General features: G+C 43.1%; 2 protein-coding genes and 1 pseudogene across 4 annotated transcripts in view; 1 reads left to right on the top strand and 2 right to left on the bottom strand.

Moving 5' to 3' along the window:
• Positions 1 to 11,760: 11,760 nt before the first annotated feature.
• KIF5C (kinesin family member 5C) lies at positions 11,761 to 176,412 on the bottom strand. The gene is made up of 26 exons (XM_040475008.1): positions 175,896 to 176,412; positions 123,637 to 123,727; positions 116,287 to 116,360; positions 109,381 to 109,485; positions 104,948 to 104,996; positions 104,618 to 104,673; positions 103,832 to 103,919; positions 98,430 to 98,554; positions 95,710 to 95,814; positions 95,191 to 95,339; positions 84,079 to 84,227; positions 73,914 to 74,089; positions 69,092 to 69,160; positions 66,965 to 67,171; positions 64,721 to 64,867; positions 57,993 to 58,181; positions 54,601 to 54,718; positions 52,304 to 52,380; positions 50,864 to 50,973; positions 48,220 to 48,321; positions 47,933 to 47,993; positions 42,703 to 42,774; positions 39,951 to 40,055; positions 37,806 to 38,022; positions 36,493 to 36,606; positions 11,761 to 15,663 (listed from the first exon to the last, which is right to left on the bottom strand). Exons 1-25 carry the CDS (start codon positions 176,019 to 176,021, stop codon positions 36,500 to 36,502), a joined length of 2,874 nt encoding a protein of 957 aa, XP_040330942.1. The 5' UTR covers positions 176,022 to 176,412; the 3' UTR covers positions 11,761 to 15,663; positions 36,493 to 36,499.
• Positions 129,099 to 129,535, top strand: LOC121030545 (60S ribosomal protein L36-like; annotated as a pseudogene).
• A 58,611-nt stretch (positions 176,413 to 235,023) lies between the features above and the next one.
• The window catches only part of EPC2 (enhancer of polycomb 2), a 121,296-nt gene continuing 101,079 nt past the window's right edge, over positions 235,024 to 255,240 (bottom strand). For 2 of the 3 annotated variants that reach the window (XM_040475005.1, XM_040475007.1), the window contains 7 exons: positions 254,744 to 254,833; positions 253,364 to 253,509; positions 252,929 to 253,272; positions 241,154 to 241,290; positions 239,597 to 239,756; positions 238,353 to 238,686; positions 235,024 to 237,113 (listed from right to left, as the gene is read on the bottom strand). In XM_040475005.1, coding sequence (XP_040330939.1) covers positions 237,041 to 237,113; positions 238,353 to 238,686; positions 239,597 to 239,756; positions 241,154 to 241,290; positions 252,929 to 253,272; positions 253,364 to 253,509; positions 254,744 to 254,833 — 1,284 coding nt within the window. In that variant the 3' untranslated portion in view covers positions 235,024 to 237,040. The remainder of the gene's footprint in view (positions 237,114 to 238,352; positions 238,687 to 239,596; positions 239,757 to 241,153; positions 241,291 to 252,928; positions 253,273 to 253,363; positions 253,510 to 254,743; positions 254,834 to 255,240) is intronic. The other variant, XM_040475006.1, reaches the window with a different exon arrangement.

Raw genomic sequence — 255,240 nt, 5'->3', positions numbered from 1 at the left:
CGTTGGCTGCGGCCGCGCGGGGCGGGGCGGGGCGCGGCTCCTCCCCGCCCGAGCCACCTGGGGCGCCCGCGAGGGGACCCGGCCCGGACAGGTGGGCCCCGCCCGCGAGCGAGCCGCCAGGAGCCCCGGCTCTTTTGGGAACCTCAGGGATCTTTTGATGGGGTCGGTCAGTGCCTGGGAGGCGGCAGGGAGCCAAGGCACGGCCTGGTCCCATCCTGGCCCGCGCGGGAGATGGGCCACAGAGCGTGACCCGACCGACCGACCGACCGACCAAGCCAGCGCCAAGAATGGAAGCCAACCCCTTTCTTTGTGGGATGCATAAATCGAGAACCCAGAACTGAGACCTATGGGGTGAAAATGATTGGGCCAAGGGCACAATGAGTTCAGAACTGGAAGAACTCTAGCTTTTTCTGACCATCCCTCATTTAAGCCATCCCCGCCTCACCCACGTGGGTTCAGATGAGCCCCAAAACCTTTTGTAGAAGAGCATTAAGCTATAAATAAGATCATTTCAGATCGTGGTGTCCCCCCCCCCCACCTCTAGACTGTAAGCCCCAAAAGGGGAGGAACCTCCTCTGTACACTGTTAAATAACCAGAGCCTTGAACGATGCGTGTGCTCACTTAATTTCTGGTGCACAAATGAGGTGTGGCCCAGTCTTCTGAGTCCAGCCTTCTGATGGTCTCTCCAAGCCAGAATTGTTCCAGCATCTCTCCTGCTTTACCAGCAAGAACCCAGAGTCAAGAGGCTAGGCTTCCAAGCCACCCATCCTGTCTGTACTGCTTACCACCCTCCAGTTGCCTGTCAGGCTTGTGGGAAGTCTATACCCCCTGGACATCTTCATAAGCTGTTAAGCAAATCTTTAACTTCCGAAGATGTCACAGGCAGCGGTACTCAGAAATACGATGCTCTCCTGCCATCCTTGCACTTGTGGAAACAGCCCAGAGTTTGTGTGACTGACCCCGGATCCCACAGCTAGTAGCTGAGCCAAGCGTGGGGCATTCGGGGTGCTGGTGAGTCCTGTAGCCAGGAAGCCTTGACTGGGGATAGAGCTTCTACAGAAATGGGACTTGGGGTTGGTCCTCTGCTGAAATCTCTAATCCGTGCTCTTTCCAGGCCTCTTAGAGCTCATGACCTGAGCCACTTACACTCACTGAAGCCCTGACATTTAAAAAAAAGGGGGGGGGGATCTGCTGGCTCAGTGGGTAGAGCATGCAACTCTTAATCTCAGGATTGTGAGTTTGAACCCCAAGTTGGGTGTAGAGGTTACATAAAAAAATTAGATAAAATAAAATCCATGAAAAAATATGTGTCAAAATAGGACACAAAGAGTCTGGTGTATTTTTTCCATTGAGCAAATGAATGACCTTAACACACACATGCACACACACAAACACACACAATGCTGTGTGATGCTGCTATTCATACGTTAATTTGCAGACTCATTAAAGAAATCCATTCTAAGCCCACTATAGGAAACATTGTACAATTTTAAAAGTTCGTGGAGAACATTCCTACTTAGAACGATTTCAGTACACTTCTATGACTATTAAACCTCAAAGGCCATAATTAGAGCCTGTCTGCCAAGGTGAGGCCAAGGCCAAGTGGCCTGCACCACTCCCACCCCCAACAATAGGCTCAACATTCTTGGAGCCCGGACCGCCTCCCCCCCAAATCCTGCTTCATCAGTGAGTCCTACACAGATGGGTGTTTAAGATGTGGTGTTGCCTGGTTGGTTGCTTCACACTGGGCAAGGCTGACCTGGTAAAAAGTTACAGAGAATGCCGCACCTAGGTGCGCCCTACTCCAGCTGCACTCCCTATATGGTGGGTGAGGAGGCTAATGTCCCAGGGTGGGGCTGTGGAGGGTCCTGCCGTTGGGATAGCCACTCGTACCAGCACGTGGGGCTGAGGTCAGGAGCCCCTCCAGGTCTCACCCACACAAAGTGAGCAGGGCCCTTCTGGTGTATTGGTTACAGTCAGTGGAGCATGTGATCTGTGATTTAGGGTCCCCCCACTACGTGTGTGATCTTGGCTGGGTCAACCTGAAGTGATGCCACCCAAACTGGCCTGGGAATCATCATCAGGAAGGCACAAGTTCTGCCCTGGCGTTCATTCTCTCTCTCTCTCTCTCTCTCTCTCTCTCTCCCCCCCTTCGCTCCCTCAGCTCCACCCCAGGCCTGCTGAGTAGCCCTGGGCATGTTCCCTAATTGTGCATTTCTCCCACTTGGAAAACCCATAAGCATGAAATCAGACAAGATCTCTGCTTGAAGTTCTTCGCCAGAAAGGGATATCTGAAATATGCAGGTCTGATATGATTGTGAGCTTAAGTCAAATAAGGTACATGAAGTGCACAGGGCCAGCACAAAGCACCCGCTCATGGCTCAGGCTGGCAGGGCAAAGAGAGCCAACTGATGTTTGATGGTATTAAAGTGCTGAAAATAGGATAAAACTATGGATAGACTTAAGAATCTAGAATGAGTTAATCCTTGCAAATGATCATGCGTGTTACTCTCTGCTGGTACCTAGGAAAATGACATTTGAACTAGGAAGTCTTCAGGGTTTTTTTCTATCTCTAGTTCTCTGATTGTATAGTGGAAGAGAAATTATCCAAATAACCAAAAAACTTTCCGAGCCTTGGGATATAATTTACCTTTTTTCCTACCTTTACACAGGATTGTATGTGTGTGTTAATACTGTACATCATTTTCTGAGCACATTTTTCAATATGCATGGAAAGTGCCTAGGATAGTTCCTGGTACATAGTAGCTGCTCAGTTAATTGAAACTAATATGGGAGAGGTTTAGGGAACAGGTCAGCAATATTAGGGTCGAAAAGAGCCATGAATTCAGGTAGGCAAACCTGATAACCACTTTATTAGCTCAGAATTTAAGTTCACTGGCTTTGGAATCAGAATGTTTGGGTACAAATCCAGCTGCCTCTTAATAAGGTATGTTAATCTCTCTATGCCCCAGTTTACTCATCTATAAAATGAAGATAATACTAGTGTATCATAGGGGCTGGGAGGCATGCATAAAATTCAGTGAGTTGCCACTTTATGCCAGGCACATGGCTACAGGCTTAGATTCTCTTCTGAGAGCTAACTGCAGGGTATGAATTGTTAACCAAGGTCCACAGACCCTGGAACTGAATTCGGTATTCTGTGTCTACATACATTTTTCTTAAAGAGAGAATCCACAGTTGTCCTTAAATTTGCAAAGACGTTAGGGTCTCAGAACTGGTTAGGAATCACTGTCTTCCAGACTTAGCCAAGGGTCTTGAGGCCGGAAGACTTGTCAGAGATCCTGCAGGCTGTTCTCAGATATCCTTCAGGAGGAAGGTCACTGGGGATGCCTGCTCAAGAGGCAGATCACTGCTCCTGAGAATTCTGATTCCGGAGAGATGAGTGGTGTTGAATAAGCACTCCAGGTGCTACTCACCTACAGGCAAGCCTAGGAAACGGATTTCATCCAACTTCTCATTTCTCAGGTGCAGAAGCAAGCCTGGGGAGAGGTTGAGTTTGGAACAGTTCCCGCCGCACATCCACCGAGAGGCGTCCCTCCCCTCTAAGCCATGCCCTCACCTCACCTGAACAAAGGAAGAGAAATGTTAACTCTCTCCACAACCCAGGGTTCACATGAGTAGTGCTCTAAAAACAACAAAATGAGGCTTCTTTTTTTTTAAGTTATTTTATTTATTAATTTATTCATTCATTCACTTATTTAATTGAAGTATAGTTGACACACAATGTTACATTAGTTACTGGTGTATGACACAGTCATTCAACAAGTCAACATGTTCTGCTGTGCTCACAAGCGTAGCAAACATCTGTCACCATTTAACTATGACAATGCCATTGACTATATCCCCCAGGCTGTACATTATATCCCCATGACCTATTCAATTCCATAATTAGAAACCTGTACCTCCCACTCACCTTCACCCATTTTGTTTGTTTGTTTGTTTGTTTATTTTGAAAGAGAGAGAGAGAGAGAGAGCATGAGCAGGGGTGGGGGAGAGATAGAGGGAAAATCTCACGCTGGGTCCGCACTGTCAGCACGGAGCCTGATTGGGCTCAAACTCACCAACGGTGAGATCATGACCTGAGCCGAATTTAAGAGCTGCACGCTTAACCAATCAAGAGCCACCCAAGCTCCCCTCCCTTTCACCCATTTAGAAATCAGCCTTCCTTTTAGAGAAAAATAAAATGTGCAGCCACCTCTGTGTTAGCCCTTTAAATCTCAGAGAAACCCAGACCTTTCTTGCCCGGACTGCTACCTCACTCCGGGACCCACCCCCTCCACATACCCCACTGTATCCAGCTTTGCTATTTGAACAGCTGACGCTATTCAGCTCACACTTTCAAGTGACATCCTACAAAAATGTAGATCCTTTGTTCCACTTCCTAAAGCCACGGGCTAATTAGTCACTGAACAGGGAACTTCAGTCTGGTGCCATTTAGTTGTGTGAGGCCCGCAGCAGGAAACACTTCTTTCCTGGCGGATCTTGGCAAGAAATGAGTCTGAACCAAGAACAGAACAGGCAACAGCTACAGCAAGAATGGCTATCAGAGTTACGCTTCGGGGACACCCAAAAATGTCAGCGCAAGAATTATCTGACAAAATCCAGAACGTTTGCTTTTTGTCTGGTGAAATTCTCTCCACGCTTACCAAGGGCGGCCAAGGATACATAGGTTTCTTTGGGTTTTGGAAGTCCACCAATCACAGAATCCTAAAGCAGCAGCAAGTTGAAATAACCTCTCCAAAGTGTGTTGGGCAGCGAGCAAAATTTCCAAGTGACACACTGTAGAGGCAGTATGTCCCTGAGAAGACTATTAAAAGATACAGGTGGCCCCTTCAGGCAAGTGCTTGGCCCTGAGGCTGGGCAGCGAATCAGCTTTTCCATATTTATTCCTCAGTATGCTGCCTTACGCTCTCAGGGACCACGGATCATCGTGAATTTGCCGGGCTGTCTAAAACACATCCTCTTAGGGTTGCTTGCCCTCTTTCCCTCGGGTTTCGGAGCAAGCACTGAAACATGGACTACAAAGCTATGGGTCTGCTTACAAAATTGCTGGCTACAAAAATGTCCAAATGCCTTTGGTGGTGGGTTTCTAAACCCAGGATAGAAGTTCTTGATTATTCCGAATTTAGTTTCTACTTTTGAAGGTAACACAAACATATGGATCATCTTTTTAATTTGCTGAAGGTCAATGAGGAAGTGAAATGCCAGTGTGGAGAAAACTCTTTGTGTAAAATCAGAGTTCTATTACCGCTAACACACCAAGCAAAATCTTCCTCAGGACCTTTGCACTTACTGTCCCTTCTGCTTGGAACTGTCTCCAGATCTTTGCATGGCTGGCTCCTTCAGTCACTCACAGAGGCCCTCCCTGACTACTTGGTTCCAAGGAGACCAAGCCACCTGCTACCACAGCAGCCTGTTTTACTTTCTTCATAGCACTTACATGTATTCGATCATATTAGAAAGTAGTGTGCACTCGTTCGTCATTTGCCTGTAAGAGAATAAAGACTGTCGTGCCTTATTCCCCACTTCTCTCCAGCTCTGAAAACAACGCTGTGTACAAAAGAGGTGCTCAAATATTTCCAGAAAGAGTGAATGAATGCTAACATTTTGAGTTTATCACATAGAGATTGCAACCGTTCCTGTATGTCGCTCAGGTTCTGTGAATAAGCTCTGGTCTAAGAGTGAAACATGATTTCAGCCTCGTCTCTCTATGCTCCTTGGTAACCATGTAAACCTGGTTAAGACTATGGACTCTAGGGGCACCTGAGTGGCTCAGTCAGTCAAGCATCTGACTCTTGATATCGGCTCAGGTCATGATCTCACAGTTTGTGGGTTCAAGATCTTCATCACACTCTGCACTGACAGTGCTGAGCCTGCTTGGGATTCTCTCTCCTTGGGATTCTCTAAGCTCTCCCCAGCTCACACACTACCTCTCCACCACGCCTCTCTAAAAAAAAAAAAATTAAGGGGCACCTGGGTGGATCAGTCAATTAAGCGGCCGACTTCAGCTCAGGTCATGATCTCACGGTTTGTGGGTTTGAGCCCCGTGTCGGGCTCTGCCTGGAGCCTGTTTCGAATTCTGTGTCTTCCTCTCTCTGCCCCTCCCCCGCTTGCACTCTCTCTCTCTGTCTCTCAAAACTGAATAAACATTAAAAAAGGATTAAGAATATGGACTATACAGCGAGTTCCACCACTCCCTAGCTCTCCATACCTCAGTTTCTTTATCTGCACATGGGGAAAATAGCAGTACCATTCTCATCCATCCCTTGTTAAGAGATTCCAGAATGCACGTGAAAAACTAGCTATTATCATGAGCCATGCATGATCTACTAAGCACTTTACTTCCCAGAGAGCCACTCGGTTACTCCAGAGAAGAGTGGGAGCTACCGGAACTCTGGACTATGAACTGCCAAGGTCCAGTCCTGATCGCCAGGTTCCTGGCACACAGTTCACATGTGTACAAAACACTTCCACGCGACTAACCATCACGCAATGCTTGACCCAGGGACGTCAGGGAGGCGCCCACCGCCATCAGTTACCGTCACTAGCCTCTGTCTTTGCAGGCCGAGGGTTGGTGCAGTGGAGTGAAGTGTGGGTGGAGTGAGGACCTCTGGGCTCCGGCTGTCCGTGTGTGATGTGAGGGCAGTGTTTACCCTTGCTGGGTGGAAACAGATGATTTCTAATGTGCCTCCGTAGCCTTCTTTTCTACTCCAAGTATTGGTGATGTACACTTTATTTCTTCCAAGAACTCCCCACTTTATTGGCTTAATATAGTAAAGCGAAAACCACTTTAAAAGACACTATTTACTTACAAGTCATAGGGGAAATTAGGAATGAGAAAATTGAGATGGGCAAACAGAGGAGACTGTAATAGAAGGAATCTGAGCTCGAGAGCCAAGACCAACCATGTGACCTTGGACAGCTTAGTTCACCTGTTTGGATTTGTTTTCTCTTGGGTTTACGGCTGAAAGAAGATGAGTAGAAAGCGGAGGTCACGGTGGTAAGTCATCTGTTTATGAGCAGCAGGCCCACGCAGAAAGGACAGAAGAGCTTGCCCCGCACAGTGAGTACCTGCCTCCAGCGTGGTGCCAGGAGGAGAGCTTTCAGATACCAGGCTCTTTGCAGCAGAAGCAGCAGAGAGCTTGTTTCCAGATGCTGCCAGCAGCTGAGTAGGCTTTTGTGTCCCGGCTTTGGCTAAGTGACTCCTTGAGTGCCTCTCATCTCGTTTTGGGGAACTTGTCAAGCTCCTATGAAATGCTGCTGGGACGTAGACCCTCCGAAGTAGCTGTGATTTCTGAGATGCAGAATGGACTTGATGCATGAGGTGTCAGGACCTTGAGTGCAGCTGAGCCCTGATACGAACAGCCACCAGGCACAGAGATGGGACACCAGGCACAGAGGTGGACACCAGGCAGAGAGATAATGGACGCCAGGCACAGAGGTGGACACCAGGCAGAGAGACAATGGACGCCAGGCACAGAGATGATGGACACCAGGCACAAAAATGGGACACCAGCCCCAAACCCTCCTCATTGCAGGTTGAGGATACTCTTACCCTGTGAAACAGCCTAAGAGCAGCTTTTCCCCAAAAGGAAGGGCGGGGAGGTGTGGGAAAGGAAGAACCCTAAACAAAAAGCCACAATGAGATTTGATCTCACTGGGTGGAATCAGACAATTCCCAGGGTCTGCCATACTCTTCTCTGCTACGTATCGGGGGTGATAGGTAAAGGCATCATCGGGGTCCAAGGTGCGAATACCTTCTCCTAGGAAGCTTTTTATAATAACTGCTAAAAACAATACAACAGGCCCCAAAAGGAGTCACTTGTGCTAAGCCCAAACCGTCACTCAGTTTCAGCTCTTCCAGAAATGGAATCTTAAACCAGTCAACCAGGAATCACCTGGTCAGCACTAGTTAGGTAATCTGCCTGAGGGACCCCTGCCATCCTCTAAAGGAAAGTGACCTTGCCACAACCACTCTGCCCTTTTTCTTTTTCTTCTTCTTCTTCTTTTTTTTTTTTTGTCTTTGTTCCCACTCCCTTCTGCCTGTAAGTCTTTCATTCTGTACTGCTCCTCGGAGCTCCTTTCTATCTGCTAGATTCATGCTGCCCAGTTCATGAATCATTGCATAAGGCCAGTAAGATCTTTAAAATGTACTCAGTTGAATTTTGTCTTTTAACATAACAATCTCTTATGTTTAAGTGGCACTTTCATAGAATGCTGGCACACAATTTCTCATCTGATCCTCCAACCAATAGTGAAGGGTAGAGAGTAGTGGACCAGAAATCTCCTAATCCAGGTATGGAGACGAAGCCATTGAGATGCTGTACAGCCAAACAGCTTAATCATAATCCCACAGTGGTCAGTATGAAGTCGACTTGGATCCAGGTCCCAAGTCCATCATTATTTCTATTTTGGAATTAACTCAGCGGTTCTATAGTGGAGAGCCAGTGCTCCAGGGGTATTTTACTGTTGCGTGCATGTCCCAGAAGGGGGCACTGCAGAGCAGCAGAGAAGCCAGGCTAGTGCTTGGGGTCTGCAGGCCAGCAGCCACGATGGCACTGGCTGAAGGAGGTAGCTGCCCAGGACCTAGACAAACCTGCCATCAGCCTGTCCTTCTCAACTCTGTAGTAGCCCATCAGAAGCACCCTCAGACAGGAGAGGCAGAGGTAAAGGGAGTCTGTGGTAAAGCAGGGTGGGGGGGGGTGCTCACAAGGACCCCACTTGTGCTTTCCTGCCCCTTTTCTGCAGTCGGACTTGCATATGCATGTGTGGTATGGTTGGCATGTTTACTTTTTTGAAACCTGAAGCACTAAAATGAGGCTCTATTAATCATCCTGACAAGGCTGGAGGTGAGGTAGGGGTAGCTACTATCAGCAGGGCTCCCTGAGCAGCCTCCTCCAAGGCCTCACACAGACCTGGGGGGCGGGGGGAGGGGACCCCACCAGTGCCCCTCAGACCTCCCGTTCCAGCTGGCCCAGATGGGGCAAGAGAGCCCTGTTTTCACTTGGAGCTTAAACAGCAGAGGACATAGGTTATATATTTTAAAATGCAACCAGAGATAATTAATGTCCTAAAGAGGAAAAAAAAGTCAACACGAGTGAAGTTAAATTCTTAAGGCAATAAGTACGAAACTGACAGGAGTGACTGTAGCTTCTGAGTGTCTGTTACACAGAAAAAGAGTCTGACAATTGCAGTGGCTGCAGACTTCCTTTAGAAGGTGCATTAGCAGGCACTCCTGCTGTGGGGCATCCGCTTTCATTATTATTTTGATGATTCTTTACTAGCATTTGATTGCTTAATGTAATTCAACTAACAAGGAATTCTCAGATTCCTCTGAAAGGAGAAAACACAGAAACGTTGCAAAGGTATAAACCTTTGTATAAATTGTTTACAAAAGGGTTTTTGAGGCTGGTTGCTGGTTATCATCACCACCCCACCCTCCCCCAAACCCCCACCCAGCCCACATCACACCGAGCACTGTTCTGGGAGATATTTGCCAGCTCTTGAGAACACAAACCTTGGGACCAGACTGCTTGGGTTTCAAACCTGACTCCTCCTCCCAGCTGTGAGACCTTGGGCAAGTTACCAAACCTCTCTGGTGCCTGTTTCCTCCCCACTAATGTGGAGATAATGGTGCCTACCTCATGGGGTTATTAGGAGGATTAGATGGATTCATACATGTAAAGCACTTAAAACAGTATCTGGCACACAGCCAGAATCATCTCTCCGAATTAACTGATTGCTTCCCGCAGCTCTCTGGGCATTTTGAGGTTCTGATGCGGTTAACATGTCATCTGGGGCAAGTTTGCCAATTTCCCTAGTTTCATGTATATGTTTTGAAGGAGTAAAGTATCATTTTAGGTAAATTTTCTTTGAAGAGCTATCCTATGAGAATCATTTGCAGTATGGTCATAGGGAGGGGTGAGAGTTTGGAGGGTGCCAGACAGGGAGGACTCCCAGAGTAGTTGGCACTGAGGAGGCAAAGCAGATGGAGAATTCCAGCCTTTGCCATCCACAGTGTTATAAGTGGAAAGATCCGTGGGGATACCTGCAAGTCTTTTACTATTTTGAGCCCGACTAACCACACAGAAATTGATGTGTTCTTTGCAGATTGGATGAAGAACCACCAAACGCCAAAGGGAAAGTAAAAACCCCATGGCAGGATGCCTTTTGTCAAGTGGGCCCACATTCTTATTTGATGTGTCACCTGAGAAATGCCTCCTACTTCTCTTCAATTTATTATGTACATAAGACAAATCACAAGATGTAACCTGTCACAAATGCCAGAATTAAAGCTGCCAATACACACGTCACCAGTAATTACCTTTGCAGCTTACAGCTTCAGTTCCACATTCTCCCACAGACACTACAGCTCTGAATGTACTTCCAAGTCCTAGCTGGAGCACCATTCAGAGCTCCGTGGCACCGGAAACCTGGAGAACAACTTGCAGGACCCTGGGGACCAGCAAGGGGGGGAGGTGGGGGGGGGGTTAACGCAGCCCTCCTGTGTTGCAGAACCCCTGCTTTCAGGGACCTGTGGGGTCATTTCCCACTGATCCTGCAATTTGCTTTGTAATTGAGTTCTTTCAGAGGACTGTTTTTCTACCTCAAATACGCAGGCTTCAGCCTAAATATGATCCACGTGTAAAGTTTTACTATATAAGTCACCTTTAACGATCTGCTATCTAGAAACTGCCTCTTGCAAGTTCTCGGGAGAATAACAATTTCAAGAAAGATGGATAAGACATCATAAAAGCACATCATCAGAAGCAGTGCCCTCAATCCCACTTAGAAACGTTGACTTGGCATCCATCCTTTCCATTTTAACTGATTAAAGCAGTTTACTGTCTGGCTCTCATGCAACATTAACCAAACCAAGAATGAGAAGGAGGGTATTTTACATACACAGTGCCTGCAGGGCTACAGGATTCCAGTGACCTGAGGTATAGAAGGCTCCTTGCTGAAAGCAGATGAAGTCATCCTGCATTCTGCCTTTCGTTATTCTCCAAAGGCATCACAGTCCGGAGTCCTTTCATAAGCTCTCAGACCTATACATTAATACTAATATTCAGGTTAAACAGGAACACAAACACGCCAACCTTTCTCAAAAGATGCCAATAATCTTTCAATATACACAGGGCTCCACTGCATTAAAGAATGCCAGTGTGCTAACATATGGTTAGAGCAAGTGCCTTACTTGGGCAAGAAGAAATTCAGAAATCCAGCTATGACACTGGTCTATTGAGCTGTAACTCAATCTTACCTTAAAAAAAGTTTAAGATACTTATTTATATCAGTTGCCATCTTTTCACCGCTTAAGGAACAAATGCCAGGTTTTCTTGGTTCCTCGATAAAAAAATAAAAATGGGGGGGGGGCGCCTGGGTGAGCAACCGACTTCAGCTCAGGTCATGATCTTGCAGTTTGTGGGTTCGAACTCTGTGTCGGGCTCTGTGCTGACAGCTCAGAGCCTGGAGCCTGCTTCGGATTCTGTGTCTCCTTCTCTCTCTCAAAAATAAATAAATGTAAAAAATAAAATAAAATAAATGAATAAAATAGGTATTTGAGCAAAGTCAGAGGCAAAAACGTCAGTGCTGACTTTACTCATGCTTTGGGTCTGAGCAGCTGTTCGCTGAAATGTTCTTTTGAGGCCAAAAAATGGTTCCTCCTAACACTGGCATTGAGGCCTTAGGTGAGAATACCTTTAGGACGACTCACAAAAGAAAAAAAACAGACCAGACAAAGTTTAACTCAATTTTATTTTCCACTTTTAGTATTTTTCAAATTATACAACATGCAGTCTGCCAGAGTATCCATACATCTTCATTTTAGAACCTGGAGGATAACCAAAGTTTTCCACGGGCCAGGGGAGGGTTACTTCCAGATCTTTTGTTACATGTACTATATTACAGCATCATCACTTGATATAAGCGGCCATTGTCCCCTTCAAACCACCAAAACAATTCTGTCCACAAATTTTTTTAATGAAAGCTACTGTACAGAGACATAAAGCCCAGAGAAAACACATCTGCAGTACACATTACATACTTACACACTAAACATGTACAATCCTACAGGATGCCCTATTCCCCTTGTATCTGCACACAATGAAAACTATTTAAAATTGGTACACGATATGTAAATGTGTAAGCAGACTTCATGGAGCAGTGCTTCTTTCAGCAGTGACCTAGCCCTTATTCAATACTTTTAAACAGTCTAAATTGTTAGTGTTAAATGAAACCATTTTAGGCTATGATGGTTCCTTTAGTTTACGCAAGCTACTCAGGGTGAGACAATGAAGTGAAATCCTCCCCCTGCTCCCTTCCAGGGAAAAACTTCCCTAATATGTCATGTAGCCAGACTCTCAATGTCTCCTGCCCTGCTAAAAAAAAATACACTTCAAAGAGGGGACTGTCAAGACTTTTATTTGCTTTCAGTTATTCCTCTAGGAAAAGAGAACTGATAATTCTCCCATGAGTCTTGGGGATGGCTTGGTCTGGCCTTGGACAGAAATGTCCCTTCTTCATGTGAAATTAGGGCATCACAAAGTCACTAGATGGTACGTTCCAGACAAACATTTTTCTTCATTTATCCCAATATTACTATGAATTCTAATTTTTTATAATCATGGTACTATTTCCTTTAAAAGTCTGAATCCACATTTACTCTCCCTACTACCTGCCATTCAAACAAACCAACCGTACAGCTTTTGAAGAGATGAGGCATTTGTACAGAATTGTCTAGTAAACGATCAAAACACATTTGGCATTAATATATTTTAGTCTCCACCTATAAATCTTTTTAAGTCTTAAAAGCACTTTATGAATTGATAATACAGTCAATGAAGGAACATACTATGTTACAAGAATGCAATTGGTAAGTTAAATGCAACCACAAATCTTGATATCCCAACCAACATTTCTCTAATTTAACAATCCACCATCCTGCAGGTAGAGATTATTTGTATAAACCATCTGGCTATTCCCTTATAGCATCAAAAAGTAAACTTTCAAGAAGTAGCATGAAATATAAAATTATTCACAGAGGAGAAACACACACATTCTCTCTCTCTCTCTCTTTAGCAAAAAGCAGCATACAACCAAAAATATAATCATAGGCGCAGCCATTCAGAAGTGTGGTTTTTATATTTAGAGTACAAATGGAAAGGAGTAATAACCTTAAAAACCAAGGAAAATTGCATCAATGTGGCTTTTTAAAAAAGTGGCCTACAGAGAATATGGTCCTGGTATTAATTATACCAAGTAATATTTAGGGATCCACTTGAATATACTGTATTCCCCGATAATCTGCCTATCTTTTAGTCACAGTGTGGGAAAGCTAGCTTAGAGGTCCATAAAGATTGAAGCTAGGTGAACTGACTGGCTGATCAGCAAGTAGCAGAATTATCTTTAAGAGACCTCAAAGCCAACTTTCTCTGTGAATAAAAGTGGTGTGAATTTTGTCAATCCCTTGTGGAGATCAAGAAATATGGAACTACAAGTGAAACACATAGTTCTTTTTGAAACACGAAAGGACCAAGCGATTCTTGAGAAATAGAAAAGGGGTAACCACAGAAAAGTTACTTTGGAAAGAATCTAAAATAATCTATTAACAAGAGAGCCCCTAGAAAGAATTACTGACCTTTGTCCAATTTCCAAACATAAAGTAATACAGTTGCATGATAGACAGTAGGGTCACTCAACTACTAATTGGCAATCCTTTCCAAGACCAATGCTTCAGCCTCTAAAATCAGAGCCAAACATATTAATGGCAAGATTATAATCTATGGCATATGTTATTACCTGATAAGGTTTGCAAATGCTGCCCTACAAAGCCCCTTCTATCAGACTGTAAATAGCCATTGAGCATGTATAGCAGGCAAGTTACTGGCAATATAAGAAAATCAAAAGAAGAATTTTTAAAATGTAAATGAATGCAAAATTGTCATTTTAATGAAATAAATACTTCAGTAGAATTTGTCTTCTTCTTTCTCCTTAGTCCCCCCCCCCAAAAAAAAGCCAAAACACATAAACAAAGTGCAACATTTAACAAATAAATTAAGTCAAAGCAGCTTTGCTGTGTTAGGGAAATTTTACACAAGAAAAGTCTGGAAGTTAATTCACAGTCCTCAGTGCTTTACACACACACACACACACACACACACACACACACTTTGACTACGACTCACACAGCAAAGAGAAAACTCCATGTCTACCCGGCCTACACTTCATTCCTGTGGTGACAGCAGCAGGGACAGTGCCAGCTTCCTCATCGTTGGCAGGCACAGAGATAGGATGGATGCTTTCACTGAGATTAGTCTGGTCGTCACTGACTTACCCTCCAATTTGTCAAAACTAGTAGCAGCACACAAGACCAAGTTAATTGAACCTTTGTCAGCTTCCCTGAAGACTTTACTACTTGGAAATCAATCATTCTAAAATCCACAACTGGAAGCAAGAGTTGATTCAGCTTTAAATTCATGTGTTAAAAAAACCAATAGTTAAATGTAAAAAAAAAAACAAAAAACCCATCCATACCGAGTTCTTCTAATTCTGCTTAAGAAGATGAAATCTATCAATTTGAAGCCACAGAACAAACTCAAAAAAACAATCCGCAATGAAGGGTTAACATAACAATTTACAGCAACTTATTCACAGGCACAAATATTTGTCAATTACTCCCCTGCCGGAGGGCTTCCTTTTTCAACTGTGGGAATGAATGATCCTGGATTTCATCAGCAGTACCCCCTCAAGGCTTAAGATGGTTCCCTACAGGAAGAAGCCATCCCCAATGCGAGCTCCAGTAGGGTCAGGGAGGAGGAAGCGAGGAGGGGGCCACCCCATTTCCAATCACCTAACTTTGCAGCATTTTCAACACTCCTGAAGAAAGGATGTTCAAAGTGGGCTGGCTGAGACTAGTCGCTGCAGGTTCACTAGCAAGCAGCTCAGGTGAATTTTATGACTTTTCACATTTACATAGATGTGTTTGAATGAACAAATTCTACATTGCTACTGTCAGATTGTTTTTCTGCCTTGAAGAAATTTGTTTTGCATTTTAACAGGTGCCCTACTAAAAGTGTATTTCACAGATCCAAAGATGTGACCGGGATATTCAAAATGCTTCTTTGGGGTAATTTGTTTCGGAAAAGTGTTCAGAATGAAAATTTTGAACCTTATAGCAGCACTTTTTTTGTTGTTGTTCCCTAAAAATATAAAGTAATATGTTTATTTTACAGGAGACCAGACAGGTGCAGTGGAGCGTGATTCCCCGCCTCCAGGGCACTTGGATGTTCCCCCCAGGGAATGGCATGGAGGGCGTTTGCTGGGACTGTGCACTATGGAGAGAGGAGGCTCCAGGGACTGCCCAGAGACCACCCAGCACCCCGAAGCCGAGTCGTGGCAATGGTTCCCAGGGGTAAGTGGATCTTCTGTTAGTGTCCCCTTCAGATTTCTCAGGAAAAGTCCAAGCACACACCTCTACACACAGAAATTCTACACAGCTCAAATATCTGAAACTGGTGTACTGCAGATGGCTGGGGTAAACAAATGTAAAAGAAAATGGAAATTTTGTGTAGGAGGGGAAAAAAAATATATAGGAATTGGTGATTAATGTAGTCCTTGACATGCTGCGTGGAGAGCCGTATCTGTTGAAAAAGAACAAGAGAGAGAACATAGGCGTTAGGGAACACAGTGGAAATACACTCCTCAAAAAATGTTTTCATATTTAGAATATCTAGAGTATTTAGATATTTAGATGAATATTCTAGATATTCAGACCTGAGCTGTCCAATATAAATACCATGTGAGCCACATATTTAATTTTAAATTTTCAAGTGGCTCCATTAAAAAGCGGGAAGAAAGAAGTCAAATGAGTTTTAATAATATAGTTCATTTAACCCAATAAATTCAATACATTGTCATTTCAACATGTAATCATTATTACAGGTTGAGCTATCTTATGTTACAATATCACTATTGAGATACTTCAATTTTTTTCCCACAGTGTTTGCAATGTGGTGTATATTTTGCATTTTGACCACATCTCAGTTTGGACTTGGCCACATTTCAAGTCTCAGTGGCCACATGTGGCTAGTGGCTAGTGTATCAGACAGCACAGCTCCTATTTACTGCTTTTGATTTAAGCATTTAGCCCTGACCACAGTCTCTTCCAAAAGTCCCGTATCTATTGATACTGGTGATAGAGGAACAGAATGCATTTTCTCATTCCTAAGGAGTACTCGAAACACCTTTGCACTTGCCAGCACTTGGGATTTTAAGGCAGCTCAGACATGACCCCTAACCCAGGCTCTCTCAAGAAACAGATTCCCAGTCCCGTCTGAAAGGTAGGTTTCGCCTCCCTGGGCTGAGGAAGTTACTCGGAGGAGACATCCCCTTTGATTTTGCCCACCAGAGGTCCATCTGGTCATGCTCAGGTCTCCAGGATAAAAGTCTGGGCTAAGTCCTGACTCAGAGGCCAGCCCCAAGTGGCCTCTGTCGCCTTTGGACCAACTCTAATAAAGTCAACTTTCAGGAAGAAAGCAAAGGGTTCAGCTTCTTCCCACCAGCTGGAAGCCGTGGGTCTGCCAGTCATCTTCCTATGGGTTTTGTGCAGAGCTCAAGGTGCTTGTGGGATGGGGAGGGGGTGACAGCAGCGATAAGTAGAGCCTCGTCCTGGAGAAACAGGGAATTGCCTGGCACGGAAATATGACACACATAAGAAAAACCCACGTGTCCATCTGGTTTTAAAAGGAAGTCCATAACCTGACACATCACGCTGTTTTTCCCTCTAGAAGAAGGCTTACATCCAGCTTTAGTGCTCAACTGTGCTAAACATCTCAGATTCCTGCTATAGTGCTCTCTCCCTCTCTAGTTTTTTTCTCTTCACTCTCCTGACTCCTGTGTTATAATATTGTAAGTAACCTCACATATTTTGCATAAATAAGCAGGATGCAAATTATAAATAAATAGTAAAAATTCAGCATGTGTAAAGGGATTATAAAAAAGGTAGGAGCAAAGTGGGTAGGCGGGAGGGAAGAGGAGAAAAAAGACAGAAATTGTGTAGGAGAAAAGAGACACAAAAAATAGAAAGCTCATTTGGTAGCTACCACCTCTTGCTCCAATGGTGTAACTCCACAGGTAGAAATCTGCTCCATTAAAAATGGCTTCAAGAACCCTACATGATAATATTCATGTCCTGTTTAGAAGTTACAGAGAAAGATTTGTCTCTGGGAAGAGCATCTTGAATGCTTAGCCTTTCTGGTAAGATTTTGTGCTTATTATTAGGACAAGAGATGAAGACTCTAGAAGCCTGGTCATAGTTGTCACTTTAATTCAGTTTGAGCTGAAAACCAATAGGCTCTTGGATGCTTTCGGAAGACCACCACCTGGAGGCAGGGAGGTGGGAGCACACGCCTTAAATTGTAGGGTTAGGGTTTAACGTGAGGATTGCTGCCAACCTTGTTGACAGAGCCTAGGATTAAAGACACATACTTGGTGGGGTGGCCTCTGAAATGCCAGGGGACCACGGCCTTTCATTCAAACCCCCCACCCTTGCATGGGCAAGACTCAGCACGTTCTGGCCAGCAGTACGTTAGAAACAGGGGGCCACAAAGGAGACCCAACCTGCTTAGTCGCCTCAAGGCGGGTGAAAAGCCGGAGACGTGACAGGCTGTGGAAAGGAAAAACACAGGAACGCCCCCAATAAAGAAAGGGTCCTTTACCATGAAGAGGTCATTCTGCATTCTGAATTAAAGATCTTTACAGCCCATCTGCCAAAGCAGTCTTTCCAGCAAGCCCAAGAAAAAAGGATTCCCAAACATCCCCCAACGATCTGAATGCTCATCTCTTCTGATAAATCCAGAGCGGGGGGACATGGATAGAATTTATAAAAGTAAATGGGTTGGCCCCTGGAGAAACCATTTCTGACTTCCGATGGCAGAGAGCAGCCACCCAGCGAGGCCGGCAAATCTGGAGAACATTTAACACCCAGTTCTGTGGACCCTCTTGGATGGCTCAGAGTTGTTCCTCACTCAGCTGCAAGCAGGGTACTGGCTGAAGTGACTTGCTACGAGGCTGTCCCTGGGCCTCTGCCAAACTGGAGATGGAAATTCAGAGTGGCAACGTGTGACCAGACTTAGAAGGAAATAAAATCGCCTTTCTTTAGAAGGGGTGGGGAGGCTGAAGAAAGAAGCTAATTATACAAGAGTTTTGCAAGAACGTATTTCGAGATTTTTCTCCCCAACTTTAGCTTTTGCAATTGCTTGCAAGTGGATTTATGCTTAATCCAAACAGTACATAGTTTTATCTTCTCCTTTGCCTTTCTACAGTTCAATCCCCACATTATAAGAATTACCAATGGAACTTCACGTACCACTGCTGAATAGAAGTGGGTTTATCTCACAGGAGCAGTAGTGCAATCTGCTGTGGAGGGAGGGTCGCTCTTCCTTCCGGCTCCTCGTGGTTGCTTCCTTTGAGCTCACAGTGCTGGTTTCTAAGTCCTGTGCCATAGGCCCGTCTGCAGTCACTTCTGGCCTCTCTCCCCGAGTCCCACTTTGTTGATGCTTTCAGGCCTGTCCCCACATCCACCACAACACTGGCCCTAGTTCTTGCCACACAGCATTCCATTCCCTTCCACTCCTTCCACTAGGACCTTCCACTCTTCTTTCACATCACTCATTCAACACCCAGCGAACCCTGGGTGAAGAAGGTGCTATGATCATAACTTCTCCATGCCCAAGAATCCTGTCTGGAGTGACAAGGCTGGGCTTTTTTAATTCAACTCAAATAAACACACTGCACGGACAGAATGCAGGAGCAGAGAGGGGAATCCAGTCCTGTCCATTAAGCCAAATGTTAAACAGATTTGCAAAACTGCAAAGCAATGCCATTCTGCTGTTTTTGTTTTGGAAAATAATTACTTTTCATTAAAAGTGGCATTTTGGTTGACAGTAGTGATATCTAAAATTTTTGTTTCAATTTATATCAATAGTATAAAACATATCAAGAGACATACCCCAGGAATGTAGAAGCTTTTTGATGTCAATACTTTTTAAGACTATAAAGGGTCCCAAGGCCAGGAACTTTGAAAACTGCTACACAGCCGATCGGACTTCTTGGTCCAGGATCCACAACTGACAAGATGTGTGATCCTGACAGTTCAGGATCTCTGTAGAAGATAGGATGGCCCTGGACGAGATAATGTCAACACGTGCCCGTTCTGTGCCAGGCCCCCGCCCGAGCTCTCTGTGTATAGTAATGCATTTAATCCCCATAGCCACCCTGTAGGTCAACATAGTCATGTGGCACATTTCAGAGGGCAGGGAGGCACAGACGGATGCAGTAACTTACCTAGAACATGGCCAGGCTGGGATTCAACCCCAGGCAGCTGGGCTTCATATCCTGAAGCCACAATCACCCCGCCTGAAGCAGAGTCCCCCGCTGCAGGTACATTCTTTTGACTCAATCACTTAATTACTAGGGTTTTCCAACAGCAGTAGCAAGTTGAACAGCCCAGTGGCTCAGAGGTAGACCACATGTGTGGCTGACTTAAGGATCCCACATGACCTGCTGTAAAGGAGGCTCCCTGACTGATGTTGTTGGAGAAGTAAATAAAGTACGCCAAAATGGCCAACAGGACTAACACAGACTCTGGTCTCTAGCTTAGAGACCCCTCCTCCGGGTTCTTCTTTTGTTTGCTGTGCATTCAAAAACCCCCACAGAAATGGAGGCTGTCGGCTATAAATGACCCTCCCCACTTGCATTCCAGGCTCAGACTGTGGAGAAACAGTTTCCTCTGAGCCCACCAGTGTTAAATAAATCTCCAATCCACCAAGATCTCCAAGTGCCGCTTGGTTTTTCTGCCAGCGTTCCAGTCTGGTTCCGTAACATACTTGGTTCCCTGACCAGGAAACCCAACCGTGCTGGCTCATTGTTGCCACCTGTTTGGGAAAACAGCGAGGCGGTGATGGAGTGAGGGATCGCAAGGGAGAAGGTGCGCCCTGCCTGAATTTCGGCAGTCTCCTTCTCGGTTGCCTTGGGCTGGCCCCACTCCATTGTTCCCACCGGACTCAGACCTGGTAGATGAGGACCTGGACCCGACATCGGAACCGGTAAGGCCGGGGCTCCAAAGAAGTCAGGCCCACCCAAAAGGGTGGAAGGGGGACCTGATCAATCCTTGGAAGCCTTAACAGGTCTCACAGGTAGAGAATTTTTGCAGGAGGGAATGTAATAGACTCTGGTGTGTGTGTGTGTGTGTGTGTGTGTGTGTGTGTGTGTGTGAGAGAGAATGTGTGGCTCAGCCAGGCTTGCCAGTCGAGTTCGAGTTTGTGGCTCCACGGACAGGCACCCTTAAGGTCCCCAAGAGTCTACGGAGTCTACGGAGTCTAAATGCGCTCTCCTGTGCGTGGTGAGCGTATAAGGTCCAGGGCGGTATTGGCTCAGATTCCGATTGCAAGTCACAAAGCTGAGTCCGCTACAGCCAAACCTCACCTAAAGTTTCCCTCAGGAATGCGACCAGAGAGAAGTGTCTGATTGCTCCTCTCATCCATCCCTTTGTCTTTGCGACACCGAATACGAGAAAGAAATTAATAATGGGAAAAAAACAGAGTAAGCCTACGATTTTAGAGGTCATGCTCAAAAATTTTAAAAAGGGATTTTCAGGCGATTATGGGGTGAAAATGACACCCAGGAAGTTAAGGACCTTTTGTGAACTAGAATGGCCCATATTCAATGTAGGATGGCCCCCTGAAGGGACATTGGATGCTCAAATAATGCAGCGGGTTTGGCTAATAGTCACTGGGAACCCAGGCCACCCTGATCAATTTCCATACATCGACTCCAGGCTTGAAATTGCCCGAAATCCCCCGCCTTGGGTGTGATTCATCCTTGGGTGTGATTCATCGTTAGCAAACAGAGCCCGGCAAAGGTTTTAGCCACTTTACCTGGAGGCTCACCCAGGGAGCCAAAGAAGCGACCCACCGCTCCTCTAATATTTAAAGGAGACGCTCCTCTAATATTTAAAGGAGACGAAGGAGACCCGGAGGAAGATATTGTCTTTCCACCTCCTTATGACTCGCCAAGCTCCCTCCCCCTCCCCCTGAGCCTGAAACTCCTCCCCCATCTCTCTCTCCACCAGGGCCACAGTCACCACGCCACCGCCACCGAAGTCACTGCCACCGCAGTCACCGTCACAACCACCACAGTCGCCACAGCAGTGGCACCACCCATCTCCCCATCCCTCTGGACCCGGAGAACCCTCCCCCACAAGGGCCAGCAGCCAGACTGCACCCCAGACCCAGACCTAACGCTCTCCAAATGCCTGTAAGGGAGACATGAGAGCCTGAAAGACAGAATGAGGATGGAATAGTCCAGCCCAGCCGTTCCATGATGTATTATCAACCTTTCTCCACAACCGACCTCCTCAACTGGAAACACAACACTCCATCATACTCTGAAAAGCCACAAGCAATGGTCAACTTGATGGAGTCCCTCTTCCAGACCCACTGACCAACTTGGGAAGACTGTCAACAGTTACTCCGTACTCTGCTTAATACAGAAGAAAGAAGAAGGATAAGAGAAACACGACAGTACCTAGAAGATCATGCACCTCCAGGGATTAATGACCCTGCTGTCTGGGCTCAAGCTGCCGCACCTGAAGAACGCCCAACAAGGGATTTCACCACAGAAGAAGGACAGGCCCACATCTGATGATATCAGGAAGCCCTCCTCTGGGGAGCCTTAGCTGGAGCCAGAAAGCCCATGAACAAGACTAAAATATCAACAGTCATGCAGCACCCTGGGGAGTCTCCTGGAGACTAAACTACTATGAAAGATTATGTGAAGCATACCATGTATATACCCTGTTTGACCCCGAGGCACCAGAAAGTCAGCAGATGGTAAATACCTCTTTTGTGGCACAGGCTGCCCCAGACATCAGAAGAAAACTCCAGAAGTTGGAGGGCTTTGTTGGGATGAATATCACTCAGCTGATAGAGGTCGCCAATAAAGTTTTCATGAACCGAGAAGTTGCAGCCAAAAGAGAAGCAGAGAGAAGACTAAAAAAGAAGGCCACCCTTCTCACAGCACTAAAAGAAACAGACGCTGCAAAGATGGGAAGACCCCAACCACCCAAAGGGGGGAAGGCCAGAGCCCCCTTAGCAAGGGACCAATGTGCATACTGCAAAGAGAAGGGACACTGAAGAATGAATGTCCAAATCGGAAGGGGCCCTCAAAACCCAGCCATATCGGGAAGAACCTCGAGGCGAGAACCGTGTTGGTCTGGCTGGGGTAGAATCGGACTGAGGGGGACCGGGCTCTTTCTCTCTTGGCCCCCATGAGCCCACAATCGAAATGAAGGTAGGGGCCGAACAATAACTTTCATGGTTGACACTGGGGCTGAATACTACGTTGTTACTTCCCCAGTGGCGCCCTTAAGCCAAAAGACGGCAACCATACTTGGGGCTACTGGGACACGGGCAATGCAGCAGCCCTTCTGTCAAGCTCAACAATGTGAACTTGGGGGTCACAAGGTCCAGCATGAATTCCTGTACTTACCCGACTGCCCAATTCCTCTCCTGGGCCGGGATCTGCTCTCCAAACTTGGGGCCCAGATAACTTTTGAACCCACTGGACACACTAGCCTCCAATTAAACCCAAGGCAGAAGAAAACCCTGGTCTTGGCGATTACCCTGCCAAGGGAAGAAGAATGGAGACTCTTCTGCACCCAGGCCTTACCTGTAGCCCCTCAGAATTCAGGCTTACATTCCCCTCTGTATGGGCTGAAGATAACCCACCTGGACTAGCTTGGAGTTGGGCCCCCATCATTGTTGACCTGATTCCTGGAGCTCAACCTCAGAGACAAAGGCAGTACCCCCTTCCACTCGAGGCTAGAATGGGTATACAAGAGCACCTGACCAAGCTCAGAGAAGCAGGTATCCTAACTGACTGCCAATCAGCTTGGAATACCCCATTCTTGCCAGCCAAGAAGCCAGGAGGAGGATACCGACCAGTACAGGATTTGAGGGCCATTAACAATGTGACTGTTTCCTTACACCCAGTGGTTCTGAACCTGTATACTCTCCTCAGCCAAATTCTGGGGTCAGCCAGATGGTTTATATGCCTCGACCTAAAGGATGCTTTCTTCTGCCTCCACCTGGCTCCTCAAAGTCAACCATTGTTTGCCTTTGAATGGACTGAGCCCATTACAGGGCGCCAGATGCAGCTGACCATACGACTTCCCCAAGGTTTCAAGAACTCGCCCACTCTTTTTGGGGAGGAAGTAGCTGCAGACCTCGCCGACTTTCCGAGGGAAACCACAGGGTGTGTCCTCCTCCAATATGTAAACGCCCTCCTCCTTGCCAGCGACACCCAAGAAGACTGTAAGAAAGGTACCAAGGCCCTCCCCTCCTGCAGCTCCTGTCCTATTCGGGGTATGGGACCTCTCGGAAGAAGGCACAGATTTGTCAGCAGCAGGTCCGATACTTAGGCTTCTTCTTCACAAAAGGAAAAAGAGAACTAGGACCGGAAAGGAAGAAAGTTATCACCACACTGCCACAGCCCCAAACAAAACGAGGCTTGCATGAATTTTTAGGGGCCACAGGGTTCTGTCGCATTTGGATTCCTGGATTCTCAGCCATAGCAAGGCCCCTCTATGACTGTTGAGAGGGCCAGACCGGAGCCCCTCGCAGGGGCTGAGGAGGCAAGGGCCACTTTCACAGAAATAAAGTTGGCTCTGGGATGAGCCCCAGCCCTGGATTTGCCTGACACAGAAAGGCCCTTTAACCTCTTGGTACAGAAAAGGACAAAATAGCCCTTGGAGTGCTCACTCAGAGTATGGGGCCTTGGCAATGGCCAGTGGCCTACCTGTCAAAAACACTTGATCCTGTGGCTGCAGGATGGCCACTGGGCCTCAGAGCGCTGGCAGCCACAGTCCTGCTCATCAAGGAGGCAGACAAACTCACGCTGGGACAAACACCTAATGTTAAGGTCCCACATGTGGTCATGTGAGCACCCAAGGATATCGTTTCCTCTCCAATGCTCGGCTGACACAATACCAAGGCGTTCTCTATGAAAACCCAAGGGTCACTCTCGAAACAGTAAGAACACTAAATCCGGCCACCTTCCTTCCCACGGAGGAGGGAGGACCCAACCATGACTCTTCCGAAGTAGTGGATGAAGTCTATGCCAGCCTCCCAGACCTCCAAGACCAGGCTATAACAAGCCCGGAGATCACCCTGTTCAGCGATGGGAGCATCTATTTACAAGAGGGCAGCCGAAGAGCAGGATATGTGGTAACCACAACCACCGAAGTTCTGGAAGCCAAGGCCTTGCCGGAAGGATGGTCAGCACAATGGGCTGAACTGTATGCCTTAACCCGAGCCCTCATCCTTAGCAACGGTAAACAAGTTAACATCTACTCTGATTCCTGGTATGCCTTCGCTACTGTGCATGTACACGGGGCCATCTATAAAGAAAGAGGCCTCCTTACTGCTGCAGGGAAAACTATCAAAACCAAGGAAGAAATACTAGAGCTTCTTGAGGCTGTATGGCTACCAGACAAGGGGGCTATCCTACACTGTAAGGGACATCAGAAAGGAGATGACCCCGTAACTCAAGGAAATCGCCTGGCCGACAAAACAGCCAGAGTGGCCGCCTGTGGTAACCCAGGCAAAGCTCCTACCTACACTATGACTCTTGCGCCCCAGAGGGAATCCTCCCCGCCCCTGTACACAAACGAAGAAAGAAGTTGGGCCTCGACAGAAGGGGGCACACCAAGCAAAGAGGGATGGTGGGTCATGCCAAATGGGCACATCTTTGTCCCGTCGTCTATGGGAAAACACTAGTGAAGGAGTATCACCAACTCACGCACCTAGGGAAAACTGCACTAGAGGCCCTCCTCAAAAAGAACTACTGTATCAGCCAGCTGCCGCCATTCTGCCCAGCTGTCGGTGAACAATGTGTAACGTGTGCCAAAAACAATGCTTGGTCTGCCCCATGGCCCCCTCCGGGCAGGCAAAGGATGGGGGCCGCCCCTTTTGAAGACTTGGAGGTGGAATTTACTGACATACAACCAAATAAAGGGTTCAGGTACCTTCTTGTAATAATCTGCACACATTCGGGATGGGTCGAAACATTCTCCACCAGAACGGAATGAAGTCGCGAGGTGGCCAAAACCCTTCTACGGGAGATTGTGCTTCAGTTTGGTCCACCCTTAACCATACACAGTGATAACGGACCTGCATTTGTGGCAGACATTATACAAACCCTGACAAAGTGCCTCGACATTACTTGAAAACTGCACACTGCTTACCGACCCCAGAGCTCAGGGAACGTACAGCGGATGAATCGCACCCTCAAGGAAACCCTCGCTAAGTTCCACCAAGAGACTAATCTCCCATGTCCAGATTTACTACTGCTGGCCCTCCTGTGTGCCCGATGCATGCCTGGAGCACTAGGATTCTCCCCTTTTGAGTTATTATATAGGCGCCCCCCCCACCGCCCCCCACCATGTTCAGGAAAACTCCCAGGAGACCTACACCAGATTGGAGACAAAGGAATAAGAGAACAGCTTCAGACCTTGAGGGCAGTCCTAAACAAGTTACAAAGATACACCACAGAGAGGGCCCCAATTTCCTTAGGGACCCCCGTTTACCCCTTTCAGCCAGGAGACTCTGTGTGGGTCAAAGATTGGAAGAGGGAACCTCTTAGACCATGGTGGACTGGGCCTCATACTGTTATTCTAACAACTCCTACAGCCCTTAAAGTTTCAGGTATCACCCCCATGGGTCCATCACTCCAGAGTTAAGAAGGCCAACTCAGAAGAACCCACAATCTGGCGAAGTGATCCAGATCTAGTCAACCCGCTTAAACTGACCCTCAAAAGGGAAACTGGCCCCTGAGACCTCCAGCCCTGCTCCAGCCACACCCCGGAAGCTGGCTGACCTGCGCACGGCAGAAGCCTGAGGAATCAACGTGTGAACCTAGCCTAGGGGTTTGGATGCGACTCTGCCAGCCCTTGCCCCTTCCTGGTGCCATAGCCCTGATTTTACTTCTTACTGTTGGGCTGACAGAGACTGCACCAACAAGCTGGACATGGGACAAAAGATGCATGCTGGGTCTCACATACCTCCTCTGGATGGGAGGATTATTAAGTATTGCCTGTATATTATGATAACCTCTCTCACCCTCACAATGGCCGCTTACCCACTTTGCCCCCAGGATTGTTATATGACAATAAGGGGGTCAAGGGCATTCAGCGCCTTCACCTCCCTCCACAAAGATTGCTACAAGGGAAAAACACCCACTCTGTCAGTCCCTCGGTGCCCCAAGGGCTAAGAATTGGACCATAGAGATAACCCAAGATGTCAGGACCCCATGTCACAACAAGGGCCTCCAGAGAGGGAAGTGAGCTTGCTACACTTACCTTCCTCAATGGGGGATCTTGGATGGGGAGGGGTGCAAGACAGGGCCCTTCAAAAAGCTATAAAGGATACCCAGGATAGGGTAATACAAGCCATAAAGGCAACCACCCCCCGGGCAGCCTACCAAGGTTGAACCTTTCAGCCTTCAATCAGATGCTTAGCAATTCCCCACTCCAGCCTTGGGCCAACACTACACTACAAGTCCTCCATAAAGTAGATAATCACACCCAAACCTGCTGGATGTGCTTGCCCCTCAGCAGTAGGGCTTACTTAGCCATTCCTATCCCTTTGTCCTGGGAAGCTCCTGAAAATCTCAAAACCAACACCTCTGTCTTAATTGGACCCCTGGCCACTGGGGTCCCTCTCACTAATGCTGACAATCTAATCTGTATGTCCCTGAAGGTATGAATGCTACCACTCTATGCAGAAGAAATATAACCTTAAAGAGGAATGCAACCCTGTGTTCAACCCCTGGGGTGTTCTATCTGTGTTCTAATTTGGCCTACCGATGCTTAGAGGCCAACTGGACTCAGATATGTTATTCTGTCTTCCTAACCCCAGAGATATCCGTGTACACTGAAGATCAGCTCCTAACAAACTTTAGCCCCAAGTCCAGGACTAAACAGGCAATCCTGCTACCCGTTCTGATAGGAGCAGGAATTGCGACAGGAATAGGAACTGGAATAGGGGGCATAGGCTCATCTGTAGGACTATACCATAGACTATCTCAAGAGCTAAATGAAGACATGGAACGGGTGGCAGATTCTCTGGTAACCTTAAAAAACCACATAAACTCTCTGGCGGCAGTGATCCTCCAACATAGTTGAGCCCTCAACCTCCTCACTTTAGAAAAAGGAGGGTCTTGCATCTTTCTGGGGGGAGGAATGTTGCTATTTCGTAAACCAGTCAAGAATAGTTACAACTAAGATTAAGGAACTCCAGGAAAGAATTCAATGTAGACAACAGGAAAGTATCAATCAATGGAAAGGATGGGATCTCACAGATTGGGCATGCTGGCTTCCTGCCCTGGCGGGGCCCCTCCTCTCCATAATTTTACTTGTATCCATCGGCCCTTGTATACTGAATGCTGTGGTACGTTTTATTGAAAACACTGTTGTTCGCCAAACTACTGCCCATATCTTAGCCCTCCGAGAGTATCAACCTGTAAAACTGAAAGGTGATGCCTACTAAAAGTTTTTTTTTTTTTAAGGCATCAAAGGGGGGGAATGTTGGAGAAGTAAATAAAGTACACCAAAGATGGCCAACGGGGCTGAAACAGACTCTGGTCTCTAGCTTAGAGACCCCTCCTCTGGGTTCTTCTTCCTTTGTTTGCTATGCACTCGAAAACCCCCACAGATATGGTAGCTGACAACTGTAAATTACCCTCCCCACTTGCATTCGGCGCTCAGACCTTTGGAGAATCAGTCTCCTCTGAGCCCATCGGTGTAAAACACATCTCCAATCCACCAAGATCTCCGAGTGCCGCTTGGTTTTACCTCCAGTGTTCCAGCCTGGTTCCGTAACGATTTCACCACTTCAGGGGGTTAAATTTGGTAAAGCAAATTCTCACCTACCCTCTACGTACAGAGTGAACTCATTTCTGCTATGAGCACGAGCCAACTTATACATTTTAAGTACATTTTTTATTTGTGATTAAATGGACATAAAAACCGGGAGAATGGTCAAAGTAGACCCCGTCACTGATGCCAGATGGATGGATCCAGTTATTCAGGACAGAGAGAAGAGTAACAAGCAGGAAAGACAGTGATTTAGAAAAGCAAACAGAGGATAAACGAAGTGCCAGCTTGGGAAGCTCAGCCTGAACCTCAGGATAAATTAAGGACCAAACAATAAGGGCCTTTTTGTTCTGCAAGTCAAACGCTCAGAAAGAAAACTATTCTGCCTGAGGTGGAGTGAGGAAAACAATGAAGGGAGAGAGCAGGGTGGGGGGTTGAGAGAAGGTGGAATTTCTTAGATCAAAGATAGAGGCCCAAGTGGACCCAAAGTTCAGGGCTTTAGCTGAGGGTAGTAAATGAGGGGAAATGGCTGGGGACATTCAGAGGCAAATAAATTTGAGGTTTAAGTGCTAAGCTAAAAAATACTGGACTTCCTGTCTCTAATGTACACGTGGAATTTGCCCTTTTGGGTGTAGCTTACTGTGACAAGACTTCTTAGACTAGAACATTATTGATGCATTCCAGATGTCCGGGCCAAGCCTGAAGGTCCCTAAAAGTGTCAGGCATGCAGGCAACATAGGGTCCAGGATGTCAGGCCCTCAGTCACAGATGACCATTATGGCAACAAAAGGGGACAGTTGTGAAAGCCTGTAGATCTGTTAGGTGTCCGCTTCCAGCCCACAAACATTTAAGAGTTAAAGATACTGTTTTTTACTAACAACGAACAAATATATTCACAATGAACCTCCTGAAGTAGTAAAACCTGAAGAAGACAGAGCCATCCCATAGTGACTGTCACTGACCCAGGGAATGTCACACAAATCAGGGATACAGAGGCCGTAACAGAACACCTGGTCTGCTTTGATGGTTCCACCTGCCAGGCGGCCCTGCTAGAAACCACAGTCCTGCTTTTCCAGCGTTGTTTTCTTTATGCCTCAAAACACGAAATCACAGTCTGAAAACACGGAACTGCTTCTTCTTCTTTTCTTTTTTTTAATGTTTATTTTTGAGAGAGAGAGAAACAGAGTGTGAGCTGGCAAGGGGTACAGAGAGAGGGAGACACAGAATTGGAAGAGGGCTCCAGGCTGTCAGCACAGAGCCCAACGTGGGACTCGAACTCGCAAACTGTGACACCATGACCTGAGCTGAAGTCGGATGCTTAACCAACTGAGCCACTCAGGCGCCTGGAACTTCTTCTTCTGTAAGAACCCTAGTGGGTCCCTATTGCTGTACCATTGTGATTTTACCAAATATTTTATCAAAGCTTATCAAAACTTTATTAAATAGGCTACAGTTTCTAGACTTAATATATATGGTTTTTAATAAAAGTACAGTCCTCAAGATATCAGAGTCTTCATCTACATCAGCAAAGTGAGGTGCATCCTGGGCCTGTGGTTCATTTCACAATTATTTTCTTTCTTTCTTTCTTTTTTTTTTTAATGATTTTCAATTTCACCTTTATTTTTGTTTGTTTGTTTGTTTGTTTGTTTTGAGAGAGAATGCGTGTGAGCCAGGGACAGGGGCAGAAAGGGGAGAGAGAGAGAGAGAGAGAGAGAGAAATTTTTTTAAGTTTATTTATTTTGAGAGAGACAGAAAGCTAGCAGGATGGGCAGAGAGAGAGGGAGAGAGAGAATCCCAAGCAGGCTGAGCTGTCAGTGCTCAGAGCTGATGTGGGGCCTTGATCAACAACTGTGAGATCACAACCTGATCCAAGAGTCGGACACTTAACCAACCGAGCCACCCACCCGGCTACCCCAGAGAGAGAGAGAGAATCTTAAGCCCAACTCAGGCTCACTCCCCGGACCCTGGGATCACGACCTAGGCTGAAATCAAGAGTTGGATGCTCAACTGACTGAGCCACCCAGGTGCCCCTCACAATGTTTTCAATTTTACATTTTCCTCGCCACAAAAATCTGAAGCATTAATATGTGCATATTCTAAATTCTCTAGCTGACTACCTTGCAACCAAACATTCCTGCATACCTTCAGCCCCACATGCATTTTCTGCTAAGACCAGACCAAGTGGGATCTACTCCTTATCACTTAAATAGCCTCTGGCTAAAGCTGGACCCGCAGGATGATAATGAGTTCCAGCCACTAGAAGGTGAATTGGCTGGAAGGTATGGCAGTGGTTTTCTTTTTTTTTTTTCTCTCTTTTTCTTTTCTTTCTTTCTTTCTTTCTTTCTTTCTTTCTTTCTTTCTTTCAGACTTTATTTATTTATTTACTTATTGTAAGTTTATTTATTTATTTTGAGAGAGAGTGCAAGCTTCAGCCAGGTACGGGCAGAGAGAAAGAACCCAAGCAGGCTCCATGCCTTCAGCGCAGAGCCTGAGACGGGGCTTAAACTCCAGAACTGTGAGATCATGACCTGAGCGGAAATCCAGAGTTGGGTGCTTAACCAACTGAGGCACCCAGGTGTCCCAAGACTTTATTTTTAAGTAATCTCTATACCCAATGTGGGGCTTGAACTTACAACCCCAAGATCAAGAGTCACATGCTGTACCAACTGAGCCAGCAGGCACCCCTCACAGTGGTGTTAGCACAGAAAGGGGGTAAAAGAAGTGAGTCATGTCATGACACACGGAAGTAACTTGGACAAGCCAAACTCCTCTGGAAGCAATGCATACCAGAGTCGCATTGCACCCAGCTCTTTATTTTCAGCAAAAGACCATCTTTCATTGCATTATGTTAAGGCTGGTGATTTGGATTTTTGATTTGTGCTTCATTTCAACCTAACTCCTAAATCTGTTTTGACTTGATAGCTGCATAAGACTAAGTACAAGAGTATATACTGTTTTAAATTTGCTAATACTTAACTATAATAAAACAACTTAAACTCTGGCAAATATGTGAGAACTTTATCCCCTTAAAAATATTCTATTTGCTATTCAAATCTGAGAAATAGTGGTCTTAATATAGGAAAGGGAAAGGAAGACCATTTTGCCTGGAAGCCTTTTAGAGAAGGGCCAAGGTATCAGCAGTGCCCCACTGGCGCCATCTGGTGGACACATTGGAACAAGCGCCCAATGGCTTGGCAAAGCACTGCCAGGAAAGGAAGCCCAATCCAGGACGCTCGGAACTAAGGAGCCGGACAAGTATTTAAAAGGTGTCCACATTAAGTGTGGGCCATGCATAAACACTCAGGACTGCCTCAGAAGTCTATTTCACACCTTCTCTCTTCTCCCGCCCACAACCCCATTTCCCTGCCTCCCTCAGCTGATAACCTGGCTTCCTGCGAGAGAAAGCAGGCAGAGATGAGACCCATTACACATCCCTGTCACCCCACTACCACCTACCAGCAACTGTCCTTTCTACTCTGCCTTCTCATCACCTCCACCTATGCTCCGGATGGCAGCACCTCTCAGGTAGCCAGTACTCTGTACCTGTAATTCTGGGGTCTCCTATGTTATCACTTCTCCCGCAGTGGCCTCTAGGGGAGCCCTGCTCTGGCTCTCAGCCACCCCGTCCTTTCCCAGGGGTCCAGCACAGGGTGGCCTTTGCCAGTCACAAACCAGGCCCCACCATTCCCAGACCCAAAGGCCCCAGTGGCCTTGCACACTCTGACTGCACCCTGAGCTGCCAGCCTGGCCTCTAAGGCCTCATTTATCTGTCCACTACCTTCTTCCCCAACAAACCCTGATTATGCAGGTCTCCGCATTCTCTGCGCTCCAGCCCCATCAGGCTTCCCAAGGTTCCCCAATATGCCAGCCATTCCCACCTTCCAGCCAGTGGCTGTGCCACTCTTCCCCAGTCACTGTGTGGCGGGTAATTGTCCTCAGTCAGTGCTCTGCTCAAATGTCACCCCCTCTTCTAAATAAGTGTCCCCATTTCCATTTCATTAACCTGCTCTTATTTTCTTCAGAACCTTACCACTATTTGAAGTTATCTCGTTTATTCACTATCTCCCTGCAAAAAAAGAGTAACACTGCACAAGACGTTGTAAAACCAAGTACGGAACAGGTTCTCCATGCCTGATCCCATTTTGCAGATGATGAAATTGAGGCTGAAAGATATCAAGTAACTTACCAACATCACGTGGAAATAAAGCCAAGGCCAGGGCTTGAACCCATGCATGTCCAGCCATCCCCGGATTCCATGTCCCGTTTTGTGGTTTGAAAAAGATGTCCCCTCCCCTAGGCTGCCCCCCTGGATTTGAACTAGCTAAGATAAAAGCCAGCATTATCCCGAGTTCTGATTTCTACATGTTGGCATCTTTAGTTGCTCTGAAACTTTGGGCATAAACCAAAATACTCATTGTGACTATATTCCTCGAAACCTGAAATGAAGCAGAAGGAAACCCCAGAGATACCCGGATGCTGCCCATGTATGAAAGGCTGTGGTGGCTTTAGCAAGAGGGCTGGAAAGAGTCAGCACCTGAGATCATTTCTGCCTAGGACAGACACACTTTGGGATGGGCGTCCCAACGATCAGGAAAGATACTCTCAAAATGTTTTGATCCCAACTAAGCAATGAATTCCACATTTGCAATTAGGTTTTTAAAAAATGATTTTGCATTTTCTTACTTCCAATTTTAATTCCCCACTCCGTTGGTTACTATCCTTCTTTTTTAAGCTCTCCTGACAAATGCCCAGTCATTTTCTTAAAAATAGTCAATGTTCTTATTCATAACCTTTAGATGAATAAATGAGAATATCTTTAAAACACCTTACATCTGGTCAGAGCACCAAATAGGATGCTGACTCATGGGCCCTCCCCACTTAGCGGTCAGAACTTGGGGCCCGGGTGGGGCGCCTGGGTGGCTCAGTCAGTTTAGCGTCCAACTTCAGCTCAGGTCATGATTTTGCGGTTCATGGGTTCGAGCCCCATGTCAGGCTCTGTTCTGACAGCTTGTGCAGAGCCTGGAGTCTGCTTCAGATTCTGTGTCTCCCCTTCTCTCTCTGCCCCTCCCCTGCTTGCTCCTGTCTCTGTCTCTCAAAAATAAATAACTATATTATTTTTTTTAACTTTTTAACGTTTATTTATTATTGAGAGACAGAGAGAAAGACAGAGCGTGAGCAGGGGAGGGGCAGAGAGAGAGGGAGACAGAATCCAAAGCAGGCTCCAGGCTCTGAGCCATCAGCACAGAGCCTGACGCGGGGCTCGAACTCACGAACTGCGAGATCGTGACCTGAGCCCAAGTTGGACCCTTAACAGACTGAGCCACCCAGGGGCCCCAATAAATAACTATATTAAAAAAAAAAAAAAAAAGAACCTGGGGCCAGAGAGAGACTAAAAACTATTTTGTAACAACTACATGACTTAGAGACGACAGACCAACACTCATCAACCACCTGCTGTGCCCAGTATGCACTGCTTGCTACTCCAAACTACAGCTGACATTTTTATCAAGCACGTGCTATATGCCAAGCAGCTTAAGAAGCGTGACCTCATTTTGTCCTCATTTCAAGACCAATGATCCAGGGAATGGATTCTTCCCATTTCATAGACGAAGAAACCAAATCAACTGAGGGTTACTGAGCGGAAGTAACGTAAAGAAAATAGGAGACCTGGGTGGCTCGGTCATTGTTAAACGTCCAACTCTGAATTTTGGCTCAGGTCATGATCTCATGGTTCTTGAGTCTGAGCCCCACACTGGGCTCTGCATTGACAGTGTGGAACCTGCTTGGGATTCTCTCTTTACTCTGTCTCTGCCCCTCCATCCCCACCCCCAAATAAATACATAAACCTTAAAAAAAAAAAAAAAAAAGGAGAAAGTAGAAGACCTAACGCTTGACCCAAGTCTCTTGTCCAAAGCCAGGCCCCTCTACCACACCAACATCCTGATAACCTGGAAGGGGGCCTACCTGTTTTGTGATGTGGAGAAAGTACCCAGCTACAGGAGTCGTAGGTACAGACAGAGTTGGCTAAGAAGGTTCCAGCTGCAGATGAAATAATCAAACTTGCCTACAACATTTTGAGTTACAGAATGCGATGAATCACCAGGAAGGGCGAGGACAGTGCTATTAGTTCAAAGGTCCTCAAAGTGTTACTGGGCCTACCGCTTCTCAATCGCAAGCATAAGAGAGAACATCTGCTTGTACGTACCTTCCCCAAAACATGGGTCTGATGAACCTTTACGGGACTGCACGAGGCAAGTGGCTGTCCATTGCACCGGATCTGGACTCCAGAATCTCTGAGCCAGTATATTTATTAAGAGCTGGCTAGGACCCAAGCACATATCCCTCTCTGTGCTTACATTTTTAAAAAGTTTTTTAGTGTTTATTTATTTTTGAGAGAGAGACAGAGCATGAGCAGGGGAGGAGCAGAGAGAGAGGAAGACACAGAATCTGAAGCAGGCTCCAGGCTCCGAGCTGTCAGCACAGAGCCCAACGCGGGGCTTGAACTCACGAACCGCGAGATCATGACCTGAGCCGAAGCGGGACACTGAACCGACTGAGCCACCCAGGCACCCCAACTCTGTGCTTACATGCCATGGGGTAATGTAATGTAATGTAGATATTACATGCAGTACAGCACTGCTGCATAGTAGGTGCTCAATAAATGCAGGTTCTGGTTGCTCACCCAACATCCACTGCCCTGTCCTCAGGTACAGAACACTACTCTTACGTGGGGCAGTGAGTGACGTGCCACCTCAAAAATTACCCTTTTCCAGGCCTCTTGCCACTGCGCATGGCCGTGTGCCTCAGTTCCGGCCAGAGGGATGCAGGCATTAGTACAATGCAGACTTCAGGAAGGCTACTAAAGGAAGAGGACTCGGCTAGGAGGGCTGCTTCTGCCTCTTCCCAGCTTCCTCTCTGCTTGCTAACCATGGCATGTAGGCCTGAGAGCTGGACCAGGTGACCTTGAGGGAGGAGGGTGCTTCTGAGGACAGTGAGTCTACATTTAAAAGGCGAGCTTTCTGTAGTCACGGTAGAGTTCCCTTACCAGCCTCTGACAGGCCGTCCTCAAATTTTCTTAACGTGACAGAGAAATTAACTTCCATCCTGTATGTAAGCCACGGTTACTTCAGGATAGGAGTTCTCAAACTTTGGTGGCTAACAAAATCAGCTGGGGTACTTGGTAAACATACAAAGGCCCAGGCCCTATGCTCCTTCAAGAAGCCTAGGTCCCTGGGGACCAGGTGATACTGACACCCTCCCACCCACCCAAGTTCCAGAACCACACTTTAGCTTTTCTATTCCAAGCTGCCTAATGTGGTCGTATAGCTCCCTTCAAGTGCCAACTACAACACCAGGAACATGCAGTCAAAAGCAATTTTATAACACCCGATTTTATTTTATTTGTGATTGAAAGTGATCGGATCTGAATGGGATGGCCCACTGCCAAGACCACTTCCCATCCACCTTTTAGGGTATGGCAGATGGTGGTGGACATGTTGCCTGCCCGCGGGCCCCCTTGGCCTTCCCTCCCTTTCCCTCATCTGACCAGTGCCTGTCCTGCTCCTTGGCATGCTGCCTGGGGCGGCGCAGGAGAAAGCTCCGGGTGCAGCCACCAAGCTCCTTCCTTGGAAGTTGTTGCATGAGGCTTAGCAATGCTGTCGTATCGCCTGAGAGAGGGCTCCAGCCCCATACATTCACTTTCTTCACCTTGATCCAAAAAGAGCTGGAGAGGACTCAATGCTCCCCTGCGTCGCCCTTGATCATGGTGGCTTAAGCCAGCTTCCTTAGTGAGGGCTCAGAATCCAAGGGCAACATTTGGAGATACTCTCTTCTATCCAGAGGTTACGGGTTTAAAGAGTTTTCCTAAACGCCTTTCTGGCCACCCAGCTGTCTGTCCGCCCAGCCCCACCCATGACCTCTTTCCTCTACCTCAAGTACAAAAAGACAAGGTCTCTCCTTCTCTTTTCCAAAGCATATCACTTCTTGTTTGTTTGTTTGCTGCTAGAGCAATATCAAGCATGTGGATTGTAGGAACAGAAATTTCTAGACCACTGTCTCAAAAAAAAAAGTGGTCTGGACCTACCTAGCTATAAATTAGCACACTCTTAAAAACCCTATTTGTTGAGTTCAGATAGCAATTATAAAAATAGACTTTCTGTATCTGGCTCTTTCTTTATATTCAGCTCCTGCAACTTGAAGCAACCACCCACATCTGTCTGCTCTAGGCAAAAGCAGCTGACAAACAGGTACTGCCCTTTTGGATGCCAGCTGCACAGGGAAACCCCACAGACAAAAGAAAGCTCAGGTGAATCATTCACCACACCCTCGTCTATCCCCAGAGGGTCCCCGGCACCAGGTGGCCCTAGCTAAGAAGACCCTGAGGCTCCGAGCTGAGCTGAGGGCAGGTAAGCTGCGTCCCTAGGGTCTGCTCCAGGAGAGCTGAGCCTCTCACTATCACAGGTGCACATGGATGTTGCTGGGAGCCAGGCAGGGGCACAGATCTGCCCCAAACAGAAACCACCCAACACCAGGGACTCACTTCGCATTTATTTCTGGTAATGAGTGGAGTTTGAAGAGCCTCCTCCTCCCCCTCGGATGGCGTGGACGGCCGTTGGAGATGATGCTGGGTAGTGTCCAGGGCGGATGGGCTTGGCTGTATTCGACAGAAAGGACAGAACGTTCAGATTAGGCTTAAACAGCCATACCCAGATGCCCGTGGGTCACATGTGAAAACCGAGACCTACAATTTGTATCATTACAGTCCTTATCAATCACCAGAGCTTTCTGAAAAGAGGATGTTTGCCCTCTTGATAGTGCAGTTAACTAATTTAGGGCGCCAGATGGTTAGGGGACGGAGAGAATTTATGTATCAATTATGTTAATTATGGCCGAGGAAACTTAGAAGGACTTTCCATTTTATCTGCGGCAGATCCGTAGGCACCCCTGGGGTTTTAAGGGCATCTGGGCAGCCCCTGAAACTTGATGCAGAAATCTGCCTATGATGCACTTCTCTGGCGACAAGATCCATAGTTTCCAGATTTACAAAGAGTGTAAAGTCCAAGAAAAGCAATAAAACACTAATCTAAGGTATGATCTTAAAACTAGAAACATGAAGTTGTTGGTGTGCAAAACAGCTGCACGGCAATATCTGATGGGAAATAATATCGCATGTTATTGGAGGCATTTCAATGGAAGAAAAAAGCTCTCTAGAGCACATCCCTAAATTCAGTTTATGCCTGCGGCTCCATCCTGGGAACTATGACTTAGCAGCTACACCCTCTTCCCTGCATGGGCAAAATACCCAAACCCAAGCCCGGGAGGGGCTGGATGTCCAGGCCCCTTCCCCAGTTTGGAACCACAGCCAGCTCACCGATGCCAGGCCTGGCTCTTTCCAGGGCACTTCCAAACCTGACCTTGCAAGTGGCTTTCCCTGAGGCTTCTGGCTCCATAGGGCCCCTTCACGGGCCCACCTGCTATAGGGCCTTTGGGCTTTGCTGAGAAATAACCATACATTGCAGGACTTCTGAGAAAGTACCTCTGTTTACAGCCACAAACCTTTACCAACAGCCTAGGCTTGCCACCTTCTCTGCTCAGCTCAGCAGCTTTGAAGACCACAATGTACATGGCAATCTCTCAGTATAAGGAAGCAGGTGCCTGACATACCCATCCTCCCCGGGTGAACGCAGGTGCCGGGAGGTGCCAGCTAGCCTAGGTCCTGCATGCCTGCCCACAGCCTTTCAGATGTTCCAGACAGACAGCCCAGAGCTCCATCACTGCCTCAGAGCATCATCAGTGCTCCTGGGCGGCAGAGTCCTGCCTTCCATCAAGGGCCCTGGTGAGAGGCACACATACCAATCTGGGCTGAGTGGGCCCTCCTGGCCATATTCTTGGCTCGAACAGCCTCCTTGATGCGATCCACCTCCTGCTGGTAGCGCTTGCGGTCCCGCATGGCGTTCTCCTTGGCCTCCTTCAACGCGCTCTCCAGGGCCTTGACACGCTCCGCCGTGGCACGCAGCCGCTTCTCCAGCTTGGGCAGCTCACAGCGCAGGTCTGCATTGTCCCGGACCAGCTGCGGCGGGAAGGGATAGGGGTGACTTACCGGGGAGGCAAGGGGGCCAGCAGGAGGGGCAGACAGTGATACAAGGGCAGCTAGAAGCGGTCTCTGCAGCCAAACAACCAGCCCGCTAGGTCATCTTGGAAAGTCCATGTGACCACAAATGCTGGCAGCACCAACGGAAAATCAAGATCCCATACTCTGGGACTCCAATTTGCTACACACGGTTCATGGGTGCAAGGAAGTGGGGAGGGGGTGTAGGATGAAATTAAAAGCCATTTCCAGGCACAGGAAGCTTTCAGACTTGGGCAGGATTTACTTCCTCTTTTGTTTGAGTGGGTGGGGGAACTAGTGTAAGGAAAATTGACTAGTCAGATGCTAGCATATGGAAGCTGAGAAATGTAAACAAAGCAAGTTCAAAAGCACCGGTGAAAGGCATGCATGTTCTAGAGCTCCCTGAAGGGCTCCTCCCTGCAGGACATGTTGTCTACACCAGCATGTGGTTTGGACCCCCTTAGCAACATATCCAAAGGCTAACAGGTAACTCTGGGGTACTTCTCATTTTTTCATTACCTAAGACCCTCAATTAAGAAGCAACAGGTGAGACTGGGGGCGTGTGGGGTGGTGTGGCCATAGACTGGTGGTTGACAGAGGGCAGGTGGGTGGGGGGATGGGTGAGACAGGTAAAGGGGATTGAGAATACACTTATCGAGAGGAGCACTGAGTAATGTATAGAATTGCTGAACTGATATACTGGACACCTGGAAGTAACAGAGCACTGTATTAAGTATACTGGAATTAAAAAAAATAAATGCATACAATTTTTTTTTTTAAATAAAAAGATAATGAAGGAAAACAAAAAGAAGCAACAGGTTTGGCCCCAGGTGAAGAAAAGGTTCAAGAGTCAGTTCTATTATTTCCTGACATTGGACTTGGTAAGTCATCCAACCACCACAAGCCTCAGGTTTCTCACCCATAAAAAAGGATAGCATATAACAGGACCATTGTGGGAATCCCGGTGGATCAAGAAAAGTTTAGAAAATCAGAAAGTGCTAACGAAGGTTACCTATCCCGAGTCCACACCTGCATTCTTTAACCCCATAGGCAAACCAGCAGCTCCAGAGTAGATTTTTAAAACATATTCACTGAATTCATAAATAAAATAATTAATCTCAGAGCCCTATTTCAAACTCCCTTGCAGTTTCTGCTTTTATATTTCTCATCAACAATTTGCATGAGTGACTTCAACCATGTTGAATCTGCTGTCCTCCCTTTGGGGAAAAATGCCACCATCAGTAATATCAAAGAGGACTTAAGTCAAAGAGAGATGACATCACCTTATCCATGTGGTCTAACAAGTTGGACTGTTTTTATCATAGCCCAAATCTTTAGGATTTAGGAAAAACATGAACAATCCAGCATTTATACAGAGAGAAGACAACCGCCTAGATCACCAGTAGGCTTGGCCGTGAACTTTGCTGTCCCTCTAGACAAAGTCCAGAGCATCATAAGAACCTGACAGGGTGCTCAATAAATAGGGCGACAGAGCAGAGAGACAATGAATTAAGTTACTTCTAGTCCTAGTCTGTTTCCTCATCTGTAAAAAAACAAGGGGCCTGAACCAGCTCCATGGCATTCACTTGACATTCTGTGCAGCCTGTAGGTCCAACGCTGGGACTGGAGACAGGATAGAAAGACAGGGTTCTGAACACCCCACCTCCCAAAGCCCAAGAGCTCAAATTCAATTCCTTCCATTTGCCTTTGACAAAAGAATTTTATATATAAGGGAAGTCACTGAAGACTAAAGGACTTCAAGTCTGGCACTAATGTCTTGTGGTGACAGAGTCCCTTAGCCTTCAATGTCAGAGCCTTCTCCCAGAACTGCGGCCAAATCTTTCCAGGAGAATACGAGAAGCAGAAGGAAGCTGGCACGACTCTCCTACCTGTTTGTGAACCTTCGTGAGCTGCTCCAGGTTATTTTCCAGGAAGGAAATTTTCTGCTTCTGGGCAGCACTGCCCCCTCCATCATCGTTGTCCAGCTCTACACTCTGCACCAACATGAGGGGTCAGCGGGCAGGCCAGCACACTGCCCGCCCGCAGCCCCAGCATAAGGTGGACAACACTCTAAATCTTCTTTAAAGAAAACAAAAAACAAAAAAACAACCCCAATCCCACCAAAGGTTATTCTGAAAGTGAAAATAAAAAGAGGTTCTGAAAGCTGAGACTCAATGACCTTCCCAATTAATTTCCTTGCTCCGTGTCAAGGGTTTCACGAGTGTTATATTTTAGAGAACTGAAAAACAAAACAAAACAAAACCTCCAATCTTCCTTTGAAAGATACAGATTAGCCCTGTGAGATTCACCTCTCTCTTCTTGCAGGTGAGCAAATAGACTTTTCTTTTTCAAAAGAACTGTTCCAAAACTCATAAGAAGAAGCAGTATGAAGATATAAACCCAAGACCGAAATTTAATTTCAAATACCCCAACTGAGATAAGTCAGTAAGCTGAGGGCAATTGTATGTGGTCCTGCTGGGAAGTCTCAATGGCCTGTGCTTGCTTATCGCCTGAGCTTCCGATTCCATGAAATTACTTAATGAATCTACTTCAAACTAGTCATGGCATCTGAGCATGGCATCTGCTGGAAAAACTCTGGAAATTCAACAGATCTTAAGATTGACAGAAACCTCCCTCCCGGCAGGGCCACGCTCAGTGGTCAGATAAGTTGAGAAACACATGTATAAGCACATCTTGGAGCCCAAAATGGTGAGACATGCTTGTGCCATCTGATGATGGACAAGACCACCATCCCTCCTTCTTCTGAGAGGTAACAGCTGTACATGCATCTCAGACCCGTGTCTCTTCCATCTATATCCAGGGTTCTCAAATTTCACCCAGAGGGAAATTAAACTCAGATTGGGTTTATTAAAACTCAGATTGCTATGCCCCAGCCCCAGTCTCTGCTTCAGTGGACCTGAGGTGCGTCTGAGAACCTGAGAATCTAGCAAGCATCCTGGTGATGCCAAGGCTGCTGGCCAGATGATCACACTTTGAGAGTCACTGGTCTAATAAAACTAGGTCCTTCCTCGAGAGTTTTACATCATGAAATCAGGGAAGTCTGATCTTAAGCTTCCTTGGACCCCCTCCTCCCTCTGACTAAGCCTTTTCAGATCTTGCCTAACCTCCCCAGTCTCCTTTTCTATCCCCTGTGCTCTGGACTCTCCTGCCTACCTGGTCCAGGTCTGACAGTCATTTCTATTTTGATGCCTGTGGTCACTACCTACCTGCCCCGCCACTGCCATTCAGCCCTTGGACTCTCCTATCAGGCTCTGCCTTCCTTTGTTTCCATTTGCAGGTCCCCAAACCTAGAACCAAGTTGTCAGAGGCCACGGCAGATTCATGCTCTGAGCCTCAGCTGGACGCTCACACCGCTGCTCAGCAATCCTTTCACTCATCCCTGACAAATTGCTCCACACTGCTGGCGCCTGCTCTAGGCTCTGTGGCCTCGCCATTCCTTCCCTTCCTTCTCCATTGAGGACTGAGCCTCCACATTAACTGAGAAGATCGATGCATCATTGGATGCATCTTTCCACTGTTATGCATTTTCCTGCAAATGTCTCCCATCTTGACTTCTCCACTACTCCTCTCTGGGAGACTATATCCCTTCCCCTTATACCAAGCCCAATATGTCCATCTGTGCTATTAATTCCGTCCCTCTCAGATCTGACCCCATGAATCACTTCCTCTTTGCTTATATATTTCACCTCTTTCCCTTGGCTCCTTCACACAGACACATGTGCGCACACACACACACACACACACACACACACACTTTCAAATACACCTTCCTTCCGTCCTACTGCACATCTGCATATGGACCATTGCTCCTCTTCCATCACGTTTAAACATTTTTAAAGAGCAGTCCCCTCACTGCTGCCACCTCTCCCTCCTTCCTGAAACTTCCGCAAGCTGCTGTGGTATCTGCTATACAGTGACTCCCCGAGATCGCCATGTGAGGTGTGAGGATCAAAGAGGCCCAGATTCAGAAGTCACACAGAGCTGGATTCAATCCTACCTCCGGCTCTTCCAGCTATGTGACCTTGGGCAAGTTCTTTAACCTCGGAGCCTGTCTCCACTAACAAGAGAACAGTAAGAACCACTTACACCAGTGTCGAGAAGAACAAATTAGACACACGTCAGGGTGCTTCACACACTCTGACCTAGCCCCTCATGGCCTCATCACAGGCAAACAGGGTGCTCTCGCCTCCAACTGCTACAGGTTTCTGCCACTGCTCACCGGGCTTTGGGGCAACTCTGCCTGATAAGACCCCTCTGGATTTTCCCCGCATCATGCACAGCAGCTCTCACACTGCGGCCAGGTAAATATGTGCTCGTTTGAAATGAGGGCCAGGGAGAGGATTATAACTTCCTTTTACTAAGAAGAAAAAAATCAGATGGAAAAATATTCCCAAGTTTTTTGTTTTTTTTGGTTTTGGTTTTGATTTTGGTTTTTGTTTGTTTGTTTGTTTGTTTTGTTTTGCCTCTGGTACATTCTTTTAATACATTCTCTGGCTTGAAGTCATTCATTTTTAAGCATAACCAGCCCCAATTTAAGGAAGTGATGTTTCAACTGAAAATGATTCTTTCTGGCCATCTTTTCTTTTCTTCTCAGTCCTGTTCACACAAAAGAGAACTCACCTTCTTGACCCGGGCAGTCAGATCCTGGACAAAGAGTTTCCGGAGGTTATGAAGAGTCTGCAATTCTCGAGACTGGAAGAGAAGATTGTTAAAATGCCACTTAGGTGGTGGAGGAAACAGTGAATTCGTGACGGATTTGGTGCCACACCATCAACATCTGGTTGACCCAATGACCCAGACCTTTCCACACATGTTCTATGAGTCCGCCAGTAAGGCCACAGCGCTCCCACACTTCCCTGACTTTCTCACCAGCTGTGTCTACCCCCTTAACTGTCTCAAGGGCATCCCAAGGGCCAGGGACGGGAACTCAAACAATGAAATGTAAACTAGAACAAAGCCTACTCATTTGCTGAGTTCTAAATAGCACTTTTTCTCTCCCCTCAAAAACAAAAGTTAAAAAGCTTTCTCATGGGTCAGGTCCTTTGGCACAGGCCATGATTCCACGGTTTGAGGTTGAGCCCTACGTCAGACTCTCTGCTGTCAGTGCAGACCCGCTTCAAATCCTCTGTCTCCTTCTCTCTCTGCCCCTCCCCTGCTTGGACTCTCTCTAAACAAACAAACAAACAAACAAACATTAAAAAAAAAAAGTTTTCTCATGTGCCACCTGGGTGGCTCAGTCAGTTAAGCGTCTTGACTTCCGCTCAGGTCATGATCTCACGGTTTGTGGGTTCGAGCCCCACATCAGGCTCTGCCCTGACAGCACGAAGCCTGCTGGGGATTCTTTGTCTTTCTCCCTATCTTCCCCCCCTCACTTGTTCTCTTTCTCTCTTAAACAAACAAACAAACAAACAATCTTAAAAAAAAAGTTTTCTCCCCAAAATTCCTAATAGGCTGCATTGTACCAGAAGGGATTCCTTTTTTCCTCTAGTTTATCACATACACATTATACAAAACGCCAGTGTAAAAGGAAAGTTACCCACAACCTCTCCCATCCTAACTGACGTTTTTCATACTTCCACACCCCTTGCTGGTCTCAGTTCATGTTCGTTTGCTTTACATCACGGAGCTCATGGATGAAGCAGGTGGTGGGCCTTTTATCCACGTGACCCTGGGCAACTTACCTAACCTTCTTGTGCCTCAGTTTTCTTATTTGTACAATGAGGATAAATATACTAGTTGCCTCACAGTTGTCAGGATTAAATGTGATAATCCTTATAAAACTTTTACAACAGTTCTGGCACATCGTAATGGTCAGTAAACACTAGTTAGTATTAACTTACTGATGCATCATATTTGACATCCATTTCTTCAGTAGGCTTTTATCGTATACTTTTGTTACTGTTTCCCTCTGTTGTTATAATATTGTTATGTTGTAATTAACTTCTTGGGGGTATTTTTTTTCTTCATTTTGAATTAATTTCTACAAATGAGTCCTTAGGAACTAGACTGCTAAGACAAGGGTCTGAGTCAAACCTGGTGACCTTTGTTAACAAGATCAGAATATCACGCTATTTACTTTCATTTAATTCTCCATATATTTACTACAGGAGATATGATTAGTTCCTTGCAAAATATTTTCCTATAAGGGAGGAGAGAGATAAACTTACATTTATACTTTTTAATTTGTCTAAGTTGACTTAACACAGAATGTCAAGGGATGCAGCTCACACATGCTCACAGAAAAAAAGAAACAGGCCATATTAAAGAAAAAAAAATTTTTTAAAAAGGTGGCGGGGGGTTGCCTGGTGACTCAGTCGGTTGAGCGTCCGACTTCGGCTCAGGTGATGATCTCGCAGTTCATGAGTTCAAGCCCTGTGTCAGGCTCTGTGCTGACAGCTCAGAGCCTGGAGACTGCTTTGGATTCTGTGTCTCCCTCTCTCTGCCCCTCCCTCCTCTCAAAAATAAATAAACATTATAAAATTTTTTTTTAAAAGAAACAGGCCATAAAGACACAAAAACACTAAGTTTCTTGGAATAACAGTTCTGTGTTAATTTAAGGTCTTTTTGCTGGGTCCAAGTCTGCAATTCTGTGTTGAAATAAGCAGCAGCTGAAGTCAATTCCTTCCTCAGATGTGGCAAATTCCTTTCTGCAGGAAGCCAAGCAGGCCTGTTATTCTGGATGCAATGCCCATCGGACCTGTCCAAGGCTTCGCCACCTTCCAGCACAGGCACAGGGGCACAGCTCAGAGCCCACGTTTATGCAGACACTGTTTCAGGCCCCTGCCCACAGAGCTCAGACCCCCAGCCCCTGTTCTGTACACTCTCTCTGCTGCTTCAGGGATTTTATTCCTGGCTGAACTGTAATCACAGCAAATATTTTCCATTAAAAAAAAGCCATCACACCAAAGGGAAATGGGAAGAGAAGACACGGGGGCCTTGTCAAAGGGCCAGACATTTCTTTGGGGCTTAAGTACCAAATACTATGGAGTCCTGAGTTTGGCAACTGTATCTCATTTTTGTTTGCTCTTAGGTGAATTCAGCAGTTCAGGAGGGGCAGGTACAAGGAACAGGCTTCAAGATGTTTAAAATATAAAATATTCTACAAGATGGGGCACCTGGGTGGCTCAGTCAGTTAAGCATCTGACTTCAGGTCGGGTCACAATCTCATGGTTTGTGGGTTCAAGCCCCATGTCGGGCTCTGTACTGACAGCTTGGAGCCTGGAGCCCACTTCAGATTCTGTGTCTCCATCTCTCTACCCCTCCCCTGCTCGACTCTATCTCTCTCTCAAAAATAAATAAGCATGAAAAAAAAATTTTTAAATAGTTTACAAGTTGCACATTTAAGCTTAGGCAGCTATCATTTGGCTTTCCTGCAGCAATGAATTTTCCACCAGCAGATTATCATTTCCTCACTCTACCTGACTCCCTTCTTTCAAATTGTCCATGTTACAGGCTGCTGCCCTCTGTGTAAAAGTTACAGGCTTAGCTTCCTGTCACGGGGGACAGTGAGGGCGAGACCAGAGAGGCAAAAACACAAGGCCCATCAACACAGCAAGAGAGGACCAGCCCCGAAGCCCCATGGCTGTCTCGACATCTTCCAATGTCATCTGCTGGAGTGGGCCTCACACTCCTACCCCTGGACAGCAGGTTCCACCCCCCAGCTTGCCCAAATACTCAAGCCAGCAGAGGCCTTGAGCTAAGGAGAATTCTAGGAAGGTCAATCAAGGGCAGCGAGCCTGTTCCTGAAGAACAGTTATAGTTTAGGGAAGGTTCCGAGGGCAGGTTAAGTGACAAGATGCCATGAGGTTCCAGTTTGGGGTTTAAAATGTGAATGTGCGTAATGTGTGTGATGTGAGTGCTGAGTGAGAGCAAGAGAGAAGAGCCACATGGGTGAGTGTGAGGGTGGGAGGGGCCAGCACGCGAGGAAGTGCACAGACTTGAGAACATGGAAGTGAATGCCCGTGAGTGTGAGGAAGGGACTGCAGACTATGGGGTGTGAGCATGCGCCAGAGTGCACGAGAGGACAAGTGACTTTGCACGAGTGTGAGTGTGACCGTGAGAGAGCACCTGTGGGAGGGCATGAAGGGCAGGTATGGCAGGTGAGCGAGTGGGGCAGGGGCAGTTCATGGGTGGAAAGGAAAAAGGTACTGAAACGTCACTTATATCTGGCTAGTGGGAATACGGTACCATTTTATTTTTTTTTTTATTTTTTTTTTTTATAAAATTTTTTTTCAACGTTTTATTTATTTGTTTTGGGACAGGGAGAGACAGAGCATGAACGGGGGAGGGGCAGAGAGAGAGGGAGACACAGAATCGGAAACAGCCCAGAGCCCGACGCGGGGCTCGAACTCACGGACCGCGAGATCGTGACCTGGCTGAAGTCGGACGCTTAACCGACTGCGCCACCCAGGCGCCCCAACGGTACCATTTTAAAGTTCAATATTTTCCTGAATTTTTACAATCATCTATAACTGTGAGTATCAATTCTGCAATTTCACAGCTTCATTTCAGTCTCCCCCACAGCCAGCAGCCCCATCTACCATCTTCTCCACCATGCTGGAAAGGCCCAAGATCCTTTGCATACAGTCATCTTACTTCTGTCCTGAGTGGACTGCACCAGGACTTCTGTCCTGAGTCCCTCCACCTGGCTTTAAGGGGCAACTAACATCAACTCAGAAGCCAGAGTGCAGAACCAGGCCCAGCCCTACAGCCTAGCGTCACTAGATTCTTGGAGATAGGCACAATACCACATAAATTCACATGACACATGAGTGGAATCAAAATGTATGACTTTATCTGAACAATTGTATCTAAATGACCGGACATGTTTTCACCAAACTGAGAGCCTAGGTTGGGATGGTCTGTCTTCAAACACAGGCTGTGTGTGGCACTTTGAAGGCCTCTCGAGGGCCCTCAGAGCAGCTGAAATGGAAATCAACCAGTGGAGACAAACGTCACGAATTCAGATGCAGGATGAAGAAAAACAACCAGGATTTCAAATAATAAGCCCTTCTGATCTGTCACTCTTCTACCCCAAACCCTGCAAGTCTCAAGTCCCTTCCCAGCTTACACCTGCTCTTGCCTTGACCTCTCTGTGCCCACCTCCTAGGTCCTCCTTGCTTCACTGACCTCCCTGCTGTCACTCCAAAACACCAGGCATGGGCTCACCTCAGGGCCGTGGCATGGGCTATTGCCTATGCCTGGAAGGCCCTTCCAGTCTTCCCCTTTCACCTGCTTCAAGTTCCTACTCAAAAGTCACCTTCTCATGGGACCTCTGCCAGCAACCACCCTGTGTACTTTCCAGAACCATTTAATGGAGGTCATGATTTCCTCCCTTATTATTCACTATCTGTCTTCCCCATCAGCTGAAGGTAAGCTTCACAAGTGCCAGGATCTTATCTTTGTCATTTATTGATGCAACCCAAGCACCTAGAAGAATGCCAGCCCTTAGTAGGTGCTCTTGAATGTTGAATGGAAAAAAAGCTATAGTGTGCAAAACCTGTAAACTTGCAGTCATTGATTTGCAAGTCAGTTTCATTCTCACTCAGGGTCTGCATGGTCACAGCACTAAGCATGGATGGATGGACTGATGGACAGACAGACGGACTGTCAGACTGATGGTTAATCATTGTGTCAAGAGCTGGGGAATAAATTCTACAATTCTCACTTTTCCACACAATGTTCTTTCTAAATGGAATGTCTAAATATATGGAATTTGCCTAAACGTTTTGTCTAAGACGGTATGTGAGAAAGGTGGGCACAGGTGATATTTTAGAATAAACAAACGCAACAAATCACAAACTCATCAGGTCTCTGAGACGACAGTGAGTTGGGAAACATGTTGACATACCACTGTCTCCTCCAGCCCCTTGAGGTCCTCTCTGGCTTGTTCCCTTTTATCATTGAGCAATCTAAAACAAAAAACAAAACCAAACAAAAAAAGGAATTATGAACCAGCAAAAGGGCATCAGAGATTTCCATTTGCACCTACGGATAAATCAACAAAACAAACCAATGCACACAAACAGCCTTGGCCCAACCTAACCGTAATATTTAGGAATCTGAATCATGGACGCAGACTTGCGGAGATCCCGCGGGGAGGAGAGAAAGCCGGGGAAACATTTGAAGCACACTCACAAGAGCTTCTCCAGCTTCATTTCCCTCTCTTGGTCTTCCACTTTCAGCTTGTTATAATCAGAACTGAGCTTCTCCTGCTCTAGCTGCAGCTTCTGATTCAAACTGAAATTGAGAGGAAAAAGCAATACAGTCCACATTAGTCTGAAATTCCGAGTCACCCAGCCGAAGACATGGTTCTGTTCCAACCCCATTAGTTCTGAGCAATAAAGGCGGCAATTCTAGAGGATTTTGAGGGATCAGAGAACAACCTCACAGCTTCCTCCCTGCCGAAGTGGAAACTAATTTCTGGGAACATCTCAGAGGCATGAAACATAAGGCTTTGAGAATATATTTATAGTTGGCTTGTGCAAGAGCTTTGGGGGGAAAATAATGAGATAGGAAAAGGGCCGATATTTTAAAAACAGAGAAAGACAGCACAGTCAGAAGAATTCTGCTTTGTCTGCCCTACAGATGGCATGCACTCACACTCGGGAAACCTTATTTGGCCATTTCAACCTTCCCTGCCTCTCTAGTCCGATGATCTGAGAACATTTTCTAAGTCCAAATTCCTGGCTGACACAGGTACAGTTGTGTGAAGTCTTCAAGGAGTGGGTACAGAGAGAGAAAAATACAAAGAAAGCCCAGGGGCTGCTGCAAAAGGGAAACTCGCCATCTGGTTGGGGGCACTTTGTCAACATTTGCATGCAGTATTTACAAAATCTTTTGTATGGCCAGGCCTGTGCATCTGTAAAGGAACAGACTCTACACTATCTGAAGGAAAAACTCAGAGTCTGCTTGAAAGGCACAGGCCAACAAAACTTCTACACCTACTGACTAACTCATTTACCAACCCTCCCTCTTCCCTCCTTCCTTCCCTCCCTCCTTTCCCCTTCCAGTTAAACATGTCAAGGGTGATTAATCAGAATAAAGAACACAGGACATGCTTGAAGGGGAAAGAACAACCTGAATAATAGCACGGGGATGGTTCAAAACGAGGAGAGGAAAGACGACACGAAATGCTTGCCTTCGGTAGACAGTGTGCCAGGATCACAACACTTACACTTTGCTTCGTTACCATTCTCCTCTTTTAAAATGCAAATATGCGGGGCGCCTGGGTGGCGCAGTCGGTTAAGCGTCCGACTTCAGCCAGGTCACGATCTCACGGTCCGTGAGTTCAAGCCCCGCGTCGGGCTCTGGGCTGATGGCTCGGAGCCTGGAGCCTGTTTCCGATTCTGTGTCTCCCTCTCTCTCTGCCCCTCCCCCGTTCATGCTCTGTCTCTCTCTGTCCCAAAAATAAATAAACGTTGAAAAAAAAAATTAAAAAAAAAATGCAAATATGCTGTGCGAGCAGCTTGCAGACACTGAAGAGCGATTTGGATCAGTAGCCTGGAGAATTAAACTCTAACTTCAGTTTGACTCCTACTTAGTAGTGTGACCCTAAGTAACTCATTTAACCTTGACTCCCATATAGAAATCTGGCTCTTCATCTACAGAAAGCGGGAGTGGAAGGAGCCTTTAGTCTATATCTTGGGGGCAATGAGCAGGGGGCAGGGGGCGGGGGAGGTGTTAGCGAATGGAAATGTATTTCAGCATAACTGTTTTTCTTTGTTTTCCTGCATCTTTTATTTGTGGCATTTAACAATGTTATTCTAGGGGTACCTGGTTGGTTCAGTCGGTCAGACATCCAACTCTTGATTATGGCTCAGGTCATGATTTCGAGGTCATGAGATCAAGCCCCATGTCGGGCTCTACACTGAGTATGGAGCCTGCTTGGGATTTTCTCTTTCTCCCTCTCTCTCTGCCCTGCCTCATTTGTGTGCTTGCTCTCTCTCTCTCTTTCTCTCTCAAAATAAACATTAAATAAATAAATAAGTAAACAAACAAACAAACAAACAAATAAAAATCTTATTCTGCCAAGGGGTTCAAAGATTGCCAAGGGACTCACTGTGCAAAAATGTTAAGAACCCTCAAGGAGAGGATCCTGAAAGTACTTCCCAGCTTGGTGACTTGTTTTGACAATGAGGCAGGAAGGTAAGAGAGGAAGAGGGGAGAGATCATTATGGAGCAGGGGTTCTTCAGTGGCCATGACAGGACAGGAAAATGGCCCTGAAGGGGGGGGGGGGGGGGTTGTCCCCAGAGACAAGCTGCAATGAAGCCATTCTGGCAAATGCCACAGGTCCACGAGCACAGATACAGGTCCCTACAAAGTGTGCACATGTGACCAGGTGGCTCAGGGTTGTGCAGGGTGCATTTATGAGTTCGGGTGAGGAGGCAGCAGGAGCTGACTATCTTTTCTGGAGGATTTATTAACCTATCAGAACTCCGGAGTCAGGACCAACTGAGGGTTTTTTTAAATATGTTTTTTCATACAGATGGTGTTTCCGCCTATGAGGGCAGCTGAGTCACCAACATGACCCCAGCTCCTCGGGCACGAGGAAGGACGGCTGCACCCGCCTGCCACCTGCCCCAGCAGAGCCCCCCGAGGCTCAGCTCCAGATGGGAAAACAGACGTCGGAAGCCGCGTGTGTAGCCCACTGCGGCCCAGGGCAGAGCCCAAGGCCCACAGGGCGAGGCGAGCAGACCTCGGCTCAAAGCCGCATCCTTCCAGGCTGGCCGAAGACGCCATGCCTGCCCCCACATCCCAAGAGCCCCTGGGCCGACTCACTCCCGCATCTCATCGATGATTTTCTGCTTCTCCTCGATCTCATCTCGAAGTCTGGACAGCTGCTTCTGGTGAGCTTCCCGGTGACTCTCCATCTGCTGCTCCAGCGCCTTCTGCGAGCCAGGCCAGCAGAGATGTGTCATCCACTCGTTGGCTCACAGCCCACACTATGACAAGCCCTGGATTGCTTCTGCCTCCTACCCTACATCCCTCGGCTGTCAGGTCCCAAAACTGGGGCCCCCAGAACCCGCCTTGTCGTACTGGCACAACAAAACCCAAAGATCTATCATAAAACAGAGTGGGCCCTGGGAGCAAATCAGTCCATCAATTAAATAAAAAGCTTTATCCGTGACCTTCTACAGCTCACCAGGCTACATGGCTTCTCTAGCCAGGTCAGAGGGCATGGACCTCTGACTACTCAGGTGACCTCAGACAAGCCATGTAACCTGTGTGAGCTACACTGCCTCATCTGTAAAATTTAGATAATTGCCCCAGTCCTGCCCACTGCACAGATTTGTGGTGATGTTCAAAGGAGAGCTCTTCACCAAAGCCATATGAAACCAGGAGAGGGGCCCATCAAGGTGAGCCTGGGGCAGGATCATACCACGGGCACTGTTTTGACTATGGGCTCACATGCAAAGGGACTAGTAGTCTGCCTAAAATGAAGTAAAACTCAACATTTTCTCATATCTCACTTTATTCACCTAAAAATCTTATTTCCCAGTCATTCATCCTACATTTTCCTTCACTACTTTACATGTGACCAAACATAAAGATCTCTATGTATAAGATGGAAACTCAAATTTGGAGTGCTTCTTTTAAAAAGTCAAGGAGAGGGGGCATTTGAATGGCTCAGCGGGTTGAGCATCTGACTTTGGCTCAGGTCATGATCTTGCAGTTTGTGAGTTCGAGCCCCACTATGGACTTGCCGCTGTCAGCACAGAGCCCGCTTTGGATCCTCTGCCCCCCTCCCCTCTCTCCCTGCCCATCCCCTACTTGCACTCTCCTGAAAATAAAATCAATATTCCAAAAAAATGAGAAAATAAAAAATGTCAAGAGGAGAAATGTTTTCTTTCATTCAAAGAAAGGGCAAACAGTTCTTCAGAAGTTAACCTCAACAGTGTGGCCCATGTAGGGACGGGGGGCTGGAGAGGGGAGGCGGGTTCTGTTCTTTCCTTCTGCACCAGGAACGGGGAAGGAACACATACCAAAGCAACGTGGCTATTACTACGGACCTCGTGGGGTTTCTGGACACTCCACCTCCATCTCAGTCCTACGCCGGGCCACGCCGTGAGAACGGCTGCAACTGCCCGGCATCGGCACTCCCACTCCCCTCCCCCACCCGCACTGCCGCACACATCTCTGAAGGAGACAGAGTTCCCTAGAACAAGAAAGTGCGGTCCGAATGCGTGCTGGGCTCCATGGGAGGGGAGGCATACACACCTTCATTTCCTCAGCGTCCTGCAGTCGGGTCAGGTGTTCCTTTTCCTTATCCTGGAAGCTGACTTCGTGCATTTTTTCTGTTTTGAATTTTAAATGATGATTTAAGATTTAACTGGTAGGACTCACATCCAAAAGTTAAAAAAAAAAAAAAAACTTAAAAGAAAAAAGATAAAAAAAAAAAAAAAGGAAGAATGGCCACAGAGTGAAACGTGAGCTTACATCACCGACTACACCCCATGGTATGTATCCAAGACTGGGAGGAGGACTTCTGGCTGAGGAGGGCTCCAGCAGGAGGGGCGACTGTCGGGGACAGGTGCTAACTTGGAGTGGGCCACTCTAGGTCAGAACCAACCTGGCCGGTTATGACCTCACACCTCGGACAACCGGTCCCCACCTGGCCTCGGTGAGCAAGCCCCGAGGCAGTACACATTAACCTGCTATGTAGATCACAAAGCACCATGTGAATGTTAGTGGCATTTGGATTCATGACACTATTAGAGTTCCAGAAAGAGCTAATTTACCTCCCATGGGTAAGCTGTTTATTCTCTAAGAATCTAGAGCAGGTAAACATAATCTAAGGCTAAGAAGAGAGAAATAGAAATATAAAGTAATACTCTCCAGATTAAACAGGGAAGCCCCATATTTGGGGCAGGGCTGCTGCATGGCACACTCCAGGGGGAGCCAGCCCAGCCTATTCTTGCTTTTAGGAGCACTCCCTGAGCATACCATGGCAGGCTGAGGTGGGATGGCGGGCAGGAGAAAAATGGTTTAAAACAGTGACTTTCAAGTCATTATGCTTTCTATCTAGTCTGCTCCACTTTATTTCAGATCTTCTCACCCCTGTTTTATTTCTACTCAGTGGCCCCACTGCAGAAGTCATTTACAGGAGAGAACAGTTCTTTTCTGTGTGAAGTCTTAGGGGGAACACTCTGTCTCTAACATTCATCCATTATCACATGAAGAAAACATTACAAGGTCATAGCAGGGGTGAGGATGTTCTTGATCTTTTTAAATTTGCCTTGGCATTTGAAAAAAGTGTATTTACTGAGCAAGTGACTATATTAACAATAAGGGAAATAAACACAGGGTAGCATCATCACCAATCCTATTACCCTATCAAAACCATTTTCGTTTTAAATATTAATCCACAGGCCTTGGAACACAAGCATCCATTGATTCCTACATGCTATAACCACAGTGAAGATAAGATTGCATATTATGATCTTTACTTAATTTAAGGATGCATCGTAAGCATGGCTGTACAGCCTCCACATACTTCACCCCCAATACGTGTTCCGTTAAAAAACATACCGTAGCTCAATTAACTGTTGGGCATTTAGGTGGCTTCCTGTCCTTTCCTTTTCTTTCCCCCCAACTAATACAAGGAATTCTGCAATGAATATTTGAGATATGAGGATCAAAAGGTGTAAAAAGTGTTACGATTATTAATATTTGTTTTCAAAATGCTTTCCTAAAAGGACCAACAATTTTCATTGCAGCTCATAGTACGTGTGGTCCATTTCACTGCAATGCATACATTCTTAATCCTGTTCTGCCTTCTGCATTTCTAGTTACCTCTCTTGAATGTTTCTATGTATTCGTATCTTTTGAGTGTTTCCTATGTGTCAGGCACTTCCCTAAGCAAAGAGTATCAGAAGGCTGCCTGGCAAAGGGAAGAGCTTGTTCATAGGATAAAGGTAAAGGTAGCCATTGGTGGAAATTCAGACCTTATGTTAAGAGCGGCGGGACACCATGGAAGGGGCACAGGCATGGGGCTGGCACAAGATAGAAAGTGATTTTAGAATAGTCCGCTGGGAAGCAACACGGTGGCTGGCCAGGAGAAGATGGGGTGGGACTGTCCGTAGATGGATGTAGCCACAACTCTTAATTAGGATTAAGGATGGTGAAAATGAAGGCAGAGATGAGCAGAAGCAGAGAAGCAACTGGCAGGTCAAATGGACAGGCCATGGTGACAGACTGGAGGCAGGAAGTAGAAAAGAGAGAGGATTCTGACTCGGGAAGCAGGGTGGACTGAGGAAAAAAGGGAAGAGGAGCAAATATTGTGTGGGGGCAGTCTTCTAGATATTTCTCTTTCTCTTTCTTTCTTTCTTTCTTTCTTTCTTTCTTTCTTTCTTTCTTTCTTTCTTTCTTTCTTCTCACCCCGCAATTATTCCATTGTTTTCAGTAGATCTAGAAGTGCTGTAATTGAGCAAAACTAAACATCATGAGTTCAGCCAACTAGAGAGTATCTGATGTGGGTCGAGAGCTCAACACCTGCAAAGTAGTCAATTATTTACCTTGGGCTCGGAGTTTGGCCAGCTCTTCACTAAGTGAGTCTTGGGACTCTTCCAGCTGCCTCCTCTTCTGTTCCATGTTCTGCATGTAATCCGTCAGGGATTTGATCTTGGCTTCATGCTTTAAATAATAAGCAAATAGATATAAAGGAGGCATGAGTGACCATAACTGCCATCCTGACTTTCCTGGGACTGTCTGATGGGAAAATGCAACAGAGGAGTTCTTGGGTCCCTTTTTGGAGTACCAACACCCAAAGGATGCATATTTGCCCTCTGCTTGGGATTTGGGATCACAGACTAACATAGTCCTCTGTTTCTTCCTTGTGCTTCTCTGCCCCTTTCCTTACAGACCCTTCTGATGGCCATCCCCCTCCTCACCATCCACTTAAGCGAGATGCCAACATCCAAGCTGGTTTGTCTCCTTGTAGAAAACAGAGTGTGCTAGAGAGAAAGGACTGGGAAAATGTGTAGGGAAGAGGGCTTCATTCTTTGAACCAACACCTGTGGATTCTGTCTTCGGAACTCAAACATTGTGTCTTCTCTTCTTCTGTCTCTCAAGCACACCAATTCCTGTGTCGGGGACCTTGCATTTTACATTTTCCTCTCCTGAGGAAGTGCTCCCGCCTACCCTCCCAGAATCCTTATCACTCAGGTCCCAACACTTTGTTACAGCATCCAACTTCTACATGACTTATCTATTTCTTTTTACTTGTTAGCTCCATGAGGGTATGGAGTAGATACCTAATAAATATTAGTGGGACCAATGAATGAATGGGAGCTCATTGACTGAATAAAGACAGTTGGCCCTTCTAAGCAGATGGAAATAGGTAGACACCCCTCCCTCAAGATGTACAGTGTTCACATTAAGGAAGGAAAACCCTGGAGAATGAGCTCTAATCTAATGAAATAACCTCTGGGAAATGGACTCAGGTGGAGCAGTCATGTTATAAGTGTAGCTTTTGGTGAAAAGGATGAGTGTCAACGAAGAAGATAATAGCATTTTAGCTGGAAATATTTTGTCAGATTCCTTAGATCGTGTCAGAAAATAAACAGCCAAGGTCTAACCTACCCCAGGAAATAATGATTGAATATTTGGCTTTGTGTAAATTGTAAGAGACTACAAAGCAGCATCCAAAAGAAAGCTGCATTGGTCGCTAATGTAGAAAGCACTAACGTAGGTATCCTGTAACACTGAAACATTCAAATATTCTTGACTCTGCTCTCATATGCCCAAAGTCAATGTCACTCTAAGACCTGGGCAACTGAGCCCTCAATCCTGAGCCCCATACTTTAGAGCACCCCATGTGGGCTGGCCTCTGGCTACACTCATTCCACTGAGCCAAGAGTCTGTAGGCTAAGGGGGTGTGCCATGTAGGACCCACGTCTCCTTCTAGACCACACTCTGGGTACTGGAAATGCAGAAACTCACTACTCCAGTGGCCCTAAAGCCCACTCCCAGGGCTGACACTGCAGCTTCTGTCATCAAGTTATACAGATTAGAGTTGACAGTGACACAGTTTCACCAGTTCACAGACAGTGCAGAAGGGACTTAGACACGGAAGCTGGTGTGTCAAGATGAAAAGAGGAGACAGCAGGGTGCAGACTGAGGGACCTCGATTTGCACTCTTGCCTTGGTCTTCAAATGTTAGGGGTGGGACCTTCCAAAATCACATGTTATCAGTGTAACAGGTGACCTGGATATCATGCCCTAACGTTTATTATTTTCTCAAGTTTTTTAAATCATAAAAATGTCAAATAAAGCAAATCCAGCAAGATTTCACCCATAAACCACTCTTAACTTATCGACTATTCCTGATCTTTAACTGTATGAATGCATATTGTATAAAGTTGCAAGGCATAAGCATAAATATAACTCTGCATTTTCATTTTCGGTTACCTTTATATAATTAAACTTTTAAAATGGCTGAATTTCATAAATACTTTGTAAGAGCTACATAGCATTCTCCCATGCAACTTTATGTTATCAGCCTATGAATAGGTATTTGGGTATTTTATTTTATTATAATGTAAGTAACATTGCACCTAACATCTTCCATACAGGCTTTTCATATTTTAATCAGGAAATGATAACATATAAAATAAAATTTTTGCATTTTCATTATCAGTGAAAATACCGTAAGTGAAATTCCTGCACCAGAGTACTTACATTTGTATGGTTTTTGATTCCCAAGGTGCTTTCCAAAAGGACTGACCCAATTACACTTTTCTCAGCAATGTACATAAATTTCACTATCACACACCAGCACTAAATAATCTTTTCAATACATTTTTCCTTATTACATCAGTTATAAAATGAAAACTTGATGCGTTAATTTGCGTCTCTTAGATTACTATGGCGGGACATGAGGCGGCTAGAGCTGGTTCTATGATTACATATTACTGTGTTTACAAGCATACCAGAATGAAGTATGCTTTTGTCTGCCTCTCAGTATTATTTGATGCTCCACTCCATGCTGGTATCAGATTCCTGCAAATGATTTCAGCTGTTTTAATGCCTGGTGTAAGGCAGTGAGCAGCTCTCCCTGTACCACTCAACAGAAGCCTCAAACCCCAAACACCCAGCTCAGATATCAGTGGCAGACCAGAAACTAGACTGCCATCTTCTGAAACCAACTCCCTAAAATGAAAATGCCATTCCAGTGGGAAGAAGAACAGTGTTACTCCCAGGGCAGAGGAAACGTGCCCCGGGGCTTGAAAATCCCTTCAAGCCTTTGCGTTCACACAAGCTTTGGTTTGAGTCCCAGATCTGCCTTGCACTGGCTATATGAGTTTGGGCAGAATATATTTAATCTTTCTGAGTCTCACTTTCCTTATCTGAAAAATAAGAATAATAATAATAAAACCTGCCCACCAGGATTTTTTTAAAGATCAAGTGAGATAATGCATGTAAAGTGCTCAGTGCAGTGTATGGAGCATTGTAAACACTCAATAGAATGTTACCTGCCACTATTATTAATAATAGCAGTAGTGGCAACAGTTTCTGTTTTCACATATTAAATTGGACCTGTGGTAGGGATTAAAAGATGAAGGAATGTTGCCTTAGGTGATAGGAGATTTAGATTCTATCCAATCTCATCCATTCATTACAGATTTCTACCTACCTACCTCTGTATCCATACATAGTTAGGGATATGTAGACACACCCTTTAAAAAGGGATTGAAGGGAATTCGTGCAATTCACACAACAAAATCTAGCGTTAAGAATAAGCCTGGGCTCTCGTTGCCTGGGGAGGCCATGGACAAGTCTTACATAAAGCAAAGTCCACCGACTATCCCTATCGTGTACCCAATTGTGTACTGTCCCAGTAAGAGCACAGAGGAAGCAGATTTCAAGAGGTCAAGGGAGTGACATAAGGGGAAGAGGGGTGACCTACCTGGGAGATGAGCAGCTGGCATGCTGCCAGCTCCCGCTCACTGGCATTCATCTTCCTGTTGGAGTCCATCTGGGCGCTCTCGAGCTGTTTGCTGCGGTTCACCAGGGATTTGACCTCCGACTTCATCTTGCTGATATACAGGCGGGCCATGGTGAATTCCTCCTCAATGACTCCGTTCACATCTGCCAACTGAGCACAGGAAGGAATATGCTCAACTATTGCCTACAATTTCCAGAGCTTCATGGGGCCCCTAAAATCTGTCCACGAATCCTCAAGATGTCTCTGGATTTCTGATTAAGGATCCCTAATTATAGGACCACAAGCTGAAAATGATCACTAAAAATTGCTTGTATGCTCACTGTGTGTGCATGTGTGTGTGTGTATCCCCCAAGTTTTCTGAAACCTCGGGGAAGACTGACTTAAAAACCTCTACTAAATATAATCCTTAATCAATGAATCCTTAATAAAAAAATTAGATTACATTTAATTTGTAAGATAAAAGACATGATATCAGAGGAAAAAGACATTGAATACTTAAAAAGAGCTAACTTTGATGAGGTATTCCATTCAATGTCTTATACCTTACATTTCTAGAATAACTACAAGCACCAGTGTTCCTAAAGGGGACTCTGAGTCCCTATAAGAACTCAAATAAAAATTTCAGTTATGTTCTCTATAGTCTGCTATTCAGACAGAGAAGTAGAATAATGTTGTGAATATGCTTCTATAAACAATTGTTGAAACAAAAAAGGATTTTCTATATAGTCTTCAATTAAACAAAAAAAAATCTAGTAAGAATGTGTTGCTACCAAATGAAGGTTTTCCTACATGACTTTTCACTTACTACCAATCAATATTTCCATCTCTGTGACTACACCCCCCCTTTTAACATATATTCATTTTTTGAGAGCGAGAGAGACAGAGCTTGAGTAGGGGAGGGGCAGAGAGAGAAGGAGACACAGAATCAGAAGCAGACTCCAGGCTCTGAGCTGTCAGCTCAGACAAACCCCTGATGCGGGGTTTGAACTCATGGACCACAAGACGATGACCTGAGCTGAAGTCGGACACTTAACCGACTGAGCCACCCAGGTGCCCCTCTGTGCCTGCCCCTTCTAAGGAAACAAGAATTTAGTTTGCATTATTTAAAATTACCTGAGAATTTAACAGTCTGAATCCACCTTTAGAAAGATAGATTCTGACAGCCAGCATTCCTGAACGATCTCATATTTGGTGTCTGAGTTTCAGAGCTCAACTGGAAACAAAAACTGAAGCAAGGTACTTGGGATAGAAGCTCATTTGCAGAGAGGCAAAGATGCTCTTTGAAGAGCAATGGACCAAATAAGCAAAGTAACTGTGTGCATATTTTGTTTAACCACCAGAGGGCATCCTAGCACCTCAGGAGAAAACAAGAGAGCTGTCCAGTACCCAGCCCACAAATAGAGGCTTCAATTGGTTCTAAAGACAATGATTCCAACTATGGTTTTAATGTTCCACACTACAACTGCCTACTTTTGTCAGTATTGCTGACAAAATACTGTAATACTGTACAGTATTGTAACCTGGGGTCAACCTTCCCCTAGGAATTCCACAACAGTATTTGTTAAATGACTCCAGTGTCAATCAACACAAAGCAGAATCTATGTTAACAGAACGAAAATCTAGAATCTTATCTACCATCTTATTTTAATGGAGTTTCTTGCTAAGCCAATTAGAATTCCGACTGCCAATAATGATTTGCCTCCCAACACCATTCCTCATCACATTACCTTTTCAACCCAATAGCATGCATGGAGATAATGGATGAGAAACACCCCTAATCTTTCCATGCAGTTTTGTTGTGCCTTTGTGATTGGTCCAACGTGGAGCAGACATGAGAAGCTTGTTCTTGAGCCTCACCAGGTATGTCCTATATGTGGTCCAGCTTACCAGAAAGGTAAGCGAACATCTATCTCTTTCATGTGGAATTCACAACCTACACCAGCTCCTCATGGAAAAACACTGAACCAACAGGCATGGAATTTTGGGAAGGGAACAAGCACTTCCTCCTCTCCAGCTCTGTCTGTAGACGAGGACACTTTGTATACTCCATGCCCAGATGTGTGCGCTGGGGAAGAGTAAAAGAGCGTATACAATAATAGGCTTCCTCCAATATGAAAGCTGGATGTTCTTCCCCCCAAACCAGAACCATAACTTCTGGAGCCCACTCTTGTCCTAGGAGGTCTAAAAGGTTTTAAGTCTGATGAAAACAAAGCAAAACAAAACAAAACAAAAAACAAACAATACTCCAAACAAATGGTTTTACTATCAGGTTGCCTTTTTGTTGTTTTTGCTTTGTTTGTTTTGTTTTGTTTTAACCACTTAAGAGTTCATATATTCAGTCATGTAAATGTAAAGTTTTCAGTAAGCCCAGTACACTGTTATTTCAAAAAGGAGAATCAAGAGGGGCGCCTGGGTGGCTCAGTCGGTTGAGCGTCCGACTTCGGCTCAGATCATGATCTCATGGTCCGTGAGTTCGAGCCCCGCATCGGGCTCTGTGCTGATGGCTCAGAGCCTGGAGCCTGTTTCGGATTCTGTGTCTCCCTCTCTCTCTGACCCTTCCCCGTTCATGCTCTGTCTCTCTCTGTCTCAAAAATAAATAAACGTTAAAAAAAAAAATTAAAAAAAAAAAAAGAATCAAGAAGTGTTATTTATAACTCTCCCCTGGGTTTGACAATGACTCCAACAGTACACACTAAACTGCATGATCCAACAGAGATGACTAATCCAGAAGAAAAGACTGCCTTCACATGGGCATGAGATGCTGCCTGCCCGCCTACTAGAAGTCTCCTCCATACCCACCACTCCAGGTCCCTAGAGCATGGAGTGACTACGCAAGGTGCCATCTCAAGGCCAAGTAAAAGGCAGGTGAGGTGACTGTTCACATTCTAACACCTAAGAGTCAGAATGGGACGAGGAGTCCTTTTTTGCTGCTTCTTCTTCTTTTTTTAATGCCCAGAAATGTCCATTTGCTTTGTTAGTGCAGTACACAGCTAAGGCTTGAAGCGGTTGCTTCCGAGAGCTTGAAGGACAGGAGGGGACTGGAGACATTAGACTTCCTGGGGGCCACCTTTCTGGCTGGGGGCTGGGACCCCGAAACCCTGGACCCTCCAGACCCAAGGCTGTGTTGAAGAGGCTGACGGGAGTGGTGCTGTTGGTGATGAGGGTTGATCAGGCCCAGGATCTGGAGCATTTATCCTGCTCTCTGCTCAGCCATAGCAGGGTCCCTGATGCTTAAAATTCTTCATCTCCACCTCCCCAGACCCAAAGTCAAAAGAAAAATTGGCAGTTAATCCAATCCCTTTCATTTAATCTGCCTCAACTTTCTATTTGGTGTGTGGTTAGACTTCTGGAAATCTTTGTTTTAAAGAAAGTCTGATAAACAAGACAAGAAGAGGAAGCTCACTAATAAACCCAGATAAAGTCAACTCTAGGCTCATGGCATCATTTGTTGGTCTCATTTTGCTGACTAAACAAAGTATTGCCTGAACTCTAAAAACGTTTGAAGACATGATTAAGCTGGATAAATGTGGGTTCTTCTATTTCCCTGCTGTCTGAGCCTGTTGTATTCTTGAAGTGAGGACATCTTTTCCCCTTATCCCAAGGTACGACCAGAAGGACCATGTTGGGGGCACCTGGGTGGCTCAGTCAGTTAAGCGTCCGACTTCGGCTCAGGCCATGATCTCTCAGTTGGTGGGTGAGTTCAAGCCCTGCATCAGGCTCTGTGCTAACAGCTTTAAGCCTGGAACCTGCTTCAGATTCTGTGCCTTCTTCTCTCTCTGCCCCTTACCTCAATCATACTCTGTCTTTTTCTCTCTCAAAAATAAATAAATATTTTTTAAAAATTATTAAAAAAAAAAAAAGGGACTGTGGGAACTGAATAGGGTTTCAGGAACAGAAAACAGGATCACTGACAAAGTCTTCCCTGATCTGATCATTGTTTTAGATAAAAGAATTACTTTAGTTGAATACTCATAACCAATACTCCATACCCAAAATATAGATTTAAAAAATATATGTATAACTCATGACATTTCTGAGCTGACCTTTAAGATAATGTGGGCTCATCTCGTTAGTTTACAAATCGGGAAAGTGAAGCCTTAAGAAGTGAAGTGAAATTGCCCAAAGTCCCATAACCCCTCCCCTTTAGTTCTCATTGCCCTAATGATTAAATCATAACTGTAAGAAAAAACAAACTTCATAATGATTAAGAATATGATGCTCTCGGGGTGCCTGGGTGGCGCAGTCGGTTAAGCGTCCGACTTCAGCCAGGTCACGATCTCGCGGTCCGTCAGTTCGAGCCCCGCGTCAGGCTCTGGGCTGATGGCTCGGAGCCTGGAGCCTGTTTCCGATTCTGTGTCTCCCTCTCTCTCTGCCCCTCCCCCGTTCATGCTCTGTTTCTCTCTGTCCCAAAAATAAATAAAAAACGTTGAAAAAAAAATTAAAAAAAAAAAAAAGAATATGATGCTCTCTGAGTGAGAGTTATCAATGAAAATAACTAGTTATCAATGAAATTAACTAAGGCATCCAATGTCTGGAATCCAAAAATATCCGGAAAACATCCAGTTGAGCATTTAAAAATAATCTCAATCATACTTCAGATTCCCAAAGGTAAGGACTCTTTCTTTAATGCCGAAGCACCCAGACACTTCTTGATTTCATTAGCATTTCTCATTAGCTCTATTTTAGAACTTAGCATAAAAATATCTTCCCTTATCGTTATCAGCAGCAGGCACCAACTTCTCATAAATCAATTCCACCTTCATATTGCAAGGGCCATTTAATCACCCAAATCTCAGAAGTTTATAGCTCAACACCAAAGCCGGCATGCTTCTAAAAATTAAATCCCCATATATAAAATCACCAAACTGGATCTTAATAGGGTTAATCTTGTAGTATTTGAGAATTCAGTGCTAAAATTAGATTCATTTGCAAAGATTCATGAGATATGCAGTTACAAGAGAGGTTCTATGAAAGAATGATTAGGTTTACAAAAGGTTGTATACTCTAAGCCTAGATCTGTTATGTCATCTAAGAAGGGATTTCTATGTTTCCCAGAAATGTCTATAAACAGAAGGAATCTGGGGAGCCTTTTCTAGTATTTAACAATCCCAACTCACACCCTGAGTGTGCCCATAAAGGCTGAGGTAGAATTCAGCCTTTTAAAGGGCTAACCTCAAAGAATTTGATTTTAGGGCCTTGTGAAGTAGACGTTAAACAATATAATGTTATTCCCTGGCTTGCCAAAATCCACCACAGCTATCAATGGCTATTCTGTACAAGGTGCTGTATTATTATCATAAAGCTACAGTAATCAAAACAGTGTGGTTTTAGCATAACGATTAGATCAAACAGTCCCACACACTTTTGGGGGTGATGGATATGCTCATTATCTTACTTGGTAATGGTTTCATGAGCGTATAATATGTCAAAACTTTTCAGACTATGCACTTTAAATATTTGCAGCTTAATTTATGTCAATTATACCTCCTTAATAAAGCCATTTTTTAAAATCTTGATCTCCTTATACTGCGGCAATTGTTAACCATTCTTGCCTGATAACATTACACACACTCTTTTGTCCCTCTATTCCTGGCTCATGGAAAACTTCATACCACTCCCATTCTTCCCACCTCCCTTACTCCTTGCTGTCAGTAGCACCAATGTGCACAACTCCAGGGGATTTATCACGGTTCGTTGAAGCCAATTACTGCAATACTATTTCCCTTTGCTTTGCCAGCCTCCCTTGCAATTTGGGGTGACCATGTAACCCAATTCTGGCTAGTAAGGTATAAGGGGACATCTCTCAGGGACTTCTGGGATATAATTCCATCCTGGATGGAAACTGGCTGCCTTTTCAACCCATCCTGCCTTGGATGTGGTTGTGCGAAGATACGATGCTCGGTGCCATAGCAGCTATCTTGCTACCACGAGACAAAATTCTAAGAATGTAAAAAGGTAACAAGCTAACAAAAGCAGAAAGGAAACAAAGAAAAGATCTAAATCCTTGACATCATTGGGACACTGGACCAAAATTTGCTTCTGAAATTTTAATAAGGTTAGAATGACCTGGACAATCTTGTTAAAATGCAGATTCTAATTTCAGTAGGTCTGCAGTGGGCTTGAGAGTCTGTACAAACTCCAAGTTTCCAACAAACTCCCAGGCGATGCAGATCACAACCTGAATAGCAAATTCTAGACTTCTCATATTGTGAATAATTAAATGTGGATTTATTTTTTAAGCCACTGTTAGAATCCTATTACTTTCAGCTGAAAGCTTTCCTAATTCATACCAATTGGTTGGGGAATTTTCATTCTGCTGGGTTCTCACAGAAAAAGAGAAACACAATTCTGAGATTAGAAGTGTTGTTCAACCTATCCAATCCCAAACTTCTGTGACATTGGCATATAAGTTTGAGAAATAACACAATTTGCATAAGGCCAACCAAAATTTGAAGACATCTCTTCTACTTGGAAGGTAATTTTTTTCTTCTTTTCCAAACCCAGTCATTCTTAGTCATTCATTCAGCCCTTGGTTCATTTGTTCAAATAGTAACAAGTAGGTGGCAGGTGCAAAACACTGTACTGAGCATTAGATACTTAGGAGAATAAAACACAGACACCGCTTGCTTAGGATCACACGTTATAAGCACGGATGGGGGGGGGGTGGGCAAAAGGAAGGGCTGGCTTACAGTCTTCACATCATTGGTGCCGATAATTCCACCTATCTCCCCCAGATCCTTCAACAGCAAATTCAGGATCTCAGTAGCCCTCTTCTTCTGGTGGTTGCTAAGCTCTTGTAGCTGGCTCAGCTCTCTCTGTGTGGTTGTCAATGTAGTCTGAAAAACACATTTTAACAGCAAATTACAAGAGCTGCCCATCAATTCATACCCACGGTACTACAAAGAATGACAACATAATGTAGAATGGAGTTCTTTTATCATTTCATGCGATCTCAACGTAAGTTGAACTGTAGTGGAACACTGCATTCTCTGAGAAAAAAAGGAGAATTTGTCATGGCCTGGTACGTTGCATCGACATATCATGTGACAATCTCTGGGGTGGTGAAATAAGTTATTAAAAAATAAAGCCCAAAGGGAGCCCTTAGGTTGACAGCATGTGATCACATCTTCCTACCCACAAGATGTTCCATTTTGGTCCTCATTTTCCAGGGTCCAAACATACCTGCAAACACCCCACCCCCATTTCCAAACCAACCTGCTCCCTAGGCCATTTCCAGATCCCCATCTGACTTCGCAGTAATAGATGGGTCTGGAAGGCCCAGAGAGACATTCATCAGTTTAGAAAACAACTTATGAAAAGTTTTCTAACCTTCACAGTGAAGCTGAATTGAACACTCTCATCTCTTTTTAAAATGAGTCAAGTCCTCGTCTCAACATATAGCAGTAGCTCCATTTTATTGCCAAACATTAACAACCCATCTCTTTCCCATCCCTCGTGTATGTTACCAGAAGGTAGATATTTACAACGAACTTAACGAACTCTCAACATCAGTAGAATAGTCATATTTTGGTGTCTTGGTATTAACTCAGCCAGCAAAGAAAATAATTTCCCTAAATTTCAGAGCTGTGGAGGTCAATGCAAAGACACTTATGAAATTCTTCCATATGCAGCTATTTTCCTAGAGCACTTTTTAATGATCTGACTGAAAATAGTACCCCATACCAGTCTAGTAATACTTTGGCTTGGCAGAAAATAAGGACCCTATTATGGAAAATGTTCCATCATTTTGAGAAGCAAATAATATGAAGGACTAATTAAAGAATCCTGTAGAAAAGAGTAAGCAGAGAAAATCTAAGTCTCCTCCTTTCCTAAGTGATTTCTGGTTTGTTTTCTGTTTCTTTTTTGGTTTTGCCACCACTTACTTCGTTTTGTTTTTAAAACCCACAGAAGCAATAGTTCACATCTTGGAAAGCCATTTAAAAGTCTTCCTTCATGCAGTTGAATATACGGAGTTAGGAGCCTTTTTCATCAGCTGTGCAGTCAGCAGGTTAGAGCTTTCCTGCACCAACTGCTACCCCTTGCCTGGGAGGACTGGAAGTCTTCCATAAAGCAGGCTAAGCACAATCCTATGAGAGCAGGCCATTGGGCCAAGGTGCCAAGGGCAGCCAGTTAGAGCCACTCGGTTTCCCACCACCCATTTTCCAAGTAGAAAAGGACAAAATGGAAACATCTTGCCACCAGCCACGTCACCAAGTGCTCCCTGTCCCTGCTGACACTAGCTCATTGCGCATAACCTGTGGCATCTTTGACTGGGAGAATCTGAAATTTAGGAAATGTGCAGACTGAAGCACTGGTGTAAAACAGGATGACAAACACCAGGACAATCAGTCCTAGGCTAGGACAAGAAAGTGTGTGGAAAGAATGAGTTTCCATCAGGAGGGTACAAACAAGAGTGAAACCCACACCTTCCTTCAGTCACCTACTCTCACTTGTTTATATAACATTTTGAGATTTATCTATTGGTATTGTAGCATATGCACAGGTCTGTGCTAAGTGCTTTATACAAATTGTCACTAATTCTCATGCACTGAAAGGTGTATGTTATTAACGGATAAGGGAACAAATACTCATGAAGTTTATTTGTGTTCATTAAGGCCTAATAGTTATAAAGTCGAAATTTTAACAAGGATTTTTGTGGCTCCAAAGTCTGCATGCTCTTGACTATTCACAAGGCATCCGCGCTAATGTTATAAATCCCCTGGATATGAAACAATATGCAGTTCGGGGATGTGTACACAAACGTCACCTACATGAACTACCATTTCAATTATTGGAGGATTTCAGAGAATGTATCTAACACTGAAGAACCATTCTGCCAGCTGCCTTCCTATATAGTGTCTGTCAACAGATCAACATAAGTACAGGAACAGCAACGGAAAAGTCCCACCCCCCCTAGACACAAATGTGCCAACCGTCTTCTGGGCCAGCTCATCTGTCAGCTGCTCATTGGCCCTGGTCTTGTCCTCTACTTCCTGGGACTTCTGGTCATAATTGACAGCCAGCTCTTCCAGAGCCTGGAGAACTTCTTTCACTTCATCTTTGGCTGCCTCGTTTTCAATCTGGAGACGTGTCAGTTCTTCCTGGATCTTCTCATAATCTCTTCTTGTGGAAGCCAAAAGCTGGGGAAATGAGATGGCATAGAACTGGTGAGTGTAATGTTCAAGTGTTTATGTTCTGGGCTCGCTCCAAAATAAAGTAACTTTAAAAACAGATATAGGATGCTCAGGATGCCTAGAAACCTTATTGTATATACAGAGGCCAAAAAAAAAAAAAAGAAAATAGCATGAGGTTTCAAGTATCTGTTTCATTTTCTTTCTAGTGTTTTTAGGTTGTTTTTTGTTTCTTTAACTTTAAAGCTAGGTAGGCTTCACTCAAAGCACTGATAACACATCAAAAATCACCCCACTCTGTGGCTGGCTGGCTATTCCAAATGGTGAACAAAGAATGAAGGGAATCATCTCTGAGGATGACAATAATACCACTTGGCTTTTTAACGTTACCATTATTTCACATTGTAACAGGTCCATTTCAGAGACAACCAAAACAGTATAAAGCAATTGCCAATTTTTCTTAATACTGATCATGAGTGTATAGAAGAATATATCCCAAACATTCACATTAGTTAAAAGTGAATGAGTAGGCTTGTGGATATTTTCATTATCTTCGTGCTTACTGTGTTTTCTGATTTTCCTATCAGAAGAGATATTGCCGTGGCTGTATAGAAAAACAATACTGAGTTTTAAATGTAATAACAAGGAAGTTTATCATAGGCAATTGTACCAAGTTGGAGATGCAAAGGAATCAAAAGGGAGGAAGAAGGCAGGAGACACTGAGCAGATGAAAAACTCAACTACAGGCCAGAGGAAACTCAATTCAGGAGCCTGGGTGGCTCGGTTGGTTGAGCGTCCAACTTTGGCTCAGGTCATGATCTCATAGTTCATGGGTTCAAGCCCTGAAGCCCTGAGCCTGCTTCAGATTCTGTGTCTCCCTCTCTCTGCCCCTCCCCTACTCATGCTCTATCTCTATCAAAAATGAATAAATGTTAAAAATTCTTTTAAAAATTAAAAAAAAAATTTTTAATTATGAAAAAAAAAAGAGGAAAATCAATTAAATATGGTTGGTCTGACTGCAAAGGCATAGATGATCTCCCTGCCAAGGGAAGTGTTTGGACAGGTGGCATAATCATTGTCCTGAAGTGATGAAGGGAAGCAAAGAGGAAGAGAAAGGAATGGTTATAGAGAGAATTAGGTCTATGGGAAGGCTGGGACTACGGACATGAGCTCAAGCCACCTGCTGGAACTGTATCATGTAATCCAATCCGTAGCACTTTTGCAACAAAGCAGAAAGTACCCTAAAGCACAAAAGAGAAAAAATACTTAGGTGGTCCTCAGCAAGAGAAACTAATCATCTATGTTTGACAGACTGGCTATCTATCCTTTGTTTGGGTTCCTGTTTGTTAAATACTTGGCAAAACACAACGTAATAAGGACATTCACTGGAGAACTCAACACCATCCAGGGAAAGACTGAAACCAATTTGCCTCCTTTTTACTATATCAAACACATACTAATTGAGCCCTTTCCTCTTTGCCTTCTCCTCCCCTCTATCTCTACTTTTGTTTTTTGGTTTTTTACCTCCTACAAGGTAGCACAAGAACACAGTATATATCAAAGACCTGAGCCGGCTGATTTGCAAAGCTGAAAAGAACTAAAACAGCAAGAAATGGGAGTGCTAGGCGCTGGGTATGAGGAGTTAGAATCGTCCTTGTCCAATCACAGAACTCCTTTATCTCTGCTCTTCAAAGACTAAGTGTAGCAACCAGCTATGCACTCTCAAAACCTCAGAGGTCTACAAAGTCAGACATTCATTTTCTAAACTCAGCTTTTAACAGGCATTCAAAGGAAATCTACCAAGAAATGTCCACATGATTCAATGATTTTTGAAAAAATTCTGTGCAAATTAAATTTCTGGAACAAATGTCAACAACAAAGAGTAATAAGAGAACTTCATAAAAAAAAAAAATTTATTGCATTCTTTACCTCGTCCTGATCCAACATCTGTTGCTTTAGCTTTTCAGCCAGCTGGCTCTGCTGGTTAATTTCATCATCCTGAAACGAAACATCATGTTTAATGTTTTGGGGTTAGTTATGTCATTTTTGATATCCTGGCTTCCCGACGACAGTCAGATAGCAGGACGCCAGCTGTAGGCTTGCTAATAAGATGAAGGGAATGGTGTGATTCTTCCCCCATAGATGAGAGATTGACTCTGAGGTCCTGATTTGGTTAAAGTACCTCCTTTCTCCGCCTTTCTCAGCAGATGAAACATCTGGGTGCTCTGGGATATATAATATCCTACACATTCAACTCAATTCCTGCTCATCCAGAAATCAGAGATCCAGGGTTTGGGAATCAGAAAGGACTTTGAAGCTATCCCTCCCAATTCAAAGATGCTAAGAAAAAATAAGGGAGTGAATTTCTAACCATCTGCACTGTAATATATTCACGTTCCAAATCTCGTCAAACACATCAATGACCAGGAATGCTGCCACGTGATCGGTAGGAGAGACCAGTATTTCCACTTCAAATCTCTTACTTACAGACACTGGAAAAACATTCACTAGAGAATTAATCTTTAGCATGAGCAGATCTCCCCCTTGATTAGAAGTTAATTTTCTTACCACTTGAAAAAAACACTGAAGGAAGTGGGGGATGCAGAAAGTTAATGCTTACTTTCCCGCCTGTCACTGAAGTGGGAAATGATCTGCCCACGGACAAATCTGCTTCCCTCACTCTCATTTTCTGCCACTAGGTGCTGCTGCCATAAAAGCCAGAGCTGTCCGCCTCTCACTGCCCAGCGCAAACGTCTCTGCCTCTCCCAGACACCAGCCAGCCAGTGTGGGCAGAGCAGCGGGCAGACAATATTTAACAGCAGGAAGCTCAGTCTTCACTACAAAGATTTTCATGAGTTCAGATGCAAATGTGAAGCCTAGCCTGTGAAGAGCAACTTGGCTTCCCAAGTGCGCCTCCCGTAAACACAGGAGGAAATCCTATTGGATAACACTTCCAGGGTCTAAACCCCAAGCAGAGTCAGATTCGGTACTATAGGGTCGCTCTTTGTGCCAGGTGTGGCCCAGGCGTTCTCACAGCAGCCCATGAAAACCTGCACTGAGCCTTCCGCCTTTTCCGGGGGTCAGGTGAGAGGGGTGAACTCAAGGGCCTGGCGCGCAGGACCTCAGTTTTCCACAGGATATTCCCTAGGCTGTTTGGTCGTGTCTATGCTTCCATTTAAATCAGATTGACTCAGCATCACGACGAATGCTTTCCACAGAGCAAGAAAATTCCAAAATCAGTATTACAGGATCTGTATCTCGTCTTCCTTTGCGTAGAACATCTTTTGGTCTTATTTCCCTGTTTGGGGAGACCCCGTTTCTACTGAACTTTTTACATCAATGTTTCTTTAATGGTTCAACAAAATACTCATGACTCTCCTCCCCAAATTCGGTTTCTGGCAGGAGAATTAGGGAAATTACACCAGAGTGAAACTGCCAGAAAATGGTACTTGCACAACTAGGAGACTATTCTGTAAGGCATATTTTCTCTTCTACTTTATAAACTTAAGAGTGTCAGTTACCAGGAACAACTTTGTGTTTATGTTCCTTGGCACATAAATATTAAACAACTTAACATAAAAGACTCCAGGAGTTTAACATCAGGGAGCTGCCATCCCTTCCCCTGGGACACATAAGCAATGGCTACAAGCGATATAAATCACAAGAGAAGCAGAACGGTGGAGCCAGCCCTTTGTTCTCACACTGTGTTCATTTCAAAGCCTGAAGACGCAGCCTTCCTCCCCGACAGGTGACAAGCCAGGTGCAGTGATTTCTGAGGTACAGTAAGAAACTCAGGGCCACTAGGCCGTCTGGGAAGGATGTGAAGAACAGGATTACATTATAAGGACATGAATCACTTGTACCCAGAGATATTTCCAAAACTACACTTAACGCTTTGTTAAGGCAACTTCTCCAAGGAATTGATCTTTAAATTTTTTTTTTCAAAACTTTCAGAATACAATGTGCCGTGCAGTCCACAGCTACACATTCAAGTGCACTTCTTAGAACGTGCTCAGTCTGATGCTGACTATTAAAAGCTAGTCCATACGCAACAGATTTCAAAGCACTTTTCAGAAAATATTCTTGTTCCTGGATTTTCTTACATGTGAAATGGTGACTTGTCAGCCCATCACTGGCCACCTTTAATTATAAAAATGTTTTTGTTGCAATGGTACTCAGTGAAATGAGGTTCAACTTCTATTTCTACTTGCACTGAACTCCTCTCACACATTTCCACTAGAGCATGAGGATGGCAGGAGACGAGGAATAAAGGAGACAGTGCCAACACCAACTTGCTCATCTTCTAAGTCTGCTCATAACTCATCTCTGCACCCCCCACCTCTGATACCACATAAGGTGGGATTCTCCCTCAAGCAAACAGAACCCAGAAGAGAAAGAAACTATTTATTGAGCAACTGTGACACACTAGAAACTTTTAATTCCCACTGCAACTTTTTTGGGGTGTTAACAGATATGAGCCCGTGTTGAAGATGAGAAAGAAAACTTCAGCTGGGTAGGCTGTTCATCGGCCCAAGTCTCAGCATTATTAAGACACAGATCTGACTCAAAAGTGTATGCTTTTCCATCACTCAGCACTGCCTTGGACAGTACCTGTCCTTAGACCCTTGGAGAGACAGCACAGAGGGGTAGAGGGGGCAGCTGGGAGGAGACCATGTAGCCTTTCTCCCACCACATTCTAAACCCTAAATGATTAGGGTTGACAAGTCCCTCGTTTAAAGGGCTAAGACCGAACGGGATGACCACAGGACTCGGAGCCAGAAGATACACAGCCTCATTCCTGCTCTGCAGGTAATGTGAACTTGGTGGGAGTCACATAACCACCATGGGCTAGCTTCTCATCTGGATCCAGATGCTTTCAGCTCTACCACTCAATAATCTATGAAGATGCCATGTTCCAACTGATGCGTTCTCCAAAGTATCAAACCACCTATCTCATCAGAAGCATGAAATACCTTCTAGAACTTTTAAGAGGAGGACAAATAACAATGATGGCTGATAAAGACATAATGAGGCAGACCACGGGTAGTCACTAAGGTCAAACCACCAGCTTTGGTGCCCTCTAGGGCTAGGGAGCTCAGTGCTCTCTCCGATCTCAGCAACCCCCTATGAGGGACCACAAATGCTAACCTCAAAATGTGTGTGTTTGAGGGTCTTCAAAGCATACGCCATCGGAAAATAATACAACAGGAAGTGTTCTGGGCTGGTCATCAAGGGGCAGAAACTCCAGGGTCAGCTCTGCCAGCTACCAACCAAAAAGCCCCAAGGCATGGCATTTTCCTCACTCGGACCCAGTCCTCCTCACTACATTTCAGGAGCTGCATTTAAGACTCTAAAGTCTCTCTCAGATCAATGAAATTTGCTCATGCTACCAAGGTGAATGATCCCCATTCCAACCATGACAGGAGTCTATTCATAGAGAACAGAGTAGAGAATCAGGTCATCATCCCTCATTCAAAATTCTCTGGGGATTACTAAAATGAACCCATCAATTCTAAAATGAAAAAAAAAATCACAGTATGTTAAAACAATAGCATTTCTCTGGAGAAATCAAGAAATTGCATACATTGTTAACTTACTATTGATCTCCTTTTTCTCTGACTTTGAGGTTTTGCATAATAATATCTGGTTAGAAATGGAAGGATAACAGTGTGTCAAGCACCTAAAGGGCAATTAGCCCAGCTCTCTTGGGTGTGAATGTCTCATTAAATAGGTTACCAAAAAGGTACGGTCCCCCCAGTTTAACTCTGTCGTCAGAATGCGAATTCCCAGGGTCACAGATAAGCAGAACTAGCTTCACATTCTGCTTGTAAAGGTGATACAGATACAGACGGAGCCTCACTCAGAATAGACAGGCTGGTAAGATTAATGGCAATGTTAACATAACAAAGCTGTTTCAGACAAACCAGAGGTGTCCCCAAATACTCTGAGCTGCACCACAACAGAAAAGATTAAATTGGACTAAAAATACCAGCAACCTTGATGAAATGAACTCAAAGGATTTAGAATATTCCAAGGGCAATATGCCAAGATCACGTGAAACATCAATTTAATTTCCTATCCCTCTGGGATCCCTAACCTGACCTTCACTGGGGATTAATGGTGCATAGCATTCTCCAAGGCCTCTTCTCCTCTGTTCCATCTTGTGCATTTACATGACTACTTGAGTCCCAGAGTGTACCATAAAATTGGACACCCCTAACCAGCATGTTCAAACCACTTCGTTCAAGAGTATGCCCCTGAAAACAGATTTACCAGTAAAGGAAACCTGCCACACACCGCGACCATTGGTTCCTCACACATTTCGCTAGAGGAGCCACCACCCTGCCCCTATAGCTGGCACTACTGTTGGAGTTTCAAGAGGTGAGGCAGAGGCCCAGAGAAGAATAGAAGGGACAATGAAACAAAGATCATGCACGCTTATACCACCCCCACTCTCCTGCAGTGATTAGCTCCGGTATAATGTCCAGAAGTGAAGACTCTGTCTATCTAGACTAACTCTCTAGTCTTCCAATCAAACTTCCATAAAAGCTTCCATTCCACATGAACTAGGTTCTCTGAGTCTGCCCAATCAAGAGCTAGGGTAGATACTAGGAAGACAGGCATAAACATCAGTCCGGAGCCCTAAATCAGCGCCCCCACAGGGCTTGAAGCTGCTTCTGGCTAATCAGTCTAGAACCCGCCACCTCTCATCTTTGTACCAGAGTGAGGACCATAATCTTCGGCTACAGACCTTATCATCCAGTTGTCTGTAGAGACTGGAGATCTCCTCGTCGTACTTCTCTTTCTCCTCTGCAGAGATGCCAGCAACAACAGGAGCAATATTGTCTATGATGGGGGTGTTATCGCAGGGCTCCAAGGTCTTCTGGTCTTTAGCACTGATCTGTTCATCCTCAGGCACAGCTTCTCCTGCAAAGCACAACGAGAGGAGTTGGGGATTGAAGAAATTCAGCATGCAACCCTACAGGAAGAATTCCAAAAATAGTCACTCCTGTGAAAAGACGTGGAGGACACAATAAAGAGCTGTTGTAGAGAGTCATAGCTTGTGTTCTTTCTATTCGACAGGAAAGGTTGTAGTTAATTGGCCAAACTAGTCTAAGGAAGAGGAGGACTATATAATACTCCCTCTTGTGATGCATCACTTAAGTACACTGGCTCCATCAACTACACAAGCTCCTAACTAATCCAGCTTGCAATGACATCCACAACTTTTTGCATACACTTTCCTTTTGTTGGGGAATATTCTGGGGCTTTACTAGACTCATATTCTATGGAGTGGTTGATTCACAGGGAAACAGACCTCTGAGGTATCCTAATTACCAATTAATTAGGCTACCGTTTCATTAAGAGAAACAGCCAAATCAAGGAACAAATTCACCACTATTGACAAGAACACTGCAGGGCCATAATCCTCTGAATCTGAGAGTCCCTGAATCTGAAGGAGAAAACCAGGGTAGCCCTGGACCCAGGAGCTCTGACTGACATAGCACAAACACACATCCTACTACCATCCTCTCCCCTAGGAGGTCAGAATTAATTGGCTCATCTGGAGAGTTCAAATAGAATAATTTCTTATGATGTCAAGTAGACCCAAGAAAAAAAGAAGCAGCCAATCCAGAATATCGTGCAGAGACCCTGCCTACCACTTCTAAGTTTGCAAAGTAGCACACAGCCCTTCTCGATCTACAGAATGGCCTTTTGTTGAGGCCTTTGGAGGCAGCATTACCAAATCTGACAACTCAAATTGAGGGAAAAAGTGAAGTTCTCCAGCTGGTCAGTGGCCACCCCATTGAGAAAATCACCTTGCAAAGACAGGCCGCAGAAAAAGGATTCTATGAAAACCATGTGGCCCAACAGAGTCTCTCAAACATCTTTTTGGAAAGCAAAGCAAAACCAAACATACTTTTCCATCACAGTGTTTACCATCAACTTCACACTCAGTTTGCTACAATCACTGTCTGAAGTGTTCCAAGCCTCACCCAGTTCTCAGCCCATAAAATGCATTTGGTGGAAAGTCCCTAGGAAAACTGCCCTAAGACAGAAATTATTTCTCCCAAAAAATTTAAAAATAAATAAATAAATAATAAAAGACAGAACTGGATCCCCTAATCAATGGCTTCATGAACAGTATGCATCATGCGTCAAGAAAGCCACCTGAACACTGCACACATTTACCTCAACATAAACAAAACGCTTTGTGATGGCTTAGCTTTGCTGCTTCAGGCTCCATTATCTCCCTTGATAATTACAAAATGGTAGGAAGACTTTCCTGTCAAAAAAAATTAACATCCAATGATTTCACCAGTCCCATTTGAAGCAAAACCTGGAATAAACAATTCCTTTGCTGAATAGAAACTGAGCCAACCCTTTTTCCTTCTAAAGCTCAACTAGACTGTACTGTACCTGTGCCTTTTTCTAAAATTATTGACCTGAAACAAAACCAGAATATCAGAGTAGCCTTTGAACTGAACCTGAACCAAATCAATATTTCATTCAGTTCCAATTCCTGGTTTAAAACATCCATCAACGACCTCAGTGCGCAGACTGGACCTCATCCAATTAAAGGATCTATATTCTCTACAGCCTGCTAAATCCACAGGCTGTCAAAGCAGTACCATATTCTAGTTCCTAAGGACTTTTTTGTTTTGTTTTACTTAAATATATCTTTGTCTAACCATAGATTATATACACAAAAACTCTAAAGCCCTCCTTCATCCCTACCTCCCAATTCTATTCCTTCTCCAGAGAAATTTACCACCAACACTTTGGTAAATCCTTCTCCTATTTGGGTTATGACCGTATCTCAAATTTTTCAGCTCTACCTTCTGAACTTTGTCAACAGGGCATTCCAGTATGGCATAAGTTTAATCTTCCAGCTTAAGCATGATGAAGGTGAATTTCTTAACTGTACTAGACCGGAAATCAGCCAGAATATGATCCTATTATCCTACGCCAACTTGCCCCAAGACAGATGCAAGATACAAACACATCTGGAAGAGACATAGTCCCTGTGTTCTTTGGTTCCACATGGCCGAGAGCTAGTGCCACTATGAGGCTGGGGTGTGCTAAGGAGCCGCCCAGGGCATGTTTTGATCCATCTGAGTAGGTAGGAGCCAGGGATGAACCCCTATAACCTAGCGGCAAGTGACCCTAAAGCAATCACAGCATCACTAAGTACCAGAGGGGTCCAAGAATAGAGCAGTTCAGCAAACAACCAACGCTGCTACAAGGCACCCTGAAAGTAATCAACAAACCTCATTAACATCTCCAGTGCTGTGCTGGGACGCTGAGCCACACTGCACCTTTTAACTGATCTAATTAATCACCAGCCCATCTCCTGCTTAACCTCCTCATCTGCTTTTTGTAAACAAGAAAAAATAATAATAATGCCTTTGACACGGCATTGTTCTAAAGATTTAATTAAAATAGTATATGTGAAAAAACGCTGAAGGTATTATGGTTTAAAGTCCATCTCTTATCTCCTCCTCTCCCTAATGAGTTGTCAACTCTCCAGGCTTTGCAGATAAATTATTTTTACTTATTCTGAGATTACTGTTCTTGAGGTCTTCACAATACCTTTGTGGCTGTAGCTCAGTTCCAAAAATAAAACACAATGTAGCTACAAAAGTCCCTTTCAGGTTTATTTTTATTATTACTAAAACAATATTTGAAACCTATAGCAGACTTTCTGGTTTGTCTTGAACAATTCTCTGAATCAAAGCATCAACATATCCCCCACAAAGCTACATCTAAACAAGGCGCTCTTCCCAGTTTATATTCCAAAGGTCAGGCAGTCAGGATTATTTTTTGCAGCAGCCGTTCAGGCCGAGAAGAACAAAGCAGCAACACGCAGGAACAAAAGCAGCAGGCATCTGTGGGAGAGCACAGCTCCTGCCTGGAGAGGAACCAAGAGCTGGTTTTCCCAAACACTGCTACCCTTCAAAGGACCGAGAAAATGACTTCCAGAAGTGTCCCTGGTAACTACACTGTCCAGCTCACAAACACGTCTGGGGGTTGTAAATTCCCAACACTACTCGAGACCTGACACTAGGCAATCTGTCTCCATGGCAATCTCACCACGTTAATCGAGAATATTCCCTGCACTGCAGTGGACTGAGTCTCTGGAGAAGCCCCCACGAGGTGATTACGGAACAACTGATTGTAACAAGGCAGACAGCTGCAAACAAACCCTGGAGGAAAAAAAAATGTCCTGAAATCTGGTGGTGGGAGACCGGAAAAGGACCACCAAATGAAGATGAGCATCTATTTTTATTTTTATTCCCTTTTTCGGATTAAAAGCAAATTTCTCATAGTTCATCCCCTGAGGCTTTGTACCTGCTGTCTATAGGGAAAGAGCTTATAATATTGTAAAGCATCGGACTTTTTACAACGAAAACTCCCCCCACTTCCATTAGAATCCTTTCCCTTCTTTAAATAAGCATTCTGGCATTTCCTATTGTCAGATGTAATTACCTGTAAGGACTAAAAAGATTTGTGTGTACACAGGAGCATTCGCTTAGAGCACACCTACAAGGTTTGCAGAGCATTTTAATTATAAAATGAAACCCCCCGAGGGCATAAATCGCATTCCTACAAAAAAGCAAAAATCCATCAATTGCAATAAACAAGAATGACAGACTGATCAAAAATACTCGTTAGGGCTATTAGTTAAAAATTCTAAAACAGGCTTTTTAGTGTTTTGTTTTTTTCAAAAAAAAAAAAAAAGAAGAAAACCATTAGACTGCCAGTAATTCATTAAAATTTCACACATGAAATAGCAACGAGCTAGTTATCCTTTTCATAAATTGAGTCCCTAAAGCCTCTGGAGAACATAGAAAGGTAATTGCATTCTCTCTGCAACTCCAGGGGCAGAGATTTGCTGGTCACTCACAGCTTCCGTCAGAAACCACAGCAGATCTGGCAAAGGAGGTGCTCTCTTTTAGTACCAATTAAAGAGGCCCAGTGGCAGACCTAATGGTAGGTAATTTCTATATCAAAGAAACTAAAAGGAAATCTTTAAGTTGCCAGATGGGTAAGAGCAGCTGGCTACAAGATGTCATTATATAAATGTGTGGTTTAAAAAAAAAAAAAAAAGTCATTCCTTTATGGGATTATTTTGCACACAAATAGCATCTCTCACCCTAGTTCCTAAAAATATTGTAAGCAGCTTAAGACATTCTCTAATCCCTTCTAGAGTAATTTTATAATAAACTGGTCACACAGGACTCTAGAATCTCTTTACATTCCTGACCTCTTGACTAGCCCACACCATTCTCTTAGCGGGCAGTATTTCTACTCGTGTTTGGCCGTGCTCTCAAAAGAAGGAAGAGAGCCTAACAGATGGGATCTCTCAAATGAAACGCTAACCTTTGCTACGGTCAGGAGTCCAGGGCAGGGGGTGGGGGGGGGGGGGTGGACAGCATCTTCGACATCTCTACTGCTAAAAGAGCAAACTGTATCCCAGCTACGGAGGCCACGCAGTCCCACAAAGCCCCAGATCAGACTCCACGTTACAGATTTAGCCAGTTAGGAAACCAAGCCTGCTGGCCTGGCAGGTTTTAAATTTGGAAAACAAATCTGTTCTAGAGATTGCTGATTTTTCCACGCCTTCCCAGGCTGTGATGAAATAATTTCTTTGCATGACTTCAGCAGATGGGGTAAATCTACATCCATTCTGTTACTTAATATTATATTTAATCATTTAAGAGACACGGCAGAGGTGTCCTACTCTCTGTCGGGTCATTTCCCTGCACCCTCGACACCTGGATTTTCAGGGCCTCCTTTTCTGGCTTAAGCCCTTGTAAAATGTGACCGGTTTTTAAAGGGCAAGATTGAAAGAAGTATCAGAAAAGAAGGCATGTGTAAAGACTGACCCCGCAGCAATGGGGGGGATCTGTGCGTGGAACTGTGCGCCCATCCCCCTTCCGAGGGTCACAGCCCTGAGCTTTCAGCCCTCTCTTCCCATCCTCCCCATTAAGAATCTTCTGGATAGACTGGAAGATGGCTGCAGGGTGAACTGGGAGCCATAATTCACTCTGAATCCAACTCTCTAAGTCTATCCCCTTTAAAGGGTTGTTCAAGTCTTTTCCATGCATATGATGAACACACAACAGAACTGGAAAAAAACAATCCTGCTTCTGGCAACTGCCCACTCCATCTATCTGTCCTTAAGCAAGTAGGCTGAACAAAATTCCTGAGGCTGAAGCTGCCAGCGGAACTTCCAGATTCAAAGGACTGTCAGTCGATTTCAGCCCACAAGATGTCACTAGCAGATCGTAGCGGACAGGTGTTTTCCAGTCACTGAACGCCCATTCTCATTTCAGAACCGCGACTTCCTTGTGAAGAATTACATCTTCCAGTGCAGGCAGGTTTGCTCAGAAGACACAGGCCTGAGAAGCAGAGGGCCCTGGCCTTCCTCAACCAAAGCACACCACCCCCCACAGTATCCCCCTTCTCTCTCCCAGGGCGTCTGGGTCTCAACCATATAATTCGAGGAAGGGGGAAAATACTCAAGAGGGGAGTCGTGCCAGGTGTGACCCCTTAAGAGCTCTGTTGCCTGAGTCTCTGGAGTAGCCCCAGCTTTGCCGGGTGAGCCTGGTTCCTCGGCTGTTCTTTGGTTCTGGGAGTCACCCACAGACTTCTAATGCTTTCCTGTTTTGTTTAAGCTAAGCAGGGTCATTCCTGTCCCTTGCAACCCAAAGAGCCTGGCACTGTGAGGAATGGAGTGGCTCTCCTTATGCCTCCTTTGTAAAAACAGGGCATGGCCTCCCCTTTGGCCAGCACCCGCATGCCCTGAGCCACCTGGCCTTAATGCCAATGGCAGAAATTAATTAAGGCTGGGTGTAGTTACACACATTAGGAATCCCAGGCCATCTTCTGAGAATCAACGTTCTACTCTGTCCAGAGGAGGAAACTGCTAGGCTCTCATTCTAAAGTAGCCCATTAAGCTACAAGGAGCTGAAAACTGAAAACTTGTACTGGCGAGGGTCTGGGGGAGAACTTGCCTATAGGCAAGTAACAGGATCGTATTTCACAACTTCGAAGGACTTCAGCAGGGAATGCTCTCTCCTGTGGTACGGTCCCATTCCAGCCAACTGTAGCAACTTCTTCACTCTACATGGTTTGCCATCGAGACATCGTGTTATTTTACCTTTCCTACTCCTTTGTAGTCCTCCCTCATTCTGTAGAACAGCAAAAAAGGAAAAGCGGAGGCGTGGGTACACACGCACAATTTTTCTCTGCTATATTCCCTCTCTCCTGCTCTCCCACAGCTGGAGTAGAGCAGCCAAACTTTTCAAATTATAAACACACCATGCAAAGATGGAAAGCTCTTTCCCAGCAGAGAATGCATACAATGGACAATGCTGCTTTAATGCGTTCAGCCCACAAGTGGCTGACTCCTAGAGTTTAGAGCCAATGTGTGTGTCAAATTTCAAAAGAAAGTTGGAAATATCCTGCCACTTGGATTTTAGTGGGGGGCGTCACCTCTGCTCTCCTTCTTCACCGCTCAAAATCCCAGCTCTCCAGTTGGCACAAACCAGCCATGCTCTCAGGACTAGGAGGAATTAGGTCTGGTGCACGGGACACTGCTGAGAAGCTTCCAGTCCCTTCTTTCCTGGGGTGACATTTGTCACACTCCTCTGGCCCAAACACAAATCACTAGGGCTATGTCCAGGCTCCATAGACAACAGAGAGACAATGAACTCAGCACTCAACTGCCCTACATTCAGATCCCTGCTCTGTCAGTGACTGAGTCACCTTGGGCACATCTTCTAGCCTGTCAAAACCTCAAGGGCTGCCTGCGGATTACACGGCCAGCCTAGGAACATCACAAAAAGCCAGGGCCATTTTGTCGTATATGTGACATGGAGTTAATCCTTGAGATAATCCTTCAACTCACAGCTGGTCAAAGGACAGCTCCACGATGCCTCTATCTGCCTCCGTCCTGCCTGAAATCTGTATCACTGAAGGTGGATCTCTACACTTGAAAACTTCTGCTTTCAGAAAAATTACCTTTAAAATGCAGATGTGCAGAGGTTAGCTTGCAAGAACAGGAGAGCTCTGCAGATCCCCCTTCTCCATCACATTCATTCAGTGATTACATGGCAGTGGTGGAGGGGGGTCCCTCTCAAGACTTTCTCCCTCTCCTCTTCCCTGCCCTCTCTCTATAGGGGACCTCACCCCCACCTATGCCTTCAGGCACTTCCTAAAGCTCAACGCTCACATTTCTTTCCTTAGCTCAGCCAGAGCCTCTGAGCTCTAGACCTCTGGACTTAACTTATTTGACATTTTCACTTGGATTATGCCACAGGTACCTCAAACTCCCTTCCTCATCTCCCTGGTCTCCAGTCTGGTTCTTCTCTGGTGTTTCTTGTTTAGATGAATGGTTCCACCCTCCATCTAACTCGGCAAGCCAGAAAACTTGGCACTCTGCCTTTCCATGGCCAGCTCCTCCCCAAGATCTGCTGATTTCACCTCCTAAATACGTCTCTCGTCCAGCCATGCCTCTCCCTTTCCATCTCCACATCTCTCAGTTCAACTACGCAGCCTCATCCCTGGAAGACCATCCTTGTTCCTGGCCCTCCTCCCACCCTCTCTACTCAATTCTCCAGCACAACCAATGGAGCTTTGAAAATGCAGATCTTATCATATGATCTTCAGTTTAATATCCTCGAAGGGCTTCTCACTGCTTCCCACATAATGACCAAAATCCTGAGCAAAGACTATTCAGCCTTGCAGAAGACAGGCCTGCCTACCCCTCCCATCCAGCTCGGGCCAGTAGTGCCTCACCCCGGCTCGCCACACTGGCCTTCCTGCTGCCTCCCCACTTCAGGGAGCCCCTCAGGGATGTTGTAAATGTGGCTCCCTCCACCCTGACCCCCACTTCTGCCTTGGTGCTCCTAACTGCTCTGTTTCTCTCAGATCTTATTCCCTAGGTCGCTTACTGAGGGAAACCTGCACTGACTCCCAAGTCAAGATCTGGGTCCCAGTTATAATACCTTTTAGTACCTTATGCTTTCTTTTAGGTATGCAGCATAGACATGTTTATTGATTGTGGCTGAAGTCTGCCTTCCCCATCAGACTCTAAGCTCTGTAAGGGAGCAGACCATGACTGAGGGCTCACCCTTTCCACTCCAGCGCTGGATTAAACACGTTTATGTGATATGTTTATGGAAGTCTATCATGTGCCAGAAACCATACATGAGTTTTCCCCAATTATGTACTTAAGGACTTATATAGGATCTCACCCTGTAGGCCACGGAAAACAGTGTATTTCTAGGTAGATCTGCAAGGTGGGTGGAGCAGGGCAACAATTAAAATGACGCCAAGTGAAAAGTCCAAAAGCAAGGTGGGAGTGCCCAGGCAACAAGGGGAGTTAGGCAAACTGGGCGGGAGACCGCCCCCAGAGGACAGAGCTGGTTGAGGGATCGAGAACTGCAGGGTGAGAGCCTGGCAGGTGCCAAGAGGGGGCAGAAAAAAAACAAGGCTAGCTGTCCACTCCACAGTGTTCCAAGGCCAGTCTCCCTCTCTTTACCAAAGGCTTTACTGAATGTTCCAGTTGCCCAGCAGAGAACTGACCCGAGAGGATCCCAGAAATAGAACAAAACCTCATACAGCCGCTCCCTGCCTTGCCAACCATCCCTCCTCACTCTCCTACTCCTGCCAAACTGCAAGGAAGCATGCACCGGCCCCAGGTGCTGAATTATTCAATTATTCTAGCAGCTTTCAAAACACGTGTGCAGCTAGAAAATCTCCCAAAAAGCATCGTGTTATTTAGGCTACTAGGTCACTTCTTGAACCTCTCTTGGATCCTGGTTTGCCTCACAATTGTTTTTCAATCAAATAGTAGGTCATTGACACCCCACCTTCCTAGCAAAACACAGTGGCAAACACGGACTCACAAGACAGTCTGCCACTAACTGTGTAGTTACAGTCACAAACTGGCGGGTCCCATCCCGATCCTGCATAGCGGCTCCTACGCTCACCCAAGAGACTGAAGTCGGCTGCAGCACCTCAAATATGTAGTGGACACAGCAGCAAAGAATCTGAATCTCCAGCTATCCACTGTGCCCTGACACACACACACACACACACACACACACACACACACACACACCAACCTGCTTATTTCAGTTAAAAATAAAAAGAAATTAAAAAATAGAAAGACTTCTACCTTCTAACTTCATCACAATGCTAAAATTTCTGAAATAATCTGCCCGCACTTGGATCTGGAAACCCCTCTTCAACGCCTCACCCACAACCCACCCACCCAGTGCATGTCAGCTCTCTGAGATATTTTCTTCGAGTAGAACAAACCAAAGAGAATGTTTTTTGGGGAAAAAGAAAAAAAAGCTAGTCACGAAACAAGCCTGTAAGGCTCCATTTTAGCACAGAGCTTCTTCAAGAGCCCTCTATTTCTGTCTCTGAAGAAGCAGAGCATGATCAGTTGGGCCCAGAAAAAAAAAATGCAAATATTTGCCAGAGGGGACTTTTAACCCCAAATCAATTATAAAACTCACATAGGAGAGAAGGACATTTTTCATTTAATCAAAAGCAATCTGAGCCACAACGTCTCGGGCACTGCCCTCTAAACCTCAAACATGGCTACAGGAGGGAAGCACAATAATCAGATAGGGGAGCATCTCATTGAAAATAGATTAAGGCAACTTTGCAAATAGTCGCTTGCCCACAGTAAGCATGCATGTGAGCCGAGTGACGGGGTCGGGTGGGGAGCTATGCCAGGCAATGAGACAACGTCACTCATTCCACAGGTTGTTGCAAGGCAGGACCAAGTTCCACCCTCATCCCGTCCTTCCCAAGTGTCCCAGGAGGCCAGCTGTCCTAGGAAAAGGAAAACACACATCCGTGCCTCTTTCTTCCTCTCCGTTCTTCCTTACCGTTTCTCCATCTGTTTAGCTCCATCTCCAGGTGCTGGATAACATTCTTGAGAGTCTTGTTTTTCTCTTTCTCTTTTTCATATTTCTTCTTCCATTCTTCCGCTGTCAGTTCCAGGTTCACGGAGACTGTATTCTTGATGGTCTTAGCCCTGAGGTCAAAAGCATAAGGGAAAAAATTCTGAGGGTAGCTATTATCATTAACTAAATCATGAATACAATTAAGCCTCAAATGCTTTCACATTAGAAGGCTGTGACTGGGGTAGCAGAAGGGGTCCTGGGACCTATCACCCTCCTAACTGCCCCGAAGGTTCCAAACTCACCATTTCCTTTTCTCCTTTACCTCCTGCCAGCCTAAATCCCATGGACTTTCATTTGAATTGTCTCCCAGGGCCATCACTCTCTGTTATATGTTCTCAGCCCTGACTTATGGTGATAGTCTTTCTCAAGCATTCAGCAGTCTCCTCTGCCAGGTCCGTCTTCTTATGTAAGAGTTTCCTTTGTATCCTAACATTTACTAACATTTATGAAACACTGGGGTTTGTCAAGACAATGGAGACAAAGTCTGTGGCCTCGTAGGGCATACAGTTTCTCACGTCAACGATACACAGACTGAAATAGTGCAATCAGATGTTTCTCTTACATTTGGTACCTACAATCAACCTCGCTGTGTTGAACACATGCCAACACGTGTTTCCCGGGACAGGTGGGTCACTTAGCCACTTTTGGCCAGCGAGGTAAAACCAAGGCTCCCCGCTGAGCACAGGCCCCTGTCACAGGCGATTGTCACGATGTAAGAGTGGAGGGCCCCTGTTCTCAGTCCATCCCATTGTTCAGGGAAAGTCAGAAGTTGATAATTTTATTTGTATCTCCTAGTTTAAGACAATTTTGAAAAATAATGTGTGAGGCAAATAAATATGTCTAAGGGCCACCATCTGTTCATTTCTAGTATGAGACATGCAGTGAATTTCTAGGGCATATGACTGGGGAATGTGACCCCACAATGGATGTCTGGACAGTTACTCAAGGGAAACTTGATGAGAGCAAAGTCAGGACAGCTCTGGCTGATACTAAAAACGACACGATTCACCCAGCTTTGTACAGAAATGAACACACAAGCAGTTGTGTCCGACTGAAATGTAAATTGACCACAGCAGGATTCCGCTTACTCTTTACTTCTTAAGAAGGCAAAAACTTCATTTAAAAATGTGATATTCTGTTTTATTTGCTATTCACTTTTCCATTTTAAACTCCCACAAGTTCTTGTACTGTCATACTTGCCAGCATTATCTGATGTGTGATTCAGGTTAATTACTGTTGTCATGAAATGCCATTTTGGACATGATTTCTAATTCAGTGAAAGAAATTCACCAGCCCGCACCAGGGCTACAGATGTCACTCCAAAAATTAATTCCTAAAGCAGACAACTAAATAACCCAACTGTCAAAAGAGGAGTTAAATGATTTCAGCGTAAGACTCCGCTTAAGAATTAGTCAAGTTCTCCCTCGTTCATTGCAGCTTGAGGCTGCTGTCCCCAGAAGTGCTTCAACTCTAATTTTTCACATAGCGGCAATTTTATTACTAGTGTCAGTCTATGCCAGCTTGACACTCTCACCTCACCTTCTAACATCCTCAGCCGGCAGTGTGGAAACACGGACACTGCAGCGTGCATTATCAACTCAGTAAGTCAAAAAGTGAAAAATGACCTATGGCTAAAATGCTTGTGGGCATTTAAGGGTACACTTTGAGGCTACTGGTCTCACTTTTTAAATCATAAAGAGTCTCTTGATGATTTGCAGTGATACCAGAAAGAGAAGGAGAGAGCCTTCCTGCTATACTCAGGCAAGTTTAGCCGGAAGTACACTGTTGTGAGCAGACCCAGCAAGGTTATCACTGGCGTAACTAATCCTCATTCTCAAAATTCCTTTAAGCTGTCCAGAAAATTCTTCTTCTTCCACTTTCATACTAATCAAGGTACTGGCAGGAAACAGATGGCCCGTTCTATTGCATAATTTGGGAATTTGCCAAAGGTATGAGAAGGGTGTTGGGAAGTAACAATGAACAATGTGTGCCCCAAACCAGTGGTGGGGAACCATCACCACCGAGGCAGGGAACTCTAAGAAGGTGGTTGGCCACTGGCATCTGTAACAGCCTTTAATCTGAGGACACAGCCAACCCAAAGTGACCCTGCAGGGGAAGAGCCAAAAAACCAATACCCTGACCTCACTTTCTTCTCTTCTGATAACCTGCCCATGTTTCTTCCCATTGGCAGAACCCAATGTGAAGCCAGAGGCAAAGACAGCCCATTGCAGTTGTCCAAACAGGTCGCTGTCCCTGGGCCCAGAGTAGGGCACAAATGGTACAGAAATGACCCACAGGAGCATTGGGAAGATATAAATCCGAGCTCTCATTTGGAACTCTTAACAATGGTGGGAAACCCTGTCTCATGCGACTGCCCTAGACTTCATTTCATTCCAAACGGAACAGTGGCATCCCAAATGCCTTTCCATCCACTAAAGCTAGAATTTGAAGAAATCAGCCAACATTGACTGGATAAGATGCCAATTCCTCCCAGAATTGTTCTACAGCTTTTAAATAATCTCAAATAAAATCCCAGGAGGCTTGCATATGTGTTTAGAAATCAACAACCTGATTCTAAGATTTACAAAGAAATGCAAAAAAGCTAAGAATAGCAAAGACAATTTTGAAAAGTGAAGTTAAAGAGTAGAATATCAGCACTTATTATACAGCCACAGTAATTAACAGAGACTGAATAGTCCAGAAACTTTAGAAAAGAAACAGAATGGATCATCCAGAAACAGATACTAGCCTACAAGGTCATCTGATTTACAGCAAGGTGCCCATACAGCACAAAGGGAAAGGATGGTCCTTTCAGTACATGGTGCTGGAGGAAGGGGGTGTGTGTGACCTTTATCCACTCCCCCAATACCATATAAAAAGTCTATTCCAGATAAATCATACACATAAATGTGAAAGGTAAAATAATAAAGCCTCTAGAAGAAAACAGGAGAATATCTTTAAGACCTGTGGTAGGTAAAGATTTCTCAATAGGACATAAAAGTAATTTGACTTAATTAAAATTTAAAAACTCCCCTTCATTAAAAGTCACCATCCGAAGACTTAAAACATAAGCTACAAAGTGGGAGATGATATATGCAATACATATATCTGATAAAAGACTTAAGCCAAAATAACCCCTATAAATCAATAATAAAAAAGCAGACAACTAGTGTAAAAACTGGGCAAAGATTTGAAAAGGCACTTCACAAAAGAAGTGTCAATAAATATTCTCAAAAAGGACACCTAACATGGTTAGCCATCAGGGAAATGTAAAATAAAATAATAAGATAACTTCTCATGCCCAACAGAATGGCTAGAAATTTTTAACTGATAATACCAAGTGTTGGTGAGAATGTACAGACACTATAACACTCAGGTGCTACTAGAGGGAGTATAAATTATTCCAGGCATCTTGGAAAAGTCTTTGTACTATCTGCTAATGCTGAATATCTCATATCTATGAGTTAGCAATTCTACTCCTAGATACATAACCAACAGAAATGAGGACAAATATTTACCTAATGACATGACAAACAATGTCATAGTAACTTCACTTATAATATAAATGAAAACAGTCTAAATATCCATCAACAGTAGAATGGATACAATATATGCTATATTCATGCAATGAAATACAATACAACTAGGAAAAATGAAACTACTACTATACTTAACAATGTAGTGAATTTCAAAGCTATAATGTTATATAAAAGAAGCCAGACACAAAACAGTAGTGTATGTCATTATTTATACAAAGTTCAAAGACAGGCACTAGTAATTGATGTTGACAGAAGTCAGGATGACACCCTTGACAGCTGGGTATTAACCAGAAGGGTATAAGAGAAAGGCTTCTAGGATACTGGGTGATGGTTCTATGTGTACATATATTTGTAAAACTTTATTGAGTTGCATACTTGAATTTATGCATTCTATTGTATGTATGTTACAGTCAACAAAAAAAAAAGTTAAAAATAAAGTGACATAGAAAGAAATCAAGTCAGATATAATGATTTCTAGATCATGGAATAAACTAGAGTCGCTAAGAGGGATACCTGAATCTCTGTGCGTGGAATTATTTCTTTCAAACAGAACAAACATTCTATCTAAGATGTTGAAACCAACCTCACAAAATGGAATAAAGAGTGTCTCAGTCTCTCACTCCCAGGAGAGAACCAGAGTAAAAAGACAACGAACACTTTTACTCTTTACCACGAACTTCAGGAAAATTTACAGAATAGAGGAGCCTAATCATTAGGTCCTATCTAATTTGGCCGTTCACAATTCCCTTTCCCCTGTGTGGATGTTTAGCTCATTGACAGCAGGGTGCGTTGGATAGTGGTCTACTGGTTTTTTGCCTTGTCCACTTTAGAGCACATGCAAGTGTCTTCCAACTTTCACATTCTTTGCTCTTTATTTTGGTTTTCCATATACTTGCGAGCTATAATCACACTAAACATTATATCTGGACTCTGTTCAAATATAGAGAATCAACATGGATCCTGAGCACTCAAGGACTGTGTTATAGACACAAGTCAGGGACTTGTGAGTACATATACATGTGCATTTACTCTTCAACCTGGTTTCTGAAAGAATTTCAAATAGCTTACAAGGAAACATAAAATCAACAGGACAGCGGACAGTGAGAAATGCTCTTAAGGCAGGTTTTACGATTTTGCCTAGCTAAAGCTACGTAGCAATAGTGGTACTACCCAGCCCCACAGTTCTGGGAGTTTATCTCCGTGATATAGGAAAACAAGCCAGTAATCTGCAGGAGACTTACTCTAGCGATGAATATACTGCTTGTTTATCATCCTTATAGGTCAATCTCACAGTAACAACATTTGGTGAATCCCGATGTGATCTGATCACTCACAAAGGAGCAGAGAAGTATCTTGAGTCTTCATTTCCAAAGACCTTCAAGGTCTTTCCACCAGAGCCCCCAAACTGTATACAGAAATGAAAGCCTATTCCACAAGTTATATCCATAGCAGACACTGAGCAAATTCCTAACCAAAGGCTACTTAGGGGGACACCTTAATTAACCTCAGATATATATCCCAAAAGCAAAACCCATTCAGCACAAATGAGCCAAATCTTGAGGGTGCAGTTATCAGGTATCTGTTTAGCAGTCTTTCTTTGTTTTTGCTTGCTTTGGAGAGTCAAGCACTACTTAAATAATACATAATCCAGACTTGCCCCATATATAATACTTCCTTTCCCCACAGGAAGGGAACAGGATCCAGTTTTTAAAAGATCTTAATGCTAATGAACGTTAGCCACCTTTGAAGAAAGCAGACCAAGCACAGCAAAGAGCAGAGGCCACAGCACGTCTTCCACCTAGATGCCCAAAGGGAGACAGTCAGAAAAGGATTCTTTTAGACATACTCCCCTGAGGAGCAGAAGGAAGACCCTGCCCCCATGTCCTTGAGCATTCTATTTCCTGTCCAGCACCTCCAGGTCCCTCTGTCACTGAATTTGCAGCTTACATGTTCAGAAGCACACATCCAGGCATCTAGGACTGCCGACTATGTCCATCTCTACCCTCTCGGTTAACCCCATGGGTGAAAAAACTCTCTAGGCATTCTCACAATTTGGCCCTGAATAAAGCCCTTGTTGAAGAGGAGAGTCATAGAGCTACTTGGTTCACATCACTCTGCCTGATAAATCCCATCCCTACCCAATTCCTCAATAACTGCCTATACTTGTACTTTCTGGCCATAGTCAGTTCTGAATGATATACACGCTACATATCACTGGAATTTCTTCTCATTACTTTGGCCCCTCTGGAAGAGCCAGAAAGATGTTTGTTCTTGGCATCTTCCTACCTCTTGGTTTCAGCATTGTCCTTCCCTCTCCAGGTGTTTAGGATCGTACTGACATTTGAAAAAGGAGCTCCATGCAACCACACACCTTCAATGCACAGATTATCTCTGTAATGTGTGGGGTGGAAGGAGGTAGCCCAGCATCCTTCCCTATCAGTAAGGGTTCTCCAGAGAGACAGAACCAATGGCACAGATATAGGTACATAAATGATGAATAGATATCCATCTATCTATCTATATATATATATATACACACATATACACATACACACACGTATATACGCACCCATATATATATATATACACACACACACATATATATCCATATATACATATATATATATCCATCCATATATATACACATACATATATCCATCTCTATATCCATTCATATATATATATATATCATCCATATATATATATCCATACATACATATATCCATATATATATATATATACCTAAATATATATATATATATATATATATATATATATATCTATCTATCTCCATATGGGTATAGTATACATATATAGTATATATGTATAAGATATACCTTAGATTTCTGTATTTATTACATGATTGCAGAGACTGGAAAGTCCTGGGCAGGCTGGCAGGGTTGAAACTCAGAGAAGGATTGATGGTGCAGTCTTGAGGCAGAATTTCTTCTTTGAGAAACCTCAGTTTTTGCTCTTAAGGCCTCCAACTGATGAGGCCTACCCATATTATGGATAGTAATGTGCTTTACTTCAAGTCAACTGATGGTAGATGTTAACCACATCTACAAAATACCTTCATAGCAACACCTAGATTAGTGTTTGGTTAAATAATTGAGGGCTACAGCCTAGCCATGCTGACACATAAAATCATCACACCTTCTATTGTGCTCAAGAGTCCTAGTTCCCTCATGAAACACCTAACCTTCTTCTGAAAACATGACAGATGCAAAGCACCTTGCCATTTCCTGGTGAGGCCATTACCTTGCTCCTGAGTGGGGGGTATAGGGAAGGAAAAATTAAAAGCTCCAAATTTTGTGTCCTTTGAAAAGCTCCAGTCTCCCGAGAAACACTGAGGAATTAGTGATTTGGATAAGGATTTGGCATCTGGTTAAACTTCTGTCACCCAGAGTATACCTCCCTCCAAAAATCAGCCTTATTGGTGTTCTAGCAACAGACATGCCAACTGGGAGTGATCTGAGTCTTTTTCCATTTTATGTTAACAGCATAGCCAAGGGTCTCCCTTCACCAAAGTGTCCACTCTTACCCTTGCAGATAATTTGTTATCATGCTCTAGTGACATGAGTTTAGCACGTACAGCACTCAGGACCAATGCAGCTGTCACGAAACTGGGCAAGAGGTGGCACAATTTGAAAAAAAAAAAGTACACAGTATAAAAAGAAGAAATTACTTTCCCTAAATTATCAACTCTCCTTCCACATTCAACATACGAATAAAACCTTTGAATTATTCATGCTACATCAATCAAAAGTCTTAGTGCCAAAGATGTGCTGATTCAGGCTTTCTCCAAACTGATTGGCCTGCCCCTTGGAGGCTTTACTACCCCAAATCAAGGTACGTTAAATAGGCTTCCGAGATAATTGGGTGATTCAAGTTCATACTTCTAAAACTGACAACAATCCTTTTCGAATGGTGCAATGAAAGTTCTTTGGAAGAGTAATTAAAGGCTAAAAAATAAAATGCTGGAAGCTGAAAGAAAAAAAATCAATGAAAGTGCTCTAATTTGAGTATCTTTTCTCCCTTAAAAGCCGGAAGTGTTCTGCTTTCCCACAGTCCAGCTTTTTGACTCTGGGCTGCCTGGAAATTCAAGTGTTCCCTCTCAAATAGATTAAAAGCTCTCTGAGAACCCAGAAAATGGCTTCTGCTTCTTTTCTAGCACAATGCTGGACAGTCAGAGACTAACGGGCACAGGCCTGACCAAATAGAAGAGGCAGCATTCACCACCAAAACCAAGAAACAGAAAATGTGCATTTTTTTCCCTTTTAATTCCAGTACCCAATCGAGAATCCTAAAGAGCGCTGACTTGGTAGGCTGCCCTCAGGCATTTGTAGACTCTATCATGTTTCTACTGCTTCAAAGGACATACTATTGTTTTATTCAGGGCATCAATACGATAAAATCGTCTGGCAACAAATATGGAGTTTCTTCATGTCCTTGAAAGAACCACATAGGAATAATGAAGGAACCTTGTACAGCCCCAAGGTTTGACCACCCCTGCAACAGGAGTATAATGAACGCTCGTTACACTGAATTTGAGATGTGCCCAGCAGTCTTTTCTGAGTTCAAAGTGCTTAATCTCATTAGCTATCAGATACCATGTCTAATCCGATGTTCAGACTCGTGTCTGCTGTGTAATTGGGTTCAATGCGTATATTTAACAATAAAGCAGGTATTGGCCCCATAGAGAACTTAGATGTCCTTGAAGAATCCATTAACTCAGGGATCGAGGGAGAGGAACAAAAGCTCACACCTTTCTAATTATAGGCTGGGAAACAAACCAGATGTAAATCTAACCAAACTTCAGGACATAACGGTGTCATAGTTCAGCACCTGTCCTAATGTTCTAAGGAATCCTACACAATAAGCATTTGATTCATCTGTTCATTCATTCAATAAGCATTTACTTAATGACACTCTATCGTGTACTAGTTGTGCTGGCTGCTTGTTGGGACAACTGACGCTGATGATAAACCCAGTCCCTGCCCTCATGGAGCCCATTGTCCATATGACTCTCATAAAAGATGGCAGACCAACCTATTCCAATTGAAAAGATAACTGACACTTTATTTTTATTTCCTGGAGTCCCAAATTAGCATCAGTATTTCTTTAGTCTTTCATTCCAGAAACTTAATTCTAACTCTACCTCACTCAGTCTAGCCTCTTCTATCCCCAGCTGTCCCATATATTCTGTTTCATTCAGGGCAGCCCCATCCATTTTTTTGACTTTCCCAGACTGAACACCTTTGAAGTTGGAGGAAAACAAAAACCTACAATCACTGAACACCTATTACATGCCAGCCGCCCTTGTGCTAGGTAAAAACTGAAGCAACTCATTAATCCTCCCAACAATTCTCAGAGGAAGGCGTTATAACATTTCTCCCTACAGACGAAGACAGAGTCTCAGAGAGAAGTAAACAAGAGAGAGGAATGTATCAGCAGCAGAACTTGGCTTCAAAATGGAGTTACTGACCCAGAAGCCTGTGCTCCTTGAGGTTCCTGATCAAGCAGCCTGCATATAAGAGGCCGTGGGTCAAGGGGAGTTTGGGTTGCTCAGTCAGTTAACGTCCAGCTTCGGCTCAGGTCATGATCTTATGGTTTATGAGTTCAAGCCCCAGCTATCAGCTGATAGCTCAGAGCCTGGAGTGTGCTCAGATTCTGCGTCTCCCTCTCTCTCTGGCCCTTCCCCACTTGTGTTCTGTCTCTGTCTCTCTCAAAAATAAATAAACATTAAAAAAAATTTAAAAAGAGGCTGTGGGTCAAACACTACAGTCCCCATCCTATGTCATCCAGTCATTTAGTGGCTATGTGGACTCAGGCACAGCACCTAACAGCTTTGAGTCTAAGCCTCAAAGTCATCCTTTGTACACAGGTGAGGTCAGGCCCACCTGATAGATCTGCCACACAGATTTGACACTCCTGGCACATGCCGAGCCCTAAAAAAACTGCCAGCAATAATGACGATGCTGACAATTGCCTCATGAAAATCAGAAGAAAGGATAATCGTTTGGACTTATACCAAGACTCTTCCTATAGACAGCTGCAAATGCCCACTCACAACAGCAACCCTGAGACAGATACCTGTGCCCTAGGACAACGTTGGCTTGCAATGATTCAGATTATTTTTTGCTTTGCAAGTGAGAAACTTTTATTAAAGAGATATTTCCTCCATAAAAGCATTTGGTGCTGGTTTGCTCAAACACGTCTTCAGACAAAAATGTTAAAGCTTAATATGAAGAGACCAGGAGAGACAGGACAGGCAGGATGATCACCATGGTAGTCTGTTTCCCACACACTTATACTGGTTTATAAGTATCCCGTGACCCTTGAGAAAAGTAGGCGCTATCCTACTGCAATCCACTGACCTAAGCATTTGAATAATCAAGGGAGTAATATGAGAAGTAAAGGACCCAAATCCAGTATAAAAGACAGATTAGTTCTACAACACTCTGATGTAATTATTATTTATTTAGATATCCCACAGGTGCCATGACTGCGTAATTCTATGTTCTGTTGTGGGATCAGGAAATGACTGGGGTTTAATGCAGTTTAAACAAGTCGTAACAATTTCGTGCAGAATGCCCACCCCCATCTGTCCTTTCTCCAGGCATCTTAACCTATGCCTCAGGCATAACCATACATCACACTCCCGGGAGGAAGCTAGGGGGAGAGCTCTGTGCATCCATTTACAAATAAGGCAGCTAAAGCTCAAAGAGAACTAGTGACTTGTCTGAAGATCGCACAGCTGTTCAGGATGGAAGGGCACAAGGGCACAAGAAACCACATGCTGAACTGATGCTGAGGGACCACGGCTGAAGGAGGTGGGCCCTGGGCTGTGGGGAGGGCTGGGCAGGAAGGGCAGGAGGGCACGCCCTAACTCACACACGGGAAGGTTGTCTCGGGATTAGCATGCTGCCCTGCTGCCCAACTGTTAGTTCTCAGAGATCCAGGGATTCTATTTGGACATTTTTGAAGGCGGGAAGATAGCAGCCACCTTCCTACTCCCAGGGTTAGTATGAGGATTTCCTTAGCCCCCTTTTATATTGATGCAACTACTCTACAGTCATCCAAGTTTCTGGTTCTATTAACTCCACGGTGGATCCCAAATACTGGAGTTAAAGGTAGTTATCAGTCTTGAGCTGTACACACTTAAAATCCTGTGAACCTGTAAGACTTAGTTCCATACAGAACAAAAGCAGCACCCCATTGAATTATGAGCAACCGCATCTATAATAAGTCTGAGCATTTTCTTAAGTATCATAGCCCTGACTGGCTATATTTCTGCCCAGTATTTTAACACATAGTTATTCTTTGGCCTCAATGAATGACGCCTCAAGTTTACAGGCTTTACCTGCTAGATGCCATTTAGTAATAGGCTGCTCGCCCCCTCACACTACTTCCTCGCTGACACTAGCCCTCACCACTCATTCCCTACACCCAAGACCCAGCTCAGAGCCTGGAAATGAGAGACCACACCCACCTTTGCCCAAACATCAGTGTTGACTTGGTCTCAGCCTCATTGAAGACAGAGGGAGAGCAGCAAATAACGATGGTGGTTCTACAGTTCCCACCCAGAGAGTCCTGAAGAATTCGAGTCATCTTGCTGTCCCGATATGGTACGTGTGTTTTCTATTTAGGAAAAGAAAAAGTATTGGCTATCATAGCCATTGTCCATTCAGAGAAAAAACATAAGCAAGCTGGTGTTGGAGACACCGGGCTTAGGAAGATGTGTGAAATAAGAATTTGTTGCCCGGTCTTTGGATTCGGCCAAAGTTTAGAGTGCCCATTCTGAGACCTGGTAATAGGAAATTAGCAGCACCATTCATACATTTTAATGGACTAGATCTCCCAGCAGGCAGGGTGTGTACAGCCAGGATTCCCTCTGTCTTTTTCCAAAGAAAAATAAACGAATCTCTGGGGTATGTGGCAAAGAGAATACACAGACCCAAAAAGCGGCTTCTCATAATTTCATTTCATAGATGGGGACAGGATCACTTACTGTCCCTTCTGCCAAGGCAGAGATCACGTTTCCAAGAGCAGACAAAGATTTATTGATATTTTTAGCTTCGTCGAGAACAGCTCCCTCGGCACCAGTCTTGCTGACCTACCAGAGAGAAGAGAAAGCAGTGAGCTGCACAGGACAGCAAAAGCACAGAGTAGAACATTCCAATTCGCAGGAGGGCACAGGGCTGGGGGTTGAGGGAGGTGGATGTGAATCCTCCTGGAATGCAAGAAAAAATAAAAGTGAGTAAGAATCACGTTGATCAAACCTTCCCTTGTGCCTGAGGCTAGGGATTTGTTCTCTCTCATCATTTTCCTCTCAATTAGGTTTTAGGAGAATGGCTGATGCGCCTCAAGGGGTGGAGCTGGATGCATCCCAGGGGGACATCCATCCAGGGGAACCAGGCTCCCTGTGCTGTCACAGGACCAAGGCCCTGCAAGCCTGAGCCACAGTCTCCATGCCAGAGGGAGCCCAGGGCAACTCCTGAAGCAAAAACACCCTGGCCATGAGGAATGGACATATTGGGGAAATGTAAATTATGAGCTCCAACTTCAGGCAAGGGATAAGAGGTGGCAAGAGTTGTCCAGACTCTGTTCCCTCCCTTGCTTACTCTCATAGCAAGGAAAAAGGGAACAATCATCCAAAAGGAAAGCTACCTGGGGGCATCAAAGTCAAGAAAATGTCTATTACGTTGTGGAATTGTCTTTTCCCCTCTGCAGCCAGAGGGACCACTCGCAGCTCCTCCTCTGCTGTGTTATTACTGACAATCTCATCCTGACAGTATCTGCTCTAGGTAGAGAGCAGTGTACAGATGCTAGGGAAACAGGGAACACAACGTGATCCGTGGCTCTGCTGACTGGACAAACGATGTGGGATGGGCAGCTGCTCTCTGAAGAAAGGAAAGCAGGGAAACGATTTTACACGGCACGAAGACTGATTTCAATTACAAATAAAGGAGAAACTCCTAATGATAGGAATGAGTGCACGTCTAGGGGGAGGTGTTTTCAAATACAACAGACATTCATCTCTGAGAACTGTGTGTGTAGATACCACTGCTGACACAGAAATAATGCAGCTGATGGGTCACAAGTAATAACAGCCCATTCACACCGTGTTGTTTAAGGTGCTTTCATATGTGAGCACCTTCACTCCATGAAATGTGCAAGGCAGGTGCAATTGCCTTCCTGTTACAGACAAGGAAGATTTGCACTCCAGAGATGTCAAATTGCCAGCCCAAGGGAAGAACATATTTAGGGGAGTTGGGGCTTACAGCCCAGAGTTCATTCTAGTAGATCACACTGACACATTCATGTGGACACTTCTGGGGCAAAGGAAAACCGATGTGAGCAAAAGAAACAATGTGCAGGAGCATGACTTTAAAATGTCCCACCAGTATCCGACACTGCGGGGGACAGGCCTCCACACTGAACTGCCATTAGGCTTTTCCAGCTGCAGTTAGGCCCCGGACACTCACCTCTGTGCTCTGGAGGGAAAGAGGGAAGAGCAAAGGGGCCAATGGGCTCTCTCTCCAGACCAGCAAAGCATGGTCTGGTTGCTAACGGTTAGTCTAGAACTGAGCGATGCTGCTCTGTATTCCCATTCTGGTGCGTGTCTGTTTAATTAAAGTTACAAGCCCGTACCAGTAAAATTTTGGGTTCCCAACCAGAAAGTTTTCCAGGAACATCCAGATGACATTCCACTCACAGCTTTACACATGCACACAGGAGAACATTTCATGTAGCCATTACTTACATGGACATTAGTGGCCATAGCTTGGCAGATAGCAGCTCACTGGTGGGGTGCAGCAATTGGGAATCAACTAGGCAGTTCAGGAGATGGACCAGGCTTTAGGGCTGGCCCTGATGGGGACAGTCAGCATGAGATCATCAGTGATGGAGTGCGCATGGTATTGTGCACAGGGACTGGCTCTGTGATGTCACCCAAGGGGAGCAGTGCCCCAGCCAGGGTGTGGCAGCAGGAGCCTCTGGTAATGCTATGGAAGTGAGGCTGGGCGAGGCAGGCGGGAGGCCGGGCAGGGGCAGGTAGGAGGCTCTATGGAGCCTATCTGGTCTAGAGCATGGCCTCAGCCAGTGCCTCGGAGAGCATGGGACAGAGGCCAAAAGAAAGCCTTGATAAAACCAGAGGTGCAGGGCTTTGGGCCAAAACCCTGGCTCCAGGAAGTGACTGGAGCCTCAAGGAAGTGAGGCTGCCCAGGTGAGGCCCCATCAGACCACACCTATTGCAGAGAGAAGCAGGGAATGCAGGCAGAGCCCCAGGTTCCAGATCTTCTATCAGCAAACAAACCTACAAAGGCAGGACTGCCACAGTCCAATGGCAAACCAGTTTCCGGCCTATTTGAGTCTGGCACAACATGGGGATCTTCCCTTTCCTCAGAAGGTCATGTCCCTTCCTCATTTGCAAGGCTGCCTTTGCCAGGCTAAGTGCACACTGAGGCTTGCCTATCGTCCTCACTGGGGCCTATTCAGCACACGCCCGAACTGGCACTCACAGCACTTCCTGTGACGTGAATGGGGGACTTCAGGACCAGAAATGAGAGGGCAGGAAAATGAAGGTTAGACTTCATACCATCTTGGCACAACAGAAACTTTAAAAGCTCTTTGAAACCCGGGGACAGAAAAGATGTAAGAAGTATACCACTGCACACTGAAGCAGATAACAGGAAAAATCATAGATAATACAAATAAGGAACCAATTACCTTTTCGCTCCCGGCCAAATCAACTAGATACAGCTTCCCACTGAGCTTTTTTTCGGTCTCTACATTCTCTTGTTTAATATTGATCAGGAAGATACTGTGACTTCTCGAGCTGTGTTCATTCATATCTGAAAAGGAAAATAGTTTACTGCTCTGCAAAGAACAAGAAGTTTAGGTAGCAAGTTGCTCATCTAAAAAGCACAACAAATCATGCTTAATAGCTCCATTTTTTAAAGTAAGTCCAGCCAATTCTCTAAAAAAAAAAAATTTTAAGTTTAGTTATTTATTTTGAGAGAGAGAGAAGGAGGCAGGGAGGGGCAATGAGAGAGAGAGAGAGAGAGAGAGAGAGGGAGAGAGAGAGAGAGAGAGAGAATCCCAAGTAGGCTCTGTGCTGTCTGCACAGAGCCCGACACAGGGCTTGAACTCACAAATCATGAGATCATGACCTGAGCCAAAATCAAGAGTCAGACGCTTAACTGACTGAGCCACCCAGGTGCCCCAGTACAGTCAATTTTTAAACATATCTAAAACCAGTTTCTTTAAAAACAAACAAACAAACAAACAAACAAACAAACAAAAACAAACAATGCTTGTTCTAGAAATGAAAGATTTAAAATAACTTCACACAGCTAAGAAATTAAGAATCCTAGTCAGTGATCCAAGATAACAGATTCTCTAGCTTTGTCTGAAGCACCCCCTCCCATGTTCCAACATCTTGCTCCAGCCTGAGCCTTGGCAGCAAAGAGCTCACACCTCCCTCTCCCCTCACCTTAAGTCCCTCACCCTTTATCATTGTGGTTAGTGTTGGAAGTATTCTATCTTTGTCATGTGTGTAAGCCTTGCTTATCAGTACTATCACAAGCTTTCTTAAGGAGGGATTATGATCTTAAGGTTTAAGAGTTCTTTTTTTAGTACAGTTCTATAACCCATGCTCGGTGCATAGCATTTCTATATACTAACAATAAACAATCTGAAAAGAAAACAATTCTATTTAAAGTATCAGATTAAATATGCTTTATTAGTGCCAAACACTAGAAATAGAAACGTTTTTGGACCCTGGATAGGAGGAGTCTCCTATCCGATATGTAGAGAACAACAAGAATCTGGACAATGATTGGTTCCAACTAGAGTCCAACAAGGAAGGGACTCGGTGTTTTGGAAAATGCTGGTACACCCATGACCTCCATGAGTCTGACATCCAGTCTGACATTCCTATCACATATGCCACTGCCACTCCAGAAATTATAGTCCTTGAATTTGATGGAAAAATAGCAGAGATGTACAGGGGTGGCAAAATATGCCTGATCGATCACTTTAAGCCTTTGTGGACCAGGAATATGCTCAAGTTTAGACTAGCTCATCTCAGAGCTCTGGGGCTGGCTCCATGGCTGATGGTGGAAATTCCCAATCTGATTCAGAAAAGTGTGATTCAGCATAAAGAAAAATGCAACCAATAAAGGATCAAGCCACGGAGGCAGGACAGAGGGACCTTTAATAGGCTGTGTTCCTGTTTTTTGTGCATTACTTTTACTCATCCAACTGCTTCCCCTCATCCTCCTTCACCAATAAGTGTTACTAAGTAGCTGCATCAGGCAATGTTGAAAAAAATAAGCAACAGTATTGCTACTGAATTTCTAAGGCTACCCAAAGAGGGGAAAGACCAGGGCTTGGGGAAACCAAAAGGTAATATCTCTCTCTTCCCTTCTCCAGGAAGAATAGGAGGTGCTGATAGTCCTTTTGGTTTCTGGAGATAATGCATGAATAAAAGCTGCTTCCTCTGGCAGCAACAAAACAAAACAAAACTTTCTAGAATATACGGGAAAAAACTAAAGATTCCACAACAAAATAAGTCAAAACTGATAATGAATTTGGCAAAGTTGCAAGATACAAAAATAATATGTAAAAATCAGTCACATTGCTATATATTAACAATAAACAATCTGAAAAGAAAATGATTCTATTTAAAGTATCAACAAAAAGAGTAAGGTACTTAGGAGTAAACTTAACCAAGGAAATAAAAGACTGTATACTAAACACTACACAATGAGGGGCAGCTGCATGGCTCAGTCGGTAGAATATGCAACTCTTGGTCATAGGGTTATAAGTTTGAGCCCGGTGTTGGGTGTAGACAGTACTTAAAAAAATAAAACCTTTTTTAAAAATTAAAAACAAAACTACAAAATGTAAGAAGACATAAATAAATGGGTAGGAAGACTTCACATAGTGAAGATGTCAATACTACCAAAACCAGTCTAAAGATTTAATATAATCTGTATCAAGATCCTCGTGTTTTTTACAGAAATAGAAAAGCCCATCCTAAAATTCATATGGAATTTCAAGGAACCCCAAATAGCCAAAACAATCTTGAAAAAGAACAAAACTGAAGTTCTCACACTTACTGATTTCAAACTTACTACAAAGCTACAGTAATCAAACAGTGTGGTACTGGTACAAAGGCAAACCTATAGACAGATGAAAGACAGCCCAGAAATAAACCCTCACGTAAAATGGTCAGAAGAATTTTCAACAAGAGTGTCGAGATCACATGCAAAAAAATGAAGTTGGACTCTTACCTAGTCGATATATTAACATAAAAAGGATTAAAAACCTACATGTAAAAGCTAAAATTATAAACCCTTAGAAGAAAACATAAGGGAAATGTTTCATAACACTGAGTTTACCAATGATTTCTTGGCAATAACACCAAAACCTTAAGCAACAACAAGAAAAATAGATAAATTGCACTTTATCAAAATTAAACTTTTATTCATGAAAGGAAGTATCGACAGAATGAAAAGGCAACCCACAGAATGAGAGACAAGATTTGCAAATCACATATCTGATAAAGAATTTAGATCAAGAATAAGATAAGAGCTCCTATAAATCAACAACAAGAATAAAACAACCTAATTATAAAATGAGCAAAGGACCTAAACAGACATTTCCTCAAAGACAATGTACAAATGGCCAATAAACACATGAAAAAATGCCAACCATCACTAAACATTAGTGAAGTGCAAATCAAACCACAGTGACCTCACACATCACACCTATTAGCATGGTTACTGAAAACAAAAATAGCAGCGCCTGGATGACTCAGTCGGTTAAGTGTCCAACTCTTGATCTCAGTTCAGGTCATGATCCCAGAGTTGTGGAATCCAGCCCCGCATTGGGCTCCATGCTGACTGTTGATGGTGGAGACTGCTTAAGATTCTCTCTCTCTCTCTCTCTCTCTCTCTCTCTCTCTCTCTCTCTCCCCCTCTCCCTCCCTCCCTCCCTCTGCCCCTCTCCCCATCTCACTCTAAAATAAATACATACATACAAACATAAATACATCAATAACCTTTAAAAGAAACAAAAATAGAAGTAATGGCAAGGATGTGGAGAAATTAAAACTTGCGCGCTCTTGTTGGTAGGAATGTAAAATGGTGCAGCTGCATGGAAAATAGCATGGCAGTTCCTTAAAAACTTCAAAGTACAATTAACATATGATCCAGCAACTCCAGTTCTGGGTATATGCCCAGAAGAACTGAAAGCAGACACTTGAACAGATATTTATACAGCCATGTTCATAGCAGTATTATTCACAACAGCCAGAAGGTGGAAGCAACACAGGGTCTACACGTCTAACTATGGATGAATGAATAAACAAAATGCAGTATACATGTACAACAGAATATTAGCATTTCAAAAAGAAAGGAAATTCTGACATACGCTACATATTGGATGGACCTTGCAGACGTTATGCTGCGTGAAACAAGTCACAGGAGGACCTATGTTACTTCACTTATGTGAGGCAGCTAGAGTGGTCGAATCCATTGAGACACAAAGTAGTGTAGTGGTTACCAGGAGTTGGGAAGAGGAAGTGTGGGGAGTTATTGTTCGATGGGCATGGGGTTTAACTTGGGGATGATTAAATTCTGGAAATGGATAGTGGTGATAGTTGTACAGCATTGTGAATGGATGTAAGGCTACTGAATTGTACCCATAAAAACGGTTAAAATGGTAAGTTTAATGTTATGCGTATCTTACCAAAATCATTTAAAAACCAGCTTACCAGAATGATAAGAAAACTAGTAATGTTCTAGACCAACAGTTCTGAACCAAGGGGCCAAGATGGATTGTCAAGTATGTCCTGAATAACTCATGACTAACAACAGCTGAAGAAATCAAGTAAATAATTTACCTATAAATGAGAGATACTATTATGATAAGAATATCAGGCTTACATTCTTTCAAGTATATGTGTAAGCAGAAGAGAAATAAGTAGAATTTAACCTACACTGTATATATGTCTAGGCTCACCTATGAAATCTGCCACATATGTAATTATCGTCTGATAGTAGGTTGGGTAAAGAACAGGTTGAGAATTACAGTTCTGGGTGACAGAATCATAGAGCCTTGGATGGGAGAGACTTAAAGAGGCTTGACCAGTCAACCAACCAATGCCTTAATCTCTTGTATACGTCACAGGGAACTCCCTGCCCCTCTAGGCAGCAGGCTTTACTTGGGGCAGCTATCAGGATCAGAGAGTTCTTGTGGTTGGTCAAAACCTGCCCCCCTGTAGCTTCCACAACCCTGGGTGGTCCACCATTTGGATCATACAAAGCACACTAAGTTTCTTAATGACAGCAACTTGAACACATTGAGAAATAGTACATCGTCCATATGTCCTCCTCAGAGTTTTTTCTTTCTTCCAAGCTAGGAATCCCTAGTTCTCTCAGCTCCTCTTCATCTGAACTCACTCTGGTTTGTCCACATCCCTCCGAATAAGACAGACAGCCACCATCTTTTCATGGAGCCTCTGCTGCTCTAACAACTTATGACCACTTCCCCAAGGTGCGTGCAAACACCGAGGAAGGCAATGCAAGAAAAACAAGCTGACCTGAACACGCCTGTGATTAACACAGCCTAGAAAAGTTTTCAATAACGCTCCCAGCTCTTTCTGAGCTCCTCCTGGCTTTTCTTTTCCCTTTTTACACAGGGCAGAAATCTAGTGTGGTTTCTTTCCACACATATGACTGGCCATATAAAATTTGCTCATTTGTAATTTTTTTTAACCTGAACAACAACATGATTGAAATACATTTAGAAGCTGACTTTTAATCCCCTTGTCTCAGTGGGTTGCTTGTTTTCCCCAGGGTCCAGACAAAGGGTGCTGCCAGGGCCCAGAGAACCTCACCCGCTATTTCCCAGAGTTCCCTGCACAGCAGAAGGCACTGCTTCCCACGATGTGCCTAGATGCACTCAGACTGCACACACCTGTGTGTCTGCATCCAAGCCACTGCTTTACAACTGCCTTCCCCTGAATTATTTCCTTTGGACCTCATAACCCAGCCATCCTGGCGGGTGGGCAGATACTTGTACCCTGACTCACGGGGGAGGGAACAGGACACCAAGCTTACTTGTTACAGCCACATGTCGGTTTGCTTTGCCTTCATCTATCACATCCATGACTTCCTCGGGGCTTGACACAAAGCGCTCGGTGCACCCCTGCAAAAGAGTCGGTTCAGGTTCACCGTTAAAGGACTGGAAAACACCGGTATTTTAAGACAGCTAAACATTTTCCCATTTTTCTCCTAGAGGTGCAGATTAAGAGAAAGGCTCCAGTGTTGATCCCACCACTTTTTCTCCTGCTTCTGGCTTGAATTCTACATGAAAAAGAAGTCTGAGCAAACCTTGGGAAACCCAGAAGTAAACCATAAAAGAAATGCCAGATTTGCCTAGATTTTTAAATACCTGTTCTTACTCAACAGCATGAGTTTCTGTTTCTGAGACAGAATAAAGAAAACCAGTGACAGAAAAAGAAATGGATGAAATTTTGCTTTGCCTTCCATTCTAGTCCCCAACTTTAGTTAGACACATTCTAGACATGATGCTCTGCTGGGCTTCCCCTAACTACAACGTATAAGCAATTATCCTCCATATAAAAGCCTCTTCACATGTGAATAATAAGTATTTGTTCACTTCTCCAATTCTTACCTTATGTGATTAGACATCTGTGGTATATTTACAGAGATACAACTGGAGAAATTAAATGTCTATTTTTTTTACCAGATGAATATTAAATGTAAGGAACATGATGAAATACCTCCATACACTTTATAGGTAACGTTGTGAGCATATTACGTAATAATTATGATGACAGTGACCGGAGACAAGTCAATTGCATCATCAAGTTTTCCTCATACCTTTACATACGGGACTCTGTTTTTGTCTTCATGAACAGCCAAGTTCGTCTTGGATACTACAGAGATAATAATGATGGCATGCAGAGGAGAGAAGAAAAGTTAAAGACTCAGTATTGGAGGATAAAGAGAAATTGTTACCGAAGACAGGCAAATCTCATGTCTTTGCCATACGCGAGTTTAAGCCTTGGCTGAGAACAAGCAGATAGTGTAAAGACAATAAAAGATCTCTGTATTTTCATTAGTTCCTTAAGCAGAAGTGCTGTGAATCCTTTCAGGCTCCCTGGACCTTACTTACAGAGCAAATAGAGGACAAGCATTCAGGTTACTCACCATCCAGTAAGTCCCTGATTTTGTCCAAGTAGATCTCAAAATAGGAAACCTAGTGAAAAACAAATGGAGTTTGAAACAGAAATGCCACACTGTATTTAAAAACTACCACTATTAAAACTCATAGAAGGTCTTTGGCATGTACGGCTAAGAAGAGCAAGAAGAGGGGCCACAACGTGTGAAGAGCTGGCCGACTCTCCGGGCTCTCCAGCCTCCTGTCGCGTCAGCCTGCTCTGCGGGCCGCTGCCCAGTGAGGCCACTCTCCGTGCTTGACGGCCTCTGTGGTCTTGACTCAGGTGCTCCTTACATTGTGTGCTGGGCATCCACTCACAGAACGACTCTCCTTTTCACCCTATGTGAGCGCCAAGCAAACTTCTAGGTAGGACAACAGTTGCAACAGAAACGTCCTTCACGAGCAATTGTCAAAAATCAGTAGGCCTCTCCTCATGTGTGACACTGACACCCTCACCAGACTGGGATGAAACACTCACATGAAGAAGTAGGGACTGGAATAAGGGCACTTTGCTTGGAACTACAAGAGCTCAAAGGCAACAGGGAGAGAGCTGCTGATGGTGGCCAGCTTTGGGGAGTCCAGGAAGGGTCCGAACAAAATGTGATTTAATGAAAGACAGACTAGACTGCGAGAGGGAAAGGAAGCCTTCCCGTCAATTATTCTCAAACGCCAGCCCAGAACCACCTGCATCAGCATCATCAATAGCCTTTGTTTAAATTGCAGAGTCATGAACCCTATTGTAGTCCTGCTGAATCAGAATCTCCAGGAACAGGTCCCAGGAATCTGCTTCTAATCCCTGGTTAGTTCTTATGTCAGCTGACCTCTGAGAACAGCTTTAACTAGATATGCGATCTTGGGGGTTTAATTCACATGTAACCGAGACGAGAGGCCTCAGTTTTCCCATCTGTCAAATGAAGCCATTTGGACTCAATGATGTCAAAAATTCTGTCTAGGATTCTGCACTTTTTGTCTACACCTGCCTTCTGCCTCTCAGATCAACTTTTCTTTCTCTCATGTTTATGGGTTTTCTTGAAACCTAAACAAAGGAATGGATAAACAAGTTTTTAAGGAAGAAAAAAGGTGCCAAAATAGTTGTAAAGTTGGAGTGTAACTCTACAGGTGAAACCTCACCCCTGCATCCTAGCTCTGAACCAGTTCTACCTCTGGTTGTGGGAAGTGAAGCTTCCCCAACTCAAGGCTAATCCTCACCAACTCAGCCCCACTTATTACCTTGTCTGTGTCTCAGCCTGGAGCCTAGTGACTTCCCAGTTTCTCTGAGAGCTGGGCTTCAAACTCTGGAACCTGTACCTGGCCATCCTCTCCACGTTGCCTGTCTCCCTAACAACCTGAGCCTGCCTGATCATCTGTCAAACTCCCCAGTCACCAAGCCTCGCACATCACAGACACACCTAGTTGACCTTGGAAAGAATCACTGCTCCTGAAACTTCTTCCTGTGGCTGGAATCCTAGGGTCTGTTTGGCCTCTAATCTTACACATCTCTCATTCAGCCTCCCTGTGGCCAACTCAACCCTGGTTCCAACCCATTCTATTGCATTTCAAGACTGCCTGGCTTTCATTAAGACTTCTGCATCTTTGAGGGGCACCTGGGTGGCTCAGTCAGTTAAGTGTCTGACTTTGGCTCATGGTCTCGTGGTCTGTGAGTTCAAGCTCCACATCGGGCTTTCTGCTGACAGCTCAGAGCCTGGAGCCTGCTTCAAATTCCGTGTCACCCTCTCTCTGCCCCTCCCTTGCTTGCACTCTGTCTCTGTCTCTGTCTCTCTCAAAAATAAACAAACATTAAAGAAGATTAAAAAAAAAAAAGACTTCTGTATCTTTGAGATGTACACATGTATCCTTATTTCCATAGATTACAGAGAAATTACACTAAAAAGCAGTCATAAATTACATGTCAACAAATATGGCAATTAAAATCCTGTTCACATTTAATATCTTCTTTTACCACAGAAGATACTGGTGCTTGAGTTGGGGGAGGGGGATGATTTTGTTATTTTTGTCATTGCAAATGCTTTATGAGACCAGGTGGAAGAAAAAGAAATATGCAATTGTTTTGCATTAAGAAATTGCATGTTCAGAAATAATGTTTAAAACCTCTATGGGGCTCACTTTAAGGAACAGATTTTCAATAGTGTTTTAATCAAGCCTCCTTTTCTTGATTAAGCCTGTCACTGCTCAGTTCAAATATGGAACAATCGCTAGCCTTCCCACTTACAATTATGATGTATGAAATAAGTGAGCATAACTACAAATGCAGAACAGAAAGCCAGACTGTAAAATTCAGCCCTGGAGACTTGGGTGTTGTTTCTTCTCTCCTGCTTCATGCTGGGGCTGTTTTTATCTTAATAAGATTCACACTATTTTGAGGGCAGTAATTGGTTTAACATCTTACTCTGGGATTATCCCATAAGAACCCTACAGTAGTTTAAGGTATTTAAATGCAAACAGCCTTAAAGATGTACTAAGCTCCTAAATCTTGATCCCATCAAAGCAACAGGCTTCTGCATCCTTAGATATAAAGAACCCTGGCAAAGAGGAGAAACCAGCATTAGCTAATAAAGGGAGGAAAAAGATTTATAAAGTAAAAAGACTTGCCAGATCTAATTTATAATGGGGCAAACAGTTGTTGCCTTGTTTTTGTATAATTTAGGAAAGGCACATAGCAGAAATAAGTAAGGTGGAAGTTTAACGTAATGGAAAGGTGTTGCACTTGGGATTGGTTAGACCAAGAGTCTAATAACCTGATCTGTAACTGCTGCCAATAACCTGATATGTAACTATGGCCAGCCAGTGCTGTCTTTAAACTTCAGTTTCTTCATCTCTAAAATGATGGGCCTAGGGGTGCCTGGGTGGCTCCGTCGGTTAAGCGTCCAACTTCACCTCAGGTCATGATCTCGCAGTCTGTGAGTTCAAGCCCTGCGTCAGGCTCTGTGCTGACAGCTCAGAGCCCGGAGCCTGTTTCCGATTCTGTGTCTCCCTCTCTCTCTGACCCTCCCCCGTTCATGCTCTGTCTCTCTCTGTCTCAAAAATAAATGAATGTTAAAAAATTTTTTTTAAATGATGGGCCTAGTACACTAACCCAGCCTTAAAGAATGGTCAGCCTCTTGGCTCATGTCCTCAGCACCAAGTCTTCTTAGAACTGCCTGTGTCTCTTCCTCACCCCCTGTCCACACCGTCCCCAGTCGCCATGGCAGGAACTCAGCCAGCCATGTGTATCCTGGACAACACTAATCAGAGCTGGGGGCAAGCCCTGCTGTAGGCTAGGCCAAGGAGCCCACTCCCTGGGGAATTAGGAATCGGGAATAAGGGATGTGGAGCAGGAGCTACCATGGTCCTTCTCCCCTTACCCATGCACCCCCTGAACAAAGATAAAGCAAGCAGACAGAAATGCAGGGACTGTAACAGGGATAGAGTTTCTTTCGGGTGTGATGAAAATGTTCTGGAATTAGTGATCATAATTGTGTAATTTTTGAAATATAGTAAAAACCATTAAATTGTACACTTAGAAAATGAATTTTATGGTGCATGAAATGTATCTCAAGCTTTTTAATTTAAAAAAAATTTTTAAAGGAAAAGCAGGGTCTGGATTCTTACTTTTCTACAACCCCCAAGCCACATGCCTTCACGTTTTGTACCTTATAACAGTTTTCTCTAGTTGCTTAAACAAGTGGCTTTCAATCTCTTGCAAACAAAGGAGCTCCAATGAATATACCCCTAATACTCAATGTTATGAATTAACAGCTATAGTTAAGAGATTAAAAATTTCTTTCAATTCAAATTTACGTCAGAGCAGAGGTTCTGGTTTAAAACAAACAAACAAACAAAAAAAACCAGGAAGGATAATACCCTTCCCTACTACTTGTCAAAGTGTGTTTCCCAAAACACTATTCTATCATACCCCAAAAGGAGAAAAATATGTCCACCGTCAAATACGCAGGAAAATGTAATATACTACATGTCCCCTTTGTAGAATTATACTGCATAATAGCATGTTTAACTTGTGATGAATTTAACATTTTTTGACAAAACATTTTTCCAGCTTATTTGGCCACATAAACCTTTTCCCTGGTAACCCACCTATTAATATGAGGGACCTGCAACATACTTTGGGAAATGCTGTCCTCACCCAATCATAGACACATTCTAGTCACATCTCTAGAAATCTACAGAGTAAGTATAGAATGCAAACAACTATCAAGATGATTCCATCCTAAAGAAAGCTTTTACTTTATCTCAATTATTTCCTCAGTATTAACCTGAACCATTAAATAACTATGGCTTTGCCTATGATGGCACGTCATCTAAAATACATAAAAATCATCTTTTATGTACACAGAAAAAGAAGAAAGCTAAGAAACATGATTTGGGGCTCAGTTTCTTCTCCTTGGACTTAATCAAGGGCACTTACCTTGATATGAAACTCCAGGTTTTCATCCATGGAATAGATATGGTCAAAGATGTCGTGCGCGATCCTTGGGATGATCCCCATGAGTTGAGGGTCATGTAGCTTCCCCTAGTGAGTGAAAAAACACAAGCACAGGGAACTAAAGAGTGCTGGGAAACCTGTCTGAGAGAAGGGACCATATGTGGATGCACGAACAGAACACCGTGGAAGAGGGAACACCCATACACCTATGTCTGCTCCCTTGGAGGGTCTACCTGACAGGCAAACAGACCGTTAAGTTCATGGAAATAGATCAGCATGTTGCTCTTTTTACCAGCAGTGGGGGGCTTGTTCTGTCCCCAAAAATATTCACTCCTGCTGCCGCTCATGGCAGCAAATGGGTGTATGTGGGTAAGGGTGTGGGTAGAAGGGAGGAGGGCAGGACGGCAGGAGGGCGGGAGGAAGACTGAGATTATAGGGTGACTATCACATCCCAAAGGTGGTTTTTGTTTTGAAATTTTTACAAACTGATCAGAAGTTACAAGTCCAAGTTAATCTGCGTTAATAAAACCACCTTGAGAGCTGATAGTTTCTTTTATGTCATCATTGCTCAAAAATTTCTCACCTTATTCTAGAAAAACCTTCAGTATCGCTTCACAAACCAATCAAGAAAAGCAATTTCATCGATTTCTTAAAAATCCATAATTCCCAGCCTGAATTGTTCAAGTAATTTTTGGTTCTTTCCTTTCCTTTTCTTTTCTTCTCTTTTTTTTGGGGGGGGGGGGCTGTTTCTAATACTTAAATCCATTTGTAATATATTCTCTTATTCTTTTACCCCCCTTTTTTCTCTGAGAGAGGTCTAGCCCTCTCTTCCCATGCAGCCAGCGCCCCTAGGAACCCTCCTCAAACCCTAAGGCGGGGGGGCGGGGGGGCGTTGAGGGATATTTTATCTAAGGGGTAATGGGTTAGATGAGTTCTTCTGTGATTTGAACTATTTTACTAAATCCATGTTTAAGATCCAGATTTGCCACCTCTGAAAACTTTCAAAAAAGATATCCCGTAGTATTTGAAAGCAATTCCTAAAGAAGAGTTCTAGAAGTATTTACAGTGGCAGCCCTAGCAAGGGCTCCCAGAGAGCCTTTCTTACTCCCACGCTCCAAGTTCTATTCGGTTCCATGTTAAACCACCCATCAGTGCACAAACATATAGTCTGCAGGTCTAAAGTAATCGTTGGCAATAGTATTCCCAGAGTTTTTCAGACCTTCAGAAAGTTATAAAACTCTGGGGGAAAAAAAAAAAACCTGGAACTATAAGAAAATCACAAAACCCGTCTTACTCTTCAGTCTCCCAAGGACACCAATAGCCTTCAGCAACACGATGACTCATATCCTTGTTCCAAATCTCCCTGCCACCTGGAAGACCTGCTTTGTTTTCCTCAATCAGATCTTCTTTATCCTTCGGGGATTCACCACATAGCTCCTCTTTGACAGGTTGACTTTCAAGCCAATATTTGAGTTACCAAAAGCAAGAAGTCACATGGACCCTGGCACTAACTCCAGGCCACAAAGCGCTTTACATTGTGAATCCTCCTTTGCACACCTGATCCCTAACCTTCCACTCTCTTGAAAGCAAGAGAAAAGCTGACTTTAGATATATCTGTCCTCTGGCAAAGCTTTCTTACCCAGGAAAATGGGTTCTCTCCTGGAATGCCTTCATCTGCTAAGAATCCTATATCATTTGATATCTTTATATTGCTTTTTGTTTGACTGTACAGTCCCTAAAGGCAAGGTGGCCAGCGCATATGTATTTCTTCCCACTTCTTATGATACTTAGTATGATGTCTACTGCATAGAATTATTGTAGAATATAAATTAAACAGTAAACATAAAGTGCTTAGGGACAATAAATGTTAGCATTATATTATTCAGCTCATATTAGGTTCTCATTAAGCAGTCGTTGGGGTTTATTTGACCTGAAGAGTCTGAAAATATATTTCTATCCCAGACCATTAACATATATCTTAGGAAAATAGCCCCGAATGACTGAGACACAGAGTTTCTCAAATGTTGGTAATCTTACTTCTCACAGGCCATCATAAACATCAAACACTGGGCCCTGCATGCTCAGGACTATGAAAATTGCTGGCAGAAATGACCCGGACAGTGAAAGGGGTGCCTGGGTGGCTCAGTAGGTTAAGTGTCTGACTCTTGATTTTGGCTCAGTTTATGATCTCATGGTTCACGGGTTCAAGCCCCATGTGGGGCTCAGCTCTGACAGTGTGAAGCCTGCTTGGGATTCTCTCTCCCTTGCTCTCTGCCCCTTCCCCACTCACACTCCCTAGATAAATAAACAAAAACAAACAAACAAATAATTAAGAAATGACACAAGACAGTGAAAACACAGATCTCTCTCCAGTCAAATGTCATGATGCCATTGGGTCAATCCACCTCAGAGAGTCTGAGGAGTGTTCCCCCACGCTCCCCCAGAACCCTTCAATAATCCATCATAATCCTTCAGCTTCTCCTCAGTGCTTCACAGACAAAGAAGAACGAGTGATAATTCACAAATCATTTATAAATGACTCCAATCTGTTTCTCTAGATACTTTCCCTTTCAAAAGGTTTATCTTCCAATTGATTTCTGGCTCACACAAATATTGACATCCCTTTGTTTGCCTTTGTCAGGGTAAGAACCAAGGCAGAACCAGGGATGAGTCTGCGACACTCCCTGTTGCTTCCCTGAAGCCCGCACCCAAAAACCACATGAGAGGGAAGGACATGTTAATTTGGAGAAAGCATGATAATACCTCCATTCCCATGGTCACGGAAGTGACACTCAAATCTAGCAAAGGTTTAGGGGCTGGGATGCTTGATCTAGCTCATAAGCCCAGGAGTGGTGACAGCTGAGGCTTTATGTTCAGTACACACTGAGCCTGCCAACACAGTGTGTGTGTATGTGTGTGTGTGTGTGTGTGTGTGTGAGAGAGAGAGAGAGAGAGAGAGAGAGAGAGAGAGAGAGAGAGAGATGTAGTGTGGGGGTGTGAGTGGTGTTGAGAGGGTGTTGATGTGTGTGGTGTATGTATATAAGACGGAGGGGTGCTCAATAAAGGTCTTCACTCTTTCTTCAAATAAAATACACAAACACACACACAATAGTCACCTCAGGTGATAAAAGGTGGTAAAAAGCAGAGAGCTATAGAAATTCAGAGAACAGAGAGTCCTTTCCAGCTGTGGTGATATGAGATGGCTTCCCTGAGGGACACCAAATCTTGAGAGATGGAGATCAGGATGGGCAAGAAGCAGGAAGATGAGATGAGAGGAATGCAACAGAGGCATAGGAACTGAGAAACAATAACCTATTAAGAGAGCCATGACAAGTTCAGTTGGCTGGAGGATCAGGGATGGACTTGAGTAGCAAAGGAATGTCCCGCTTCACCATCTTTCTTCTCCCAGAAAACACAAAGAACATTTGTATACTTGTATCCTACATAATCCTCTTCCAAAACTTCTCCCACTTCTGAATGTGACCTTCTTGGAACATGTGTGAAAGAAGAAACCAGACCCAGGCCACTGGCCGCAGAACAAGACTCCCTTTGTTCTAGCCCCAGTTGCCTTCTCAACCTCCCAAGCAGGATGGTTTCCTGAAACACTTAAGATGGGAAAGCAGGCGGCCCGTCAGCTCACACGAGCACCAATGCATTCGGACAGGCTCATTAAAAATCACTCGGCTGGCTCAGCTCAGCAGTGGGGTGGCCTGCACCATTCCACGGGCTCCCGGTGCCCTTGTGGGCAGAAGGAAAAACAGCGTGTCTCCATCTGTCTAAATCGGTGCTGAAGAGGGACACAAAGCAAGGCACGGGGCCCAGAGAAGCCCTCCCGGGCAACACACACTGAACGAAGGTCCAGCCCTCCCTTCCCCTGGATAGCCAGCACCGCCAGCAGCCCTCCCTCACCCCAGCCCTAGAAGCACCGGCTGCACCTGCCCTGGGCCCAGTGCACCACGGTGCCCTACCAAGCCTGGCATCAGCACTGTCAAGTGTTTCCTATTTTTACTGAAAATCCGCCTTAAATGCTCCATCTTCAGAAGCTAATCTTTCCAATTTTATGTAGGCTTATCTGTTTGTTCTCCTCAATAGAAAGTAACGGAATCACCACTGGATGTCAGACCAAAAATGAGGGGATTAAAATGAAAAACAGCTTTAAAATGTGACAGCTCTGTCCATTCAGGGAGTTAACATCCCCTTCCAAAAGCCTTTGAAAGATCACAATGTATAATTCCGAATACATAAAATCCTTTCAGATGGTGCAAGCCCTGCAGGTTTTTTTTGTTTTTTTTTTTTAATTTAATTGCATTGCAGGGTCCTGGATTTTTTTGGTCTCCCACAGTGTCTATGACTTCGGCTTGGGGCTTCTCCTTTCCTCTGTTTTCCTCTAAAGTATCCCCTACCGTCTTTCCAATCTATAATCACCCTACAGAAAGAACGAAACTAAGTGTCTGTGGGGGCAGGGGGATGCTGGGAAAGGGCTCCCATCTGCCCCACCCCGTCCTCCCGTGGACACAAACATGTGATATTCAGAAGTCACAATAAAGAAAAGCAACCCCTTACAATCAACCTGTTAAAACCGATGAGGATGAAAAGGCTACAGAACTTTGGCAGCTATGAGAGGAACCCGCACAGAAGCCAGTTCCCTTTAGGGGGCCATGGGTCCCTCTGGGCCCACAGCAGTGCTGCAGGCCTTGTAAGGTTCACGCTGTGAGACAGAGGGCTCCAGATGCTCTCATCTAACACAACATCTCCGATTTTGGTTTTAAAGAGCTGGCATACCTCTTTGCCATCTCCTCACACCCACCGATTCCCCCCGCACACAACACAAACTAAGATTTTACTCTGGGGACAGGTCTCTCCTTTGATGGTTTACAATTTAAATTTCTGACATTTAGCAAATATCTTGTATTTCCCAAAGATGAATTAATTCGAAAGCCAAAAAGGTCATTCTTGTAAACATTCCCTATGATTGGGGGGTGGGGGTGGGGGAGTTCTAAATATTGCACTTTTATTGTTGTTTTATATACCATTTGGTAATTTTCCAAAAACCTGGAGACTGATGGATACCATCATGAGATGCTCTCTCTCTCTCCCTCTCTCTCTCTCTCTCTCTCTCTCTCTCTCTCATGCCTTATGAAGGAGCTATTGTCACAGCTACTGGGAAGGCTGGCACTTAGGAAATCTATAACTGCAACTTTTCTGGTGCCTAGAAGGTCAAGGGTCTGGGGCTCAGCAAGAGAGGCAGGCGAGGGGCTGGCCATGCCCGCGTCTCACTGCAGGAGAACATGAGGTGCAAGAAGACAGGGGGCCAAGGTTCAGGGGTCAGGCGACAGTCCTACTCTGTACAGAAGCAGTGGCAAATAAACCTGATGCCTCCTTTAATCTCTGCAATCTCTGAACCACTGTCCACTGCAAAATGGGTGAACGTAAGTCAACACCACAGAAACGAGATCCCCCAGAGTCCGATGCACACTTGAAATCGGTGTGAGCAGAACATCAGAGCCTCAAGGTTTTTGCCTCAGGCCTTTGAAATCTCCTCTTCAATAGGAATGATTCATAAGCTAAACCGATTCTGCAGCGGCTGGCCAGCCGGCCGGCTCACTCAGAGACATTCCCAGGAGGGTACCGTACATGAAAATCCTAAGCTTGAAGGATCAAGGATTCATCTTACCCTGCTGCTTGTAAGCTGAATTCCCCAAACTTCCTCTGCACAGTTTCTTGTAACAACCACTCTTCTACCTCTCCTCACCTGTCAAGGGAGGCTTTTAAAGAATTATCCTCCCTGAAGGGCTTACAGGAGTCTGTGGCAAAAAGCAGGAACAGAAGACACAAAGGGGGCCAATTTTGTCCGCAGACGTGCCGTGTCTGGAACACAGCCTGGAGCCGCAGACCTCCACCGCCAACAATTTGCACTGGGGTCACACCTTTGAGAGCTCACAGGGGCAGGTATGTAAGTTAATGACAGAGGATGCTGCACGTACATTCATACTCTCTTGCAGTGTGCAGGGATGGGGCCAGTGTGGACTGGACAGGGCATGAGGGTATCAATTCAACAACTATTTTATGGAGCCCCTCCCAGGTGACAGTTGCTGTTTCACACAGTGGAAATGTCAATAAACAGGCAAACAAGACAATGAAGAGCTCTGCTCTAGTGAAGTTTACACTTTATATTAGGTTGAAATTTCATCCAGTGTCATAGAATCTTCATAAGTAATCTCTACACCCCTACACCCCACGTGGGGCTCGAACCCACAACCCCAAGATCAAGAGTCCCACACTCCACTGACTGAGCCAGCCATGTGCCCCAGGATCTTCAGAATTTTCAACCAGATTTAGAAACTTAGAATTATGTGAAATCATCCCATTTTAAACACTGCCTGCAATTTTAAAATATGTATAGTAATAATAAATTTTATATAATGTAAAACATGCTGTATAGTCCAAACAAAAATATACCTATGGGCTGAATTTGGTCCACAAACCAACTTCTTTAAGTCTCTGACATACAGTTCTTTGGAGGAGACTCACCTCCCCAGAGTAGCCCCACTCCTTTAAACCCTTAGGGACTTTCGCAACAGACTTTCTCAGTGAGATTAGGGCCACAGGCCCTAGGATACTCACACCACTGTTCAGCTTGTTGATGATTCTTTTCTAATAGAATTTACTACTTCCATTTTGAGAGAGCTACCAACAAAGGATTTTTTTTAAATTCTGAACTCCTGAGATTTTATTACTCACCATTATTTTAAAACTCCACGGAGACAAAATAAATCGGTCAAACATGACCAGCCCCTTAGCCATCTGCCTTGCATAGCCAAGGGGCCACACGCACCTGAATTTGGCCAGCCACACAGAGGCTGCCATCACAGCATGCTGCAATCTTACCTCCATGGTGTGTGTTTTTCCTGATGAAGTCTGTCCATATGCAAAAATCGTCCCGTTATAACCTTCAAGGACATCTGCAAGCAAGAAAAGAAATTAAAATTAACTCATTACTTTGATCATATGCTAGTGTTGGTTCCATATTTTAAAATTACATTTTCCAAATGGCCCATCTCATTTTTCACACAAACGATGTCTTTCAGCTCCATTTGCATTTTAAGTAGAATTGTGAGATAAAAGCATAAATGAAGGCCTCCACTGTTCCACAAATAAAAAGAAATATACTCACATTCCTACACTACATATTAATGAAAAAGAAGGCAGACACCCTTTCTCCCAGTAACATCAACATTAAAACAGACTATCGAGCAGTACACTCTCTTTTAGTTGAGAGATACTTGAGTTTTCTTCTCTAAGTTGATCTCCTGAGACCAGTCAGAGGAAGAAAAACATTATCAGGGTCCTGAGTCTCTGGAATGAAGTGTAGAATAGAATTTCTTTGCTAAAGATCTGATTTGGGTCAGTTTAAACACTGGCCCAGGCGAGCTTCTTAGGAAGGTTTCTCAGGAAGGCTGCACGGAGCCCCTTCAGAACCGAGCAAGTCCCGAGCCTGGGAGGACAGGCCCCCCCACTCTGTAATCCTGGCCACATGGTGACAATCCAATCAGCCCAGAAACCACCGGGGCCCTGACTCAAAGTTCATGCCTCTGTTATTTCAGTGACTGCTAGCAGGCCAGCCCAGGCCCATCAGCATCAGGAATTTCTTTTAATTACACAATGAGCATACTGTGCAAACCTCCACACAGGGCAGGCCAGCCTCCATTTCGCACAGGGACGAGGGGAGGCGTGCAGACAGAGGCTGCTTTGCACTGCAGATTATCTGTGGGAATTCTTTCAAAGCAGCAGAGGTGATTAAAATATATTTCCCTCAACCCTCCCTCATCCACATCAACATCACCAGAAGGGATATAGTACATAATTAATATCATTGACCCAACATCTCTACGTAAGAGGAGGAAGTCTCATTCCTGAAAGGACAGTGGGGGCAACAAGAGGAACCCCCTAATGAGGTGTCCTTTTTCAGGGCTATGTACAAAATCATCACTCTAGGCCATCAGCTCCATTTAGTTCAGGCCCTAGGTAGGTTGGTTATTTTGTGTTTTGGGCCTCTCTGAATTCTATAATGTCAGTTAATATTTGTTGTTTGGTTAGCTTTTCTAAAAAATTTTTCAATACACATTTTATTGATCTGAGGTTACTGGAGGGTGAACTGAGATCAGAACAGAAAGTGGGATTTTCCTTTAGGAAGCTAAAAAAAAAAAGAGAGAGAGAGAGAAAGTAAGCAGATTTTTTTTTTTTTTTTTAATTCTAGCAGCCCTTAAGAGTTTGTGTCAAGCTATATTGAGAGAGAGAGAGAGAGAGAGAGAGAGAATGTTCACACATATCAAACTTCTAACTTCTGGTAATGGTTTCCTTGGTAACAGGAGAAGCAGAAACTTAAAGACTACAATGTACGGGCTAGAGGTTCAAGCTTCAGTTTTCACAAAAATGTCAACTTGGTCAGAGAAAAGATTCAGGGTGGAAAGCCTTTATAGGACCATGAATGTGATGTGCTTTGAGGGGCACAAGAGGTTACCACCCTGCAACTGGACTTTTAACATTCTATATTCATGGCATAAACAACTCCAGGCCACTGGAATGCCAGCCATAATCACAGCACTAAAGTTTCTATTTATTAGAAATTAAATATCTGTCGCTGAACTGCAAGGGCTTCCTTACCTGAAGCCCCCGTGCGGGAAGCACTCTGGGACCTTCCAGCCCAGGCTGTAGGGCAGGGGTGAGGAGGCCGAAGCCAAGTGTCCAGCTCCCTCTGCTCCTCCTAATAGGCCTGCTGGCCACCCTACAGGTGCATACGCTCACAGGAGGAGGCTCTGGACAACATCCACACGGTAAAGAAAGCTCAGTTCAGCCTGAGCCCCACTGACAGAAGAAAGCCCAGCACATGCTTCTGCCTCTGCCAGGAAGCAGTGGGGCCAGGGCACCTGAATTCGGCTCCTCTGGCCGGGGCCCACCCCTCCAACTCCAACCTCCCCAACCAGAAGGTACAATCCTATTAGCTCCTGGTTGGCTGCTGCTCCCCAAAGTCCTGCGGGGTAAAGCCTGGGACATGTAGACAAAAATAAGCACTCACAGAGAGCACCACTTCCTCCGGAGCAGGGAGCTGAGGAGCAACTGAGACCCCACTGGGAGAGTCCTTGACCGTTGGTTGCTGCTTTTAAACATGGAGTGCAATTACTGTTGTTATTATTATTTTAAGTAAAAGGGAGCACATAAAACCCCATCAAAACAAACTCTGCTTGACCTTTAAAGTACTATATACGATCATGTTAAAATTAATTCATTGTTGGAGAACTATCTCTAGTGTTCAAGGATGAACAGACCTGATGTCCTCTATCAATGCAATTGTGAATTAAATTTTAAAATTTTAAAAGAAACTTTAAAAGAAAAGGAAAAGCTCTTCGAATGCAGTGTTCCCTATTTTCTTCCAAACTCCAAGTCTAGGGGGTCAGTTTGTTGACTTCGGCAGGAGGGGAGAGGAGAGGAGAGGCAGAAGGGGAAGGAGAGGAGAGGCAGGAGGGGAAGTGACAGTGCATCTGGGTGCACCCGCCAAGGAAAGCGGAATGGGAGAGCAGGTCTGTGCTCAGCGCCACGCTGAGCCACGCAACCACCCCCACCCGACCCGAGCAGAAACAGCCCACAAAAAGGCACTTTCATCACGTTGAATGACAGTTCCTGGGCCCGAGGAAAGCATTTGTTTCAGAGCCTCTCTCGTAACAGAATGACTATTTCTGTGCGCCAGCCGCAGAGCCAGGAATCAGTTCAGCCAGACAGAACCTTGCTTTGTGACAGGCTCTGGCGTGATGTGATCTCAGCTCACACCACAAAGCCAGCGGCACCCACAAGCACACAACACATCCATCTGGCAGCGAAGCAAATCCAAAGAGAGATTCCACTGCAGGTGGGAAGAGCCTTCTCACCTCCAGAGAGGAGGGAGGAGAGGAGTGGGATCCTTGAAAATACTTCTTGCCTCTTTTGCCATAGACTTCAGAAGCCAGTTTTCCGCCCCAAGTTTTTGCTAGTTCTGAGTCCAGACCTTGCTAGAACAGAAGAGTCTGTTCCACTACTGGGTAAGAATTTGGGGAAGATGTAATCATGTAAGTTCCTGAGAAGGCTGTCATGGCCTCCTACCAGCTCCCCATGTGAAATGGTGGCCTGTCAGTGGCCAGGGTCTCTGGCAATATTGGCTGACAGGTAGGTAGGTCATCACTGCCTCTGAATCCTAAGGCTCCCGCTGACCAGTCAAGCTACTCAGGTAAAAGTCGCACGCCCAGAGCACATAGAGGCAGCCCTGCTAAACACTACTGGCAAACCATAACGCTGGGCCCAGCCGGTCTGAAGGGAAGGGCACCGTTACATCTTCAGAATGGAAATGCATCTCACTGTTGGAAGACAGGCAGGGCCAACCAGAGGCTCTGGAACCACAATCTCTATTCCTTCCCCCTCTCCCTCCTCCCCTCCTCCCTCCCTTCTCCCATACCCATTTCTAATCCTGTCCTTCTGCAGTGCTTGGTTAATAGTCCATATGGCCTGATACAAAAGTAACAACTCATAAATTGCTATTAAATGCTCATTATGAGCTCACCAGAAAAGTAGGGACAGGATAGTGTAGAAAAATCCAAGGAAGTCAGACAAGCTCAGGCTTAAGTTCCAGCCCCGCCACCTCCTAACTGACCTGGCCAAGTTATTTGACCTCAACCTCCTCTTTAGTACAACAGGAATAATAATGCTCACACCTCATAAAATTGTTGAGGTTTAAAACACAATAACATATGCAAAGTACATACAGCGTGCCTGACAGATAAGAGTAGCCAAAAAAATCTATTTCTTCTTAAGAGCCATACATAATAATAATACAGATCTTATAATATCCTGAGCTTAAAACTCTTCAATGAGTCCACATTGCCTGAAGGATAAAGCCCATCCATTTCTACCAAACTCTAATCCAGCCTAACTTTTTAAGTACCATCCCCCAGGTACCCTGCAATACTAAATTACCCAAACATGCCATATAATTTCTCTTTATGCTTTTCCTATTCCTTCTGCTTGTACACCTCTGCTATATTCTACAGTCTTTAGGACACAACCTTTCCAAGAAGCCTTCCTTAACTCTCCAATCCTTATCCCCACTCACCAAAGTCAGTCTCAAGTGACTTTCTTCTGTGCTCCCACAGCATTTTGCACACAGCCGTCTTAAAGCACGTACTACCCATGGGTATGACAACTATGGATGCACGTGTCTCTTTACCTATACTTAAAGCTTCTCACAGACAGCCTTATATATCTTGGCGACTCTAGTCCCTAGCAGTGATTATACCACATGGTAAATACTTGATATCCTTGCATGAAGGAATGAGTAAAAGAAATAATTAAATGAATGAAGCTAAAGAAACTAGGTCTAGCAAACAAGAAACCACCTTCTCTAGCCCTGGACAGTCTACATTTAGTTAATTTGAAAGGCAATTGCCCAGAATGACTTCTGTAGACTGGGACATAGTTACCCGTACTTTGATAATAGCATCCAGTAACCATGGTTTTTAATTCCTAGGGTCCACAGAAACCTTCTTATTCACCATGTTGGTAATCACAAATCCTATAAGCTCTTCTGGAAGAAACAGAGGAGAATCCTACGTACTGTTTCAGACAACATTTTGATTAACAGACACCAGACAAAGATGGGGGTGTGGGAGATACCAGAATTCTACAATCAAATGTTTGAAATATGTTTTTAAAAAACTAGTGAAGTTGAAGGGAATCAAAAACCCAAGAGAGAATAAAGCCATCCAGTTAAAAGGAGTCTTCCTGATCTCAAAAACATTAAGGGTTCAGAGACACTTGAAAGGAAAGCTCATGGGTCTACTACATTATCATGAATCATGGGGACTGTGGTGACCTTCAGAAGTTATCTGATTGAATTCCTGGCCTCTAGAACAAGAGGCCCCTACAATACCACCTTCCTTTCCTGATTTCAATAGGCTTTGTCAAGGCAAAAAAGACCTCAGTTGTACCTAGTAACCATTCCATGGAGTTCTTTCTCATATATCTTTGTTTTACCTTGATGAGGAGGAAACAACATGGCCACTTCCCCTCACACTAGTTTCACTGGATATTTTAAAAAGTTAAATCAGGTCTTCATCATCCCCTAATAACTTCCTTTCAAGGGAGAATAAGGCACTCTTAGCTGTTACAAAATGAGTATGCTCACATCATATTTGTAGTGCCTGAAGAATATCTGTTTATCATATCATGTCAGAGCCTAATTTTACCTAAATGGTTTTCTTTGTGGCTCACCATATACTGGGCCTCAAGTTATCCAATTAGGTCACGTCTTCATGAGAACTTTCTAAGGATTGCCTATTTCTGACATTTCATACCATAAAAAAACCCAAACACTGAAAGAGACTCAACTTCTCTAGTAATGAAGAATGAAAGATGATGATTATTTGTTAATCACAGGACTTTTTAAAGATGGAATGGATCCATCTCTAATCAGAACATCAACTCAGAGATGCGTTTAAATTGACCTCATGCTTAGCACAGCATACGGTAAATACTAGTTGGTTCTGATAATGAAAGGGGAGAGAAAAGGAAGTTATGGCTCACATGTGATTAATTTTAGTTTCACAAAAATAAGTAAGAGTCTGATAATGGAGAGGAAGGACAGAGTAGGAGCAAACTAGAGCTACACACTCCAGAGAGAGAGACAAAACAGTTTTAGACAGGAAGAGATGAAAAACAATAGAAGCAGAGAGAAAACAAAAATTACCATCAGATACAGCCCTACAGTAGTAATTCAAGAAGAGCCTAAATTCAGGCATGTTTTTTTTTTCTCTTCTGTTTTCTATAATGATCTTACTGTGAAGACCTTCAAAATTAATTGATGTCTGCAACAAGAATGTGAATAACCATACACCTCAGCGAGGAACATACTGACTGACTCTCCTACGCAGATGCCCAGGGTCAGAACCAATCTAACAGATGTACCCAGGGCTGGCTTGCATGAATTTCAGACAGGTTACTCAGCTCAGCTTCCAAAAACAAGCACATCTTGCATGACAAGGTGCTTTTTGAATTTTGATTTTGCTTTTTACTCTTTAAATCTAGAGCTACCTATAAAGGTGGCAACATCAGCACATTTGGAAGCACAGCTGCCATAGCATTCAGACTAGAAGGTAAAGATTTAAAGATGAAAAGCGGGGCGCCTGGGTGGCGCAGTCGGTTAAGCGTCCGACTTCAGCCAGGTCACGATCTGACCGTCTGTGAGTTCGAGCCCCGCGTCAGGCTCTGGGCTGATGGCTCAGAGCCTGGAGCCTGTTTCCGATTCTATGTCTCCCTCTCTCTCTGCCCTTCCCCCGTTCATGCTCTGTCTCTCTCTGTCCCAAAAATAAATAAACGTTGAAAAAAAAAATTTTTAAATAAATAAATAAATAAATAAAGATGAAAAGCAAAGAAGCAGGAGATGCCCCTCAGCTCTGTCCAGATGGCGAACTCTCCCAAGGCAAGCTCCAGCCCGCCCGATGTGAAAGGGCAAAGTACAGCAACGTGTAAATTGGTTCGTCTCCCTGCTGTTTAATCCTTCAGGGCCAAGGCCAGTCCCAGAGAAAAGGGCTGATCTCTAAGACAAATTTAGGCTTCAGGCTACCTATTTGGAGGAACAAATGTTGGTATCTGGGTGGAAAAGTTGAAAGTGGGTTAGACCAAAGTATATTTAAGGAATGCTGAGTAGCAAAAACAGCTCAATAACCAACAAGGTAATGTGATTTTATGATGCTGTAGAGAACTCCTTGATGCCCAAGAATTTTCCATGTTTAAGGCTTCTCCCTGAAGACACAGATGCACAAAATAATTCAGCCAAAAATATACAAATGGAGCATCAGAAATATCTATTTTTGTCTCCTTCAAAGCAGAAAGGAGGCCTTATACCTACAGCAGTACTTTAAAACCTTTACAGAAATAGTGTGACCATAGCTTTTAAGCTTCTAGGTAGCAGAATAACTCTGCCAAAAAGGTGGCAAAAGAAATAAAGACATTTCCTTGGCAAGGAGATATGGAGAGGTTAAAGAACTTGCCTGACATCATAGCAAATCAGGACCAGAGCTCGGGCTATAATTCAGTGTTTCCAATTAGTAGGCCTCTGCTTATAGTCAAGGCACATTGATTCCTAGGCTGCAAATATCACTTAATGTTTTCAATTACTCTGAAAGGCCCAGGAGGAAATAAAGAAATAGCACTTACCTTTGACAATTTGCTTTGCACACGCATTGTAAACCTGCTCTTGGGTCGTGCTGGGAGGCAGCACTCTGTCGAAGACATATGGCTTCCCTTGCTAAAAAAGAAAGACAAAAGGAAAGGGCACACATTAGAAGTTTAGGAATAAAAAGCACTAATAGCAGTTAGACCACAGGCACTAAATCACAAACCCTATCCTTGAAGGCAGTTCCGTACGAGACTATGGAATTATTACAGTGTGAACCACACATACAATGTGTGTATGTGTAATGCATGTCGAGAATTCGAGAAAGAAAAAAGGTGTGTTTTTTTTTAACTTGAAACACTTTTTCTGATGAAAAGCAGGCTGATACTTCATTCATTCATCTGAACAAATATTTACCTATTGAGAGCTTCTTCTGAACCAGGACTAGACTAGAGTCTACCCAAATCAGAAAACAGTCCTGCCTGTAAAGCGCTCAATCAAGGGTGGCAGATAGCTGATAAACAAGAAAGCAAACACCTGGGAAACCACAAAATGCCTAGGTACAAAATAATGAGACAGAGGGGACAAGAGAGAGAGCAAAGCAGATCTTCCTGAAGAAATGCCAGTTAAGTGGATCTTTAAAGGATCAGAAAGATTGAGGCATGTGAAGAGCCATGGAACAACATACCAGACAGAGCACAGGGTGGAGCAGGCAGGAAGGGGCCTGGAGTGTTCGAGGCACTGGAGCGTGGTACAAAAGGAGAGAACGGAAATCAGGAGCCAGTCCATGCAGGGGACTGTTTGCCAAGGTAATGGGCTTGGCTTGTATTCAATGGGAAGATGACATGATCAGATTTAAGAAGCTGCTCTTAATAGCAAGTTATTATTGCTTTGCATCCCAAAGAATTCTAGTGTTTTCTTCATATGTATAAGTGATGCCTCAACTGGGTAGAGCCTTTCTAGTCACAGGGCACCCTTCTGTACAGTACATCGAATGATTTCCCCAGGTGCAGGTTTTTGGGGTCTGGTCTGAGACGACGCGGCACACTACTCAAGGAGGTAAGTGTCAGAAGGAAAGGAAAGAAGTTCTGCCCTGAGACTGAACGAGCCCTGACCCCAGACCACTCAACATTCACCAGGGAGTCACTGGACACTCACATGCCAGTGACTGAGGAGTGGGGAAGCTAGTGGCTAAGAAGACACAGCCTCCTCCTGGGGAGAACCTTCTTCCCACCATCACCGCCCAGGCAAGGGGTGGCCCTCCCTCTGCCCTTTCCCACAGCATGATCTACCCATGTAGATCTTCATGTCCCACGTGGTGGAAGGGAGGGCAGGAGAAGGGAAGGAGGGAGGAGACCTCAGAGTCTCCTTCACTCCCACCCTGTACCTCCTACGTGTGGCTTGGACACCAGGAACCTTTACCCCAGGACAGTCCAGTGCCTCAAAAAGATAACTGCTCATGAGAGACTCAAGGACAAGGCTTGTTACATCCTGTAACCTTCACACAAGTTTACAGCTGCCAGCTGGCTTAGCATTGTACTCTTTTACGACCATGGGTAGTACTACACATAGGTAAGGTCCTATGCTTCAGGCGTTGTGCTTGAGCTTTTAGTCTTTGAATCTGGAATTGAGTCAACCAGGTAAATGAGCTACTTCCTGTTTGGTCTTAGAAGAAATGGAGAATTTTGAGGTGCCATAAAATATTGTAGAGGTTTTTTTTTTGTTTTTTTGTTTTTTTAAGTTTATTTATTTTTGAGAGAGCACAAGCAGGAGAGGGTGAGAGAGAGAGGAACAGAAGATCTGAAGCGGGCTCTGCACTGACAGCAGTGGAGCCTGACGTGGGGCTTCCACTCATGAACTGCGAAATCATAACCGAAGCCAACGCTGGATGCCCAACCAACTGTGCCAACTGTGCCCAAAATATTGTTTTATACAAGCAACAGAGCCAGTCATTTTGTTAAGATTATGGAAAGGGGTTATTTTCTGATGTTTTGTTCCTAGCCAAGTCTCATTCCTTAAGTGAACCAAGTATTTGGTTTGGAAAACCAAGAGAATATTCCTCCTTGGTGAACAATTGCCAACTATCAGTCCACTACATTCTTCTTAGCTTTATCTATTCATAAAATTAACTAAATGTCAGTAAGGTAAAAGGTTAGAACAAACACTCATAGAGTTTGCCTAAGTATTTGTCACCAACTAAAACTTCTTAAAGGAAACTGTAGCTTTGCTTATATTTCAAACAAATCCACTATTACTCCAAACTTGATGGGAATCACCAATATAAACCATCTTGTTTCCAGAACGATCAGCTTTGGGTTTTGGAGAAAATGCACCTACTGCAGCTGGAAAAATGACCTATTTTTATATAAATGGTACAAAAAAATAGGACTCCCCAACTTTGCCCTTCAACTTAAAATGTTTGTTGGAGTGCATTATACATTCACTTTAAGAGAGGTAGAAAGCAAGAAATCGCCATTCCTCATTTAAATAATATCATTTATCAGATGACAAACAGATAATACAACAATTTTCCATAAGCTGAAGTTAACTCCCAAACAGAAACTGCCTTCAAGAAAAGATAAAATTTAGAAAATGATTTGTTTTGAGACTTCTGGTAAAGACTAGAATATAAAGAAGTTAAAAACAGAAGTATTTTTGTCTTTTCATACACTAAGTTGGCTATGCAGGCTTTTATTTTAAGTGAACCTTAGAGTCTTGAAATTAAAATATAGAATTAAAATTTAGTTACTGATTATTTTCAAAGAACTGATTTGTGGCATAGCCATGCGAGCTGTATATACAACTGCCATTAAACAACAACAACAAACAAATTATGCTTTGCTGCATTGGCAATGGTATGAAAATCTCACAACCCCTGATGGAGACTTCAGCAAAGCCCCATCTCCCACAGCCCCTAGGAGACAAGAGTCTCCTTGTTTCTGATCCCACTGTTGCTGAGGGTTTCTGTGGACAGATGTTGGGCCCACCCTGCTCTAGCTGTCACTAAATGTTTTAGTTCAGCTACAGAGTACATTTTTCAATTAACATTTTAATAGGAGTGTTAAGTGCTAGCACTTGAAACTGAATGATGAGGGCACCAAGTACTCCTGGAGACGCTTTCCTTTCCAGGCACCTATTCAACAGGAGGTTCTCCCATCTATCTGGCTACTCTGCCAGTGTCCCTTGTTTGTGTCTCTTCCAGACTTCTAAATGATGGTGTATCCTGGACTCAGCTCTCAGCAACCTCTCTGTCTACATTCTTGACTTTCACATGATCTAAATGAACACTTCAGCTTTCAAATCTCATGTAAGCTCCAAATTCATATATTCAGTCACCCGCTAGACATTTAAACCACTTAGATTCCATTAGCCACTTCAAACTTAACTGACCAAAAATGAAATCGAGCCTTCCATATCTGAGGAAAAGACCAAATTCATCAGGTACGTCCCATAGATTCCATATCCCAAATATATCCCAAAGTCTATCTATCATCTTATCATCTATGCCACACAACCTTAGCCCAAACCACCATGGTTTCTCATCAGGACAACAGCTATAGTCTCCTCACTGGTCTCCCTGACTCCATTCTTGCTCCTAACAATCCAATTTCCATTTAGCTGAGTGAGCTTTCTAGAACTATAAATCAGATGATATCAAATCCTCCCTTAAAAATGCTCCTATTAGACTAGACCTTCTTCACACTGCATTCTCCTCCATCTCACAATAGTGTAGCCCACTGGAATTCTTTATTCCTCAGCTTAGTCCTCAGCATATTCCATGGCTCAGAGCCTTTGCTCTTCACTTCCTTTCCCTTCGAACCTTCTCACTGCAGACCTTCATTGGGCTCACCAGAGATCTTCATTTGACAGTCTCTTTATCACCCTTCAGGTATCAACTCCAATTGCTCCTCCTTCGAGGGCTACCATGCTCCTACGTACAGCAGCCCCACCCCCACCCTGGCATCACTTTCTATCACATTACCTTATTTGGTTTGCTCCATGGCAATTAGTATGTAACCTATTCTCAACCAATCAAAGGGATCATTACAATTAAAGCATTTAAGTGGCTAAGACAGAAGCCATATAAATCCCAAGAGTTCACCGCATGTAGGCAAACCTGCTGCAATTTTTTAAAATTTTTTTTTTTAACGTTTATTTATTTTTTTGGGACAGAGAGAGACAGAGCATGAACGGGGGAGGGGCAGAGAGAGAGGGAGACACAGAATCAGAAACAGGCTCCAGGCTCTGAGCCATCAGCCCAGAGCCCGACGCGGGGCTCAAACTCCCGGACCGCGAGATCGTGACCTGGCTGAAGTCGGACGCTTAACCGACTGCGCCACCCAGGCGCCCCAAACCTGCTGCAATTTATGAAAGGAGTCTGGATGGGAAACACACGCACTCCATATACATTACAACCGAAAATGAAATAAATCCAGCTTTGCCATGAAAGCCTCCACGTAGAGCAGCTAATTGCATAGGAGCAATCTAACTAAATAACTTACAGGGATCACATGCAAAAAATAACAGCAGATGGTTCTTATGTTTTTATAGTTCAAATTAAAAAACAACAACAACAATCAAACCACTTCCTATCAAGTTGTTGAGAGCAAAGTGTCTGTGAACCATATGTCCTATTAATTCATTTGACCCGTTACCCAACAACCATTCCCCAGCCTTGAAAGGAATATTACTCTGGGAGACGGAGGAAAGCAAAAGACCCACTTAAACATTTAGAAGATGGGCACCAGGAGGGATGTTAAGGAAACTGAAATTAATTACCCAAGAAGAGATCATTCGAGAAGTAATCTCATAACAATCTCTAAGACTAGCCAAGAGTTTGTGACCAAAGGTGCCGAATAATTTGAAGGATTTTTCTCTATCTTCACTAAGAAAAAAAGAAATAGGAAAAAAAAACTTTAAATTTCCACAGCAAGATTTACACTCACTCTGTGGAATTATCTTCAGACACTGAGGAATATTGGGAAGAGGAACGGATTCCTGAGAACAATCACTACAGTCTCTCTCCCGGGTGTTCACATGACTTCTTTTCTGAAAGTACAGGAGATGGCAAGTTCTTTCAGCCACATTCTCACTACTGTCCACCTGCACCATCACCAACCACCATGATCCAAACCCTTTTCTGTTTTATCTCATTGAATTCTCATACTAACTCCATGAGGTAGGTATTACTATCCCCATGCCACAAACTGGAAAACTAAGGCCCAGTCACTTTATCAGCTCCGCTACTTTAGGGAAGTACCTTTAAGTCCTTGATTGCAACACCATGCTGCTTTCCTAAGTAGCTTATGACTTACTGGAAAAGCAGGAGACATACAAACAGCAGATGCTTAGGACTAATGTGAAAGATGGCAGCAAAGTGATTCATACAGCAACAAAAGTCAGAGTCTCCTTCTATAGCCTACGGTAGTCAAGAAAGTGTTAACCATGAAGGTGGGACTGACATGAAACCACAGAGGAAAGAATGGCAGCTTAAGATCAGGGAAGAAGGGCAAGACTGGCAAGAAAAATGGTGGCCATGCACATGGCAAGCCTTCCCGGCAACAAAAGGAATTAAGAACAGGCAAAGGCCTTCCGCCACGGAAGCCACTAAGGAGCAGCAGCATGGCTCTGAGCTACCCTATGGCTGTGGGCTTCAACAAGGGCCACAAAGCAACTGAGAACGCGAACAAGCCAAGGCACTGCGAACCGCCGCAGGTGCCTCACCAAGCACAGCAAATTCATGTGGCACATGATCCGAGAGGTGTGTGGCTTTGCCCCATATGAGAAGCATGCCATGGAACTGCTCAAGGTCTCCAAGGACAAGTGCGTGCTCAAGTTCATCAAGAAAAGGGTGTGGATACACATCCAGGCCAAGAGAAAGAGAGAAGAGCTAAGCAATGTCCTGCAGCCACGAGGAAAGTGGCAGCCAAGAAGGACTAACCCTCTTTGCCCCACTTTCCCCCCATGTTCCCCCCAGCCCCCTATGTAATAAGCCTTTTTTGGACTTGGGGCATTTGACCCCCTCCTGCCAACATCCTTCCAGGGCACAGTGGTGAGGGTCATGGTGGTGCACACAGAGACAAAACAACCGAACAGTACTGGAAATGGTCTTTTAATCACAATTAAATAGTCCATATATGCCGGGGGGGGGAGGGGAGGGGGAACAGGCAAAGGCCAACCAGAACCTAGGAAAAGGCAGGTGTGAGACTTGCTATGAAAAGTCAAAGTTATTGAGAAAAATCCCAGAATTTTTCAGAGCCTAAAGGTCCTTCAAGCCCAACTCAGTGCTGTGTTTTACAAATAAACAAGTTCTAGGTCAGGACAGAATAGACAACTTGCAGTAGGTCACCCAGCCAATTAGGTTAGGTAGAGATCTGTGCCCAGAACCCAGACCTCCTGGCTCCCTACCTAGTGCTCTAAAAGTTCTGGCTTTAGAATCAACTGCTCTCTCTGAAAATCAAGCAAACAACAAGCATCAGCCTCTGGTGCTTTGTTTTTCCTGCTTTCTTCCCAACCAATTCTAAATTATTTCCAAATACACAGCTGATGATGGTTCCTTGAGCAAAGAGTCACTGCTGTAAGAACTGGAGCAATACAGCATGGGAACCAGAATCATGGCCTCTCAGAGTTAATATGACCTTGCAGTCAGCCCATCAGCCTCCTCTCAATGAGCAGCTTTGGTCTGTCTCCACAAGCCTTCATGGGCAACGATGAACTGCTTGAAACCCAACTGGCTCCGATTGTCGGAATGTTGTGTCCTTATATTGATTTAAATCTGCACCCTGAAGCATTAGACCTGACACCATCCTCCAGAATAAGACAGACCAAGGCTGGAGAGACCTGCCTACATCGACATCCCAGCTTTGTTTCATTTTGGGAGCTGTGTTCATTGTCTTACTCTCTTTTCTCTCATCTCAGAGGAAAGGAGAAAGATTGATGTGCTTCCTTCCTAAAAGTTGTGTGGATTTGTCCTGATTGAAGGACTTCAAAGGTGTTCAAGGTTAAGACATCACTAAAACATTATGTTAGTTTGCACAAGAAGGAATTGAATAAAATAAACTCATGGACTATGAAGGGCTTTGGCAACAACCTGAAAGAATGTTTCCAAAACATTACCTAAATAGCAAGAAGTCCTGGGGTTAATGTTGATACTCATTTTTTATCAACACAAATATCCTGCCAAAACAAGTTTTGTTTTGTATTGTTTATTGAAATATAATTCACATACCATAAAATTCGCCCCTCTAATAAAAGGGAACATTCTTGGAATATTCACAAGATTGGACAATCATCACCACTATCTAATTGCAGAACATTCCTTTCATCACCCCAAAAGGAAACTCTGTACTCCCCATCCTACTGATCTACTTTGTGTCTTTACAGCTTTGCCTGTTTTAGATATTTCATACAAATAGAAGCATAAATATGTAGCTTTTTGTGATTAACAATTTCTTTCACTTAGTATGTTTTTAAGGTTCGTCTACATTGTAGCATAAATCGTTACTTTATTCCCTTTCATGACCAAATAATATTCTATTGCATGGATTTACCACATTTTATGTATCCATTCATCAGTAGGATGGATGTTTGGGTTGTTTCTATCTTGGGGCTATTACGAATACTGCTATGAACATCCATATACAACTTTTTATGTGGACATATGTTTTCATTTCTCCTTTCATTTCACATACCCAGGAGTGGAATTTCTAGGTCAGACAGTAACTTTATGTGAGTTCACTTTTGGGGGGACTAACAAATTGTTTTCCATAGCAGCTGCACCATTTTACATTCCCACCAGCAGTGCATGAGGGTTCCACTTGCTCCACATCCTTGCCATCACTTGTTACTGTCTTGTCTTCTTTATTATAACATCCTAGTGAGTATGCAGTAGTATTTCTTTGTGATGTTGATTTTTATCTCAGGAGTTTTTTAATTGATGCTTAACATATTGTAAAATTTATTTCAACATATATTATGGATACAGAGATGTTTCCAGGCATTGTAATACACTGTTGTGTACTTAACATTTACAAAGTGGTCCTAGTGGGGAATCATCTCATAGGGAAACAAAAATTATACATATCCATGTGCTTTAAGAAAAAGAATAGTTTACTAGGAAGAGAGGACATTTAAAGGTGTTTATGATAGGGTTGCTGTGCTCCTTACTCCACTAGTTAATACTGAGTGTTGTCCAGGGAAGGCAGCCTACCAATACATGGGGTAAATGAATTCACATAAACATGGCTTAACCCCCTGTCTCTGAAGCTCAGTTTCCTCATCATTAAAATGGAGCTAATAAGATCCAGAATTCAGGATTGTGAAAATTAGATATGTTCCGGAGAATAAAGGACCTACCGTATGCCTGATGTTCTAGAAGGTGCTCAAGTCATGGTTAGTGCTATTCTGTAATAAAAAGTTTCAACCAATGTGTACCAGGATTTGCATTACACCAAACTTAGCGAGCAGTGACCTTTTAAAGGAAAGGATGCTGATAAGCAACAATCACTCACAATGTACCAGCTCAGAGACTTGCCATCCTGATGACCCTACAACACCCTAATGTTGTTGTTGCCATCCTGATGACCCTACAACACTCACGCAACTCCAGGCCCCAGGTCTGCCACCCATAAGCTCAGCTCCATGAGACCTTTAATTTCTGAGGGTCCTAGCAAAACTAACTCTGTCCCAAGGCTATCCTCTGTACTCTAAAAATAAATGAAATTTTGATGTTCAGCTATAAAGCCTATTTAGGAAAGGTGAGGAGCTATGTCTTGTGCAGGCACTCATAGACTCATCAGCTCTGCTATTACAGCTTTGGAGCCCTCCAGAAACTTCTGTGATAATGCCAACTGTAAACATGAAGCAGATGCTCCCAGGGTCCTGACCATATCCTCACCATCTTTACCATTTCCATGCGGGCTGGCCTGACCTTCAGCCTCTGCTTCTCTGGCTGCCTCGGCCCTCTCTGTCACCTGATGCACCCCAGAAAGACCATCCCACACCAACCCAGCAGGCCTCACCCGATGACTGATAGGAGGCAGGGTAAATACTTTAGCTCCCCTGCCCAGAGGTGGAAGTGGAGGGGGAAACCTGGAGACACGTATTCCAAACTGGCTCTCAGAGCTCCCCGTTGCAATGAAACCCCCTTGCCCACAGTGCTAACTTGCATGACACACCCTATATTGGTTTCTTACAGTTCCCTGTCTCGTTTCTCCATTCTTCTTCAGTGTTTCTTGGATTCACCTCCCAAAGAAACCTGCAATTGAATCCCTGTCTTAGTGCCTGCTTTAGGAAAGCCCAAAGTAACATAAAATCCTAGACATTTTGCTCTTTCATTCACTAGGTCCTAAGAGATTCTGAATGCGTTGCATCACTGCCAACCACGGAGCCATCACATTTGGTCGATATCCAGACAAGGGGGTGAATGGAAATTGAAATCTTTGTTAAAATTCCACAAGCTGTGGGCTTAGGACCCTGTTCTGGGGTGGGGGGTGGGGGGAGTGCCTTTTTCTTCACAAAAGAGTGCTGGTCACTTACCAGGCTTTGAGCCCATGGAGCCACCTCTGCCCAGAGGATTACCAATTTCTAATTTACACAAAGGAGCACTACACCCTCATGAAGGCCATGGCCTAGTAGAGTGCTTTATACATGACGGTACAGGGGCGCCTGGTGGCTCAGTCGGTTGAGCGTCCTACTTCGGCTCAGGTCATGATCTCGCAGTCTGTGAGTTCGAGCCCCACGTTGGGCTCTGTGCTGATGGCTCAGAGCCTGGAGCCTGCTTTGGATTCTGTGTATCCCCCTCTCTGCCCCTCCCCTGCCCATGCTCTCTCTCTCTCTCTCTCTCTCTCTCTCTCTCTGTGAAAAATAAACATTAAAAAAAAATTATACATGATGGTACAGGGTAGGTGCTAACAGTCTGCTGCTGCTGCTGACCAATGCCTGCCAGATGAGCAACAAGGAGGTCAGGTGCCAGGACACCATGAAATAGTGCTGGGGGTGGGAGGGTGGAGGGAATCCATACTCACTGTATTTCTCCAGTGTGTCAGAAACTTTCCTTGTTACTGACCATTCTCATCCCCCACCTCCAAGATTTCAGCAGTCGTGGAGTTGCCTGTCTCTTCCTGTATCCCTTTATTCCTCTTTACCCCACCACCTATCTTCCCATTTATCTGGAACTGGGCTGCAAATTCCCAAAGCAGAAAAAAGTTCCACTGTGCACCTTGGGGCAAACCACCCCATACCTGGCAGTGACTATCCGCTTATCCCAACACTGTGATATCCTGTCCAGGGTCCACGAATCTGCCAACGTACAGACGTGGTCTCACAATGAAGACCTCCATGTTCTCCTCCCCACTCTGCCGCCTGCCCCTATCTACGCTGGGAGAACTCTATGACTGGAGATATAAATACTAAGCCAGTGTCAGCCCCAGACATTCCCATCCCCCTCCCCACACTGGCTCTGTGCCCCAAGGAAGGCAGCTGGTGCCAGTTCCGGCCAAAGCCAAGGCTGCTCCCAGGAGAGGCTGTAATGAAACCGACAGAGCAATGATTGGCTTCTACTGAGTTGCCAAGGTGATGCCAACCACATCTCAAGAATGAACAAAGGCAACACACAAGAATGAATCTTGTAAGCCTTCTTCCTGCAGGAAACCAGGCTAAAATCCTTTCTTTTCTGCCAAAAGTCCCATTGCATGGACACACAAGCACTGTCAGGATCACAGACAGCTATGGAAAAAACACTCTGGGAAAGGGAACTGCCCAAGTGATAATGAAGAAATTCAGAATTATTGCCCGGCTAACAGGAAAAATGAAGACAGAAGTATTACTTCTGTTAAAGAAATTAATGGAATCTGTGTTGCAAAGCTAAGATTCTTATTTATATGTGATTTTCATTTCGTCTCAAAATATATCGACCTTCCCCCCACCCCCAGTCTTCTCCATTTAATTGCTCTGTACCCTAATCTGCCAAGATGCAGGGATTACTAGATTGAGTCAGGGGAACTGGTTCTGGACCAGGACTTTGCCCCTTACATACTTTGTGATCTTAAACACTTTGCCCATTTTTCTGGGCCTCCTCCTCTCTGAGTAAAGTTAAAGATTGGATCTTTCCAACTCTAATGTGAAATAATAATGGGCAGCACAAACATCCTGGGATTTTCCCCATAAGATCAGCTTCTGTCTTGACCACATATAGCACAAGAGGGGGTAAACTTTAAACTGGCATGAGTTCAATGTTTTATATACTTACAAGAAATGAGTAAAAATTGCTGTAGTTTTTTCAGATCTGGTTTTCTGCCAAATGAAGTCTGGGAAAAAAAAATATCAAACTTTCCTCACTGGAGGAAAGAGGGTATAAAGCTGCTCCACTGAAGGTAGAATGTAGGATTTCTTTTGCCAAATGGAAGATAGCAAAGAAAACCCTGAGCGCTCTCTCTGGGGCGTATCGCCCTGGTGGCAGCTTCCTGGCAGAGCCCTGTGGAATCCAGTCAAATTGCCACGCTGCAAACCTCTCCCAGTTGTGCCAAGACTCATGGTGGCACCTCCAACATGGAAGCCACATGGTGGCACATGCAAAGTTTCTTCCCTTTAGCTAAAATGTGAAATAGAAAAACTTTTGCCCAGGCTTGTGCTTGGCTGAGTATGGTACATACAGAGGCTTCTGATAAACACGCATTGAAAATATTTATTGCAAATAGAACTGATATTCTATTAATTGTTTTCACTCTCCAGAAACAGCTTATATAATTATAATTTCCAAATGTATTGGAGAGCAATGTTGATCTTATGGTATGTTCAGATCCCTAGTCTCCATTTGTATCTCATGATTTTAGAGAGTGGGTGGGAATATTAGCTTTCCTTTCTGGGAATAGAGAATAACTTCTCATGAGCATGTAGAAGGCAACGATTTGAGCTGAGAGTAGGATCCAGAATTTCTGGTTCCCAGCCAAGCCTTCTACCCATAACACCATATTGCATCTCATCATTGATCCTCCAAGAACATATTTTATCTCTCAACCATAGATTTTCTAAGAATTCTGTGCAATTGGGTTTAGAACATGATGCAGTATAACTCAGCCAGCAATAGTCATTAAGTTCAGGGTAGCTATGTCACAATTAGTGTCCAAGGTGCCACCTCCATCGGCTGAGCGCACATCGGCACCAAAAAAAAGGGGGGGCTTCTGATACCAACTCTGAATAGGTCTTCACCAGCCAGCTCAGTCTAGGATGCATGGGCTGGAACTCAGCACACATAGGCTCATGCATCCCAGTCCAATGAGACTCTCTCCTCATCCAGGAGAACCAAATGTTGGTCCATAGAGGCAGAGATGACCACCCAACTGACAGGTGAAGTACTTAGGGCACCAAAAAAACATATGTTTTTTGGGGCGCCTGGGTGGCGCAGTCGGTTAAGCGTCCGACTTCAGCCAGGTCACGATCTCGCGGTCCGTGAGTTCGAGCCCCGCGTCAGGCTCTGGACTGATGGCTCAGAGCCTGGAGCCTGTTTCCGATTCTGTGTCTCCCTCTCTCTCTGCCCCTCCCCTGTTCATGCTCTGTCTCTCTCTGTCTCAAAAATAAATAAACGTTGAAAAAAAAATTAAAAAAAAAAAACAAAAACATATGTTTTTTAAGATCTGTTGTTCTTGAGTTCAGCCACAATTGAGTTATCAGAAACTCTAAAAGAAGCTTTTAATTGTAGCTGACACAGAAGCTTTGTATCTTTTAAAAGATTTTAAGTTTTGCTTGGAGGACAGGGCAGCATATTTTTCAGTGACTACAAGGGCCACGTGGCCACAAACAAGGTAAAATCGGAAGAGCAAAATCTCCCCACACTTTTTCCTGCCCTGCCCCTCCTTCCTGACTTGAGGTTCCACCACGTGAACGTTTAGTGGATTAGACAGCAAAAGAGACTATGGCTCCAGAAGGCTAACTCATCAGAAATAGCTCTTGTCTGCTGCCAGGAGCAGCACGTAGCTTATCAGATTCATTAATTAACAGAACCCAGGTAAACCAATTGTTCATTCCTGAGCGTGTGTGTGTGCGTTTTGGGGGGAGAAATTCCCCGGGCCAACCAGGGAAAATCAGCATGACGGGGACACGGCAGCAAAGCCAAATGTCACCTCCTTCACAGCCAGGCTAGGATGGACCAGCAAAAAACTGTTTAAACCGATTATTTCAAGCAGCTTTGGCTCAACTATCCAGGGTAATAATTGTTTAATAGGCACCCACACTCATTATCTAAAGAGCTGATTACTGGTACCTTCTCCCTTGAGAAGGGAACCCCGTGTTCATCCATGCTCACCCTATGTTTCCTTTCAATATCTCCCTCTTCATGACCCTGTTTTAGGAAAAGGAAGGAGGCCGTGTTCTCTTCTTCTATTAATTTTTTCTTCTTTCTCCTTCCTCAAACTATTGCCTCTCTCTGCCTTCTGGAAGTCGGTCTTGCCTCTCCACCCTACATCCAATTTTACATCCAGCTCATTCAGCTGCTTTCTTAAAGGGCTCCAAAGGCTCTTAATCATCAAATCTCTAAGACTTTGAGACCCCACAATGTCCTCAACATGTAAAAACCATTTAAAGTGACACACCTGCCCCTCCTGTTGAAACTCTGATCTGCTGTCTCCCCAAGCTTCATGCTCTGCTCAGCCTCCTCCCTCTTTTGATGCTTCCTTCTCTGCCTGACACCAGTTCTGCTTGCTACCAACTCCAAATAAAGAACCGACCAGCTCTCTTACTGAGCCTCGTCTCTCCTTTGAACCCTCCTCTTCTGTGCTCACCCCCATGGGAGAGCTCAAACACTACTATAGTTCAGCCATAAGCTGTGTGCAGAAGACTCAAAAGTCTATCTCTAACCCTGAGTCCCAAAACCCTGTTACCAACTGTCTGATTAAAACCTCCAACTGGATGTCCCCAAATACCCTAAACAACATATGTTGAAGAAGGAGCTCACTGCCTTCTTCTTACTCCTCCTCCTCCTCTTTGCCTTGACCCACTTATGTCTATCACTCTCCCTAGTCATCTAGGCTGAAAAGCTCAAGCCATTTTGCCCACAGCTCTCCCTCACCACCATCACCCAGTCACTGCCAGAGTGGTGGTTCATTTATTTGGTCTATCTCTTGCTTGGTATCTCAACTACCATTATTACTTTTTACCCAGACTTGTGTGAGAGCTTTGTAGGTGGTCTGCTTATCTCCTCTACCTCTATTCTGTATCCTTTGCCAAATCCATCTGGCTTTGACCCAATTCCTAAAAGATGGTGATCAATTGCTAGGATGCCCTACTGTACATGCACCCTCTAGTTAGGTGCCATCCATAACGCAGAACCTACCATTCCACCCAGGTGAATCCTTCCCTACCTGACACTCAACCAATGTGCTTGCAGCAACTTCCATGCACCCACCTCACTGCTCTAACAGCTCCTTTTAACTGAAATGGCACGTCGTTACCTTCACCTTGTTATCTGTCAAAACACTACCTGATCTTTAAGACTCATACCAAGTGTTATCTCTTCCAAGATAAAGGTTTTTCTTGAGCCTCTCAAATAGATGTCATTTCTCTCTTTCTCTTGTTCTCCGAACTTCTATGGCACTTTGATACCCTTCCAGGAGGACTGTGACACAAAGTACTTCATATTACAGTCATCTGGAAGCAGCAAGTTACAGAAAGAAAACAAGATCCAGGATCAAAGATTGGAGCAAGAGAGTGACTCTCCTGCCAGACCCTACACTTTTGAGAGGTCATCACAACTACTCTCTAATGTAACTACCACTCTTTGCATTTTATTACTGGCAAAGCCAGGTTCAGAGAGGTCCCTCATTTGCAAAGGGTCAGGAAGCCCATACATTTGCTTCATGTGGTAGAAGTGGGAACCAACTAATAAAAAGCATACAAGGGGCGCCTGGCCAGCTCAGTCAGTAGAGCATGTGACTCTTGATCTCAGGGTCGTGAGTGTGAGCTGTATGTTGGGCATAGAGATTACTCAAAAAATAAAATAAAGTCAGGGGTGCCTGGGTGGCTCAGCTGGTTAAGCGTCTGACCTCAGCTCAGGTCATGATCTTGCTATCCGTGAGTTCGATCCCTGTGTCAGGCTCTGTGTTCACAGCTCAGAGCCCGGAGCCTGCTTCGGATTCTGTGTCTCCCTCTCTCTCTGCCCCTCCACCACTCACTCTCTGTCTCTCAAAAATAAATAAAACCAATAATTTAAAAAAATTTTAATAAAAAAATAAAATAAAGTCTATAAAATGGTATTTTTTTATTTTTTTTAATGCTATTCTTTTCTAAAGAGGCAGGCAAAACTTACTCTACAAATCATAAAGCATTGTACATGGATTTGCTATTAACATTACAACTTATCTTACCCTTTAGTTATTTAATTTTTAGTTATTTAGTCATTTATTTTTAGTTATTCAGTTATTTATTTATTTAGGACATGTTTTCTACCTAACCCATCTTTGGATTCTCTGCAGCATTTATGATAATTATTGAAAGCACTTATTTAATTATTTAATCAATTTAGTTGTTTAATTAAATTGGACTTCTGATGCCATGACTTAATAGTATTTTGAAAATTTCCACTGTAAAATAAAAGTTCCGTTTATTGAAGAGTGCCAGACACAGACTACCGCTAATCTCCATAGCAATGCTGCTTGCATTATTGTCCCCGTTTTATACGTGGAGAAGTAAGAAAACAGGATAGCAAGTAACAGTCAGCAGCTCATAATCAGCAGAGGCAGGAGGATCTGATCTCAAATGTCACAATTTCCTGCCATCACACTCCTGACCACAAGGGTCCAATGCATCTAGATGCTGTCGCAATTGAGCAATGTTTCTGCATCAAAGGTGATTCCTGTCATTTTCTTTCCTGTATGTGTGAGCACGAGAGTTTCCTCTCAGATCCCATTAAATTTTACCACAACTTCCTAAACACTGGCATAATCAGCCCTCTCCTCCACACAGTGGAACAGATTTCATACATTCTTTTTAAAGTTTTTAATTTTAATTCCAGTACAGTTAACATATAGTGTGTTATTAGTTTCAGGTGTATAATACAGTGATTCAACACTCACTCGGTGCCCATTCTGATAAATGTACTCTTTATATTCTTACAGATTCAGAGTTTCTCTTCTCACTGCTTTATTCAACAAATATCGCTAGAACCCTTCATGCGCCAGGCATTGTTGTGGACACCAGGAACACAGCAGTGACGAGACACGGCTTCTGTTTCGATGGAGCTTTCATTCTAACAGAGTGGGAGGAGACAGGTAATAAGCAACCAAATCACATCATAACAAAGGTCATTTCTGCTAGTGTTGTGATGTGATGGACATGAAGAGGGTCAGGGAGGATGGTTCTGAGCATGTAATAGCGGAGCGCAGGCTTGGAGTTCCGCCAGCCACAGGAAGAGCCAGGGGCAGAGTGTGCCAAGAGAGGTGACCTAAAAAGGGCCACTTTGAGTTAGGAAGCACTGGGTGTGTTGCAAAGTGGGCAGGTGTATCTGGAGAGAGCAAAGAGCAAGGCGGTATGAGGTGAGGAGGGAAGAGCCAGGCTGATGCTCTGTCATGCATCCTTGTAATATACTTTAAAGCAAAGGAATGGCCTGATCTGGCTTCTGTTTTTAAGATATTACCCTGGCTGCTCTGGGTGGACTTGGGTGTTTGGAGAGGGAAGGGAAGAAGACAAACGGGAAGACCACTTTGGAGGTCATTGAGAAGTCCAGAAAGACAGGGGGCAGCCTGGACTAAGGAACAGGCAATGAGGACAGAAAGAGGAGGGTGGATCCGAGTAGAGTCGGGTGGTAGGTCCAGGTCACAGGATGACAAGGCAGCACACGAAGGACCCCTGCAAGTATCCTGATCTCTGTGCCAGAGTCACAGACCACACACTGCTTACAACAAGGCCAGCCAAGCCAGAAAGGCCTACTTATCCTTATTCTCAAGACACTCGTCGGAGACTGCCTCTCCTCTTAGGACCTCCACGGTAAAGTATGCCAACTGTGGAGTCATTGAGTGGTCCAGAAATCAAGGCAAAGAGAAAGCCCAAGGTACTAAACAGCTCACGCCAACATCTTTCATCCCCACAACAATCCCACGGAAATGGTGCCGAAACTCCCACACTACAGGACAAGAGATTCCCGACTATCACTCAACCACTATGTGACAGATCCGCAGTCGAGTCCAGATCTGTCCGACCTCAATGTCCACGCCCCTTCAACCACACCATGTATGAAATCCAGAGAGACTTCACTGCACAGACAATGAACTTCACAGTGGCTGCAGTGACCATGAGTTGATGATACCCACTCCCAAAACTACTCAGAGTTTTGCTCCTTAACTTTGGTTTCTCCCACTTGTTTCAAAATTTTCTAGGTAAGATTACTTTCATTTCTTTAACATAAATTATTGGTGGTCCCTTATGTCAGACAACCTGACAGACCCTAAAAGGCCAAGAGTGAAATGGACACATTCCCCAAGCACCAAAAGTCCAGGGTCCCATAGAGGAGTCAAAGAAGCAGCGAATAAAGGTGGCTTTTTGTCCTTTGTCCTTTAAAGCTCTATAAATGCTAGGGTTAAATTGACACTAGAAATGTGGCTGATATTTTCAGAGACTTCATTGCTTTGATGCCACATTGGCCTCCTTATGTTGATAACTTCACAGATTCATTCCATTTCATTAATCTGTATGAGGACTATCTAATAAAAAAAAAATGTGTCAACCTTAATGCAAAATCTCAGGCAAAGTAACCCTTCTCTATTTTAAGCAGCCTTCAGAATGTTAGCAGTGTTAATCACAGCACCTCACTAGACAGGTATGATCAATTCTAAGCATAATGTGGGGAACGGTAGTAATAGAGAACACTTATTGGTTGCTGGAATCAGGTACAGTAGGGCATGCACTGCAAAAATTACCTCATTGAGGAGAGCCTGGGAAGCTCAGTCAGTTGAGCATCCAACTCTTGATTTTGGCTCAGGTCACTATCTTGTAGTTGTGATATCAAGTCCCACATCAGGCTCTGCATTGACAGCGTGGAGCCTGCTTGGGATTCTCTCTGCATCTTCCTCTGCCCCCTCCCCTACTTGTGCTAGATCTCTCTCAAAAAAGAAAAAAAAAAAAAAATTACCTCATTGAATTCTCAGACAACACCATGGAGTAGATAATTTTGGGATATCCATTTTACAGTTAGAGAAACTAAGACCAAGGGGGGTTAAATGACTTGTATAGGTTACCTAGAGAATAAATGTGGGATAAAACAAAGGCCCAAATTCTTCATGCCTCTTATGTTCTACTAAGGCCAGGGTGGTCTTTAAGATGACTAAGGGGTTAGAAATAAGAAACTGGATTGATGGACCTAGCTTTGTCTGGAAGAAAAGAATCTTGGAAGGTGATTCATCAAAGCATATTCAGGATATTTTTAAATAAACTGAGACAGCTGCTTCCATCTTCCCTGAGGATAGAAGATAAGGCTTCCGCCCTCCACCTGGCAGGTGAGGATAAAGAACGAGATAAGGAATGTCCAGACAGTGGGGTCTTGCTAGACCCTGGGGAGCTCTGATGTCCCCTACAATTGTTTGCCAAACCACAAGTGCTTCCTCTTAACCCTACTCTTTCTTCAAAGACCATTTAAAACCCCACCCACTGATAAGTCTTTTTTTTTTTCCCTCTGGTTATTTTCTTTGTCTGTTTTTTGTTTTGTTTTGTTTTTTAATCTTTATTTTTGAGAGAGAGAAAGAGACAGACAGACAGACAGACAGACAGAATATGAGTGGGGAAGAGGGAGACACAGAATCTGAGGCAGGCTCCAGGCTCTGAGCTCTCAGCACAGAGCCTCACGTGGGGCTCAAACTCATGAACCACAAAATCATGACCTGAGCCGAAGTCAGACACTTAAGCGACTGAGCCACCCAGGCACCCCGGTTATTTTCTTTTTTTGATAATATACGTCTTTTCCCCAATTGAGTGGCAATTCTCTGGAGGGAAGGAGCCGGGACTTTCCTATCCCTTCCATCATCAAAGCATTTCTTTGGAAAATATATATGCATAGTGATTCCACAAGTAATCATCTGAGCTGCTTTGAAAAGTCTAATTTTCAGCCTGGTAAACACCAGAATGCTATTACAGATCAGTTCCATTCCTGTAACTGTGGGCAATGCTGAAATAGAAGAAAAGCCAGGCCAGCCAAAACTTGTAATGCAAATGGTGGCAATAAGAACTGAGTAGGTCGGAAAGATTTGAGACAGGGACAGGTCAAACGACTTTTGGCCTGGAGACCGCCAGGTAGATCTGCAGATGAACCAAATGGCAGGGCATCCCTTTCACCCTAAGAGAGACTGCTGAGCGGCCCCAGGCACATACATGCCTCGGGGCTCCAACCACTCAACTGCCACCGAGCCAGACAGTAAGACAAGAGGGATAGTGCTCTCTACACCTGCCACAAGAGCCAGCTGAGCCAGAAAAGCCAGCTCCACATCTGTCAACTCCCCACCCTCCTTTCCCCGACCTTCCAGTGGTGCCCACAGGCCAGTGTATGTGGTCAGGAAGCTCTGGGCTTGGGGCCATACACAGAAAATGACTTTCCTTTTCTCCCTGGATTTGATGTGTTCCAAATGGCTCATGGTTCCAGTGGTCACTGGGCTCCCACATGCTCCATGATCTGACTTAGGCAGGGACACAAATATGTGGGCACAGCATCTCAGGAGAAGTACCCTCAGCCCTCCGGGTTAACAGGAAAAGTTTGGGGCGCAGTCATCGTGCAGTGAGCTGGGCCCATGCCATGCCCACAGTTCCACATGCGGGTGCATAAGTACCTCTGTGTCTGAAGCCCAAGACCTTCCCAGCAGCGAGCTGACGCCTTCAGTGAGGCAACAACAGGCTGTCCTTCACAGGCCATCTCTTTGAGGAGAAGGTGGTCCCTGTGACATCAGTGGAGGAGACTTCCTACTTCCCCCTAAAGACCAACAAGCACCTCTTCAGAGACCGACTCTCTCTACCGTTCTTCCTTAATTAAAGGAGCCTCACTAGACAGCACCAGAGGGTCTGAATCAGGTGGCTTTTCTGCTAATCCCCTTTCGATGGGTTTGAAAGCCTTCAGACGCTACTACCTTCATTTTCCGTTTTCCAGCAATATCACAGCAAGTGTCACCCCTCCCTGCAGTAAGGCATGTCAGTTCTGAACACCCCCTCCACTCCCCAGGACCTCCCAAAGATCAGTGAGTCAGGGTTTGCTTTGATCCCCTCGGTTTCCACCTTCACAGCCATTCGCTTCCCTCCAGGCACTAGGGCTGGCTCTCCTCCCTCCTTCTCTGCTGAATTATTTAAACATCAAGAACTAGATAAAATTTACTTGCAGAATCGCCTGGTGGGAGAAGAGGTGATGTCCTGCTGTCTCCTCTGTCCTTGCTCTTTCCTCTTTGTTCTTTCTCTCCTCCATCTTAGGACAGCGCTGACCTTGGCTCCATCTATGTCCTCTCACACATGACTAGGCCAGCTCCTCCTCCATTAGCTAAAAACATGTGCACATTTTTGCTCTTCTGAAAAACAGAAAACCTCCCATCCACCTTGTTTCTGCTTCAATTTATTGTGCTGTCCTTATGTACCAAGCTTCTCAGGAAAAAGTAGAATAAATTCCCTGCTCCCTTCCCCTGACCCATTCTTTTTGCTAGATCGGCGGCAGCAAAGACCCCACAGTTGTCCTGTCAACAATGCCACTGCCTCCCCCCATCGCTGCTGTACTGCCCTCTCTGCAAGCATCTGGCCCTCCTGCCCACCTTCCCCTTCTGTGAGGATCTGTCCTGGAGTTCTGTGTTCTCCGGGTGTCTTCTGACCTCTCTTAGTCTTTTCTTTCTGAACACTGGCCTTCTCCAGGGAAAAGTTTTGGTTCCTCTTCCCTCTCTCAACCACTGTGTCCCAACTCAGGGATTTCTGTGCCACCATCAGAATTTTTGCCACAGCCCTGTACCATCCACAAACTTTTATTGTAGCATTTTCCTCTAAATCAATTCATTTTTCCTTAAATATACTTTCAATGAAACTTTTATATTACTATGATACATGAAAAATAAGCATTACATGCCATAAATAGAAGGCACTAAAAAGAAATACAATAAAAACAAAGCAATATTCATGAACTCTATCTACCTAGATACCATTGCCTGCCAAGGGCTCCAAACCTAAGACCTGCTCTTTCCTTTTGTTAAAAGGGAAATTCCAAAGTATTAGAGATTAAAGGCTAGCACAACTTGAGGCTTTCTCTGTGACAGAATAAGAAGGACTGAAAAGGGAATGAAAAGGAAATAACTTTTCACTAAGTAATTCAATGTTACCTGAGGCCATGTTTGGGTACTGCCTAAAATTATCAACAACCAAGAGAATTTTCCTACTAAATACTGGGACTTGCTCTCACTCCCCCATGGTTCTCCCCAAGGGACTCATAGTTATGACTTCTTCGATGGTTGACCACATTTCTTAGCTCCATTCCATGTGTCCTTAGAAAATGAGATCATAGATATAAAATTGAAACAAGTTAGACAAAAAAACACCTGAAATGTCAGAGCTAGTACAGAATAGCAGCAATTCACCCAAGATAGAGCCCAGATCCACCCCCCACAGGGTGACGCATCAGGGCTAGAGCCTGGAAAGGGTCTAGAGAGGGGCACCGGAGTGGCTCAGTCAGTTAAGCATCTGACTTTGGCTCAGGTCATGATCTCAAGGTTTGTGGGTTCAAGCCCCACGTCAGGCTCTGTGCCAACAGCCTGCTTTGGATTGTGTCTCCCTCTCTCTCTCTGCCCCTCCCCTGTTTGCTCCCTCTCTCTCTTTCTCTCAAAAAATAAATAAACATTAAAAAAAAAAAAAAAAGGAAGGGTCCAGAGACTGCTCATCATTGACATCTAATCATCCAATAATGGACAATATGACAGCCAAAGTCTGAAAAGTTTATAAGCCAAATGGTGCACCACACCTTTCATATATATGCCCTGTAATCTTCACTATACCCTCATGAGGTTGTGCCATTATTATCCCTAATGTGAGGAAATCAATGTTTAGAGAGGTTAAGGAATGGGCCAAGGATCTCCAATAAGCAGCAGATTCAGGATCTCAACCAAGTTTGTCTGAGTCGAGAGCCCATGCTCTTAACTCTTCTGTGCCCTCAACATTGAGAACAGAAAGCAATTTTAAACCTCACAGACCTCAAAATAATAGCCTGCTGCTCTTAAGCACAATTAAGACAAAGGGTTGACACAACAGGAAAACCGTTCAATATATAATTAAACATAATTACTAGTGTCCTCTAATTGTTTGGGAAAATAAGTTTCCCTTCCTCGACAAGCTATAATTGTGGTGTGTGCTGAGAAAATGTTCAAGTCTTTGCTTCAATCTGTGTATCTCTAGCACATGCATAGATTATTGGTCACATTTCATAGTGAGGACTACAGTGGCTGAAAGATATCTTCAATATGTAACTTCAAGTCAAATAAGCTAGGGCTCAGAGGGATCTTAACCATGCTGCCCAACCCTTCATTTGGAGAAATAAGGGCCCAGGGAAGGAACTTCCCAACGACATGCAGGTCTCTGCCTTTCACTCAGTGCTCCACGAACCTCACTGATTAGATAGGTTAAGGTCAGACTGCCAAAAGCTGAAAACTTGGCTTCGTTATTTAGCAGCTGTGTGGGCAAGTTACTTAATCTCTCCAAGCTTGAGCCGTTAGGATAATAATAGCAACCATTTCATAAGGTTTTTGAGAATTAAATGAGCTAATATATGTAAACAGTTGGAACACTACCTGGATACATGGCATCTGATCAATATTTAGTCATTAAAACCACTGCTTTAAGCAATAAGCCACCTTCGTACAACAGGCCTTGGAAATACTCCAGTGTATTCATCAGGGCTGCTAAGAACAATGATTAAGATGTGTTCTTGGGGCGCCTGGGTGGCTCAGCCAGTTAAGTGTCTGACTTCGACTCAGGTCATGATCCCGCTGTTCGTGGGTTCGAGCCCCCATCGGGCTCTGTGCTGACAGCTCAGAGCCTGCAGCCTGCTTAGGAGTCTGTGTCTCCCTCTCTTTCTCTCTGCCCCTCCCCTGCTCATGTTCTGTCTCTGTCTCTCTCTCTCTCAAAAATAAATAAACATTAAAAAAAGAAAAAGATGTGTTCTCATCTGCTGAGGAGCCATCAGAGGACATCTCCAATATCTACTGCACAGAGCTTAAACTAGGAAGCAAATGAGCTTAGCCAAGGCTCTTTAAAGAAGGGAAAAGAGGGGCGCCTGGGTGGCGCAGTCGGTTAAGCGTCTGACTTCAGCCAGGTCACGATCTCGCAGTCCGTGAGTTTGAGCCCCGCGTCAGGCTCTGGGCTGATGGCTCGGAGCCTGGAGCCTGTTTCCGATTCTGTGTCTCCCTCTCTCTCTGCCCCTCCCCCATTCATGCTCTGTCTCTCTCTGTCCCAAAAATAAAATTAAAAACGTTGAAAAAAAAAATTAAAAAAAAAAAAAAAAGAAGGGAAAAGAGTATAGAAATCAGACCTTAGTGCCCTGTAGTATGCTATTTAAACTGCAAAAAAGAGCTGCAGTGTCAGTAGCAATGCTCTTGTGGGTAGACATGTTTATTTGAATAATCATGTTTCCAGGAGAGCAAACTCAAAAAACAAAAACAAACAACAGCAACATGAGTTAATATTCATTGAGCATATACTTAGTTAAAAAGCACTCGGCACTGTATAAGATACAAAGAAATTTAGAGTAGGGGTCTCTAAGGCAAGTTTGGCAGATACCTAGAACTGTGCCCCACTTCACTCTCACACCCCACGGCAGATATCACAAACTGATCACAGCACACTTGCCCACACTGCCCAAGTACAGCTCAAGTTCGGCCTTACCATTCTCAACTTTACGATTCTCAACACAGTGCTCCAAGAAGCCACTGCCAGCCCACAAGCATTGAGCTTTAGGGGATAACAGTGTAAGCAAGCAGTCCAAGGATAAACATGGGACTAAAACTCAGCAGGGGCCAAGAATTACTTTTTACTTAGGATCTTTTGACAAGACATCTGCATTTAAATGAATATAAGAATATAATACAAGAATGAATATAAGAATATAATACAAAATACATCTTGTGTGTGTGTTGTAGGGAAAAAAACTCAAAGCATGCGAGTGACAATACACATGAGAGATTTGAGATGCTCTTTTTGTAAGGCTCTCTGCCGGAATACACAAGCACTCCAAAACCATTTTCATTCTCCCCAGGCTCCCTAGCATATTCATTTGCAAGGAAAGAAATGTGAAAGGAAAGGGTAAGAAATGTGTAGGAACAGAGAGTCGGTTAAGTGTCTGACTTCGGCCCAGGTCATGAGCTCACAGTTCGTGAGTTTGAGCCCCACATCAGGCTCCTGTGCTGATGGCTCAGAGCCTGGAGCCTGCTTCGGATTCTGTGTCTCCCTCTCTCTCTGCCCCTCCCCCACTCACTCTCTGTCTCTCAAAAATAAATAAACATTAAAAAAAGAAATAAAAAGAGAAAAGAAAAAGCTATAACTGAAGCCCTGTCTCATACAGGCCATCATCCCGATGGCAAATAATGCTTTGTCTGAAGTGCCAAATAGATCGACGGGGCGAGGTTTCCAGGGGCGTGGAGGTGGAAAACTGGGAGGGAAGGAGTCCATGCTGGCTGACGGGAGCCCTTTACGGATGTGCCGGGCATAGCAGTGATACATCGGCCCGATGTATCTCTGCCAGAGCAGAGCTGAGTGGGGGTGCTTCAAAGCATGTAACTGGTAATAACCTGCTATAAAGAATAATGAAATCATGTATGTCTTAGCTTAAAACCTCTGTAGTGCTGTTTCAAAGTGGTTCCTTTTTATTTAATTTTTGAATAAGAAATATGTTCACATAGTTTGAACACTAAAAAGCATAAAAGGGTATATGGTGAGAAATCTCCATAACACCCCTGCCCTCCATTCATTCCCCCAGCTACCAGCTGCTTACCACCTCCCCAATGCATAGGCTGATGACCACTGCTACCTGTTCCTCACCCGTCTTTCCAGAGTTCTTGTGTACATACAAAAGCAGACCGAGATTCTTAGTTCTCTGCCCATATGCCATAAAAGGTCACATGTGATATATACCTGTCTCCACCTTGCTTTGTTCACTTAATGTATCTTGAAGATTTTTGCATGTATTAGTACACAGAGAGCTTTCTCACAATAAATCTTATTTAAACTTGCATATAATAAGTTCAATCTGAAGTACTGATCTGAAAGTATTCCTTCTAGATGACTTGGTCAATCATGTACCCTTATGTAACAGTCTCCTAAGACAAGATAGAAGACATTTGCATTGTGTCCCTTCCCAGTCAACCCCACCTCAGTGACCACCACTTTTGATTTCCACCACCATTATGCAATGTCTTTTATACATGTCATAATGATATGAAGATCTCTTGTTCCTGTTAGAGACGGGTAATGAATTTTATGGGGTATTTCAGCCCTCTGTGAAACCTCCTCCAATACCGTTGCCTGGCCCCATTTGCCCCATTCTGGGCCAGATGCCCTCCTTGTGGTCCCACACCTGTACTTGCCCTCCAACAATGCACCATAGTAGCCTCTGAAGTGATCTCTTTCTCCCCGTGATCTGTAAGCCTGGGCTCCATTCTTTGTCACCAATGTATCTATAGTATCTCCTGACAGAGCACCAACTAAATATTTGTTAAACCTTTTCTCAAAGGTGGTTTATAATTAGAACATAAACAATTCCCTGACTGATGTTGCTATTAGACATAAACTTGAATTTCACAATTCAAGTTAACTGTCAGAAAGGAGGCAGGTAGCTTATACCTGTGATGGGAAAGAGCCCTGTGATGGGAAAGAGCCATTCTCAAGATTCTCCTACAGACAGGGAGGGACCTCTGTGTCAGTTTCTGCCTTTGCTGATGGAAGGAAAGGACGAGGGACGTTTTAAGTTTTCATTTCCAAGGTTCTGAAAACAGATCAGAGGCTTTTCTTGGACTTTGCATGAAACATTCACACATAAGGCATTCCCCACATCACCAGATCACTGGGCTGTAAACTTTAAATAGAAAACGGCAAAACTGAGCAGATTATTGGACAAAGGGTGTCCACAACGATGTGGGTTTAAGAATGAGGAGAGCGAGATAGGAGAGTCTGGGAGGCTCAGTCGATTAAGCATCTCACTCTTGATCTTGGCTCAGGTCATGATCTCGAGGTTCGTGAGTTCACACCCTACATCTGGCTTAGTGCTGAGAATGCAGAGCCTGCTTGGGATTCTCTCTCTCTCTCTCTCTCTCTCTCTGTGTGTGTCTCTCTCTCCCTCCCTCCCTCCCTCCATCTCCCTCCCTCAAAAAATAAATAAATACATGAAATAAAATATTTTTTTTAAAAAAAGGAGGAGAGATAAATTATAAGAAAAACCATATCCTTTGAGGTCTAAGAAGTACAAAGTATTGTCAAAATAAAGACATCTTTGGGGAATTCTGAAAATTGAGCTGCAGAGAAGGCAAATGGAAAAATCACAAAGTCAGCAGGGTAGCTTTCCAAGGAACACTCAAATGAGGTACCTGAAGAGCAGGAAACGGTTCAATAAAGCTGACTGAGCAGCCAGATTGTGGGGCAACTAGCAACCTTAATTGTTTCTGTATTGGTTTGAACCAAGCTTGAAGTAGGGCAGGATGAAGCAGCTGTGATCCCCTTGTTTTCCACAGGATCTGAAATCATTCTGCTGCATCAATGCCCCAGGACCATCCTACATTCAGCCATGAAACAGGGGCTATACACGGGGTACAGGGGAGAAGGGGAGACCCAACCTCATGGAATTCAGGAGGAAGAAATTCCCATTACTTGGTAGAGGAAATCTGTGGAACTCATTTTTAAAGAGCCTGTAGGTAAGTGAGGGGTATTAATTATCCATTCTTTTTGTGAAAGTGCAAATGTGTCTACCATGTTCTCACTCAAGAGAATAAAATAATCCCTTTAATTTGCTCTACTTCATCTGGTTTCCATTTTTTTTATTTTTTTTAAATGTTTTATTTATTTTTGAGACAGAGAGAGAGACAGAGCATGAGCAGGGGAGGGGCAGAGAGAGAGGGAGACACAGAATCCGAAGCAGGCTCCAGGCTCTGAGCTGTCAGCGCAGAGCCCGACGCGGGGCTTGAACTCACAAACCACAAGATCATGACCTAAGCCAAAGTCAGACGCTTAACCAACTAAGCCACCCAGGCGCTCCTGGTTTCCATTTTTGATTATCTAAAAGCTGAAACTGCCACAGATTTTTAACCAAAAAAGCAGCAACTAGTCTGGAAACATAAATAAAAGGAAACAGTGGAATATAACTATATGTACTTTGTCAATGAATCTTTTTAAAAAATGTTAAAAAGTCTTAGGGCACCCGGGTGGCTCAGTCGGTTAAGCTTCCGACTCTTGATCTTGGCTCAGGTCATAATCTCATGCTTTGAGCCCTGAGTCGGGTTCTGCACTGGCAGCCCAGGGCCTGCTTGGGATTCTCTCCCCTCTCTCTCTGCCCCTTCTCTGCTCTCTCTCTCTCTCAAAATAAATAAACTTAAGAAAAAAATAAAAAAGATTAAAATCTTTTCTGCTACAAGAATTATATAGACCAACAATTCTGAATTCTGAAAAGAAATACTATTTAATTAATATTCTACAAAGTGAGCACCTAATACAATTTTTTTATTTTTTTAAATTTTTTTATTTATTTTTTGAGAGAGAGACAGAGTGTGAGCAGGGGATAGGCAGAGAGAGAGAGGGAAACACAGAATCTGAAGCAGGCTCCAGGCTCTGAGCTGTCAACACAGAGCCCCACACGGGGCTCAAACCCATGGACCGTGAGATCATGACCTGAGCCGAAGTCAGACGCTTAACCGACTGGGCCACCCAGATGCCCCCAATTCTCTTATTTTAGAAGCAAGGACTGTATATGTAATGTCTCCATTTCATATAAAATTTTCATCTGAATGCTGGATATTTGGTTGTTAATGTGAAAATGGACCCTTCAAACATTACTGTTTTTCTCATCCTATATTCATTTCCAGCAAATACATGTGCTTTTTCTTTTTAAAAAAAAAAAAAAAAAAAAAAAATTAAATAATATCCAAACACTTGTAATTATGTTCCATGTTGGGCATTCTGCTGCAAAACCATAAAAATGGGACACAGGAAAAAAATTTAAATTACAGTGGGATGGTGTATGAGTCTCCTGTTGTGGCTATAACAAATTACCACAAATTAAGTGGCTTAAAACAACACAACCTTATTATCTTACAGCTCTGTGGGTCAGAAGTCTGCAGTGGGTCTCACTGGGCTAATGTCAAGCGGCCAGGAGCACTGCGTTTCTTTCCTAGAGTCCCTGGGGGGAATCCGTTTTCTTGCCTTTGACAGCTTGGGAGGCCACCCACATTCCCTGGCTCACGTCTTCCTTCCACCTTCAGAGCAGCAGTGACCAGCCGAGTCCGAATGCGTCTTTCTCAGGATGCCATCTGTCTTGTTCTGACTCTTCTGCTTCCCTCTTCCCCCTTTAAGGACCCTTGTGATTGCACCAGGCCCATGGGGATAATCCAGGATAATCTCCTTATTTTAAGGTCAACTGATTAGCAACCTTATTTCCCTCTTGTCAAATAACATATTCGGGTTCCAGGGGTTAGGAAGCAGACATCTTTCTGCCTACCACAGATGGGATGGGAATTGTCTCATGAGATATGCATTTGAGGGTCCTGTGACCTTGAGTATCCAATAAACAGGTTAGTGGTGATCCTAACACTCACTGAAGTCACTGCAGAAATAAAAATATTCAAGACAAATCTGGTTTTTTCAAACCAGAAAGAGCTACTCAGTCTGGGACCTTCCACCCCCAAATGCCTGAAGGTCTCCGTTACTATGTGGACCCAACAGGACATCTGGCAGGAAGAGAGTCTAGGAGGGAGGTGGGACTTCACACAGTGGTCTACATGCAGGAGGTGCTGGAGTGGGTACAGTGTGCGAACTGCTTTCACACACAGGATCCCACGTCACCTTCACTCCCACCCCACCGGGCAGTGCTCAGCATCTCCGTTTCACTGCAGACATGTTACATTGGTTGACTTGCCTGAGATCATGCCCTCAGTGAGAGGTAAAATCAGGGCCTGATCACTACTGGCCCAAACCACAAGCTTTCCCCACTAGTATATGTCTCCCCTAGAGCACAGCGGACAGAGTGCCTAGGACCGGGTGACTTAGAAGACACCAAAATTAAACAGGCACATCAATCAGAGTCAGTTGAGGGACAGGAAGCAGACTGCAAAACAAACTCTTTCAGACTATATAAGGGTAAGGTTAAAAACACCAATTTTAAGTTGCATTCTATATACTCTTAACGTACATACGTTAGAGTCTAGAAAATTTATTTGCTAGTGCCTCTCACAGTATCTGACCCAGAGCTGGGACTCAAAAAATATGTTTTACAATAAACATCACAGTCTTATAGTATCTTTCAGGGGGAGCTTTGATCTAACCAGGACATAAAAATAGGAAAGAGTGAAATTTTGATGTCCTCCAGCACTCCCTGAATTCATCACACGGAATTAATTTTTTTAATGAACTCCCCAAAAAACTCCCTACTAGAGAAACACTAGTCTACGATATGCTAGTTCACAAATTACACTTATTAGGTCATAACTAGCATTAAAAAAATAAAGTTTTGGGGGCGCCTGGGTAGCTCATTGGTTAAGAAACTGCCTTCAGCTCAGGTCATGATCTCATGGTTTGTAAGTTTGAGCCTCACGTCGAGCTCTCTGCTGTCAGATTTTCTGTCCCACTCTCTCTCTGCCCCTCCCTTGTTCATACTCTGGCATGCTTTCTTTCTCTCTCTCTCTCTCTCTCTCTCTCTCTCTCCCCCCCTCCCTCTCTCACTCTCTCTCAAAAATAAATAAAAACTTTAAAAAAATCTTTCCTTAAAAAAAGTGTGATTGAGTAGAATAGAAAATATCAGAGTGAATCACAGATACTATTTAATACTACTATTAAAAGTAGTATTCCATAAATCGATTATTTCAGACTTATGATGTCAAGTGTATACCTTGGATTTCTTGGTAAAATGCATCATAGTGTCATGGTAAAAAAAAAAAAAAAAAAGTGAAAGCTGCTTCTATAGTTACAAACATTCCCATCACAGAATTCTGGAATAGGCTAGCTTTCATAGGGTGATAATTATCAATAACTCAGTCCGAAATCGTTGTTCATTTTTTAGCAACCTAGGTTCCTATTGTCTTTTCTCATGGCTATGTACAAGCACCTGAAGTTCCTGACCATTCCAACAAGACAAAGCAACAATGATGCTAAGAGAATCACCTCCCTGTTCTCTCCTCCAGGGCACTGGCAATCCCTTACTGAAACATTGTCTGGAATTCCCTCTCCTCTTTGACTAAAACAGGAGAGATGTAAGCATGGTGATGTTCCTAAAAGGGGGGTGGGGGGGGGGACACGTATAAAAATTCAACTGCTGCAGAATTCTTTTTATGCATCCATCTACCCTATTGTGACAGCAACAGCTGGCTTTCAGGGAGCCATTTCTAATACTCAGGATTTAAAGTCTAGGAATGCCTCCACTCCCCTCCCCCACACCACCATCACACAGGGGAAAACTGGCATGCCTCTCACTTGGCCCCTCTACTCCATGGTTTGAAGGCTCAGCTGTGCGTGCTCAAAAAGTCATTCTCTGGGAGGGCTCCCCAAAAGCTCTCTTCTGGGGAATCTTAGTCTTGTTATCAGGAAAAAGCCAGGAAACCTTCCATGGGCTATCACCTCCACAGAAAAGGCCTGAGTTTTGTCATCTCTGAACTCCCTGCAGTGAAAGTAGGACCTGGGTGCAAACTACCTGTTACAGACTGAAGCCCTAACCTCCAGTACAACCGTATTTGGACGGACCTTTCAAAAGGTAAATAAAGTCAAATGAAGTCATAAGGATGGGGTCCTAATCCAGTCGGATTGATGTCCTTCCTTCCAGAGATCTCTCTGGATCTGAACAGGCTACATTTTTCTACCTTCAGAATTCACGGCAACTTTAAGTAGCTATTGTGAAACATAAATGATGAGAGAAAAGAGCAGGTCACAGAAAGATATACACAGTATTTTTATAAATATTTCATTGATTCAATACTAAGCAAAATTAAGCAAACAAACAAAAATGTTTGCAGTAAAACTACAAAGAATATTAGGTGGATGATAAAAGCAAAATTTAGGTGGATGGTTTCTTCCGGGGTGAGGGGACAGCAACTGGGACCAAGGAAGCTTTATGCATTGCTATTAGGGGGATGGAAACCTCATGGGTATCCATTTTATTAAAATGTCTCATCATGTATTTTTGTTATATTTATTATTTTATATGTAATAAATATTTCATAATTAAATTTATAAAAGTAAGATGCTAGCACAATATAACATCCATCACTTAACAGTAGCTATTCTGGAGAGAGGGGGTATGGGACATTTCTACTTACCAATTTTTACCTCCCTGTATCTTTTTAATTTCCCTAAAATGCTTATATAATACTTATATTTGGAATAAAAGGTCAAGAAAGTAAAGGAAGTAAAAAGAAGCTATTGGACATTTATGATTACTTTCATGATGTCTTTAATCTTCCCTCCCCCTTCAATTTCCTGAGTAATAAGCTAGGATGAACAACTGACCAGCTTTAAGAAAAATGTATTGGTTGGTCTAAAATAATTTTGATCCTCAGACCCTATGGCTCAGTATTGATTTATTACATATATTACACAAAAATGCACTTGAAATATACGCTTCAGCTGGAATTAACCCACACTCTTTTGAAATGAAAATAATAGCTATGTGGTTATAATAATAATTCAAGCACTCGATAGCCTGGTTATTAGGAAAACGCTGGGAAGCAGACGTCCAAAAAAGAAATTCTCTTATTTCTTTTCCTTTCAAGACAATTTAGGTAAATTATAGACATTTCGCTTTCAGAGCTGAGGACTATCAATAGAATTTTAAGTGTGGTTCATTTATATTAATGTCTTCAATTTAGAATTTCTTGGACCTTCTTGCTTTATGATGCTAGTTTTGAGCTTAAATTGAAATAGTTTTGTAAGACTAGTAAGCTGCAAATCAAGAGAAAAGTGTTTTGTGTGTGGCTTCTATGTTTTCATAGAGGAGGAAATCATTTGAAAGCAATCATTTCTATACTTAATGTATTTCTAATTTCTTTCATTTTTGGCTCTGTCATCTGAAAAGCTGAATAGAAGAAAACAGAACTTGGATATCCAACAAAAAAATTTTTATTCTTTGGGAAATGGAACTACTTTGCAAAATCTGCCCCAACCTTAAAGGTGTTTATTTCTCAATAAACTTTGAGTACTAGTCAATCACTTATCAGTTGTATTGCCATTGTGTGTGTGTGTGTGTGTGTGTGTGTGTGTGTGTGTACGTGTCGGCGTCTATCTGTCTCTCTTACTAGACAGTGAGTTGGTTGAGGGTGGGATAAATAGAATGTGCTCCCTAAGGAATACCTATATATAGTTTGGCCCAATTATGATGAATTTCTCAAAAGAAAAATGTAGGCAGCTCCTTTAGTGGTCAGGTGGGACTTATGGGGAAAGGGAGGGAGCAAAAATCAGACCAAATATAATCATAAAAATGAGACAATAAGTACCAGAAGAAATACTCTTTTAGTTAGTCATTTATTCATTCATTCCATCATGTATTGTGTACCCATTAGGACTCACATGCTGAGAATATGAAAATAAATCAAACAATGGATATCAATATACCTTCATAAAGTTATATTTTTTATTTTTATTTATTTATTTTTTAACTGGGCTTCACACCCAGCATTGAGCCCAAAGTGAGGCTTGAACTCAAGACTCTGAGACCAAGACCTGAGCTGAAATTAAGAGTCTGAGGCTTAACCAACCAAGCCACCCAGGATCCCCTAAAGCTATATTTTTTTAAAAAGAAGGAAAATAGGGGCACCTAGGTGACTCAGTCAGTTGAGCGCCTGACTCTATTTCAGCTCAGGTTGATTCCAGGGTCATAGGATCAAGCTCCAAGTTGGACTCCATGCTGAGAGTGGAGCCTGCTTAAGCTTCTCTCTCTCTCTCTCTCTCTCTCTCTCTCTCTCTGTCTCTGTCTCTTTCTCTCTCTCTTTCCCTCTGCCCCTCTTCCCCACTTGTGCTCTCTCTCTTAAAAAAAAAAAAAAAAAAGATTGAAAAAATTGAACAAAACCCAGTACTCCGAATGGGGTAATTCCAAGAAGGGAGGGACTAAATAAACAAGGAAATGCCTCCAGCGAGCCTGCAGAGAGAAAAAGAATTTCAAGAGACACAGACAGATGGGAATGGCACTCTAAGAGATGGGAACCTCATGTACAAAGGCACCGAAGAGTGAAATTGCAGACTGAGGTTGAAATATGGTGTACAGTTAGGTTTGATTTCTCAATCAATTTCTCAATTTCTGAAGGAAACATATTGTAGAGCATTTGCTGAATCACAGGAAGCAAGGTGAGGAGTTCAAATTTATTTTAGTAAGTAAAGGAGCGTCTTAAAATGTTTCTGAGCAGAAAGTTGACATATTCTGAGTAGTACTTCAGAAAGAAGACGTTAGCTACAGTGTTCAAGGGACTAGAGGGAATGTAGAGCAAGCAGGGAATTGTTTCCCAAGACTATTACGATCCAAGCAAGAAGCAATGAAAGTCTTCAAGAACTACTCATGAGAAAAGCAAAAGAAAACAAACCAGGGATAGATGGTACTTCCTTACCTTAATAATGGATATCTATTAAAAATCTACATCAAACATCACCTTAAGATCAAGAATATGACAAGGAGTCCTGCTGTCATTGTTTTTATTTTAGATTGTCCTGGAGGCCCTATCTAATGCAGTGAGACAAGAAAAAAGGAGTGAAAAGTATTTGTTGTAGAAAGAAGGAAACAGAACTCTCATTCTTTAAAGATGATAAGGGGCACCTAGGTGGCTCAGTCGGTTAAGCACCTGATTGTTAGTTTCGACTCAGGTCACGATCCCATGGTTTCATGAATTCAAGCCCCACATCTGGCTCTGCACTGGCAGCACGGAGCCTACTTGGGATTCTCTCTCTCCCTCTCTCTCTGCCCTTCCCCCACTCATACTGTGTCTGTCTCTCTCAAAATAAACTTTCAAAAACTTTTTAAAATAAAACCTACTCACAAATTTTTAGAAGACAGTTTACTAATATGCTTGAATGTATATATGGACTTAGAAATCCAAGAAGGAGACATAAATCTCTATACTTTTAAGACACAGAAGAGCAGCGTGAAAACATTTTTATTAAAAAAAAAAAAAAAAAGCATTAGGGAAGCCTGGGTGGCTCTGTCAATTAAGTGTCCGATTCTTGATTTTGGCTCAGGTCATGATCTCACGGTTTGTGAGATGGAGCCCTGAGTTGGGCTCCACACTGACAACACGGAGCCTGGCTAGGATTCTCTCTCTCCCTCTCTGCCTTTCCCAACTTGCACTCTCTTTCTCTCTCTCCCCCTCTCAAAATAAATAAGTAAACTTAAAAAAAAAAAAAAAGGCATGATAATCCTTTTGTCTGTGGATAGATCCATGTAAACTAAGAGTACATCAAAACATTCAGGAGTCTATGGGGCACCTGGATGGCTCAGACGGTTGAGCGTCTGACTTTGACTCAGGTCACAATCTCACAGTTCGTGGGTTCAAGCCCTGCATCGGGCTCTGTGCTGACTGCATGGAACTTGTAGCCTGCTTCAAGTTCTGTCTCCCTCTCTCTTTGCCCCTCCCCCACCTCAGAAAATAAATAAGCATTAAAAAAAAAAAAAATTCAGGAGTCTAGCCTACAAGATTTCTCAGCAAATGCACCACACCCTGAGAGCACTGGCACTGTGATCTATGGAACACCCTAGACAGCCTCTCTGCTGGAAATTATAGCAAGAGCAGAGCTGATTCTGACCTTCATACAAAATCTGATACCAATGTAAGGGCAAGCAACAGAGAGGGAAAAAAACCCTCCACTTTCAAGTACAGCCCAGGATACAGCTACCTTCTCTATAGCAGTTCCCCAAATTAAACTTCAGCCCAGTGGGTTGCTAATGGTAAACACCAAGTAAACAGAGCCAAGTGTGCTTATTTACTGCAGGACTGTTGACGAGAGAGGTGGGGTTGTCTCCAAGATGCAGAGAATATGAGCAACACTTCCTGCATTTAACTGGCAACAAACACTTTTATCAAAGAACTTGTGTCCTAGCGAAACTGCAATTTAGGAAATGCAGTGCATCTGGACATTTCCAACTCCTGTTAGGAACCAAAATGTAGATGTGACATAACAAATGGTTAAAAGCAAAGACTCTAGGACCACGCTGCCCTGGTCTGAATCCTAGGTCCACAACTTACTTACACTTGTGTGAGCAAGTGTAACTTACCTCTTGAGCAAGTAACTCGAGCAAGTAACTTAACTTCTCTGTGCTCTAGATTCCTCATCTGTGGAATGCAGAGAGGACTTGTGATAATTGTGGTTACCTCACAGGATAGCACTGAGGGTTAAAGTAAATGAATGAACATTCAGTAAAGCGTTTACATAAGTGTTTGTTAAGTGTAGCAGATTTTGCTATATGCTGTCACCACTCAGAATTACAATAGTTTGCGATTGGGGAAGAGTATAACTTCATTGGTCTAAGAAGATAATTACTCTTAATCTAATGGGTGCATAAACGTCTGTGAGAAGAACAGTAATACATACATTGTCTGTAGTTCTGCTAATCAAGATCCTCTATTACCTGATATTTATACTGAACACACTGTTGCCTAAGGTTGTGTTTGGGAAAGGGTGGGCCAGGGAGAATAGAAAATAAAAAAGGGGCTATTCTTAACTTTAAAAACATTGAGAAATTTTCTTTAAATATAGTCCTCCTCAAAATCCAAGTTGAAAGGCACCTTCTCTCCAACCTCCCTTACTCACTTTCCAAATAAGTTACATCTTCTGGAAGGAAATTTAGTGCTGAAGAAATTCTGCTAGAATTAAGCCATTTTACAGGATTGTCTTCTGACCTCTCCTCCCTCAAAACAGGCAAGACCAACAGACACGAGGCTACCGTTATACACTGAGGCGCCTTTGACACATGCAATATTGCTCACTAAACAGTTCTCACCCATGATGGCAAAGTCTTCCAGGAAACTTCCAAACCATCAGAAAAACGTTGTGTTAAATATGGCTTAAGTTACCTATACTTCACTTCAAAAATGAATTCACTGCCAAATAGGACACTCATATATTCCTGGAGGCTGTAGGGATTGGTCTCTACAGAAAGCAACAGGATAATATTTAATAAGATCAAGTAAAGTATTCCTTGCATTAGAATGCAACCTCTAGAAAAAACTCAACAAAAGAAAACAGCAGGGATGTTCACTAAACCATCACCCAGACTAAGGGGACGCTGGAGGTCTGAATGCGAAACCAGAGGGGTTAGCAAACTGTGATCTATCAGCCCCAATGGACACTTAAATCGTCACTGAAAATTACAACCACGAATATATTACAAAACATGGAAAATCGTTAACGGAGTAAACTTAAGTAAAAGGGGGGAAAAATGGAGTGCCTGTGTGGCTCAGTCGCTGAGCATCCGACTTCAGCTCAGGTCATGATCTCACGGTTTGTGAGTTTGAGCCCCCATCGGGCTCTGGGCTGACAGCTCAGAGCCTGGAGCCCGCTTCAGATTCTGTGTCTCCCTCTGTCTGCCCCTCTGCTGCTTGTACTCTGTCTCTCACATTGTCTCAAAAATAAATAAATGTTAAAAAAAATTTTTTTAAGGGGGAAAAAAAAGCATAAATGCATATCCAGGGTTGGAAGTACATTTTTTTAAAATGCTAAGTGTCAATGAAAGGAAAAAGGATATGAAAATTAAAATGGACAATGTAGGGTGGTGAGGTTACGGCTGGTTTTGTGTTGTTGGGCTTGCACGTTAACATCATGGCGATTTTGCCTTTGCAAAGGAGGAAAAATCAATTCTGTGTCAACCCTGACCAACAGGAGCACCGGAGGGGTGGGAAAGAGATTTCCCAGCACAGAACCAACTCCCGCTTCAAAGAGCTGTGTGGCCTTCACCTGCAAGGCGACCACACACACACACACACACACACACACACACACACACACACACGTACACACCAGGACAAAGAGGAACCTGCTAGCGACCAGGAAGGCGCTTCCCGGGTTTCCCACAACAGCGCCTCCTCCCACCAGCGGGCCTCCTAATGCACGCTTTTGTTCACGGGGTGGAGGGACCTCATTAGCTGGCGCCCGTGCTAAAGGGAAATGCGTTTCCAGGACCAGAGGTCTCGTCATTCCTAGCATTAGCAACAGAATGCAGACAGAAGGTAAGTGGCAGATTTGCGAATCACCTGGGTGGAAGTTAAAAACCACCTTCCAGGGAGGCCGAGCCCAGCAGTGAGGCGGCCCTGGGGCCCGGTCTCCAGGACACTGCGGTGGCAGCTGGGCAGCAGCGGAGCACCGCGACCTTCTTCAAAGACGACGCGGCGTGTCCCCCCGTGGGTGTTCCCAATGTCACCCACTGCAAGCGCATCCCAGCCCGCTGCCGTTAATGGCCAGGACTGAATTACGTGACGCCGGCCGGGCGGCAACACTCAATGTACCGGCCCTCGGGGGGGGGGAGTAGGGAGTGACAGCAGAGAGAGGGACCGGGCTACAGCACACATCCCGCCCCGGGGCTTTTCCCGACACTATTCAAGACAGAAATATGTAAAGCAGCTATGCAGAACAGCAAAATAACTTAAGATAAAGAAGCAAATTTTACATGTGCAGTGTAGACAGATCCTGCCACAGCGTCAAGGTAATGATGTCCCTCTGCAAGGTGTCCCTGAACACAACTGGACGTGCTTTCTCTTTAACTCCAGCAAGGCTTTGTTTCCTCTTCTCTTTGGACACTCCCAGCAGGCTAATTTTCTCTTCTTTTCTTTCTTCTTTTCTTTTCTTTTCTTTTTTTTTACTTGCCTTCTTTTCTTGGATTATATATATGGTCATTGACAGCAGAGATCTTGTCTTACTTATCACACAATAAACCCTCAATACATCAAAGTGGAATTAAAATTAATAAATGCAAAAACAGTGTGTCGGCAGCACAGAAAGGATTTGTGCGACGCTGTCCAACAGAAATGCAATGGCAACGATGAATGCAAGCCACACGTGTAACCTTAAATTTCCTAGTAGTGGCATTTTAAAAAGTAAAAATGGGTCGCCTGGGTGGCTCAGTGGGTTATGCATCTGACTCTTGATTTTGGCTCGGGTCAAAGGTCAGGCATTTGTGAGTTTGAGCCTCATGTTGGGCTCTGCACAGACAGCATGGTGCCTGCTTCGGAGTCTCTCTTTCCTTCTCTCTCTGCCTCTCCCCTACTTGTGTGTGGGCATAAGCGCTCTCTCTCTCTCTCCCTCAAAATAAATAAACTTAAAAAGAAAAAGTAAAAGTAAAACGGGGAAAATCATTTTTATCATTTCAAAATGTAATGACTACACAAAATTGAGATAGTTTACATTTCCGTTTTTTTTGTCCTAAGTCTTCAAAAGCCCATGTACATGTTACAACTACTGCACGCCCCAACTTGAACCAGCCACACTCCAAGTGCCGGATAGCTGTGTGACGCGAGTGGCTTCCATACTGGACAGCAGAGAATCACAGTGAGGTCCAAAACTTTACCTTCGCTCTTTAAAAAGTAAACATTCATAGTAATAAAGAACTCACTTAATTTCAAGTTTTCCATGAGTGTATATATTACCTCTTTATATTTGCTTTTTAATAGCACTAAAGAAATATTAAATACATGTATATTTTCCCCTTTACAAGCTCTTTTGGATAAATGTCTAGACCAGAAAATACAGTTTAAAAACAGATCCTCAAACCGATTTTTATCAAGAGTCGTATTTATTAAGAAATATTCGGGGCGCCTGGGTGGCGCAGTCGGTTAAGCGTCCGACTTCAGCCAGGTCACGATCTTGCGGTCCGTGAGTTCGAGCCCCGCATCGGGCTCTGGGCTGATGGCTCAGAGCCTGGAGCCTGTTTCCGATTCTGTGTCTCCCTCTCTCTCGGCCCCTCCCCCGTTCATGCTCTGTCTCTCTCTGTCCCACAAATAAATAAACGTTGAAAAAAAAAAAATTAAAAAAAAAAAAAAAAAGAAATATTCAACAAGCAAATGAGCAAGCAAGTGCTGTTACTCTAGGATACAGTACTTTGGGTGTTTCTTTCCCACTTGTTTGAACAAATAATTAGTAGGTTGTGTTGTTCAGTAATTATTACCGAAGAGCTAAACACTTCCCTTCTAAAGTCTGTTTTTCACAAATATTATATAAATAAACTATTAGTAGTTAGGAGGCTCTGATGCTATATAATGGCATTAGTACAAGGGACCAAAAAAGCCAGAAGCCTCCCCTGACAGCTCCTCCCACCCACTGGGTGGGTGAGTTTGCTCAAGTAACCAGACAGCACGTGGCTAGGGCATCGATACCCACATCCCAATCCTGAACCTAGCCAAGTGTGGAGGCTCACATGGTCTTTCTACTTTCCTTACCTCACCACGCCCCCATCCCACAGCCCAGTCTCTTCTGGACCTTGAGACCAGCCCACCTGGGCCTGAATCTGTGGAGCTAGCCTAATTTACCCACTCAGCAGCATGCAGACAGGAGACAGAAAAACAGCTCCTAGGAGCCAGCCCAGGAATCCATATCTGCAGAGGTCAGCTTACCACCAAGGCCAGATACAGGAAGGAATTGATTGCCTCTCATGGGATCCTGCCCACCAGTGACCAGGACTGACAGGTCTGGACACTGCCCAGTCAGACCGGAATTTGGTCCTCTCTATGAGGCAGGAGGTGGCTATGAAAGAGAAGCAGAAGTCCCTTCTCCCAAGACTATCCAAAGTTTCTGATGTCACTTAGAGTTATTATTTAACCAGGTTCCCAGATGAAGATCAATAATCTCTGAGGAGTGAGGTGCCAGACAGGTGGTTCAGAAAAAAATCTATGATATAACCTCCTCAAAGAATTGAAGCAGACCTCTCTTCGTTTCCTCATGAGGCAAAACAAGACCTGGAAATGGGAGAGATCGCTCTGTGACAGAGCACAGGAAAGGAAGGGACTGTCAGTCCAGAATTGTGTAGCCAAGACCTTTAAGTAAATTAAAGATCTTCTAAAATAATATTATTGATGGGCAGCTCTTATGACCATACACTGCAGCCTAGGAAGTTAAAGCATAAATTACTGGGATTTTTTTTTTTTTAATTTGCACTGTTTATCCATCTCCCTTCAGAGATTTTTTTTTCTTTTTCTTTTTGTTTATTTTATTTTTGAGAAAGAGAGAGAGAGAGAGAGAGAGAGAGAGACAGAGCGTGATTGGGGGAGGGGCAGAGAGAGGAGACACAGAATCTGAAGCAGGCTCCAGGCTCTAAGGTATCAGCACAGAGCCCAATGCAAGACTTGAACCCACAAACTGTGAGATCGCGACCTGAGCCAAAGTCAGCCCTTAACTGACTGAGCCACCCAAGCGCCCCTTTTTTTCTTTTTAGTGAGAAAAGGCATAAGAAACATAAAAAGACAACTACAAGCCTTTTTCCTTAAAGTAGTATGTTGCAGTGAATTCTGTTCTCACATGTATATTTTTTCCCTTCAGCTCTGTTGGATTTCTTTTCCAGTATTCACTGACTAAAAAGGTAATAAATACTGCTACACCTAGAAATACCTAAAAGTATTGCTGTGAATGTACTTGGCACCAATCTGATAAGGGCGGTATTGAGCTTGCAAGACAAGTGAGTGATACATCTGCCTGCTTTCCTGGTGTTTACACAAGCCAACTAAAGCCAGGGGGAAAGCAGCAGGGAAAAACTATAACGCGGAAATCTCTTTAAACAGCTTTTCTGGATGACACCGCAATGCTGGCACTGGTTTATTAGAAAGGCTAAGTGGGACGTGACCATTGTTAAGGGACATGGGCTGGAAATCTTGATTAGCCTGACTGCCCTGTGTTTCTTCTGTCCCACAGGACTCCACAGCAAAAGCCTCCCTTCTTGTTTCAAGGTCGATACGTATGAGCATTTCTTTTTCTCCTCACTTGTAATCAATAGCACCTAGTAGTCTGATTTGAGCAAACCAGCTGTAGAATAAATTTATGAAGCAATAGGGGGAAATATGGGTACTTGACATTAAGGAATTGCTCATATTTTAGTTGTGATGATGTCATTGAGGTTTTAAAAGAGAACTGATATGTTAAGGATAAAATGATGGGAGATTTCACTTTAAAACACTCAGGTGATTTGGGGAGGAATGGTTAGGGGAGTATAGAAAAAATAAATCTGGCCATTTGTTGATGATGGTTAAAACTGGTTGACAGCTTCCTGGGGGTACATTTTGTTATTCTTTCTACTTTGGTGTACGTTGGAATCTTATATAATAAGTTACTTAAAAGAGTACCTAATAATCAGAGGGCAAGGCGCTAAGCTCTTTCTAGGGTTTTTTTGAGAGGGTTATTTTATCCCTTCTCAACTTACAACTGCCCAGCAGATATCACAGGCCATTCAATGTTAGCACCAAGAAGAAAAGCATCCACCCTATTTTTCTTGAAGACTACAAACTTGGCCTCTATCTTTCGCTGCCTCAAGAGAGAAATTTAGCTTTTGATCACCTCCAAGAAACAACATCCTTTAGGATATTGAAACTGACAGGAGACAGCCTACAAAATCATATGGTTTACATTAAAAGTCTGAAGGCATTGCTGTGTTCTGGATCTACGGGTTAACAGTGCATGACAGAACACATACTCTTGGTAAGAATTTAATTTAGCTCAGGTATGAAGGATGCCTTATGAGACAAACTGGCAGCGATTCCATCTGGTAGACAGAGAGATGAGAGTATAAAACAGGACAACTTACCATCTCTGAATTGCTCTCTCTCAAAAACTATGGCTGCCTTAAAGTCATCTATACCCTGTTACCCACCAGTCCCAATTCTAGGGATGTATTCTAAAACAACAATCTGGCAAGTGCACAAAAAGATGTGTGCACCAATGTTTATCACACTTTTGTCTATAACAGAACGAAAAACAAGCAGAAAAACCCAAATGTCTAACACTAGGAAATGGTTAAAGTATTGATTGATATGTAATGCAATTATATGCAACCTTTACAAATGCTACTATCTGAATATACCGTTAAGCAAAACAGTGGGTTTCAAAACAGATTTAAAAAAAACCCTATCTGTGTTTTAGAACAAAGTATGGTTGTTTTATAGAATGGAAAAGAGCTGGGATATACAAGGAAATGTTAACAATAGTATTTTCTAAAAGTCTGGGTGGCTCAGTCGGTTGAGTGTCTGACTTCAGCTCAGGTTGTGATCTCACGGTCGTGAGTTCGAGCCCCACATCAGGCTCTGTGCTGATCACTCAGAGCCTGGAGCCTGCTTCAGATTCTGTGTCTCTCTCTCTCTCTCTGCCCCTCCCCCACTTATGCTCTCTCTCTGTCTCTCAAAAATAAATAAATGTAAAAAAATTTTTTTTACAAAAGTATTTTCTGGTTTGTAAAAGTAAAAGTGCTTTTTACCACCTTCTTCATGCTTTTCTGCATGGTCTGAATTTTTTTTAATAAGCATGGAATATACCAGAAGCCCTGAAGAAGCTATTGCATTTAAGACAGTAACAGTAAAACCATGAGGATGTCCTAAGTAGGAAAAACAAGTTACCAGAGCTGGAGAAAGGTCAAGGTAAAAATCCAAGCAAATAACTCCAGGGTCTACCATCTAACAGCTTAGGACGGTCAGCATTCTTTTATTTCCTTCAAAAGATATCTGGTACTGAGCATCTACTCTGTTCCAGGCACTGTTCCAGGCCTTAGAGATGTTAATAAATGGCACACATTTCCTGCTCTCAAACGGTTTTCAGTCTACTTGGAAGAAAGGACGCATACACCCAAATAAATGAAACACGGTAACTGGGGGAGGTCAGCTGGCAGTTGTCCATGGATATGGGGTGCATAGGAGGAAGTGTCTAATCTGGCAGGGTGGAAGGGGAGAGGGACTAGTCGGAAAAGTTTCAGGGGAGGCACTACTGGATGAGATTCTAAAAGCGAATGGATGCTTGCCATTTAGCTACAATTTGAGAACAGTCACCCCAGGCATGTGGGATGTGAGCAGCTGGGGTAAGGAGGGGGAGACTTAGCCACCTCATCATTTGGGGGAATGGAAGCACAGATGGAACACGGGGTGAGGGGGTGAGGTCAGGAAGGTAGGCAGGCCCAGAATACAGAAGGTCTCAAATGCCCCACTGAATCATCCAGCTTCCAGATGACCACTGTAGTCAGGCTCCCCTGAGCCGTCTTCTCAACCACGCCTGACTTTAAACTTGCAGAGTCCAGTGTTAGCAAGAATCCTACTAAGGCAGTTTAGAGAGAATCCCACCCCCGCCACCCAATATCAATATCTCATCACCCCTGATACTGCATAATCTAGATCTTGATTCCTTGATATCTGGCCTGCCTTCCGCAAGAATCCTGTTAGGTCATTTTAGCAAGAATCTCCCCCTACCCTTGATGTCTCCTCTTGGTAACTGTCCATCCACCTACCCACCCACCCCCACAACCTGTTCTACTTGGAGTTGAGCCCGATTTCTCTCGCCTATGGCAACAGTACTGATACCTATCACAATAATCTTAACTATTTTTACAAGTGTCAGAATAATTTTTTCTTTAACACAACCTGAAGGCACCAGAGAACCTGTGATGAAGGGTCTGGGCTCTCCCAAGATTAGTCAGTCTGACAAGAAGACACAGAAATAACCACTGGTGGGTCTTACAAAGCGGACATTTTCTGAATGCCTGCTATATGCCAGGCACTGTGCTCGGCACTGGATGTGCATTCGCTCTTGTGACCATCACAATAACCCTACAAGGTGGAGAGTTATATTAGCCCTATTACAGGCCAGGAGACTGCAACTTAGTAAGGTTTAGCAGTCTGTCCAAGTCCATACCAGCTAAGAAGGTGCAGAGCTGGGAGCTGGTCCTGGGCTGTGTGACTCATACCCACATCTGGGGAGTACTGTGAGGAATCTAACACTCCATATTCTCCCACGTTCTCTGCAATATCAACAAAACAAATAACAGCAAATGAAACAAGTCAATTCCTACTGAGAGGAACTTGGTTGACATGCAGCAAACGGGTTAAGGGAGGAGCTTTTTCAGCCACAAAAATAGGACCTTATAAAAAATCCAAGAGAAATAAGGTGAAATTGGATCTGTCGAGGGGGTATTTTTTTTTAACTCAAGTGAAACCATTAGGGAGTAGGCAGTTTTGTATTTGCTTGTTTAATAAGTAGACACAGGTGAGAAAGCTGAGGCAGGGACTCAAGGGAACTCAAAGGTGGGGGAGGTTTCCTATTTTGAATGGGGGAGAAAAGCCAAAAATGGAAAACACTGTCATTAAATAGGGGAGTTGGGCCAGACACACACAGGTGGAGGCAGAGGGAAATCCCCAATGACACCCAAGTTATTTAAGGAAATGCAGAAACTGGCATTGATGGAGACTTGGTTCTGTGCAGGGAGCAAGGAAAGAAAGAAGCCTCAATCAAGATACACTTACAAAGCAACTAGACAAGCACTGTGAAGGAGGCAAAGACCCATGAAACAAACACACCCTCTCCCTCTCTCCTATATATGATCATTGCAAATAAAAAGGTCAGCGGATATGGTCTATAAATAAAGACTGTGAGCTCTGCCTTCATGGATGGTTAGGAATTTCACAAATAAGATGAAAAGAGAGGCTATTCCAAGCAAGAATGCATAAGAACAAACGCCTAAGAAATAGGCCTACAGGAAGAGTTTTCAGGACATAGGGTTAAAGGCAGTAATTTTAGGAGGCAAAGCTAATTCTGAAAATGAGAAAAATTACAGGCAGATAGGAAACATGGGGGATAATTAGCACTGATTGAGCATTGTCTCTCTACTAGATGCCGTTTTGACCCCTTCATTTCATTTCATTCTAACAGCCCTGTGAGATAAGTAATTATATCTCCATTTCAAATATGATCAAACTGAGATGCAGAAAAGTTAAACAACTTGGGGAAAAAGCCCCACAGCGAGCCAGGGAATCCACACTCAGCTCTGTCTGACTCTCCCTCCTACCCCCACCAACCCCATTCCCTTAGGTGGTGCCAACTGCATGCGTGCCGGGAACAGCAAGCGGCCTACTAGATGACAGCTACTTCCTTGTGTCCACTCCTTCCAGCGTTTCAGGGGGTATGTTTACTGGAAACCACTGATTCATTTTCAAGTGATGTAAACATCTCTGAATTTAGGGCACAGAAGAGTGAAGGGCTGATAATTCTCGACATTATTAAACACTATTAGTGCTCACTTAAACGAAGTGACTGAACAAACCCTTTATAATCGTGCCTTCAAATATGACTGCTGTTGGGAAGGAATACAAAATGATACAACCACTTTGAAAAAGTTTGGCAGTTTCTTAGAGTTAAACATATAGTCACAATATGATCTAGCAATCCCAAAACTGATATCATCTCGGTATTTACCCAAGAGAAATAAAAATTTGCCCTCACACAAAAACATAAACGCAAAGGTTTATAGCAGCTTTATTCATCATCATTCCGCACTGGAAACAACCCACAAGTCGTTCACTGGGTGAATGGATAAACAGACCTTGTTTTATCCATCTAGTAGACTACCTCTAAGCACTAAAAAGAAATACACTATTGATACATGCAACAACAAAATAAATCTCCAAGAGTTCTTAAGTAAAAGACACAGGTTCAAAAAGATCCTTAATATGTGATTCCATTTTTATGACAGTCTGGAAAAGGCAAAATTATAGAGAGGAAGAAGAAGTGGTTGCCAGGGGTTAAGAGAGGGGAGAAGGTTTGACTACAGAGGAATGGTACAGAGGGGTGGCATGAGGGCTTCTGGGGGGGTAGGGAGTGGTAAACAAAACTGTTTTGTGTCGTGAGTATGGCAGTGTGTGGTAGGCAGAGTGATGGCCTCAAAAGATGTTCACACGCTAATTCCTGGAAATCTGTGAATATGTGAATGTTACAGGGTAAAAGGGACTTTGCAGATACAATTAAGGTTGCTAATCAGCTGACCTTAAAATAGGGAGATTAGGGACACCTGGGTGGCTCAGTTGGTTAAGCGTCTGACTTCAGCTCAGGTCATGATCTCACGGTCTGTGAGTTCAAGCCCTGCGTCGGGCTCTGTGCTGACAGCTCAGAGCCTGGAGCCTGCTTCAGATTCTGTGTCTCCTTCTTCTCTCTGTCCCTCCCTCACTCAGCACTCTATCTCTGTCTCTTAATAACGAATAAATGTTAAAAAAATAAAAAAATAAAAAATAAAATAAAATAGGGAGATTATCCCAGATTATCTGGGTGGGCTCACTACAATCAGATGGACCCCTCAAGTGGGAGAGGGATGAAGAAGGGTCAGTGAGAAAGACATGCCATGGAAGTTGCAGGAGAGGATGAGAACCACGAGACGGACTTATTGCTGGTTTTTAAGATAGAGAAGAGGAGCCCGTGACTAGAGCCTGAGAGTGGCCTCTAGAAGCTGAGAAGAGCCAGGACTGACAGCCCTTACTCCTACCAACCATAAGGATTCTGCCACCAATCTGAATGAGCAAATAAATGGAAAAGAACTGGAAAAGAACATGGCCCTGCCAATAGTTTGGTCTTGACCTTATGAGACCCTAAACAGAGAAACCAGCTGATCTGATGGACTCCTGACCTATGGAAACTTTGTGATAATGAACTTGCATAGTTTTATACCCTTAAACTTGTGATCATTTGTTACAGCAGCAAAAGAAAACTAATACGGCATTGCTACACAACTCTATATTGTCAAAGTCCCTCCCATAGAACTACTGTGTATAAGTTAAACATGAAACAATTTTAGGGGCACCTGGGTGTCTCAGTTGGTTAAGCATCAACTTTGGCTCAGGTCATGATCTTGCAGTTTGTGAGTTGGAGCCCTGTGTTAGGCTCTGTGCTAACAGCTCAGAGCCTGAAGCCTGCTTGGGATTCTGCTCCCTCTCTCTCTCTCTCTCTGTGCCCCCTTCCCCTGCCCCCCCCCACACTCTGTCTCTCTCTCTCAAAAATAAATAAACATTTAAAAAAGTTAAAATGAAAAAATCTTAATGTTCATGTTTTTAAAGACCATTACTATGGACAAAAAAAAAAAAAAATTCTAGCCATATTTCTTTACTTTTTGAGTCCTTAACGTCCACAATGATAACTCCAACTTGGAATTTGGTCTCTGTCCTGGTCCTTCCTTTCTCGCCCATCTACTGTCCAGAACTAATCTGAGATCCTGCAGGCTGAGGCCACTTTCCATACCACTGACCAGCTCAGTGGTCACGGCTGATGTTTTGCCTTGGCTCTCAGAGAGGTCAGAACTTAATGCTTTCCTAGGACTTTGAATAAGAGGAAAGTCCCAAGTGAGCAAACTGAAGTGTCAACATCCATTTCAAAGAACTTACTGGGAACTCTCCAAAACAGAGTTTCCATCAATACAGATACATCAAAACCAATAGTCAGAGCCATAAGTAGTGGCTGACTCACCAGGATTTTCAGCAGCTAATGGAGGAGTACTTCGAGAAATGCTATAAATCCAATACTTTTCTCTGAAGAATTAATTTATGTGGAGTCCCTTTTGTAATCACTAGGTCATCGCCACCCTCTACTTCCATCTCACTGCCAGTGTCAACAGCTTTCCTACTATTTAACAAAGCTGAGAGTAGTACTTTCCCAATTTTCTTAAGGCATTTAAGTATAGTATATGCTGTCTTACCAGGTCTGCTCAAAGGAATAGCACTTCTCTTTGAAACTGTTTTTTTACTGAGAACAAACTGAGGGTTGATGGGGGGTGGGAGGGAGAGGAGGGTGGGTGATGGGTATTGAGGAGGGCAACTTTTGGGATGAGCACTGGGTGTTGTATGGAAACCAATTTGACAATAAATTTCATATATTAAAAAAAAAAAAGAAACTGTTTTTTTAACTACTCCCTAGGCCAATTAAGGGCCCACAAAACAAGTTAAATATACCAAAGTAAAGATTTCTAGATTCAACAAAAGAGATCAATAAATACTTAAGTGCTTTCTATGGGCAAGGCCCTGGGAAATACAAAGAAGCGAAACATAGATGGTCTTTATCTCTGCCCATAGCTTACAATGTCATTACGTATATGATAAAACTAGTAATAATCCAAGACAAAGAAGTCACAAGATCTTGTGCAAAATAATGCTTCAGGGGTTCAAAGTGGGGAGGACTGTGGCTGGGCTGCTCAGAAAAAGAAAGCTTTACACAGGAGCTGAAAAAAATGCAAGGATGGTGGAGATACTTCCTCTAAGGCAGGACATTTTCTTAAAAAGAAAAATCTAGAAACTATACCTGCAAAATCTCCCTTTTAGCATACATCTCCATAAAAATTGAATAGAACCTTTTTTTAAGGTATTTTACCTATTTAAGGTATTTTACCTAATGTTACCTATATATTTAAGGTGTTACCTTATTTTTTTAAGGTATTTTACCTATTCACCTAAGGTATTTCTCACTCTGCCCTAAAGCTTTTCTCTTCTGTTGCTCCAAATTTCCTCCACCTCTTCTTGAATCCACACCACGCTGGCTCTTCTCTCTTCACCTGCTCCTGCCTTATTTTATTTTTTTAAAGTTTATTTATTTATTTTGAGACAAAGAGAGCATGCAAGTAGGGGAGGAGCAGAGAGACGGGGAGAGAGAGAGAGAATCCCAAGCAGGCTCCACACTGTCAGCACAGAGCCCGACATGGGGCTCAATCTTATGAACTGTGAGATCAAGACCTGAACCAAAATCAAGAGTCCAAGGCTTAACCGGCTGAGCTACCCAGGAGTCCCATTTTATTGTAATTTTATGTCAGCTCCACATCCAGCATGGAGCCCAACACAGGGCCTGAACTCATGACCTTTAGATCAAGAACTGAGCTGAGATCAAGAGTTGGACACTTAACCGACTGAGCCACACAGGGACCCCGAACAGAACTTTAAAGAAAAAAAAAAATTGACCTTAGTTTCAAAAACAAAAGAATTTCTGGGATTCTGAATTTAGACTAACAGCTGACTCCACAGAAATTCATTCTTTACACGGCTCTGCTGGGAGTGAAGATGACTGACATTGCTGGACGGTTCTGGCCTTCTTTGGTCATCCTCACAATCTACACCTCTACAAGCAAGAAAGAGATGCCCACCCAAGGCAGTCTCCACCTGCAACTGAACCATATGGGCTGGTTGCAACTGAATTGGCTCGGGAGCCATTCTGCTCAGTATACAAAACGGGTTACAGGCTGCTAGAAAGGTCATTTCCATTAGTTACACATTATTAATCAGGAATAGGAAGCGTCCTGGCACATGCCAACCCTAGTCCCCCTTCAATGTCTAGCAGTCTTCTGTTTTGGATGCACTCTCACCAAAAGTGCAAAAGAATGTTCATAGCAGCTATGTCCATATTAACCCCAAAGTGGAAACTATCCAAATATCTACTGACAGTTAATGGATGAATAAGCCGTGGTGTATTCATACAACGGGACACGACAGAACAATGAGCAGGAGAAAACTGCTGCTACACACCACCCCATGGAGGAATTTGACAAGCATAATGTTGACTGCAAGAAGCCACACACAAAAGCAAACATACTCTATGGTTTTACGTATATAAAGTTTATTAACAACAACAACAACAACAACAACAACAACAACAACAACAACAACGAGCAAAGCTAATCTATGGCAGAAGTCAGAATAGTGGTTACCCTGAGGCAGAGGGAGTTAATAACCGGGAACGACACTAATGGGACCTCTGGGGTCCTGAAAATGTGTTTCTTAGTCTGAGAAATGGTTACAGGGGAGTGATTACTTTATAAAAGCTCGCTAAGCTGTACCCTTATGATAACACTTTACTATATGAATGCTTTTTTCTATTAAAAAAAGAACCAAACTTATCCTGAAGAAAATTCAAAACCGCTGTATTAAAAAGTATTATAGTAAGATAATCAAAAATTTCCCTTTACAGTCGAAGAGTTACATGTGTATTCACACCCACAACTGTTAGTTTAAATTACTCATAGAGTGACTTTGTTTTAATGTATTTAGTTAATCACATGTATACTTAGATGTGAAATAAACATGGTTCTTAGGATCTCCACCTTGCACACAGATCACTCTTACAAGACTGAGAAAGAGAAGGAGGAGCCGGAGAGGTAGAGGAAAAGCAAAAATAACAACTTCTTCAGGCTTTTCTTTAAAACCTCTGGAAAAAAAAAAAAGGGTCACCAGAACATGTTCTAGTGCTGCATAATTATTTGTTAAAAAATTGTTACAAGGTAAGGGGCAGGGACGAGATGTCCCCAGTAACTCCGACTCTATCTAAACTACAGCCTGGCTCAGGAAATAGCAAATCTGACTGTAGGCTGATCCCAGCTGAGAGATGTAACCCAAACAAGCTACTATCTGCCCCATGTACTGGCAGCAGATACGTCACTATCACCTATCCTGCCATTAAGTATAGAATTCCCCTCTTCATCAATAATTGTAGCATAAGTCTTCTCTTCAATTTAACACTAAGCAAAGAGAAAAGCCCCCTTTCCTGCCCTGATAGGTCAGCTCCTAGAATAAACGCATGCCATTTGGAGGTCATGGTTTCCTGATGACTGTAAAAATGGGAAGGGGAGAAGAGGTCGTCAAAGGGAGCTGCCTTCCTAAGGGAGGGACAAGATGAAGCCCCTGGGCAAAGGCCAGAGCATTGCCTCAGTTACCCTTTCAGGGAGAGCACCCGCCTACCGCCTTACCGCCTACCAATCCGGCTAGCACCTGCTAGTCCCTCGGGCCCTTCTCAGGGACTGCGGCACAACCTTGGTGAAGATGCTGGGGGCCACTTGGCCGGCAAACGTCAGCCTCTGGTGCTTGAGAAAGGCTTGGCGGACGCTGGCAGAGACCCTCCAGAAACTGTCACCTGTCAATCACTTGACCTAAATACACCAGCCACTGGGGGGAATCGGAGGGAGGGGGTTAGCCGGAGCATGCTCAGTAATCTGGATGACATCACTTAATCAATGCCGGGGACGGGAAGGCTGCATCAGCAGCCTCGAGCGGGCTGCCAGGAATATGTCAGCGGGGACCGGGAGGCTCCCATTAACTCGGTCCCTCCCCACGCGGCTCGCATACAAAGAGGGCACCGTCAGCTACACACGCTGGGGACAACGGGGGGTGAAAGGGCGGGGGAAAGGCTGGTTTATTTCATTTGACATACCGCTTTAAGAACTAAAACCCAATGGTATTCCCTGCCCCCACCAGCAGTCCCGGCTGCAGAAAGGGAGCCAAGTGGGGGGAAGGGAAGGGAGGAGGAAAGGAAAGGTAGGACGGGAGATCAAGCGAAGGGGGGGGGGGGGGGGGGAGGGGGGACCCAGCCACACAAAGTAACTTCTACTCTTGGCAGACAGGGGCTATATGGATGTGCTCTGGGCCCCCTAGTCCCACAGATGTGGACACACAGCCTACTCTCCACCCAGCGCGAAGCACATCTGAGGGTCTGCGGACACCAGGTGGGGGGTCGCCTCATTGGGGAGGGGTCAGTGCCGGGGACCACGTCCAGGGTAGCTTGGGTTGAGAGGAAGCAGAAGACACACCAGGCCTCCCGGGAACACCAAGGCCACCAGTGTTCCCCACACCCCCAGCCTTCTGCACGCAGAGCAAGGTGAAACGCCGCGGGGAGCCGCGTCTACACCGCGTGGGAGCTCCGAACCAAGGCTAGGATTTTTCCAGTACCTTTTTTTCTTTTGCTTTTGCTAAGGTCGTGAGAAGAACAGGTAGTGTTTGATAAATCGAACTGATGCCTGGAACCATATATGGAGTGCAGAGATCATACTTTAAGGGGAGCCTGGGCACCCCGCTTGAGGGTAACCGAAACACCCTACCCACGCGGCGTGGCCAGGGCGGGGAACAATAGGCCCACGAGGGCCCCCACCCCGCGAACAATGGCGGCGCCGAACCCTTCCTCGCCCCCCACCTCCACTCTCGACACCTGGGCCCGCCCGCTGCCCCCAGTGGCCCCTCCACCAGACCGGGAGCGAACTGTAGGGCGTAGGGGAGGGGGTTTCTCTTCAAGTCCACACGAGAGGGCAGCCCTGCGGGGATGTCCGAAGGGGTGGCCGAACACCTCTGCCGTCTAGGGCGTTCGGGCGCCCAGCTGCGGCGCGAAGCAGCCGGGGAACCCACACGTCCCGGACACTTACCCCAATCACCACGGTCTCATCGCCTTTAAATTTTGGGATGAATTTGTCCCCTCGGAGAATCTCCGCTTCGTTGAGGGGCCGGAACCGGCACATCACTTTGATGCTGCATTCGGCTGGATCCGCCATCTCGGCTGGCTGCAGGGAGGGGGCGCGGGGATGGGTGGGGGGCCGGGGCTCAGTAAGACGAGGGAGGAGGCCGCGAACCGCACCGCCTGCAGCGAGGCCGCCTCCTGCAGCCTCCAACGAAGCTTCTCAGCAGGTCATGGCGAACTCGGCGGGCTGGGCGCCTCCGGCCGTTCCGAAACCGGGTAGGTTTCTATCAGCCAGCCTCCCGCCCCGCCGGCTGCAGACCTGCCTTCCCTGGCCTTGCCCTGGCCCGGCGCTGCTCCCCGGGCCCACCTGCCCGCGACCACGCGGCCGGCGGACGAGGCGATGCGCAGGGAGCGAGCCTCGCCCGGCTCAGACCTCCCGGGCTCCTGCGCGCCCAGCCATCCTGCATCAGCACCAACGCGCTCGGCCGCCTCCCCGGCCCGCCCCTTGGCCCCGCCCACCCCCGGCTCGCCCCGGGACGGTGACGTCACTGCGGAGATCCGCCCCGCCCTCGCCCCGGCTCCGAGAGCGGGGCATCCTGGGACTTGTAGTCGCTCCTCCTCTCGGTGGAAGGACAAGGATACTTACTTGCAGTTGGGTTGGCTTTGGGGGACAGCGGTGGTACCCCAGGTGCCACTTCCAAAAGCCTGTAGGTCTGGTCTGGCTGCCCAGGTCAAGAACAGGGTAGAGAGGTCGTATCCAGTATTGCCAGTTAAGATCTCTAGATAAACCAGGTCTATATCATCTCTTTACATCTGTTCATGATCTCCAAGGAGAATCCCTTATGACAATGTCCAACCAAAACGTTATGGAGCATTTTCTCTGTGCTGAACGGTTTTGTAAGAGTTGTTGGGAAATCAAGGGGGAAATGAGATTTGCCTGAATATTTGAAGCCGTTTTTCCCCAAAATGCCTGCACATACGAGTTCACAACATATTTTGGGTCAGGGGCTGCTTTCATATCTGATGAAAGTTGGGGACACTTTCCATAACAAAAACAAAAACAAAAAAAACCTGCACACACCCACAGATTTTTCACGCTATGTCATTGGGTTTGGGAACAACCAAAACGTGCCTGTGACTCCCAGGTGAAGAATCTCTCTTAATTACTACTAATTGTAGTGTAGTTTCCAGAACCTCTGCCTAATGCCTACTTAGAACCCGTAGCATGAACAGAATATATACAGGATCAAGTTCTGAAGTCCCTTGCAAAATACGCTCAGAACCCCATGATCAGATTTCTGCCGACTTATTAGCCTTATCTCTTACCACTTCTCATCTTGATGTTTACACACTGACAAATACCAAACTATTTGTGGCTTCCTCCATTCACCTCTTGCTGTGCTTGCTTCTGATACTTTAAGTCATTTGCTAAGAGTCATCCATTCATGCCTATTACTAAGTAAGTGTATTAAGGCTCTTACAGTAAAAAGTAAGAGAAACCCAAATGAAGTCACCATGGCAATAGGAGAATTTATAAGAAGAATCCAGATTATCTTGCTTATTTAGAAAAAAATGATTAAACAATGGAGCCAGGAAATAGGCAGGCTACCAAGACTCTAACTCTCTAACTGTGGTCCCTGATTCCTCTTTGTATTGCCCTCATTCTTTCTCACTCCAGATCATCCCCCCAATGTCTGGAGACCCAGCTGCCAAGAGTCTCTGGGTTTCATTCTTCAATTTCTACCATTAGATAAGGATAGATGTTTGTTCAGAGTTTTGGTTTGAAAAAAACTAGGGAAAGTCTATGATTGGCTTGAGCTTAGGTATCTACCCCTAGACCACTCAATCAGAGTCAGGAACTTTGTAAGATCTTTGAGGAATATCATGATGGGAAGGTTCCCAAAACAAGAGGGATGTCATTCCCAGAAAAAGAACATGATGCTGGGCTGGCAAAACAATTAGATGTCCACTCCCCCTTTCCAGTGCTACCTTTTCCTCTTTGACTCAACTCAATCCTCCCTCCTTAGAAAGCCTTTCCTGACTTCCTAAACACCCACAAAGGGCAGGTGGTCCTTCCTGTTGTCCTCACAACCTACTATTCACATCTCTATCACTACACTCTCATGGGCAATGATAGCTGCCTCATCTTTATGTCTCTAGCATCTAGTGCATAGTAGGCAGCATGCTGAATAAGAAATCCAACCTAGAAGGAAGTTCTACCTGAGTAAAAATCCCAGCCCTGCCACTTACTACATGTGGGAGGTACCCATGGCAAGGTATTCAATTCCCTTAAGACTCAATTTTAACTCTATCATTGGAATAGCGAATCATCTCATAAAGTTTTTGAGCGAATTTTAAGAAATAAAGCTTTTATTTTTTATTTAAAAAAAATTTTTTTTTCAACGTTTATTTATTTTTGGGACAGAGAGAGACAGAGCATGAACGGGGGAGGGGCAGAGAGAGAGGGAGACACAGAATCAGAAACAGGCTCCAGGCTCTGAGCCATCAGCCCAGAGCCTGACGCGGGGCTCGAACTCCCAGACCACGAGATCGTGACCTGGCTGAAGTCGGACGCTTAACCGACTGCGCCACCCAGGCGCCCCAGAAATAAAGCTTTCAAAGAGCCTAGTATGGTGCCTGACACATAGTATAAACCCTTGAATGTTTGTTGTTGTTGTTTGCTAAGCAAATGGTGGTAAGACAGATGTATTACTTAGTTAAATTAAGGAATACATCTGTTGCTTAAATGCAAGTTCACCTGGGAATACAGTTTTTCCACCTAGCTGAGAAGACAGACCTACAAAAATAAATTTTTATAAGCCATTATGAGCAGTACCAATTTGATTTCCTGTCCTCATGTTGTAGGATTTTTTTTTTTTTTTTTACCACAATACCCAGGATTCGTTGTCTTGTCACTTCAAAGAATGAAGAGGTGGACACAAAATGAGCAGCAGACAAAAGTTTATTAAAATATAAGATTAGAAAGAAAGAATAGTAGGAGAGCTCTCTTCACAGAGAGGGGACATTGGAAAGTGAATGCCTGCTGACAATAAGCAAGGGTCCTTGTTTTATAAGGTTCTGGTCACCCCACCCCTTCCCTTCCCCCTTGTTCCTTCTCAGGTTTTATCCTTATTGGCTGGATAACTCTAGGTGCTGGGTTGTCCATTCCTGATTGACTAGTTTCCATTGTATGAGGGGTGGCCAGTTCCTTGTGGGTCATAGGTTTTATGGTCTACTTATTTTTAGTCAGGCCTTTTGTCAAATTCCTGAAGGAAACCTGAGGGGGAGTTGCCTGAGGGGATTTGCTATGGTCAGACATTCCCAGCATTGTTCCAAAATATGTCTTTCCCATCCCAGGGACCATCAGTTCCTAATCTCCCTATTTTATCCTATTTTTTTCCTATCATACTCAGATGCAGTGAAAGTAGGTTTAAAAAGGCCAAAGTGCCACATTCTCATCTGTTTTCACATTAGTATTCTTAGGCTCTGGCTCAGACATCCATTATCTTTAGTGGTCAACTTCACAATATACTGGAGAGGTCAGTCCAATCCCGGGTTTCCCTGAGCCCACTAGAAAATTACCAGAATCTCACACACACTGAGAACGTCTGAGAAGGTCAGCACATGGATAATCTGGGGTGGAGAGACCTGTGTGTCCACGGGTTCACTCTTCATGCATCCATTCATCTATCTATTCATGAACTATTAACTAAGTGAATCACATTTGTTGTCACTATAAATATAAATTTAGGTTTATTAAATGAGCTCTTTTCGAGAGGATTAATAAAGACCTCCCCCCACCCCTGCCCACTGCAACTTGAGGGGAAGTCACAAAATAAGTCATAATCCACAGGAAACTTAGAAACAAGTCAGAGTACCCTGGGTGGACCGCTCAGTGGTGGCTAAGAAGGTTTAATCAAGGAGATGGGGGTGGGGAAAAGGAGATGGACTAGGTAAGATCAAAAAATCCTTGGGGCGCCTGGGTGGCTCAGTTGGTAAGGCATCTGACTTCAGCTCAGGTCATGATCTTGCTGTTTGTGAGTTCAGCTCCTGCATCGGGCTCTGTGCTGACAGCTCAGAAGCTGGAGCCTGCTTCAGATTCTGTGTCACCCTCTCTCTCTGCCCCTCCCATGCTCACGCTCTGTCTCTCAATAATAAATAAATGTTAAAAAATTTTTAAAAAAAGGATTAACAAGCCCTAGGAAAAGTTTATAATTGGCCTGGGTTTAAAAAAATTAAAGAGACACCCAAGCACAGAAAACAAAGGAGAAAATAGATAAAGTGAACAACATCAAAACAATAAACTTTTATGCATCAAAGGATAGTGAGTAAAAAGGCAATTCATAGAATTGAAGAAAGTATTTGCAAATCATATACTGATTAAGGATATCCAGAATATACAAAGAACTCCTACAAATCAACAATAAAAGAAAATCTGATTTTAAAATGGTCAAAGGACTTGAATAGAAATTTCTCCAAAGAGACACAAATGGCCAATTAGCCCATGAAAAGATGTTCAACCTCACCCATCATTACAGAAATGCAAATCAACACCACAATGAGCTACCCCTTCACATCCACTAGAAAGGCTATTATAAAACAACAAAAACAAAAACAAAATCAGTGTCGAAGAGGTGTGAGGTTGAACCCCTTGTGCACCGCTGGTGGGAACATAAAATGGTGCAAATATTATGAAACACAGTCTGACGGCTCCTCAAAAAATTAGTAATAGACTAACATACAACCCAGCAACTCCACCTCTGCATATATCCTCCAAAGAATTGAAATCAGGGACTCATATTCCAATACCCATGCTCATGGCAGCATTATTTTCAATAGCTAAAATGTGGAAGCAACCCAAGCATACACCTGTGGATGAATGGGCAAACAAAATGTGGCATATCCATACAATAGGGTATTATTTAGCCTTAAAAATAAATTCCAGCATATGCTACAACATGTATGAATCTTAAGGACATTATGTTAAGTGAAAGAAGCCAGTCACAAGAAGGCAAATACTATACCATGCCAGCTATATGAGGTACTTAGAGTATTCAGATTCACAGAGAAAGTGGAAAGGCAGCTGCCAGGGACTTGAGGGAGGGGAGAATGGGGAGTTATTATTGAATGAGTATGGGGTTTTAGTTTGGGAATGTAAAAAAATGTTCTGGAGATTGATGGTGGTGATGACTGCATAATGATGTGAATGTATTTAATACCACTGACTGTATACTTTAAAATGGTTAAGACTGTGGGACGCCTGGGTGGCTCAGTCAGTTAAGCATCCAACGTTGACTCAGGTCATGATCTCATAGTTCTTGAGTTCAAGCCCTACGTCTGGGCTCTGTGTGGACAGCTCAGAGCCCGGAACCTGTTTCAGATTCTGTGTCTCCCTCTCTCTCTGTTCATACTCTGTCTCTCAAAAATAAATAAACATTAAAAATTATTAAGACTGCGAATTTTATGCTATAAAATATAAAATAAATTCTGTTATTGTGGTATATTTTGCCATAATTTTTAAAAGATAGAAACCCTTGTGCACTGTTGATAGGAATGTAAATTGGTTCAGCTACTATGGAAAAGAGTATGGCAGTTCTTCAAAAAAATTAAAAATAGAAATACCATATGATCCAGCAATCCCACTTCTGGGTATTTACCCAAAGGAAATTACATCACGGTTTTAAAAAGATATATGTACTCCTATGTTCATTGCAGCATTATTTATAATAGACAATAAATGGAAACAACCCAATTTGTCCATCAACAGGTGAATGGATAAAGAAGATATATATGTATGTGTATACACACACACACACACACACACACACACACACACACAACTGAGGGAATATTAGTCAGTCATAAAAAAGAAAATATTGCCATTTGCAACATGAATGGACTTTGATGGCATTATGCTAAGTGAAATAAGTCAGATAGAGAGTGATAGGTACTGTATGATCTCACTTATATGTGGAATCTAAACAAACAAACAAACAAAATGAACTCAGACACGGCAAACAGTTTGGTGGTTGCTGGAGGGTGGGGGCGGGGAAATTGGAGGAAAGGAAGGTCACAAGGTACAAATTTTCAGTTATAAGATAAATAAGTCCTACGGATGTAATGTACACATGGTCTGATGGTTAACAAGACTCTATTGCATATTTGAAAGTTGCTGAGAGTAAAGCTCTCGTCACAAGAAAAAAATCTGTCACTATGTATGGGGACAGACATTAACTAAACTTATGGTAGTGATCATTTCACAATATATACATATATCAAATCATTCTGTGTACATCTGAAATACAATGTTATGTGTCAATGGTATCTCAATTTGTAAAAATATGTAACCTTGAGGGGCATCTGGGTGGCTCACTTGGTTAAACATCCGACTCTTGATTTTGGCTCAGGTCATGATTTCATGGTTCATGAGCCCCACATCAGACTCTGCACTGACAGCTTGGAGCCTGCTTGGGATTTTCTCTCTCTCTCTCTCTCTCTCTCTCTCTCTCTGCTCCTCCCCCACCCCATGCCCCTGTGTTCTCTCTCTCTCTCAAAATAAATAAACATTTATAAAAACATTAAAAATACATAACACTGAAAAAAACAAGGAATTGAATTTTAAAAACCTTTCTGAACAGCTCTAGCCCACAGGGTTCTCTGCTTTGGCACCTGGGCACTTCCTGCCTTGTAATGACATTCCTACTGTTGCCTGGTACTGTTCTCTAGTTCTTTCCTTTTCACACTTCTTTCTGCTAAATGTCTTGAGTGTATGTCTGGCTCCTGTATCTATGCTGTGGGGATCATGTATTATTTACATGCTCGACAGATATTTTCTCAATGATCAATCAATCCATGTCCTTCATGATCATGATAATGGCAAGGACAAATGAATGAATACATAAACCTGAAAATAAATTGCATTGTAGCTGGAGCCTTGGGCTTAGGACCTACATTTTTCATTCCTGTTCTGCTGCTAAAGAGTTCTGTGACTATTGAAAATGTATTCATCTTCTCTGAATGATTTTTTTTTGTCCCATCTGTTGAAATGGCACTAAAAATATTATCTATTCTAGATAAGTGAGAATTGAAAGGGAGATCTGTGAGAAAATGATTCGGAAATAAAGTCTGGGAGAGAGTGTGAAGAGATTGGAGGAATCACCCTTCCCAAGAAAACATGAGAAAAAGAAAGAAAAGGCATATATTAATATAAAGTTAATTATTTCAGGACTCGGCATAATGCCAGGCACAGAGTAGCAACTCAATAAATGTCTTTCGTGCATTCATACATTATTCATTCACTCATTCAAAAATATGAATTTTCCATCACAGAGATGAATCTCTAAGGACCCTAGTGGACAAATCTGTTGCCTAAAGGAATGATCAAGTCCTGGTGCTCTGATTTTGGCTCCTACTTAAATTAACAGGTGTGGTATGCTTTTCCAGGATAGCACCCACTGCACTCCTCTCTTTCCTGACCCAGCAAGGCCTTCCTGAAGCAGGGTCCTTGGAAGGCAGTTAGCACAAGGTAAGAGCCTCAAACAGACCCTAAGCTCCCCCGTCAAAATTTCATCCAAAGTTTCCACCAGCAACACCTGCATGGCCCTAAAATGTCCCTGCTGAGATGAAACAGACAATGGAGAACTATCTGGATCATTCAGGCAACAATGAACAGGCTCACTTTGACTTGCTTGAGCCTGGTAGAAATCAAGGCCAAAGCACTGAATTCTCCCCCATACCCGCATTCTCTCCTGAGTTATCAGAATCATTTTCTGAGTACATTGCTTCTCTCTATTTAGCTCACTCCTAGAGTCCCAATACCAGTCTCTACTGCCAGTAAGAAGTGTAAATTGAAGCAATTATCTGGATTGTTCAAGGAAAAAAAGCTTCAGAAATTCTTCTGCCTGAGTGATCTAGGTAATTGCTTCAATTTTCACATCAGCTCCCTGTCTTCAGCAGTCACTGGAATAGCCATTTAACTCAAACCCTGGGGTCTTTAGGTCCCTGTATGGGTTTAATCATTTCTGATTGCCCAGGCCTAGCTTCATTCCTATAAGCACAAAAAATATCTGGCCCTAGTGAAGATTAAAAACCAAACGAACAGATGAAAATATTTTTTAAAGAAACTGAAAAATCCCTTTAAGACTTGTAAAAATCACCTCTGGCCATAGACTAGAAAATCTGGATGTCTTTTAAGATTTGGCACCTCAGGGGCGCCTGGGTGGCGCAGTCGGTTAAGCGACCGACTTCAGCCAGGTCACGACCTCGCGGTCCGGGAGTTCGAGCCCCGCGTCGAGCCCCGCGTCGGGCTCTGGGCTGATGGCTCAGAGCCTGGAGCCTGTTTCCGATTCTGTGTCTCCCTCTCTCTCTGCCCCTCCCCCGTTCATGCTCTGTCTCTCTCTGTCCCAAAAGATTTGGCACCTCAGTTCAAGATGTCCAAGTAATTCAGCTCAGTAGGGAAGAAGCAAAGATTGTCATCTCCCTTTAACATGACATTAGCCGATCTGAGGGAGAAAGCCAGTTCTCTGTCTAACTGACACATCAACTGAGATTCATTTTACTAGATTAGACTTTTAGTATTAATCCATGCAGAAAAAAAATTCAGGGCTCTGGGCAAATAAGATGCAGAGCCACTTACCTTAAGGAGGGAGAGGAGATGAGAGAGAAAAGCCAAACTCTGTGCCTCCAGGGTGGGAGTGGGGGGCACCACGACTGAGCGCTGGCCATCACTGGATGCGGGCAGCAGGCACCAGGCCCTGGTTAAGGAGCCAAGCCACAGGAGGTGAGGGGCATGAACCCCCTGCCCTTCTCGGAACCACCTTAGCACAATCCCAGTGTGACCTAGGAATCAGTAACTTCCTCGTCTTCCAGCAACTGTGTCTAAGTCCATTCAAGCATCTTCTGGAGACAGAATTCCGCATTGATAGTTCCCCTGAAACACCGACTCCCGGGAAAACATTAAGAAGTAATGTAAACTTTATTTAAAGTGCCCCAGGGGGGCGCCTGGGTGGCGCAGTCGGTTAAGCGGCCGACTTCAGCCAGGTCACGATCTCTCGGTCAGCCAGGTCACGATCTCTCGGTCCGTGAGATCGAGCCCGGCGTCGGGCTCTGGGCTGATGGCTCGGAGCCTGGAGCCTGTTTCCGATTCTGTGTCTCCCTCTCTCTCTGCCCCTCCCCCATTCATGCTCTGTCTCTCTCTGTCCCAAAAAATAAATAAACGTTGAAAAAAAAATTTTTTTAAAGTGCCCCAGGAATCACGGATGAGGGATTTCTATTGCACACCCCACAGTGAACTACTTAAAAATCACGAGAGACTTCCTATCTCCAAAGTCCCAATCCCACTGTGCACCACAAAAGGTCTCTTTTTCTCCCCCATGGCTCTTCTCTCCTGGTGCTGACTTCCCTTGCCCTGTTTGTCCCCAATGCAGAGCTAATCCATGGTGTTCCAGCTCTGTCCCAGGCTTGTAACTCCAAACTCATCTCTATGCGCAGCTAACTACAGGGGACTCCTCTAACCGGAAGCTCCATCCTCCTCAGACACTGTGGGAAAGAAGAATAAGTATAAACACGTTCTATTGCCCACAATGAAGAAACACAGCAGCACCCTCAGCAATCAATTTCTAGGAAATACATTAGCAACAACTGAAATTTTCAAGGTTGATGTAGTTCCTTATAGAGGTTCTCCTTTACTTATTTTTTTTTTAAGTTTATTTATTTTGAGAGAGAGAGAGCACGCACAGAGGAGGGGCGGAGAGAGAAGGAGATATAATGTTTGAGAAGAAGGACAGAAAGAATCCCAGCAGGCTCTGCACGGTCAGCACAGAGCCCCACTTGGGGCTTGAACTCCCGAGTGGCAAGATCATGATGTGAGCCACTATCGAGAGTCAGATGCTTAACCTACTGAGCCACCCAGGTGCCCCTCTCCTTTACTTTTTGAAGCAGTAAATGAGATGGGGTGTTTTTCAACAAAAGTCAAAGAAAAGTGCCCAAAGACAAGAAGCCTTTTTTCAACAATTGTATTAGTTATCTATTGCTGTGTAGCAAATTACCCCAACACCTAGTAGCTTAAAACAATAATTTGTTATTTCACAGTGAATCAGGAACCTGGGCATCACTTACCTGAGCTCTGTGGCCCCTGTTCTCTAATGTAACCAGGGCTGTAACCATCTTAAGTCTCAAAAGGGGAAGGATCCACTTCCAAGCTTGCTCTTGTGGTTTTTGGTAGGATTCCATTCCTCACTGATCATTGGCCAGTGGCTAACCTCAGCTCCTTGTCACATAAGCCCCCCAAGAGCAACAGACGTCAACAAAGCAAGTGAGAGAGAGAGGAAAAAAATGTAGATATCATAGTTTTTTACAGCTTAATCTTATCCATCCATTTTTGTCACATCCCATTGATTAGATGCAAATCACTGGTCCGGCACACTTTCAAAAGAAGGTTATTTCACTAATGAATAGCAGCAGGCATGGATCTTAGAAGATCCATCTTAGAAGGCTTAAAACCAATAGATGTTTAATTAACTGTCACTTACTGATCACTTATACCTAAATAGGGGAGACAGTAGAATCAAGCAATACAACTTTGGAAGCAGACCCTTCTCTCAAAGAGCTTAAGTCCAGTTGGGAGGTAAGATATATAGTGACTAAAAGAGAAATAACAACCATTACAAACAAACAAACAAACAAACAAACCCAAAAAACCAAAAACCTAAGGTGGCTATCATCAAAGGAAAAAAGAATATATTGGACTCCATAAAAATACAAAATCCTATACGTCAAAAGTCATACATAATAATAAAATAAAACAATCCACTAAAGAAGGTTTTTGCGACATATATGACAGAGTTGATATCTTTAATAAAGATATCTTATAAATCGATATGACAGTTGTAATGCACAATAGAAAAACTAGCCCAGAGCATAAAAACTCATATACAAAAGAATTACAAATTATCCTTAAATTCATAAAAAACTATTCTGCCTCATTAGTAACCAAAGGAATGTCTGTTACATTGGCAAAGTTACAAAGAATAATAATCCCTAATGTTGTAATATATACAGGGAAGGCAACCTTCTCTTACCCTACTGGCAGGAAGGTAGATGTGTATAATTTTTCTGGGAGGGCAACATGAATCAAACCCTGAAAAGTGTACAGGTACAGACTTACTGCTGAAAGTAATAGAGATATCAGACATGTAAGCACTTGCACTTTCAAGGAAACAGGAAATGCAAAGTGAATGAAGATTATCTGAGGACTAAAATTGGAAAGTGGTTTATGCCAAATTACTGAGAGCCTTGGACAACAGATCATGGTGTCTGGGTGGTGTTCAACAGGTAGCAGGAAGTCACTGGAACTTTTTATAGGGGTGATGTAAAGAAAGAAGAGTTCTATGCCCAGTTAGAAACATCAATGAGAGGGGCACCTGGGTGGCTCAGTCAGTTAAGTGTTTGACTCTTGGTATCAGCTCAGGTCATGATCTCACGGCTTGTGGGATCAAGCCCTGCATCAAGTCTCACATCACACTGATAGCACAGAGCCTGCTTGGGATTCTCTCTCTCCCTCTCTCTCTCTGCTCCTCCCCCCCCTTGCTTGTTCTGTCTCTCATAAAATAAATAAATAAAGTTAAAAAAAAAAAGTAGACATCAATGAATACAAATCCAGGGGCAGAATTGGATAGACTCATCATGAGATCTCCGATCCTCCCCCTTTAGCTTCACTGTCCAGCAGAGCCAAAGAGATAGCCCTTCTTATTGAACAGAGACTTGAATAAATAGCTCCAGCCTTTTGGTCTCCTTTGATCTCTGACGTTTGAGGCCTATCAGCATGAGCCAGAGGGAGGGAAATATCACATCCCACCAGGGATGGAACTGGACACACCACAAATGGCAGCAATGGAAGTGCATAATCCAGAGTATGTTACGTAGGATTTCTTGGGTTACAAGCAACAGAAATCTACCTGAGCTCTCTTAGGCCAAAGCAGAAAGGAAGTTAATTATAATTATTGAAGAAATAATGCTGGACTGCAACTGGGCTCAGAAACTGGAATCAAAGACTCAAATATTGTAATGTTTCTCTGTCTTGTCTTTGCTTCTTCTGGGCACATGCCTTCGTCCTTCTCTCTTTGCGTATGGGGTTCCTATATCACAGAATAGTCAGCTCTGCCAGCTCAAAAGTTTGTATATCCAACAAGTTGGACAATTATGAAAGCTCTGTCTCTCTCAGCCCCAATTTTGGTCTTTGGGGAAGGACTTCTATGGGCTCAGCTCAGGTAAATTTCCTCTGTTGGACAAATCAACACTACCCAAGCGCAAGGTTCAACAATCATGTTTTTTTTTTTTTAATTTTTAATGTTTATTTATTGTTGAGAGAGAGAGGAGAGAGAGAGAGAGAGAGACAGAGCATGATCAGGGGAGGGGCAGAGTGAGAGAGGGACACAGAATCCAAAGCAGGCTCCAGGCTCTGAGCTGTCAGCACAGAGCCCAATGCGGAGCTTGAACTCACAAGCCATGAGATCATGACCTGAGCCAAATTCAGACGCTTAACCAACTGAGCCACCCATGTGCCCCTCATCAATCATGTTCATCAGAAGTAATCCCTTAACCAAGTTGGCTGGGGTTGGGGAGAGTGGGTGGGAAGGTTCTACAGAAGCACTGGAAAAACACCAGGGTATTGGTATCAATGGAACTTGGAGAGTAACTTGGAGGCCATGAGAAAGACATCATCTTTCCCCTACAGAATTCTTCCCCAAATGGTTGTTGATACAGCAATATTCAATACTGTATGCCTTCCATAATATCGCTCATTTCAGATTCAATTCTACCAGCCAAACACCCCCGCTTTCTGTTCTTCTCTGCCAACTTCCCTCTCTCTCTCTCTCTCTCACAAACACACACAGAGACAGACAGAGAGATGGAGAGATTACCTAATGTCAGTAAAATCCAGATCTAATGCAGCCTGATATGGCTGCCAGTCAGCCTGCCACCATCAGCCTCTCCTTTGGGAAGCCAACTGACTCACTTGGTCTAGCTACCCTGTGGATGACATCAAGGTGGCTTTATTTTTCCTTTAAATGGCCCATTTCCTTTTGAGAGGAAATAAATTGAATTATAGAGAATTAACTGGATAAGACAGTTTAAACTGACCCAGAAAAGATATGAATTTGATATAGTGCTTAAAACACCCAACCCTGAAAATGTCCAGGCTCTGCTAGTATAAACACATAGTTGTGAGCAGAGTAACAGCCTGAATCCATTTGGCAAATGATTCCCCAGCCCCATTTGAAGGACTTCTTACTCCTACAATACACGTGTTGGCAATATTCAGATTTTTAATTCTGATTAATGAAAATAAAAATGAAATGAGGTTCTGCTGTTTCTTTGTCCACTTTTACTGGCAATCATCTGGCCACCTCAGCAAAATACTAGCATCAAAACTTAAATCCTAGGGCCCATTTTACTCTATTTAATCCATATTATAAACCCTCAGTTATATATGCATATATTTATGTTTTTTAATGTTTATTTATTTCTGAGACAGAGAGAGACAGAGCATGAGTGGGGGAGGGGCAGAGAGAGAGGGAGACACAGAATCCGAAGCAGCTCCAGGCTCTGAGCTGTCAGCACAGAGCCCGACGTGGGGCTCCAAGTCACAAACCATGAGATCATAACCTGAGCCAAAGTGGGATGCTCAACCGACAGAGCCACCCAGGCGCCCCTGTATATATTTATGTTTTTACACACATACATATATATACAATATATATGTGCTGAAGATCTTTGTTCTAGTGTTTGAAAAATTTATTCATTTGCTTATTCATTTCATAGCTATGCACAGACACTCATTCACTTCACAAGTATTTATAAAATACTCACTAAATGCCAGATGCTGTTCTAGGAACCTGGAGATGCAACAGTGACAAGATAGACATAATCTAAGCCCTCATTGTCCTACCTTCTATTGGAAGAGGTAGACAATCAGTAAATAAGTATGTGCCAGCATATGTCACAAAGTAATATAATCAGTGAAGACAAGTAAAGATGGGGGAAAGGCTAGCGATGAATGGTGGTCTCTATTCTAGTTCAGGTGATCAGGAATCAAAAGAAATTTGTAGATGTGCTTCAGTCCTTAAACTCTAACAACAAGAAGAAATGTAGGGGAAAATACACAAACACATACACAAAAACACATTACAGAGAAAGAACAAAGGGAAGGATTTAGGAACAGAGGGAGGATACTAGTCAGCTATTACTGAGTAACAAACCACTCCAAAATGCAGTGGCATAAAACATGGACCATTTGTTATTTCTCACCCGTCTAGGGGGCCCGGGGCAGTTCTGCTAAACTTGACCGGGCGCTGCTGACCTCACCTGGGCTCTTTCGCATTTCAGGGGATAAGCTGGTTGTCAGTTGGCTCTAAGATGATCTTGGCTCTTCCCCCAAATGTCTCGCACATCACTCCAGGAGGCTGGCCCAGGCATGTTCTACAACAAGGTAGAGGTGTGAGAGTGAGCAAGCCCAATTGTGTAAGAGATTAAGTGCAATTGCACATGTACTTTTTCAAGCCTCCATTTGCCTCACATTTGCAAACAATGGTCACATCAAACTGCATGGCTGAGACCAGAGACACAGTGAGAGGTGACTGCAAAGTTATAGGGCCAACGGTGTCAATAAGGACTGAATTGTGCCCCCTCAACTTCATATGTTGAAGTCCTAACCTCCAATGTGACCGTATCTGGAGATAAAGGGTCTTTAGGAGGGTAATTAAGGTTAAACAAGGTCATAAGAGTGGGGTCCTAATCTGATGGGACTGTGGCCTTGTAAGAGGAAGAGAGAGATCCCTTTCTCTTTTTCCACCGTGTGAGGACACAGTGAGAAGGGGTGGTCTGAAGCCAGGAAGAATGCTCTCACCATAACCTGCCCTGGTCAGCACCTTGATCTTGTACTTCTCAGCCTCCAGAACTATGAGAAAATCAGTTTATATTGTTTAGCCACCAGTCTATGGTATTTTGTTAGGGCCGCCTGAGCTAAGACAGATGTGGACACATAAAGGCCATTTACTACCACAAGAAGGGAGAAGGGAGGAAGGGAGGCAGGGAGCCAGAGGGGTTTGCTTATTTTTTTTTAAAGTGTATAGTTGAAAAGATTAATACAGGGGCGCCTGGGTGGCGCAGTTGGTTAAGTGGCCGACTTCGGCTCAGGTCACGATCTCGCAGTCCGTGAGTTCGAGCCCCGCGTCGGGCTCTGGGCTGATGGCTCGGAGCCTGGAGCCTGTTTCTGATTCTGTGTCTCCCTCTCCCTCTGCCCCTCCCCCGTTCATGCTCTGTCTCTCTCTGTCCCAAAAATAAATAAACGTTGGAAAACAAAAAATTAAAAAAAGAAAAAAAAAAAAAAAAAAAAAGAAAAGATTAATACATTTCACTCTCCTTCATCAGAAAGTTGGTCGTGTGCTCTGTGACCATCTGCAACCTCCCTCGGTAAGCAGAAGGCAGTGAGAAGGTGAGGATTGGGACCAGGGAGAAAGGGACCAGGATTGGCTCACTTCATTCCAAAAACACTTAGAAATGGTTTGGGGATTTTCTGTGCTTGGGACAAAACAGATTGTCGTGTGAAAGATTTTCATTCTACCCGGAAGGCTCTTATCACAGCCCTACTCTCTTCCTATCTTCAAAATGTCACGTGAGCCTCAGGCATCGATTTAAAAAACAAAAGATGTCTTCCTATTAGAGTGTAAGGACACCTATAGGCATCTCTGCTTTAAAATATAAATATAACATTGGCTTTAACTAGCAAACCCACCTTAATATACTTTGGATTGAGTCACTGCAGGATCCTAACCAGCAGAGAATATGTATTCATTTGATGTGATTGATCATGAGTCTCTGTCCTACGTGCTCTAAGGACTCCTCTAACTTAAAACTAAAATGTATATTCCTGCTAGCACAGGAGTTACCAAGATAAGTGAGATAAGCAAGTCATGGTTCCTGTGTTCCCAGTGGAGGAACAAATGTATGGACAATACCTGCATGAATGTTGGGCTTGCCTTCATACATTCAGAGGAGTGGACCTGTGGCAGTCACAGAGGAAAGTCCTGTTCTCGTGGAAGGGACATAGGCTCTCCCCCAGGGGGAGGGTTGGACAGACGTGCCACTGTTACCACCCTGGAAGAGGGAGGCAGGTCTCAGGCAGGTGGGAGAAGGTTCCAGATTCTCACAAACCCTCTCTATTTGGAAGCCTGGACGTCAAGGGGTCCAGTGGTAGCGGGACCTGAGAGTGTGGAGCCACCTCACTGCAAACTCCTGTGTATAACCCAAAGATGCCCCTTTCTCTGTTCTCAGGCATTAGGAGTGGGAGAAGAAAGTTTAAGGAGTATTGCTTCTCTTCCACCAGGAGGGCCAGCTAACCAAGGAATGAAGGCGCATGCCTCAGTGACTCAGGGATGGTCCTTTTCTGCCTTCCTCATCTCTGGACATGGCAGAGTGGCCTCCATAAATGCCGACTCTGTAGAGATCCCACCATTCCTGCCAGCCTGCTGGGACCACCTGGCTCCAGGGAGCCTCCTCTTTGAGGACAAGGCTGCTTGCACTCACCAGTCTGACCACCTCCAGGCAGAGGAAGATCTTCTCTGATAGAAAAGCTTTGTAGAGCGAAGAGAAGTGTGTAAGGTGGATAAGGTAGCTGTGTCTTAGGTTGGGTTTCCTAGAAGCAGAGCCTGAGGTGGGCATTTCCATGGAAGTGGTTCCTTGAAGAACGAGGGAAGCAGGGAGTGAGGCATAAAGTAGCAGTTCCACAGGAGAGGGGCTTCAGCCTGGTCCCACCAGGAGATTCAGGCATGCAAACTGTACCACCTTGAGTCACAGGGGAAGTGTTTTATATCCCTGTATCATTCACTGGCCATGTGCTGTGCCGTCCCAGCCTAGGAGGAGGGCAACTCTCTAGAGAAGAGAGTGGCTGGGCGCTGTTACAGCCAACACTCCCAGACACTGGGGAGGGGAGCACAGCTGGTAGAGAGGTTCTTGGAGGGGCACAATGGTGTCCACCCTGTGGGGACATACTCAGCAAAGAGAAGGACCCACATATGTAAAGAGCATGTTGTGTTTGGAGATCAGTTCTGCCCGTGTATAAACTATGACAGTATAAGTGAGCACCATATGACGTCATGCAGGTGAAAGCACAGTCCACCTGTAAGGTACCGGTGAAATTTCCCATATCCATATTTTTTACAGGCTTGATATGAAGACCAGATGGGGGCACAACAGACAAAACATTACTGTATAAACTGGAAAAGCTCTATACAAGTGTTAACTATTTAAGATACATTTTTGACAGTCACAAATACATTTAATAAGTATTATGGATTTTGTCCTGTATGCCAGGCACTATACTAGACACTAGGGATACAGCAGGAACAAATATAGCCTTGGTTCGTACCCTCATGGAGCTTATGATTTAGTGAGGGAAGCAGACATCACAGTCATACAAATACCTATTATTGAATTGCAACTGACAAGTACTTTGGAAAGAAAAGTGCAGGACACATGATGGTATTGGTTGGAGGACTAGGCGATTAGGGGAGGGCTCACTGAGCATGTGCCATTTAAACTAAGATGGTGGAAGAATAGGGAATAGAATGTATGAAAAACGTGAAGGGTAACAATGCTGGTGGTTTTGGGGGGCGGGAAAGAAGCTTGAGGGTCTGGAGACAAGCAATGGGTCAGATAGTTCAAGTACCGATACTTGAACCATCAAGATTTGATTTTCAAAAATTAGATCAATAGATCTATCCATAGATGAATGGATAGATCCATAGATGTATAGATAGATGATAGATTAGATAGGTGATGGAAGGTAAATAGATAATAGATACATAGATAGATATAGAATAGACTCCCTCTCCCTCTATTATCTATCTAGCTATCTAGCTATCTATCTACCTGCTAATGCTGTCATACACTGAGACTTGTGATTCATTTCCTTCCTCTCCTTCCTTTTACAAGACTAGACATATGTTTTCAATAGATAGTAACAGCTGTTACAAATTGTCACCATCAGGTAAAGTGCTAGATTTCAGGTAAGATGTATTTCTTTTACTGCTCACCCACATCACTAAATTCAGTAAATTCATTGTCCTAAAAGGTCTTCCCTATATATCCCTGCCTTTTATGTCCCTAACGATCATCCTCGACTAAGCCATTATGACATCACACCGAAATCACTGCAGGAGCTTCTTCAGTGCTCACTCTGCCCCTATACACACTGCTCTCATATTTATTATTCCAATAGCCACTCTAAAATGCAATTCCACTGCTGTTATTCCATAAAGTATTGCCAATGTGGTAAGGCAACAAACAGAAATGAGAGGCACAGCTGTAGAAAAAATGGAAGCAAAATTATACATAATTGCAGGAAAGATGATTATTCATCCCTCCCTCCCAATATAAGGGTTAGCTAAAAGGTTAATAGACCTAATATAAGAGTTTTATAAAGTGGCCAGATGAAAAACAAATACATAAAATCACCCATTTTTCTACCATCAGAAATATTCCATTTCATAAGGGAGATGAAATGCCCCCGACAAGAGGTCAGGGTTTCCTGTAGAGATGGAGAGAAATGGACACTTTCCTTCAGCAGACAGGAAGGAGAGGAGGGCCCAGGCTCTGGAACTAGATGGCATGGGTTTTGATCATAACTCCACCGCTTCACAGCTGAGTGCTGAGTGACTCTGGGCAGGCTCTCTAACCTTTCTGGGCCTCAATTTCCTCATTTTTAAAAGAGGGGTGATAATCATGCTACTTCAAAGGTGACCACGAAGATTAATGAGATAATGCACAGTAAGGATTAGAGCACTGTCTGCCATAGAGTAAGCCCCATAAAATGTTGCCATTACTATAAAAAAAACTTTTTTTAAAAGTTTATTTATTTTGAGGGGGGTGGTGACAAGCAGTGGAGGGGCAGAGAGAAGGACAGACAGAATCCCAAGCAGGGTCTGAACCATTAGCACAGAGCCCGATGCCGGGCTCCAACCCTTGAACTGTGAGATCATGGCCTGGGCCAAGATCAAGAGTCAGAGGCTCAGCTGATTGCACCACCCAGGTGCCTCTGTTATCTATTTATTTATTTTAACTACTAACAGGCACACTTTGTCACCTGTCCTGAAGTTTTGCATTAAGCTCTGGGTCCCACAAATTCCTCCATGAAAATAGTTCTATTATTTCTTAACGTCCATCCCTTTGATTCATATAGAGGTGCTTCAGTGCATATCCAAGACCCAGGCACTGTGCTAGCTCTTCCATCATTATTGCCCACTCCTTAGCTAAGGGAATTTTCTCCAAAAGCAATGAAAACATGTGGAGATACAACTCAGCATCCAGCATGACAAAATTTTATCATCTTTTTAAAAAAAAATTTTTTTTATGTTTTATTTATTTTTGAGACAGGGAGAGACAGAGCATAAACAGGGGAGGGTCAGAGAGAGGGCGACACAGAATCTAAAACAGGCTCCAGGCTCTGAGCTGTCAGCACAGCTGACCGCAGACCGCGAGATCATGACCTGAGCCGAAGTCGGCCGCTTAACCGACGAAGCCACGCAGGCGCCCCAGATCATCTTAAATTCTAAGAAAGCTTAGCACCTGGGAACTAGTCTCAAATACTTTCATTTACAAGAGGGTATTTGCATTACCAAAATTCCCACTTGAATGCAATTCTAGGTCCAAAAGAATTACCTCTATAAGTAAATGACTCATGGTGCTTAATGACAAAAGCTGTTTGTTTTTTATCCTCTTAATGATCAAGGTTTCAAAAAATATTAGGATCCAAGTCTCAGCTTGGGCATGCCAGATACAGGTGTCCACTACTTTCATATTCCAAAGGCTTTAAAATAATGTAATGGCTCCATCTGGATAGTTTTGCCATTGGAATCGAAAGATGACAAGGCATCAAAGTTATCTGTTATTTGGAGGCAACAGAGCATGTAGCAGGGACCTCAAGCTAAAGATGAGTAAGACAGATTACCTTATGCTATTTTACTGTCTTTATTTCCCCTCGGTTAACCTAGGCTTTCAATAATCTTTAAAGAAATCTTCTAGCCTGTTCTCATCCGTGCCAAGTGGACTTAAGGGAAGAGTTGTATGTTGCATGTCCTCATACTTGGGCCGAACCCTCAAAAGGAAAGCAGAGGTCGCTGAGGCCAACCTATAGGTGGCAGAAGCAATTATCGAGAGATTCTCAGGAGAGAAGTGAATCTCAGAGCAAGAATGAGAGCTTTGAGGTCCAGCCAGTACTCCTCTCTTGGTGATTCCTCCCCCACAGCCAGCCTTAAAGAATCTGGGCTAGATTTTATTAGGCTGGCCATCTGGTTCCTTTCAGCATAAACCTAAATAATGTTATTACAAGGGGGTGATGTTATATCATGTAACAATACCACAGGGAGTTCGAGGTAAGTGTTATGAGACTTCAAAAAAAAGAGAAAAACCAGTCCTAGCTGTCAAGGAGTCAGATAAGACTTCAGAGGAAGCGACACATGAGCAAATAGTGGCTTCAACACTAAACACAAGGGTTTACACTCTTTATGAGAAGGCAATCCAGGACTGACATGGCAGCTCCAGGATATGACGAAAAACTCAGTAATCAAAGTAAAAAAAAAAGTTTACTATGTTTCTACTGTGCCATCCTCTACTGTGTAACTTCCACCCTCAAGATTGTTTCATTGGCCAAGATGACTCCAAGTGCACAGGCTGTCAACACTATGTTCTAACTGATAAGAAAAGGCAGGGTCACAGTCCTGAATGAACAACTCTCTTACAGCAGCTTTTCTAAGACACAGGCAACATTTCTACTTATAACTCATTGGCCAGAACTCATTCACATGATCATACCTAGCTGCTGTGATCTTTTAGTTGGGTGCATTGCTGCTGCCAAATAATGCTGGGATTCTGTGCTTGAGGAGCAAGGGGGAAATGGATATTAAATCACAACTAGTCCCTGTGAAATTGTAACAATTTCTGAACAATGTAATGATATCAATCAAAATGCCCCAAAGAAAATCACTTCATCAGCAGAGCATAAAATGGATTGGATGGGAATTTCACTTCTAGGTGGAGAGCCATGAGGAGCTGAGCAGACCCATTCCCCAGCAAACAAGCAAAGCTCTTGAAAACTATTTTTTACAACAACCATTTGAAGTTTATGAAAATTGTCCTAAGGGAAGACAACAAATGAAGAAAAATTTATTCAAGGAAATCTGTTAAACTTGATAAGAGCAGCAAGTGTCTGTGGCATTTGAGTCACAACTCCCTACCTCCCACTCCCTACCCCATCTCAGCTTAATGGAAGCCCCACTCCAAGTAGGTGTGGTCAAGAAGTCAGGGCTCCCATTCCCCTCACCTCTCAATCAATGGTTACCATATCTCACTGGGAGAGGCAAGCCGCCACATTTCTTATCCCCTCCAACTTCAAGTTAAAGAGGCTAAATTCCTTCCTTCCATCCACCCTCTTTTTTAAAGTTTATTTATTTATTTTGAGAAACAGAGATTGTGCAAGCAAAGGAGGAGCAGAGAGAAGAGGGGAGAGAGAATCCCAAGCAGACTCCATGCTGTCAGCACAGAGTCCGACTTGGGGCTCCATCCCATGAACTGTGAGATCCTAGCCAGAGCTGAAATCAAGAGTTGGACGCTTAGGGGTGCCTGGGTGTCTCAATCGGTTAGGCGGCCGACTTCAGCTCAGGTCATGATCTCGCAGTTCATGAATTCGAGCCCCATGTCGGGCTCTGTGCTGACAGCTTGGAGCCTGGAGCCTGCTTCGGATTCTGTGTCTCCCTCTCTGTCCCTCCCCTGCTCACGCTCTGTCTCTCTGTGTCTCAAAAATAAATAAATGTTAAAAAGAAATTTTAAAAAAGTCAGACGCTTAACTGACTGAGCTACCCAGGCGCCCCTCCATTCACCCTTAACCCATAGGATGGAGCCTTTCTTCCAGGCCTAACGAACCAAGAAGATTGGGGCCTCAATCATCCCCATGTGAGCTTGCTCACTTATAGGGTGGAGGCTAAGCCTTGTTGGGATGAGCACTGGGTGTTATATGTAAGTGATGGATCACTAAATTCTACTCCTGAAATCATTATTACACTATATGTTAACTTGGATTTAAATAAAAATAATAAAATTAAATGAATTATTTAAATTTAAATAAAAATTAAAATTAAAAATTAAAATTAAAATTAAAGATTAAAAATTAATTAAAAAGAAAGAAGACCAAAGACCACCACACCAGCCAGTTCTTAGAGTAGTGGCTCAGAGATTTTGCCTGAGGAGAGAAGCAGTTCATAAGAAAAGACAAGTCCAAAGCTCTCATCAAAGGAGCTGATTATTTGGGGCGCCTGGGTGGCGCAGTCGGTTAAGCGGCCGACTTCAGCCAGGTCACGATCTCGCGGTCCGGGAGTTCGAGCCCCGCGTCGGGCTCTGGGCTGATGGCTCAGAGCCTGGAGCCTGTTTTCCGATTCTGTGTCTCCCTCTCTCTCTGCCCCTCCCCCGTTCATGCTCTGTCTCTCTCTGTCCCAAAAATAAATAAAAACGTTGAAAAAAAAATTTAAAAAAAAAAAAAAAAAAAAAAAGGAGCTGATTATTTGAAACAGATTGTGCAGTGGTTCAAGCTTAAGAGATCGCTAGAAAACAATAGCTCCTTTTAATTAAGAGCAATAAAGCTAAACCATAGGTTAGCTAGTTTATCAGAGAGAACAAGGGAGAAAGATTGCTAAAAATAGCCCACCTGGGATCAGAACAAACCTCAATGACTGGCCTAAAAAACTAGCCTTGGGGGGATTGAGAGAAGAGGGCAGAGTAGGAAGCACCCAAAACCTTTATCTCCACCTAGACAACAATTGCAGTGGCAGAAACAGTCTAGTGTAACTACTTGGGAATTGCAGTAATTTCAGTCAATCTCTGTTATTAGCACAATAGCAGTTACCTCATCCCCCACCCCCAGTCCCACGGCAAGCAGCGGTGCACATGTTCCCAGAGCAGCTTGCATACTGCCTGCCAGAGGCAGGGTTGGCAAAAAGGACACTGCCCTCCGAAAATCAGAGATCTGTTCTCTGATCATTGATTGCTGCTTCTGATCACAGATGTATAGACAAAGAGGTGGTGGCCATTGTTGTTGTATTTCCCTGAATTGTTGTAGGCCCCTTCCTCTCTGGCTGAAGTGACTTCTAGGTAATTTAAAAGACCAGTGATTTTCCTCCCCTTTCATTTTTCTCTTTTTCCCATTTTTGGAGCCAGACATTGAAGAGTAGGACATTCAAAAGCAAACTCATGTATGGAGGAAATTAGAAAGAAAATCACTGTGCACGCTCAGGGAAAAGCAGAGGCTCAAAAAAGACCTGAGAAGAACTAAAGTTTACACCTCAGCCTGATCTTCAGCACAGAGATAGCCTACAACAATAAACAAAAACAAAACCCAGCAAACCCTGGGAAAGGGGAAGAATCTGATTTCCAGACTTACTACATTAAAAAAAAATTTTTTTTCAGTATTCTCTACACCCAACATGGGACTAGAACTTACAACCCTGAGATAAAGAGTCACATACTCATCCAACTGAGCCAGCCAGGCACCCCCAGACTTACTACATTATTAAGTTCATATGTCCAGTTTTCAACAACAAAAAAATCATAGTCCATACAAAGAAACAAGAAAGTATGGCCTATCTAAAGGGAAAATATAAACCAACAGAAATTATTCCTTAAAAAGGCAGATGTGTTAGAAAAAGACCTTAAAATAATGGTCCAAAAGATGCTCAAAAAACTAAAAGAAGTTGTGGAGAAAGTCAAGAAAAACAATGTATGGGGCGCCTGGGTGGCGCAGTCGGTTAAGCGTCCGACTTCAACCAGGTCACGATCTCGCGGTCCGTGAGTTCGAGCCCCGCGTCGGGCTCTGGGCTGATGGCTCGGAGCCTGGAGCCTGTTTCCGATTCTGTGTCTCCCTCTCTCTCTGCCCCTCGCCCGTTCATGCTCTGTCTCTCTCTGTCCCAAAAATAAATAAACGTTGGAAAAAAAAAATTAAAAAAAAAAAAAGAAAAACAATGTATGAACAAAATGGAAATATCAACAAACAGATAGAAAACCTAAAAAGGAACCAAAAAGAAATTCTGGAACTGAAAATCACAATAATTGCCATGAAAACTTTACTAGGAGAATTCAAAGGCATATTTGAGCAAGCAGAAGAAAAAAATCAGCAAACTAGATAGGAAAAATGGAAATTACTGAGTCTGAGGAACAAAAAGAAAAAGAAGTTTGAAAAAAAGTGAACAAGCCTAAGAGACCTGTGAGAAACCATCAAGCAGACTATCATACACATTATGGAAGTCTCAGGAGAAGATAACGAGTAGAGAGCATATTTGAAGAAATAATGGCTGAAAAAATCCCAAATTTGATGAAATACATGAATATAAACATTCAAGAAGCTCAATGAGAGACATTATAATCAAATTGCCAAATGACAAAGACAAAGAATTTCAAAAGCACCAGGAGGAAAGTGACTTATCACATACAAAGTATCCTCAGTAAGATTATCAGCAGATTTCTCATTAAAAACACTGGAGGCTAGCAGGCAGTGGGCTAATATATTCAAAGTGCTATAAGAAAAGAAACTACCAATCAAGAATCCTATATCTAGCACAAATGTCCTTCAAAAGTGAGAGAGAGGGGCACCTGGGTGGCTCAAGTGTCTGACTTTAGTTCAGGTAGTGATCTCATGATTCGTGCGTTCAAACCCCTCATTAGGCACTGCACTGACAGCACGGAGCCTGCTCGGATTCTCTTTCTCCCTTTCTCTCTGCCTTTCCCCAGCTCATTCTCTCTCTTGAAAATAAATAAGTAAGCATTTAAAAAAAAAAGTGAGGGAGAAATTATACTCCCAAATAAACAAAAGCTGAGGAAGTCTGTTGCCAGACTTGTCATAGTTCTGCCTGACAAGAAATTCTGAAGGCAGTCCTGCAGAATGAAATGAAAGGGTGCTAGAGAGTAACTTGAAGCTGTTTGAAGAAATGAAGACCTTAGTAATGGCAGATACATGAGAAATTACAAAAGCTATATTACTGTAACAATAGTCACTCCACTTTTTGTTTTATATGCAGTTTAAGAAACTAATGCACTTAAAAATATTAGTTTAGGGGGGATGGGCTAAATGGGTAAGGGTCATTAAGGAATCTACTCCTGAAATCATTTCTTCACTATATGCTAATTTGGATGTAAATTTTAAAAAATAAAAAATTAAGTTAAAAAAATATTAGTTTATATTTTTTGACAAACAATGTATAAAGATGTAACTTTGTAACATCAACAACTGAAAGGGTAAAGGCTGAGCTGTTAAGAAGCAGGATTTTTGTATGTTATTGAAATCAAGCTGATATAAATTTAAATCAGAGTGCTATCACTTTGGAATGTTAATACAATCACCATGGTAATCACAAAGAAAATAGCTAAAGGGTATACACAAAAGGAAATGAGAAGGGACTTAAATGTTTCATATGAAAAATAACTAAACACAAAAAAAGATAGTAATGTAAGATTTGAAGAATTAAAAGTTATGAGACATACAGGGAAAAAATAGCAAAATGACAGAAGATAAGGCAATTATCAGTAATTAGTTTAAGTGCAGATGGATTAATCTCTCCAAAGACACAGATTGTCAAAATGGGTTTTTATTTTCATTTATTTTCTAATTTTTTAAAGTTTTATTTATTTAAGTAATCTCTACACCCAACATGGGGCTCAAACTCATAACCCCAAGATCAAGAGTTGCATATTTTTCTGATTGAGCCTGCTAGGCACCCCATGGAAATGGGTTTTAAAAAATGACCTAACTATATGCTAGCTGTAAGAGACACATTTTTTTTTTATTATTATTATTTTGCAGGGGTTGGGCATAAGTGAATAAGGGGCAGAGAGAGAGAATCCCAGGTGGGGCAGAGACAGAGAGAGAGAGAGAGAGAGAGAGAGAGAGAGAGAGAGAGAGAAAGAGAAGTAGGGTTTACCCTAAGTGGGACTCATGTTTACCCGAAGTGGGGCTTGAACTCACAAACCATGAAATCATGATGTGAGCCAAAGTCAGATGCTTAACGACTGAGCCACCCAGACACTCTATAAGAGACATTTTATATCCAAAGGCAAAAATAGATTGAAAATGAAATGATGGAAAAGGCAATTCCATGGAAATAGTAACCAAAAGAGAGCAGAGTGGTTACACTAATATCAGACAAAATAAACATTTTGGTAGAGGTTAGAAGAGACAAAGAAGGATATTACATATAATAAACAGTTCAATAGAGCAAGAATATATGAAAATTATAACATTTATGCACCTAATAACAGACCAGCAACATATATGAGGCAAAAATTGGCAGAAGGTAAGGGAGAAATCGACAGCTCTGTAATAACAGTTGGAGACTTTAATACCTTATTCTCAATAATGGACAGAGCAACTGGATAGAAGATGCGTATAGGAATAGACTTTAACAACATAACAACCATCTGGAGCTAAGGGGCACATACAGAACTCTCCACCCAACAACAGCAGAATATACATTCTTCTCAAGTGCACATGAGACATTTTTCAGGACAGACCATATGTAAGGTCACAAAGTCTCAGTAGATTTTAAAAGGTAGATACCATATAAAGTATCTTCTCTGACTACAAAGGGATAAAGTTAGAAATCAGTAAGAGAAGGAAAGTGAAAAATTCACAAATCTATGAAATGAGACAGTATACTCTTAAACAACCAATGACAAGGGAAATTAGAAAATACTTTGACATGAATGAAATTGAAGAGACACCATACTGAAACTTATGGGATGCAGCTAAAGCAGCATTTAGAGGTAAATTTATACCTGCAAATATCTATACTAAGAAAGAATAAAGATTTTAAACCAACAACCTAACCTTCCACCATAAAACACTGGAAAAAAGAAGAGAAATAAAACTCAAAAATATCAGAAGGAAGGAAATAATAAGGATTAGAGCATAGCTAAACAAAATAGAGAATGGAAAAATGAGAGAGAAACAATGAAACTAATAGTTGGTTCTTCAAAAAGATCAACCAAATCGACAAAACTTTACCTAGACAGATCATGAAAAACAAAGAAGATTCAAATTACTAAAACCAGAAATGAAAGAAGGGCTATTGCCACTGATCTTAAAGAAGCAAAAGGAATATAAAGGAATACTATGAACAACTGTATGCCAACAAATTAGGTGCCTTAGATGAAATGGCAAATTTCTATAAAAACACAAGCTACCTAAGCTGACCCAAGAAGCAATTTTATTTTTTATTATTTTTAAAGATTTTTTTAAGTATTCTTTACACCCAACATGGGGTTTGAACCTATAATTCTGAGATCAAGAGTTGCAGGATCTACTGACTGAGTCCGCCAGGCACCCCAAGAAGAAATTTTTAAACGTATGTGGCATAGCCCCACGATGGAATATTATTCAGCAATTTAAAGAAATGAAGCACTCACCAGCTGAGGCAGTGCTGACTGAGCGAGCATCTGCCAAGGTCCAAGTTCTGAGGAAATGGCGGTGCTTAAGGGACGTGCCCCACAGAACTGCCTGTCTAGGAGGGGAGGAGACGGTGCGCGGTGCGCAAAGCTGCGATACATAACGTCATGTGATGATGAGAGTTCTGGCAAAATGAAGCGGATTAAAAAAGTAAATCCAAGTGGTGGTGTGAGTGCAGACGTAAACACAAAGGACGGCTCTGACAACCTGGGGCTGGAAGAGCGGAGACTCACAGGCTGCAAATGTATGGGCCGTGTGACCACCCTGAGAATGTGAGGACCAGCGAGAAGACCAGTGTGGCCAGGGCACAGTAGGCTGGACGGAGAAGGGTAGGAGGCAGAGAGCGTGGCAGAGGAGTGAAGGAGTCAGCAGGCCCGGGTCGCACGTTAGGGTTTTGGGCCATGGTAAAAAGGATTCAGTAAGAGAGCTGAGTTTATTTTCAATATAATGAGAAGCCACGGGAAGATTTTAAACAAGGATCTGATGTGCATTCAGAAAGGTGTGTGGTAAATGAGGGGGTGTTAGGTAAATGTGGATGCAGAATGTCATGGGTTAAATTGTGCCCCCCACAAATGGTTCTGTAGAAGTCCTAACCTCCAGTAATTGTGTCTATGACTTTATTTGGAAACAGGGTCACCGCAGATACAATGACCTGAAGATGAAGTCCTTAGGGTGGGCCTTAATCCAATGTGACTCACGTTCTTACAAAAAGAGGGAAATTTGCACAGGGACACATGGGGAAAATGCCAAGTGAAGACACAGGGACACACAGAGGCAAGACATCCATATGAAGACAGAGGTAGAGAATGGAATCCTGTTGCCCGAACCGCAATCCATATTCGAGGCTACAAAAAAGCTGGACTTGGCAAAGAAGGAACCTCCCCCAGAGCTTTCAGAAGGAGCATGGCTGGTACCTAAGTTGTAGACTTCTAGCTCCCAGGACTGTGACAGAATATGTGTCTGTTGTTTAAGCTACTCTGTTTAGAAACTAAAGCACATGTAAACCAAGTGGGTAGTTACTGCAGAGGTCCAAACATGGGAGGCAGGTCCTCAGACAGGGAGGCGTGGGAGGTGTGATTTATGTTGAAAGCAGAGCTGACGGAAATTTGCTGATACGTTGTGTTTGGGGATAGACGCAATATAAGAATTAGTTGGCCAGGAAAACATTTGAAGAGCACTTTGCAAGAAACTCCATGACCAGTAAGAAGTTTTAAAATTCTGGGTCTCAAAGGGAAGAGATCAATCAAGGGAATCCCTTGACAGTTATGGGACCCAGGGAGTACACCAAAGAATAAACAAGTTAGGGGTACCTGAGGTCACAAATGTTTTGCCTGTTTCTGTGAGACAGCATGAAGAAATGGGTCAGGCTAGAAAATATGTAAACCAAATTGACATATTAGCCTCCGATAGACCACTGCATGAGGTGTACCTACGAGTCTTGAAGACATTTGGAGTTACATGTTGTGACACATGAGCTAATTTATCTCACCACATGACAGTGAGTAGGAGAGATTTCCATAAGGAATGAGGCCCCAGCAAGATGAACCAACCCCTGCAAGGAAGATGATATCACCCTATTTTAAAGATGAGCAAAGTGAGACTTACTGAAGTTAAGAAACCTGTCCAAGACCGCACTGGGAGAAGCATTGGACTTCAAACCCAGGGCCATTTGACCAGAAGCTTTCGATCTTTCCATTATATCATTCAATGTGATCTTTCTTTATTGATATTCAAAGGCAGTCCATGGATCAGCAGCATCAGCATTCCCTGGGCACATGTTCAAAATGCAGATTCTCAGGCCCCACCTGGTCTTACTGAACCGGAATCTGCATGTTAACAGGTGGGCCAAATGCACAAGGCTGTGAGAAGCACAGCTCTACTTAATCTTTAAAAGGCCTTTGATAAGGGGTGCCTGGCTGGCTCAGTTGGTGGAACAAAGTCACTTAGTGGGTTGTAAGTTTGGGCTTCATCTTTGGTATAGAGATTACTTAAAAAAAAAAAAAAAAAAAAAAAAAAGGTCTTCAAAAAAAAAAGGCCTTTGATAACCATCCCCTCCAAATCCTACTGCCTTGCTTTACAGATGAGGAAACTGAGGGTCAGAGAGGACTAGCAAGTGCCCAGTGTTCCTGACTCAGTGCTTGTAACAACATGGTGGACCACACTTGAGGATCCTCACCAACATGCTGCTGTGGGCAGAAGGGGCAGTCAGTGATGACAGCTGCCAATCAAGAACAGCACTGAAGTTGAAGGAAAAACATGGTCCTGTCTGTCACAACCTCCCAGTCCCTCACCCAGCTCTTGTCCAGGTTCCCTTGGAAGAGTTACACTGATGCCTCCCCAACCCAACTATGAGCCCCTTGAAGGCAGGAATGTTGTCACTTCTTTCTTTGCACCTTCAGTGCCTGCATATATACTGTGCATACAGTAGGTGCTCAATCCGTGTTTGAGGACATCACTTAAGATAGTGGGTGCAAAGGACTTGCCCAGGGAATGAGGCCCCAACAAGAAGGGGTGAACTAAGACAAAGCCTCCACACTTGCTGGGCAGCCCCACCCGTCCTCACTCCCCATTCACTTTCTTTTAATATTTATTACTAAGTATTAAGCTGCTTCAGCAACTCGAAGCTTTTCCAAATTCCTTAACGGGAGTGCCAGTAAATATGCCAGCACTTTAATTCTTGCACTGACCCCATTTCCTCCTCAATACCATTACTGCTGCCGAAACTGCCAAGGTGCTTTGGCTCTGAGCTTTAATGCACAAGGGCCACTGAGTCCTAGAGGATCAGCAAAAAGTCTGGACACAGCTAGGGACTAGCACCCAGTCCTCTCTGGCCCCTGGGCCCCCAGGCCCTGCCTCACCTGCTGTTCACACCTCCCAGCGTCCTTGCAAACTGCGAGCCTCCTGACAACAGAGGGACCAACACACAGTGAGCCTCCCAGGAGGGGTCTCCACCAGGCAGGGCGCCTGGAGTGATGAAAAAGCCAAGCCGAGAAGACCAAAAGGCCGGCAGAGCGTCAGGCCCAGCCCATGGCCCTCTGCTTGAGTTGAGAATGTCCTGGCCCCCAGGTCCAGCTCTGGCTGCAGGCAATCGGGCCTGCCTTCCGTGCCCCTGCAGAGGAGGGGCGTGATGAGGGGGCCCTTCCCCTAGGGCCAGTGTGTGGGGCCAGCCCCTTTCCTGTGCTGCTCAGGTAGGCCTTCTGGGGGCCTCTTGGATTCGGAATCCAGCCGCCGGCTGCCTCCTGTGGTATATTTCTGTTGCCTCCTACCTGATCTCAGATTCTGGACTCAGCTCCACCGACTTACAGAGATTTTACGTCATTCTCTAAGTTTCTAGGTTTTCCTTGTCTCAGGCTGTGCATTCCAGGAGCCCAAACTAAGACGAAAATAACTTCCTTAGGAGGTGGTTGTAAAGACTAGAGCAGATCATCTATGTAAAGCTCTTGGAAGAGAAACAAAGCGCCCAAGTGACTGAGAAAGAAAAAAGCAGCTCCTGACACCTGTGATCGGGTCTGCCTCTCAAGGCAGGCCTCGGTGTCGTTTAGAAGCTCTTCTGAGGCTTACAACTAGGTCATGTTCTCCTGCTGGATGTCAATGATCTCAAAGAACACCACCAGACACGGGCACTCTGATACTGTGATAAAGTGAGGCAAAAACACGGTCACCCTGCAACTCATGAAATACCAACAGTTCGCCCCTCCCCCTCTTCCTCCCTCTCTTTCTCTCCTACAATGATTGACTGCTGCTTCTTTACCAGTTCCAGCTTGAGCGTTACTCTAGTCTGCCCTCCCTATAGATAAGGTTTATTAAGATGATGCCCAATCATAGAACTGTCCCACTTACCACGGCATCCGATCCAGAGCAAAGCCCTCATTCTTGACCCTCCTGGGAATAATCTAGTGGAAGCCTGCATCCTAACCCAGGTCTTTCTCATCTTCTCCCTGAGCTGCCTCTGCCGGCAGAGATGGCTTGACAGGACAGGCAGGGGAGGCCTGGAGGAGGTGAGGTCAGGAGACAGGTCCTCCCTGGTCCCAGACTCCTCCTTCGGCACCCTCTCAGCTATGAGCAGGTGAATTGGCACATCCGGTGAGGAGTGCTGAGCAGCAGAGGGTTGGTGCCCAGTGTAAACAGATCAATCAATCTGAAAACACTCTCCACACCCTGGAGGGTTTTGTGAGTGAATTGGGAGAAGTGAACACACATGTGTGAGCAGGCAGCTTGGGTCAGTCTGGGTAGTTTAAGGGGCACAATTCCCACCATAATCTGCCCTTTGCTGTTGCTTCTACTGTCCTTTACTAGGTTTGGTGAAGCCACAGAGCCTTCATGACATCAGACTTCATGGAACTTTGTTACTTACATTCTCTTGTTTAACAAAAAAACAAAAAACAAAAAACAACTCTAGGGGCACCTAGGTGGCTCAGCCTGTTAAGCATGGGACTCCTGATTTCGGCTCAGGTCATGATCTCATGGCTGTGGGATCGAGCTCCTAATGGTCAGCTCCGGGCCGGCTCTGCGCTGACAGCATGGAGCCTGCTTAGGATTCTCTCTCTCTCTGCCCCTTCCCTCACACGTGTGCGCACGCAATCTGTCTCTCTTAAAAAAAAAAAAAAAAAAAGACTACATCGTGCTAAGAAACACGTTTCAGAATCATGTTATAAAACACCTCTGATAATCAAGTTTAACATCATCAGTGGTAAGTCATGCTGATAGTTTAGACTCTGGGTATAAAAATGTCACTGAACCTCTGTGGTCTTCCTCTCAAAAACCCATAATCCAGTCTAATCATGATAAATGCATGAAACAATCCCAAACTGAGGGTTATTTTACCAAACGCTCAATCGATACTCCTCAAAACTGTCAAGGCCAACAAGAACAAAGAGAAGCTGAGAAATTGTCACAGTCAAGAGGAGTCTAAGGAGACATGATGACCAACTGTTTCGCACGATCCTGGATGGGTCCTGAAACAAAAAAGGGCCTGAGGTAAAAACTAAGGAGATCTGAATAAACTATGGGCTTTAGTTAATAATAACAGATCAGTATTGGTTCATTAGTTGTGAGGAATATACCACAGTAAGGTAAGATGTTAACAATAACATGAGCTTCACATCTAATGCTGGCGGCTTTCCTGTTCTAACAGTGATTTCTACATTATGTCATTCGGTCCTACCCTAATACCCTCACCACGACTCCACTTCAGCAGCCCCTCCTTGTCCTTGTCCCGGAACTGGTCATCTCTTGCAATTCCCCCAATTCCCACCCATTTGTTCACTGCTTCACCTGCTCATTAATTTGTGTGTGAAATAAATAGCTGTTGAACACCTACAAAGCTCCAGGCTGAGGTAGGAGTGGCAGGAGACACGAAGAGCTCCCTCCTTCTCCTTCTCCTCAGCTTTGCCAAGCCCTCCAACCCCAAGACTCAATTCCTCCAAGTGTGATCCCTGGACCACCTCCATGGAATCACCCAGAGTGGAGGTAACAAGGTGGTACATGGGCCCTACCCCAGGATACTGAGTTAGAAATTCAAGGCCAACCAAGTCTCTATGTGTGGCTGAAATATGTCATCTCTTTTTGATATTTTAATAAAGTTCCCTAAACTAATATATTTATATGAAAAATTCAAACAATATCAAGTAAATAAAATAAGATGGAACTCTGCCTTTATTCCAACTGAAAGTCTGCTCCTCTCCTTGGAGTTAAGAGTCTGGGCTTCCATTTTACTTGTATTTACAAACATCCATTCTTTATATAAATGGAATCACTTGGAATTAATTAGGCACCAGAAAGTTTTCTCACTGTGTTGTCCTTTTATTTCCCGCTGCCTTTTACTGGACTTCCAAGGATCTTCTATCTTTTCCCTCCCTTAGTTATTTGAAAATTATATATTTTATTTCTATTGATCTGATGTTACACTTACATTTTGACAAAGTTATTTAAGCATTTTTTTCTACCAACCTTGAGAATTAATCAGCATCCATAACATTCATATTTAAACAGAATAATGCTGTTATCAAAATTTTGTCCCAGTCTCTCTTTTTAAAAGCATGTATTAGGGGCGCCTGCCTGGCTCAGCTGGTTGAGCGTCTGACTGTTGATTTCAGTTCGGGTCATGGTCCCAGGGTCATGGGATCAAGCCCTGCATCAGGCTCCACACTGAGAATAGAGCCTGCTAGGGATTCTCTCTCTCTCCCTCTGCCCTGCTCACTCATTCTTTTGCTCTCTCTCTCTAAAATATAAATAAATAAACAAGTAAACAAATAAGTAAATAAATACATAAATAAAATGAAAATAAGAGCGTGTATTATGGAAAATTTCAAATACAAACGAGAGTAGACCACTGAGTATGAGTTCCTCTGTAAACCTTGTCAGCTTAACCATGAGGAGCGTGTACCACCCGTGACCAATCCCATTTCATCTGTGTCCCATCCACCTGCTTTTCTCATATTATTTTAAAGCATATTCTAGATGTCGTATTTCATGTATAAAATTTTCAATATCTATTTCAAAAGGCATAAAGGCTCCTTTTTTATTTGTAACTATAATATCAGCATCACACCTAAGAATCAATCAATAATATCAAAAATCTAGGAGCACCTGGCTGGTTCAGTCAGTTAAGCATCCGACTTTGGCTCAGGTCATGATCTCACAGTCTATGAGTTCGAGCCCCACATAGGGCTCTGTGATGACAGCTCAGAGCCTGGAGCCTGCTTCGGATTCTGTGTCGCCCTCTCTCTCTGACCCTCCCCTGCTCTCTCTCTCTCTCTCTCAAAAAATGAATAAACATTAAAAACATTAAAAAAAAGAAACCTGGTAAATATTCAGAATTCCAATTGGCTCATAAATGTCAGTAATTTTTTTTCTATTGCTTGTTTGAGTTGGAATCTACACATTGCAATTGGTTGAGGTTCACACTGTCTTTTAATCTACAGGTTCCCTTCCATCTTTTTTTTTTTTTTTTACATTTAATTTGTTGAAAAAAAAAAAAGATAATTTGTCCTATAGTTTCCCAAGTCTGAATTTTGGTGATTGCATCCCACGGGTGCTCTTTTACAAGCTCCTCTCTTCTCTGTATTGATAGTTAGATCTATAGGCTTGATGAGATTCAGAATAGATATTTTTGGTAAAGCATTTTGGTAAGAATACTTGCTAGATGGTGGTAGGAAGCACGTAATGTCTGCTTGTCTTTCTTTTTGTGATATTAATACCTAACAATGCTCCTACATCCAAAATTAGGATATACAAAGTCCACTCTTCTCTCTTCATTTATTCGCTGGAATACTTCTGTCAAAGTAAATGTCTCGTGTACTATTGCTTTGTCTGGTGGTAACGTTAGTAAAGAGAAGGCAAGATACATGCTTCATCCCTTCCTTTTATTTAGAGTTTTCAAAATAATGTCTCAGTTCCCCAGCATCTTCCAGTGGCAATCAACTGGACTTACTTTTGTTTTGTTGCTGACTTAGCATTATTACACACTTGTGCATTTGCACATGCTTGATGTACTTCTATTCACTGAAGTCACCACCCCAGAGATGCTCATATTGTCCAATCTCTGGCCAGTTGTTTGGTGTGCTCCTGAGAACTGGCTGGGTTAAGACATTATGTCACAACATCACATTTTGGGGGGTTAATCTCTGGCAAATATACAAGTTGAAAACCCATTCGGAATGGTTTTACCCTGTCCAAATATTTTATGTGTTCAAATCTCAGAGAATGGAAAGCTTCTCAACCTGGCAAGAGAACTACATGAGCAGAGAGAAGATGATACTCCTCTGTGGAGGGCACACATCCTTGATTAACATGACACATAAATCTGCTCTCCATCTCCTTTTAGGCACAGACACTTCCCCTGATCCAGACAAAAACAGCTGGTGGTGAACTTGGCGGCCGCACCTTTGGTCGCCTTCCAGTACCCCTTCTGTCACCCACCACTTAGAATCTCTGCTGTGAGATTTTATTATCTACTTTTCTCCGGCTCTTTCTTACTGAGTTACATACAATCACAATAACATGCACAGGTTTAATTGTAAAGTTAGGTTTTGACAAATGCACATACTGTGTACCTATCACCTCTAACAAGAAATAGAACATTTCTATTTCCAAGAAAGTTTTCATGCCTCTTTCTTTTTAAAAATTTTTTTCCTTTTATTAGTTTTCTTTATTTTTGAGAGGCAAAGAGAGACAGAGCACGTGTGGGGAGGGGCAGAGAGAGGAGACACAGAATCCAAAGCAGGCTCCAGGCTCTGAGCTGTCAGCACAGAGCCCAATGCGGGGCTCGAACTCACAAACCGTGAGATCATAACCTGAGCCGAAGTCAGTCGCTCAACTGACCCAGCCACCCATGTGCCCCATCTCCATGCCTCTTTCAAGTCAATCCCATCCACCCATTCAGACAAAACCATGGCTTTGTTTTCTGTCACTGTAGATTAGATTTGTTTTTGGCTTCACATGAATGGATTCATACAGATACACTCTTCAGTGCATGGCTTCTCTCACAACATAATGTTTCTGAGATTTATCTCTATTGTTGTATTAGCAGTTCATTCATCTGTAATGCTGAGTTAACACACTGCTATTTGTTGATCTTTTCACCAATTAATGGACATTTGGGTTGTCTCCGGTATTTGCCTATAAATCAATCAACTGTAAATATTCATGTATAAGTTTTTTGTAAACATGTGTTCTTTTCTCCTGGGCTGGGATTGGAGTTGTATTGTAAAGATATGTTTAACTTTATGAGAAACTACCACACAGATTTGCAAAGTGATCATACCATTCTACATTCCTACCTACAATGTATGAGCCTTCAGATTGATTCACATCCTCACCAACATTGGGTATTAGCAATTATTTGAATTCCAGCCATTTCAATGGATGTGATCTCTCATTGTGATTTTAATCCACATTTCCCTAATGGCTAATGACATTGAGCACATTTTTATGCATTTATTGGCCAATCTTATATCTTCTTTTGTGAGGTGTCTGTTTAAGTCTTTTGATCCTTTTTGGTATTGGGTTCTTTCTCTTTTGATCACTGATTTGTAGGTGTTCTTTCTATATTCTGGGTACAAGTCCTTTATCATATATTTGTGGATATTTTTGTGTCGATATTATTGTGGATATTTTATATTTGTGGATATTGTGGATATTTTTTCCTAACCCTTGGCTTGCCATTTCATTTCCTTAGATTTTGTATTTAATTTTATTTCCCACTTCGTTTGTATATTTCAGCATGTTCCTTCAGTTGCCAACCCAAGCTCAAAGTAGAACATACCATTTATTGAGGACTTACTGTAGGTCCTCTCCTGCGCTAAGCTCTTGAATAGAGACCGTTGACCTCGCCTGCTACTCACCACAATTGTGGGAAGTAAATAACATCCACCGCATTGAATCAGTGCAAAAACTGAGGTTGAGTAAGTCTCCCAGTATTGCCCAGCCAGCAAATGGCAGGCAGGCTTTAAAGCAGTGCTGTTCAGTGCTGGCTGCTTAGTGAACTACCTGAACGGAGGTAGAATAAAAATGACTGACGCCCAGGTCTCAGCCTCAGGGATCCTGATTTAATTGGTCTGGGGAGGAGCTCGGCATGGGTATGCTTTAAAAGCTCCCCAAGTGACTCTAACATACAGAGCCTCTGATTTCAAATGTGGTCCGTGTTCCCTGCTGACGCTCAGAGCTTGGCTCCTGAAGATTGGCCTGCCCACCGGTGCAAAAAGAGTTAAGTGACAAGGCCTCCCCGGGGCCATCTCTCCGCATCATTTAGGGGCTGTGCGAAGAGAAAGCACGCCTGGCTGAGGCAGTGCTCACTGTGCAGACTGGAGATGATTTGGGTTTTAATTTAGGGAACTCTTTAAAATCTGTTTTCTCCTCCATCCCCTCCCCCTCAGGAGGCAGCATCCAGACATCAGCTCACAAAACCACGTCCAATTTTGGAGGCTGCAGCAATCTGGGAACCATCCAAGGTGTCCTTACAGACAGGCAGTCACAAGTCGGAAATGACGACTGCACAGGGGTTTTAATGTTGCAAATCGTCTCTCTCCTGACAGTTTTCAACTTGCTGTCATTTAATGAGGCTTCCCGCTCTCTGAGGAAAGCTGGTACCAAGTGGGGGAGGATACTGCTTTTCTTTTCAGCATTCTACTTAGCTCTACATAGCTCCGTACTGCTATGGCTTTCAGAAGCTGAGCTGGGGTTCCTGAAAAGCCAACATCTCCGTTAAGTGGGAAAAGAGAGAGAGCCAGGGAGAGATAGGCTTCTCTAAAATAAGATCCATCTTGGTTTTTTTCTCCCTGCGATGTTTATAGCTCATAGCAATAAGCCCAGAAAATCCTTATGTGTTCTGGAATCAGAACCTCAGTGTCACTCAGTTGAGGCTAAGTCAGAGGAGAAATTTAAATGTAATACTTTTGTGGAGCTTTGAAAATTACCATCATCATTTGGGTGTCAAAAACACACTGAGTGTGCAATACAGCATTGGATATTTTTTTTCCTGGCCCACAAGCTTTCACAGAGAGAATATGTAAGACTTGCTGAAGGGAAACAAAATGATCCACATCAGGACAGAATCTCTCCCCAGAGAGCTCAGGTGCCAAGCTCTGCAAAACAGGTTCATGTAAGTTTCAGGAGTGGATACTAGGGTCAGGGCCACCTCAGGTGGTGGCTGATGCCTAAAGCACTGCATCTAGAGCAGTGGTTTTCAAAGTGTGGTCCCAGGGCCAACAGCACAGACATCACCTGGGATCAACACGGTAGAAACGCAAATTCCTCCGTCCCGTCCCAGACCTACAGTGCCAGAAACTCTGGGGCTGGAGCCCAGTGATCTGTGGTTTAATGAGCCCTCCAGTGATTCTGATGTCCCTTAAAGCTTAAGAACCAGTGATCTAGTCTAGACTCTCAAGAATCATTCTTGGAAAACTTGAGCCCTACTGAATTACAGGCAGGAGGCAGGCCAGAGAGGGCCTGCCTCAAGCATTTGAAACATTTCCTCCTTGGTGCCAGTGGGAAAGGGGTTGGGTGGATGGTGAGAACTCCACCCAGAAGCAGAAGAAGCCGACTGAGCAAGCAGAGGAGCATCTTTTCTGGGGCTTGGGCCACCTTCTTGCGGATTCTCCCTGTGGAAGGACACATTACAGTGCAATAACAAAGCAGTTCCATAAGTGGGTTCCCACCTTCCATTTCAGGGATACAAGGTCTGCAACCTATCTAGAAGGGCGCCATGATGGGTTGGAGTCAGGGAGATGGGATGGTGGGAAGGAGGAACAGTATTTCCAGCCCAGAGAAAGGGGCCGCCTCTAGATCCACACGGGGCCAGCTGGATATCAGCCCTAATTGATTGTTGGATACAACCTGCACAACTAGATACAGCGGGACTGCTCAGGAAATAGCTGAACCAAGCAGAAACTTTCTTCTCAGAACAAAGAAGAGATAAGGAGGAGGATGCCAGGGTTGGGGAGGAGGTGGATGAAAGGTGGATGAGCCCCAGAAGAGGGTAGTTTAAAGGTACCAAGATTGGTTTAAATCAGGTTAAGACATACAATCGCGGAAATGACCGTCACGAAGTTTGCTGTACTCACAGTCCGCTAGAAGCAGGAGGAGGGCCGCACCGTGCAAGGGGCCACAGCCAGAAGCACTGGAGACGGTCAGGGAGCAGACGGAAGAGCAAACGTGGACAAGGAACAGCCGTGGCCAGTCCAGCAGGCTTAGGATTGGCTAGTTTGAGTCGTTTCAGGGGGCCCCAGGGCACAGGGATGTCCCTAGCTGTCTGGATCCTGGTAGGTGATTACGGCAGATAAGTAGTGGCCCGGAATTTGAGAGCCCCTCGGAGGAGGTGGTTGGGTGTGGACTCTGGATTGGTTGGATTGTCTAGGAAAGGCACACTTTGTTTGTTACCTTTGGGAATTGGGAGGGGCAATCCCTCAGGGCTCAAAGCAGAAGAATACAGAGAATAAAAGATGTGGCTGATACACAGGGACAACTGAAGTAAGATCCGCAAAACTTGGCTGCTTAACTGAGCTACCACTCTGTTCCCCAATCGTCTCTGACTGTGCTGTGCCGCCCGGCGGCCCCCGGCTCCGCATGGCTATCGAGCACTTGAAATGGGGTCAGTGTGACTGAAGAATTGCATTTTACTTTTTAATTAAATTTTAATCAATATGAATGTTAAAAACTAAAGCAGTATAAAATACTCTCCCCTTAAACAGGCGTAATGTGAGTGTCACATAGCTCAGTTATTTGTGTATTGATCCCGTGTTAAAATGACAAGATTTTGGATATATCGGGTCAAATAAAATACACATTTAAAATGAATTCCACCTGTTTCTTCACATTTTTAAATGTGGCTACTGGGAAATTTAAACTTACAGATGTGGTTTGTGCTGTATTTTTGTTGGACGGTACTTGCCTATACACTTAGCAGTGACTGAAAGCAAAGTCAGTTCTAAACAGCAATAAAAGACTGGGCTGCCCGACAGGTGGGTGGTAACGAAGTAAACAACTGAGTGTGCCTTCCTCTTGTTGGGGGATGTCGCTCTTCGTACTGGGATTGGCATACGCTCATCAGGATGCAGGAGAAAGTGGTGGGGTAGCTGGAGATGTCGATGTGCCTGAAAAAGATTCATGCCCAAGCAATTTCTTGAGAGAGAGAAAACGACCTTCATGCCTGCAGTCCTACAATATCCATAGGGCCCAGAAGCACTTTGCAGTATTTCCTGGCTGCTGCAGTGCATAAGGGCTGCCAAAGTCCTCCCAAGACCCCCTGCTCCTCTCTTCTGCCTCAACTGACATTCCCTGGACGGTCAGGTCTGGCAGAGGCAAGGAACAGCAAAAAAGGATATGTAGAAGGACCAGATAAAGTCTTCTGAACAGCCTAGTGCCCACTGTGCTGAGTCCCTGCTCCCAAGCAGCCCTCCACCCTGGGTGTTCTTGTGTGGCTGCCAGCCCTGGGAAGGTTCATGACTCACAGATATCCTCAAGGTTAGAATTTGGGGCGTTGTGGTTATAAATTAGTACAAGAGGTTTCTTGGCACTACATCCAGGAGCGCTGGCTCTGTGTCAACTGCAGGCAATCCTCTCGGCTAATGGGAGGGGGGTGGTGGTTTGGATGGTGGGGATATAAGGGGCCAAGGCTTCCTGGGTCAAGGACAGAGGCAGCAAAGGTGCCACGAGGGTCACTAATGGGAATCCAGACCGGCTGGGCAGCAGGCGTGGGGCCACATAGGAAAGGGTGACCTGGCATAACTCCAGAGGGTGAAATACCACAGCTGGTAGCCATCTGAACCCACACATTTTTTTCAAGGGGAGAGGAGTACTGGTTCCATGCGTATATCATCTGAAGTTCTGGGTCACATCCTTTATTGAGCTGGGGGTGGACCCCTTTGTGGGGGGGCTCTCTTAAGATGGGAAAAGAGAGTTCTCTACATGGTCCAGAAGAAGGACTATTTTGAAAAGGGGAACAACCTTCTTTTTCCCACTGGTAGAAGCAATCCAATTCATTCAGTCCAACAAGTTATATTTTTGTGTCTAATATGTGCCAGGCACTGGCATACAAGGCACTTGAGGTCCCTCCCTGCCCTCTAGTAGCTTAGAAGCAGATGAGGTAACTGTGTAATGATTAAAGTGCAACTGTTGTGGGGTATCTGGCTGGCTCAATCATTAGAGCAATGTGACTCTTGATCTTGAGGTCATGAGTTCAAGCCCCATGTTGGCTGTAGAGATTACTAAAAAAATAAAATAAACTTTAAGAAAGAAGGAAAGAAAGCAAGAAAGTAAAGACAAGAAAGAAAGAAAGAAAGAGAAAGAAAGAAAAGAAGAAGGAAAGAAAGCAAGGAAGGGAAGCAAGGAAGGAAAGGAAAGAGAAAGAAAGAAAGAAAGAAAGAAAGAAAGAAAGGGAAAGAAAGAAACGAAGGAAGAAGGAAGAAGGAGCAGGCAAGTGTTGTGAAAAGGAAGTAAAGAAAAGGTAGTCTCACTGGAGAGCCTCATCAGAGAAGGCCTCCTTGAGGAGTGTAAATGTTAACAACCCAAGGGGGAGCTTAGGGCAGAGGACAGTTTTTCTAGCTGAGAGATTTGCACACACAAATGTCTAGATGCAGGAGAGGTCCTGGCCTGCCGTGGATTCAACACATTCAGCTCTAATGTGTGGATTTATTAGCCACACTAGAGCCAGATGTGTTTTGGGCATGATTGTACCATCTTGATCTGCCCCAGAAGTTACAAAGACAATTACAAGCAATAGTTCTCATTTGTTTATTCATATAGCATTCATGGGGCATCCACAGTGTGTCAGGCACAGGACCTTCTGCCTCATAGAAGGCAGCAAAGAGCCAGAGAACCCAAGGGATGGATGTAGGTGCAGAGCAGGACAGAGCTGGGAGAGCTGTGGGAAGGAGAGGGAATCGAGGGAGAGGGTGTTCACTTCTGAGACTGTGGCCTTCCTGCCTTGAGAGCATGAAGTGGCAAGCAAAAGGCCCTTGGCAAACAACCCCAAGAGTCTGGAGGAGGAAGATCATAGTATCTCTCCTTTTCTTGCTTCCTAGACTTCACCATTTGTCATGTGCTAGAAATTCTGCTTCCTTATCATCTCGTGTCTTGACCCCATCTCCACTGTCAGCTCAGAGTCCCATTAATACCTGACTAGACTAAAACCAAAGCCTAAAGCAGCTTATTAAAACACAAGGATCAGAAGAGACCAAGAAGTATAACCTTGGTCTTGAAAACAGACTGGTTAGTGTGATCACTGCCCAGCAAGGACAGGATGAATGGTTGGTGTGATGGGGCAGATGGTGCCCATGGCATTTAGTTGGCTGAGCTACACTGGAGGAAGGTGGAGGCAACCACTTCGAAGTAAGTGCAGAGAGGAGCATGGAGAGCTTAGGGTAGAGGTGAGGGTAAAGGAAAAGTGAGGGTATCTGTTGGTGTTATGGGAAAAAAAAAGCAATAAATTAATGAAGAAATCATGGTTTTACAAGTAATTTACAATAGCAACAAAAACCATACCTGGTGATAAGACAAAGAATAAATATGTGAAGATATTTATGGGTAAATTCCATCCAATTCATCCAAGATTCGATACAATTCCAAGCAAATCACCTACAGAGGTTTTCTTAAAAAAACACTGATTCTAAAGTTCATCTGGAAAGAAAAGTTGCAAGAATAACCAAGGTTACTTAGAAAATGCTTTCTTGAATCTACTAAATACCAACAAGTATTAAAAACTATAATTTAAAAAAAGGTGGGAAGAGGGATTAAAGTTATGTGTTCCAACAATGTTTAAATAATAAAACTAGCAAAGATGGGAAACAGCTGGGAACAAAGGACATCATGTACAGTAACATAAGCTTAAGTACTTTTAGTATAAAAGGGTAAAAGCAAAGAAGTGAATTACTGACTAAATTGGGTGACGGAGAACAGAGGGTCAGTAGGGCAAGGAAGACACAAGCTAATTAAATTGTATTCATAGTAGGGAACCAATAGGCATTGATTAAAGAAAGAAGGAACTAAGCCTATTATATAAAGACACACATGCAAAGGGAACCACCAAAACAAGAAATGGAAGCCTTACTAAACACAAAGAGAACTACAACAAAAAGAACCAAAAAAAAAAAGACCACATAATGAAGCAAACATATACATGCACAGACATCCATAAACATTCATACAAACATTAAACATAAAATAATATAAAATAACCAAGACAAAACATCTCTCTCATATTAAAACATGTAAATGGACTCAAATTACTCAAAAGCAACGCACAACTCTATGCTGTGGCAAGAGACATACCCAAAACAACGTGAATGATAACGATCGTGAATAAAGAGGTGGGCAAAGCTGAGCTGCCACATGTCAGTGGAAATTGTGAGTGGACAGCTCCAAGGACCCATTCCTCCTTAGAAATGCCAGAAAATTAAGGGAAAATTTTTAGAATCAACCTCGTCAACTATGGAAAACAAAGATTTGCAGGATCCAAGCGAAACTTGTATCAAAGGAAAGGCAACCTAGGTGGCTCAGTCGGTTAAGCATCTGACTCCTGATTTGGGCTCAGGTGATGATCTCACAGTTTGTGAGTTCGAGCCCACGTCAGTCTCTGTGCTGACAACATGGAGCCTTCTTGGGATTGTCTCTCTCTCTCTGCCCCTCCCCTGCTCACACACTCTCTCTCTCAAAATAAATACACTTTAAAAAGAAAAGAAAAAGGCAACCTAAAATTGGTAGAAAAGCTTTGTGATGTTTTCATTTGCCCTTGTCCCACCCACCTCTGTGGTATATCTATGGACTTGAAGATGGTATGTCGTGTTCCCAGTGTAGGACTCTGGTACCCGGTTCCAGAAGTAGAACAAATCTTACTTGCAAAGAATTATGTTTGTCTACTCTAACCTGTCTGAAGGACTGACACAAGGTGTTTGTTTTGCCTAACTTGCAACTTGCTCAGGGTTGGAAGGGCTGTGGACATTTCTTGAAAATGTCATAACGCAAATCAGTTACCTGCATTGATATGGGGCAAACGATTATGGTTGAAGTATGCAATACAGGGTCAAAAGTCTGGGGTGGACAAGCTGGGGAGAGACTTTCTTTGGGAAATTAAGGGCATTCAAAAGGATCCTTGCATACCAAGGAATTTAGAAAGCCATGTGCATGCCCAGGGCAGAACACATGCCAGAAAAGACCTGAGAAGGACCTAAGTTTTCACCTCTGGCTGATCTCTTGGTTTAGTGAAAAGAGGAAGTGTAGACTTAAAGCAGAGATGTAAATGGACTGGCTAAACTTCAATACCTTATAACAGAACACCTAGACAGAATAAGGGAATAGAGGACTGTAACATTCTATAAATACACTAGACTTACCAGACACCTATAGAACACTCCCCCAACAGCAGAATACACACTTTTCTCAAGTCCACAGGGAACATACACCATAAGAAACCACATATTAAGCCACAAAACACATTTTAATAAGTTCAAAAAGAGTTAAATTGTACAGTGTTTTCTCTGACAACAGTTGAGTAAAACCAGAAATCAGTAACGGAAGGAAAACTGAAAAATTAACCAGGACTTGGAAATTGAACAACACACTTTGGAACACAATAAAACTTTAGCTATGTTGACAAAGAAAACATAGAGAAGACACTAACTAAAATTAGAAATGAAGGGGTGCCTGGGTGGCTCAGTTGGTTAAGCAACCAACTCTTGATTTTGGCCCATGTCATGATCTCACAGTGGTCGGATTGAGCCCTTTGTTGGGTTCCACGCTAAGCGTGGATCTTGTTTGGGATTCTCTCCATCCCTCTCTTTGTCCCTACCTCGCTTGTGTGTGCTCTCTCTCTTCCTCAAAATAAATAAACAAACTTAAAAAAATTAGAAATGAGATAGGACGTTACTACTCATCTCACAGAAATCAAAAGGAATGTAAGAAAATACTACAAACAATAGTATACCAACAAATTAGATAACCTACATGAAATGGACAAATTTTTTTGAAAAAATTTATTTATTTATTTTGAGAGAGAGAGAGAGAGAGAGAGAGAGAGAGAGAGAAGGGGAAGGGCAGAGAGATGAAGAGAGAATCCCAAGCAAGCTACATGCTCAGTGCAGAGCCCAACACAGGCTCAATCTTACAACCATGAGATCACTACCTGCACCGAAATCAAGAGCTGGAGGTTCAAGTGACTGAGCCACCCAGGCGCCAGGGACTAATTCTTACAAACACATAAAGTACCAAAATTGACACAAGAAGAAATTAAAAATCTGGACAGATCAGAACAAGTAAGGAGATTGAATCAGTAATAGAAAAGTCTCCCAAAAAAGAAAAGTCCAGGACTACACAGTGTCATTGGTGAATTCTACCAAACATCTGAAAAAGAATTAACACAGCTTTTTTCAACTTCTTCCCCAAACTGGAAGATAGAACACTTCCTAATTCATTCTATAAAGGTATTATTAACCTGCTACCAAAGCTAGACAAAGATACCTCGAGAAAACTGTAAACCAATATACCTTGTGAGTATAGATGCAAAAATTCTCAACAAAGTGTTAGGAAACCCAATTCAACAGTATGTTAAAATGATTGTATAGCATGACCAAGTGGATTTATTTCAATACAAGGGTGGTTCGGCATAAGAAATTCAGTCAACATAATAAACAACATTAATAAAATTACGGGGCGGGGGGAAATCTCAACATACGATTATCTCAGTTCACACAGAAAAGGCATTTGACAAACGCCAACACCCTTTCATGATAGAAACACTCAGAAAACTAGGAGTAAGAGGGAACTTCATCAATATCATAAAGGGCATTTATGGAAAACCTACAGCTAATACCACACTCAGTGCTGAAAGACTGAAAGTGTTCCTTTTAAGATCAGGAACAAGATAAAGATGCCCACTTTCACCACTGTTATTCAGCATTGCACTGGAAATTCCAGCCAGACGTAAGTAGGCAAGGAAAAGGAATACAAGGAATTACTTCAATTGGAAGGGAGAAGTAAAACTATCTTTATTCATAGATGACATTATCCTAAATATCGAAAATCTCAAAGAATCTACAAAAATAACTACTAGAGCTAAAAAAAAAAAAATTCAGCAAAGTTACAGGATCTAAAATCAACATGCAGAATCAATTATATTTCTACACACCAGCAATGAACAACCCATAAAGGAAATTAAGAAAATTCCTATTATAATAGCATTCAAAAGAATAAAATACCTAGGAATAAATTTAACCAAGAAAATGAAAGACTCGAATACTGAAAACTACAAAACATTGTGAAAGAAATTAAACACCTAAGTAAGTGGGAAGACAATCTATGTTCATGGACTGGAAAACTTGATGTTGTTAAGACTGTAATAGTAGCCAAAGAAATCTCCAGGTTCAGTGCAGTTCTTATAAAAATTCCATCACTGTTTTCGCAGATTTGCAAAAGCCAATCCTCAAATCCTCAATTATGGAATTGTAAGGGCCTCAAATAGCCAAAACAATCTTGAAAAAGGAGAACAAAATTGGAAAACTCATTTCCTAATTTCAAAACACATTGCAAAGAAATGTTAATGAAGACATTCTGGTAGTTGTACAAAAGTATATCTATCTATCACCTACCTATATAGATCAGTGGAATAGAACAGAGAATCCAGAAATTAACCCATACATCTATGGCCAGTTGATTTCTACAAGAATGCCAAGACCACTCACCAGGGAAAGAAGAGTTTTTTTAATGAATGGGACAGGGATAAGTGGATATCACGTGCAAAAGAATTAGGTTTGCCCCTTAACTCACTGCTTACATAAAATTTAACTCAAAATGGATCAATCATCGAAGTATAAGAGCTCAAAACCAAAACCTCGTATTAAAAACACAGGAGTAAATCTTCATGACCTTGGATTTGGCAATGAATTTTTAGATAATACTAAAGGTACAAATAACAAAAGAAAAAATAGATAAATTGGACTTTGTCAAAATTAAAAGCTTTGTGCATCAAAAAATGTTATTAGGAAAATGAAAAGATAAGCTATAACACTAGAGAAAATCTTTGCATATCGTATAAGAGTTTACCATCCAAAATGTATTAAGAATTCTTAACATCTGGGGCACCTGGGTGGCTTAGTCGGTTAAGCATCTGACTCGATTTTGGCTTGGGTCATAATCCCAGGGTCCTGGGATCGATCACCACCTTGGGCTCTGCGCTGATAGTATGGAGCCTACTTGGGATCCTTTTTCCCTCTCTCTCTGTCCCTCCCCCACTTACACGCACATGCTTTCTCTCTCTCTAAAAATAAATAAACAAATAAATAAATAAGAACCCCTACAACACAAAAGGACAAACAACCCAATTTAAAAATGAGGAAAGGACTTGAACAGACATTTCTCCAGAGAAGATATACAAATGGCTGACAAGCACATGAAAAGATGTTTAGTTTCATTAGTCATTAGCAAAATGCAAAATCAAAACAGTGAGATACCATTTCACAAATACTGGGATGGGATTTTTTTTTTTTTTTTTTTTTTTTTTAAGGAAACTAAAGTGTTTGCGAGGATGCAGAGAAATTGAAACTCTTGTACTCACAAAGTTCCACACCGAGTTACCGTATGATGCAGCAATTCCACTCTTAGTTGTACACTCAAAAGCACTGAAACTACGTTCTTGGGGCACCTGGGTAGCTCAGTCGGTTAAGCGTCTGACTTTGGCTCAGATCGGGTTCATGAGTTTGAGCCCCACATCAAGCTCTCTGCTGTCAATGCAGAGCTCACTTTGGATCCTCTGTTCCCCTCTCTCTCTGTCCTTTCTCCACTGTTCTCTCTGTCTCTCAAAAATAAATAAAGATTAAAAAAAATAGGTTCTTAAACCAATACATGTACACACATGTTCACGGCAGCTTTATTCATAGTAGTCCGAAGATGGGAAAAGCCCAAAATAAATACATCAGCAAATGAATGGATAAGTAAATTGTGGTACATACAATGCAATACTGTGCAGCTATAAGAAGGAATGAAGTCCTGGTATATATACAACATAGATAACTTTAAAAACATGCTAAGTGAAAGAAGTCAAGCACAAAAGGTCATATATGGTTTCATTTATTTGAAATATCCAGAAAAGGAAAACCACAGAGACAGAAAACAGATAGATGGTTGCCAGGGGCTGGAGGTGGCTTCTTAATGGCTATGGGGGTTTCTTTTAGGGGTGTTGACATGTTTTGAAGCTACATAGAGGTGGTGGTGGCACAAGACTGTGAATTGTGTACTAAATACCACTGAAACACTCACATTATTTATTGTGTAAGTTTTTTAACGTTTATTCATCCTGAGAAAGAGAGATACAGCGTGAGCAGGGGAGGGGCAGGGAGGGAGGAAGAGAGAATCCCAAGCAGGATCCACATTCAGGGTGGAGCCCCATGCGGGGCTCAATCCCATGAACCCACAGACCACGACCTCAGCTGAAATCAAGAGTCAGACACTCAACCGACTGAGCCACCCAGGTGCCCTATGTGAATGTCATCTTAATTTTTTTTTTTTAATTTTTAAAAAATGTTTTTATTTATTTTTGAAGGAAAGAGAGAGATAGAGCATGAGTGGGGGGAGAGGCAGAAAGAGAGAGGGAGACACAGAATCAGAAGCAGGATCCAGGTTTTGCACTGTCAGCACAGAGCCCGACGGGGGGCTCGAACTCACGAACCATGAGATCATGACCTGAGCCGAAGCCAGATGCTCAACTGGCTGAGCCACCCAGGTGCCCCAATCTTAATTTTTTAAAAAGTATGTCTGTAAAATTAAAATGTAAAGAAAGAAGGGGTCACTGCATTAATATTGGTGAGAGAGAATTCAGACCAAAAACCACTAAACATGATAAAGAAGGGTACTTTTTTTTTAAATGTTTATTTATTTTTGACAGGGAGAGAGAGAGAGACAGAGCATGAGTGGGGGGAGGGGCAGAGAGAGAGGGAGACACAGAATCCAAAGCAGGCTCCAGGCTCCGAGCTGTCAGCACAGAGCCTGATGCTGGGCTTGAACTCACAGACCACGAGATCATGACCTGAGCCAAAGCTGGACGCTCAACCGACTGAGGCACCCAGGCGCCCTAAGAAGGGTACTTTAAATAGGATGACTTAAGGTTGACTTTGAAAAATAAAACAGAAAAAATATAGGCAGAATAACTCTGAAATAAAAGGAGAGAAATTATAGAAAACTAACTCTATCAGATATTTAAAACACTAATGACACCTGAATATTAAAACAATAAGATATTGGCAACATGAATAGATAACACCAGTGGAACAGAAACAAACAGAAATAGACCCAAAGAATTTAGAATATGATAAAGGCAGTATATCATCAATGAAGAAAAAAATATCATTTTTTTTAAAAGATTTTTTTAAAAAGAAATCTCTACACCCAGCATGGGGCTTGAACCCATAACCCAGAGATGAAGCGTCCCAAACTCCACTGACTGAGCCAGCCAGGCATCCCCCCCCAAAAATGTACTTATTAACAAAAGTTTGATACAATCTTAGGTAAAGTTGAATTTGTACCTCATATCATTTGCCAGGATAAACTGCAACTGAATCAATATTTAAGTATACAAAAAATGAAATGATTCAAGTTTTGGAAGATAAGAAGGGAGTACATCCTTTATAACTTTTGAGGAAAAGTTGGAAAAAGCCTAAGCATGACTTAATAACCAAAGGCAATAAATATTTGATATATCTGCCTATGTAAATTAAAAAAAAAAAAACACCCAAACTCGCATGCTAAAATTTTATAATAAGCCATCATAAGACATATATACTTGTAACTCCTATCATAGAGAAAGGGCTAATTTTTCTGGTTTATAAAGTGAAAAAGACCAATAATCCAACAGAAAAATTGGTGAAGGGACAACATAAAAGTGGCCCTTAAATATATGAAAAGATATTCAATCTCTTTCATTATAAGAGAATTCTAAGCTAAATTTACACTGACATACCATTTTTCACCTTTCAGATTGACAAAAATCTTTCTTTTTTTATAGGTAGGCTGTACACCCCACATGGGACTCAAACTCATGACTCTGAGATCAAGACCTGAATGTTCTACCCACTGAGCCAGCCAGGAGCCCCAGGAAGAGCTTGCTAATAAAGCAGTCAGAGCAGAAATAGACTGTATTGGGGGGTGAAAGAACCCAAGTCATCACTTGATATTAGCACACTGGGCCTTAAATCTGGGTATAAGTAACAACTGGGGGCAGAGTGGAGGCAGGATTTAAAACCAGATTCTTAGGACTCCTCACAGAACCCCTGGAGGTATAGCCCACAAGTTTGTTTGTTTTTACAGCTTCTCAAGAAATCCTGGCGTAATCAGACTAGCACTGATCATTCACTTATTTATTTGGGAACTACGCACTGAGCCCTTACTACATTCCAGGCTGCTGTGCGAGGTGATGAGGACAGGGCCAGGAATAAGACAGGCATTGCTTCAGCTCTGAGATTGACAGTCTAGAGGAGGAGAAAGAGGCAACAAGTAAAGGGACAAACACACAATTCAGGTGGTAATACATGCTATGATGAAAATAAAATAGGGAGAAATGATGGAGAGTTTAAATTTAGAGTGTAGAACAGGTGGCTGGGAAAGGCCCCTCCCCGCTGAGGAGGCACTTCAGCTGGGAACTATTAGGAAGGAGCTCAAGTCATGTAACTAAGAATGCTCCAGACAAAGGGAGCAGAGCGCAAAGGTTCTGTGGCCACAGGAGAGGACACGGATAAATCAGATCTAAGAGGTGGGCAGGGAGCAGGTCAAGAAGGTCCATGTAGACCAGGGTAGGGAGCTCGATTTTTATTTTAAGAGGATTGTGAAGCCCTGGAGTTTGGGAACCATGTTAAGGGGATTGAAACATCCCATCTGGCAGAATTGGCAGTTGGAACCAAGACCCGGGTCAGCCGATGTCTGTTCCCTCCCTCCTCCAATGGTATAAGTGTGTGTCTTTTTTCCCAGAGGGCCCAAGACTCTTAAAATTTCATATCCCCAACAGCGCCCTAGGGTGTTTTAAATACAGTGAGTGGTCAATGGTTGCCGAATAAAGTGGTAAATTCAGATATTCTGAACAATCGGTAAATAAAATCAAAAGAAGACATCTTGTCCAGATTCCCATACAATCTCTAGTGGATTTCTTGAATGCCATTAGCAGGAGCTCACTACCCTAGTGATTTGCCACTTTCCAGTGAAATTGCTAGTTTGAAATATATATCTAATTTTAATACATGCAAATAATTATCCTTATAAACCAATACAATTAGGCCAAATTAGTGAATTTATGCAAAACTTCTGAAAAGTTGGCTTGCAATTAAAATTTTTTTTAATGCTTATTTATTTGTGAGGGAGAGAGAGAGAGAGAGAGAGAGAATGTGAGCAGAGGAGGGGCAGAGAGAGAAGGACACGAAATCTGAAGCAGACTCCAGGTTCTGAGCTGTCAGCACAGAGCCCGACATGGGGCTTGACGTGAGATCATGACCTGAGCTGAAGTCAGATGCTTAACTGACTGAGCCACCCAGGCATCCCCATTGGCTTGCAATTTTTAAAAAACTTGTGTAATTTAATGAACTTCTACTTATCTGTAATAATCTTAAGTATTACCTTAAATGCAAAAGGACATTTAAAATACTAACTCCGCAGCATGCCATTTTTAAGGGTCCCTAACCAGTACAATGTGTTATGATGAACCATTTAAATGTTCGTTAGTAACATGGCTATCTAACACTTTCAAACTTAGAACTTATATAAATGAGGTGAAAACCACTGAAACAAGCATTCGGTGGACTAAGGTCATGGATGTTCCGAAGTACACCGGAGTCGGCAAGCTTGTAGGGTCAGTTCCAGATCGGGTACCATCTAGCTGTGGACAGGCTTCTTCACCTGTCTGGGTCCTAGTTTCTTCATATGGAAAATGAGAGGGCTGGACAAGATAATCTGTAGGACTTTTTAGTTATAGAATTAATCCATGCAATATATTCCCCAAGACAAACTGGAAAAAGGTAAAGCCCTTGAGACAAGGATTGTTCATCATTCATAAACACAGAAGCAAATTTCACCTGCAGTATTGGAAGTTGGGGGAGAACAGTACTTTCTAAAGCAGCCGGGACAGAAGGGTTTACAGATGAAAAAGTAACCCCAAGGCAAACCACATCTGGAGGAGAACTGGTGTCATAGGTTAACAGTTGGGTACAAGTGTTACCTGCAAACATCTGATGTGGCTTTGGGGTGAGCAAGCATCCTCCCTCCAAAATAGCTTAAGTGGAAAGCTTTAATAATTCATTACATTCCTGGTAAGTGTGTTGAAATTTGATTTTTTGATAAAAACATACCCAGAAAGCATAATGCATAAGGAAACATTGATTAGTCACAAAACCCAGATATGAGTCTGACAGTAATCAGTAATGAAATATTTCCAGCTCACAAACACAATGACAAAAGCAGCCACTATGCAGTCTGCTCCCGGATTTTCTTATACTTGAGCATGACTGCTAATTTTATATAAATATAAGTAGAAAAATAGCTTTTGGGAATCTTAAATCAAAGCCTATTTTCTGCCACTATCCACCTACAACCATCTGCTGGACTATGGATTAAAGAATATGACAGCAACCCTCTAAGGAAGCTGCACAAAGAAAACCAGTTTCAGAAGCTATAGGTCCATCATTTTAAGCATAATTAAACTATTCAAGTCTGTTTGGTTAATAAGTCCAAGAGAAATGAAACTATGTATAGTGATCACCACCGCTTGGTTTAAAATAACCAGAAAATTACAAAAAATAAAAAGGAAGTCTCTTGATTCTGTTTGATAGCACTAATTGTTATTCATTCACTTATTTGTTCAACAAATATTTCAACAACTACCACGTACCAGGCTCTGTGCCAAGTGCAGGAGACAAAACTGAGAGCAAGTCCCTGCCACCGTGAGGCTCATGAGGCAGATGAAGGGACTGGTCAGCAGACAAATAATATAATTAAAAATATTTCTTTCATATCATTCGTAGAGAAGGAACTGGGACAGAGAACAACAGAGGATGGCCAGAGAGCATCTCTCTGAGGAGGGGACCCTCGAAGCCTAAAAGATGAGAATAGGCAGAGAGGTGTATTTTGGACAGGAGTGTCCGTGTACAAAGACACTGAGGCAGGAAATCATTTATTAAAGTCAGGATTGGATCCACCAGTGGAGCTCAAGTGTGGTGCCGTGAGGAAGTAATACAGGAGGAGTCTGGAGAGTTTGGAGAAGGCAGAACCAGACACGGGAGGGCACCTGGGTGGCTGAGTCGGTCAAGCTTCCAATGCTCGATTTTTGGTTCAGGTCATGATCTCACAGTTCACGGGATGGAACCCTGAGTCGGGCTCTGTGCTGACAGCACGGAGCCTGTTTGGGATTAGAGAATCCCAATTCCTCTCTCTCTCTCTCTCTCTCTCTCTGTCCCTCCCCCACTTATGGGTGCATGCGCTCTCTCTTTCTCTCTCTCTCAAAATAAACATTAAAAACTTTATCACCTTCACAGTTTAAAAAAACGAGCAAGACATGGATTATCTTACAGTCCTGGGAGGTATTTGGATTTTAAGTGTAATGGGAAGAAATGGGGAAGGATTTTCGAAGACAACCGAGATAATCTGATGTTTAAAGGATCATATTTGCTACCATGTGAACTGATGGGGAATGAGCAAGGATGGGAGTGGGGAGAAGAGTCATAAGGCTGCGGCAATGCAAGAGATGGCAGTGCTCTGACCAAGGCAGGGGGTGGGGCGGGGAAAGCATGGGCTGCGTACATATTGTTGGAGCTCACGTCAAAAGACTTGTGGATGGATTCTAACAAGGGTCGGGGGAGGAGAGGGAGGAATCAAAATGACTAGGTGCATGAAGGAGCCAGAGCTGAGATGGTGGAGATGGGGTGTGTGGAGGTGGGGGTGGAGAGGTGGTGGAAACCGATCCGGTGGAACCGATGCAGGCAAGACCGTTTGCACACAGTATATACGTGTGGGCATGTCAATGAGACTCGCAAGTGCTGGTGTCAACAAAGCATCGGATGAAGAATGGAATTCGGTGCAGAGTTCTGTGCTAAAAATTAAAATTTTGAAGCCACCAGGATAAAAATATTCAAATCCATGGCAGAAGGGAGTATCGAGAAGCAAAGAGGTCCTGGGAAAGAGAAGCTCCCATGCGGTGGAAATGTCATGCAAGCAAAATTCTCCGAAACAGCTTCTTGAAGACAGTAACTTTGTCCTCGTAGTCAAATACCACAGTAGCAAGATACAGTTGGAAAGGGGATACTGACAGCTGAGGTCTAGAGAGCCTGAAGACCTTTAAAACTGGAATAAATAAACCTTTGAAAAGTTGTTATTAGACCATCACGGGGGAACAATTGTCTCTGAGCACAATGATGTTCTCGGGGCGATTAGCACTTTGATTGCCTGAAATGGGAAAGTGTGAGGTATATTTACAAATCGCTGTAGAGATTTTAAATAACCACAATTTTAATTCATGAACTGTAAGAATTATTTTTTTAGAACATACAATCTCAAAATCTTAAAGTAGCGAAATGCCTTTGTTATAAGGAATTCTTCATATTCAGCAGTATTTTTTTAAAAAAAAATTTGTTTATTTTTGGTAGAGCACAGGCAGGGAAGGGGCAGAAAGAGGGAGACAGAGATGTGAAGCAGGCTCTGTACTGACAGGTGGACGGCAGTGAGCCCGATGTGGGGCCTCAACTCATAAACTGCAAGATCATGACCTGAGTCGAAGTCAGACACCCAACCGACTGAGCCACCCAGGTGACCCAGCAGTATTTCTAGTGGCCATGGAGCTTGCTCAGTGAGAGGCATTCTTCGGAGCTAATGAAACTAGGGATTCTTTAACTCTTCTTATTTGACAGCTAAGGAAATCTGTTCTGAGCTTTTCGGCAGTTACTTGTCCATGGTTACAAGTAGTAAACAAAAGATTAGCCTAGATATTCCCAACCTTACCTCTAACCAACAAACACCGTCTGTTGAACTTACAAAAAAATGAATGAACTAACCAATCACATGAACAAAGAGACAAAAGAACTTAAAAAATACTGGTATCTCTACCCACTTTTTGGAGATCTTGATTCAACCAGCCTGGGATGAGATCCCACACATCTATACTTTTCAAAACTCTCCAAAGTGCTTGTGATGGCCAGAAGTGCTGGATAGGACTTGAACTCAGGCTGACTTTTTACCTCACTGCTAAACTCTCATCATCTCTTATTTCCTTACCAACCAAATCACTCATGTCTACCCACTTTCACTCTCTGTTCTTCTGAAGGAAATTAGAAGCCCTTCGATCACCAGCTGCTCCTCCATGATTGCCACCCAAGTCTCTTCTGCCCTCCTCCCCTCTCCTGGCCACATGGGACACTAAGGTTCGGCTGCTCACGTGACTGCTTTTCCTTCTCTTTCTCTACCTAATCTCATCTACTGCAGTGCCACAAGGCTTTCATGCTGCTGCTGATGGCCAGCCATATGGCCTGGCTGGACCTGACCTCCTGCCTATCACCCAGGGTTGTGAAATTTATGATTTATAAAATAACAAAATGTGTGCAACAAGACGACCTTACATTTTATCTATAAAAAATACGTTCTATTGAAGTTATTCCAAGGTACTGAGATGGGGGAAGACTGAGGTGAGTGGTAAGTGGGACAGAGCTAATCCGATCACAGAGGTGTGGCAGACACACCTAAGGCGGCCCTATAATTCCCATCTCCTAGGATCCAGGTCTTCGTGTAATTCGCTCGAATGTGGTCAAGACCTGTAACTTGCTTCTAACTGGAGTAGAGCAAGTGAGAGGATTTTACAGATGTGATTAAGGTCCTTAATCAGTTGACTAAGTTAAAGCAGATCAGGCTGCTTGGGCCTGAGCTAATCAGATGAGCCCTCCAAGAAGACCTAGGCTTCTCTGAGACAAGAGACTTCACATGGCAGAAACAGTCTTCCATTGCCCATGAAGCAGCAAATTGCTATGAATTCTACAGCCATAAGGAAGTGAATTCTGTCTAGTCTGAGGGAACTTAGAAGCGGATCCTTCCCTACTTGAGCTTCCAGATGAGAACACAGAACCATTGCCACCTTGATTTCAGTTTAGTGCTACACTCCTAACCCACACATATGGGTTGTTTGTAATAGTTTATTCCTCAGCAGATTGCACAGATGTCATGTTGAAAGCTGAAATCCTACATCTTGGCTACCCCTAATTTGGGCTCACGTGGTCACTGACCTAAAGCTACTTATACTTATGGCAGTGAGAAGAGCACACGAGACAGGCATCAGTAAGACAGGAGCCATGTGTGCTCATGACCTCCAGTGGCCCTGGCATCGAGCAGAGGAAGAACACAGTGTTCTTCTACACGCTAATGGTTAGGTTTTCAAATTTGGCAAAAGGAAAATGTCATTGTTGTAGAATATGCTATCGATCAAATCAATAGTTTGTATACTGAAGATGGAGTAAGTTTCTTTTTGTGATTGGAGTCAATCTCTTTTGTTGTAACAATAAAGATAATTGCAGAACCCGGGGCTTTCCTGAGGATAATGTTCACTCTGAGGGAGGGTCAATATTCAGAGACATTTTATCATCTTGACTTGCAATATGATTCTAACCAGTTGGTCAGTGAAACACGGGTTTTGTTCAAAGATGCAATGATCTTATGAGGGAGATTTTATGAGAATAACACAATATCTCAAGTACACGCAGAACTCTTAATAGGACACAGAAGACCTCATTCAGAAGTCGTCCAAGCCTAAAATGTGGTACCAAATAAGTCATTGCTGGAGAAATATGTGGTTTAGTGTTACCTTCTTCTTCCCTGTGTTAAAATTTCAAGCTTTGAAGTAAGCCACAGCTAAAAACACTTACAGTCCATGTTTGAAATAAGAAACAGTTCCCCTTCTGATAATAGGAAAAGGAAAAGGCATGGTAGGAAGGCATATAGGGTCTGATGTTACTGATCCTTATGAATGGTGCTGGTAAGTTAAGGGATAGTGACAATAGCAGGGAAAGTGACTCTTCTGGAAAGTAAGTGAATCATCTAAGGAAGTGGGGGGGATGTTTACAGGCTAATTTTACCATTTGTCCTATGATCCAAGTTCAGAGATATGAAGATGATGAAATCATCTGCCAATTAAATGGAGAAGGGATTAAAACCACACTCAAGAAATTCTGACATTCTACTGTACTTATCATCTGTCTTGTTTCCTCCATTGACACCTCTGAAAAATACAGAATTCTTGGGACTTTGTCACTGTAGTTGTTTAGAATTGTTTCCATGCAAGTTCAGCTGCATTATATGATAGAATACAACTGTCGTTATGCCGGATGTTAATGATTTAACAAAAAGCAGCTCTGGACTAACTGTATGCTCAGCCTTAGCTCCCACATAATTTACTTCCTTGGTGACAAACCACTGACACACGGGCCACACTTAATCCTTCACCATGCCTGTCACCGGCCTCCCTTCTGGAGTTTTAGGAACTTGCTCATTTTACAGATGGGGAAACCAAGGTCCAGCAAGGGCTAAACTCCATCCCATGTTGGGCCCAGATCCAGCTTCCGCTCGCATGTGCTGATTGAGAGCTTTAAGCACTTACTAGGGAGTCTGGCAGACAGAGGAGGAAAATCTGACTCGCTTGGGCTTCCTTGTCAGATGGCTAGAAGCCAAAGTTGGATCTAATGCACTCAATCTGGGAAACAGAAAACAAAATATTAATTGCCTGGCGGTGTAAGAGTGGGGGAGGTTGTTTCCTAATTAAGTTTTAGACTCGGCTTGCTACAGATGCTGCCAGTAAGTGGACTGAGAAGTACAGTAAGTTCTCCTTTGAAGGGCACTTCTTCCACTTTAAGGATGGGAGGCAGTGGTTAGAAGTGTGGGGACTACCTAAGTCTAATTCCTGGCTCCGTAACTTTGCAACTAGGTGGCATAGGGCAAGTTATCTAATTTCTCTAAGTTTCATTTTCCTGATCCGTAAAATGGGGAGAATACTGGTACATTACATGATTGTTAGGACTAAATGAAAAAGTCACTAAGAAAACTACATGCTCCATGAGGTTAGCCATGAGTACACTGCAATTAATAATGAGAAAAAAAAAAAAAAAAAACAACCCTCGTCCTACATGATAGAATAGTGAATTATTTGAAATACACTTAACGTTTTGAAATTTAAGTTTGCCAAATTAAAGAATGAAACATTTCTGTTAAAAGTGTACTATTAATGAAAAAAAAAAGTGTCCAATGTATAGCATTAAATTCAAATATAGCAGTATATACCAGGGATAAGTTTCTGAAATATTAGTCCTCCTTCTTGCTCTTCCCCCCACAAAAAACCACCTTGGTAATAAACACTAAGCACGGGTGCAAATACTGTATTCCCTATTTTTTAAAAAGACAGGATGTGTGTGGGGGTATGAGTGTGTGTGACATATATATATTTTTTACATCTGCCCTCCAGACAGATTTATTTTTCCTTTGGTCTTTTGCAAAAGAAAGATATGCACCACATCCTCAAATACCTTTAGAGCTACATCACAGTAACTGGTCCTGAACATGATCTTGAATTACTAGGAAAGGAAGGCAGAAAAATGGTTTATAAATATTTCTAACTATATCGAATTACAAGATACCACAGGACATGAGTAGCCCTTTTGCTTAAAACAAAACAAAACAACCCCCCCTCCCCCCCACCGAACCCAACCAAACAACCAACCTACTCATCCCATCAAAAAAACCCACATTCTCCAAGAACTCTGGAAGCTTAGTGAACTACAACATCAACATTAGTTTCCTCAGAAAACCAAGATAGGGTGGTACTGCCCAGTGGGGGGCCAGCACAAAAACAAACTGTTCTTAAAGGTGAAAGGTAAGTCTCTCATCACTTGAAAGGTTTTGAAAAGCACTGGAAAAATGTGTGTGCAAGTAACTGAAATGCCACCTGTGAGACAGTTACAACCACCAAAATAAGGAAGGACTTAGTTTTCTATTTTACTTCGAAAGGAACAAATAAATTGGTCACCAGTCTTTGATAAGGTCTGGGTTTGCCACATCTCCAGAAACTGTACAAATGGATAGTTCTTTTGTTTTACTTAAATTATTTATAACATGTATATCACATAAGGCAAGTTCACTTCATGCTTTACTTAGTAAAATGGAAAAAAAAGCTTTCTCCAAAATTGGCACTAAAGTTAAGTTCTTAATAGCAAGGAGATACATCACTATAAGCAGAATGAACACAGTCATAATACATATCAAATCAAAATTATTTCCTTTATATCATCAGCAATGAGTTAACTCCAGAGGTAGTATGGCAGAAACGAGCATGGATCCTATCAGGTCACAACCGATGAAGAAATTAAATTTATTTTTCTCTGTGGTTTTGACCATAAATTGCTTTACACATTTAGGACCTGAATAAAAACCACTCTCAGCAGAAATCTTGGCCCATTAATTCAACTGACATATCAATTTTACAACTTTCAGGACTGCAGATATAAAAAATGTAAAGTATAAAATTATGTAAGTTTGAAATGGTTTTAATCATATTCATTAAAAATATTTACATTTCCCGGTACTTACTTGACAAAACCCCCTTGCAATATAATTCTACTCTAAACTTTTATTTATAAAATGAGGCTCATTTATGAGATTTCAGTGAATGTTATACTGCAAATTACTTACATTCCGTAAACTATTTTAAGAACTTTTCATATCAAAGGTAGTTTATATTGGATTATCTGAAACCCAATAGTGCCCACAGATGAGCTTCTTACAAATCTTTTCATTAATGCTTGGAAAGCACTGTGAAAATGAAAAGTGCTGTTAAGTGCTATCGTCTCCCTTAAATTCTCACTTACGCTGTGTGCACATTGTGAAATAAACACATATGCAGCATGTCCATGTTTTGATATGTATTTTTATTTCCCTGCAGTTTTCACTTATCAAGAACAAGTAACAGGGAAAGTTGTCTGAACTAGTGCATAAACAAACATTCTGAAACACCACTACACGTATCTAATTTACAAGAACCGTATAAAAAAAGTCACTAAAACACTACACTATGAAGGTGTCCAACGCTTACAGTCAGACTTTTTCCAACCCGTTACTTGCCTTGTAGCCACAGGAAAACTCTCCAAAATTGAAAAGACAGTCTTGCCACAACCCTCCCCCCTCCCAACACCTGGGATGGCTCGATATCTAGACTTCCAATAATTATTGCAATGATATGATGCAATACATACCTGGTAAAATATCCTTTATGTGGTGTGTTACAGTTTTAAAGCCAGTTAAAATATGCAGTCTTCAGATAAAATGTAATCCTTGAAAAATTTTCTTATCTGCACAGTTTAAATGTGCTAGATGCATAATTTTTCCTAGTCCGTTTTTCCTGTGTAATTATTTTTTATAAACTGGTATTATAAATAGAAATATACATTCAAAATATATGGAAAAGTGAGTTACTACATTAAATTTGCATGTATCGATCCATCCCTTTCCCCTGCACAGTAATAGAAAATACTATTTTGCCTTGAACTTCATATTTGACAGTGAAATGCCACTAGTATTTACCAAAAAGTCCATCTAGTCAAATTGTGAAACAAAATGAACCAAGTGAAAACTTTACAGTTTCTTTAGAAAAAAATTACAAGAATTTCATTTCCTAGCTATGAATCTTTAACTTTTTAGACACAAAGTTGGATTTATTTTTACAAGATACAAAATGTAAACATGGCAAAATAAATAGTTAAAACAAGTGATGCAGGATCCCATTTCATGCTCATGATCCCATTAAAGAATTATTTTTTAAAATCCATTCAGTTGCAAATTCAAGTGCAAAAGCATGATGATGAATATCTACTATTCAAGTAACAGAAATAATATTGATGATACAAATAAACTATTTTACAAGGTAGTGATTTTCCCAATTTTACAAAATATACATCATATATCGATTTCATATCCGATATACTGTAGTCCATTTAGGTCCATTGTTACGCTCTGTGATCCACAGAGTGTCGCCTTTTGCATTCAGCTGGAATATGAATGACTGCACACCATCAGCACAGGTCAAAGCCACACGTTTTAGGTTATGTCACTTCCATAGCTACTGTTGTCTCTGCTATTCCATTTAAACCCAATCTTTCTGGTTCATGGTTCTCTCTATAATAAGGCAAAGAGTAAAATACACATTAATACTCTCCAGAATATGATATTATCACTCAGTATTTACAGATACGGTTTTACGTAACTACAACTAAACATGTACTTCACAAGAACATTTCCTACTTTTACAATTGCTATACAGGAATGAGGAAAAGTTTTGTGTATCTAAGAAATTCTATTATTTCCTAATTACTTGATTATAATTGTTTACTTAGGAAACACAGTAATTTAACATAATATTTCGGGGGAAGCCAATGATAAACTACTTATGAAAATATGTAACACAGGACAATCCAAGTTTTTTACAAAAGATGAAGCATATGATGCTCAAAAAGAATAATCATCAGGGGTGCCTGGGTGGCTCAGTCGGTTGAGCGTCCGACTTCGGCTCAGGTCATGATCTCACAGTCCGTGAGTTCAAGCCCCACGTTGGGCTCTGGGCTGACAGCTCAGAGCCTGGAGCCTGCTTCAGATTCTGTGTCTCCCTCTCTCTGACCCTCCCCCATTCATGCTCTGTCTCTCTGTCTCAAAAATAAATAAACATTAAAAAAAAAAAATAAAAAAAAATGATCATCAGAAGCACAACAGTACTTAGATTACTTTCCACTACAGTTTAATTTTATAGGTTTAAGGTCATGCAGTAAGTTATTAACTCATGCACGTCAAGTTTTTTTCTGATTCGTTGCTCTCATGTACTAGTATCACAGAAATATAAAAACATACCCTGAAATACATGATCACAGATTTAGCTAATCCCAGAAGAGTCTCAATTTTAATATATACATAGAATAATTTACTTTCTTCTTATAATGTTGAAGAAAACACAAATTTTGATTTGAAAATTAAAGCTCTGACGTGGGAATCAGTAACAACTCTAACCTCCCCAACTGTCTAAGCTACAAAAAAACAGTAGAAGACTCAAGCTTCTAAAATATCCTTTGATTTATTTTTTGGGCTTGATGATTCCCAATTTGATGTGCTTTTCCCCCTTGTTTTTTATGCTTCTGGTTGGCACGTAAACATCCCACTATTGACCTCAAACAAATAATCTAAGTCACAGAGCTTTACCCTGAGTAGAACTCAGTATGTGTTAAAAGCAAGTCAATCAATAGACATCTACTGCAGTAAAAAATGTCTTTTTCTTCCCATAGGACAGCCAGCAGAAAGGGACAGGATGGTACCAGAAATACACACACACACACACACACACACACACACACACACACACACACACACCTTGCTATGCTGCTGATGGCACTGCTGGGAGTAACCTTTGGCACTCTGTCCATACTGGCAGCAACCGTGGCAAGTTTTAAGGCTGTTGGCGATGGTGCTGAAGTCCGTGTATTGATATGCACATTGACTGGAGAAACAACACTGACGTTATTGAGGTGCACTGCATTTGTCAGGCAGGAATTGTTCATGGGAAGTGTTTGAGGACTGCTTGTGCACAATGCTGGGATTAAGTGGTTTGTAGTGGTGTGGCCAACTGTCCTTACAAGTTGTACAGCTGAAATCCCTGGGCTGGATGATAAAGCCATATTGGTGGAGTATAACGTTTTAGAGGTTCCTGGAGGAGAAAAATAACATCATTTAATTCGTATCATGAGACATTAATTAAACTCTCAGAAAATCAGAGTTTAATAAAAATCCGTGCAAACATTTGTATTCTAATTACATACCAAATTAACTTTCCACATAATGGCCTCTCCAAAGAGAGTTCCTGATCACAACATACTTACCTGTTACAACCCAAAGACACGTTTTTCTACTAGCCTGCATAAAAGTCTACATTTGGAAAGTAGGAAACAACAGGGCAGAGAGGTCCTCTCTGGAGGTTGAGACCATGTGGCAATGACAGTCGGATTCCATCACAATTCACGCATGCAAGGAATCAGTAAGGCGGGGTAATCAGGATCATGGGTGTATCTAAAAGCAAGTGGAAAAACCCTAGGGTCTGAGTAGTAGCTGAAGGCTGATAGGAACAGCAAGTCTTTGAGGACTCAGGGTGGTAAGAAGCAAACAAGGTTTCAGAGTAATACTGTATTTCAAGAGGAGGAGTCAGAGAAAGCAGTCCCATGAGTATGTGCCAGTGGGAAGGTAAACCCAATTTCAAACTTACTGACAGACCAACCTGGATTATATTTTGCCTATCAATGCATGGATAATTCCAGCGTGATGGTTAGCGATTAGCTCAGTATGTTTCCTAAGATGTGAGGCAACTGACAGCATGTGGATAAAACCAGGCAGGATGGAGAGTTACACAGGAAGGTATCTAGTGGGAGCAGGAGGAAACAGGGAGCAGGCTCTCCGTGATTTCCAGAAAATATGCAGCTATTCCGCCACACCTATCCTCAGAAATTCTGGAGTCCTGACTTCTTGTATGATTTTTTCCCCTTGTATTTAAAACAAACACCATATCTTCAATCAGTAAGTTACAACCTCGAGCTAGTAAGTATCACATGAAACCACGGGCTTACCTGAAGGCTGGACAACACCGTTTATGTTGTTGTGGCCAGTGTTCTGTTCCTTGGCTACCTCACTGCGACTTGGAACAGGTGCACTGACTACTGCAGATGCAGCAAAGTGGGCGCTGGCTGAGTCAAGTGTTTTAGACATACAGTCAGAGGTGCTTGAGCCCTATAAAATGAACAAAATTAAACTCTCAATTTTTCAAATGTGATTTCATGAATGTGAATATTAAGAAATGGGCAAACCCAAAAGGTGGTTTCCTTTTTCATCTTGAACAGGTGTAAGTGCTAAGATTAAGAGATCCAAGGCTCCACAGACTATTTTTGGCATTTTTAAGCAGGGAGTGACTAAAAATTGGGAAGCAACTATTTCTGAGAAAGAACTAGGGGATTAAAAAACCTCAAACCTTTTATGCTCTATTAATTTTTCCAGTAAGTGTTAAAGAATGCCTTTAAAAATACTTGACAATCTAGATAGTAGGGACAAAATGAAATTTAACCATCCTTTTTGTCACAATGTAAAAACATGTCTTGCCTAACTAACCTCGCAAGTAGGCTAGTTACCCGAGAGATTCAGAAAAAGCAAACAAAGGCAAGTTTAATGGCCATTCCTCTTGATTCTGCATGAAACAGGTCAGCCAATAGCTCCAGAATGCAGGCTAGTCCCAAATCCACCCAGATGCTAGAGGAGTGCTGAGGGCTCCTGGTGTCACTGAGATTTTCATGTTGCTGGATTCAGGATTTCCAAGGTCAGTGTATTTAGTGACCCTCTGAGAATGAACTGACCTACTATCAGCAGACGCTGGCCTGAGAGCTCACAGAATACAACAAAGATTGAGTTAACCTCAGTTATTACTTCAGAGTTACTTTTGGAATTATGAAGTAACAAAACTTAAGACCTAAAGTATTAGATTTATTTCTTTCAGATGGCTCAAATTTCAAACAAACTTTTCAATTACACTTTTATTTTTAGTGGCTTAACAACAGAAATTTATTCTCATACAGTTTTGGATGCCACAACTTCAAAATAAGTGTTCTAGGGCTCATATCAAGGTGTTTGCAGGGTTTCTTTCTTCCGGCAATTGCAATTTTAGAAAGTATTTTTGTTCTTAACCCCTAACATATTCGTCTAATGGTGCCAATGGAAAACGTCACCTAGTGGCAATTTTTTTCTTCAGGGAAATGTGATTCAAAGAGGCAAGGGACTATGTTGTTTGGATTTAGTGGACAATTCAAGAAAATTACCTCCTAAGTCATGGGGCACACCCAAATGGCACTTAAAAACACAGTTTAGGAAGGGGTTAAGATTGGGGGGAAAAAGTTTTGGAGGCAGAGTAGGGGTGGGGATGATAATTCTAAGAGTATCTAACTCCTTCCACAAATTCTCAATACCCCTCATAACAATGTGGTTTCTTTCCTAAATTACAAATACCATATTTGACTCTAGTATTCTCCTCATTAAATATACATTAGTTTATCAAGGTTATCTTTGACTTGACAAAATTGTACAAAACTATGTAATTAAAGAAGAAAAAGGAAACAACCACGATTAAAAGACAGGTTCACCTGTGCTTTTGGGTGCGTCTGTTGCGAGGAATGCTGAGATTGCTGTTTCTGCTGAAGCTGAGCAAGCTGCTGCCTTTGCATTTGAACTAACTGCTGTTGATGTGTCTGAAACTGCTCTTCTGTGATACCCCCTGTTACTGGCAAAGGACATTCAGTTCAGAAGTATGTTTTAAAGTACTTTGCACAACACAAATAGAATACAATATAAAATTATTGCACAATTAAGATAAAAAGCAAGTGCAAATCATACATCAGCAAGAAACTCAATAAAAAGCAAAAGTGGTTTATGTTAATATCCACGATCTTCTAAAATCACATGCCAAAAGAAGTTCCTACATGCAGTGTTTATACTGTACAAAATAGTCCTAATATGAGGATTCTATTACTTATTCAGACTTCATGTCTTTGGGATCATTCTTAGCTCTCTACATTGTGGAAGTATATAATGAGAAAACTGATTTATTAATACAAATAATAATGATGATGACTAACTGATAGCCTTATTAAGAAAGCAGGACCATCTGCAGAACTATAAAGGATTCTTACTGCTGGTTCTCATCTAGGACATTTTCCCTGGTTACAAATCAGAGTAGAGGACAAAGGTGTTCACCTTGCACAATCAGTAACTGTAGTTCAAGCCAACAGATTTGATGCTAAAATAAGTCTTATCTATAGAAATATGGGTTAGAAATCAGAGAACTCTTCAGAAAACTAAAGACAGAATATATCCTCAGATGCAATCAAGGGGTGACCAACTGTGTTAACAGTAGATTTCAAGTAAAAATGAGACATCTAAAACATTTGTTTATAAGATTAGCCAAGAAAAAGTTATAAGAGGAAAGCATTTTTCTCAAAGAAATGTAAAAAATTTTCATTAATTTTCAAGTAAATCACTGATAAACTGACTTAGAGGACATAAGCTATTTCCATAGAAGTCAGTACATTATCAAAATCAAGAAGTATTAAATCAGATCAGAATACATGTACTACTAGAGTAAATTTGCTCTATTTTTATTCATTGCTTTCTTTCCTCTCTCCTATCTCTTTCAGTCAATCAGTATTTACTATTTACGATGATGCAGAGTGCTACATTAAGAGTTAAGTGAATACATGGCAAAATAAAAGGCAAAAGGAGGGTCCCAGCTATAAAGTCCAAAAGTGTAGTTGGAAAGAAAAGATACATATAAAGGAATAGCAACTAATATGAGCCAACCTTTATTTTATTTTATTTTAAAAAAAAAATTTTTTTTTCAACGTTTATTTATTTTTGGGACAGAGAGAGACAGAGCATGAACAGGGGAGGGGCAGAGAGAGAGGGAGACACAGAATTGGAAACAGGCTCCAGGCTCTGAGCCATCAGCCCAGAGCCTCACGGACCGCGAGATCGTGACCTGGCTGAAGTCGGACGCTTAACCGACTGCGCCACCCAGGCGCCCCAAATATGAGCCAACCTTTAAATGCAAGTGAGCAATCTCATCAATTGGACCTAAAGTCTCATTAACAGGACCTAAAGGAATTTAGCTAGAAGAGGACACAGCCTGAACCTAGGTTACTCTTGACTACTCCCCCAAGTTTTCCATTTACTACAAAGGAGAAATTTAAAAAAATGTGATGGTAAATTAAGACATATAACAAGCTATGAATAAATACAGTCTATTTTCTATTAAAAGGGAGTTAGGCCCCAGAGATGGACAAAACATTAAATATGCCTTCATTTCTGTTCGACAACGTTATCATTTAAAGTTTGTATTGGGCTATGAAGGAAAAAAAGTTCTTAGATAGCAATTTTATTTTTAGAAGATTCAAAGACCTGGGGCTATGATAGTGTGCACTCTAAAATTTTAACATTACCTGCATTTTTGAAGTACACATTAGTTATCTTACTGAATTACCAACAAAATCAAATGTTTTTCTTTGTTTGCACATGTTAAATTCACTGCAAGTGTTCTATTTTTAAATGTAAAAAACATTTTTAATTCTAAATTTACACTCTTCAAAATCAAATGAAAATGTGAAGTATTCATAAATTTCCAGTTGTTTGAAAACCTTGGGAAAGAGATGAAAAATAGTTTATTAGATAAAAGGCAGGAAGGAAAACTCTTAAGTTAAACCCAAATAAATATGTTTAATAAGTCTTATGTGTATAAAGGATTGTGCCAATTCAAATTAAATGAACTTGGTTGGAATCTGGTGTTAGCATGGTCTAGTCCCTCAAATCCAGTGTTAAGTTTATCTGGAGCTAAGTTTTTTGTTGTGGTGAAAAGGTGGGAGTCACAGTGATTAATTTTAAATGAGGAAGAAAATTAAGTGAATACAGTTTTAACAGCTACTTCAAAATTGAGAGAGAAATGAGAACAATGAGAATCTTCTTCTCTAAAATCTTTTAAGCCAGAAAATCATAAAATCTCACTAATTCAGAATAAGTATGTACTTAAATTAGTAGAAAGAACAAATAGCATTCTTTTAATTAAAAAATTGCTTTTGGGGGTGTCTGGGTGGCTCAGTCGGTTGAGCACCCAACTTTGGCTCAGGTCATGATCTCATGGTTTGTGAGTTCGAGCCCTGCCTGCATCTGTCCTGCTCTGTGCTGACAGTTCAGAGCCTGAAGCCTGCTTTGGCTTCTGTGTCTCCCTTTCTCTCTCTGCCCATCCCCACTTGCACTCTGTCTCTCTCAAAAATAAACAAACATTAAACATTTTTTTTCAAAAATTAAAAAAATTACTTTTGGTTGGTAGTCCATGAGTAACAAAGTGTTGCCAACTATAGATGGTTCTGCTTGTTTTTTATGAATGGATGATCATTTACGTATATATTAAAAAGGAATGCTGATAAAATTGCCTGTTTTGGGGTGGGGTTATATCTGTTTATTGCCCTGTCTTGTTGAGACCATTAATTTGCTCAGGAACCCCATCTTTTTTCCCCATCAGAAATGCATTAAGGGGCGCCTGGGTGGCTCAGTTGGTTGAGCATCTGACTTTGGCTCAGGTCACGATCTCATGGTCTATGAGTTTGAGCCCTGCGTCAGGCTCTGTGCTGACAGCTCGGAGCCTGGAGCCTGCTTCGGATTCTGTGTCTCCCTCTCTCTCTGCCCCTCCCCCGCTCATGCTCTAATAAACATTAAAAAAAAAAAAAGCATTAAAATCCTAACCAATCAAGGCTCAATCCAAATTATTCAAATTAATGGTCACTGTTTCCTAACCTTTTTTAAACCCTGGCTGATTTTAATAATAAAAATGTCACCCCTGATCCCATTACTGGTTAAGAATTACTAATATAGGGGCGCCTGAGTGGCTCAGTGGGTTAAGCGTCCGACTTCGGCTCAGGTCACTATCTCATGGTCTGTGAGTTCGAGCCCCGCGTCGGGCTCTGTGCTGACAGCTCAGAGCCTGGAGCCTGCTTCGGATTCTGTGTGTCTCTCTCTCTCTGCTTCTCCCCCGTTCATGCTCTGTCTCTGTCTCAAAAATAAATAAACATTAAAAAAAAAAAAGCATTAAAAAAAAAAAGAATTACTAATTTAAACTCAATTTAACTCTATAATATGGATATGCCTTAAAAAATGACATTTATTTTTTTCTCCTCCCCGTTACTTCAAGCTCAGCATGTTATATCCATTCTTGACCTCTAGCTCTTTCTTTACTATAAAGTTCCTCATTCGGAATTTTCTAGAGCATTATTTCATATCATTTTCAACTCTTTAGACAAAAAGAGCAATTAGTAATCATGACACAGAATTGGAACACATACAAAACACCCTTTCTAACTGACCTCTTTCCTTTTGTTAGGTGGAAAGCAGTAAGAAATGTATGATTTTAATAGCACAGACACAGTACTGAATTATCATTCTTAGAGTTGCCCTAATGGTAGGTGGAGACAGGTGTTTGATGGAAAGTACCTTTCCTACTAATTATGTTTCCTTTCATAAATTACTTAAATATTTCCACAAGAAATTTATTTCTTACGTTGACTTACAATCATCAAGAGGCAAAAGTTAAAACAGGTCAGAAAAAGTCATAGTTATAGTGTGAAGAAGACTGTTTAGAAATTAGGGGCCCAGCTTTGAGGTGGGGGGGGGTGGTGGTGCGTGTAGTGGCAAAAGGGCAACTGGGAATATGCAAGAAAGAAGCCTTACCTGCTTCTCTTGCTTAGGGCCAAGCCAAGTTCTTTCTACTAGTTGCTTACACGTTGCTAGCTTAAAAGTAAAATTTATGCTGGTCATAATCTACCCTACCCCATGCCCTCCCAATTCCTGCCAGTTTAAAAGTAACCACAAAACTGATTGTTTTGTGAAGGTAGCAATATTTCCTTAAAATCCAGATGGATGGAAGTGTCTTTGTACCTGAGTAACTTCCAAATTTCTGTAGTTAACACATGCTGATAGGTATACATATTACTGAATTTTCCTTATTATATATGCAAATATGTCATTCTATACATTAGTGGCATATCTGCATTTCTAAATATTTTGTGTATATAACCAAAACTCTGTTTTTCAGTAAGCCCCTAACCTTCCTGGCTATCTTCTTTATACCTGGCTTATTACCTATCTTAGATTTATCAGTTGCTTTATTTACCAGATGAATCCATGTGGTTTTTGTGAGAATACTTGTTACCATGCTTGGAATGTTGATTTTACTTTCAAAAGTCCTAGGTATTCTTCATGTCATCTTTTACCTTTCAAGGATGTGATTCCTATATGGTGGTCTGCTAGGTTGACCCCTTATCAGCTTTCCCTCCCGTATTTTGACAGATCCACTAAAAATATACTCAAGGTATCTCCCCTAGACTTTATGCTGGTTTCTTAACCTTGGGCCCACAGAGATATTCTTCAGTATGTGTGAAATCTTTACAAGTATTTGCTAACTTTGTATAGTTTTGTTGATTAACTAAAAAGAAAAATCTAATAGAAATACATTCTGGAACTTTTGGATGACCATCTCATAACAGGGTATGAACATATGGTTTTTGTCCTTGTGTGTGCTTTTTTATTTTTTTAATTTTTATTTGACAGAGAGGGCACCTGTGTGTGTGGGAGCGGGAAAAAGGCAGAGGGAGGGAGGGAGGGAGGGAGAGAGAGAGAGAGAGAGAAACCCAAGCAGGCTCTGCACCGCCACCGCAGAGCCCGACTTGGGGCTGGATCTCACCAACGAGACCACCACCCAAGCCAAAATCATGAACTGTCAGCAGAGCATGACAGATGTAGAGGTCGAACTCAAGAACCATGAGATCACAACCTAAGCCAAAGTTGGATGCTCAACCTACTGAGCCATCCAGGTGCCCCTGCGTGTGTGCCTTTTCAAAATTCTCTTTTAACACAGTATTTCTCCAAGTGGGCTAATAATACAGTGTATTCTTGGGAAGCTATGAACTTTTTAAAACACTAGTCTAGACCAAGTTTTCATAGCTTAATGAAGAACATCTAATATGGTAATAAAGATCTAAAAGTCAAGATGAATATATTATCCAGTATTCTCCATCTACAAGGTAGGTCTTTGTTACAAAAGTCTTAACATACGCTTTATTAAGCAAAGCTGACTATATGCATTTTTGTTTGTCTGTTTTAAAAGACAGATTTGGGGCTGATGGGGGTGGGGGAAGATGGACAACCTATTTTATTTAAAAAAAATTTTTTTTAATGTTTATATTTATTTTTGAGACAGAGAGAGACAGAACATGAGCAGGGGAGGGAGACAGAGAGGGAGACACAGAATCTGAAGCAGGCTCCAGGCTCTGAGCTGTCAGCACAGAGGCTAACACGGGGCTCGAACCCATGAACTGTGAGATCATGACCTGAGCCAAAGTCAGATGCTCAATTGACTGAGCTGCCCAGGCGTCCCTGGACAACCTATTTTAAACCTTGTATGTCTTAGCAAGGAGTCAGGTGAAAGTTCACATAAGCCACTCTGAGCGACTCTGAGGACAAATGCTTCAATCCTTGAAAGTTGACATTGTGTGTCTAGGACTATACACATCCTGTAATGTAACTGTCACAGTTAAAGGCAAACTCATGAATAAACTGCAAAACTGTGGGTAGAAAGGGTGAAGATGGGAGGCGAGGTCAGGAGTGAAGGGTGAGGGGGATAAGGAATAAGGAACAAATGAAATGTGAAAATAAAAAAAATAAAGACCCATTTAAGGGGCACCTGGCTGGCTAAGTTGATGGAATGTGTAACTCTAGATCTTGCGGTTGTAGGTTTGAACCCCACGCTGGTATAGAGATTTAAAAAAAAAATAAAATCTTTTTTTTTATTTTTTAATTTTTTTTTTTAACATTTATTTATTTTTGAGAGACAGGGAGAGACAGAGCATAAGCAGGGGGAGGGGCAGAGAAAGAGGGAGACACAGAATCTGAAGCAGGCTCTAAGCTATCAGCACAGAGCCTGATGTGGGGCTCAAACTCACAAACCATGAGATCATGACCTGAGCCGAAGTAGGACGCTTAACCGACTGAGCCACCCACCCAGGCGCCCCCAAAGATGAAATCTTCAAAGACGCATTTAAACTTCTGACACCCAACCTAAATAGTTACAACTGAAATTTGAATATTATTTCCTTTAGCAATCAAACTAAAATCTTTTTAATTTCTGAAATCTGAATCTATTTCTCACCTTTGGAAGCAATCCTAACTCAAAAAATAAATCCTTGTGAATACCTTAGCTCATTGTTAAAATGTAGTTCTATCTATTGAAGAACTTTTTATACTTGCAAACATTTTATGGAAATTTAAGAAAGAATGGTGGGGGGCATGTGGGTGACTCAGTCAGTTAAGTGTCCAACTCTTGATCTCAGCTCAGGTTGTGATCTCAGGATTCCTGAGTTTGAGCCCTGCGTGGGGCTCCACACTGACAGTGCAGAGCCTGCTTGGGATTCTCTGTCTCCCTCTCTCTCTGCCCTTTCCCCACTCACTTGCATGGAGCTGTGCTCTCTCAAAAACAAATAAACATTAAAAAAAAAAAAAAAAAAAGAAAGAATGGAAAAAGAAACAAAAAATCAGGAATTTCTGTTGGAACACTGTTCAAATTGATGTTCTTACAAATTGGTAATGGTAAGATATTTGAAGCTGATCAAAAAGGGTGCTGGTATGGGGCGCCTGGGTGGCGCAGTCGGTTGAGCGTCCGACTTCAGCCAGGTCACGATCTCGCGGTCCGGGAGTTTGAGCCCCGCGCTGATGGCTCAGAGCCTGGAGCCTGTTTCCGATTCTGTGTCTCCCTCTCTCTCTGCCCCTCCCCCGTTCATGCTCTGTCTCTCTCTGTCCCAAAAATAAATGAACGTTGAAAAAAAAAAATTTTTTTTAAAAAAAGGGTGCTGGTACCTACTCAGTACACTAAGATGAGGAAAAAAAGCGTTCATTTGCAACCATGCATTAGTCAAAACCAAGACTGAATGTAAACTAATCCATCTCTTCAAATCTGAACAAAGCTTGCTTCATTCATTCATTCATTCATTCATTTTTAAAGTAATCTCTATGCCCAACATGGGGCTTGCACTCATGACCTCAAGATCAAGTCACATGCTCTACCGACTGAACCAGCCAGGTGCCCCAAGCAAAGCTACTGTTAGATGTGAAATACAATTTCATTTCGGAGTTTGGGATTTAAGAACAATATCTCAAAAAAAAGAGCTAAATAATAGTGTAGTTTCAAATGACTAAAAACTTTGATCTATTTATATAAAGAATGTAATACTTGCCCTGTGCTGTAAGCTCATTGAAGGTAGGGATTATTGTCTTACAAAATCTCGCAACTTTTAAACACTTAACAGAGTGCTTTCCATATAATAATTCTAAATCATTATCTATCTTTGGTTATTCACTTGCCATGTTCAGCACAATCCATCTTTCCTTTCTCTGTCCTACTTCTATTCTTTGAAAAGAGTTTTTCAATTAAGAAAACAGATCTTTACTTTACTTAATAGTTAATAAGATATGTCTTTGCTTTAAAATGAAGTCTTTAGTTCTAGTTCTAATACCCAGGACATACATTTTAATTTAAGTCCTTTAAGTATGATATCAAAAATAACAATTAGATATTCTTTAGGACACAGGAATTATGACTTGAAAAATAAATTTTTTTAGATGTGTATTTATTTTTGAGAGAGAGTGTGTGCAAGTGAGTGGAGGAGGGGCAGAGAGGGGGAGAGAGGATCCAAAGTAGGCTCTGTGTTGACAGCAGAGAGCCAGATGTGGGCTCGAATTCACAAACCATGAGATCATGACCTGAGCCACAGTCAGATGCTCAATGATTGAGCCACCCAGGTGCCCCAGGACTTGAAAAATATTAACTGGGTTATTAACAGCATAAAAGTAGGAATATTCTTCGCCACTAGCTCTCAAGTTCAAGTTTTTTTTTCTAAGAACTAAGAAACTTGGGATATAAATAAATATTATGGTCAAAGGTATAGAGTTTATATTTCTTTTTTTTTTTTTTTTGAGAGAGAGGAATAGAGAATCTTTTTTTTTTTTTTTAAACTTTTATTTATTATTGAGAGACAGAGAAAGACAGAGCATGAGCATGGGAGAGGTAGACAGAAGGAGACACAGAATCTGAAGCGGGCTCCAGGCTCTGAGCTGTCAGCACAGAGACTGACATGGGGCTCGAACTCACAAGCCGCGAGATCATGACTTGAGCCGAAGTCAGACGCTTAACCAACTGAGCCACCCAGGCGCCCCAAGAGAGGAAGAGAGAATCTTAAGCAGGCTTCACACCCAGCCCAGAGCCCAATGCAGGGCTCGATCTCACAACCTTGAGATCATGACCCTGAGCCAAAATCAAGAGTAGGACTCTTAATCAACTGAGCAACCCAAGCAGCCGCAGTTTCTACTTCTGATTAAACCCTTTATTTGTTGAGATTTCCCAGCTGTGAAACAGAAAATTCAGTACTTATAATTGCCAAGATCAGTGACATACTCTGCAACATAAAAATATGGTCCTGTGTCAGTTTTGTTAAACTCTTAAAGACACACATGCTCTCATGACCAAGTCCATTAAGAAGAAGCAGAAGGCAACAGTATTAATAAAGACAAAGATTAAAAGAAATCAAATCTACGAAGATTCAATTCTTTTGTCTCTGTCCATCAAATATAAAAATGTAACTTTTTAAAAACTACTACATCCTTCTCTTTAGATAGATGAAAGAATTCTTATCAAAATTTACTGAATTGTAATGGAATACACTGGTGCAAATGGGTACCTCAAATTGTCAGAGCTTTTCAACTTTTTACAAAAATGCTGTTAAAAGACTTGTTCCATTATGCATTTATATACCTGTTCCTAATATTTTGAAACCTAACATATTTATTGAAAACAAAACTAAAACCTTGTGGCCTCCATGACTAGATGGTCACAGCAGAGAAGGAAAATTTCAAACAAAATCCTTTACTCTAGTAACAGATTTAAACATATATTTGACAAATTCTACTTAAAAACACTGACTCTATGTAGCTTAGCTGTTGCTTAAGCCTAGAGTTGTCAAAGAAAGAAGGAAATGGTACTCTGTTGAGAATACTAAAAAATGTAAGGCAGGAAAAATTAATACAGACCAAAAAGAACACTTTTTTTTTTTAATGGTAGGGGAAAGGCAAAAAATAAAAATCCTTACTGTCTATGATGTTAACATCACGTATTTGTCACTTAAGTTACCTAAAAAGTGCACGTATGCCTAAGATACTTTAAAGCTTATTTATTTTGAGAGAGAGAGGGACGGAGAATCCCAAGCAGGCTCCGTGCTGTCAGCACTGAGCCTGACTTGGGGCTCAATCCCACAAACTGTGAGATCATGACCTGAGCTGAAATCAAGAGTTGGAGGCTTAAACAAATGAGTCACCCAGGCATCGCATGCCTAAGATACTTTAAATGCTTATTTTATGCTGATGTATGGTAGTGTCACAAAATTCTACAGGTAGCTATTATGGAATTATTTAAGTTATATTAAGTTGTATTCTGGATCAATACATACAGAGTATTGATGATACTGTAACATACACAACCATACATATTTTCTGGACAAGAGTCAAGTCAAATCCTTCTGGAGTATGTTGGCAATGTACAGCAGAAAGTTGCAAATATCTGGCTATGTTCAAGTTGAGATGAAACAAAATCATTATTTTGCTATGGTACACATTATTAGAGAAGAAACTCAATCCACTGTTAAATCTAATTATAAATGCCTATTTTTAGATGTTTTATTTTTTAAATGTTTATTTTGAGAGTGAGTGAGCACATGAATGGGGGAGGGGCAGAGAGTGAGGGAAAGAGAGAATCCCAAGCAGGCTCTATGTTGTCAGCATACAGCCCAACGCAGGGCTCGATCTCATGAACCACGAATTCATGACCTGAGCTGAAATCAAGAGTTGGAAACTTAAGTGAATGAACCACATAGGAGCTCCAAGATGTTTTTAAACTCCTCTTTTGGCAAAAATTATTTTGAGTAATTTTTGATACAGGAGTTCTAGTTCAGTTAAATAATTTGAACATGGTCTTGGAGTCGGCAGAAATAAAATCTGACCTAATATTCATGAACTTCCTACTACCTTTAGATTTTTAAGAAGCCTGCCACCACAAATCATATTAGTATTTATTTCGGCTTTGAAAGCTTATTAAACTTCGCAAACTCGTGAACCTTATATAACAGGATGCCGTTTTCCTTACCTAAGTTTGTTTAAGAGAAAATTAACCAACTAATTTGGAGAAATGACATGTCAACTTCCAATCATTCAAACAAATCCAATTTTCCATTATAATCTTTGAACAGATATATGTCTAGGTCAAGTCTGAAAATAAGCAGTCCAGTAACTAAAAATGACTGAACACTACTGAGACCAAATAAAATGGTTTAAAATCACTTTAAGGAGGTTCAACATAATTTCACTTAGTAAAATGTACATCCAGGAAAGAATTTAGAAATATTCACATTTTACAAGAAGAAAGGATATCAACAGTGTGAGTCAAGTCACATTTAGTTTTGACTCTGGATACCATGCAGTGTTTGTATATATCATAAGGATATTCAAAATTATACCTACTTATATATGTGATAAAGAGAAGACTATCCACAGATAAAAACAAATCAAAATTACATTTTAGATTTTCTAGATACTATACATTATTTACAATGTACATGTCATAAAAATATTAAATTGACCACAGTGTTTCTTAAAATGAAAAATGCTTTCTAGTCTCAATCAGAGGTTAGCTACCAGACAAAATTACAACTATTCATAGGAAGACTCTTAAAAAATCATTTTTCAGAAAGAAAGCTTTCAATGGTACTCTGGAGGAACAATGCCTACATTTGAACAAAGTTAATATACACAAAAATGAAACTTTTCTTTAACAAATGCACACTATGGTTATGATACTCTGGTAGCAGCTTATAACCACTTTATCCATAGGGAACTCCTATGCATTCTGCCTACACATTCACCATACCACGCTCACACACTCAAAATATAAGTCTGGTTTAATAGGTATCATGACATTGGTTAAAATGTGAACCACAATACTAGGGTTTAGTTTCTTAGGCTGGAAAACAAAAATATAATAGGTTAAGATAAAATTCTTTTCCATGATGGGATTATGAAAATAAACCTTCAAAATTTACCCTGAGCCCTTATTTATTTATTTATTTATTTATTTTATTTATTTATTTATTTCAATATATGAAGTTTATTGTCAAATTGGTTTCCATACAACACCCAGTGTCCTGAGCCCTTATTTAGTGGATAATGAAAATTAAGTCGGAAAAAGAGCAGGATATATTTTTAACAAAGTGACAGCTTACCTGATATGCCATTCTTGCTGGTGTTCAATAAAGCTACAGATGCTGCAGAAACTCTTTTATTGTTCACAGTCTGCCCTGATTTTCTTGAGGTACATTCTTCACTATCACTGTCCTGTAAATTTAGTAGCCTTGGCTGGAAACACTGTAGTCGACATGATCTGATATTGCTTAATATTTCAGAAAGGGACAGTCTGTTTTCACAATGTTTACTGGAAGCATTGGTCCGAGTGAAATTAGAAGAGAAGTCTATAGTTTGGGAAGAGCTTGAAAAACCATTCAGCATTTCAGGGTCTATCTGTTTCAGGACTGGGTCATGTTCTGTGGATATTCGGTCCATTATGACCCTGAAAAGCAATATAAAACCAAATATTATCTGGAAGAATTAGTTCCCTTCTACCTTGTAAAACAAAAATCAGGTCAAGACAAATAGTATACCTTCCACCTCTGCCAATTCGCCTCCTTGCAAATCCTATACATCTTCTTGGGACTGTGAGTGTTGTAAGGCAATGCCTGTATCTCAACTTATCCAAATCTGCCAATTCTGAATTTTCAAAGGAGTGGTTAGCTTGGTCCAAACGAGGCTGCAAAGAAAGAAAAAAAAGAAAATCAAAACCCACAGAATAAATCTGAAAAGAAAAAAGGTTAAATCATGATAAAAATAAAATTCAGCATTAACAGAACAATTAAAATTTAGATATAAAACTGTAAAATTGTTTTATCTGTAAAAAACCAGATAAAATTTTACAAAACTGAATCAAAAGTTCACTCACCAAAGTAACTCAAAGTGTATTTAATATTTTAGGGTATATTTTAAAAGAAATATATCTTTAAAGAATAATATGGCTTTTAACATCTATGGCAGAAAAAGTAGAGATAGGAAAGTTAGTAATTTACAACCTTCCTATTGAGATATACCAGAAAGAAATGTTTTTTTGGACCAAAAATTGTACTTCAAGCATGTATGGGTCAGGCTGACACTTCTTACTTTTAAGAACATACGGTTCATTTCTCTGCCTTCCTATTCCCTTTATTATTCTATTTTTCTGGGTCTTAACACTTCTCTATCCTTTCATAATATTTTTTTCTTTCTCTCATTAGCGTAACTTGTGAAAAACTTTCTACCTCTTCTACACTACTCTCACACACACACACACATCCTAAATAAGTTGGAAGTGTAGATGTTTACCATAATGCAACAAGGCAAATGGTCTCCACAAGCCATACCTCATTTACTCTATAGTTACACTTTATTTGAAATTCTGAGCATTTGGGAATCAGGGTCCCTCCTGATAGAATGTTGCACCAAAACTTAATAACACAAAGCAATTTCTAAGTGTGTCAAAAAGTTATGAATATAATTATTAGATAAAATATTGCCATGAGGAGAGTTTAAAGATGATCCTTTTATGTTTGATACTTACTTGGTATGTACATACAGGATGCGCTTGCTTAAAACAAATTTTAATGAACAGCAACTATCAAAACTTCAATTAGAGATTCTGGGCTTACCTAACTCTAGCAGTGACAGTAAATTTTCATAACTGCTAAACTACAGTTAAAGCCCAAAGTAAAACTAAATTTTTAAAATTTAGAATTCTAAATTATCAATTTCCAAGTAAAGGATTATGAGATTTTTGGATATCCTCTAAAAGGACTAAGTACCTTTTAGCATCTTTTACTGGTATGTGTATAGGCAATATTAAATAAAAAATGCTGATGGACTTCCCATTTTTAGATCAAGACTAAGTTACCCTGACAAGAGTTACCTATGAACATCTGGTTCACAAAAACACTACAAAAAAATAAAATTCTTACAGCGTAATACTGGCATCCTGCTCGCCTCCTGAAAGCACAGGGACCATCAGGATCATTTTCTTCTTCAGGTTCTGATACTGGGGATGGTACCTAAAAAGAAAAGAGGCATGAGACATTCCATTTAGGAGTTATCAGAAGTCAACAGATCAATCTTTGTAATAATCTAAAATCAGAATCTGATCACAAACAGTATGCCTATGTTACATATAGTAGGCAGTAAATTCCCCCCAAACAGCTAAAGGCTAGCAATGATTTTCTATGGTTAAAAATGATTATTTTGAAAGGATTAGTTCTTGCAGGTACGTTAACATAGTATTGTGTAATTGATTCTGAACACGTTAAGTACTTAAAAAGAATTAGTACAGTTTTTATATATCCCACTTATATTTGCTAAATAATGGATGCGGCCATAAATATTTTTATTTTGACAGTTATGGTTCACCTATATAGGCAGATGTATTTTTCTCCAATAACTTTCTTTCCCTGCAATAAAAGTC

This window comes from Herpailurus yagouaroundi, unplaced genomic scaffold (assembly GCF_014898765.1).
Source record: "Herpailurus yagouaroundi ecotype Mexico unplaced genomic scaffold, PumYag 140, whole genome shotgun sequence".
NCBI lineage: Eukaryota > Metazoa > Chordata > Mammalia > Carnivora > Felidae > Herpailurus > Herpailurus yagouaroundi.
Note: the sequence above shows the minus strand (reverse complement) of the source record. Positions and strands in the feature narration are given on the sequence as shown.

Excerpts from the sequence above, each read along its gene's own strand:
- KIF5C (XM_040475008.1), bottom strand. The coding sequence starts at position 176,021 with ATGGCGGATCCAGCCGAATGCAGCATCAAAGTGATGTGCCGGTTCCGG. Across the intron at positions 116,361-123,636 it reads TGCAAAGCAAATTGTCAAAG|ATGTCCTTGAAGGTTATAAC; the intron begins GTAAGTGCTATT and ends TCTTGCTTGCAG. Across the intron at positions 36,607-37,805 it reads GGCCCACTCAGCCCAGATTG|CCAAGCCCATCCGCCCTGGA; the intron begins GTATGTGTGCCT and ends TGTCGAATACAG.